The 288,358-nt window shown below is 46.0% G+C and overlaps 1 protein-coding gene across 1 annotated transcript; it reads right to left on the bottom strand.

Moving 5' to 3' along the window:
* Window positions 1-96,370: 96,370 nt before the first annotated feature.
* On the bottom strand, window positions 96,371-225,046 carry LOC136573423 (vomeronasal type-2 receptor 26-like). The gene is made up of 7 exons (XM_066574715.1): window positions 224,504-225,046; window positions 223,853-224,023; window positions 196,121-196,900; window positions 139,461-139,694; window positions 134,558-134,702; window positions 116,459-117,280; window positions 96,371-96,540 (listed from the first exon to the last, which is right to left on the bottom strand). The coding sequence occupies exons 1-7, from the start codon at window positions 225,044-225,046 to the stop codon at window positions 96,371-96,373; spliced, it is 2,865 nt and encodes a 954-aa protein (XP_066430812.1).
* Window positions 225,047-288,358: the final 63,312 nt, after the last annotated feature.

Below are 288,358 nucleotides of genomic sequence, written 5' to 3'. Positions count from 1 at the left end.
AGCAGAAATGCTTGGACAGGCATCCAGGATCCGCTGTTGCATGTGCGCTACACTCTGTATTTTCACTACATAAACCCTGAACTTGAAATTATCCCACAGGTAGAGGTCCAATGAGGTGAGCAAGCGCAGGGGCCATTCCACTGGCCCACGATGCCCAATCCAATTCGCAAAAATTGCTGATCTAAAAACTTGTGGACATCATGTTCACAATGTGGGGGGCACCATGCCAGAATGTACCATCTTCATTGCACAGTGATGGAACACCTAGCCATGTAACAATTGCAGATACTTACCAGCAGTAAGGTTACCATTGATAAAGAAGGGGTCCACTATCTTCGTACGCCACTCACCGTACCTCACCATGACTTTGTGTGCCAACCATCTTAGAGGCATCTATCTATTGCATCATTAGTGAATATTTTGTTTGTTCACCTCCTCGCTCACATAGAAGTAGTATATCTGTAAAATGTGGGTCCTTCTGCAATTGCTTCGACACGCATTCTGCAAATTCAACATGGTGATCGTAACCGTCCTCATTGAGATGATGCAGCAACTGGTTCTCGTATGGATGCCATTTGTGTGCAGCCAGTATCCGCCTGATGGTGGTTAGACTCACCTGCTTTCCTGTGTTTCAGATGCCGGGTACTACGATGTTGGCTCTTGCAGATGGACATCAGGATGGCCATTGTTGTTGCTTTGTCTGTAGCAATTTTGTTATGTTCACTTTTTGATAGGTCAAAAACAAAACCTGCTTGTCGAAATTTGACAAGCAATTTGTCAACTGTGTCATGGCGGATGGATTTAATGTTAGGTTGCCCACCATAGGAATCCACTGCACTGACTGGGGTACTGTGCTCCCCAGGGATCAAAACAATCTCTGTCCTCTGCTCGGATCTCACAGCCATATCTATCTGTAACAAAGAGAAAATTGGTAAAAGCGTAAGCAATAAAGGAATAAAGCTATGTCACTAGAGATGAGCGAGCGTACTCGTCCGAGCTTGATGCTCGTTCGAGTATTAGGGTACTCGAGATGCTTGTTACTCGAGACGAGCACCACGCGGTGTTCGAGTCACTTCCATTTTCTTCCCTGAGACATTTGCGCCCTTTTCTGGCCAATAGAAAGACAGGGAAGGCATTACAACTTTCTCCTGTGAAGTTCCAGCCCTATCCCACCCCCCTGCAGTGAGTGGCTGGCGAGATCAAGTGACCCCCGAGTATTTAAATCTGCCCCGCCCGCGGCTCGCCGCAGACACACGCTGAGAGACATTAGGGAAAGTGCCATCTTGCTGTAGCTGCTATAGGGAGAGTGTTAGGCTGTTATCTTCATCTTCAAGAACCCCAACGGTCCTTCTTAGGGCCACATCTGACCGTGTGCAGTACTGTTGAGGCTGCTTTTAGCAGTTTTGCAAATTTGTTTTTTGTATATCGGGCGTGCAGACCATAGCGTCCTCAGTCTGCAGTCATTTTACTGAGTATAGGGGCAGTACTGGTGAGGCAGGGACAGTGGTACAGGGAAAGAGATATACTGGCTATATAGGCAGTGGGCTTTTTCAAAAAAATTGGAAAAAAAAATCTTTGGGCTGCCTGTGACCGTGTTCAGTTTACTGTGTGTCTGCTGGGGGTAGTAGTCGCTCATTAATACCCAGCTAGGTGTTACTGCAGCCTTGCGCATAATTTTTTCTGGCTGCATTGTGCTTTCAATAACCACAGTCATCCTCCAACAGGGAAATCCATATATAGTCTATATAGGCAGTGGGCTTTTTCCCAAAAATTGGAAAAAAATATATTTGGGCTGCCTGTGACAGTCTTCAGTTTACTGCGTGTGTGCTGGGGGTAGTAGTCGCTCATTAATACCCAGCCTTGCGCATAATTTTTTCTGGCTGCACTGTGCTTTCAATAACCACAGTCATCCTCCAACAGGGAAATCCATATACAGGCTATATAGGCAGTGGGTTTTTTCCCAAAAATTGGAAAAAAATACTATATTTGGGCTGCCTGTGACTGTGTTCAGTTTACTGCGTGTGTGCTGGGGATAGTAGTCGCTCATTATTACCCAGCCAAGCCTGTGACCGTGTACAGTTTACTGCGTGTCTGCTGGGGGTAGTAGTCGCTCATTATTACCCAGCTAAGCGTTACAGCAGGCTTGCGCATAATTGTTTCCTGGCTCTGCTGTGTCCGTTACATGATCGCCGTCATCCCGCTGCATAGGGTGTCTGTCTGGTTTTTCACCTCACCATTTTAAAAAATTTAAGCAAAATACTTAAGGCCTACCACTGGCCTTTGGCCACTTGACTGGTTCTGCGCTGTTAATTCCAGTAGCTCAGTCATACGCACCTAGGTCTCACTACAGGCTTGTGCATAATTGTTTCCTGGCTCTGCTCTGCGTTCCGTAAGCGAAGTCAGCCTCCAACCACAGGCCAATAAGCGGCACATTTATTTACAGCGTTCACTTTCTGCTCTACTCATAATACACCATGCTGAGGGGTAGGGGTAGGCCTAGAGGACGTGGACGCGGGCGAGGACGCGGAGGCCCAAGTCAGGGTGTGGGCACAGGCCGAGCTCCTGGTCCAGGTCTATCGCAGCCGACTGCTGCGGGATTAGGAGAGAGGCAAGTTTCTGGGGTCCCCAGATTCATCTCACAATTAATGGGTCCACGCGGTAGACCTTTATTAGAAACTGAGCAGTGTGAGCAGGTCCTGTCATGGATGGCAGAAAGTGCATCCAGCAATCTATCGACCACCCAGTCTTCTACGCCGTCCACTGCTGCAACTCTGAATCCTCTGGCTGCTGCTCCTCCTTCCTCCCAGCCTCCTCACTCCATGAAAATGACACATTCTGAGGAGCAGGCAGACTCCCAGGAACTGTTCTCGGGCCCCTGCCCAGATTGGGCAGCAATGGTTCCTCTCCCACTGGAAGAGTTTGTCGTGACCGATGCCCAACCTTTGGAAAGTTCCCGGGGTCCGGGGGATGAGGCTGGGAACTTTCGGCAACTGTCTCAAGAGCTTTCAGTGGGTGGGGAGGACGATGACGATGAGACACAGTTGTCTATCAGTGAGGTATAATATTCCTCCTCCTCCTCCTGCTCCTCCTTCTGAAACCTCACATAATCACGCCGAACGGGCAATTTTTCTTAGGCCCACAAGGCTCAGTCATATTACTTTTGTAAACAATGTTTTTACGTTTCAATTCTCATTAAAGCGTTGAAACTTGCACCTGAACCAATTTTTACTTTAACTGGGCTGCCTCCAGGCCTAGTTACAAATTAAGCCACAGTAACCAAAGCGATTAATGGGTTTCACCTGCCCTCTTGGTTGGGCATGGGCAATTTTTCTGAGGTACATTAGTACTGTTGGTACACCAATTTTTTGGGCCCTCGCCTACAGTGTAATCCTAGTAATTTTTATGGGCTTCGCCTGCACTCATGGTACAGCAAGGTGTGTGGGGTTGGCCTACACTTTTGCTACATAAATGTAACTGGGGCCTTGTCTATACTGCAACTACTGAAATGTGAAAGAGACTGTAATCTCCCTAAACTGCTGCAACGGGAATGTTACTGTGGCCTGTCTTGACTGCTACTACTATTGAAATGGAACAAATACTGTGCTCCCCCTATACTGCTGCTTCGGAATTGTTACTGGGGCCTGTCTTGACTGCTACTATTACTGAAATGGAACTAAGACTGTGCTCCCCCTATACTGCTGCTAGTGATATGTTACTGGGGCCTGTCTAGACTGTAACTACTACTGAAATTGAACTAATACTGTGCTCCCCCTATACCGCTGCTTTGGAATTCTTACTGGGGCCTGTCTTGACAGCTACTATTACTGAAATGGGCGGTCGGGCAGCATGTTACCCAGGAGAAGTGGCAGCGGAGTGTCATGCAGGCAGTGATTGTGCTTTGTTGGAGGTAGTGTGGTGCTCAGCTAAGGTATGCCTTGCTAATGAGGGTTTTTCAGAAGTAAAAATTGTTGGGGGGGCACTCTTGCCGCTATTGTGGCTTAATAGTGGGACCTGGGAACTTGAGATGCAGCCCAACATGTAGCCCCTCGCCTGCCCTATCCGTTTCTGTGTCGTTCCCATCACTTTCTTGAATTGCCCAGATTTTCACAAATGAAAACCTTAGCGGAGCATAGGTACGATACAAAAATGCTCGGGTCGCCCCTTGACTTCAATGGGGTTCGTTACTCGAAACGAACCCTCGAGCATCGCGGGAAGTTCGACTCGAGTAATGAGCACTCGAGCATTTTGGTGCTCGCTCATCTCTATATGTCACATTAAATTTGGATCCCTCATGAAATTCTCTACCAGATACATACTGTATGTCACAAGCACGCATTCCCATTTGAAAACATAAATTTGATTACCAAACGTTGGCTTTCAAAATGGCTGCTGTGTTGGACACCTCCCCCCATGCCACACACAGGATGGCATTTCCAACCACCATTTTCCATTGATTCAGGTGTAAATGAGAAGTTAATATAAGAAAAAGAGTCTTATCCAGCACTGGCTTCAGGTTAGATAATTCTAATTGCTAAAGGCTAAAAATAATCATAAGTAATATCCCCAAAAATATGACCTAATTACTTTATTATTCAAATAGACAAAGACAACATCAAATAATATTAAAAATAAAGGGGCAAATGGTGGTGGCAAATGAGATGTGACTAGTAGTCATCAGTTAGTATCATGTGTGTAACTGTGCATGTACACACCAAAACATAGGCCTGCATGGCCAACTTCCAAAAGCCTACGTAAAGATTAGTTAATCAGCACCACCAAAACCTTATTAAAACCTAATCTATAACCTCCCCGACATGTTTCACCTTGCGGAGTCCTCAGGGGGAACAACAACCAGCGCTGTAGTGAGCCGAGCGCTGAACTGATAGGAAAGAGGTAGAACAGTCTTTTGAGTAACCAATCTAGACCAGAGACAAGACAGCAGCAAATAATGATGGGAGAAAATCTTGACAGACAGCGAATGGTGCTATAGTTTGACCAATCCCATATCGGTGGCTCCACCAATTATAATGTTTTACCAGAGCATGCCCAGTGCAGAACAGGCACAGCTATCTCAATAGAGCGTGTGCATACACTTAGAAAAATAAATGAATGTTGTCCCCTTCTTATAAAGGACTCACAAGTTATGTCCCTTTTTCATAGCCTGCTTATAATATTTTTCATATTGGAAATGTTATGTCTATTTTTGCTATGTTATAGTTGAAGTGTCGTGCCGGAGGAAGTAGTTTATAAATGTGCCTATAGTAAAGTGGTGTTAATTTACAAAAGAAAAAACCGCTCCTGTTTAGGTCTGTGTGACTGGTGTGCATGATTTATGTGTATGGCTGGAGGTTTCTGTTTCTCCAAGTCTATTTCCAGTATCAGTCCTCCAACCTAGTCTGTTTCAGTAGGCGGGGCATTCCTTTCATCTTTCTTTAGTCATGGACTGCAGTATTGACTTAAGCTACTGTCTGTTCCATATACAATTACTCAGCCAATCAGAGGCATCACTCTGCTGTCATTCAATGATGGCTGGGCACTGCCACTGATTGGCCACGGCACTCAGCCAATCTGAGGCAGCACTTTCTGGAGGCAGGGAATTTTTCAATCCCTGGCCTCCAGAACAGAGAAGAAGACTGCCGGGGCTGGAGAGAAGAACCGGACGGCTCTTCTAGGTGATTAAATCTTTTTTTTTTTTTTTTACTTTTTTTATAGCTTGCTTGGATTTTCAGGGAAGGGCTTATATTTCAAGCTCTTCCCTGAAAATCATCACTGCAAACCCACGGCTTTCAATGGGGCCGCAGTGTTGGCCCCATTGAAGGAAATTGGATGGCATCATGGACTTCTGTGACAGCTGTGGCAGAGGATTCCTTCATGCCCGCGGCCCCCGTGGGGGAGAAGGAGTCCCCTACCATATCTCTCACAGCTGTCACAGCAGTGTCAGGGGAGCGCAATGTTCCCCCTATGTTTTCAATGTGGCTAGCGCTGATGCCACTGGCCCCATTCAAAACAAAAGTCAATATCTCCCATTCTTCTATGCGATGTGAGATTACAGTGAAAACATCCCAAATGAGAATGAAACCATTGAAAATCATTGGTTTCATTATCATGTTTTCACTCACTCTTGTATTGCAAGCCAATCGTTTAGCATGTGGGTGTCCACCCTTACAGAGAAGCTTAGTATGTACTATGATAGCCGGTTCCTCTTACTCGACTTTTTTTCCATGTGATAGAATCTATTAATCTGATCTGCTTCTCCCCTTCTGATGTTTCCTCCATGGTGCCTATGTGTTTGCTTGTGAAAAGAAACTCATGGCTGATCTCCGTTTTGTGCAGAATCCAGTTTGCTAAGTTGCATTGAAAGCTCGCTTGCCCTGTAGTAAAGGTAATCTCATCTCCCCCGGGATCTGTGTAATTGACGTTTTTCATGTATTTGTTCAACTGCAAAAAAGGGATAAAATGTGAGAATGAAGCGGCGTCACATCATCACGGATTATTATCTGCATTCTCATATTGTAGAACACCATTTACTATATAGAAAAAAAAACTGGTGAAGGACAGCGCTCCAGCCCACTGTAGCTGATATTGAACAAACAAGTACCAGAATTGGTACAAAATGGGACTTACCCGGTGTAGGAGAGGAAACCCAGGTTATGGGCCACCCACCTTACACCTCCACATCCAGGTAGGCGTTGAATCCTATTTATGGAGGTCCATGTTCCGGTTTCCTGACCCCTGTCCTGTGAAAGGGGAGGGGGGGGGGAGCTGGCCACGGCTTGTCACATCCCTAGGTGGGGATGCGACCATAAAATGGTATGCAAAACAATGGAAAAAAAAGAAAAAAAAGCCCCACGCTCCCAAGAACCCATCCGTGTGGAGCAATGCGACAAGCTATTGAAGTTAGAAAATCTTTAATGCAGGATGTGTCGACGCATTTCGTCATGCTACCGCGACTTCATCAGGTAACATATAAAAATACAATAAGTCACAATTTATATACAGATATTTGATGGGACTCACCCCAAGTAAAACCAATGGTATGCGGCAAATCGTATCGGCGGTTGGACTCCATTGTCATTCCGGAGCAGTAGAAGGAAACCCCAGCACATCCGGGCGCAGAGGTGACTTCCGGGACTTACGATGTGTCGTACTTCCGGCGGGGAATCGGCCTGCTGTAAGGATCATGTGACGAGTAACGTCACATGATACCCCCACTGTTTCCGGGTTCCGGGTCTGACGTATGACGTCATGACGTCCTATTAGAATGCACGTAGCCAGGGCAATAGAGCGCATACGTTCTACCCATCAATCTAAGAGCAATTTACTATGTGAAACTGCAACTTTTCCTTCATTTTAAAGCGGCTTATGTGTCTAGCCAAGCTCTGTATCACTTTAATGCACAATACCCCCTTAGCTACAAAAAAAGTTGTGGTATATATACATAAATAAGCTGGTTTATCATAAAAAATTATATATATATACATATAAAAGATATATATAAAAAATGTAATAACAATATCTTATTTATAAAGTCCCGCTATAATTAATAAGGATGTGTATCAAAAATTTCATATATATATATATATAATCAATATTTTTTATAAAAAACTCCATTCATAAGAAATTCCTAAAGCCAATTAAAATCAGTCCTAACTCGAGATGGTATATCCAAAATCTTCCAAACTCAGACAGCACTTTCTAGAACTTCTCCAACACTTCGTTGAGACCATGTGGCATAAGCTTATTTAATTTAAAAATCCAATATATCTCCTTGATGCGTAAGTTTCTTATTGAACGAATGGAGATGCTTGCTAATGGGGTAACCCTGAGTCCTGCAGGGTCACAACCATGATGCATACTGAAATGTCTTGAGACACTATGCTTTGTGAACCCCCTTTTTTATGTTACTCTTAGGTCTAGAAACCCTGGCCCTCAGCGTGTTAATTGTTCTGCCAATGTATTTCCTTTTGCACGAGCATTACAATAAATAGATCACATTTTTGGTTTTGCACGTAAGATGTTGTTTGATCTGAATTACAGTATTTCTTTGTCCTGTGTTTTTATTTCCACTGTGCCATGGACAATATGCGCACAGCTTTTACAACGTTTTGTGCCACACCTAAAAACACCCTTTTCGTCTACACTTAAACCTTGGTCTGGTCCATTTTTTTCCTCTTTTTTAGGTCGGGACGGGGCTAGTATGTTATTTAGTGTTTTATTTTTTCTAAAAATACATCTGGGATTCTGATCTATTTTATCCCCCAAAAAAGGATCACTTCTCAAAAGACCCCATTTTTTTAAAATGATTTTCTTGATCTCATTGTGCTGTGAACTATATTTTGTTATGAACATAGTTTGAATGGATGTATTCCCCTGTATCCTCCCCCCCCCCTCTTTTCTTCTTTCTGATTGTCCTTGGACACTATATTAACTTTGATATAGGCTGCTTCTATTATCTCTCCGGGATACTCCTTTTCCTTAAACCTCTGTTTAATAACCTGTGCTTGTTCTTCAAAGTCAGATTTCCTTGAACAGTTTCTATTTATTCTCTTCAATTGGCAATATGGCACATTTGTCTTCCAGCTCTTGAGGTGACAGCTACTGAATTCCAAGTAGCTGTTGGTGTCTACTGGTTTAAAGAAAGTTTTTGTGATGATTTCATTGTTCACCGTGGATATCTCAAAATCCAAAAATACTATATTCTGTGGACTAATGAACTCAATTTGAACTCTTTTGTGTTCACAGTCCTAATAAATTCTCTCAAACTTTCCGTATTCCCTCTCCATATCATCAAGATATCATTAATATATCTTTTATACAGTGTTATACGTGGATCATTGAACCTCCTTCTCTCAAACATGCCCATTACAAGATTGGCAAAGCTTGGCGCACTTTTCGTGCCCATAGCGGTGCCACGTTTTTGTCTATAGAAACCATTATTGTATGTAAAGCAATTATTGCCTAAAATAAAGGCAATGGCTTCCAGCAAAAAATCCTTTTGTTGGATGGGCATGAGGGGATCCTCATTTAGAACCTCACTAATGGCATCCAAACCCTGTTGGTGTGAGATGTTAGAATAAAGGGCTTCCACATCTAAGGAACACCATAAAAAGAACTATGCAAAATGTCCAATAAATGGCCGGTATCTTTAATGTATGAAGGTAGAACCTTCACATACTTCTGTAATTGCGCATCCACATATTCAGATAAATTGGTGATGGAGCACATTCCGGCTATGATGGGGTGTCCAGGAGGGTTATGTATGTTTTTGTGTACCTTGGGTATATGGCAGAAACACAGGGTCTCCGGCATAACATTGGTTATTTATTTGTATTCGGTTTTGGAAATACTGTTGTTCTCTAATGCTTTTTTCATCATTTTGTGGAATGCTGTATTGACCTCCACCATAGGATCCTTTATTAATTTTTCATAGTAGAATTGGTCATCCAGTATTCTTAATGACTCCTTATGGTAATCCAAATAATTCATGAGTACAATGCCACCCCCCTTATCTTCTTGTCTCACCACTATATCATTCTTTTTAGTGAGAATATTCAATGTTTTTCTCTGACCCTCATTAACGTTAGACCTAATGGTTCTATTCTCTACGGATATTCTAGACTTGTGCCTATCCAATACTTCGGTAGGGCCAAGCAAAAGAAGAGAAAATTTGAATAGTCAGATTGGCAATATGGTCCCAGGTTCGTTTTTTTTAGTGTCAGGGGGCACAACCCATTGCCCCTTGGTCACTACAAACAACGCAGCACCAATATTTACTGCCGATACGATTTACCGCATACCATTGGTTTTACTTGGGGTGAGTCCCATCAAATATCTGTATATAAATTGTGATTGATTGCATGTTTATATGTTACCTGATGAAGTCGCGGTAGCACGACGAAACGCGTCGACACATCCTGCATTAAAGATTTTCTAACTTCAATAGCTTGTCGCATTGCTCCACACGGATCGGTTCTTGGGAGCGCGGGGCTTTTTTTCCTTTTTTTTTCCATTCTTTTGCATACCATTTACTATAGGACTGACTATAGTTATTATCACATACATACCTCTGGGCTAAGAATGAACCCACAACATCACTGTTGGATTTGGCTTAGACCGCGGTCAGATGAGCGGTTTTTATTTTTTATTTAACCCCTTTCCGCTCCAGGATGTACATTTACATCCTGGAGCATCGTGGTATGCATGAAGAGAGGTCGCCCCGTGACCTCTCTTCATACAGCGCGGGCGTCAGCTGTTTATTACAACTGAGACCTGCGGGCAATAGCTGCAATCAGCCGTGCGACCGATCGTGGATATTAACCCTTTAAATGTCACTGTCAATTCTGTTCGGTGAGATCAGGGGAGCTGCAGGCTTCTGAAAGGCCCTAGGGCTGCCTTAGAATACTACCAATCAAGCCATCCCTGTGGGGTGGCTTGATATACTGCCTGTCAAATTTCAGTATGAAGTAATGATATAGCATTATGTCATACTGCAAGAGCCATCAAAGCATCGCATGTTTCAGTCCCCCAGGGGGACCTAAAAGAAAAGTTAAAAAAAAGATCAATAAAGTTTTATTAATTGTAAAAAAAAGTAATAAAAGTTTTAATCAACCCCCTTTGGCCATATCTATAATTACAAAATCTAAATCATAAAATAAAAATACATATTTGGAATCACCACGTCCGTAAAAGTCTGATCTATCAAAGTTGCACTTTATTTACCCCGCACGATGAACGTCGTACAAAAAAAAAGAACGCCAGAAATGCACTTTTTCAGTCACCCTGTCTCCCAAAAAAAAAAACCGCAATAAAAAGCGATCAAAAAGTCATATATATTCCAAATTGGTACTTTCGGAAACTACAGGACATCCTGCAAAAAATGAGCCCTCGCTCAACTACGTCGATGGAAAAATAAAAAGTTATTGCACGCAGAAGATGGTGGCAGAATATAATTGAAAAAAATAAATGTCTTTGAAAAATAAAAATAGTACAGTAAAAAAAAACTATGCAAGCCATTTTTGTTGCAGTTTGTGCGCCGTAGAAACAAGACACACTGAAAAATGGCAGAATGTCGTTTTGTTTTTTTTCATTTTAGAATTGTTTAAAAGTTTTTCAATACATTATATGGTACTTTAAATAACACCATTGAAAAATACAACTTGTCCCGCAAAAAAACAAGCCTTTATACAACGACGTCGATAGATAAATAAAGGAGTTATGATTTTTTTAAAGGGAGGAGGAAAAAACGAAAAAGGAAAAAAAAAGGGGGCCGCGTCATTAAGCGGTTAAAAATCAGCTTTATTAGAACGAATGCTTTCCAATGAAAATGGTCATATGTCAATTTTTTCTTTTGCAACTGCAAAAGATAGGACAGCGTTTAAAATTGCACATTGCATGGGTAAAAAAACCATGTGGCCGAAGCAAAAAATCGCACATAAATAGTGCGATCGGTATCCCCTGCTGCGGCTGTGACAGCTACAGTAGGGGATTTCTTGGATGTGAAACACTAGGATGCTCAAAAGCAGCAGGAACCACGGCACTCAGAACAAACCACATCCAGTGGGAGGCGAATTGTATGCAGATCGGCTTAATGGTGACCTGAACCCAAGGCCTCCACCAGAGGCATAACTTGAAGCTTCCAGGCCCCAATGCAAAACCTGTAACAGGGCCCACAACTATAATGCTTTATTCATAGTACTAGGTTCCCTATATTGATAAGAGAGGCCTTATGGGCCCCCTGAGGCTCCTGGGCCTGGGTGCAACCGCATTCCCTGCATTCTCTATAGTTACGCCCCTGGCCTCCACAAATGTCCAAGAAGAATTGTAGAACGTGGCAGCATTAACGGTAGTCTCTTGTTTAAAAGTTTTAAAAAATTCTATCGAGCTTGATAAAGGCCACTTGTTTTGCCTGAAACGCTTCTTTTATGGATTAAATTAAAAAAAAGTTTTACTTTTAACCAAGAGACTATCGTTAATGCTGCCACGTTCTACAATTCTTCTTGAACCCCTGGATGCCGTCACATTCATTGAATGGCTGAGAACAGCCTCTGACTGATTACAGTGCTCAGCCAATCAGAGGCAGCAATTTCAGGAGGTAGTTATTTTTTAATCCCTGGCCAGAAGAGATGCTGAAGAATACTGCTGGGGACTTGGAAGAAGATGTGCCAGAGATGACAGCACTTCTAAGGTGATGTATTATCTTTTTTTCAGCAGCTAAGGATTTTTTTCAGGGTAGGGCTTATATTTTAAGCCCCTTCCCCCAAAAAATCCTTGTGAAGGGGGTTGCCTTCAACCCATTGCTTCCAATGGGAGGCAGCAGTGCTGGCCCCATTGAGAGCAATGCGTGGAATCCCCTTATCACTAAACACTGACAGTGATGTCACAGTATTCAGTGATAAGGGGACTCCCTGTGGGCATGTAGAAATCCCCTGCCACAGCTGTCACAGCTGTGGGAAGGGAGTTCAATGCACTCCATATGTTTTCATTGGGCTCTGGCGCTGCTGCTGCTGGCCCCATTGATGACAAGGGGAAACCCCTGGATGTGACTGCATACAGGGCATCACATCCAAGGAATCCCCTGCTGCAACTATCACAGCCACAGCAGGGGATACCGATTGCACTATTTATGTTCAATTTTTTTATTTTTGCTCTGGTCACACGTTTTTGTACACATGAGATGTGCAATTTTTTTACCCCGCCTATTCATGCGCTAAAAAAATTGCTGGTCTGACCAAGGCCTTAGGGATAAACTAAGGGGCACAATATCAGGAATTGCTCAATCTTCAACTGCCCCTTTTCTGGTACTTGATGAGGGTGTGACTACAAGGGGTAGTTCTGCATCCAGTCACTCAATCCTGCACTCATTGTAAGATCACACCCCAACACAGCCTCATGTGACCTCAAAATACTTGCTTCCACCACTGCATTCTCAGCTTGTTACGTGAGCAAAAGGGTTAATCTACTTTCACTTCCTTAGTCATATACTCATATCATGATGAAACACAGATCCCACCCAACACCTGCCCAAAAAATAACCATTGAACCATTGACCGTTTTACTGTAAGAAAAGCCAGATGGGTAAGTTTCAGTAACAAACCAAAAAATATGGGCCTCACTGCACTCCAGCAGTCAGAGTGATCTTTATCAGGGACTATTAGTTCTCATAGAGCAACAAGGATGGAACTTATTAACCCCTTAATGTCTCAGGCTTTATATGGAATAGGATCACTACTCGATCCTGTTCTATACAAGGTGGGTGCTGGCTGTTTAAGGGCTCATTCAGATGAGCGCTGTCTGTATGCATTAGAGACTCTATAAGAACCAATGGTTTCCTATTGAAGCGTCCAGATGAAGAAGTTTTAGACATGCAAAATACTCGCATCTAACAAAGATAGGACACGTGAGTGCTGTGCGCGCATCTAAGATCCGTGGTGCAAGTAAAGATAGGACCTGACCGGGGGCGTGGCCTAACTGAGCTACGGAATGGCCGCTTGATTCTGGAGCTCTGAGAACCTAACAATATAAAAGCAACTAAAAGCACCTTCAGAAACACCACATCTTCTTCGGTGGAAAACTGGAAGCCCTCTCCATCGGCTGATGCGACGCCGCAGTTCATCCGTCCGGACGCCTGAAGGACTTCTTCACTGCCCGCGGCAGAAAGCACAACACTACTCAAGAGGCCCTGGTCTCCCTGCCCGCTCTGACTGAGGATAGAGGGGAGGTTGCAAAAGCGCTTCACCCTACACCGCTAATACCTGCTACTCCCGGAGCCCTGTTCTGTTTTCCCGCTCCGTTAGAGGAAGAGAGTGAGAGCTCTGTGGCATTTACCAGCGCACGGACGACGGCTGGTAGTCCCGAATCCTGTGCCTGCCTGCACATCTTGGAGGGGGATAGGAGGGAGAGCTCCACAGTGCTGGACATCGCGCTGTGGACAGCCGCTGCTCCTGAAGCTGGGATCTGCCTGCCTGCTTCGGCTTAGATTAGAGGTAAAGGTCCTGTAGAGAACAGCGCAGAACTACCGTTAACTGCTGATTCTGAAGACGTGGTCTGCATGCTTGTCCCGACGGAGAACAGGGGTGAGTCCTATCCAAAGGCTAACCCTTCATTATTAACCAGTGCTACTACTGTAAACTTGGCCCCTCCTTTTGGTCTAAAAAGGATTAGGGGTGAGATCTCATCTAATAACCCCTCATTGCCCATTTCAAAGATCTCCCAAAAAGCACTATCTCAGGGAAGTAATAGCCAAAACTCCTCCTTTTGTACACCATTGTGTGCAGGGGAAAATAAGATGGCCTCCAGAGGGAAGAATCACCAGAAGGGGACACAGCATGCTTCAGAGACAATTACATGTTTCACCTTCTGCCAGTCCGCTTAAAACAGAAACAAAAGCTCATGCAAGAACACACAGAAGAGCCGTTGTCATCTAACAGGGAAGACATTATTTGTGATATGCCCACAACTAAAAAAACAGTCACAGAAAATTTTATGAAAGAAATGCTAGTTGCTTTAAAAAATTCTCTGCAGGCTTATTTTGATTCTCTAACATCTACACTGAAATCTAATCTAGAGGAGTTTGACGAGAGGATTACCCATACTGAAAACAAAATGGGCGAACTAACACACCCACATAATAATCTTATTGACTCTTACTATGCTTATCTGATGAGGTGGATAAGCTAAAACTCAAACTAGCTGACATGGAGGACAGGAACCGCCGTAACAATGTTAAATTTAGAGGGATACCAGAATTGGTCCCACCAACGGAAATCACCAAATATTTACAACAACTGATTAAAACTATCCTGCCAGATGTGCCCACTAACGAGTTGATTATTGATAGAGCCCATAGACTGCCTAAACCTAAGTTCATTTCGGAAAAAACGCCAAGAGATGTACTTGCACGAATACCTTATTTTCATATAAAGGAAGCGGTCATGCAGACGGTCCGCTAAACAATCCTATTACCTGAGCCTTTCAGTAATGTGCGTCTCTACATAGATCTATCCCAAGCTACCCTGCAGGCGAGAAGAAAATTCTCTAACATCACCATTGCTCTCAGACAAGCAAAAATTCCCTATAAGTGGGGTTTTCCCCCTAAGCTAATAACCCAAAAAGATGGATTAACCCACGTTCTCTCCAGATGCAATCAACCTATTGTCTTCCTGGGATATTCATCCCGCAGAAACAACTCCCGCAGGCCCGTCGAGGCGACCTAGAGCCTACTAGAAGAATCCTCTAGCTGACGATCTAGGTCGCTAAAAATTAGCAAAGGTGTCAAAGAAGGACTTTCTGAAAAGAATCTCAGTTTCTACTTACAGAAATGTTTATGTTTTTTGTTAAACCAGACCTCCGACTAATTCCACATTATACTACGGCAGTTTATATCTTAAATATGGCTGTTAGGCTTCTCTCCTCTCTATAAATGCAAATGGGCTGAATTTACCATTCAAGTGGTCTGCAATGTGGAGAGAAGCCCTCGCCAGCAATGCTGATATCATTTGTGCTCAAGAGACTCACTTTGATGCCTCCGCATGTCCAAAACTGGCTCATAACAAATTTCCCAACATATACCTAGCGTGTGCCTCTGAAAAGAAAGCAGGTGTTCTAATTGTGTTCAAAGACACTGTTGCTACGGAAATTTCTACCCTAGAACAAGATCCCAATGGAAGATATATACTTATCTCAGGCAAATTGAACTCCACTTCTTTTACGTTATTAAACGTATACGTGCCTAATTCAGTGCAATTAAGATTTCTAAATAAAACTATTAAGAGGCTGTGGAGGCATGGAAGGGGTAGACTAATAGTTTGCGGTGACTTTAACCTGATTCCGGATAGGACTATGGACTCTTCCTGCAATCTCCCTAAAAGAGCTCCTTCCTTGCAGCACTAACTTCAGAAAGAAGCATTTAATGATGTGTTCCGTTGCTTAAATGCCTCAGCTAGAAAATATACCTTTTATTCCTCTAGACATAGAACTTTCTCTCGCATAGATCTAATTTTAGTAGATAGATGCTCACTGCCTTCTGTTACAGATGCGCAAATAGGTACCGCCACGTGGTCTGAGCATGCATCAATCTCAGCTACCTTCTCGTGGGGACACAGAGCAGGAGGAGCCAAGATATGGAGAAACAATCTTTTTTTGATGGGTATCCCACAGCATCTTAAAGGTATTTCTGAGGCTCTGTCAGAATTCTTTGTTATTAACTCCACTCCAGAGGTATCATCTCTTACAATCTGTAATGCACACAAGGCCTTTGCTAGGGGAATCCTCATCAAGATGAGCACTAAACACAAAAAAGAAAAAGAAGCACACATATCTGAAGTGCTCCTACAAATTTCAAATACTGAAAAAAATCTCCAATCCTCTGCCTCGGAGACAGATCATGATCAGCTCTTTATGCTTAGACAGAAATTGCACAATCTCTTGTTAGAAGATTTTGACAAATCTGTGAAATTTTTGCGAACAAATTATTATTTATCATATAACAAACCCTCCCGCATGATAAAATCCAAGATTCCTTACATTACGTACCCGGATACTTCCGGGAAAAAATATTCCATCCAAAACAAATAGCTGAATGTTTTTGTGATTTTTATGAAAAACTATATAACTTGAAAGAGGATATTTCTACCCCCCAGCCAACACAGGAGGCGATCCTGGCCTTTCTGTCTGGGGTAAATCTTCCATCTATATCAGATGCCCAAAGCAATTTTTTGAATGAACCCATATCACAAAAAGAAATTTTAGAAAATATTAAAACACTAAAAACCCTAAAATCCCCAGGCCAAGATGGGTTTTCTAATGACTACTATAAATATTTTGCAGAGATCTTAACCCCCCCATATGTCTCTAGCATTTAATCAATGCATAACAAAAGGTAAATTTCCATCAGAGATGCTTGAGGCCAAAATAGTCACTATTCCCAAGCCAGGTAAAGACCCTTCCTCTCCGGCTAACTTCCGGCCAATCTCTCTCTTAAACTGCGACACGAAACTTTACTCAAAAATAATAGCTCAAAAATTGCTTAAAATTCTACAAGATGTCATTCATTCAGACCAAATAGGGTTTACTAAAGGGAGAATCCTAAACCTCCTAGCAAAATTACAGTCCTCACATACGCCCGCAATTTTTCTAGCCCTAGATGCCGAGAAGGCTTTTGACAGACTGCATTGGGGCTATGCCTTTGCTGTTCTAGAAAAGTTTGGGTTTGATGGGAATATTCTTAGAGCAATTAAAGCATTATATACCACCCCCTCAGCAAAAACTTTGGTAGATGGAACACTAACTCCTTTCAGATATCAAACGGCACTCGACAAGGTTGCCCACTCTCCCCGTTAATTTTTACTCTAATAATAGAACCACTAGCAGAATTTATTAGACAACATCCCAATACTTATGGAGTACACGCAGGCAATAGATCGCATACAATAAGTCTATTCGCAGACGATATATTGCTAATGCTAACAAAACCTCTAACCTCCCTTCGAAATGTCTATTCAATTTTGTCACAATTTTCCGCCATCTCCTACTATAAATTAAATGTATCAAAATCACAAATGCTGGGCATACATGTGAATGAAGAACAAAAAAAAGAGATTAAGCAAGAATTTCCTTTCCAATGGCAAATGAAAAATATTCCTTACTTAGGTATTAATATAGGCTTTCCTTTATCAGATCTAGTGCCTAACAATTTTCTTCTGCTACTTCAAGAATTACAAAACGAGTTGGATACGCTTAAAAAGCACCAGACTACTTGGCTAGACCGCATAGTACTCTATAAAATGTTAATTCTCTCTAAACTACGATACTATTTCCGTACCTTACCGATACCAATCCCTCAGGCAGTTCTCTTAAAATTCCAGAAACAACAAACAAACTATGTCTGATAGGGAAGCCCCCTAGGGTCTCTCTTTCTATAATGGCTCTTCATAGAACCCAGGGTGGAGTAGGTCTACCTAATCTTAAAACATACAGCAACGCTCTGCTTCTACAACAATCTTCTGCTTGGTTTTGACAGTCGCCAGGGATTAGTTGGCCAAATATAGAATCAGAGATGGGAGGTATATACCCCTTATCTACACTAATCTTTGCAAAACTATTAAGGATCAAATACCCATCTCTTGAGGGGAGACTTGATAGACCCCCTATGTCTTTCCCAATAAAGGCAATTTTGGAGGCATGGAGTAGACTCTTCAAACTCTTGGATACCATGATATCTTGCCAACTAAACCATATCCCCATGGAGACGTTGGAAATACTTGCCCAAGACATACAAACTAAATCCTGGGTCAAATCAGGAGTAAAATGTATAGGAGATCTGTTTGAGGGAGACACCATCAAACCCTTTGGGTCTTTGGTGGTTGAATTTGGATTACCAAAAACAGAATTATTTAAATATTTTCAAATAAGGTCGTTTCTTCAAAAAAAACCCTATTCACACAATTAGAATCCCAAAATCAATTTCCGAAATTTTAGCAACTTCTAAACAAAATAAAACATTTAAGACAAGGAAACTGTATGGTATAATGACAGGAAACCTGAAATCAGGGAAAAAATGACATATTTTGAATTGGGAGAAGGATTTAGGATTGAAATTCTCATTGGACGCCTGGATAAAATCTTTCGGACGGGGAAAACAAGCCACTAGATCCGCTAACCTGACAGGAGTACACATGAAGGTGTTGACAAAATGGTACTTTACTCCCTTACAACTTAAAATCAGACACCTCATCCCAGAAGCTTCTTGCTGGAGAGGTTCGGTCAAGAGGGCTCGCTTTTACACATTTTCTGGTCCTGCCCATGGATTTTGAGCTTCTGGACAGAAGTCTATGATATATTAAACAAACTAGTCGGTCAACCGATTTAAAAAAGCCCAGCTGTGGCTTTACTACTTCTTGACTTGGAGAAAATTAATCCCCAAAATAGAAGACTAGCTGGCCACATTTTGATAGGGGAAAAAGCACTGTTAGTTAAGAGATGGAGAACTGACGAACACCCCGCAATAAAGGATCTTATACAGATGGTGTCAGAGTACAGCATTTGTGAAAAAATTTTTGCTCTTAGAAATGATGCTATAGTTAAATATAATAACACGTGGAATCCTTGGAACAATTTGTTCCTGTCGTGATGTCAAATTTCTGGTTTGATCTATGTTATATATTTCTTTTTTTATTGTTTTACCGAATCTATCCACTACTTAAATCGTTATTTTTTTTTCTTTCTCCTCTCCTCCCTCCCCTTTTTCTTCCACCTTTTATAATCTATTAACCCCTTAGTGACGAAGCCTGTTTGCGCCTTAGTGACGGAGCCAAATTTTGGAAATCTGACATGCGTCGTTCAACGTAGCATAAGTCCGTAAAGGCTTTACATATCCCAGTGATTCTGACATAGTTTTTTTGCCACATGTTGTACTTCATTTAGGTTGTAAAAAGAGACCGATATAATTTGTGTATATTTATTAAAAGTACCAATATTGGAAAAATTTTGAAAAAAGTTGTCATTTTTTCCCATTTTCAACCGTAATATCTCAAATATGTCCAAACATACTGTACACATTTTTGATAAGATATGTATTTCCATCTGTTTCCTTTATTCTGAATGCACACTTGAAAAACTTTTGTGTTTTTTTTAACCATTTAGAGGACGTACAAATTTAATATTATTTTTCAGCATTTTGAGGAGCACTTTGTTTTCCTGCACCAAGCCAAGTTTGCAAAGGCTCATAAGTGTCAGAATAATAGATACCCCCACAAATGACCCCATTTTAAAAACTACACCCCTTAATGTATTCACTGAGGGGTGTCAAGAGTATTTTGACCCCACCAGTTTTTTTTTCAGGAATTAGTTCAATTTAGGGGAGAAAAAATAAAATTTCATATTTTTGCAAATATGTCATTTTAAAGACATATTTTTTTCCTATAGAGCCCATGAAAATGAGGATTTACACCCCAAAATGGATACCCCGTTTCTCCTGTGTTCAGAAACATACCCATTGTGGCCCTAATCTTATGTCTGGATGCACAACGGGAGCCAAAATGAAAGGAGCAGTCGGTGTCTTTCAGAACATAAATTTTGCTTGAAGGCGTTTTAGGCCCCATAGCGCTTTTGTAGAGCTCTTGAGTGGCCAAAACCAAAGAGAACCCCCACAAGTGACCCCATTTTGAAAACTAGACCCCTTAACGAATTTATCTAGGGGTATACTGCCCATTTTGACCCCACAGTTTTTGAATGAATTTAAGCCAAGCAAAAGTAAAAAATTGTGATTTTCGGTTTTTTGTCAATTCTGTCATTTTAAAAACAGCTTTTTTTGTACAGCACACGCATGAATGAAGCCTTTCACCCCAAAATGGATACCCCTGTTTCTCCCGTGTTCAGAGACATACCCATTGTGGCCCTAATCTCATGTCTGGATGCACAACGGGGCCCAAAACGAAAGCAGTAGTCGATGGCTTTCAGAACATAGATTTTCCTTGAAGGCGTTTTAGGCCCCGTAGCACATTTGTAGAGCTCTTGAGCAGCCAAAATCAAAGAGAACCCCCACAAGTGACCCCATTTTCAAAACTAGACCCCTTAACGAATTTATCTATGGGCATACTTCCCATTTTGACCCCACAGTTTTTGAATGAATTTAAGCCAAGCAAAAGGAAAAAATTGTGATTTTTGTTTTTTTGTCAATTCTGTCATTTTAAAAACTGTTTTTTTGGTACAGCACACACATGAATGAAGACTTGCACCCCAAAGTGGATACCCTTGTTTCTCCCATGTTCAGAGACATACCCATTGTGGCCATCATGTTTTGTTTGGATGCACAACGGGGCCCAAAATGAAAGGAGTAGTCGGTGGCTTTCAGAACAGAAATTTAGCATGAAGGTGATTTAGGCCCCATTGCCCACTTGTAGAGCCCTTGAGCGGCCAAAACGACAGAGAACCCCCACAAATGATCCCATTTTGAAAACTAGACCCCCTAACGAATTTATCTAGGGGTGTACTGTGTATTTTTACCCTACAATTTTTGAATGAATCTAAGCAAAGCAGTAGGGGAAAAAATTACAATTTTCATTTTTTTGGCAGTTGTATCAATTTAAAAACTGTTTTTTTTGTACAGCACGCATAGGAATGAAGACTTTCACCCCAAAATGGATACCCCTGTCTGTCCCGGGTTCAGAACCATACCCCTTGTGGCCCTAATCTACTTAAAGGACACATGGCTAGGCCTATAATGGAAGGAGCACCCGTTGGATTTTAGGGTACAACGGAATAAATTCCAGGCCCCATTGCCCACTTATAGAGCCATTGAGCGTCCAAAACGATAAAGAACCCCCACAAATGACCCCATTTTAAAAACTAGACCCCTTAACGAATTCATCTAGGGGTGTATTGCGTATTTTTACCCCACAGTATTTGAATAAATTTAAGCAAAGCAGGAGTAAAAAATTACGATTTTCATTTTTTTGTCAATTTTGTCAATTTAAAAACTTTTTTTTTTGAAGAGTGTACATAGGAATGAAGACCTTCACCCCAAAATGGATCCCCCCGTTTGTCCCATGTTCAAAAACATACCCATTGTGGCCCTAATCTACTTACAGGAAACATGGCAAGGCCTGTAATGGAGGGAACACCCGTTGGATTGCAGGGCACAACTGAATAAATCCCAGGCCCCATTGTTCATTTGCACGGAATAAAAATTGACTCCCTAAAAATTCCCCACCCGCCCCCCCACACACTCCACGCCCTTTTCGGCGTTCCCCAAATCTTAGATAAAAGTAATAATGTGAACTGTGTAGTATTTCCAAAGACGGGTAATTATGGAGGTTGGTTGGGATGGGCACATAGGGCAATAAAACCGTGTATCCCCCCTCCTCTCATGCTTTTTGGGGGTCATTTTTTGACCTCAGTGGCGGGTATGGGGTGTAAAAAGTGGCGTTCCGTGAGTCTTCATAAGCTTGATGAGGTGCGGCGGTCTCACACAGAAGGCGCTCAACAAGCTGCTCCTGGAACTGCAGGAAGGCGAACGTTCCCGGGGCTTCTTGTAAATTACGTATTACAGGTAGCGGTCTGAATAACGCCGGGCTCACGCAGCCGTAGGTGGAATCCGCTTGCGGAGGCCCGCAGCGGATCCCAGCTGTGAGCCCGGCTGTGACCTTGCGTACGGCCGCGTAATGTACTACGCATAACTGCCTACTCACACAGGCGGTCATTCGTAGTCCCCTTTTTTTTTTGTTGTTTGTATTTCCCGCACCGTCGCTTAGCGATGACGCGGGTACCCGCAGCCCGTATACAACGTAGTTGCATATGGGCTGCGGGTATATCTGCGACCATGGAACACAATGGGCTATATGTTGCCGATATCCGCGGTAAAATAGAACCTGCTGCGTTCTCTTTTCTGCGAGTGGATTACGCAATTCCAACCCGCTAATGTGAGCGGAATTGTGTAATCCAATGTGATTGATCTGCGTAATACCGCGGATCAGACGCATGCGGAATCCGTAATTCCTATCCGGTCATGTGAGAGCGGCCAAAGGTAGATCGCTACCTTTTTTTCACGTGACCGGGGACCGCTCAATGAGGCCACCTGTTACTGCTCCATGCTCGATCGCCGAGAGCAAGGAGATTTTAAGTTTTCTGGGCTCCCCAACTCCTGCGCATGTGTCCGGTGTTTTGCCGGCGGTCGCATGCGCAGAATACGGGAAAGTTCACGGAAGAAGATTGCGTCGGGGTGCAAATACGGAGGCCTCCGGTAAAAAGTTTCATCTCCTCTCACCGATCGCATCGGTGAGGGGAGATGAACCTTCCCCTTTTTTTAATTTTTACGTGAGCGCCATTATTCATTGGATAACGGCAAACACGTGATTAGAAAACGCTCACCGCGCCCCCCCCCCCCCCCCCCGTGAAATCTCCAGGCTCTCGGCTAAGTTTTGTAGCCAAGAGCAGGGAGATTTTAAATTACCACGGCTTTTGCGCATGCGCCTGCCATATTGGCGACGGGCGCGTGCGCAGAAGCTGGGGTGAGGTCCGCGGATAAATTCGCGGGCCTTAGGTACGTCATTTCATCCTCCCTCATGGATATGATCCGTGGGGGGAGATGAAACGCTAGCTTTTTTTAACTTTTTAAAACTTTTTTAAACTTTTTGCACTTTTTGCACTTTTTTCTTTTTTACTTTTTACCCCCTTTTTTTTTTTTTTTTTACTTTTTTTACTTTTTTTTAACTTTACATGATCACTGTCATCCATTGGATGACAGTGATCATGTCCGCAGTGACATCCCTCTGCTCTTGGCTACACATGGCAGCCAGGAGCAGAGCAATTTTGAATTTCCCGGGGCTCAAGCCCCTCTGTGCATGCGCCCGATGTCAATCATCAGGCGCGCATGCGGGGATTTCGGGTCCCGGCACATCGGGACATCGCAGAGGACCCGGGGTGAGTATTTTCACCTCCCCTCATGGATCCGATCCATGAGGGGAGGTGAAACTTTACTTTTCTTTTACTTTTTTGCGATCACCACTATCCAATGGATAGCGGTGATCGCAGGCCCGGGGACTGCTCACAGTGGTCCCCAGTAACCCCTCCTGGTTCCCGGCTACCTTCAGGAGCCGGGAGCCAGGAGATTTTAAATTTGCCGGGGACACCCGGGTTTCTGCGCGTGACGTCATCGTCTGGCGCGCATGCGCAGAAGGCCGCCGGCGGGTCCGGGAGGACCAGATCTCCGGGGGACACCACCGACAAGCCGTGTGAGTATTTTCAGCTGCCCTGATGGATCCGATCCATCAGAGCAGCTGAATTACTACTTTTTTACACAGTTTTGTTCACTTTTTTGCGATCGGCGCTATCCATTGCATAGCGCCGATCGCAATACCGGGGGGACTGCCCGCATCCTGGGATGACAGCTCCATGCTGTCGGCTACCTGCGGGCACCGACAGCATGGAGCTGTCACGTCCTCAGGCAAGTGGGCATCAATCCAAAGAGGATGCATAAAACTACGTCCTCTAGGATTAAAGCCCACTTTCTGAGGATGTAGTTTCCCGATGGGGCGGTCGTTAAGGGGTTAAATGTAACGAAATGTAATATCAATCTCCAGCAAATGTAAAACTGTAAACATATATTCAATGATATCTTTGCATTTGATGTAAATGTTGCATATATTCATTGTTTTACAATAAAAAATTTATTGAGAAAAAAAAAGATAGGACCTGACCTGTCTTAGGTGCGTACTTTCCATAGACTCCTATGGGAGCTGGAAAACACACACCACGCACCTCGGATCATGTGAATGGGCAAATTCAAATAGCTGGAATCCACCCGTTCATGCGATCTTTAGTGCAGTATAGACACAATCTATTCACACACCTAGACGCCGCGCAGACAGAGCTTGTGTGAACGAGCCCTAACCATGTAATAGGGGGGCTAATTACATGCAAGATCACATAGACCAAAATCTAATTCTTATTTTGGTCCTATTTTCTCATAAGAAGCTCCTAGTGAGAGATTATGATCATCATGTTTTGGCGCACAGATTTACCAATCTATTGATACTAAACAAGAGGGCCGTATCTTACTGAGTTAGTCTGATGTTGCGTTTAGGGGGTCCCAGGATAGATCATCAATATGAGAAGTGGAAAAAAAAAACATTTAAGGCTCTGAGGATTACTATAATTACTGTATGTGTGTGTATATGTGTATATATGTATGTGTGTATATGTGTAATATATATATATTAGAGATGAGCAAGCACCAAAATGCTCAGGTGCTCGTTGCTTGAGTCGAACTTTTCGCGATGCTCGAGAGTTAATTTCGAGTAACGAACCCCATTGAAGTCAATGGGCGACTCGAGCATTTTTGTATATGACCATAGGCGTAGCGTCAGGGGGTGCTGGGGTCACCATGGCGACCCGGCCCCTGTGCTCAGGGGGCCCTGAGGTCTCCCTCTGCAATACTTAGTGCATTAATCGCTGGCCGTTCTGACTGCAGCAGAATTCTCATCATGTGGCAGCCGGAACGGCTATCTATCTATATACTATCTATCTATCTCATATCTATATACTATCTATCCCATATCTATCTATATACTATCTATCTATCCCATATCTATCTAATATACTATCTATCTATTCATCCATCTATCTATATACTATCTATCTGCTATCTATATACTATCTATCTCATATGAGATAGATAGATTGTATATAGATAGATAGATGAATAGATAGTATATAGATAGATAGTGTATAGATAGTATATAGATAGTGTATAGATAGTAGATAGATAGATAGATAGATAGATAGATAGATAGATAGATAGATAGATAGATAGGGTATAGATAGTATATAGATAGATGGATAGATAGATATGAGAGAGATAGATAGTATATATATAGATGGATGATTAAATAGATAGTATATAGATAGCAGATAGTATATAGATAGATATGGGATACATAGATAGTATATAGATAGATATGGGATGCATAGATAGTATATAGATAGATATGGGATAGATAGCTTGTATATAGATAGCAGATAGATAGATAGTATATAGATAGCAGATAGCTAGTATATAGATAGATATGGGATAGATAGATAGTATATAGATAGATATGGGATAGATAGGTAGTATATATATAGATAGATAGATAGATAGATAGTGTATAGATATATAGTGTATAGATAGATAGTGTATAGATATATATGAGATAGATCGATAGATAGTGTATAGATAGCAAATAGCTAGTATATAGATAGATATGGGGTAGATAGATAGTATATAGATAGATATTAGATAGATAGTGTATAGATAGATAGTGTATAGATAGATATGAGATAGATAGTGTATAGATAGATGGATGAACAGATAGATAGATAGTATACAGATAGCAGATAGATAGTATAAAGATAGAAATGGGATAGATAGATAGTATATAAATAGATATGGGATAGATAGATAGTATATAGATGGATATGAGATAGATAGATAGTATATAGATAGCAGATAGATAGTATATAGATAGATATGGGATAGATAGATAGTGTATAGATAGATAGGAGATAGATAGTGTATAGATAGATGGATGAATAGATAGATAGTATACAGATAGCAGATAGATAGTATATAGATAGAAATGGGATGGATAGTTAGTATATAAATAGATATGGGATAGATATGGGATAGATAGATAGATAGATAGATAGATAGATAGATAGTATATAGATGGATATGAGATAGATAGATAGTATATAGATAGCAGATAGATAGTATATAGATAGATATGGGATAGATAGATAGTATATAGATAGATATGGGATAGATAAATAGTATATAGATAGATATGAGATAGATAGTATATAGATAGATAGATAGACACGTGTTCAGAAAACGCAGCTTGAAATCGTGGCATTTTTACCAGGATTTTGAGCAGCGTTTTTGAACACAGGTTACAGCGTCTGACGGCGCTTTTTAATGCACCCCATCGTTGTGATAGGTGATGAGATGTGTTAAAAACCACAACAACGCAAAAATAGAACAGACAGCTCTCGAAAATCATAGCCTTAGAAACACCGTGTTCGAGCGCAGGTTTAAGTAAGCTCATTAAAATCTATGGGAGTGTTGTACCGCGGTTAGTACGGCGCACGGGACACCACGCTAATAGCGGTAAAAAGCGGTGTGTGAGAGTGGCCTGCGGGGCTACAAACAAATGTTCATGTGCAGGAAATGCGTCATGCTTGGAAAGATTACGCCAAGGGGAGATCATGTATGCAGCACGATCTAGGTATGGGTACGGGGGAGTGTGGGGTGGAGGCCCAAGGGGGGCCCTGAGCTGAACTTTTGCACCCGGGCCCCTGAGCCCTTAGGTACACCCCTGTATATGACCCATGGTCCGCTAAGGTTTTCATTTGTGAAAATCTGGAAAACCCAAGAAAGTGATGGAAACGACACAGAAACGGATAGTGCGGGCGAGGGGCAACATGCTGGGCTGCATCTCAGGTTCCCTGGTCCCACTATTAAGCCACAATAGCGGCAAAAGTGGGCCCCCCCCACTCTAACAATTTTTACTTCGGACAAACCCTCATTAGCAAGGCACACCTTAGCTAAGCACCACACTACCTCCAACCAAGCACAAGCACTGCCTGCGGGACACACCGCTGCCTCTTCTCCTGGGTTACATGATATAGGCCTCAGGCCACAGCTTCAGCAATCGTAGACATGAAGCTGACTTCAATGCTAGTACACCTGTGAAGGTCTCATTAAATCACTTACGTTTTCTTTCACCGCTCCAAAGACTGGATTAGCCAGGAAAAAGTTCCACAGGCCCAACCTGGTGCAGTTGCAGTTCCCCCGGGACATAGGCCTGGGCAAACAGCTTCAGCAATCGTAGGCAGGATGCGGACTTCGATGCTAGTACACCTGTGAAGGTCTCAGTAAATCCGTTACATTTTCTTTCACTGCTCCAAAGACTGCATTAGCCAGAAAAAAGTTCCACAGGCCCAACCTGGTGGAGTTGCAATTCCCCCGGGACATAGGCCTCGGCCAGCAGCTTTAGCAATCGTAGGCAAGAAGCGGACTTCGATGCTAGTACACCTGTGAAGATCTCATTAAATCCGTTACGTTTTCTTTCACCGCTCCAAAGACTGGATTTGCTAGGAAAAAGTTCTACAGGCCCAACCTGGCGCCGTTGCAGTTCCCCCGGGACATTGGCATCGGCCAACAGCTTTAGCAATTGTAGGCAGGAAGTGGACTTCGATGCTAATACACCTGTGAAGGTCTCATTAATGCAGTTATGCTTCTCTCCTGTGGCCCAAATGAGTTTCTCAGATAACTGTTGTAACACGGGAGAAAATACATGATGCACAATGCTGACCCCCTGACCCCAAGCAGGAGAAGGAGGTGGCCTCACAAGGCCAAGAAACCATGACCAGGACCCGCTGTAGCCTGTGCTGTGTGGCCCAAGGTGCTGCGAGTGACATAGCAATGGGAAATCTATGTGTCCACACACTACTTGTTTGGGTGTCGGATACCTCATCGACAATGCAAGGGGTAAACCATCTGCACTGTGCACCCTACCCGAGTCTGTCAGTCTTTTGAGGACAGACAGGTAAAACACCTCTATGGGAAGTCTGTGTGCACCCACAGCATGGGTGGGCCCAAGAAACGTAAAGACAGTACACATAAAGAAGTCAGAGTGCCCAAACATGGCAGACTTTCACTGCACCCAGGACATGGGCCTCTGCGATCGCGGGCAAAGAGCAGACTCCGATGCTAGCGTAGCGGTGAAGTCTCATTAGCGCTGTATCGCTCCTCTTGTTTGTCCCAATGCAGTGCCCCGGATAGCTGTGGTAACGTGAGAGAAAATGCATGTTGGCTTCGGCCCACACTCCATGCCCTAGTCAGTCTGGCTTTTTTTTAAAGTGCCAGGCAGGTACAACTCCGCTATGGGAAGTTTGTGTGCACCCACAGCATGGGTGGGTCCCAGGAACCCAGAGAAGGTACATAAAGAAATCCCATTGCAGTGCCCCGGATAGCTGTGGTAACGTGAGAGAAAATACATGTTGGCTTTGGCCCACACCCCATGCCCTAGTCAGTCAGTGGTTTTTTTTGGGCCAGATAGGTAGAACACCGCGATGGGAAAACTTAGTGCACCCATAGTATGCACAGACCCCTGTAATGTTCCTGTAGCAAAGGTATAAGCTGACCCCAGTATTAGTTATGTTGCAGAAGTCTAGGGAGACCACAGTAACATTTCAGTAGTAACAGTATAAACAGACCCCAGTAACATTTCTGTAGTAACAGTATAGGCAGACCCCAGTAACATTTGTGTAGCAGCAGTATAGGCAGACCCCTGTAACATTTGTGTAGCAGCAGTATAGGCAGACCCCTGTAACATTTCTGCAGCTGAAGTATAGGCAGCCCCCGGTAACATTTCTGCAGCTGAAGTATAGGAATACCCCTGTAGCATTAATGCAGTTACTCTGCTCTCCTTTTGCCCAAACCTTACCCAAGCCAATCAGTCAGTCAGTCACTTTGTGCTGGACAGTTAAATCACCGCTATGGGAAGTCTGTGTGCACCCACAGCATAGGCGAGTCGAAGGAACCCAAAGACAGCATTAAATATGAAGGAATCAGACTGCCCAAACATGGCAACTCTTCACTGTTAGGACTTTAAAACATAACCTTTAATAAAGTGATTAAAATTTAAAATAGTACTCACAAAGACTGACACACATAATACATAAAGAAAAATATTAATAACTCTGGAAGTGTATCTCAGAGGATTCTTGAAAATGTAGATGCCATATATCGTGCTTTCTAGGTATAGTGCGATGCCTTAACTGGTATCTATTCGAGGCAACAAATACCTGTTTTAGGGTGATAATACACCCCCACAACAGTAGTATCTACAGTCTTTGGAAACTGATAGTGCCCAAGACCGAGATTATTTGTGCTTGGTATTGGCACCAAGAAGGCTTAATCAATATCTGGTCCTTGGTCCGACGCGTTTTGCTCAACTTGAGCTCCTCAGGGACCTCTTGTAAATATTTAATATGCCTCTCAGGATCTTAACAGCAATTGCATAATAACCAAATAGTGAGCATTCAGTTGGTCACAGGTAAATATATATCTTGCAGATCAGATGTTATCTGCAATGAAGTATATAATACCTCTTAATATGGTAAAAAAAAAAAAAAAAACACTCACCATCAGGGTGGTTGGCTTGCTGTTGCTCTATCCTTTTTTATTTTACTGATCTACCTGCTACTTAGTGCGATACTTTTGGCTATCTTGTAATTAGAGAAGCATTAGGAATAAGGCACTAATAGAATCTAATTAGCGGAGAGAGATAGTAGTTAGAAATTCTCCAGTGTGTGACCTAAAAACTATTAGGCAACATCGTTACCACTGGTAGATAGGAATTAGTAAATATATAGGGGCTAGCAAGCTATCAAGGTAGATGCAAGGCATGGGTGTGTAAAGTCCATGCAGCACTGTCTCTTGCACAACGTGAGACTCTGATACATGGCTTACTCTGAACTTTTCAGAAAAATTTTTTTTTTGAAAAAAACTTTTTTGAATTTTTTTTTACCATATTAAGAGGTATTATATACTTCATTGCAGATAACATCTGATCTGCAAGATATATATTTACCTGCGACCAACTGAATGCTCACTATTTGGTTATTATGCAATTGCTGTTAAGATCCTGAGAGGCATATTAAATATTTACAAGAGGTCCCTGAGGAGCTCAAGTTGAGCGAAACGCGTCGGACCAAGGACCAGATATTGATTAAGCCTTCTTGGTGCCAATACCAAGCACAAATAATCTCAGTCTTGGGCACTATCAGTTTCCCAAGACTGTAGATACTACCGTTGTGGGGGTGTATCATCACCCTAAAACTGTTATTCGTTGCCTCGAATAGATACCAGTTAAGGCATCACACTATACCTAGAAAGCACGATATATGGCATCTACATTTTCAAGAATCCTCTGAGATACACTTCCAGAGTTATTAATATTTTTCTTTATGTATTATGTGTGTCAGTCTTTGTGAGTACTATTTTAAATTTTAATCACTTTATTAAAGGTTATGTTTTAAAGTCCTAACAGTGAAGAGTTGCAAATAACATTTTGGACTTTACTTGCCCCCAGTGACAAAGCCCAAACATGGCAGACTTAAAGTGCGCCGAGGCCATAGGCCTCTGCCCACACCCTTAGCAGTCGCGGGCATAGAGCGGCCTCCGATGCTAGTACAGCAGTGAACGTCTCATTAATGCAGTTACGCTCCTCTCCTTTGGCCCAAACGAGTTTCTCAGATAACTGTGGTAACACAAGAGAAAATTCATGATGCACATTGCTGATCTCCTGACCCCAAGAAGCAGGAGGAGGTGGCCTTCAAGGCCAAGAAACCATGACCAGGGCCCGCTGTAGCCTGTGTGGGAAGGATGTGAGCGGGCCCTTGGCCAGGCTTGGTCACAGCAAACACCGTGTGAGACCCAAGGTGCCGCGACTGACATAGCAATGGGAACTCCATGTGCCCACACAGTATTCATTCTGTCTAGGTGTCGGATAGCTCTAGTGACACCGCAAGGGGAAAGCCATCTGCACTATGCACCCTACCCAAGTCAGTCAGTATCTTTGTGCCGGACAGGTAAATCTCCGCTATGGGAAGTCTTTGTGCACCCACAGCGTAGGCGAGCCGAAGGAATCCAAAGACAGTAATAAACATGAAGAAATGATAGTGCCCAAACATGCCAGACTTTCACTGTGCTGAGTACATAGGCCTCTGCACACACCCTCAGCAATCGTGGGCATAGAGTAGACTCCGATGCTAGTACAGCTGTGAAGGTCTCATCAATGCAGTAATGCTCCTCTTCTTTGGCCCAAACCACTGTCTCAGATAACTGTAGTAACACGGGAGAAAATACATGATGCCCAGTGCTGATCACCTGACCCCAAGCAGGAGGAGGAGGTGGCATTACAAGCCCAAGACACCATGACCAGGACCCGCTATAGTCTGTGTGGGAAGCACGTTAGCGGGCCCAGGGTCAGGCTTGGTTCCAAGCCTCCACCTTTGTGACCCAAGGTGCCCTGAGTTACATAGCAATGGGAAATCCATCTGTCGCAACATAGATAGCTCGACACTGGAAGGGGCAGCCTTTGATTTCCTTGACCTAGCCTATGCTGTAAATGCACAAAGATGGTATTACACAGGAAGAAATCGGAGTGCCCAACCATGGGAGAGTTTCGCCCCGCCAAGCAACTTGGCCTCGGCAAGCAATTCTGGCCTAGTCAGTCACTGTATTATTTGTGCCACATAGGTAAAACACCACGATGGGAAGACTTAGTGCACCCATAGTACAGACAGACCGCTGTAACAATCCTGTAGCAAAGGTATAAACAGACCCCAGGAGCATTTCTGCTCATCAGAATGTGTCATTTTCATGGAGTGAGGAGGCTGGGAGGAAGGAGGAGCAGCAGCGAGAGGATTCAGAGTTGCAGCTGTGGACGGAGTAGAAGACAGGGTGGTCGATACATTGCTGGATGCATTTTCTGCCATCCATGACAGGACCTGCTCACACTGCTCCTTTTGTAATAAAGGTAAAAAACAACCTGCCCTCCTTTATGCAAAAAAATCCTTCAGATGGTGCTCCCAGCTTGGGAAGTAAAATCTTCTTTTATTGTACAACGCGTTTCATCTCATAAAGAGACTTTTTCAAGTACATATCATGAGATGAAACGCGTTGTACAATAAAAGAAGATTTTACTTCCCAAGCTGGGAGCACCATCTGAAGGATTTTTTTGCATAAAGGAGCGCGGGTTGTTTTTTACCTTTACTATATTCAGGCATTCCCTCTATCAGTGGCTGTCACCGTATGCTTCGCGTGAAGTTGACGGCAGACACAGAACGGTGTAAAAAATTTTGGAATTATTGGTGTACAGTTACAGGCTGACAGCGGTTATGTAACGCTAACTGCAGCCAGAAAAAAATTATACGGAAGGCTGCAAACAGGCCAAGCTGTGCAATAGTGATAGACTACAACTGCCATCAGACAACCTGTAAAATGCACACAGTCACAGGTAGCACTAAGAAGGACCGTTGGGGTTCTTGTACACAGGATCCTACACTACCACCCTCCCTATCTCGGCAACGCTGTCCCTATACTATGTACTACAGACTGCAGCCTGAGAACGCTATAGCCTGCATGCCCGATATACAAAAAAAAAAAAAATTGCAAAACTGCTACCAGCAGCCACAACAGTAATGCACACGGTCAGATGTGGCCCTAAGAAGGACCGTTAGGGTTCTTGCACACAGGATCCTACACTAACAGTTTCCCTCTAGCAGCACCAGCACAGTCCCTGATCTTTCCCAGTGTGTGACTGTGGCGAGCCGTGAGCAGCCCCACTTTAAATACACGAGGGTCACTTGATCTCGCTAGCCACTTACTGCAGGGGGGTGAGATAGGGCTGGAATGTCACAGGAGAAAGTTGTAATGCCTTCCCTGTGTTTCTATTGGCCAGAAAATGGCACAAAACTTTCAGGGAAGGAAATGGAATTGACTCAAACATCGCGTAGTGCTCGCCTCGAGTAACGAGCATCTCGAGTACCCTAATACTCGAACGAGCATCAAGCTCGGACGAGTATGCTCACTCATCTCTATACAGGGACATTAACAAAGAAAACCAGAGAGGAACGCTGGAGCACTGGATAGACTTGATATACATTATATTTAAAATTGACATGCTCCAGAATTAAGTCCCACACCACGTGTCAATATCCATACAGGTTTTGTGCAGATTTTTTCCACAGCGTGTGGAGGATTTTTAAAATCTCATCTACGTGGTAATTCTGTAGAAACTATTTGGGCAAGAATACAAAGAGAGAACAACAGAAAGGACAACATTGTTGGCATTTACTTTAGGCCACCTGGACAAGCAGAAGATATTGATGAACTCTTTCTACATCAGATGGCCAAGCTCTCAAAGAAGCATGACACAGTGATCATGGTAGATTTTAACTATCCAGACATTTGTTGGGAATCTCTCTCAGGTAAAAGTAATGGATCCAACAAATTTGTATCCACTCTTGCTGACAACATTATCTACCAAAAGGTAAAAAAGAAAAAAAGGGGATATGCTTTATTGGACCTAATTCTTACCAACAGGGAGGGAATGGTTGAGGAAGTAAGAGTAGCTGGGACCATAAGAGGCAGTGATCATGCTATATTTGAATTTTGAATAAAAAGGGGAGGAAAACCTGCGAATACTCTGACCTCAAGGTTGGATTTCAGAAAGGCAGATTTTAATGAACTCAGAAACAGGATAGGAAGAATCCAATGGCTGGATGTTCTTAAAGACAAAAATGTCCTAGAAGGTTGGAAAATATTGTAAAATGACATTCTCAAGGCACAATTGTTAACAATCCCTAAAAGAAGGATGCATTTAAAGAGAGCAGGGTGGAACACAGAACACAGAACTTGCACACATGTTAAAAACAATGAAAATATGTTTATCAAATGGAAAGAGGGGGAATATCTAAAAAAAACTGTAGGGCAAGTGTCAGAAAAGCTAAAGCTAACAATGAATTGAGGAATGCAACAGAGGCCAAAAGCAATAAAAAAGGAGTTTAGGGGTATGTCAAAAGCAAAAGAAAAGTCAAAGATGCTATTGGATGCTTACAAGATGAAAATGGTGAATTGGTTAAGAATGCTGTTGAGAAGGCTGAACGTTTAAATTCCTATATGTATTTGTTTTCTCTCAGAAAGTAGATGGACTATCAACTGATCTTCCCTGTGCTATTGGTGGGATAAAGGAATGCAGACTATTTATAAGCACGGAGATGGTGAGGGAACACATAGCTAACTTAAATTAATATAAGTCTCAAGGTGCAGATGAATTACATGCTAGGATACTAAAGGAAGCAGCAGAGGTAATTACTGAAACACTTGAAATAATTTTTGAAAATTCCTGGCGAACAGGAGGAGTCCCAGAAGATTGAAAAAGGGCAAATGCTGTACCGATCTTCAAAAAAGGGAAGAAGGTAGATCCAGGAAACTACAGGCCTGTGAGCCTGACTTCTATACCGGGAAAGATCTTTGAACAAATTATTAAACAGTATGTATGCAAGCACTTGGATAAGAATGGAGTAATTAACTAGAGCCAGCATGGGTTTGTAACAAAGAACTGATGCCAGTTGAATCTAATTTCCTTCTATGACAGAATCACCAACTGGATTGATCAGGTAAATGCGGTGGATATAGAAAATCTTGACTTTAGCAAAGCATTTGACAAAGTATCTCATACCATACTTATTGAAAAAATGACCAAATATGGAATTGATGAGGCAACTGTTAGGTGGATTCACAACTGGCTGAGTGATCGTATTCAAAGAGTGTTCATAAATGGCTGCACAAGTGGAAGAATGTATCAAGTGGGGTACCACAAGGCTCTGTCCTAGGCCCAGTGTTGCTCAACATTTTTCTAAATGATCTGGAATGGAATTGATGGGAAACTGATCAAATTTTCAAATGACACAAAGCTAGGAGAGATAGCTAACACTGAAGAAGAGAGCGAGAGTATTAAAAAGATCTAGAAAAGCTTGAACAGTGGGTGGCGACTAACAGAATGGTATTTAACAAGGAGAAATGCAAAGTCCTACATCAGAGCAAGAAAAATGAAAAAATCACATACAGAATGGGAGTAATTGGGCTAAGCAGCAGCACATGTGAAAAAGACTTGGGTATACTAATAGATCATGGACTGAACATGAGTCAACAATGTGATGCAGCATCCAGAAAGGCAAACACAATTCTGGAATGTATTAGGACAAGCATAGAGTCTGGATCACGGGAGATAATTATCCCCCTCTACTTTTCCTTAGTCATACCTCATTTAGAATACTGTGTCCAGTCTTGGGCACCCCACTTTAAAAAAGACATAGACAAACTGGAGCAAGTTCAGAGAAGAGTTACCAAGATGGAGCTTGGTCTGCAAATCATGTCATATGAGGAACAGTTAACCCTTTCCAATCCACTGTCTGGCATCTTAAAACATTATGATTTAAGGCCGTACAGCTCCGATGTTGGAAGACGTCCGTCGGGGGTCTCTTACTGTATATTGCCAGCCTCTCTGCTGTCGGAGCCTATCCAACGTGTCACCTCATGCAGTACTGGCTTTAACCAGCATATAGCGCCGTTGTATAACGGCAGAAAAAGAGTAAGCCTCTTAGGAAAACTAGGATGCAAATTGGATTTGAATGGGTTAAAGGATCTGGGAATGTTTAGCTTGCAAAAAAGGAGGCCGAGAGGAGACCTAATAGCGGTCTACAAATATCTGAAGGACTGTCACAGTGCAGAGGGATCAGCCCTATTCTCATCTGCATGAGGAAAGACTAGAAGCAATGGGATGAAACTGAAAGGGAGGAGACACAAATTAGATGTTAGAAAAAACTTTCTGACAGTAAGGATGATCAATGAGTGGAACAAGACACCACGGGAGGTGGTGAGTTCTCCTTCAATGGAAGTGTTCAAACAAAGGCTGGACAAATATCTGTCTGGGATGATTTAGTGAGTCTTGCACTGAGTAGAGGGTTGGACCAGAGGACTCTGGATGTCCCTTCCAACTTTACCATTCTATGAGGGCCCCAACCATGGCTCCCCCTTGAAAGGGGCAAGGCTGCTTCTGCGATTGAATGCAGAACATCCATAGCCATAATTGCCCAACCCATTTCTGGTTACAAGGCTAACCTGTGATGAAATTTATCGTCATAATGCCATTAAGCTGTACAACCGCACAGTCTCCATCCCTCTGCTGCAAGTCTCATGCATAGCTCCAATGGCACCTTCCGGCATGGTTGTGCGCAAGTGAAAACCCAGTGGCACTCTCTGGGAGAAACCAGGTGAACACCCTAGTTTGCGTAAATTCTGCAACAGACTTCTTAATAAACTCCTGCAGACCAAACTTAATCTGTCCCTCCCCCACCCCCACCTCCACCTCCTGTAGCACCAGGAGGGTTAACCATACATGGTGTTCCTGCCTCCACCATATTTAGGGCAGAGGTCTGTCTGCAGGACTCCTTCAGTAGAAGGGTGGGAGATGGCAGGTTACCAGAAGGGTTAAGATGTTTGAACAGGACCAAGCACAGATGCCTTTCTGAGGCATGCTGTGACCCTTCATCGCTGGATCCTCTCTCCTTTTTTCTTGCTGTAGAAATTCCTTTAGCCAGCATGTGCCAGAAAAGGCAAGCTCTTGAGCTCCACAAACAGTGAAGGTGGTGATAGTACTGTTCCTCACGCTGTCCAAGGGGTAAGGGAGAGACCACTCCCCCATCATCTCTTTTTTATTAACCCAACTCCCCCTCCTCACCCATGAACTACAATCACACCAGGTGCCTCTTTAATTTGTTACTTGGGATAAGTTAACCCTTCAACCATCCTGCAGTTTAAGTCTACTTCCACATACGGCTTAGAAGTCACAGCATTCTTTATCTGGTACAGAACAGATTTTGTCAGGGTGAAAAAAGTAGACTGATAAATTTACAAACCAAGTACACGGTCCTTTTTAATAACCCCAACGATGAATTACAAATTGCTATGCTTGCTAGACAAATGTAGAAGCTTTTGAGGATGCCACACAAGACTCTTATGGGGTTAGTGGATTTTAGAGGGAATACATTTGAGGAATGCTGCTAAGGAACGGGATTGTTTCCAGCACCTTTACCGGCGATGTATATTCATAAGAAAATTGCCTCTAAAAAGTGGATTTATCATCACGCTAACTATATTAAACTCAGTGGATAGTTCTGACAAGATCTCTGAGAGACTACAGTATAATTACAGTACAGGCTTCCTAATAAATCTAGTGAAAGCAACTCCTATAGTCATGAAATCTATTTTGCACAGTGCAAGCAATGATTTAATGTCAAGCAGCGTCTCAAAAAAATGCAGAGTTTTTACTAAAAAGACTGTTGGAGAAAAGAAATATTACAACGTGGAATGATAAAGGCAAGTTTATTTACAAGAGTGCTGTAATTCCTGGATCTATCATACTGGACTTGGTGCATAATACAACACAAAGTCACAGTATAGCTAAAAGGATTTTGAATTTTGGCTAGGACATATTAGTGTAGGCAATGGCTGAGGTTAATATGTGCTCTACGGTTGTGAGGAACTCTGGTACTAAAAATATCCTGGACAGATTAAACCCTCAGCGCAAAATTCATAGTTTTCCATTCCTTTCCTACAAGAATGACACAGGGAAGTTTGCTGCCTAAGGGCTCAGTCATACGGGCGTGTTTTTTGTGCACCTATGTGCACTTGTTGTCCTATTCAGTATGTGATCAGAGAAATGAGGTCTTCTGTTATGCTGATAGGCAAAACATAATGTTTATGGATAATTAAAAATTTTAGAAACTGGTAAATTTATTTCAAAAAGCACTCTGGCTTTCAATAATGTCCAAGAGAAGACAATACGGAAGCGTAGGACTACCCAACATCTTAGAATACTATAAGGCAATTAACATGAATAGATGGCTTGAATTAATGTATCCAACAAAAAACCACAAACTAAGAAGAATTGCACAACTGACCTATGGAAAAAACTTCTTTAAAGATATGTGGCTCCCCAACCCGAAAACCTACCGCTCTAGAGATTTCAGTACCTTGCTGAGGGGCATCTGCGAGACCTGGGACTCCCTTTCCCATATTCTAGCACCCACACCCTCACCCAATACACCTCTAAGCCTCCTTCCATTTATCGTCAAACAACCAAATCGCTGGACCCCAGATTACCTATGGAATATTTTTGAAGGGCTGACAATCCACGACTTACAGACTAACACACATAAAGACCCTATTATCATTATATGCACGCTTGCCCCGCAAAAGAAGATCCAAGATTTACACACCTTATACCTCTCTGCCATAATCTCAAGTTTTAAAATAGAGCACCCATCTTCAAGACCTAGGACTGAGTTTGAAAGGTTAATGAACAACCAAAATAAAGAGGCTAGAAAAATCTCACCCCTAGCTAAAATTCTTACAACACAATGTATCTTAGTCAGACCAAACTATATATCATCCTGGGAAAGGGAGCTTAACATAAGAATAACAGATGCAGAACTCAAGAAGATTTTTAAATTTTCTTATGGGGTCTCCCCATGTGTGCGACTCCAAGAAAATCATTATAAACTGCTTTCCAGATGGTATAAAACCCCCGAGTGGTTGTTTACCTATAAACTAATGGAGTCAGACAGCTGTTGGAGATGTCAAGAGCAAACGGGATCGTATTTACACATCTGGTGGAACTGCAATAAAATTAAACCATTCTGGCTAGAAAGAGAGAAATAGAGAGAGAAATAGAAACAATTCTCAAAAAAACAATTCAGCTATCTCCTGATTTAGTAATACTAAGCAGACCAAATAGGGCATTCAACCCCTCCAAAGACAAATTACTGTCTTTCATGATCGCAGCAGCAAAAGCCTTAATCCCTCTCCACTGGGGAAGCACAGTCACACCATCTATTAAGATGTGGAAAGATAAATTATGTCAAATCCAGCAATTTGAAGAAATGCTTAGCTGGACTAATCTCTCATATACCTCAGTCCTGGAAGCTTGGAAAATTACAGCCTAAGTACCACGATAGACACTTAAATCTACAAGGAAAGGTCCGTACAATCCACAGGACCCTCTCCTACACTCCCCCAGCCCCCTGAGAAAAAAAAAACCGAGAAAACAAGATAAAAGAAAACAGCCTTACTTCCAGAATGCGAGTTAGCACTAACAATTAAAAGAATTTCCCCCAAACCAACACATTTATAGCAAAAAACAAACCAATACTTCAAGATCTGATGGCAATATAGTTTCCCTCTCACCCTACCCCCACTCCTCCTCCCTCCCTCCACTACCTACTCTTTACCCTACCCTTTGTCTACGGAATTTTCTTAAGCAATACTTCACCTCCCCTCCTATCAACACCACTCTTCTTAGGTGACTCCATCTGCCGATCCACACTAGAAGACAACTAATTTTCGGCCGTTCTTCTCCGTATCCATCGATGGAGACACAGCCTTTTACAACTAGATGCCCCCCATAGGGGGGACAACAAACGCGCCTTGCGCTAGTAAGATGCGATGAGCTAGGAGTGGTAGCACCCGCGGAGGAGTCTGAGCGGAGGGGAGGCGATAGCACAGCGAGAGACGACACCATATCTCTCGTCAGATGCCAAAAGACGAACTTCCCTTTTACCCCACTACCATGATATCGTTCTTGATTGTTTATAATGATTTGTTTCAAAATGTCAATAGAGATCTCAGTCCCATATTCAGACCAGCTAATAAAGCCTTAAAGCGAACCTGGTCAGGTTTGATTAGGGGACTCAGACCTACCAACAGTTTTATAAAGAAAAAAATTTGCAACGTATAACTATCTAGAAAGTTACTTAGTATTCAGTCAACAGTCTTTAAACTTCGCAGAGACAATCTTGTAAACTGTAAAAGAATATGCCTGTTGATTTATAAGTATTTTTGTAAAAGAAAAATCCCTCAATAAAAAGTGATTTAGCAAAAAAAAAAAGCACTCTGGTTTTCATTAAAAAATGTCTCCTCTTCATTTCTTAGAAGTCATAAAACAGAAAATAACTGTGATATGGTGAGTTATTTTGTGAAATCATACCAATCTATATGATATAATATGTCCTTAAAACTTCACCTCTTGGATTCCTACCTGGATTTCTTCTCACAAAATCTTGCGGCTGTTAGGAACCGACATGGTGAGAATTTCCATAAGCAGATTCCTATGATGGAACAATGGTACCAAGGCAAGTGGAGTCCTAGTATTCTAGCTAACTATTGCTGGACCATGAAGAGAGACATTCCAGAAGCAAAATATTTCCATTCCATGCATAACACTATGCACTGTAGAACAGTGTGAATCCCAACAGGGGTATGTAAACCAGTATGTAAAAGCCTGTGCAACAAGGGAGTACTACACTTAGCACAGTGTCAGATAACGTACACACTGCTGGAAATAGAAGCACACCAAGCTTTGCTGATCAGAAGCACCACTCCAGAGAGAAAGACTACTGGCCCTAACCTACCAGGGGGGGTGAAGGGTCCCTGCCTAGAAGCAAAGTCATTGCCTCGATAAAGGTGGCCCCACAGTCTTCTTCCTGGGCCCCAATTCTCCCAATAGGAGCCCCTGGAGAGATTAACTGACACAGCAAAGCAATACAGAAATGAAAGCAGAAATGCAACTGAAAAGGAAACCAAAGCACTTTTCTGGAAGTAGCAAAACACCTAGCACAGAGGAACACCACTCTCCAACTACTCCTTTATGGAACTGAATAAGCTGTGCTGAGCAAAGGGAGGGATAAGAATATAAAGCTCTCAACACCTGAGGATTAGCAGAGCAACTAGAGGACCGCACCCCCAACCTTCTACCAGGAATAACTAATCATCAGCATGCATCTATGCAGTATAGAGAGACAGCAACCCGCAGTCTCTGTAAATGGTGTATTAACCCTTGTCATGCATAACATAGCAACAGGTCTTGGCCTTGGTCAAGGCCACCATGCCACAACACTGTCGTGACAGACAAGCCACGACAATAAACTTATGGAGGGGGCCAGAAATAGATGTTCTAGGGCACTGCACCCTGTCCATGGCTAATTTTATTGCCATCGTGATAAAAGTATTCCTGAGGCTATATGCATTTCAGAGACCTCTCAGATGTGAGAAAGGAAGGGGAGAATAAAAATATTGAGAAGTTCTGCTTTCCCAGAATCCTAGGGAGCAGCTGATGGACAGTTGGGTGGTACTTTATCAGTATCATTATAGCACTATTGCTACTGAAATAGGAATTGGGAGATATGGAGAGAATGGTTATGGCTCCGCATGGGAAATGAATAACTCCTGTTTTAGTAGAATCGTGACATGTCATGGGGTGTGGCTTTCACTACTTCAAGAATAGGGTTGGGTTTATGATCTTTATTAAAGAGCAGTTCCGCCTGTCACTACTACAAGGAGGTAGGGGTTGATAAGATATGCTAAGTGGACATGCCATCTGTCACTTTACCGGAAGCGGGTGATTTTACGAGATATATAGATACTTTGCTACTAAAGATGAGCGAACCTACTCGGCCACGCCCCTTTTTCGCCCGAGCGCCGCGATTTTCGAGTACTTCCGTAATCGGGCGAAAAGATTCGGGGGGCGCCGTGGGTGAGTGGGGGGTTGCAGCGGGGAGTGGGGGGGAGAGGGAGAGAGAGAGGGCTCCCCCCTGTTCCCTGCTGCTACCCCCCGTTCCACCACGCCTCCCTCCGCCCCCCGGCGCCCCCCGAATCTTTTCACTCGAGTAAGGAAGTACTGGAAAATCGCGGTGCTCGATCGAGTAATTACTCGAAACGAGTATATTCGCTCATGTCTATTTACTACTAACTTTTCATTTTAATAATAAAATAGGGTGAATTCATGTAGAGCTGTACCCGATCATGACTGAAGAAGGAATCATATAAAGTCTACAATGTCTTCTGCTATAGAAGAGAGCCAATCAATGCTAAGTCCTCACAATTATTTCGCCTGTGCCCCAGACCTACCTGCCTCTGTTTCTTTCTTGCAGACAAAGGTGTCATCCGGCTTTTACATTAACCTGAACTGCTGTATATTTCCTTCCAGCAGTGCAGGGGTTAATCCCTGCAATGTTCCAGTTCAGCTGCTAAGCATCCGCCATCAGATTCATATTTAACTGAGCTGGGATCTTAGCTTCATTGACTAGTGTACCTTGCTACAGCTATCCAGTCAGGTTCCCATTTCCAAGTGTTTTCCTGCTCTATGTTTTGTACTTCTCCCGTGTTCCTGTTCTCTAGTGCCATCCTGTCTTGTAGTGTATTTATCTGTGTGGTCTCTTCTGTTTACCTTTTTTGTTCCCTGTGTGTGTGTGTGTGTGTTTAGTTTTCAGATCCCCTTTCCTGTGCCCTGTTAGGGTTAGACAGGTCCCAGGTGAAGACCGTGGGGCCATTCTCAGAAAGATTGCCCTAGGCAGGGCTTTTCCCCTCAACCTGATTCAGTTAAGGACGAGACACCATCTCCCATAGCCCATCTGAGGACATCAGTCTCTACCTGTACTTGCTACTCCTTGTGCCTCTCCTGCTCACAGATCAGACAGCCTGGCGGCATCGCGCTTTAACACCTCCATCCACCAGGATCAGCTGCTAACCTTACTGGTCCAGGATTACGGCCTAGCTGGTAAGTTGGCACAGTGGGTCCACACCCATCAGTGGTAACAGTGTACTAAGGCCATGGACTCCGCTGAATCCTCCTACAGAGAACTAGCAGAACTATTCCAGGAAATGATGCAACAGCGCGAGCACCTGGAGCATCTTCTAGCCTACTTGCATAATATAAGTGCTCGCCTAAATATGATTTATTCTGCTTTAGTGGTACCACAGGCCACCGCTGCGGTTTTGTATACGCCGGCAGCCACCATGCTGGGGTGTGGTCCTTGTCTTTCCGCTCCCTCACGTTATCAGGGGAATCTGAGTCAGTGCCGGGGATTTATTACGGTAATCAATGTTCCCTCTAATTTGAGCTACAGTCACAGCTGTTTTCCTCAGAGTGTATCAAGATTGCCTTTAAGATGTTTCATCTCTCTGGTCAAGCCTTAGCCTGGATTAACCCTCTCTGGGAGAGAGATGATCCTGTGTGAATAACCTAAGTTTATTTCTTGAGAGCTTTCGGAGGGTTTTTGATGAGCCAGGATGCACAACATGAGCCACCTCCTCCCTATTCCGCTTACAGCAGGACAATCTAACCATAGGGCAATATGCTATTAGGTTTAGAACTCTGGCCTCAGAACTAAGCTTTAACAATGAGGCCCAGGTGGTGGCTTTTTGGGATGGATTTGCCAGACACATAAAAGATGAGTGGCCGGTTGCAAAGTCCCAACTTCCCTGGATGCTTTGATTTCCATGGCTACTAGAATAGACCTATGGTTCCAGAAAAGGATGAGGGAGGCTGCGCTGGAGCGGAAACTGAATCACCTAGCATGCAAGTTCCAGACGCCTCTAGCTGAGCCACTTATGTCTCCCCAGGTTTGTGACCCAGAGCCCATGCAGGTGTACCATCTCAGACTGACATTGGAGGAGGACAGACGCATATCATTGAAAGGCTTATGCATATACTGTAAAGCATGGGTTCATCTGGTTCAATTCTTTCCTTTTGAGCCATGAAACTCATCTGCCTATGGTCAGTAGGAGAGGGTTCCCTAGGTGAGGATCAGTCCTCTCTGAGATTTAATCTTCCAGGGATATTGCCCCCTTCTGGTTTCCAGGTCACTGCAGTGGCCTTTTTGGACTCCGGGTCGGCTGGAAACTTCTTGCAGCAGGCCGTAATAGACTGCTACCACATCCCTGTCTGAAGCCTTGAGAGACCCCTTGTGGTCACTAGCATCAATGAAAGCACCATGATAAAAACCATTTGTTTTGTTATGGAACCGCCTGAACTGATTGATGCTCTTCATTCAGAGAGAATCGCTCCGTTGGTCCTTCCTGGGGTGACCAGTCTTTTGCTATTAGGGCTGCCTGGTCTATGGCAGTGCAATCCTACTATGGATTGAAGGATTGGAGAAGTGTACATTGGGGAACATCATGCTATACCTAGTGCTTGATTTCGTCCCACTGTACCCCAGAATCTCCAGGGCCTGCCAGATTCTTATTGCAGCTTTGCAGACATGTTCAACAAGAAGGAGGCAGAGTGTCGACTACGTCACTGTTCATCTGACTTCTCTATTGAGCTTGTGTCAGGTTCCATATCCCCTAGAGGCAAGGCATGTCCCTTTTTGTTTCCTTAAACACATACCACGATCGAATACATCTGGAACAACCTGGCCTGAGGTTTTATTCGGGTCTAGGCTCTTCTTTGTCAAAAAGAAAGATGGGTTGCCCTGTCCTTGTATTGACTATCGGGGTCTGCACAGGATTAGCATTAAGAGCAAATACCCTGCTGTCTTTAATCCCTGAGTTATTTGGCCGTGTGCATTGTGCGCAGTCTTCACTAAGCTAGATCTTCGAAGTGCGTATAACCTTGTCCGCATCCACGAGGGGGAGGAGTGGAAGACCGCATTCAACACATGAGATGGGCACTACGCCTTTTCAGCTTAGTCAATATGCCAGCCATATTCCAAAAACATATTTAGGGATCTTCTCTATGAGTGCGCGGCTGTTTACCTTGACAACAACCTGTTTTTTTTTTCACTGGACATCCACTCACACCGCTGACAAGTCCATGCTGTACTCCAGTGGTTAAGAGGGAACCGTTTGTATGCCAATTTTAAAATATGCATTTTTGAGAGCGAATCTCTTCCTTTTTTGGTTATATCGTGTCCAAGAACAGCTTACAAATGGACCTAGACAAGGTAACTGCTGTATTCAACTGGCCTCGTCCCCCGGGGCTTTGTACTATCTAATGGTTTCTGGGCTTTACAAATTACCAAAGACAATTCATTCCACATTTCTCTACCTTGACAACCGTTATCCCTGCTCTCACCTGTAAAGGAGCAAATGCCAAGCAATAGTAACTGTGGCTGTAACTACTTTCCTGGCCCTGAAAGCCTTTTCTTCTACCCCTGTGTTGCACCGACCAGAAGTTTCTAGACAGTTTCTTTTAGAGGTGGATGCTTGTTCCTGTAGAGCAGGCATCGTCCTGTTGCAGAAAGTTGCCAGAAGGAGGATGGTGATGTTACAACCTACAACCATAACAACTGCACAAATGATGGTAAACTACTGGTTTACTAAGGGACTAGCATCCTTGATACCATTTGGGATATACTCAATTTCTGGCATCAAAAATGTACTTCTTTTTTTTCCCAAATGTAACGATCTTCACGTAAAATACTGTTGTTAATTGAAAATGAGATACACTCTAAAATAGAACTTTTGTTATTAATTTGACTAAAGTACTTATCAGGTGTCTCAAGTACACAATTATCTCATTTTAGTATCTTAATTCAATGATATTCAAATTAACAAAACTCAATATTTTTTTGAATACTCCACATACTCCAAGAACATATATATATATATGGGCCCTTCCATTTGTACACACAAATTCACACACTCTGGGGTTTTCATTCACTCATATAGAGACTGATAAGTTTATCATGTGAAGTAGAAACTGGCATTGTATTTACTGTACATAGGACTTCCCACAGCGGACAAAGTATATATTTATAAGAAAAACTCTTATGTACCACGGTTTTTACATATTTTGTTCAGCATAGGCTATCCAATGACAAACACAATACAACTTTTGCCAATTTCCACCCACATACTTATATTCACCACTCCAGATAGCAACCATTATCACCGTTCATTGTTAACCCCTTAAGGACATGGCCTATTTTGGCATTGAGGACCAAGCGATTTTTGGTATATTTCAATCTCCATTTTTCAAAAGCCATAACTTTTTTATTTTTCCGTCGACGCGGCCATATAAGGGCTTGTTTTTTGTGTGGCGAGCTGTAGTTTTTATCGGTGCCATTTTTGGGTACATAGACTATATCGTAAAACTTTTATTATTTTTTTATGATAACAGGGAGAGAAAATGCATCAATTCTGCCATAGATTTTTTATTTTATTTTTTACAGCGTTAATCATGCAGCATAAATGACACACTAAATTTTTTCTGCGTGTCGGTACGGTTACAATGATACCAAAATTCTTATATTTTTTTAGGTTTTTACACTTTTTTGCAATAAAAACCCTTTTTTTTGGAAATCTTTTTTTTTTCTCTATAGCTGCATTCAAAGTCCTGTAACTTTTTCATTTTTTTTTATGTACAGAGCTCTATAAGAGCTTATTTTTTGTGAGACAAGCTGTAGTTTTTATTAGTACCATTTTGGCGAATGTACGGCTTTTTTGATTACTTTTATTGCATTTTTTAGGAGGCAAAATGCTAAAAATTAGCATTTTGTCTCTGTTTTTTAGCTTTTGTTTTACGCTTTTTGCCGTACAAAATAAGAAGTGTGTTCAACTTTTTGTACACGTCGTTACGGACGCGTCAATACCCAATATGTGGGGTTTTAATTTTTTTTTTTTACCTTTTTTATGCTAATATTAGAAAAAGCATAAAGAAGGGGTTTTTTTACATTTTTTTTTACAATTTTCTTTTTTTTACATTTTTATTTTCTTTTTTTCACTATTTGACAGCCAGCTCCCGCTGCGGGATTGCGCAAAGTCAGTCATGATCTCGCACGATCCCGATGACGTACCGGTACGTCATTTTGCTCTAAGTACTCGCCTCCCATGACGTACCGGTACGTTGTTTTTACAATCATCATCTCATCGAATTTGCTTGCAAGTCATACTGGATTTTTCCCACACCTCACGATGCAGGTTTGGCTTATGTAACTAATAACCACTTACAGTTTCGACCCTGCTCTTTTATGTCGTAATTGGAAAAATCCTATTATTATTGAGATCCTCTCATCCCACAATTTGTAGCACAAACTTTTACGTTTGGCACTAGTCCTCAAAAAAAATCTGTTGGGCCCACTACAGTTGGATATATATCTCGGCCGTCTCACTCTTCCATCAGAACGGCCTCTCTGCTATCTGGAACCCATTACTCCAAGCCAAAATCATTGAGTTGATGTCTACTAGCATGGCAAATGAAAGCATTCCATGTGTACCCCTCCCCCCACATAACAAAGGGAGACCTCATCAGCCATATGTTGCTCACCGCATGAACATACTACACTGTTTTTAACCAGCAACTTTAATCACTACAATAACCTTCAGCTAAAATTACTTACATCAACTTTCCTTTTTACTTTCTTTTAACAAGTTATACTACACATTCTTTGTTCCTTATTCCTAAAACCTAACCTGCACAGTGTGTTCACACCATTCACTACTACAGAGACAATATAAACCTCACACCTTTTTACACTCAGGACATTACTTCACAGACAACATAAAAACCACACAGTATATCTACTTCATTGTTCTTTTGATACAGACTTATCATATTTCAACTCACCCGGCCTGGTCGGATCATAGCAGAGAGGGAGAGATGATACAGGAATAAGAATAAAGCTTATTACCTTGTTTGAGCTCATTACCTGTCCATCTCTGCTTCGAAGTCCCCTTGTGTCCGGATAACGATGAAATATCTTCATATCTCTGTATCTTCATAATCTCAGCAGTGCCTCCAAATTTGTTAGCGCAAATTTTCGCTATTTAGATATACTGTGGGTGCCATATTTAATAAGAATAATGTGCAGGCCTGGAGAGCCTTTCAAAGACCCACACGTCTGACCATCATGTGTCCCAAAAGAGTCCGTCTTTATTCACGCGCGTAAAGTTTAAATACGTTTCAACACAGGAAGTTAGGTAATTTAGGATACAGATACATTATTTAGTGAGCTGATAGGTCATTCTCAGAGGGAGGTATTTGTGAGGTAGCTTGTGATGTCATCCGCTCAGTTCATTCTTGAATTTGGTCTCATGAGAATAACATCCTGTTTCTCCTCTCTGCTTGTCCAAGACAAAGACATTCCTAAATAGGTTTCTGCCAGTTAGAACCAGTTTGAGCAGTTTATGGACACAAAGCACTGCTCCTTCAGTTCTTGTGGAGGTGGGGGGTGATGCTCCCCTCCCCCAGAGGTTCAGACCAGAAACACAACATAGCATCTTCGCAGTTGACAAAAATACAGAAAACACAGACAAAATGGTGAACCTATCGGCCATTTCCCACAGTGACAAGCAGCTTTTTTCTTACAAATTTTTCTCTGTGGCAGAATGCAACTATTCTGTAGGGGATTGTGAGTTATTAGCCATCAAGATGGCTCTGGACTTTTGGCGATTTTCGCTGAAGGGAGCCTCACTACCTATTGTGATTTATACAGACCTTAAAAATTTGATCTACCTTCAGACCGCACAGCGGGTAAATCCCCATTGGGCTCGGTGGTCTTTATTTTTCGCTCGGTTTGATTTATTAGGGGGGGGGGTTCCCGAGTAACATTTCAGATTTTCCTTTTTAAGGAGCCTCTTCGTATGATGTATTAATACTGTATTCTCTCTCTTATGACCTACATGGAATAAATGTAATAAATGTTTCCTCTTTATCTTGGTTCTGTTATATGATGCGCTGGTTGTTTTTATATGTTATATATAAATCCTGTTATTAGAATCTACACTTCTCCTGTTCCATGCGGTGTATGATTTTTCCAAGGTATCCATGTTTTGAGGAAGGAAGTGTGAGAGAAATTCGACTAGCTCAGTAACTTCTCAAAATGATAAATTTGATTTCATTTGTCTCTCCACCTTTCTATGGATGGGGGTTTGTACTTCCCCAGCAAAGGGGAATTAGTGCTTTTGCTGCTGCAATCATGAAAGACAAAAGCTTTTCTTTTTTCGGGTTGTATGACTCTTGAGGTCTATTTAGAATAATTTTGTCAGGGGTTAGCTGTATTTTTCTTTAAAGTATCTTTTCAATTTCTCTCTCCACTTCCATCCAGAAGGATCTGATCTCATTACAGAGCCACTAAAGGTGTTGGTAGGATCCTGTTTGGTCTTGGCATCTCCAGCATTTATCTGACTCTGCTAATTTATAAGCAAATAACCACTGAGGGGTTTTGTACCATCTAGATAAGAGTTTATAATGACTCTCCTGTAGACACACACAGGGAGAGATCCCATAAGAGGTTTTAAAAATCGTCTTGATTTCTGTGTCTGTTATCTTTATATTTAACTCCTTTTCCCAAGAGGCTATAAAGGTAGGTCTAGTTAAGGCACAGTGCGCTGTGAGGATTTTAGTCAGGTGAGATATTTTCCTGGTGGTTTTATTTTTGTTGATCATTAATTTTTCAAAATCTGTCATCATCCTGGTCGACAGATGTTTCATTTTAAAGTTAGATATTACTGCAGAGAGATGTGCGATATGTAGATCCTGGATCTTTTTTTGCGGAGCTAAAGTACGTATGGTGATGGGATCTTTATGCATGATCTTCTGTATTTCCTGAACTGGGAACTCTTCAAATATGTTCCATAAATTATCCGGTGTACGGATCTCTTGTTGTTTGACAATGAATGGAAGTAAGTTAAGGGGTGTATTTGGTGAAGGTGTAGGCGCAAATAGATGTTGAGCAGAGTCCCAGGTCTCCCAGATGCCCCCCAGCAGGATATTAAAGTCTCTGGATCTGTAAGATTTCGGGCTCGGGTACCACATGTCCTTCAAAAAGTTTTTCCCATGTGACACTTGTACTATTTTTCTCAATTTATGATTGTTTATCGGAAATGTCAAATCAAGCCATCTATTTAAGTTTATTGCTTTATAGTATTCAGTAATATCTGGTAACCCCCACTCCACCCACTGCTTTCTTCCAGTCATTAGTGAGTATGCCAGCCTAGGTTGCTTGTATTTCCAGAAAAAACCTGAAAGTAGTGAGCTTAATTTTTTGAAGAGGATTTTGTTATATGAATTGGAAGCATTTGCAATTTATAAAGAATCTTGGCTAATATATAGGTTTTAATGAGATTCTTCCTGCCGAACCAAGATATGATTGGGAGTTTATAAGAAGATAGTAGGGTTGTTATTTCTGTTAGTAAAGGTAATAAGTTGATTTCAAATAATTTTGAGAGGTTGTTCGTTATTTTTATACCTAAATAATCAATAGAATGCTCTGCCGACGCATACGGGGTGTTTCCCTTAATTTCTGGTACTCTGTGTGGAGGTAAGGAAATGTTCAATATCACCGATTTGTTTTTATTAACTTTGAGATTGGAGAAACTACGATACAGGTCCAGTAAACGATTTAGACTATCAAGACCCCGCTGAGAGTTTGATACCAGAAAAAGTACATCATCATGCATATCTCCCTTTCTTTTATCGCTTTGTATTACAGTGGTACATCCTCATACTTCATCAATTATCCTAAGTTAACCTTCATATTAATGGAGGCCACTGTTCTCATGTGTATTACTAATTGAAATGCTATGTTCTGCTTAGCCACACTTATTAATAATCATCCATATGCTTACTAACATCATCTACTGCTGCTGTGCATCTTCTATCGTATAGTCATAAGCACCGAATAACGAACGAGCATGTCTCTCCGGTCTCCATGACTACGGACTGCTGTTTGTTTACCTACTAGCCACAAGCACATGTGCCATCCTGCGGCTTAACCCCCTCCCTCTCACATCAGCAGGCCCCCGCCCTGTCCACAACATTGCAAGGGGGTGTTTTTCCTTTTTTTTTTTTAAATTATGGATGGTCACTCATTGGCTAACAGGGACGTGCCCCCAAGTGGGGCGTTAGCCTCCTTTCCTCATTTAAGACACACAACTCCTGTGCAGTCATCATTTCCCTCCTGTCTACCATCAAGACAGGAGCTGCTGTTCTCACTCTTTTCTTCCAACTTTTTGCTCTGTCTCCTACCGGATTAGGGTTTACCTTTGTGTTAGAAGCTTTCTCCACATATCGTGGGGTTGCTGGTTTTCTGTGGATATTGTTCCCAGTTTGTCATTTCTATCCCAAAACTCCCCTTTTTTAGGGGTTTAATCAATTTTTGGGTTATGTGGGACGCGTTATCTTCTATTTTAGTGTCCCGTTTTAATCTGGTTAGGTTTATCTAGAGGAGCGAATTCCTCCTTTTCTCATCTAGGAGGACTTAATTACTTAGGGAAGTTCAGGGTAGCATATTCATTGCCTGATAACAGCATTATTTTCAGTGTATGGCACCTTTGTATCATAGATTAGAGATACGTTATAACTACCAAGGACAATTTCGTGTTTGATGACACCATCATAGATTACGGTTCCTGATGAGTCTGTGTATGACAGAAACGCGTTGAACCAGTACGAACCATTTCTGCATTAATAATTCTCTCAGAAGGTTTTTCTGAATCTCGTCCTGAATGGTTATTGAAGCTATATTCTGCATGAGAACGCATCAGTACCTTAATGGTGGTTCTCTGGATATTTCTAGCAGAATTTGATTCTTCATTGATTGATAACCTGTGGTTGATAATCTATCAGCCACTTGTGTATTTTTTTCTCGGGGGGCATCAGCAGAAGCTTTGCTTGTGGTTTGTCCATTCTAATCTAAACGAAACTATATACAGTTCTTTTTTTTCATCACGGACAAGGACCTATCATAGGCTGCTGCTGGTGTCCTACTGTTTCAGCATCTTTAGCCCGGTGCTATTATCCAGATAGGGCAGTTACCTGGTCAAGAACCAGATTTTATCTCTTATTTAAGAGGGTTTGTGTACTAAGAAGACATAGGCCTGGTGGCCTCTTGTCATTTCACCTCTAATAATTCTGATCCTTGTTGATGAGACACAATAGGAGCCCGAATGTACGTCACCATTGGAGGTGTTCCGTAAACCACTAACCTTGATGGAACGATCATCCTCCTTTCATCTTTTTGTGAAGGACGCATCCTAATATGGTCCTCTAATCTTTATTGGGTGACATCCATCCCCAATGGTGACTGAAAAAGAGTGCATTAGAGTGTCTCATGTTGCAGGATACTTCTGCATTGTAATAGAGGTGTCAATTGCATGTATTTTCTCTGGTCCTTTTCCAGGGTTTAAAATTCTTGCTCTGTGTTTGTTAGTTCCAGTTTGTCTGTTTTTTGTGAGGCCCAATCATTTTATATTTATTGATTAATAAAAGTTATATTTTAAGGGATATACCCAGTGAATACTTCCAGTCATTAGTGAGTATGCCAGCCTAGGTTGCTTGTATTTCCAGAAAAAAACTGAAAGTAGTGAGCTTAATTTTTTGAAGAGGATTTTGTTATATGAATTGGAAGCATTTGCAATTTATAAAGAATCTTGGCTAATATATAGGTTTTAATGAGATTCTTCCTGCCGAACCAAGATATGATTGGGAGTTTATAAGAAGATAGTAGGGTTGTTATTTCTGTTAGTAAAGGTAATAAGTTGATTTCAAATAATTTTGAGAGGTTGTTCGTTATTTTTATACCTAAATAATCAATAGAATGCTCTGCCGACGCATACGGGGTGTTTCCCTTAATTTCTGGTACTCTGTGTGGAGGTAAGGAAATGTTCAATATCACCGATTTGTTTTTATTAACTTTGAGATTGGAGAAACTACGATACAGGTCCAGTAAACGATTTAGACTATCAAGACCCCGCTGAGAGTTTGATACCAGAAAAAGTACATCATCAGCGAAGGCAGCCGTTTTTATATAATCACCTCCTATCTCAAGTCCTTGTATCTCTGAATTTTGTCTGACAGCTTGTAATAAAGTTTCCAGCGTGAGAATGAACAATGTGGGGGATAGAGGGCAACCTTGATGTGTACCATTCGTAATGTTAAATGGTTGAGATAGAATATCGTTTACTTTTAATCTGGCATGTGGCTTCTTATATAAAGAAAAGATTGCCTCAATTAGTTGTGGAGGAAAATTAAATTTGATTAAAACTGCCCTCATAAAAGTCCAATCTACTCTATCAAATACTTTTTCAGCATCAATTCCCAGAAAGACCAACAGGATATTCTTCTTCTTTGCATAGTGTATGAAATGTAAGAGAATTGCAGAATTGTCTTTACCCTCTCTACCTTTGACAAAGCCTGTTTGTTCCTCCATTATTAATTTAGGTATAATTTTGCTAATTCTACGTGCTAGTAGTTTAGCCCAGATCTTCACATCCAAATTTAAAGGGGTTGTCCCGCGCCGAAACGGGTTTTTTTTTTTTCAATAGCCCCCCCGTTCGGCGCGAGACAAACCCAATGCATGTGTTGAAAAAAATAAACGGATAGTACTTACCTGAATCCCCGCGCTCCGGTGACTTCTTACTTACCTTGCGAAGATGGCCGCCGGGATCTTCACCCCCGGTGGACCGCAGGTCTTCTGTGCGGTCCATTGCCGATTCCAGCCTCCTGATTGGCTGGAATCGGCACACGTGACGGGGCGGAGCTACGAGGAGCAGCTCTCCAGCACGAGCAGCCCCATTCAACACGGAGAAGACCGGACTGCGCAAGCGCGTCTAATCGGGCGATTAGACGCTGAAAATTAGACGGCACCATGGAGACGGGGACGCTAGCAACGGAACAGGTAAGTGAATAACTTCTGTATGGCTCATAATTAATGCACAATGTACATTACAAAGTGCATTAATATGGCCATACAGAAGTGTATACCCCAACTTTGTTTCGCGGGACAACCCCTTTAATATAGAAATTGGTCTATAGTTCATGCATTGAGTAGGGTCTTTACCCTCTTTATGTATTAGGGTAATATGCGCTTCTTGAGCTTGATTAGGAAATTGAACGCCCTCCAATATCGCATTTAAGGTAAGCTCAAGATGAGGTAATTATGTCTGCTGTAGTGTCTTATAATAGCTTATTCAGTAATAGAGTAAATGGCAGCATATGTGGATATAAATAGTGCAAAAAAGTCCTTTATTGCCCCATCACATGAAAAGCGACGTTTCGGCTGTGATGGCCTTCCTCAAGCTCATACAAAAATGTATACAGACACTCTTTTTATGTATAACATTATCTACAAACTACCAATAGTAGTAGTTTTTGCACTATTTACATCCGCATATGCTGCCATTTACTCTATTACTGGATTACGATTTTGGAGCTCTTCTGGTTTGGTCTCCTATTTTGGCGCTGCCTCTCTCTAGCCTGACCCATAACTGAGGCGACCTCTGTGCTGCGGGTTAGAACCTTACTTTTCAACATTATAATAGCTTATTGTCAGACCATCAGTTCCTGGACTCTTGCCGCTATGGAAGCTATTTATGACCTCAATAAGTTCATCTTGGCTAATAGGTGTTATTAAATTTGCAGATTCCTCCGAACTCAATGAGGGAAGTGCTAACTTTTTCAAAAACTCGTCCATCTTTTTGTGTTTATTTTCTAAGGCTGAATGCGACACTCCCTCATCTAGGTTGTAAAGCTTATTATAGTAAGTTTGGAAGACTGACGCTATATTTTGTGTGGACTTGATTTTTTTCCCTGGTTTCTTTCCTAATTTCTTTGATAGAGGTTTTTTCCTTCACCTTCTTTATGAGTGAGGACATTAGTTTGCCTCCTTTATCTCCGTGTGCATAAATCTTATGTTTATATATCAAATGTGATCTAGCAAATTTCTTGTCTAGCAGACATTTGAGTTGGTCTCTGAGGGAATCGAGTTCAGGTTGTACTTTTTCTAGAGGTGACAGTTTTCTCTTCTGTTCTAAGGACGTGATCTTTTTTAGAATATCATCAATTTCTTTTTGTTTTTGTTTCTTGAGTTTGGAACCTATGGAGATAAAAAGGCCTCCCATATATACTTTATGTGTTTCCTAAACAACGGGGAAGTTTGTATTTCCTCTTGAATTTATTAAAAAAAATTCTGATAGGCCTTTATTTACCTCCTTCCTAGTCTGTTCCTCTCTCAATATGGTCTTGTTTAGACGCCATCTCCACTCGCCCAGATTCTTTGGTAGGATATTTAATCCGGTATGTACTGGGGCATGATCTGATATAGTGATATTATCGATTTGTGTTTTTAGAATTGCATTCAATAATTTTGTGGATATGAAAATGTAGTCAAGTCGCTGATGTGAGTTATGGACCTGTGAGTAAAAGGTACTTTTTTGTTGGGTTTTTATATCTCCACGAGTCGATCAGATTTAATTCCTGTAAGGCCATGTGAATACTCTTTAGGGCTCTCTGCGAGACCTGGGACCTACCCCGTGAGGAGTCCAGGAGTGGGTTTAGGGTAACCTTAAAATCGCCGCCCAGTATTATGCACCCTACGGCAAATTATTTTAGCTTGTTAATTGTGTCAATCAACCATTTAGTTTGTTGTGCATTGGGGGCGTATATATATTCGCCAGCATATAGTGAATCCCGTTTATTATGCCTCTAATAAAGATGAACCGGCCCTCTGGGTCTATATATTGTTGTTCAAGGTGGAAAAGGAGGCCCCTATGGATGGCTATGGATACCCCTTTTGTCGCCGAAGTGGGGTTGCAACTGTGGTACCATTGTGAAAAATAATTTTTGGGGAGATTGGGAGTTTTATTGCTTTTAAAATTTGTTTCTTGCAGGAAAGCTCTCTTAGTATTGGACTTTCTCAGAAGCCATATCACATGGTGACGTTTGTTTGATGAATTTAAACCTTTTACATTGAAAGAGGAGATAATTGTTCTTTCTATTTGAGAGGTTATTTTTGTTTGCTGGTGGGTCATGTTATTCGGGGGAATAAAGGTAGGATGAGGGGGAATTGCGTGCCCGCTGGCACCAACTGCGTCAATCTAGTAACCTATAGGAATTAAGGTGAAAATAAGCGGTCAACTTAGACCACTTGAAAGAACAAACTATTTAGTCAACTGTAATGACCAAAAAACTAGTTGAGAAGGAACTAGTAGAGAGAAATAAACTAGTTGAGGAAAAAAATGTGGAGGACATAAGCGCCCCAGCACCGTCGCAAGACAAGAAAATTTGGTGCTGGCGCCTTTCCTCACTATGAACCAATCCATAAACTCGGAAAGATTACAATTTTGTTATAAATGTCAGAGTCTTACCTACTCCAACCATGGAGAGTCAAGCGCTTCTTTCCGCAGGATTCAGCCCCAAAGAACTTCTTTTCCCCCTGAGGGGGAGGCAACATCTCACCCATGGAGTCTGCGCGTTTGAAGAAGAGGGGGGGGGGGGGGAGCGGGCAGAAAAAAAAGGGAGCCAAGGGGGGGGAGACAAAGCATGATACCAACCCCAAAACACTTCATCTCTCACCCCCACAGCTTCAAGTCTAATATTATACACCTAATATGTTAATATCAGGGCTACATTGACTTAGAATCCTATATCCTATGAGGCGACGTGTCAGGCAGAGGGCCCCAGAAGGTCAACCCCCGGGAGCCCTACAATGCCCCACACACCGCCCCTATTTTGTTTAGGCAGTCCTCAGCAAAAGTGGGGCCTAGGACCCTTCCAGGTCCAACACCACCGGCCACCTCTTTTCGTCCTGACTGCAGTGTTTCACCATCCCGTCTCTCTTGATCTGTTTCTCTTCATTATCCATTGAGAACTATCTCTGTAGTGTCTTTTTTATTATCTTATCCAATGACACCGTTAAATTCGGGGTAGAGACAGGGTTCTTCCGTATTCAGTCAACACAATTTGTGAGCATACAATGTCCTGGATGGTTTCTCCCCCAATCGTCCATCTCCGACATCCCTCCCCCCTGCTCACCCCCCAAAAAACCAACCGCTCTGGACTCTCAACTTCTATTTTAGTTCCTCATAAGCAATTATGATGCTCATGATGAAGGTTTTGTAGGGTATCTCTTGCTTTAAGGGGATTTGAACTTGGGGACTGTTTTCCAAGAGTCCCCTTCGGGTAGTGACTCGGGTAGTGACTCTTCAAATCATACTGTGTATTCATCCAGGAAGGAATTTCAATTGGTTCAATGTGAAGTTGTTGCCATACCATATCTAAATCTTCTGGGTTCTGACCAAGAACCTGCAGCCAATTTTGTTTATCACAAGACCAAAGGGGAATAGCCACGATTATTGGATGTTTTTCGCTCTTAGAACCTCCAGTAAAGGTCTTAAGATCCGTCGTTTCGCCAGTGTGGAGGGCGCTATATCTTGGAAAAGCTGGATCTGAGATTCATTATATTTTAGGGATTGCTGCGATCTGGAAGCATTTAGTATTGCATTTGTATCAATGATCGAAAGCAGACTACAGATTACATCTCTTGGTGGATTCGCTGCTTTGGATTTGGGTCTGATTGCTCTATGGATTCGCTCTATCTGGATGTTTGCAGCCCTCTCCTCTCCCAGCAGTTCAGTGACTCTGTGGCCCAAGACTCGGGTAGGCCTTTAATGCGTATGTTTTGTCTGCGGCTTCTGTTTTCTTGGTCTTCTATAAGGGTAAGAGCCCGGTCAATGTAGGAGCGGTGCACTTCTACTACCTGGGAAGTGGCTTTTGCATGTTTAATTATCACAGAGCTTGACCCTTCCAGATCTTCTACACTGTGTCCTATATGTTGGAGATCAGATTTTATCTCCGCCAATTCGGTCATTATTGGCTGGGTGACCTTGAGGAGGGCTTTCTGAAGAAAGGATTTAGAAATTTGTGCTCCCAACTTGTTATCCTCTTCCTCCGTCTCACTCTACACCTCTGAATCTTGGTGAACCTGTTCTGTTGTGTGTTGCATTGCTTGTGATCTAGGCAAGGAGCCCGGTGACTGTGCGGTCTTTTTCTTTAGGAAATTTTGCATATCTGCTTGGTTCTTTTGTCTCCATGGGGTGCCAGGTGGATCACTGCTGCGTTCTCTATTTCCTTTCACCATCTCTGACTTGCATTGAGTGCGAGCAGATGGAGTAAGTTCTATTCGTTTGAATTATATTTTGGTATGCGAGAAAAAGAATTCTTGCCTTAGGCGACACGGCGCTATCCTCCACACATCTTCCCTCAATCTGCCATGCTAATGGTTAATTCCCTGCCCTGAGGCCATGAGAATATAAAAATAGCAATGAGTCAGACCCTTTGCAAGAGGGTCTGGGTGATGAAAAATTATTGTGTAGAACTTTACTTAAAAAATTCCCCAAAAATTAGAGCTGAGCTCTTACAGTCTCTTTTGAATAATTATGTGGTATGAGCTAAATGAGCTTAAGGGTTAATACGTTCCCCTGAGGTGTTCTCTCCTTTGTTTTTGTCAGGGAAGGGAAAATGGTGGTATAGCTTGAAGGGGAAAACTCACCCCTGGATAGAGGGAGGTCGAGGTGGGGGGTGTGAAGTGGAGAGAAGAACAGCTAAGAGTGAGGCAGATGGGATGGGTGATGGCTGCTCAAGTCTATTGCCTTGATTTCATACGAGGCTGACAATCAGCAGGGCCCAGGTGTCACCTGGTAACTACACCGCTCCGGTCCAACCACTTCCTCAGACGTCCGCACACCTGTCCAGGAGTCTCCTCCGGCGAGCTCCGGCGCCGCTGATGACCACGGGATGGTATGTACCTCTCTGCTGTTTCTTTTCCAGCTCACATGTAGGGGTAGAGGTCTGCTGCCTCTCTCTTCTGTTTTCTGCTTGTTTTCTCCGCGCTCAAGGCTCTTCCGTGTGGCTCGTCTCCTCTCTGCCCAGAAATCTAGGCCGTGGCTTTTATTATACTGCTAGGCCCCGTTTTTCGGATGTTGTCTAGGCTGTCACCGAGTCTCTCCTTTTGTTCCCAGCCTGCAAAAATGATGGCTTGGTCGTTGGATGAATCTCCTGAGGGTCTTAAAGTGCCCAAAAGGGTATAATTTTCTTTTTTGGCTGAGGAACTCTGGATCAGTGCGACCGTCCGCTCTGCAGGTTGGGCCACGCCCCCGCTCGGTTTGATTTTCTTTAGCATTTTTGCCCTGCTAAAAAGAATATCAAAGCTGATACCTTATCAAGAGTGTTTGATTCCAATGACCATGAGGAGGCTCCTTAGTTTATCATGGATCCTGCCAAATTGATAACCGTGGCTCCTCTCCATGTTAAAGGGATTCCAGTTGGGAAGACTTTCGTGGACAAATCCAGGAGGAGGTCAGTTTTGTCCTAGGGACATTCCCCCAAAATAGTTGGGAACTCTGGCCAATGTAAGATCACTGAACTAATTGGGTGTAATTATTGGTGGCCATCCATTGTGAAGGACATTCGTGACTTTGCTGCCGCTTGTCCCACTTGTGAGCAGAACAAGGTCCTGAAACAGAAATTCACTGGCATGCTGTGTCTTCTACCCATTCCAAAGCTTCTGTTGCAACACACTGATATGGACTTCATCACTGACTTGACTCCCACCGGAGGTTACGCAGTTATCTTGGTGGTCAATGACCAAATTTCTAAAATGGCCCACCTTGTTCTTTTGTCTGGATTACTATTACCGAGCCAGCTAACAGAGAGCTTCATCAAGCATATCTTCTGGCTACATGGATTTCCACTGTACATTGTTTCCAATGAAGGGAATTGCAATTCACTTCCAAGTTTTGGAGTCCCCTTTTGTACGCTCATTGGAGCTTGGTTGTAATTCTCCACTTACCGCCTTAAAAGCAATGGTCAAGTAGAGCATACTAATCAGATTCTAACTAATTATCGATGCCATTTTACCAACGCTCAGCAGGATGATTGGGTCAGACTACTGCCCTGGGCGGAGTTTTCTTACAACCAGCATTTTAAAGAATCCACAAAAAGTTTCCTTTTTTGCATCATGTATGGCCAGCAGCCCAGGATTCCCCTGCCCATTTTCACCACATCTGAGGTTCCAGCAGCAGCCTCATCGGCAGACGTTTTTGCAGAACATAGCAGGAGACCAAGAGGGCTCTTGAGAGGGCCACTGCCTAGAAGAGGTTTGTGGATCGCAAGCACAGGCCTCCACCTCTGTTTGCCATAGGGGACAAGGTATGGCTTTTGTCCAAGCATGTTAGATTAAAGGTTCACTCCTACAAGCTTGCTCTGCATCTTTTGGGACCATTCACATTCTTGAGTCGATCTAACCTTGTGTGCTACAAATTACGCCTTCACGCTTCCCTGTGTATCTCTAGTTAATTTCATGTCTCACTACTCAAACCACTAGTTTTCAATAGATTTTCCAGAATTGCCAGACCGGCAGCAACCCAGATCAACATGGAGAATATGAGATCAAAGATAATATGCACATTAAACGATAAGAAGCAAGACCTTTGCTGGTAGATACGAAGGGTTATGGTCCAGAGGAGAGATCATGGGAGCCTTCAGAGAATGTTAATGCTCCCTGCCTTGTTCAGAGATTTTTACAAAAATTAAAAAAAACAAAATAAAAATTTGGTATTGCTACATGAATAAAAGTCTGATCTATAAAGTACTGCATTACTTATCCTGTGCTGGAACGTTGTTCTGAAAAAATATACAGCACCAGAATTGCACTTTTTTGGTTGCCCTGTCTTGAAGATAAAGTTTAATTAAAAGCAATCAAAAGTTGCATGTACTCCAACATGATACAGGATGTCCATGAAACTGCAGGATGTCCAACAATAATCAAGCTCTAACACAACTAAGTCGACAGAAAAATGATGGCGGTCAGAAGATGGCGGCACAGACTAATTTTATGTTATTCCAAAAGTATTTTATTTTTAAGTAGAACAAAGAGCCTATGCATGTTTTGTATCATTCTTATCGTACTGACCCAAAGAATAAAGTTATCTTACCATTTTTGCCGTTGTGTGTACTCTGTAGAAACAAGAGCCAGCAAAGATGGACGAACTTTGTTTGTCCATTTCATTCGACTTAGAAATTCGTAAAGCTTTTTCAGTACATTATGTGGTACATTAAAAAGTATCAAAGAAAAATACAGCTTATCCCAGAAGAAACAAGACAGTTATAGTGATGGATAAATAAAAGAGTTATGATTTTTTGAAAGTGGGAAGGAGAAACTGAAGACAAAATCAAAAAAGGGTTACTACTTACCCGTTGCTGTATTTGCTGTGTACTTGACTCATTACCAGTTTCCATCATCGTGTGTATGGCCTGCGCCACAACATAAATGGATACATATGTATAGTATAAGCTTGTATCTATTCTCTTGTACACGGTTTCTGGAATAAAACACATCTTGGTGCAGTTCACTCCATGACGATTATAGTGCCACTCGTAAATGCGATTTCTGTCTTTATCTTTAGCTAGACATTGAAATAACCGGAACCAGATTTCTTCCAGCAGCGGGTCATTTTGATGGGTTGATGGGTTCACATTATTAATAGAATCCTCAACCTTCACTATTGTTATTATTGGCAGCATAAAAACTAAACTGCAGTTGATAAATGTCAGCATGTCGGATTGTGCTGTGTTTGTTACATCAACCCAGGACTCATGGAGGATCAGAGTTCTGTTGTCAATAAGTGCTTTAGATTCTCTGATAATATCAGCATAACCTGCTGAGTAAGATCCACAGATCACCACAACTTCAGCAGTCGATTTATCGATCTTAGATATTTCCCTCTTTGCTGTCTCTACATCGCCCAGATTGATGATATACTCAATGCAGATCATATAGTAGTCCAAAAGCTCTTTTACTCTCACTTCATCACATCCCTTACTTGCTATAATGAGTCCAACCCAGTTCCATCCCATGCTGTGCAGAAATAAAGCAATAACTATATATTGAGCGAAATCATCAAGACCCAACTGATATGTGGTTGGGTATAGGGCTCTATTATACAGGATGGGGTCGGTGACTCCATAAATGAGCTGCAGTGAAAAAATATATCAGTATTAGAGATACAAAGAGGCAGATATAGTAACGCTGTGTAATAATTACACAGTGCAAGCCTAGACTAGATAGTCGTAAAATGCACCAGTTTATCACAGTTGCTCATTCTGGATAATAAACCTGTTGAATCGTTAGACAATGGGTGTCAAACTCAATTTCAATAAGGACCACATCAGCATTATGGAAGCCTTCAAATAACTATTTATACAGACTCATCAACACGGATATATTTGTGTTCCATATTATGCACAATTTGGACAACTTAAACCCCATTCATTTACGTTAGAGTATTCGAACAGGTATTTCTCACACATTAATTTTGTAAATCTTAAAAACACCTGGCATGTCCTATTTTGGTCAAGTAGTTCATGTAACTATGCAGTGAATACTCATGATACATGCGTATCTATTCCTTAGCATGGCTATGGAGCTGTATGCGCTGTGATTAGAAATAAGCGAGCACCAAAATGCTCGAGTGCTCGTTACTCGAGTCGAACTTCCCGCGATGCTCGAGGGTTCGTTTCGAGTAACGAACCCCATTGAAGTCAATGGGTGACTTGAGCATTTTTGTATATCGCCGATGCTCGCTAAGGTTTTCATTTGTGAAAATCTGGGCAATTCAAGAAAGTGATGGGAACGACACAGCAATGGATAGGGCAGGCGAGGGGCTACATGTTAGGCTGCATCTCAAGTTCCCAGGTCCCACTATTAAGCCACAATAGTGGCAAGAGTGAGACCTCCCCCCCCCCGCACTGTCAGCATAAAGATCGTTCTCCTCTGCCACAGCTGTAACAGCTGTGGCAGAGAAGAGCGATGCTAGCCCATTGAATTCAATGGAGCCGGCAATACAACCGGCTCCATTGAAAGCAATGGGCTACCGGCGAGCGCGGGATGAATTTTCGGGAAGGGCTTAAAAATATAAGCCCTTCCCTGAAATTCATCCAGAAATGTGTAAAAACAAAAAAAATATATATACTCACCCGGTCCCGGCAGACGGAGTTCAGCCGCAGCCGGCGGCAGTTCTCCTCAACTGCTCTCTGTAGTATTCAGCAGCCGGGGATTTAAAATCCCCGCCTGCTGAATGAGCTGCCTCTGATTGGTCACAGCCTGACCAATCAGAGGCAGCTCTCACTCACACCCATTCATGAATTCATGAATGGGTGAGTGAGTGCTGCCTCTGATTGGCTCAGCGCAGGGACCAATCAGGGGCAGCTCTCAGCTGTCATTCATGAACTCATGAATGGGTGTGAGTGAGAGCTGCCTCTGATTGGTCAGGCTGTGACCAATCAGAGGCAGCTCATTCAGCAGGCGGGGATTTTAAATCCCTGGCTGTTGAATACTACAGAGAGCAGTTCAGGAGAACTGCCGCCGGCCGTGGCTAGACTCTGTCTGCTGGGACCGGGTGAGTATATATAGAGGAATAACAACCAATCACAGCGCAACTTTTATTCTGCCTCAGCAATATAAAAAAATAGCAACCAATCACAGCGCAGCTTTCATGTTACCTCTGCGGTATTATATATAGCAACCAATCACAGCGCAGCTTTCATGTTACCTCAGTGGTATAATATATAACAACGAATAGCAGCGCAGCTTTCATGCAACCTCAGTAGTATAAGAAGTAGCTACCAATCACAGCACAGCTTTCATGTTACCTCAGCAGTATAAGAAATAGCAACCAATCACAGCACAGCTTTCATTTTACCTCAGCATTCTCAATATCCAGCAATTGTCTTGCGAAACGTTCCGCGGATGCATCATTTTCTGGTTGAACACTCATCCCGTTGCTCGTAATGCCTTTTGCTTTCGTGCTTGAGATGGAAATCAAGCGATCTTTGTCTGGGGGGCATATCTGTCGACGATGCTCGCACGCGTGCCACCTATCGTAGGATAGTTGTAATATGCCTATAATCTTCCCAGGAGTGTACTCAACAACTTCCCAAAGTCTCATGGCAATTGGATGAATGGTGTAGTAATGCATAAAGGACAGACAGACATTCATTCATTTATATATATCAGGAAGTGAGATAATTAGATTCTGTACGTAAAATTTGGACGCTAATTGTTTTGTGCTTAGAATTGAATAATCGACTTGGGACCCATTAGCTTTTCCTATTTATGGCATAATCAATGCCCGTGCCAAATTTCAAGTTTCTATGTGAGAAAATTACATTCCGTACGTAAAATTTGGACGCTAATTCTTTTGCGCATAGAATTGAATAATGGAGTTGGGACCCATTAGCTTTTCCTATTTATGACATATTCAATGCCCGTGCCAAATTTCAAGTTTCTATGTGAGAAAATTACATTCCGTACGTAAAATTTGGACGCTAATTCTTTTGCGCATAGAATTGAATAATGGAGTTGGGACCCATTAGCTTTTCCTATTTATGACATATTCAATGCCCGTGCCAAATTTCAAGTTTCTATGTGAGAAAATTACATTCCGCACGTAAAATTTGGACGCTAATTCTTTTGCGCATAGAATTGAATAATCGAGTTGGGACCCATTAGCTTTTCCTATTTATGACATATTCAATGCCCGTGCCAAATTTCAAGTTTCTATGTGAGAAAATTACATTCCGGACGTAAAATTTGGACGCTAATTCTTTGGCGCATAGAATTGAATAATCGAGTTGGGACCCATTAGCGTTTCCTATTTATGACATATATAATGCCCGTGCCAAATTTCAAGTTTCTATGTGGGAAAATTAGATTCCGTACGTAAAATTTGGACGCTAATTCTTTTGCGCATAGAATTGAATAATCGAGTTGGGACCCATTAGCTTTTCCTATTTATGACATAATCAATGCTCGTGCCAAATTTCAAGTTTCTATGACATTGGGAAGTGAGAAAATTAGATTCCGTACGTAAAATTTGGATGCTAATTCTTTGGCGCTTACAATTGAATAATCGAGTTGGGACCCATTAACTTTTCCTATTTATGACATAATCAATGCTCGTGCCAAATTTCAAGTTTCTATGACATTGGGAAGCGAGAAAATTAGATTCCGTACGTAAAATTTGGACGCTAATTCTTTGGCGCATAGAATTGAATAATCGAGCTGGGACCCATTAGCTTTTCCTATTTATGACATAATCAATGCTCCTGCCAAATTTCATGTTTCTACAACATCGGGAAGTGAGAGAATTAGTGGCAATGATGGAAATCGAACGATCTACGTGGGGGGGTCGTAACTGTCGACGACGCACGCATGCGCGCCATTTATCATAGCATAAATGTACTATGCCTATAATCTTCCCAGGAGTGTACTCAACAATTTCCCAAAGTTTCATGGCGATCGGATGAATGGCGTAGTAGCGCATAAAGGACAAACAGACAGACACGCACACAAGACAGACATACATTAAATTATATCTATATAGATTTGCTTTATTAAGGTAAAGTTGAAGTAGCGGTCTCTATAGCTTTCATAACCCCTTAACACCACAGGATGTACAGTTATGTGCTTGGTGTGCGGGGTGTATATAGAGCCGGGCTGTAGGGGCAAATTGTTTGTGACAGCAGACACCCAACGGTAACAGCCATGATCAGAGCAGACGCTGATCTCAGTTGTTGACCCTCAATCATTATTCAAAGGTCCAGCACAACTCCTCCATGTTGAAATCACAGGTGTTGTTTAGTTGATATGGCATCTGTGGGCATTCTGGAGAAATCAAGACTATCCAAGGACACATCTTCATATACTGCATCACCTCAGTGATTTTTTTTTTTTAGTCAATGTGGAGATAGCATAGGTTCAGATGGACGCCGGTTGGCCTTGCCGTGGCCCGTCAGCTTATGTGTCCTGACCAAAATGCAAAACTAACACCTGCATTTATCAGTGTTTTTTGCATGCAGTTGCTATAGATGCTGGGGGGTAGCAGCGAAATGTCAGCCAGTGTGACCCACTGTGGTGATACAGGGTGATCCACTGCGTTTGCAGTAGGGGTTGCAATTCCTTTATGGTGTGGCACTGGTTCACATGCGTAGACTATGTTTGTTTGCAGTCACCCGTCCCCCAATCTGGACTGGGTAAATTGGGTGACTGCAGATTAGTCTGCACAGAACAAGTAGCTCCTCCATACTGCAATCTGGCACTGTGCATTCTACAAGGGTTTATGGTGATTGAGCCCGGACTGCAGTCTACAAGGTGGGGCATTATTGGCTCCTCTTTTTTCAGTGAAAAATGTTGGTGTTTTTACTCTCACCTCAGTGATTTTAGTTTATAAACTGCATATCAAAATGTGGTGTAATGTAATACAGTTGTATTTTATTATAATGTATGAGCGATCAATCGCAAGGTCACAACCCCTATGGGAGCTTAAAAATGTAAAAAAAAAGTTTTATTAAAAAAGGGGAAAAAAGGAAAACAAACCTTTTCAAAAATTAATCATAGAAATAAACCAAACAATAAACGCATATTTTAGCATACATAGTACTGGCATGTCTCTAAGGGCTCCTTCCCACGGACGGATTTCTGTCTTGTAATACACGTCAGAAATCCTCTGCATTGCCCGTAGCTATTAGGTTCTATTGAACCTAATAGCACAATGCTTACGGTGCAGAATTCCATCGTGGAATTCCGCACCGTAAAATCACCCGTCCTCACCCGCGGCATGCTCTATTTGCCGCGGGTGTACGCGCGGACGGCTTCCATTGCAGTCAATGGAAGCCGTCTGTCACACTATCTTCCGCTGTGCTACAGCGGAAGATAGCGTGAAACCGCTTCCCCGCCTACCACTAGCCGCATCATGTGACGCTGTGGGTGTGTCATATGACACGGCCGGAGCTTCACGCGCTCTATTGCACATGGGCGCCGAAGCGTCTTGCGGGACGCAGGACGGCGGATCCGCAAGTAAGTATTGGGGTCTCTGGGGGGGGGGGGGGTGTGCCGTGATGAGCTCCGCCGCGGAATTCCGCGGCGAAGCCCGTCACGGCCGTATGAAGCCGGCCTAAGTCGGCAAGTTGAACATCATCAAAAAAACAAAACGCAATGCCAGAAATGTGCTTTTTTGGCCACCCCAGCTCCAAAAAATATGTAGTAAAAAGTGATTAGTAGAGATGAGCGAGCACCAAAATGCTCGGGTACTCGTTACTCGGGACGAAATTATCGCGATGCTCGAGGGTTCGTTTCGAGTAACGAACCCCATTGAAGTCAATGGGCGACCCGAGCATTTTTGTATTTCGCCGATGCTCGCTAAGGTTTTCATGTGTGAAAATCTGGGCAATTCAAGAAAGTGATGGGAACGACACAGCAACGGATAGGGCAGGCGAGGGGCTACATGTTGGGCTGCATCTCAAGTTCACAGGTCCCACTATTAAGCCACAATACCGGCAAGAGTGCCCCCCCCCCTCCCAACAACTTTTACTTCTGAAAAGCCCTCATTAGCAATGCATACCTTAGCTAAGCACCACACTACCTCCAACAAAGCACAATCATTGCCTGCATCACACTCCGCTGCCACTTCTCCTGGGTTACATGCTGACCAACCCCCCCAACCCCCTGCACGACCCAGTGTCCACAGCGCACACAAAAGTGTCCCTGCGCAGCCTTCAGCTGCCCTCATGCCACGCCACCCTCATGTCTATTTATAAGTGCGTCTGCCATGACGAGGAACCGCAGGCACACACTGCAGAGGGTTGGCACGGCTAGGCAGCGACCCTCTTTAAAAGGGGCGGGGCGATAGCCCACAATGCTGTACAGAAGCAATGAGAAATATAATCCTGTGCCACCGCCATCAGGAGCTGCACACGTGGGCATAGCAATGGGGAACCTATGTGCCACACACTATTCATTCTGTCAAGGTGTCTGCATGCCCCAGTCAGACCGCGGTTTTTAATTCATAGACACAGGCAGGTACAACTCCCTATTGTGAAGTCCCTGTGGACCGACAGCATGGGTGGCTCCCTGAAACCCACCGGCGGTACATAAAAATATCCCATTGCATTGCCCAACACAGCTGAGGTAGTAATGTCGTACTTAATGCAGGTGGGCTTCGGCCCACACTGCATGCCCCAGTCAGACTGGGGTTCTTTAGAAGTGGAAACAGATGCATTTATAATTCTCTGTGGACCCACAGCATGGGTGGCTCCCTGGAACCCACCGGCGGTACATAAAAATATCCCATTGCATAGCCCAACACAGCTGAGGTAGTAATGTCGTGCTTAATGCAGGTGGGCTTCGGCCCACACTGCATGCCCCAGTCTGACTGGGGTTCTTTAGATGTGGTTTCAGATGCATTTATAATTCTCTGTGGACCCACAGCATGGGTGGGTGCCAGGAAGCCACCGGCGGTACATAAATATATCCCATTGCATTGCCCAACACAGCTGAGGTAGTAATGTCGTGCTTAATGCAGGTGGGCTTCGGCCCACACTGCATGCCCCAGTCTGACTGGGGTTCTTTAGATGTGGTTTCAGATGCATTTATAATTCTCTGTGGACCCACAGCATGGGTGGGTGCCAGGAAGCTACCGGCGGTACATAAATATATCCCATTGCATTGCCCAACACAGCTGAGGTAGTAATGTTGTGCTTAATGCAGGTGGGCTTCGGCCCACACTGCATGCCCCAGTCAGACTGTGGTTCTTTAGAAGTGGAAACAGATGCATTTATAATTCTCTGTGGACCGACAGCATGGGTGGCTCCCTGGAACCCACCGGCGGTACATAAATATATCCCATTGCATTGCCCAACACAGCGGATGTAACGCCAGCTGTAATGCAGGTGGGCTAAAAATTAATTTGATTACACTGTAGGCAAGGGCCCACAAAAATTGCTGTATCAACAGTACTAATGTACATCCAAAAAATTGGCCATGGCCAACCAAGAGGGCAGGTGAAACCCATTAATCGCTTTGGTTAATGTGGCTTAAGTGGTAACTAGGCCTGGAGGCAGCCCAGTTTAGCGAAAAATTGGTTCAAGTTAAAGTTTCAACGCTTTTAAGAGCATTGAAACGTATAAAAATTGTTTAGAAAAATTATATGAGTGAGCCTTGTGGCCCTAAGAAAAATTGCCCGTTCGGCGTGATTACGTGAGGTTTCAGGAGGAGGAGCAGGAGGAGGAGGAGGAGGAATATTATACACAGATTGATGAAGCAGAAATGTCCCCGTTTTGGATGGTGAGAGAGAACGATGCTTCCATCCGCGGGTGCAGCCTACGTATTGCTTAGGTATCGCTGCTGTCCGCTGGTGGAGAAGAGAAGTCTGGGGAAATCCAGGCTTTGTTCATCTTGATGAGTGTAAGCCTGTCGGCACTGTCGGTTGACAGGTGGGTACGCTTATCCGTGATGATTCCCCCAGCCACACTAAACACACTCTCTGACAAGACGCTAGCCGCAGGACAAGCAAGCACCTCCAGGGCATACAGCGCGAGTTCAGGCCACGTGTCCAGCTTCGACACCCAGTAGTTGTAGGTGGCAGAGGCGTCACGGAGGACAGTCGTGCGATCGGCTACGTACTCCCTCACCATCCTTTTACAGTGCTCCCGCCGACTCAGCCTTGACTGGGGAGCGGTAACACAGTCTTGCTGGGGAGCCATAAAGCTGGCAAAGGCCTTGGAGAATGTTCCCCTGCCTGTGCTGTACATGCTGCCTGATCTCTGCGCCTCCCCTGCTACCTGGCCCTCGGAACTGCGCCTTCTGCCACTAGCGCTGTCGGATGGGAAGTTTACCATCAGTTTGTCCACCAGCGCCCTGTGGTATAGCATCATTCTCGAACCCCTTTCCTCTTCGGGAATGAGAGTGCAAAGGCTCTCCTTATACCGTGGATCGAGCAGTGTGTACACCCAGTAATCCGTAGTGGCCAGAATGCGTGTAACGCGAGGGTCACGAGAAAGGCATCCTAACATGAAGTCAGCCATGTGTGCCAGGGTACCTGTACGCAACACATGGCTGTCTTCACTAGGAAGATCACTTTCAGGATCCTCCTCCTCCTCCTCTTCCTCCTCCTCAGGCCATACACGCTGAAAGGATGACAGGCAAGCAGCATGGGTACCGTCAGCAGTGGGCCAAGCTGTCTCTTCCCCCTCCTCCTCATCCTCCTCATGCTCCTCCTCCTCCTCCTGAACGCGCTGAGATATAGACAGGAGGGTGCTCTGACTATCCAGCGACATACTGTCTTCCCCCGCCTCCGTTTCTGATTCCAAAGTGTCTGCCTTTATGCTTTGCAGGGAACTTCTCAAGATGCATAGCAGAGGAATGGTGACGCTAATGATTGCAGCATCGCCGCTCACCACCTGGGTAGACTCCTCAAATTTTCCAAGGACCTGGTAGATGGCTGCCAACCAGGCCCACTCTTCTGTAAATAATTGAGGAGGCTGACTCCCACTGCGCCGTGCAAGTTGGAGTTGGTATTCCACTATAGCTCTACGCTGCTCATAGAGTCTGGCCAACATGTGGAGCGTAGAGTTCCACTGTGTGGGCACGTCGCACAGCAGTCGGTGCACTGGCAGATTAAACCGATGTTGCAGGGTCCGCAGGGTGGCAGCGTGCGTGTGTGATTTGCGGAAATGTGCGCAGATCCGGCACACCTTTCCGAGCAGGTATGACAAGTGGGGGTAGCTTTTCAGAAAGCGCTGAACCACCAAATTAAACACATGGGCCAGGCATGGCACGTGCGTGAGGCTGCCGAGCTGCAGAGCCGCCACCAGGTTACGGCCGTTGTCACACACGACCATGCCCGGTTGGAGGCTCAGCGGCGCAAGCCAGCGGTCGGTCTGCTCTGTCAGACCCTGCAGCAGTTCGTGGGCCGTGTGCCTCTTCTCGCCTAAGCTGAGTAGTTTCAGCACGGCCTGCTGACGCTTGCCCACTGCTGTGCTGCCACGCCGCGTGACACCGACTGCTGGCGACGTGTTGCTGCTGACACATCTTGATTGCGAGACAGAGGTTGCGTAGGAGGAGGAGGAGGGTGGTTTAGTGGAGGAAGTATACACCCCCGCAGATACCACCACCGAGCTGGGGCACGCAATTCGGGGGGGTGGGTAGGACGTGAGCGGTCCCAGGCTCTGACTCTGTCCCAGCCTCCACTAAATTCACCCAATGTGCCGTCAGGGAGATATAGTGGCCCTGCCCGCCTGTGCTTGTCCACGTGTCTGTTGTTAAGTGGGCCTTGGCAGTAACCGCGTTGGTGAGGGCGCGTACAATGTTGTGGGAGACGTGGTCGTGCAGGCCTGGGACGGCACATCGGGAAAAGTAGTGGCGACTGGGAACCGAGTAGCGCGGGGCCGCCACCGCCATCATGCTTTTGAAAGCCTCCGTTTCCACAAGCCTATACGGCAGCATCTCTAGGCTGATCAATTTTGCAATGTGCACGTTTAACGCTTGAGCGTGCGTGTGCGCGGCGTCGTACTTGCGCTTGCGCTCAAACTGTGGCGCTAGCGACGTCTGGACGCTACGCTGAGAGACATTGCTGGATGGGGCCGAGGACAGCGGAGGTGAGGGTGTGGGTGCAGGCCAGGAGACGGTACTGCCTGTGTCCTCAGAGGGGGGTTGGATCTCAGTGGCAGGTTGGGGCACAGGGGGAGAGGCAGTGGTGCAAACCGGAGGCGGTGAACGGGCATCGTCCCACCTTGTGGGGTGCTTGGCCATCATATGCCTGCGCATGCTGTTGGTGGTGCCTCCCCAGCTGATCTTGGCGCGACAAAGGTTGCACACCACTGTTCGTCGGTCGTCAGGCGTCTCTCTGAAAAACAGCCACACCGTAGAGCACATTGACCTGTGCAGGGTGGCATGGCGCGAGGGGGCGCTTTGGGAAACAGTTGGTGGATTATTCGGTCTGGCCCTGCCTCTACCCCTGGCCACCGCACTGGCTCGGCCTGTGCCCACACCCTGACTTGGGCCTCCGCGTCCTCGCCCGCGTCCACGTCCTATAGGCCTACCCCTACCCCTCAGCATGGTGTATTACCAGTGATTTGATTTCCCAGGCAGGAAATAAATTGGCGCAAGCCTGCTGTTAAACGTAGCTGGCTGCGTATGATTTGTTTACTATCTCCACCCACGACACACGTACACAGAACGCTGAGGACTGACAGAGGCAGGGCACATAGAATTTTTCCCTTTTTTTAAAAAGAAAAGGCCCACTGACTATATTCAATCAGATAAGAAATCTGTTCCACAGAAATGCAGTTATATGAAGTGCAGCAGAGCGGTGATTTTTCCCAGGAAGGCAGGAAATAAATTGGCGCAAGCCTGCTGTTAAACGTAGCTGGCTGCGTATGATTTGTTTACTATCTCCACCCACCACACACGTACACAGAACGCTGAGGACTGACAGAGGCAGGGCACATAGAATTTTTCCCTTTTTTTAAAAAGAAAAGGCCCACTGACTATATTCAATCAATAATATATGTCTTCTGGCCCTGCCTACACAATTCTGTCCCTGTAGTATTACTGCAGGGCGCAATGCTCTGCACAGCCGATTTTGAAAAAAAAAATTCAACACTGCTAACAGCAGCCTGCACAGTACTGCACACGGTTAAATGTGGCCCTAAGAAGGACCGTTGGGGTTCTTGAAGCCTACACTCACTCCTAACACTCTCCCTGCCTAACCACCCCTTCTGTCCCTGGACTATTACTGCAGGGCGCAATGCTCTGCAGACAGCCGATTTTGAAAAAAAAAAATTGTGCAACACTGCTAACAGCAGCCTGCACAGTACTGCACACAGATAGATGTGGCCCTGAGAAGGACCGTTGGGGTTCTTGAAGCCTACACTCACTCCTAACACTCTCCCTACAGCAACTCCGGCACCAGCATCACTGTCCCTCAGCTAACTCACAAGGCATCTGAGGCGAGCCGCGGGAGGGGCCGACTTTTATACTCGGGTGACATCTGATCTCCCCAGCCACTCACAGCAGGGGGGTGGTATAGGGCTTGAACGTCACAGGGGGAAGTTGTAATGCCTTCCCTGTCTTTCAATTGGCCAGAAAAGCGTGCTAACGTCTCAGAGAGGAAACTGAAAGTAACCGGAACATCGCGTGGTACTCGTTACGAGTAACGAGCATCCCGAACACGCTAATATTCACCCGAGCATCAAGCTCGGATGAGTACGTTCGCTCATCTCTAGTGATTAGGAGATAAAAATGTAATTTTTTTCCAAAGAAATTTTATTTTTTTAAATGTAGTGTAGGAACAAAAAAAGCCTATGTCATCGTAATCATATTGACTAGAGATGAGCGAGCACCAAAATGCTCAGGTGCTCGTTACTCGAGTCGAAAATTTTCATAATACGCGAGAGCTCATTTCGAGTAACAAACCCCATTGAAGTCAATGGGAGACTCGAGCATTTTTCAAGCTGACAGATGCTCCGCATGGGGGAAGGTTGTGTGAATCACCTGAAAAAATCAGAAAGTCATGGAAACACCACAAAAACAGATAGGGAATGGCAGGGGCAACATGCATGGCTGCATCAGAGGCTCCCAAGTCCCACTAATAAGCCAAATTGGGGGCAAGAGCCTGGCAGTCACCCCCCTAACAATTTACTTGGGACAGACCATAAGCAGCATGGCACACACGCTGGCACATCTTAGCTAAGCACCACACTAGGTGCAAGCAAGGACAATCACCGCCTGCGGGTGACACCGCTGCCTCTTCTCCCGTGTTACAAGCTGGCATTGCTGTCCAACCCCCCGCATGGCCCTGCGTCCACAACGCACACAAGCTTTTCCCTGTGCAGCGTTCAACTGCCCTCATGCCACACTGTCGCTTGATAGCCACACCACCCTCATGTCTATTTATAAGTGCGTACTGAATGAGAATTGATGATAAATTGACGTACGATCATAATTCCAATCCCGTGCCACCTCCGTCACAAAATTGTCAGGAGCCGCAAACTTGGACATAAAGCGGACTCAGATGCCAGTACTTCTACACATCTCCACAATGCAGCAGCGCATACTAACACCAAAGATTGGTTTGAAGCTGGGGGTGTCACAAAGGAAGGAAGAGGTGGCATAATAAGCCAGAGAAACCGTGACCGAGGTAGGACCCGCAATACTCTGTGTAGGAAGCACGTGAGCGGGCCCATGGTCAGGCTCGGTCCCAGCCTCCACCTTGTGTGACCCAAGGTGCCGTGAGTTATATAGCTATGGGAAAACTATGTGTACCCCCACAATTCAATCTGTGTAAGTGTCAGATAGCTGAACACCACAATGGGAAAGCCGTCTGCACCCTACCCCAGTCATTTAGTGTACTTGTGCTAGACAGCTGAACACCGCAACGGGAAAGCCGTCTGCACCCTAGCCAAGTCATTAAGTGTATTTGTGCCAGACAGCTGAACACCATGCTGGGAAACCTTTGTGCACCCACAGTATAGGCGAACCCTTGAAACATTTCTGTAACAAGTTAATAGGCGAACCCCTCAAACCTTACTGTAGCAAGTGTATAGGCGGACCCCTGAAACATTTCTGTAGCAGGAGTATAGGCGAATCCCTGAAACACTGGTTTATCAAGAGTATAGGCGAACACCTGAAAATATGTATTTAACAAGAGTATAGGCGAAGCCTGGAAAAATTAGTTTGCTAACAGTATGGGCGAGGGCCTGAAAAATTGGTGTACCAAAAGTACAAGTATACCCCTTAAAAATTGCTTAACCCCGAAGATACACCTTGTCATTGCCTAATTTGTAACAGAGACTTGAGGCAGCCCTCTGAAAAAATTGGTTTTAACAGAGCCTTTTGGCCTGCAGAAAAATTGGCAGTTCAGCGTGATGACATGCTGTTTTAGGAGGAGGAGTAATATCCGAGAGGGATAGACCAAGCTACATTCCCCCTTTTTTGGGGTGATAGAGGATGCTTTTTTCTCCTGTTGCAGCGAAAAGAAACTTTATGACCCGCTGCTTTCCACCTCTGGAGAGGAGAAGTCTGGGGAAATCCAGAATTTGTTCATCTTAATGAGTGTAAGCATGTCGGTGCTGTCAGTTGACAGGCGGGTACGATTATCTGTGATGATCCTCCCCCAGCTGCACTAAACACCCTCTCTGACAAGATCCTAGGGGCAGGGCAGGGCAGGCTAGCACCTCCAGGGCGTACAGTGCAAGTTTGTTCCACGTGTCCAGCTTTGACACCCAATGGTTGTATGGAGTAGAGGGAACACGGAGAACGGTGGTATGATCAGCTATGTACTTCCTCACCATCTTTTCACAGTGCTCCCTCCGACTCAGTCTTGACTGGGGAGTGGTGACACAGTATTGCTGTGGAGCCATAAAACTGGCAAAGGCCTTGAAGAGTGTTCCCCTTCCTGCGCTGGACATGCTGCCTGATCTCTGTGCCTCCCCTGCTAGTTGGCCATCTAAACTGTCTTCTACCGCTTGCGCTGTCAGATGGGAACTTTAGCATTACTTTTTGCACCAGGGCCCTGTGGTATTTCATCACCCTCGTACCCCTTTCCTATTTGGGAATGAGAGTGGAAAGGTTCTCCTTATACTGTGGATCGAGAAGGGTGTAAACCCAGTAATCCGTGTTGGCCAGAATGCGTCTAACGCGAAAGTCACGGGAAAGGCAGCCTAACATGAAGTCAGCCATGTGTGCTAGAGTCCCAGTATGCAACACATCGCTGTCCTCACTAGGAGGATGCTCGCTGATACAGATGAGAATGAGACAGCATGGGTACCCTCTGCAGTGTGGCCAGCTGTCTCTGCCCCCTCCCCCTCCTCCATCCCCTCTTCCTCCTCTAAAACGCGCTGAGATAAAGAGATGAGGGTGGTCTGGGTATCAAGCAACATACTGTCATCCCCCGTCTCCTGTTCCAACCGTGTCGACATTTATGCTTCGTAGCAAACTTCTCAGCAGGCAAAGCAGCGGGATGGTAAAGCTAATTATGGCCGCATCTACGCTCACCATTTGGGTAGACTCCTCAAAGTTTCTGAGGACCTGACAGATGTCTGCCATCCATGCCCACTCCTCTGTGAAGAACTGCGAAGGCTGACTACCACTCCGCCGGCCATGATGCTGCTGGTATTCCTCAATTGCTCTATGCTGCTCGTAAAGCCTGGCCAACATGTGCAGCGTAGAATTCCAGCGTGTGGGCACGTCGCACAGCAGTCAGTGCTCTGGCAGCTGGAATTGATGTTGCAGTGTCCTGAGGGTGGCAGCATCCGTGGTGGACTTGCGGAAATGTGTGCACATGCGGCGCACCTTGCCGAGCAGATCAGACAAGTGAGGTAGTTTATCAGAAACCGCTGAACCACCAGATTGAAGATGTGTGCCAGGCATGGCACGTGTGGGAGGCTGCCAAGCTGGGGAGCCACTACCAGGTTACGTCCGTTGTCACACATGACCATGTGGAGGCTCAACGACAAAAGCCAGAGCTCGGTGTGCTCTGTCAGACCCTGTAACAGCTCGGAGGTCATGTGCCTCTTGTCACCTAAGCTGATTCATTTCAGTACAGCTTGGAGGAGGTGGCATAATACGCCAGAGAAACCATCACCAAGGTAGGACCAGCTATCCTCGGTGTGGGTAGCACGTGAGCGGTCCCAGGCTCTGACTCAGTCCCAGCCTTCACCAAGTTCACCCAATGTGCTGTCAGGACGATATAGTGTCCCTGCCCACCAGTACTTGTCCACGTGTCCATCGTTAAATGGACCTTCTCAGTAGCCGCATTGGTGAGGGCAAGATTTATGTTGCGGGAGACGTGCTGGTGTAGGGCGGGAACGGCACACCGGGAAAAATAGTGGCGACTGGGGACCGAGTAGCGTGGGACCGCCGCCACCATCATGTTTCCACAAGCCTATATGGCAGCATTTCCAGGCTGATTAATTTGGCAATGTGCACATTTAAAGCTTGTGCATGCGGGTGGGTTGTGGTGTATTTCCGCTTTCACTCCAACGCTTGTGTTAGCGACAAGTGAACGCTGCGCTGGAAGAGATTGCTAGAGGCCATGGAGGACACACCACTGTTCGTCGATTCTCCGCGCTCTCACTAAAAAACATCCACACCTTGGAACACCTAGCCCTCTGCATGGAGGCTGGCCGTGAGGGGGTGCTGTGGGAAACAGTTGGTGGATTATTGGCTCTGGCCCTGCCTCTCCCCCTGGCCACCCCACTACCTCTTCCAACCTGTCCTGCTGCTGCCCTTTCCTTCCCCTCTGAAGCACTGTCTTCTGTAGGCTTAGCAAGCCAGGTGGGGTCAGTCACCTCATCGTCCAGCAGCTCTTCCTTTGAATCCTCTGTGCACTCCTCCCTCGGACTTACTGCACTTACTACTACCTCACTGACAGACAACTGTGTCTCATCATCCTCATCCACCAAAAGCTCTTCAGACAGTTGCCAGATGTCCCCAGCCTCATCACCCGGACTCCGGGAATTTTCCAAATGTTGGTTATCGATCATGACAAACTCCTTGGGTAGGTGAGGAACCGTTTTTTCCCACTCAGGGCAGGGATCCGAGAACAGTTTCTGGGAGTCTGCCTGCTCAGAATCTGTCTATTTCCTGGAGTGACGAGGCTGGGAGGAAGGAGGAGCAGCCAGAGGATTCAGAGGTGCAGTCCCTAGCCTGGTAGTAGTGGACTGCATGAAAGACTGGGGTTTTGATACACTGCCGGACGCGTTATCTATGATGCATAACAGGACCTGCTCACACTGCTCTGCTTGTAATAAAGGTCCACCACGCGGACCTGAAAATTGTGATATGAAGCAGGGGAGCAGAGAGACGGGGTGCTTTCCTAATCCCTCTGCAGCCGGCTGTGATTCATCCTTCCCAGGACCGCAGCCTGTGCCCACACCCTCACTTTGACTCCCGCGCCGCGTCCGCATCCACGTCCACATCCTCGGCCCTTACCCCTACTCCTCATCATGTCGTATAAACGATAGAGCAGGGTCCAAATAAATTACCCCACTGTATAGTGCAGAGAACTGGGGCTAATTGACAGCACACAGAGACTTTCCGATCCCGGAGGCTCTATGCTATGATATAAAAATGAACCCGCTGTCTTGCGCTGATACCTAGGGGTAATTTACAGCTCACAGAGACTTGTATATAAGAAAGGCAGAGAACTATTAACCCAGTAGATAGGGCTGATAACTGCGGCTACTTCACCGCACACAAGGAAAGTGTATTGTGAGAAGCTCTGCACAGGGGCAGAGAATTAACTATTAACCCAGTGGATAGTGCTGATAACTGCGGCTACTTCACCACACACAGTGAATGGTAGATGTCAGATACTCTGCACAGGGGGAGAGAAATATTAACCTAGTGGATAGTGCTGATAACTTCCACTACTTCACCCAACACAGAGAATGGTATAGGTGAAATGCTCTGCAGTGCCCAGGAAAACTTGGCGTCCTGTTTAGCGATGAGAACTCCGCCTAATGCACTGCCCACAGAGAATGGTATAGGTGAAATGCTCTGCAGTGCCCCAGGAAAACTTAGTGTACTGTTTAGTGATGAGAACTCTGCCTAATGCACTGCACACTGAGAATGGTATAGATTAAATGCTCTATACAGGCCTAGATGCTTGAAAATAAAAATTGGTGCACTGCTGCTCCCAGCCAGCCACAATAGTAATGCCAACAGAGAGGAGTAGCCCTAAGAAGGACTGTTGGGTTCTTGATGTCAGGATCCCTGCCAAACAGCACCCTATACAACCACTTTCCCTATCTCAGCGTCAGCAGCTCCTTCCCTAATCTTTGCCAGCATGTGACTGAGGCGAGCCGCGGGTGGCCCCAGTTTAAGTACTCGTCAGTCACCTGATCCGGCCAGCCACTCACTGCTGTAGACGTGCAGAGGGCTGACACGTCATAGCAGGAAGTGGTAATGCCTTCCCTGCATGTTTATTGCCTAGAAAATGGCACTAAACATTCAGGGAAGATAAATGAAAGTGACTCGAGCACCACGTCTCTCGACTCGAGTAGCTAGCATCTCGAGTAGCTTAATACTTGAACAAGCATCAAGCTCGGACGAGTGTGCTCGCTCATCTCTAATGCTGACCCAAAGAATAAAGTTATGATGTCATTTTTGCCATAGTATATATGCAGTGAAAACAAGACACACCTACAGATGACTAGAAATGTTTAAAAGTTTTTTAGTACATTATATGATGCATTAAATAGTAGCATTGCAAAATACAACTTATCTTACAAAAACAAGTCCTCAGACAGCTACGTCAATAGAGAAATTAGAAAGTTATGAAAAAATCAGGGGAAAAAATCTAAATAGTAAAAAAAAAAAGTGTTGCATCCTGAAGGGATTAAAATATTCCTGCTATTTTACTGCTGTCTGAACAATCACAGTGAGTGGGCAGCTCCAACAGTCTTAGGTTGGATTCACACGGGCGTATATGGGCCAGGTTTTTACACCCGATCGATATACGCTTTTCCTCTGATGCATTGGTTTACAATGCATCAGTGCACATGGGCATATTTCTGCGGCATAAAAGCACCTGGTCGGCCAAGATGGTGCATTTCGGCCAAGCTCTTTTACACCAGCGACGGCTGCGTAGACTTCTATTGGAGCCCATGAAGGTGGCTGGAGAAGGGAGGTGGGAGGAAATTTAGCAGCATGACAGCTAAACTTCCACCACCTTCCCTCCTCCTCTCAGGCTGTTTGTAATGGGAATGGGTGGGGCGGATGCAGAACAAAGCTCTGTCCAGGCCTGCCCACTCCTATTGCTGGCTGCCCCCACTCCCACTAGCTCTGCCCCATACCACCCCTCCCCTTGCAGAGAGCCGATGAAGGGGAGGGAAGAGGCAGAACAGCCCAACCTTAACGGGCGTACAAACATTAGATTTATGCGCCCGTTTACACATTTTTATAGCATCATCGGGCACACATAAAAAAGCCTATGGCCGTGTAAATAAGCCCTTCAAGTGATGAAATGTAAAGGCGGCATAATGTTTGATAATTTTTGGGTTAATTTTTAATTGAGAGTGGATGGATTGCTGCACAGGATTGAGGACACAATGCAGCAGAAGGAGTAATAAGAATATGCAATATTTATTTAAGAACAAATGAAGAAAAGTGAACAATGGAATATTGCCATTTAAGGATTTACCTAACTAACTGGAATTTAGGAATAATGATATATTCTGCACAATGTGAAGTAACAGCAATATACATTAAGAACAATTTCAATAATATTCTGCAAATATCAGTCCCGTTTCATAGAAGTACAGATTATGGAAAATAGATCTTCTTTGGGGGTTAACACACTCCATTGTTATTACTAAGGTCTATTAAAAATACAACATGTGAAATTCCCAGACATGTCTTTTACCTTCTGTCCGCGCCTGATCCTCTTGTAATGTTACCTCAGTTGAACAGTGGTAGTAAGAATTGTTAGCCAGTCTAATTTCCTTGGAGCAGTTCTTCTCCTTTACAACAGGCTTGTTAACTAACTGTTTATGTTCCTACCAGCGTGCACACCAAGTGTTTGTGTTGAGACCAGCCTCACTAAGAGTTTGTCATGCGAGGGCTCTAGCTTTTACCATTCCCAGTGATCCCTTAATGTTTCCGGGGCTTGAGGAGCACTGCACTCTGGCCTCGTGCTCCCTAGAATGATGCAGTCCTGCACCTGTGTTTTGTCAGCCAGCAGCCCCTTGTCATACAATTTTCTGTCCTCTCCCTTCTCAGACAGTCAGGCATCAGCTCCTCTAAGCTTGCTTTCAGCCACTGTGCTCTTGCTGGACAGCAAGAATTATCCCTTTTTGGCCAAATATTTAGCAAAACTTTTGGCACATGCAGTGATTTTGGTGCACTTTACAGTTCATCTCTATAGTAACCTTTTAACCCTTTAGGGGAGTACTTTACATTTTTAATCTATAAATTATCTCTTTCCACAAAGAGAAATTAAGCCGTCACTTACATCTTTTATCACCAGGGCCCTGAATGTGCCAGAACACACATATAAAGCAGAATGTGCAGTGCTAGGTGTCATTGTGATGCTTCATCTCTACTAGGTAGTTCTGTATGATACTATATAGATGTCACTTACCTGTATGTACCCATATAGGCTGAGTAGAGGAAGCATCGTGTGGCTGGTGTGATAGTTAGAATCCACCACTAGAGCAGCCACTTCACCACGATCCATACAGGAGTAATTAGGAGCCTCCTTGTGTCTTCCGGACAGGATTCTGAAGACAGCATGTGCGGTTTGCAGTGGATCTCCACAAGTATCCACTATATGATACCCCAAAGTAATATTGGGTAGAAGGTCGGGATCCTTATTAATCTCATCAACAGCGAAGATGAAAGACAAGATGCTTCTATATTTTTCAACTTGAACGCTAGAAAATGTGCAGAATAAGAGTCAGGATGAGATAAATCTAATAGTGTAACCACAGTATTGGATGAGGTGAAGGCCGGGATCATGTCACACGGGCATAAGGACATTCAATGATTTCACTTGCATATTTTTACTTTTACAGGTAAATAGATATGAAAGGGAGGTACAGATGAGCACAGTCACCGTGTCCACTATACACTATATGCACCGTGTCCACTATACACTATATACACCATATCGACTATATACAGCAGATGTGAAAACACCATTATGTCTTGGACATAATCCACCACCATTTTGATTTTGCTTCAGGTTCTTTTGTTTTTTGGGGGGGATTTAGTTTCTAATAAGTGTTTCTTTTTTTTTTTCAAAGTTTAACCGGATAATGGGCAAGTATTGTAAATACATTGGGCTTTAATCCTAGCTGAAAGTAAAGATTTCAAGCAGGACCCATTAGGTGGCAGCTTCCTATTTGTTGGACAATCACTATTCGTGTATGTGCACGTTTCATCATATTTTCCTGGACCTGAAACTGAGAAAGGCATGCAGGGACATGTTAATCTGAGGTTTACTGCAGTTTAACATAACAACATGCAGAATCTAGCAGGACCAGGTTAGGTGTAACTGACAGCTGAGGACCCAGAGGAGAAGGCAGTCAGTTTTAAACTGCTTCTGCCTTGTCTTTTGCACCCTACATAGCACTCAATGAGCATTATGTAGTGAATTGAGACAGTATAAGTGTAGCTTCTACTTTTTGACCCAGTGAATACATGTATGCCGGGAGCCCCCTGGCACAACATAGCTGCACAGTCTCAGCCAACCTTTATTAGCTCTGCCAGTGACTATTGACACTATAGGGGGATGTTTTCCCCTGTAACTGGGGCTCCTATGGATGCGGCTCCGATGGATGCTCCAGTTACAGTGGAAAAGTGTGAAATTAAAAATTAATGACAGTTTGAATTTCCTCCTGAGATCTTATAAGACGTCATTGAAGTCACAGAGGTTAAAAAATAGTTACACAAATAAGTAAATAAAAATGTAAGAATAAAATTAAAATATGTATGATAAAAAGAAAGTGACCCACCGCCGACATCAACATGAACCATCCCCATAGCCACCCTGTAATCCAAGACTGTGCAAATTATATATCAAACTGTCCAAAATGAAGTGGGAATGCACTTTATTTTAAGATAAATATACTGATTTAAAAAATAAATGCGGCAGATGTGTTCCTAATCCCCGCGGGGAAAAATAATACCCTGCTGTACCTGCCACATCTGTGACAGATGCTGCAAAGGAATTCTTCATCCATGTGGGGATAAAAGAATTCCCTACCACAGCTGTCACAGATGACAGCTGCGGTAAAGGACTAAGCTGTGAGCACCTCAACCAATCACAGGCAGCTCTCCCTACATGAATGACAAGCAAGAGCTGCCTGTGATTGGCTAAGTGCCTCAGCCAATCAGAAGCAGCTCTTTCAGCAGGTGGAGATTTTAAATCCCCCCCTGCTCAAAGAACTCCATTGCAGAGCCGGAGACAGTGCAGAGAGAATGTGGCTGAGCCCCGGCAGCTGAAGGAACATGAGTATGTTTTTATTTTTAACACTACTTTGCCTTGTTTTTCAGGAAAGCGCTGTGACCAATGACAGGCAGCGTTCAGCTGTTATTCAATGAATGGCTGAACGCTGCCTGTGATTGGCTGAGCACTCAGCCAATCAGGCACAGCCCTTTCAGCAGGGCAATGCAATGCTGCCCGTACCTGCATTCATGCGTGTTTGTGCACGTACATAGGTGCGCCGGTTTTGTGCGCACCTAATTATGCATACGCTCGTGTGAATGCACCCTAAATGTAATATTGGCCTAATCATATTGGCCTGCAAAATTATTTTAACATAATATTTGTACTGCACAGTGAATACTGTTAAAATGTTTAAAATTAAAAAATGCCAGAACTGCAGATTTTGTTAATCTTGTCTCCAGAATAAAAATGGAATAAAAAGAAATCAAAATGTTAAATGTTCCCAAAAATCAAATAAATGAAGACTAGAGTTCCTCCCACAAAAAGCAAGCCTCTATAGAGCTCAATTGGTGGAAAAAAAATGCTACGGCTCTTGGAAAATTGCAACACAAAACCAAATCCTGACAATCCCCAATCCCCCTAAAAAAAATTAATAAATGTAGACAGTATAGTATATTTACCCAAAAATATTGTGATGAAAAAAAACAGCTTATCCCACAAAAACCAAGCCCTTATATGGGGATGTTGACGAAAAAAATTAGGAAGTTATTGTTACCGGAATGCGACGATGGAAAAAACTGAAAAATTGGTTTGCAATTAAGGTACTAACGTGCTTCATCACTAATTGGTTAAAAGCCATTACAAAAAAAAATACCAGAAGTGTCTTAATGGTAAACACAAATATTAAAGGGGTTGTCCCGCGGCAGCAAGTGGGTCTATACACTTCTGTATGGCCATATTAATGCACTTTGTAATGTACATTGTGCATTAATTATGAGCCATACAGAAGTTATAAAAAGTTTTTCACTTACCTGCTCCGTTGCTAGTGTCCTCGTCTCCATGGTTGCTGTCTAATTTTCGCCGTCTAATGGCCAAATTAGACGCGCTTGCGCAGTCCGGGTCTTCTTATCTTCTCAATGGGGCTCCGTGTAGCTCAGTGTAGCTCCGCCCCGTCACGTGCCGATTCCAGCCAATCAGGAGGCTGGAATCGGCAATGGACCGCACAGAAGCCCTGCGGTCCACCGAGGGAGAAGATCCTGGCGGCCATCTTCAACCGGTAAGTAAGAAGTCACCGGAGCGCGGGGATTCAGGTAAGCGCTGTGCTGTTTTTTTTTTTAAGTCCCTGCATCGGGGTTGTCTCGCGCCGAACGGGGGGACAGCTGTGACTGCTGGGAGAGAACGTCTCCATTATGCTGATAAGAAGTGTATTATAGAAGTTCGGTTATTTCCGTATCAGTGAATTATGTGACCGACACTTTAGGATGGTAGAAATGGATGTCCTGCAGCCTGAAAAGCTGGGGTGTCACTTAGCAAGAAAGGCTATCAGAGGCGGACAGCCCATCAGACAGTCTGGGGCTCATTAGCATATGGCACGGGTGAAACATATTGGCCAATATCTTCACATAAGAAACACTGTGAGAAAAGATAAGCTTAACGCCGGGTTCCTTATGACGGCGCGTACATAACAGTATACTGGGTTACTAGGCCAAATTTAGGTGACAAACTTCCTTTTAGGCCGGCTGTCCATGGGCGTTGCGAAGTCCCGTGGCAGATCTCCGACATGGGAGCTGCCGCCCAGGAACAGGAGCCACCGCTGAATCTCCACCATCAGTTCTAACTGATAGATAGGCTGTCCGCGGAGAATTGTGGCAATTCGCAGCATGCTGCGAATTGCCCACCGCGAGCTGAGAATCACAATCATTCTCCCCTCGTGGACAGAGGTCGGCCCTTTCCGTAGCAATGCTATGGTTTACAGCCGGCAAATACATGTTCGTAGACAGGGGGCCTAATGAGTACCTGAGATTTTAAATACCTACCTGCTGAAAGAACTTCAGAGCAGTGCCGGGAACCAAAGCGACTTGACACGCAGAGCCCCGACAGCGCCTGAGAGGTGAGTATATATATCTTTTTATAGAAGTGCCAGCCCCAGTGAAAGCAATGGGAGAACATTGCACTCCTGTGCTACAGCTGTGACAACTGTGCCACAGGATCGCGATCTTCGCTGTATGTTTTCAATGGGGTTAACGCTGCTGCTGCACAAGGTTTCACATTCAAAAAAGACAGATGCCGCAGTAACAGACATTTTAATATCGACTGCCCTATGTTTACTGCTGAGTGTTTTTGTGCACAGGTGAATATCGGGCGTATAACCACTGCTATTGAAAAGCATTGGTTCTTAGTAGATGTGGATCGCAAACGCAAGTAACATGCGCATATAAATACGCCCATCTGACTAAGGCCTTAATCATGCACAGTGAAAGCCATAAGATAGAAATCAACCCGCTACTCCAAGCAACTGAATAAAAAGTGTGAAATCTGATGTCTAGTAAAAAGCTACAGATTATAAAGGAAAGATAAAAAGGGTCAGAATGTGGGGCCAAAAAGCATAATTTAATGTTTTGTATTTTTTAAAGTAATAAAACCTAAACTACTTTCTACATTTAGTATCGCCGTTATCATACTAACCCGCAGAATAGAGACAACATGTCATTTATCCCACTGTGAATGCCATAACAGCAAGAAAACCCCCAGCCTCAAATAAAAGTAAAACCAATAGGTTGCCATGGAAGCGGTCACACGGAGCTTTTTTACAAGCGCAGAATCTGTGCTTGTAAAAAAGAACAGACAGTGAGTGCCGGCTCGCCTGTCAGCTCTGTGGTGTGCCGCTGTCCATGGTGCTGACCATAGGCTCCTATGGGAGCCATGGCAGCACTCAGCCCGCATCATGGATTGCTCCACGGAGCTAGGGGCAGCCCTGGTAATGCACAGAATTCCCTGCATGTCAGTAGCGTGTTTTACACGTTGCTTAGCAGCATGTAAAACACGCTCGTCTGACTGAGCCCTAAATGACACCATTTAAAAATACAGATCATCCCGCTAAAAAAGGAAAGCAAACGAGCCCTCATATGCAAAAATAAAAACCTTTTAGCTCTTGGAACCTGGAGATGAAAAAATGAGCGTGGACAAACAAGAAGCGTCCGGTCATTAATGCGGTAAAATCTATAATCCTGCAGCTGATATTTGTACTTCTCCAGCTTGATGTATTTACTGCACCTTCATGTCTGCAGGCTTCTGCCATAAATCCCTCATTGAAGCCCCCATGGCACTGTGATTACTGTCTCAGGTTTCCTCTGTACTTCATGCACATTGTTGTTTCTCCTTCTCCATGGAGGCTCTCATCTGTTAGTTATTATGTCACTGTGTTGTATATCGGTTTACCTTTTGTAGATCGGTAGCGGTCAGATTATACTGTGTGGTATCTGGCAGGAGCCGACACCGCTTCTGATCCGGGGGTCATTTACACCTTTTATTCACTAACAAACATGAAGCATATAGGGGCTTATTTACTATCCAAAATACGACCGTGTTCTGGTACCCATTACCCTAGAAAACTGTCTTACAAGCTTGCAGAAAATTTTCTAGTTTGTTTATACACTTTTGGACAGTTTTTTCGACTTCTCTGGAAAAGGGTCATGGTCTAAATTGTGGAAATATGCACCAAATTGCTGCAAATTGAGACAAAACTGTTCTGTAATTTTTTCAGAAACAAAGTTAATTAATAAATGTTCTAAACTTAGACTAGAGTCCTAATATTAGACAGATGTATAATTTTAAGACTTTCATGGCTAATTGCGCTGTGTAATTTTTTGGCAGTATTAGTAAATAAACACAAATATGTCAGTGCAGCAACTACAGTCCATAAAGAAGAAAGAGGTACTCACTCTATACAGTACAAGTTTAAAGAACCATACATATTATAAATATCAGTTCTACAAGCAGTGTAATGAGCAGCATTCAGCCCGGCTATAATGATGTCTCCTTCCTGGTAATATTCATATTCAATAAGGGGCTTGTATCCTGACAGCTTGCATTGAGGATTATGGCTTCTATGAGATGTTACAAGTAGTAAGAATACAAACAGACAAAAGGCACTGAGAACAGGAGAGCAGCTCATGGCACAGACCAGGTCTTCTCAGTCAGTACATGGCCCAACAGCTCAGCAGAAATCAGCAGAGGAGAGGCATTGCTGTCAGTCTGCAGCTGCTTATATGCAGATCCTGGAACTGATTTAGACTCAGCGGCAGCTGCACTATGGTGATGGTCTCAATAAATATAAAATCAATGTCTATATTTCTGAGTACATTTACCTCTGTTCTTTTTACAGAATTGTGCTCAGGATTTAACTCTTTTCAGACAGCAAAAATAAAAGACATTTCATGGTCTACCATAGCAAGGAAAAGGAAGTAAACTTATGTGTTGAATGGGTTGTTGCTAGAGATGAGCGAGCATGCTTGAAGTACTCGTTACTCGAGCCGGGCTCAGCAGCGTCTTATCCGTGTTGTCCCCGGTTCTGTAGCGTCGCTGATGTTTTAGCATTTGGGGATTTAAAATCTCCGCCTTCTTAAGAGAGGATTGTGCTTGGCTGATTGTGATTGGCTCAGCGCCTCAGCCAATCACAATCAGCTCTTTCAGCAGGCGGGAATTTTAAATCCCCGCCTGTTGAAAGTTCAGCAGCGCTACATAGTCGGGGACAGCGGGGCTAAGACGCTGCTGAGCCCGGGCAGCTAATGATTTTTCAGAGAAGGGCTTTAAATATAAGCCCTTCCCTGAAAAACCATGAAAAATAATGTAGAAAATTAAAACAACAACAACAACAACAAAAAGATACTCACCTCCCTTCAGCTGCCGGAGCTCAGCCAGCCTTATCCGCGCTGTCCCCAGTTCTGTAGCACCGCTGATGTTTCAGCACGCGGGGATTTAAAATCCCTGCCTGCTGAAAGAGCTGATTGTGATTGGCTGAGGCGCTCAGCCAATCATAATCAGTCAAGCACAATCAGCTCTTTCAGCAGTCGGGGATTTTAAATCCCCGTGTGCTGATAGATCAAGACTACAAAGCCGGAGACAGTGCAGAGAAGTTGCGCCTGAGCCCGGCAGCTAAATGGAGGTGAGTATCCTTTTTTCTTATCTTTTACACTATTTTTTCTGTTTTTTCAGGGAAGGGCTTATATTAAAGCCCTTCCTTGAAATCCATTGACGGGTGCCAGCTGTCATGTGTGGCAGCTGCAGTAGGGAATTGAATAATTCCTCTGCTGCATCTGTCACAGATGTGGCAGGTGTAGCAGCAGGGAATTCTTCTTACTAGCGGTAATGAAGGAAACATCTGCGGCAGATGTGTTCTTCATCCCTGCGGAGGACACAACAAGTTTTTTTTTTATTTATCTATTTTTTTTACACTAAAATTATTGTTTTTCAGAGAAGGGCTTATTTGTAAAGCCCTTCCATGAAAAACAATTCAGGGGTGTCGGGAGACCATTGTTTCCAATGGAGCCGCTGGCAGCAGCCTTGGCTCCATTGAAAACAATGCAGAGCATCAGGCACCTTGAAAACTGCTCGAGTCTCCTATTGACTTCAATTGGGTATGTTACTCGAAACGAGTTATCGAGCATTAGAAAAAGCTTGTCTCGAGTAACGGGCACCCGAGCATTTTGTTGCTCACTCATCTCTAGTTGTAGCAAGATCACAAGTAATTTCCAGATCAGTGGGAGGCGCCACCTGGAAAAGTTCATCACTTTCAGTTGTTTGTCGGTCAATTAGTTTGCTAAACTTCTGGAGGAGGTGCATTCCAGGATTACCCACAGAGATACCACTATGCGTGAGTGTGTCTGTGCTGAGCATAGACTACTGGTTATTCTGTGGTAGGTTCATATGTGCTTCTATGTTCCAAAAAGTGCATTTGCCAAATTGTGTGTGTTTTTTCCCTTATTTTATTTTAAACATAGTAAAAACACGCATGGTTTCACCAATGCACTTTTTGGTCCATTTTCTATTGCCATGAACTACCTTGTGTGAATTAAGCCTAAAGGTAGCATTCATGAGGTGTTTTGTTGGTGCTTAAAACCACATCCAAACTGCATTGGTGAAACCATGTGCGTTTTTACTATGTTTGTAAGAAAACATTGCAAAAATGCATGCAGTTGGTGCAGTTTCAATTGCCACCAAACTGGCCCAGGTGAATAAAGGCTATAAAGACTGTATGACAAAAATTTTACAAACACACATGGTGTAACCATGCAGTTATTGCTTTGGCTTTTGGCCCCCCAGCCAACCACACTGTCAGTCCCGAAGGTAAGCCACTATGAGCCAACCCTAAACTGATTGAATTATGTTTTTTGTTTTTTTTGGTGGGTGTATTGGTTACCGTAACTTGAAATCTATTCTCACCTGTTGTGTATGATAAGCCACAAGGATTGAAAATGTGTTTTTAATTTCTATACTCGTTCTCTTCTTCCCACAGGTTCCTTGCCACTGGGAATTCATTTGCTTCACTGCATTTGGGTTTCTGGCTTGGCACCGCTACCATCTCTGGGATTGTCAGGAAGACCTGCAATGTCATTGAACAGCGTCTGATACCTTCAGTAATAGCTCTGCCCTCTCGTCAAGATTGGATGGGCATCGCTGAGTGATTTCTGGATGCTGCGCAGTTTCCGAACTGTATCAGGTGATTTGACCTGGTGCTGTATGGTAGACCAGCAGATTCTGCTCTCAAAGTCAGGGACATCTTCGCGCACTACTTTCTGATGACTCTGGGAGTGTTTCCATGGCAGAATGACCATGTGCAAGGAGGTAGATGAGCTAGTCTTTCCAGATGGCATGTTTTGTTTTTTTTCGTTTTTTTAAGCTAGCTATGCCCTTTTTGTTTCTTAGTTAGCTACTTATTGGCACATGTTTATAGTTAAGGATTCAAAAAACAATGAGGACCCTTGACATGAGTTGTGAGCTTGTACTAAATTGGCCAACTGCCACTCCCTGAAATGTATGTGGGTCAAGATTTGAACTTTCAAACACTTTGGCAACAGGAAAAGAAGGTAGCCAATGTAGCAAAACAATGCTTCACTTGCTTTGCCTACACAGTGTGCATATATAAAATGTGAGTCTACACACCAAATGTTAAGTTGCTTTTATCTAATTCGAGGGTCCAGCAGGGTTCAAGGGTATTGTTATAATGTTAAGGCCAATGCCAGCCTCCTCAGTTTTTCACCATTGTGGTAGCTAAAGCCCTTAAAATGCAGAGAGAATACACTATTATCTTCCTAACAGTTGTAGGGTGGTGTTTTTTGGGGGTAACCCCCACAAACAAAATTAACCATGTAACACAACTAGCCTCTGCCAAGCTAAAGGATCATTTTGTGCTTATGTCTGCAAGGATTTTTTCTGTAAACAAGTGTGTTATGTCTCTATAGATCATAGCCCGTGAGCAGGAGGGCCAGTCTGTGAATTCCACCTTTATCACCCTGGTGACAGCATCTTGGAATGCGTCACCTAGATGTCTAAGCTATTAGAATCTGTATGCGTGAAACCTTCTGCTTCCCCATTTCTACTTTCATGGCAACATTTCCATAATCTACATGTCCTTCCAGAATTGTCTTCATCATATCGCATTTAGGTGACTTGCATGGCCACCAGAAAGGGAATGGATGGTGGGATGTAAGAAACATAATATAGTAATATAGTATGTTAGGCTGAATGAAGTTCAGCCTATTTCAACCCCCTAGTTAATCCAGAGGAAGCCAAAACCCCCAAGAGGCAGAAGCCAATTAGCCCATTTGAGGAAAAATTCCTTCCCGACTCCTTAATGGCAATCTGAATAATCCCTGGTTCAACCTTTGATAGTTCCCACCGGACTGTAAGACCCGGAACTGCAATCCTGCTGGCACCTAATGTCTATATTCTGTAATACCCTTCCACTCGAGAAAGACGTCTACTCCCCTCTTAAACTCCTCAATAGATTTTGCCATCACCATATCCTCAGGTAGAGAGTTCCATAGTCTCACTGCTCTTACAGTAAAGAACTTCCTACTGTGTTGGTGATGAAACCTGCTTTCTTCTACACGTGGTGGATGCCCTCTTGCTACCTACACAGTCCTGGGTATAAAGAGATCATGGGAGAGATACTTATATTGTCCCCTAATGTGTTTATACATAGTTATTTGATCGCCCCTTAACCATCTTTTTTTAGGGTCAATAATCCTAATTCTGATAGCCCCTATGGGTATTCCCATCTTCTCATTCCATTTATCAATTTAGTTGCCCTTCTTTGAACCCCCTCAAGCACTGTAACATCCTTCCTAAGCAAGGGTGTACAGAACTGTACACAGTATTCAATGTGGGGCCTGACAAGTGACTTATATAGTGGGAGAATAATGTTCTCATCCTTTGCCCCTATACCTCTTTAATGCAAAATACTTTATTAGCTTTTGCAGCAGCTGACTGGCATTGGTTGCTCCAGTTAAATCTACAATCCACTAGTAGCCCCAGGTCCCTTTCCTTCTCACTTTTCCATCTCTGTACCCCATTTAGTGTATATTGGTGACAACCATTTCTCCTGACCATGTGCATAACTTTACATTTATCCACATTGAACTTCATTTGCCATTTTTCTGCCCAAGCCCCCAGCTTATCTAGGTCCTTTTGTAGCCGTACATTGTCCTCTGTTGTATTAATTGTCTTATATAATTTTGTATCAACTGCAAATATTGATATTTCACTGTGCAGTCCCTTTATCAGGTCGTTGATAAATATATTGAACAGAATGGGGCCTAGTACTGAGCCCTGTGGCACCACACTAGCGACGGTGGCCCAATCACAGTACGAACCATTTATTACCACCCTCTGCTTTCTATCTTGAGCCAGTTCTTTACCCAGATAGACACGTTTTCACCCAGTCCAAGATGCCTCATTTTATATATCAATTTATTATGCGGCACAGTGTCAAATGCAGTATCAATAGACTCTCCCAGGTCCAGCTTAGAACTTACTTCATTGTAGAAGCTGATCAGATTGATCTGGCATGATCGACCCCCTTATGAGCCCATGCTGGTGAGGAGTTATTCCGTTGTTCTCCCTGAGGTATTCTAGGATGGCATCTCTCAGAAACCCCTTGAATATTTGTCCAGTTATTGAAATGAGACTTACCGATCTGCAGTTACCAGGCTCTCTTTTGGACCCCTTTTTGTAAATTGGGAGCATGTTGGGAATGCGCCAATCTAATGGTACAAATCTGGTCTTGATAGTATCCACAAATATAAGAAATAGTGGTCTAGCTATAACATCACTTAGTTCCCTTAGAACCCTTGGGTGTATTCCATCTGGACCCGGGGATTTATTGATTTTAATCCTCTTTAACTGTCTCTGCACTTCCTACTGTATGCAATATGTAGCGAGGGGTTCGTTTTATTCCCCTGCATCTCGTGTGAAATTTCCTTTTCATTCATGAATACACTTGAAAAGAAACCATTTAATAGATTTGCCTGCCCAATCGTCTTCTATGATTTCTCCTGCATTATTCATTGAAGGGCCAGTGTTCTCAGTGCAAATCCGTTTGCTGTTAATATAGTTGAAAAATAGTTGAGGGTTATTTTTGCTCTCTTTGCCTCCTCGTTAGCAATTTTGATCTTTTCTTTACATACTTTGTTTTTTTCCCTGTATGATTTTACCATTTCTTCGCTAACTTCTTGTTTTAGTAGTTTAAACGCTTTCTTTTTTTCATTTATTGCCACCCTTACAGTCTTGTCAACCACATTGGTTTCCTTCTTTTTGTGGTTAAAGGGTATGAACTGCTCACATGAGGTGATTTGGATGTTTTTAAACTTTTCACATTTGTTTTCTGTACTAATATTTTTGAAGTTGTTGTCCCAATTAATGTTGCCGATAGTAGTTCTGAGTTGATCAAATTTTGCTTCACTAAAGTAGTTTTTTTGTGGCTCCCTAATAAGGTTTCTTATTGAATGACAGTTGGAAATTTATTATATTGTGGCCACTATTTCCCAAATGCCCCTTAACCTGTCCCCCATTATTTGGTCAGTTTTGTTAGTTAGTACTAAGTCCAGAGTGGCCTTCCCTCCAGTTGGCTCCTGCACCAGTTGCTTAAGGTAGTTACCTTTAATTGTTCTCAAGAACTTATTACCCTTGTGAGATTTGCAGGTTTTGTTTTCCCATGTCATATCCGGATAATTAAAGTCCCCCATAATAATTACTTAATTGCGGTTTGACACCTCTTCTATCTGCCTTAATAATAATATTTCAGTTTCTTCTGTTACTTTTGGTGGTCTGTAGAAAACCCCTATCAATATTTTGTTTTTTTTCTTCCTCCCTATATTTCTACGCACAGAGATTCCACGTGTTCATCTCCTGCCCCTTGTGAGGAATTAGTGTCGGGATAAGGTAGCAGCCTGGGCATCCACAGCCAGAGACAGTGAAACAAGGTGTAAAGTTCATAATCTAGGCTTTGCCTGGGTTTATTTCAGCAAAATAAAAACAAAACAGGCCTTAACTCCAGGCCAACAGAAAATCAACACCTGCTCGTCTGAGCCCTTACTATACACAGGATCTTCCTGACTACTCACTGCAAAACACCACTTGCTGCTCACAGCCAGTCTTTTCCTCAGACAGGCCGAGGTTTTACCACATCCCCCTCACAGACCTGCAGTCCCGGCTTTTATAAGGCCTGATACCAGCCTCACCTGGTACGTGGGAGTGGCCATCCCACCCTTCACTTTGAGCACTCCAGGAAAAGTCGGCCTGGACCAAGCGGCTTGGAGCCACTATATTACACTACAACGTGTCAGTAACATAGTGTTACTGACACACAAACGCTGGCTTCCTCCACCGAGCCCAGGCTGCTCGGTGACACGTATCTGCCTGAATATTCCCTAAAACCACTTAAGAGAGCATCCTAGGAGAAACATATCTGCCCTCAACAACTTTGCCAGTCACTGTCTCACACCCTATATCCTCGGCATTAAGTATGATTTAATGTACAGACACACCCCTCTCCCTTTCTGTTTATCACTGTCTTTTCTGAGGAGATTGTAACCCCGTAATTTCACCGCCCACTCACACTTATCATCAAGCCATGTTTCAGTTATTCCAACTACATTGTAGTGTTCATCAGTTATTCTCGCTTCAAGCTCGCCCACTTTGCCGATCAGACTTCTTGCATTCGTAGCTATACAATTTATATGGTTGTTTTTGTTCTGTAAATTCATTTTGCTACTAATGGTACTATTGGCTGTTCTGTCAGTTCTAACTGTACTAACTCTATCCTATGCTCGACCCCCATTCCCATTACTTGGAGCCAGGTCGCTACTGACCTGTTTATCTTTTTTCCCTCCCCCTAGTCCCTAATTTAAACACTTCTCCAGCATTCTAGCCATCTTCTCCCCCAGCACAGCTGCACCCTCTCCATTGAGATACACCAAATCTGGAGACACTTGTTTACCTCCGTAAGATCCTGCTGCCTTTCTAGCGTGGCTTTTGGTGCAGGCAGAATTTTTAAGAAAACTACCCTGGAGGTCCTCGCCCTAAGCTTGGATTCTGGGTCCCTGAAATCGTTTTGAGGGCCCTCCATTGACCTCTAATCTGTTCATTGGTGCCAATGTGCACTATGACCACTGGATCTTCACCAGCCCCTCCCTGTAATCTGTCAATCCGATCCGCAATGTGTCGAACTCGAGTGCCAGGAAGACAACACACCGTTCAATGATCCTGGTCTTTATGGCAGATTGCCCTATCTGTCCCCCTTATAATTGAGTCACTCACCACTAGTATCTGTCTAGTCTGCCCTGCGCTCCCCATGCCCTTCTCACTGGAGCATTTATCAATTTGCTGTTCAGAGTGCATGTCGTGCTGCAGCGGTGCTGGCTCTGTAATGGCATTCCCCTCATCTGCCAACTTTGCAAACTTATTGGGTTCTGCCAGTTCAGGACTAGGCTCCGTGGTTCTCTTCCCTCTAACCCTCCTTCTATCTGTCACCCAGCCAGCTACCTGCTCCCCCTGCTCTTCCATACTACTGTCCGCCCCCGCCTCTACCCCAGCGAGTTCCTGCTCAGTGAGCAGCAAACTCCTTTCCATGTTGTCAATAGATCTCAATGTTTCCAGTTGCTCATTTGGATCCAGGATTTGGGCTTCCAAACATGCGATGAGCACGCATCTTGCGCAACAGTATGCACCCTTGTTCAGCTGACCAAGGAACACATACATTGAACAAGTAGCACACTGGATGACATTGTCAGGCATGGAGCTCATCCTAATAGGGATCTACAATTTACTTGTGGAAGTAGTGAAGTAGTGAAGATTGAGTAGATCACACTCCAAACACACCTCCGCCCGTGCATAGCCGCTCACACACCTCCGCTCGTGCTCAACCACTCACTTTTTTTATAAACACTCACATACTTACTAGTTGCTCTCGTTCAATAACCCAATTATGCTTCACTTACACCCCACACACAGACACTTACACTGTTTTTCTACACTTACACACTCACACTCTTACAGCCCTTCACTTAGTCACAGTCACACACTTAGACCCACAGACACTTAGACACACACCATAAGACACACATACACACTTAGACACAGACAGACAGAATATACTTATCAGCTCCTTTCAGCAGCTCCTCTGCAGCTCCGATGATGTCACCTGCAGGACCTGTCTCCTGGCGGCCTGCCTCCTGCCGCTCCCCTGACTGCTTCTCCTCTTCCCCTTCACTCCTCTTCAGCCACTGGAGTTATCCTTGCAGCGGCTCTCCCGGTCTTCTTGTGGCTCTGGTGCAGCTCTGACAGTCTCTTGCTTCTGCTCTATACTCCCCGACTCCCGCTGACGTCATTTCCAGGTGGCATGGCTAAATGTTTTTTTTGTTGCTCGTTTTACAGTAGTTTGGCACATTCATCAGTCATAAATTTGATCCAGAAAAGGTTTAATCTGCTTGGTCCATGGGTGCCAAAATGTGAACTCCCAGATTTCTGAAACACAAGGCTGCAAAGTTGCACAACAGGCAAAAGCATCCAGATCCCCTCATATGGCTTGTCTACATGTTGTTAGCTTGTGGAAGTGACTGTGCTTGTTATCATCCCATCATTGCAGGTTTGTAGGGCCTATTTGCAAGACACTGTGCTTGCATCATTGGCCAGGTAAAAACTAGGAGTGCTGCTCTATGGGTTCACTCACAATATATCTTGCTTAAATTTGATATGGTCAAATCCTAGTTTGCCAACATCATACAATGTGGACAAATTGTGACCTCAAAATAATGACAAAATTGTATGAAAAGGAACCCATTACCTGCTTCTGCTAAAATCCCAGGACCCAACATGTCTACCCTAACGGTCTTTCACCTCTGGTCCTGTCACTCGAGGCGCTGATGTTAAATTTGTCTATAAGTCCAAGATGGCTGAATTTCTGTTGACTTAGCTAGTCTTGATCTCCATTCTTGGACATACTACTCAAAGGCAACTGTCCACGAATGTTGGGGCCAAAAAATGTTTGTCTTTAAATAGTTGTACTCTTGTGTTAATCTACTCCCCTCCCACATCTTGATTGTAACCTGTCTGTATTGACATAAAGATTTGCCTACAGCAAACTGCCTTCCTTTGCTGAAAGATATGCCATGTGTAATGTACAAAATTTTAGAATAAAAAAAATGGGAAGCAACATTGTAGTTTGTTTTATATTTGTATGTATCATAATTTTTGGAAATATTTAAAATAGGTTAAAAAAAGGCTAATATGGCCAATGTGCACAACATAAATAAAAGGGAAACTCCTGAAATGGCAGGAAATACAGCTGCTGAGTGTGGATAATGGAACAGCCTAAGACAATGCAAGGCAGGGCTTCATCTGCACCCCAACTCCTACAAATCAAGGGTTTTTGGAAAGATTCACAGGTGTTGGAACAGTCTGTGAGAGACTGTGGGATTGGTGGAGTGAGAGGTTCAGCACACTCTGCACGGCAGTCACCAGCAGTGTGCGCAGACGCATCTCCTGGTAGTACCAGGCCATCGTCTTATCAGGTAGAATGTCTCGACATGCTGTTGGGGAAAAAATAGAGAGTGATAAGACCAATTTGAATGTTCACCAACAAAATACACACGAAAAGTTGAGGTAAATAATCAATAGGCCTCTGCTAGTATTTTACTAGCACACACAATTCCCAATTCAGCCAACTTAATGTACTTTTGCAATCTTACCCAGCTTGGTGCTGTAAGGACACATAAGTTGCTTTGCATTTGCCACTGGCCAGGGATAAGGAGTGGCTTTTGAATTTTGGTTTGGCTATTGAGGCTAAGGTATCTTTTTTTAGAACAGCAAAAATAACACTGCAAGAATCGTAAACACTCCCCTAACATTTACATTACATAGACAAAGAGACTGGCGTAATGAAACAGCCGTTTTTTCCAAAAAACAATTTCTATGCACTATCCGCAACTAATAAAATGTGGTGGCCCTTAGCTCGAGCTCTGCAAGGTGATTGAGTTTCTGATTATTTGTAATTTCTCTCTAGAACACTTGGGAAATCTTAAAGGGTCACACAGACTGCAAATTAATTGGTGACTAGAGGCTGGTTTAGATACAAGATTATCGCTCAAAAAATGTCTTTTGAGCGACTTTTGAGTGCTAATCGTTGTGTGCCTTTACAGCGCAAGGTGGTTACTTGATTATGTTGAGCGATCACTTTGCGCTCTGAGCTTAGAATGCAGAAGACAAGCAGGACCGTTTGTCTGCTGTATCCAACTGTTCTCTGCTCGGAGCACCCAGCTGGTATACAGCTGAGCGCTCCGAGCAGAGGATGCAGAAGACAAGTGGGGCCACTTGTCCTCTGCATCCAGCTGTTCTCTGCTCAGAGCACCCAGCTGGTATACAGCTTTACGCCCTGAGCGAGGGATGCAGAATACAGCTGGACAGCTGTATTCCTCATACCCCGCCTGTCTTCATTGACTGGAATACAGCTTAAACAATAGTATCAGCTATATACTGCTGTGAATTCCTGATAAGGCTGATTGTTCTCTTTTAGCATGCTGAAAGAGAACGATCAGTGATTCCTTAACGAAAACTGTACGATGTCAATGCAGTTAGACACAATGATTATCGCTCAAAAGAGCAATTTTTGAGCAAAAATCATTGTGTCTAAATCACCCTAATGTCAGCTGTTCATTCTCATTTGGCCAGATTACAGTAGTGAGGCAATCTTATAATACTCTTACAACCTGGGCCATCTTGAAGTCCAAAGTGTCCTACATGTGCTTGGCACTTACCTGTCACAGGGCGGGACTGCAGGATGCTGTGTATCTACCTCCACCAGAGGTTGTGGTGAGTTTATAGGAGGCAACCCCTTGGGGCGAACCCTACAGCTGCGGGGAAAACTGGGTCGGGGGCTCTCCTGCTGCAAGGAGACAAATACAGAGTTGATGAAACAGTTTCCAAACCATCAGTCCAGAAGAGCCAACATTTTTTTGATTTGACAAAAGTCTATCAGCGTGCTCTTCCATAGAAACTTCTGGTGAAGGTATTGGTTGCCGTTCCTAAATGGGAACAGATGGGCTGGCCTGGCCATGTTCTGTCCTGTGATGGCATGATTTGTCTGTTGAGACATTATAAAAAACAGCAGTCTAGTTTAAACAATAGGCAATTAACCCTTATTTTTGCACTCGGGTACCCACTAGCCGCTTATTCAGGATTTTTCTTTTGTTTGTGCAAAGATTTCTCCAAGCAGCATTAGATCCTAACAATTTGAACTTTTTTTGATGGAAATTTTGTTTTACCAGAATTTTTAAAGCATGTAATTATTTTAACCCAGATACTCATGCATATTTTTATAGTATGAATTAATTTTTCGCTTTCTAAAATGGTAAGAATATTAAAATAAACATTTATAAACATTTCGGAATGATATTATATAACTTTTATTTCAATTATTAAGTTAGAATTACTAATTACATGCTTATTGAGTAACAATATTTTCGCAGAGGATACATTTTGTCGTAATTACGGCATGTTCATCGCACACGAGTTTACTACAATTTACACAAGATTTTCTTGTTTCTCTGTGTTTTCTGATAGTTTGTTGATAGCAAACATGGCAAGAACCAACCACAACATTTTGACCAGTTCGATCTAACTGTGACTGAGATGTCGAAGGTAGTGAAACGGTGGAAATCAATCAACCAAGAATGCTCTCAACTGCCAGTATGGTTTCATAATTTCTGATAATTTGCTGATTTTCAGAACTATCTTCAATTATTGGTATTGCAAGCTCTTCACTTAACTGTCTCAAGAAAAGCCATCTTTGGTTAGATTTCTTTGGAAACATTTTATTGTTTTCTTAGTAAATAATGTATGCGGCTAAACTCGCAATGTCGACAATGTAAAAAGAAAAGTTAATGGCCATCTACTTGTACGGCGATGTATTGCCAACTTGAAAGGCAACAAGTTCGGATGCAGCTTTAAAGAAGGACAAGTGCATTGATACAGCACAATTTATTTAATAAGATAAATGAACAAAATTCTATTAAATGAATGATAGTTAAACTAATTTACATAAAATAAGTGATATTGCATACTTTTACACTATTTTCTTAGGCAAAGGTTAAATACTGATATCACCAAGGAAAATACATGAACACATTAATATAAGACATGAATATACATACAACACATAAACGACATCTGCTCAGCTGGATAAATACCCATCACTGGACAGAGTCCAACATCTAGGAGTCTTTTTCCATCATCTGTCCAATTTACCATCAGCTGGGAGAGCACCAGCGAAATGGATCAGAGTTTCTCCTGGGGAAATACCACACTGCATGTTGACGTCCATGTAGTGCAGGTCCAATTTGCTCTGACCATCTTGGTTCTACCCCAGCTTATATACACAGAAAAAATGTGTTTGCACAGGTGTTGCTAACTTTGAATCCCACACATCCAGGGTGGCCAATACCTCAGGCATATGAGTCAAAGATCCCAAGACCATTCTATAATTGATGGCTCAGTGCCAGATAATTACAATAGCAAAGGTCACAAGACCATTCAGTAATTAATGGCTCATTGTCAGTTAATTACAAAGCTCCATTGGTTTACAGGATCTATATTTGCTACATTTGGACATAGGATCTGCACAATAGGCATACCTAAATAAATTTACAGGCTTAGGTCAGTTACAGTTCACATTAGTTTTATCCTGACCAAATTAAGGATGTAAGAAATCACTTTATACAACTATCTATACAGCCGATGCGTGGTATATCTGCCTAACAGTTAGTCCATAGTGTTGACATCAGCTTTGTATTTATTATAATATAAAATGATCTCCGCTTTTTTTCTTTGCATAATCGGAAACTACCACATCAGAGTGCACAGTAGAAAGTAAAATTATAGCCTTATTCTTTTTTGGCACATAAGAACACAAAGCTGCTTTCTCATGGAATCCAAACAATGTTCAGAATTCTGCTCTTGTTTTTGAGGGTGCCATCTCTTTGGGAATATATGGTTTATTCTTCTTCAATGTTCCAACAATAGTTAAATTCCACAAGAACAAGTGCTTAGCGCCTGGCAATGTAGTATAAAAATTATCCAAGCTAATGTTTCTATTGGACCCTTTCGACAATGAATATATAAATATATATGTATATATATTTATACATCTGCGTGGTGGACTTGGTGGCATACATGTGTCTCTCTGTCTTTAGACAAACACCTAAAGAACATCATTACTAACCCACTGTATGTGCCCAGTTCCTTTACACTCCCTGGGTGTTCTGACATCTCCAAAGGCTGCGAGCGATGATTATCCATGAGCAAAGCTAGTGCTTTAGGTGTTAAAAAAAAATCACACACATGACAAAAACACATGCAAAACATTTGCATGATCAGACGCTTAAAATGCCCGCTGAAAGAACCACCCAACATCCACATGTGCCACTACTTGCAACTTCACCAAGCACACAATCGTTCTACCTCTTCTCGCATCACAGATGCCCTGGCAGATCTTCCTCAAATGGGGAAGGTCCTTGAGCTTGAGGTCGCTCCACCTCTTCTATAGTTGTTCTCGGCTCTGCGCAGTCCTGTACTTCTGTGCCATCGCCCGTGTGATCTTTTGCAAGATCTTTTTTTTTAGGGTGTTTGGGTGCAAGTAGGGGCCATGATTGCCATTGTAGTCCAGCTGGTCCATCATCTGGAGCAGCAGCCATGTTTCCCACCATCCAAGTGGAGATGTGTGCCCATACATCTTGGTTGTGTGGCTTTTAAAACCAAAATGGAGGAGTACTTTCACTTTCAACCATAAGCTTGAAAGCAGAGGACTCACGTAATTACGTGGGGTTGGGTATCCAGATATGACGTCAGACAAACTGTAGACTCTTGCTCCTTTTGCAGTTGTTCCCCACTCAAATTTCCATTTTCGTCTAAAACCAGAAGACTGCTGGCAGCGCATTTTTGCATGGCTAAGTGCTCATTTTTGACCCCACCGTAAATAGAATGAAAAAACTTTCCTGTTTGGAAATAGTGCCAGCCATTCTTAACCAGGTACCACAAAAAGCACCCAATTCTGGCGATCAGGGGCAGAGAAGTGTATACAGGTTGGTCAATACACGCAGTAGTGGGCCTTCAAACATGTAAACACGCTATTGCAGCCAATCTAAGTGTTGTTTTTGCAATTTGTAAACAATTTAAAATGCATTAAAATTTGTTCTCAAACTCTTTTTTGCCATGTTGAAAAGTTTCTTTGCATAAAAAGATTTGTAGCCCAACATGCTCACTGTAACGAAGTTTGGGGTGAGTCCTTTTAAATGAACCACTTAAATGCTCGCAGCTACAAAAACAACATGACTGCACCTGGGTGACCAATCAAGGCACACGTCTCAATTCAGCTATTCCGAGAAACCGTGAACTAATATAAGGGTCTGCTGTGTATGTGGTGCTCCGCGTAGGTCGGCACATGTTTCTGTGGGGGGAATTAGAGGCTTCTGGGAACAAACTATTGGCCAAAGGCGTGGCCCCAGAAAACAGGGGAACATAGCATCCTAATGCTATTGGCAATAATCCTATATTATTACACCATGTGACTCTTAAAACAGAAACATAGGCCATGTTGCCTCACCCAACTATATCCTGCTTGGAAGAAACGAATCACGGGGGCAGAAAAGTCTATATATAGTGTAAAATAGCCCTTCACAGGTATAGACTAAAATTAATAACTTTATTATATTCCTTTAAAACGACACATATGGGCCAACAAACAAAAAAGACACTAACGACAGGGGTTAGACAGATGAGTAATCATTCGTGATTCATCTAAAGGTACAGAACAAAAGTCAACTAATCTCTCTGACTATCCAAGTATAATGGAAAACTGGGACGCCGGGATAAAGAGACTGTGGATGTCAGATACCTCGTGCAAGGATTCTGACAGTTAGTATATCTTGTGAGACATTGCTCATGATGAATCAATAAATGATGTTAGTAGATATAGAATTAATCAACCAGTTTTCAAAGAAACAATAAACAAGACAAAAGCTCAACGCTTTTCCCTGCTTAGTTATGAGCAGTTCATCAGGAGCTGATAAGGTTAACTGGATGATGCCCGTTATCCTTAACGGAATCTATTACGCCTATGAGTGCGATTGTGCAATAATAACTAGAGATGAGCGAACGTGTTCGTCCGAGCTTGATATTCGTGCGAATATTAGGGTGTTCGGGATGTTCGTTATTCGTAACGAACACCATGCGGTGTTCTGGTTACTTTCACTTCCTTCCCTGAGACGTTAGCGCGCTTTTCTGGCCAATTGAAAGACAGGGAAGGCATTACAACTTCCCCCTGTGACGTTCAAGCCCTATACCACCCCCCTGCAGTGAGTGGCTGGGAAGATCAGGTGTCCGCCGAATATAAAAGTCGGCCCCTCCCGCGGCTCGCCTCAGATGCCGTGTGAGTTAGATGAGGGACAGTGCTGTTTGTACCGGAGCTGCTGTAGGGAAAGAATTGGTAGTTAGTGTAGGCTTCAAGACCCCCCAAAGGTCCTTATTAGGGCCACTGATAGCTGTGTGTTGGCTGCTGTTAGCAGTGGCAATTTTTTTTTCTCTCAAAATCGCCTCTGCAGAGCGTTGCACCCGGCATTAGGGACAGAAGTGCTGCATAGGCAGGGAGAGTGTTAGGAGTGAGTGTAGCCTTCAAGAACCTCAACGGTCCTTTCTAGGGCCATATTTAACCGTGTGCAGTACTGTGCTGGCTGCTGTTAGCTGTGCTGCATTTTTTTTTACTTCTCAAAATCGCCTCTGCAGAGCATTGCACCCTCCATTGATACTGCAGGGAAAGAATTGTGTAGGCAGGGCCACAACACAGTTATTATTCATTGAATATACGCAGTGCTGCCTTTTTGTGCAAAAAAAACGGAAAATAATTCTATTTGTCCAGCCTCTGTCCGTCCTAAGGGCGGTGGACACGTGTCGGCTGCGTCTGCAACCTTTAAAAATCAGACGCACCCAGCTACGGTTTACTGCTGGCTTCGCCCTTTGCTTTCCTTAATTGGGAAAAAAAATACCTGCTCTGCCACAGTTAATAACTCTGCTACCCTCACGTTCTGTGACACATTAGCAGGAAAACAGCACAGTTATTAAACTTCTCATGTTCATTGAATATACGCAGTGCTGCCTTTTGGTGCAAAAAAACGGAAAATAATTCTATTTGTCCTGCCTCTGTCCGTCCTAAGGTCGGTGGACACGTGTCGGCTGCGTGTGCAACCTTTAAAAATCAGACGCATCCAGCTACGGTTTACTGCTGGCTTCGCCATTTGCTTTCCTTAATTGGGAAAAAAAATACCTGCTCTGCCACAGTTAATAACTCTGCTACCCTCACGTTCTGTGACACATTAGCAGGAAAACAGCACAGTTATTAAACTTAGATTATACATTCACTAGAGGCAGTGGGGCCTTTCGTTTTCAAAAAAGGGAAAAAATTATATTTGGCCTGCAGTCTTGCGCCAATTTATTAGCTGCCTGTGAAATCAAATCACTGGTAATACAGCATGCTGAGGGGTAGGGGTAGGCCTAGAGGACGTGGACGCGGCCGAGGACGCGGAGGGCCAAGTCAGGGTGTGGGCACAGGCCGAGCTCCTGATCCAGGTGTGTCGCAGCCGACTGCTGCGCGATTAGGAGAGAGGCACGTTTCTGGCGTCCCCACATTCATCGCCCAATTAATGGGTCCACGCGGGAGACGGTTATTAGAAAATGAGCAGTGTGAGCAGGTCCTGTCCTGGATGGCAGAAAGTGCTTCGAGCAACCTATCGTCAACCCGCAGTTCTGCGCCGTCCACTGCTGCAAATCCGAATCCTCTGTCTGCTGCTCCTCCTTCCTCCCAGCCTCCTCACTCCACTACAATGACACCTGCTCAGGAGCGGGAACACTCCCAGGAACTGTTCTCGGGCCCCTGCTTAGATTGGGCAGCAGCGGTTCCTCTCCCACCAGAGGAGTTTATCGTCACTGATGCCCAACCATTCGAAAGTTCCCGGGGTCCGGGGGAAGAGGCTGGGGACTTCCGCCAACTGTCTCAACAACTTTCTGTGGGTGAGGAGGACGATGACGATCAGACACAGTTGTCTTGCAGTGAGGTAGTAGTAAGGGCAGTAAGTCCGAGGGAGCAGCGCACAGAGGATTCGGAGGAAGAGCAGCAGGACGATGAGGTGACTGACCCCACCTGGTGTGCAACGCTTACTCAGGAGGACAGGTCTTCAGAGGGGGAGTCAAGGGCATCAGCAGGGCAGGTGGCCAGGGGTAGAGGCAGGGCCAGACCGAATAATCCACCAACTGTTTCCCAAAGCGCCCCCTCGCGCCATGCCACCCTGCAGAGGCCGAGGTGCTCTAAGGTCTGGCAGTTTTTCACAGAGACGCCTGACGACCGACGAACAGTGGTGTGCAACCTTTGTCGCGCAAAGCTCAGCCGGGGAGCCAACACCAACAGCCTCACCACCACCACCATGCGCAGACATATGATGGCCAAGCACCCCACAAGGTGGGACGAAGGCCGTTCAGCGCCTCCGGTTTGCACCCCTGCCTCTCCCCCTGTGCCCCAACCTGCCACTGAGATGCAACCCCCCTCTCAGGACACAGGCACTACCGTCTCATGGCCTGCACCCACACCCTCACCTCCGCTGTCCTCGGCCCCATCCAGCAGTGTAGTTCAGCGCACCGTCCAGCCGTCGCTTGCGCAAATGTTGGAGCGCAAGCGCAAGTACGCCACCACGCACCCGCACGCTCAAACGTTAACCGTCCGCATAGCAAAATTCATCAGCCTTGAGATGCTGCCGTATAGGGTTGTGGAAACGGAGTCCTTCAAAAGTATCATGGAGGCGGCGGCCCCGCGCTACTCAGTTCCCAGTCGCCACTACTTTTCCCGATGTGCCGTCCCAGCCCTGCACGACCACGTCTCCCGCAACATTGTACGCGCCCTCACCAACGCGGTTACTGCCACGGTCCACTTAACTACGGACACGTGGACAAGCACAGGCGGGCAGGGCCACTACATCTCCCTGACGGCACATTGGGTGAATTTAGTGGAGGCTGGGACAGAGTCAGAGCCTGGGACCGCTCACGTCCTACCCACCCCCAGAATTGCGGGCCCCAGCTCGGTGGTGGTATCTGCGGAGGTGTATGCTTTCTCCACTAAAGCACCCTCCTCCTCCTCCTCTGTCTCGCAATCAAGATGTGTTAGCAGCAGCATGTCGCCAGCAGTCGGTGTCGCGCGGTGTGGCAGCACAGCGGTGGGCAAGCGTCAGCAGGCCGTGCTGAAACTACTCAGCTTAGGCGATAAGAGGCACACGGCCCACGAACTGCTGCAGGGTCTGACACAGCAGACCGACCGCTGGCTTGCGCCGCTGAGCCTTCAACCGGGCATGGTCGTGTGTGACAACGGCCGTAACCTGGTGGCGGCTCTGCAGCTCGGCAGCCTCACGCACGTGCCATGCCTGGCCCACGTCTTTAATTTGGTGGTTCAGCGCTTTCTGAAAAGCTACCCACGCTTGTCAGACCTGCTCGTAAAGGCGCGCCGGCTCTGCGCACATTTCCGCAAGTCCCACACGGACGCTGCCACCCTGTGCACCCTGCAACATCACTTTAAGCTGCCAGTGCACCGACTGCTGTGCGACGTGCCCACACGGTGGAACTCTACGCTCCACATGTTGGCCAGGCTCTATGAACAGCGTAGAGCTATAGTCGAATACCAACTCCAACATGGGCGGCGCAGTGGGAGTCAGCCTCCTCAATTCCTTTCAGAAGAGTGGGCCTGGTTGGCAGACATCTGCCATGTCCTTGGTAATTTTGAGGAGTCTACCCAGGTGGTGAGCGGCGATGCTACAATCATTAGCGTCACCATTCCTCTGCTATGCATCTTGAGAAATTCCCTGCAAACCATAAAGGCAGCTGCTTTGCGCTCGGAAACGGGGGCGGGGGAAGACAGTATGCCGCTGGATAGTCAGGGCACCCTCCTGTCTATTTCTCAGCGCGTACAGGAGGAGGAGGAGCATGAGGAGGATGAGGGGGAAGAGACAGCTTGGCCCGCTGCTGACGGTACACCGGCTGATTGCCTGTCATCCTTTCAGCGTGTATGGCCTGAGGAGGAGGAGGAGGATCCTGAAAGTGATCTTCCTAGTGAAGACAGCCATGTGTTGCGTACAGGTACCCTGGCACATGGCTGACTTCATGTTAGGATGCCTTTCTCGTGACCCTCGCGTTGCACGCATTCTGGCCACGACGGATTACTGGGTGTACACACTGCTCGATCCACGGTATAAGGAGAACCTTCCCAGTCTCATTCCCGAAGAGGAAAGGGGTTCGAGAGTGTTGCTATACCACAGGACCCTTGCAGACAAGCTGATGGTAAAATTCCCAGCCGACAGCGCTAGTGGCAGAAGGCGCAGTACCGAGGGCAAGGTAGCAGGGGATGTGCGTAGATCGAGCAGCATGTACATCCCAGGCAGTGCAACAGTCTTTAAGGGCCTGGCCAGCTTTATGGCTCCCCACCAAGACTGTGTCACCGCTCCCCAGTCACGGCTGAGTCGGCGGGAGCACTGTATAAGGATGGTGAGGGAGTACGTAGCGGATCGCACGACCATCCTCGGTGACGCCTCTACAACTACTGGGTGTCGAAGCTGGACACGTGGCCTGAACTAGCGCTGTATGCCCTGGAGGTGCTTGCTTGTCCTGCGGCTAGCGTCTTGTCGGAGAGGATGTTTAGTGCGGCTGGGGGAATCATCACAGATAAGCGTAGCCGCTTGTCAACCGACAGTGCCGACAGGCTAACACTCATCAAGATGAACAAAGGCTGGATTTCCCCAGACTTCTGTTCTCCACCAGCGGACAGCAGCGATACGTAAGCAATACGTAGGCTGCACCCGCGGATGGAAGCTACGTTCTCTCTCACCATCCAAAACGGGGACATTTCTGCTTCATCAATCTGTGTCTAATATTCCTCCTCCTCCTCCTGCTCCTCCTCCTGAAACCTCACGTAATCACGCTGAACGGGCAATTTTTCTTAGGGCCACAAGGCTCACTCAAATAATTTTTCTGGACAATTTTTATAAGTTTCAATGCGCTTAAAAGTGTTGGAACTTTAACTTGAACCAATTTTTCGTTACACTGGGCTGCCTCCAGGCCTAGTTACCACTTAAGCCACATTAACCAAAGCGATTCACCTGCCATCTTGGTTGGGCATGGCCAATTTTTACTGAGGTACATTAGTACTGTTGGTACACCAAATTTTTGGGGCCCTCACCTACAGTGTAATCATAGCAATTTGTATGTTCTTCGCCTGCACTCATGGTACAGAAAGGTGTGTGGGGTTGGCCTACACTTTAGCTACATAAATGTAACTTGGGCCTTGGCTATAATAAGGCTACTGAAATGGAACTAGGACTGCGCTCCCGCTATACTGCTGCTTCGGAATTGTTACTGGGGCCTGTCTTGAGTGCTACTATTGCTGACATGGAACGAAGACTGCGCTCCCGCTATACTGCTGCTTCGGAATTGTTACTGGGGCCTGTCTTGAGTGCTACTATTGCTGACATGGAACGAAGACTGCGCTCCTCCTATAATGCTGCTAGTGATATGTTAGTGGGGCCTGTCCTAATGCTACGGCTGAAATGTTACGAATTCTGGGCTCTGCCTATACCGCTGCTAATGGTATGTCTCTAGGGTGTGGAAACAGAGGCTTCCCAAAGACATGATGGCGGCGAGGCCATTTCCCACCAACGCGGTTACTGTTAAGGTGCATATAACCACGGACACGTGGAGAGGACACGTAGTGCCTCAAAAACATCCCCCTCCTCCTCCAACAGGGAAAACATTCTTGGCAAATGTCTTTGCATTGGTTCGTCTGGTGGCAGTCCAAGAATTTCACCTTTACCGACACAACAAGAGAGCCCCCACACCATCCCCCCGCCACGGCCCACTTAATCCTGGCCGCATTCCGAAAACCAACAAAATACAACCGTGCTACTAGGTCCGCAGTCACCACCACATTACCACCAACGCGGTTACTGTTAAGGTACATATTACCAGTCTGACTGGGGCATGCAGACACCTTGACAGAATGAATAGTGTGTGGCACATAGGTTCCCCATTGCTATGCCCACGTGTGCAGCTCCTGATGGCGGTGGCACAGGATTCTATTTCTCATTGCTTCTGTACAGCATTGTGGGCTATCGCCCCGCCCCTTTTAAAGATGGCCGCTGCCTAGCCATGCCAACCCTCTGCAGTGTGTGCCTGCGGTTCCTCCTCATGGCAGACACACTTCTAAATAGACATGAGTGTGGCGTGGCATGAGGGCAGCTGAAGGCTGCGCAGGGACACTTTGGTGTGCGCTGTGGGGGGGAGGGGGGCGGTTGGTCAGCATGTAACCCAGGAGAAGTGGCAGCGGAGTGTAATCCAGGCAGTGATTGTGCTTTGTTGTAGCTAGTGTGGTGCTTAGCAAAGGTATGCCATGCTAATGAGGGCTTTTCAGAAGTAAAAGTTGTTGGGAGGGGGGGGGGGGCACTCTTGCCGGTATTGTGGCTTAATAGTGGGACCTGTGAACTTGAGATGCAGCCCAACATGTAGCCCCTCGCCTGCCCTATCCGTTTCTGTGTCATTCCCATCACTTTCTTGAATTGCCCAGATTTTCACACATGAAAACCTTAGCGAGCATCGGCGAAATACAAAAATGCTCTGGTCGCCCATTGACTTCAATGGGGTTCGTTGTTCGAAACGAACCCTCGAACATCGCGGGAAGTTCGTTCCGAATAACGAACACCCGAACATTTTGGTGCTCGCTCATCTCTAATAATAACCCTTGTCATAATAAGACAATGGGACTTGGTGTACAATGACAGCGCAGGCGAAATGGTATAACTGCGTGCGTGCTTATCATCACCCCACAGTAGAGTCTGGGTGATTAAGTGATAGAGAGAGAGTTGTATCAGATTTTTTGAAGAGATAAGATGCCACTATTTTGGGGCATCAGAAAGATAGTTTCTCAGGTCCTCTGTTAATTTTGCGCACTTATGTGTTGCAGCTTCAAGTAATTTAAGTAGTTTTTTGCCTAATAGTGACAGGCAAAGAAATAAAGTAGCGATTTATTTCAAAATATGCGAAGCGTTTCGGCCTTACAAACAGCCTTTATCAAGCATATAACGGTTTATACATAAAACACACATGTTACAGTGGTCTGCCAATACTGCTGCTACATAAATATTACTATGGGGTCTGCGTATACTTCTGCTACTAAAATGTTACTGGGGTCTGCCTATACTTCTGCTACAGAAATGTTACAGGGGTCTGCCTACACTGCTGCTACTGAAATGTTACTGGGGTCTGTCTATACTGTTACTACAGAAATGTTACTGGGGTCTCCCTAGACTTCTGCAACATAACTGTTACTGGGGTCAGCGTAAACCTTTGCTACAGGAATATTACAAGGGTCTGTGTATACTATGGGTGCACTGTCTTTCCATCGCGGTGTTCTACCTATCTGCCCCCCCCCCCCCAAAAAAAAAAAACCCCAGACTGACTAGGGCATGGATTGTGGGTTTAAGGCCAACATGTATTTTCTCTCATGTTACCACTGCTATCCGGGGTACTGTAATGGGATTTCTTTATGTACCATTTCTGGGTTCCTGATAGCCACCCATGCTGTGGGTGCACACAGACTTCCCATAGCGGAGTTGTACCTGCCTTGCACTTAAAAAAAAAAACAGACTGACTAGGGCATGGAGTGTGGGCCGAAGCCAACATGTATTTTCTCTCACGTTACCTCAGCTATCCGGGGCACTGCAATAGGATTTCTTTATATACTATCTGTGGGTTCCTGGAAGCCACCCATGCTGTGGGTGCACACAGACTTCCCATTGAGGTGTTTTACCTGTCTGTCCCCAAAACACTGACAGACTTGAGTAGGGTGCAGAGTGCAGATGGTTTATCCCTTGCGTTGTTGATGAGGTATCCGACACCCAAACAGAATGAGTAGTGTGTGGACACATGGATTCCCCATTGCTATGTCACTCGCAGCACCTTGGGCCACACAAGGTATTTGCTGGGACAGAGGCTGACCCTGGGCCCGCTCACATACTTCCCACACAGAGTATTGCTGCATTGTGGAGATGTGTAGAAGTGCTGGGCTGGCAGCTGAGTTCCCTTTATGCCCACATTTGCAGCTCCTGACGGAGGTGGCACAGGATTGGAATGAAGATCGAACGTCAATTTCTCATCGACTCTCTACAGCATTGTGAGCTATCGCCCCCCACTCCCACTTTTAAAGAGGGTCGCTACCTGGCCCTGCCAACCCTCTGCAGTGTGCACCTCCGGTTCCTCCTCATGGCAGACGCACTTATAAAAGACATGAGGGTGGTGTGGCTATGAAGCGAGCGTGTGGCATGAGGGCAGCTGAAGGCTGCGCAGGGACACTTTTGTGTGCGCTGCGGACGCAGGGTCGTGCGGGGGGGGTTGGGCAGCATGTAACCCAGGAGAAGAGGCAGCGGTGTGTCCCGCAGGCAGTGATTGTGCTTGGTTGGAGGTAGTGTGGTGCTTAGCTAAGGTGTGCCTTGCTAATGAAGGTTTGTCTGAAGTAAAAATTGTTCGGGGGGGGGCACTCTTGCCACTGTGGCTTAATAGTGAGACATGGGAACCTGAGATGCAGCCCTGCATGTTGCCCCTCACCTGCCCTATCCGTTTCTGTGTCATTTCCATCACTTTCATAGGTTTTCCACATTGTCACAAATGAAAACCTTAGCCGAGCATGGGCCATATACAAAAATGCTCGAGTCCACCATTGACTTCAATGGGGTTCGTTACTCGAAACAAACTTTCGAGCATCGCGGAAAGTTCGATTCGATCAACGAGCAGCCGAGCATTTTGGTGCTCGCTCATCTCTATTTATGTCCTTTGCTCCACTGTTTTAACATAGCCTAGGAACTCTTTGGCAAATGGTTTCAGTTCATCCAGGTCAAACATGACATAATAAGCAGCCAATACGTTTTCTCTGTAAGATACTATTTAGTTTTTTTCTATGGAACCCATAGAGACATTATGTAACCAGCTTGGAGCACTGGCTAGTGAGGTCGCTGAGGTCAAGCGGCAGCATTTGAACCTAACAGGATCAGTAAAAGAACCTAAACTCGAGTTGCAGAATCATTTTCTGGAAACAGGCAGGAGTTTGTGTCACTTAGAAAGTCCTGTAAATTATATTTTAAATTGCGCCCCCATATTCTCGACAGATGAGGCTCAGAGGGTTGGGATGGCTATTACGAGATTGCAGGGACACCCTCAGGCCTGGGTCTTTTCCTTACAACCCACTTCTGAGGCTTTATCTTCTAAAGGATGTTTTTTTTTCTTCCTTATCTATGACAATCTATGACAATCCAGATACGGTGTCCCTGATCGAAGGTAAACTCGGAAGTCTGCAGAAGGGGAGGTCTTCCATTGTGGAGTTTTGTGCAGAGTTTCGCTATCGGATGACTGAGACTCGGTGGAATCATCCTGTATAATGAAGTCAGTTTTTTGTCAGATTAAGTGAGAAAAGTAAAGATCTGCTGGTTTTGTATCCTGTTCCTTGCTGTTTAAACAACACCATGTCTTTGGCCATCTGAATTGGGCATCACTTAGGGAAACAGCATAGTAAGCTTTTCTCAAACTTATCTATGGAATTTACATATGCGGAAGAACCCAGAAAACTGGGTTCTGTTTCTGATGGTACCAATTTGGAATTAAATTTGGAGGCTGTTGCTCTGTGTGGGTAATGGAGCCATACGCAGGTCGGGGATGCTAGTAGGGGGAGGCGAGTGACTGTGGCTCGGTCCTACGCCCACCTCCTTGACATTGAAATACAGCTATCTATCACGCCTATTGCACAGAGAGAGAAGAGGCAGAGATAGCAGATAATGGCGTGCTACTCCTCCTTCCCCTGCATGTGCCTTCCCCGCGCAGAGCTACTCCACATGTTGATTTGCTGTTATTACGAGTGCCGAGTTAATTATTCCTATCTCCCATGAGATAGCAGACAACTGTGTTTGTATGCATCCGTGTTTATTGAAAAACTAATAAAATCTGATTTGAAAAAAAAAATTTGGAGGCTGTTGCTTCCTTTGTGGCCAAACTGGTCATTTTGTTCAGGTTTGTCCTCACCAAGGATCTCAGTCAGAAAACTCGGTGGCCTTGAGGTTAGAGGGAAGTTTCCTTTAGGACCACAGATCGCTTGGATGTCATCCTCCAGGCTGCTCCTTCTTGCTGAGATCCTTTGCGCTGCTGAGAATTTTCTGATTTAGGTATTTCTGGATTATGGAGCTATGGAGTTAATTTAATTTACATCAAGGCAGTTAATCGCCTGGATTTAAAGTTTAAAGTTCTTAAGATTTACCTATTCCTGTATCCACTATTGATGCCACCCCACTGTTTCAGAAGTGTTAGAAATATTTTGTTCCAAATGGGCGTTTAAAGATTGGATTATTTCATACAAAAACTATTGCTTTCTATGTCATGCAGTCCCTTCCTACACAGGTGTCATGGAGTTTATTAGGAACTGTGTTGTCATGACAGTCTGGGGCCTAATGAAGGATTCTAAGAATGACATGAATTTCAGCCACTTAAGTCCTAACACAAGAATCAAACTTAAATACCAGACCCAGAAGAGCGCAACAGTGATGTGGATACAAAAAATAATTTATGTAGTATCTTCCAAGGGTGTTGCATATAATGATACCATACTGTAATCCAAGCAGACACTCAGAACATTCAAACTCTTCTAGGAACTCTTTTCTTAATATCCTACAGTAATGTGATATCAGAGCAGCTGCCTCCACACACACGGATCCAACCATCATAAAGTATATAAAACTTACATATGTGGAGAGAGATGAATTTAGAGATACCTTTCATCCTCTATAAGCCTAAGTACAGCTGGCTGGAGGACCACCAGAGACTCCAGTCAGGAGGTGAACACTTTATTCAGAAACATCCAGCACAACACATTTCTGGGACATAATCCCTGATGAAGCTGACAAGTATGTTATGGCCCTGAAATGCACTGAGCTGGATGTTTCTGAATAAGGTGTTCATCTCTTGACCAGAGATGCTGGTGGTCCTCCAGGCATGCTTAGGCTGACAGAGGTGAAAGATATCAACCAGTCCCTCTCCTCCACATATGTAAGTTTTTCAATATCTTATTCTATTGATATCTTATTTTACAGTACATTGTATGGTCTCTAGCGCCTTTCCCCATATATTTGTTTATCTCTATAAGCCCTGAAACAGGCAGAGCTTAACAGTCTGCCATTAACCCCATAATGACAGGGCCTATTTTGGGCTTAAAGGGGTTGTCCCGCAAAAGCAAGTGGGTCTATACACTTCTGTATGGCCATATTAATGCACTTTGTAATGTACATTGTGCATTAATTATGAGCCATACAGAAGTTATAAGAAGTTATTCACTTACCTGTTCCGTTGCTGGCGTCCCCGTCTCCATGGAGCCATCTAATTTTCAGCGTCTAATCGCCAAATTAGACGCGCTTATGCAGTCCGGGTCTTCTTCTTATCTCAATGGGGCCGCTCGTGCCGGATGCCGGCTCCGTGTAGCTCCGCCCTGTCACGTGCCGATTCCAGCCAATCAGGAGGCTGGAATCGACAATGGACCGCACAGAAGAGCTGCGGTCCACCGAGGGAGAAGATCCCGGCGGCCATCTTCAACCGGTAAGTAAGAAGTCACCGGAGCGCGGGGATTCAGGTAAGTGCTGTGCGGATTTTTTTTTAGGTCCCTGCATCGGGTTTGTCTCGCGCCGAACGGGGGGGGGGGCTGTTGAAAAAAAAAAAAAAACGTTTCGGCGCGGGACAACCCCTTTAAGGACGCAATGATTTTAGGCGGATTTTCTTCTCCATTTTCAAAAGTCATCATAACTTTTTTATTTTTCCGTCGACGCGGCCGTATAAGGGCTTGTTTTTCAGTGGCGAACTATAGTTTTTATCAGTGCTACTTTTGGGTACATTGACTATATTGTAAAATTTTAATTATTTTTTTTATGATAGTAGGGAGAGAAAATGCATCAATTCTGCCATAGATTTTTTTTTGCAGCGTTAATCATGCAGCATAAAGGACACAATCCATTTTTTCTGCAGCTTGGTACGGTTACAACGAAACGAAAATTCTTTTTAGGTTTTTAAACTTTTCTGCAATAAAAACCCTTCTTTTGGAAATCTTTTTGTTTCTAAATCGCTGCATTCAAAGTCCTTTAACATTTTTATTTTTTTATGTACAGAGCTCTGTGAGGGCTTATTTTTTGCAAGATGAGCTGTAGTTTTAATTGGTACCATTTTGGGGTACACATGGCTTTTTTGATCACTTTTATTGCATTTTTAGTGAGGTAAAATGCTAAAAATTAGCATTTTGCCTCAGTTTTTTAGCGTTTTTTTAACACTTTTTTTCATGCACAGTCAAAAGCATGTGCAGCTTACTGTACGCATCGTTGCGGACTAGAGATGAGAGAACCTACTCGTTTCGAGTAATTACTCGAGCACCGTGATTTTCGAGTACTTCCGTACTCGGGTGATAAGATTCGGGGGGCGCCGGGGGCGGGGGGAGGCGTGGTGGAGTGGGGGGGTAGCAGCGGGGAACAGGGGGGAGCCCTCTCTCTCTCCCTCTCCCCCCCACTCCCCGCTGCAACCCCCCACTCATCCACAGCGCCCCCCGAATCTTTTCGCCCGATTACAAAAGTACTCAAAAATCGCGGTGCTCGGGCGAAAAAGGGGCGTGGCCGAGTAGGCTCGCTCATCTCTATTACTGACGCAACAATACCAAATATGTCGGGTTTTAATTTTTTTTTTTAAATATGAGAAAAAGCATAAAAAAGGGTTTTTTTTAACTTTTTGTTGAATTTTCCTTTTTTATTCATTTTTCTTTTCTTTTTTTTACATAATTTGTGTCCCTCTAGGGCACTTACAGTATAGCACTGATGATTGCTATGATAAGGCATGGCAGGGCTACTACCCTGCCTTGCCTTATCGCTTATACAGCAATCACAGGCTATGGCAATACAGGACCCCAGTGTCTGACGTCCTGTTGCCATGGCAACCAGCAGGGCTCTCTGCGATTATATTGCGAGAGCCCGGTGAGTCACAGAGGGAGCCCGCAAGATCATAAGTGATCTCGCGCTATCCCCAGGTCGTCAGTTTACGCACTGTTGCGGGAAGTACCCCGCTGCCAGGACGTAAACTTACGCCCTGGAGCGGGAAGGGATTAAAAGAACACTATACTGAAATGCTGAAATAATATAATATATTGTACAAGAAATCATTCAATTGCAAATTCAAATCCCCCATAGAGACAAAAAAGGAATTTTTAAAAAAGATTTTTTTTAATTATAACAAAATTGAAAAAGATTAAAAGTTTTTTTAAAAAAACCTCTTTTCCTGTTTTTAACATAAAACATACTAGTGTAGTAACGTAAAACAACCAATAATGGGAAAAATATGGTTGTCCCTCTCATCTGGAAAAGTTGTCCTAAACATGAGCACAACTACACTAAACCACCTCACAACAACAGATCGGGGTGATGATGCATATTTTTCACTTTGAGAACTACAAGCTCTTGTCCTGATGCACCACGAGAGCCGTCCTCAGAGCTCTAAAAATGGGTCAAGAATGGAAACCAGAAAATGACAGAACTTGGCTCTGCGTCCAAAAGGGCCACATGTTTCTAGCCTGGATTGGGATCTTTCTCAAGCCTGAAGAAGTCCCCAATCAGGGGTTCAAATGTGTAGCTCTTTTTATTTCTTGATTGATATGAAATGCTGTTAAGTATTAAAGTGCTTTTCGGCAATGTGTGTGTTTTGGGATCAGCGCCGAGTTCTGTCACTTTCTGGTTACAAATCATATTTGTTCAGTACAAGCCCGATATATTAATATATTGCATTATTTATCCTAGATGGTGAACACGGTCAGAAAAAAACACATAGTGCCAGAATCATGCTGTTGTAGTCATCTCATCTCAATTAATAAACTGTGGAGTCAGAGAAGCTACGTGACCATTCTGGTTGGTGCAGAAGGGTTGCTTGTAAGCGATTCCAAGTTCACAGGGCCAGTAATGACATGGGTAATTAGCAGTATTTTATTAGCATAATTATATTAATATAGTAATCAAGAAAAAATACAAAGAATCACAATTAATTCTCATATATTGTTGCTCATGTGTTGGACACTGTTAAATCTGGAGTTACTACAACGTTACATCACTTTAAATACTTTAGAAGGAAAAAGTAATGAGCTATATCAGAGTATTGGAAATCCTGTGATTATCATGTAACTCGATAAAAGCACAACTAATGCTCATAAGCCATATTCTTGTAATGTGATATTTATAAGTTATAACTTTATTTTCTCCATTATTATATTTTTTGAGTTGAGATCTGTTTTTAGAAGCAGAATATACACTTTTGGAAAAAATATACAGCCAAGAACTCCAGCACAGGAGGTCAATATGGCAAATATCTCCACAACCACCATGTATTTCCCTCTGGTGCTCAGATAGGCCGGGATCATGGTGATCCAGACACTGCAGAACAGCAGCATGCTGAAGGTGATGTACTTGGCCTCATTAAAACTGTCCGGTAATGTCCTCACCATGAAAGCAAGAACAAAGCTCACGGATGCCAGGAGCCCCATATAACCCAACATGGAGTAGAACCAGATATCTGAGCCTTCATTACACTGAATGATGATCTTCCCAGGATACGTGTGATGATCAAACTCTACATAAGGAGGTGAAACGAACAACCAAATAGCACAAATGAGAACTTGTACAGAAGAACACACCAAGACAACATAACTAGAAACTTTGAATGAGACGAACTTCACCAAGGAGCTGCCGGGTTTGGTGGCTTTAAAGGCAATGCAGACTGTGACAGTCTTGGCCAAAACAGAAGAAATACCAACAGAGAATAAGATCCCAAATAATGTTTGCCTCAGTAAGCAGGTTATGTGAACTGGATGACCAATGAAGAAGAAGACACAGAGAAAGCTCAGGAAGATGGAGACCAGGAGGAGGAAGCTCACAGTCCGGTTATTGGCTTTCACAATTGGAGTGTCCCAGTAATAAATGAAGAGTCCTGATATAAATAATGTGACAGCACAAAGAGATAAAGCAAGTGCTGAAAAAACATCAACCAAAATGTCCTTCTCATAAGATAGAAACTCATATAATTTGGGGACACATTTCACTTTCTTCTCATCATGCCACTCTTCTTCAGGACATTTATAACAGATCTCAATATCTGTAGTAGCATATATAAAATAGTAGATTTAGCATGCGGTATTGATATCTATATATATAAAGACAAAAGCCCTCACTGACTGACTCACTGACTGACTCGCCACTAATTCTCCAACTTCCCGATGTCGTACAAACATGGCATTTGGCACGAGCATGGATTAAGTCCAAAATAGGAAAAGTTAATGCTTCCCATCTCGATCATTCAATTTTAAGCGCAAAAGAATTATCATCCAAATTTTATGTACATAATCTAATTCTCTACTTCCCGATGTCATAGAAACTTGAAATTTGGCACAAGCATTGATATGTCATAAATAGGAAAAGTTAATGGGTCCCAATTAGAGATGAGCTGGCGTACTCGCTAAGGCAAACTACTCGAGCGAGTAGTGCCTTATGCGAGTACCTGCCTGCTCGTCTTTAAAGAATCGGGTGCCGGCGGGGATGAGCACGGGGGAATGGGGGGGAGATCTCACTCTCACTCTCTCCCCCCTACGCCCCTGCTCACTTCCGCATCTCACCGCTCTCCCCCGCCGGCACCCGAATCTTTAGAGATGAGCGGGCAGGTACTCGCTCGAGTAGTTTGCCTTAGCGAGCACACTTGCTCATCTCTAGTCCCAACTCAATTATTCATTTCTAAGCGCAAAAGAATTAGCATCCAAGCTTTACGTACGTAATCTAATTCTCTCACTTCCCGATGTCATAGAAACTTGAAATTCGGCACGAGTATTGATTATGTCATAAATAGGAAAAGTTAATAGGTCCCAACTTGATTATTCAATTCTATGCGCAAAAGAATTAGCGTCCAAATTTTATGTACGGAATCTAATTCTCTCACTTCCCAATGCAACAAATAATTACACATTTTTACCGCACAAATGTGAAATTTGCCATGACCATTCTTTGCGTACTAAATATTGGAAATTTAAAGGGTTGCAACTTGATTATGTAATGTAACTAATAACACACATCTGTACTGCACAAACTTGAAATTTGGCATGACCATTCCTATGTTATGTAACATATCTGTACCCCGCAATATTAGAGACAGTTATCTTCTCAGCAATACAAAACGCATTTAGAAATATGAGTATATACTGACAGGAATAAGGCTGAAAGGCTGTAAAGTACAAAAGGAAGTGGACATGGACTGCTGGCATGGAGTGTGCCTTTAAGTATAACAAGGGGCTGCAACTTTCAGTCTGGGTAGGAAATTTGAATAAAAAGGGGTGTTACCTTTCAGTGTAAAAATGAGGAATGTGTGTGAGGTGACACATTCTGTGTAGTGGTATTTTCACATACAGCGTGAGATAAATCTCTCTCCTATCTGCTTATACACTGAGAGGAATCTATCTGATCTGTGTGTTATGAGCAGCATGTGAGAGGTGGACATTCTGTGTAGTGACATTTTCACATACAGTCTGAGATAAACCTCTCTCCTATCTGCCTATACACTGAAAGAATGTAATTGGCCTGTATGTAATGAAAAATATCTCTTCTATCTGCCTATGCACTGAAAATCAGCAAGAAATACGATTTATGAGAGAGGGTTTTTTTAAAAAAAAATATAGAAATCTGCTGAAGTGATAAACCAAGGTCTCTCAGTTCAAGTATTCTGTTCATCTCAGTTTTAACAAGTGGCAATAACTGGCATGTTGACAGACATGAGGCATGGCACAGTTATACTGCAATACTTTATCCAATATTTCAAGACTTACGTGGCAGAAAAAAACTTGCTTTCAATCTGGATTTGATACTATTGAAGCCCCTCCCACATGCCACAGATTGAGCATTTGCATATCTTGGCAACATCTCCAACTTGCTCAATTTGCATAACTTAACAACTTGTCCTTCTTCGTGTTGGAATTTCAATGTAGAGCAGTGTATCAGATATGAACCCAACCTTATTGCGCTTTGAATAAGCTGTAGCAACCCAAATGTAGTTGGTTCCCCATAATGGTGGCTGCATTAACCCCTTAATGACTGCTTTTTTCCAATGGCCATAAAGGGGCTTTATTCTGTTGCAATAGCTTTTTTATGGTGCTACATCAGAAGTCTGGCACGGGTCTCCAGTTCAATGGGGAGTGGTGCTTGGCTATTGGATAACAGCCTGGCACATGCTCAAATGGAGGAGATAGGTGAAACCACCGATCCCCGCTGTTTAACCTTTTACATGCAGCGGGTGCTATGGCCCTAGAAGGCTTGTCTATGGCCTGAGAGCCTGCCAATTACGGTGGCCTACCAGCTCTATTGTAACGCTTCCGGAAGTGACGTCAGACGCCAGGAGTAGCGGCACGAGACGGAGGCACGAGCGAGCGGGGAGCTGAAGGGGACAGCGGAGCAGCTCAGCAGCCGAAGCAGGTGCGGGGGCAGCGGCAGCCGAAGCAGGTGCGGGGGCAGCGGCAGCCGAAGCAGGTGCGGGGGCAGGAGTGACCAGTGTGACCGGAGCGCAGCAGCCGGCGCCAAGAGGCCACCAGGAGTTCAGCGGAGCAGCTGAGACAGGAGGGCAGAGTGAGCGGCCGCCGGGACAGCGGGTGACGTCACCAGGAGGAGCGGAGGAGCTGAGTATCTACCTCTGTGTGTGTTTGTGAGCTGTGTGTCTTCTGTGTATCTGGTTAGTTGTGTCTTCTGTGTGTGTGTGTGTCTGGGGGTCTAAGTGTTTGTGAGGGGGGAAAAAAAAAAAATTTTGACTGCTTGCGCATAAGTGTCAGTGGGTAAGAGGTTGCGCGAGAGAGGCAGCGGTGAGGGGTTGCAGCAGCGGGTGAGGGGTTGCGGCAGCGGGTGAGGGGTTGCGGCAGCGGGTCAGCGGTTGCGGCAGCGGGTCAGCGGTTGCGGCAGCGGGTCAGCGGTTGCGGCAGCGGGTCAGCGGTTGCGGCAGCGGGACAGCGGTTGCGGCAGCGGGTCAGCGGTTGCGGCAGCGTGTGAGCGGAGTGTGAGCAAGTCTATCTTCACTACTTCCACAAGTAAATTGTAGATCCCCATTAGGATGAACTCCATGCCTGGCAATGTCATCCAGTGTGCTACTTGTGCAATGAATGCGGTCCTTGATCAGCCGATCGAGGGTGCATACTGTTGCGCAAGATGCATGCACTTTGCAAATTTAGAAGCCCAAATTCTGGATCTAAATGGGCAACTGGCAACACTGAGAGCCATTGACATCATGGAAAGGAGTTTGGTGCTCACTGAGCAGGCACTCGCTGGGGTAGAGGCGGGGGCGGATGGTAGTACGGAAGAGCAGGGGGAGCAGGCAGTCAGCTGGGTGACAGAAAGAAGGAGGGATAGAGGGAAGAGAACCAGGGAGGCTAGTCCTGAACTGGCACAACCCAACAAGTTTGCACGATTGGCAGATGAGGGGGATGCCATTACAGAGCCAGCACCGCTGCAGCACGACACGCCCTCTGAACGCCAGGGGGATGACTGCTCCAGTGAGACGGGGACGGGGAGCGCAGGGCAGGCTAGACAGGTTCTAGTGGTGGGGGACTCAATTATTAGGGGGACAGAGAGGGCAATCTGCCATAAAGACCGGGATCGTCGAACGGTGTGTTGTCTTCCTGGCGCTCGAGTTCGACACATCGCGGATCGGATTGACAGATTACTGGGAGGGGCTGGTGAGGATCCAGCAGTCATGGTGCACGTTGGCACCAATGAACAAGTTAGAGGTCAATGGAGGGCCCTCAAAAATGATTTCAGGGACTTAGGGTCCAAGCTCAGGGCGCGGACCTCCAGGGTAGTTTTCTCGGAAATACTACCTGTACCTAAAGCCACACTGGAAAGGCAGCAGGACCTTAGGGAGGTAAACAAGTGGCTCCGGAGTTGGTGCAAGAAGGAGGGATTTGGGTTCCTGGAGAACTGGGCTGACTTTGCGGTCGGCTACAGGCTCTACCATAGGGACGGGCTGCATCTAAATGGGGAGGGTGCAGCTGTGCTGGGGGAAAAGATGGCTAGAAGGCTGGAGGAGTGTTTAAACTAGGGACTGGGGGGGAGGGTAAAATGAGAAATAGTGGGGTAGCCAGTGTAATTAGCGATCTGGGTCCAAGCAAAGGGAATGGGGGACGAGCAGGGGGTGGGGTTAGTACAGTTAGAACTGATAGATCAGCCATAAGTACGAATAGCAACAAAACAAATTTAAAAAACAAAAAAAATGAAATAAATTGTATGATCACGAATGCAAGAAGTCTGATCGGTAAAGTGGGCGAGCTTGAAGCAAGAATGACTGATGAAAGTTATGATATGGTCGGAATTACTGAAACATGGCTTGATGATAAGTGCGATTGGGCGGTGAATTTGCAGGGGTACAATCTCTTCAGAAGAGACCGAAGGAACCAGAAAGGGGGAGGGGTATGTCTGTACGTCAAATCGAACTTGAAGCCGAGGCTACGGGAGGATATAGGGGTAGGAGACGAACAGGTGGAATCTCTGTGGGTAGAAATACAGGGAGGAAAAAATAACAAAATCCTGATAGGGGTCTTCTATCGACCACCAAAAGCAACAGAAGAAACTGAAGACTTACTACTAAGGCAGATAGAAGAGGTGTCAAAACGAAACGAAGTAATTATCATGGGGGACTTTAATTACCCAGATATAACATGGGAGAACGAAACCTGCAAATCTCACAGGGGTGATAAGTTCTTGAGAGTAATTAAAGACAATTACCTGAACCAACTTGTGCAGGAACCAACAAGAGGGAGAGCCATTCTGGACCTAGTGCTAACTAACAAACCGGAACGTATAAAGGGGGTGCAGGTTGAGGGGCACTTGGGGAACAGCGACCACAATATAATCAACTTCCAGCTGTCAATCAATAGGAAGCCTTATCAGGGAGTGACAAAGAAACTAAACTTTAGTAAAGCAAAATTTGATGAGCTTAGAACTACTATCGGTAACATTAATTGGGACAACATCCTCAAAAATATCAGTACGGAGGAAAAATGGGAAAAGTTCAAAAGGATCCTAATCGCCTCATGTGAGCAGTTCATTCCCTTTAAAAATAAAAGAAACTCAGCTAAAAGGAAACCAATGTGGTTCGACAAGACGGTACGAGGGGCAATAAACGAAAAGAAGAAAGCGTTCAAACTACTAAAGCAACAAGGCAGCGAAGAAGCGCTAAAATCATACAGGGAAAAAAACAAAATAAGCAAAGATACGATTAAAACTGCCAAGGAGGAAGCAGAAAGACGGATCGCAAAAGAGAGCAGAAACAACCCGAAGCTATTTTTCAACTACATAAACAGCAAAAGGATTTGCAGGGAGAGCGCTGGCCCTTTAAAAAACAATGCAGGAGAAATCATTGAAGATGACGAAGGGAAAGCAAATCTAATAAACAGTTTCTTCTCAAGTGTGTTCACCAAAGAAAAGGAAATGCCACACGAGATGCAGGGGAATAAAACGAACCCCTCACAAAATATCTCATACCTAACGCAGGAGGAGGTGCGGAAGCGTCTAAAGAAAACTAAAATTGATAAATCACCGGGCCCAGATGGATTACACCCAAGGATACTAAAGGAACTAAGTGACGAGATAGCTAGGCCGCTATACCTAATATTTCTAGACACTATCAAGACCGGAGTAATACCATTGGACTGGCGCATTGCCAACGTGGTTCCAATTTACAAAAAAGGGAGCAAAAGTGAACCTGGTAACTACAGGCCAGTAAGTCTCACTTCAGTAACGGGAAAAATTTTCGAGGGGATTCTGAGAGACGCCATCGATGAGTACCTCAAGGAGATTAAGGGAATAACTCCTCACCAGCATGGATTCATGAAGGGTCGCTCATGTCAGACAAATCTGATCAGTTTCTACGATGAAGTAAGCTCTAAGCTGGACCAGGGAGAGTCTATTGATCTTGTATATCTGGACTTCTCTAAAGCCTTTGACACCGTGCCACATAATAGGCTAATATACAAAATGAGGCAGCTCGGACTGGGCGAAAACGTGTGTAAGTGGGTAAAAAATTGGCTCAACGATAGAAAGCAGAGGGTGGTAATAAATGGTTCGTACTCTGGTTGGACCACAGTCGCTAGCGGGGTGCCACAGGGTTCAGTATTAGGCCCCACTCTGTTCAACATATTTATCAATGACCTGATAGAGGGGCTGCACAGCAAATTATCAATATTTGCAGATGACACAAAATTATACAATATAATTAATGCAACGGAGGACAATGTGCGGCTACAAACGGACCTGGATAAGCTGGGGGCTTGGGCAGAAAAATGGCAAATGAAGTTCAATGTTGAAAAATGTAAGACTATGCACATGGGCAAGAGGAACGGATGTCACAAATATTCACTTAATGGGGTACCACTAGGGAAAAGTGATATGGAAAAGGATCTGGGGGTATTAGTGGATAATAGACTAAACTGGAGTAACCAATGCCAGTCAGCCGCTGCAAAGGCAAATAAAGTCTTGGGGTGCATCAAAAGAGGTATAGGGGCGAAGGACGAGAACATTATCCTTCCATTATATAAGGCACTTGTCAGACCTCACATGGAATACTGCGTACAATTCTGGACACCGGTGCTCAGGAAAGATGTCACAGTGCTTGAGGGGGTTCAAAGAAGAGCGACTAAACTAATACATGGAATGATGGGACTGGAATACCCAGAGAGGCTGTCCAAATTGGGACTATTTTCTCTAGAAAAAAGAAGGTTAAGAGGCGACCAAATAACCATGTATAAGTACATGAGGGGACAACACATGGATCTCTCCCGCGATCTGTTTACACCCAGGACCACGACGGTAACAAGAGGACATCCGCTACGATTAGAGGAAAGTAGGTTTCATCACCAACACAGAAAGGGGTTCTTTACTGTAAGAGCAGTTAGAGTGTGGAACTCTCTACCGGAGGAAGTGGTGATGGCAAAATCCATAGAGGAGTTTAAAAGGGGACTTGATGTCTTTCTGGAGAAGGATATTACAGGATATAAATTTTAGGTTAAGTGTCAATCCTGGTATATAGGCAGGTAGGAACTATTAGGGGTTGATCCAGGGAACAGTCTGATTGCCATTAGGGAGTCGGGAAGGAATTTTTTCCCCAAAAGGGCTAATTGACTTCTGGCCTTGGGGTTTTTTGCCTTCCTCTGGATCAACACAGTAGGATAGACAGGCTGGACTAGATGGACAATGTCTTCATTCGGCCTTACATACTATGTTACTATGTTACTATGTAACACACTGCTAAACTAAAGTACAGCAGTGTATTATAAGAATGATAAAATATCTTGATATTCATCTCTCCTAGTGAGACAAAAATAAAAAGTTATAAAAATAAGAAAAGAAAAAATGTCAAAGCCCTGCCCTTTCCCCTTTACCATGTGAATAAAAAAAATTAAAATTACAAATCCGGTATTGCCACATTCGAAACCAAGGGAAAAAAGTCTGTGCATTTTTTAACCAGCATGGTGCTCACCATAAAATAACATGGCAAAATGTTGTCTATCCCACTTTACAAAATTCAGAATGAAAAGCGATGAAAATGTTTTATGGCTCAAAAACAGTACAATTATAAATTACAACACATCCTGCAAAAATATCCCTTGTACAGCATTGCTGACAAAATAGGAAAAATGTTCGGAGTCTTTGAATGCAGAGAAAAAAAAACAGCATTTTTTAAAACCATGTGAAAAGCTTGCAAACAATTTATACAAATTTGATATTGACTCAATCATACCGAGCTGCAGCAGTAATTGAACAGGTTTCACAGTAGCAGGGAGAACACCTAGGTGTTTAATGTTATTTGTCACAGAAAGGGTTCAGCTTATACCTCTTAAAACGTAACTTATATTTCAAGTAAAAACTAAAAAGGATTTTTGGCAAATCCTAGAAAGACACAGACACAGAAATATACAGTCTTTAGAACAAGTCCCCAGTAATAAATCGGGGAGTGTAAGGCTGAAAAAAGACCACTCCTGGGACAAGGTTCATGGAACAACCGTATCAGGTAAGTAAACCCTATTTCCCAGCGCCCATCAGATGTTTGTTAATAGCTGGGAACAACTCAGGGGTCAGCTTGAAGAAAGTAATGCTCCTAGCTCGCATAAAATTCCTAATAGGAAGACAGCTTGTAAGTAAATCGGAGAAGAAAAGTAGGTGCTCCAAAGTTCAGTGCACAGTTCTCCCTGTAGAATCCGCTGTCTAGTATGTCACCAACCATGGACATACACACAAAGCTGAGGACAGGTCTCTCAGATAAAGATGTATATGTCGGGCAAATAAATGTCAGAGCTGCCGTCACAGGTGACACAAGATCACTTAACTTCTTGTGAACATACCAACAAGAAGAAAATTAGATTCAAAAAGATTCAAAACAGGTTCACAGGTTCAACGCGTTTCCGCTACACATCAAGTAGCTTCATCAGGAACCAAAAAAGACAAAGTAGTGCAAATAATCAAGTTGATCTAGTGGACTCCTAAGTGTGGAGGTAGCCACATGAGAGAGGAGATAGTCAATCCTAACACTAGGTTAGAGTAGAAAAATTAACCCAGTTCCCCCCAGAAATAGCAGGAACAAAATAATAAACAGCAGCAGCACTAGCCTCTGTGGTAGGCTGGCTGCTATGAATGAGCTCTGTGTCTAGTTGGAGTTGATATAGTGGTGTAGGCCCTCCCCTACTGGGGGTATGTGCCCTTTAGGCCAATGGAAGATAATTAGTTTGGTAGCTCCGCCCACCTGGGGCGGGATGTCATCAGAGCAAGTGTTGTGATCAGTGATCATGCTAAATGGGGTGTTTGTAGACATCCTTGATAATAGAGGAAGTAAATGTGCCTACCTTATCTTATTATTTCTATACCGATCTAGAGAGATGTTCTCAATTTGCCCAGGGCTTGGGGGCGCGGCTGTGTATGATGAGGGCGTTGTCACGTGGTCAGTAATCTGGGTGAAACCGCCGTATACAAGCCCTTCCGGTGAATGTAACAGTATGCAATAGGGTCATGTGATCGGGAGCGGTCACATGGCTCCGTGATGACGTTGTAGACACTGCAATATGTCATGTTCGGGAACTAAAATAAAGTAGGGTGGCTTTATGAGATCGTTATAATAGTGATCACAAGTCCTGAGTTGTGGACGCTGCACCGGAATGTGGTCAGTTTAGTTAAAGGCTGTATATCCCAGCCCTCGATGGACACGTCCACTATGAGGTAATGGGGCGTGGCCAAGCAATGGGTGGGAGCGCGGCATCCATCCTGATACAAGGCCCCGCCTGTAATGACATGTTATACTGGCGCGGAAGTCCCCCATCTCTCCAAATGCTAAGACTGGTGGATCTTGTAACAGAAGTAATGGTGCAATATACCCGGTAGTAGACCTGTGTCATCTTATTGAGCCAAATAAATAATATTTTGGGACATGGAATCCCTGATAATAAGAGCGACCCTAGATGGGGTATATGCACTGAATGTATGATAATAAAGTAAACTCATGTGTTTGTCTCAGTTCATTTACGCCGTACAGAATCACATGTAATTTTGGGGAGCCAAGGATTATCGCGCATGGTCCTGTATATCTAAGGTAAGTAAGGTGCAGTTCAATGCATCAATTTACAGTGCATGGGTGGAGATAGAAGTCCGATGGGCTCAGTACTATGTTGCTGAATGTCCAAATCATAATATGACCCATATCAGAATATTAGTCATCTTAATGTAGCAAGACAAAGGTCAATGATATGGTAGTACATCAAACCCACATACATCCTTGGTACATGACAAGCACAAAGCGAAAAAGATGATGGATGGGGGTTCCCCAGAGTGCAAAATAGTGATTCTTAGGATGAGGAGGATATCCAAAAAGAGAAAAGAGGCTGGAAATGGGCTAGTGGGATCAAAAAGGTCACCGGTAGGGCCGGTTTGAGGTAATATGGTAAAGGAAAACCATGTAGGAGTCTACAGTGGATGTTGAGGCAGTATAAGGTGTTACTTATACGTAACGGGAGATGAATTAGGTAGGGGAGGGGAAAGAGGGCAGGGTTGGAGGCTAGATGCTAACAGTGTATTAGTTACCCACCGCTTGGAGTCCGTTAGACCGGTGGGACAGTGGAATTTGCGGCTCCCTACGAGATGTATAAAAGAGAGTCCCTATGAAACCAGAGGTGAACGCATTTTTAAAGAAAACTGGAGAAAGATATTATTTCATTAAGACCCTTGGGCTGTACACAATCCATGCAGAAGGTCCATTGTGCTTCTTTTTGTAATAGGCGTTTGTATAGATCACCATGTCGTCCAAAACTCTTGATGGATTCTATACCGTGAAATTTTAATAAATCGGGGTTACCATGATGAAATTCTCTCATATGGTTAGCGATGGGGTTTTTTTCCCCCCGCCTGATGTTTCCCAGCTGGGCCAGGATGCGTCGCCTGAACTCTTGTTTAGTTTTACCGATGTAATTCTTTTTACAAGGGCAGATAGCCATGTACACCAGATAAGAACGGCAGTTGATAAATTCTCTCAAATCGTAAGATTTTTTAGTACTGGCGCTAATTATTCTGTCGCCTTTCTGGATGTTTTGTCAGGCCTGACAATTGGAGCAGGGGAACGTCCCTTTGGGTTTGAATCCACTCAGCCAGGTATCCGGTTGTTGGGTCTTAAGATGACTCTTTACTACCCTGCCTCTAATGTTTCTGACCCTTCTAAAGGTCAGTAACGGGGTGGATGGTAGGATAACCTTGAGGTCTGGGTCATCTTGGAGGATACCCCAGTGTTTCGTAAGAAGTTCATGCATAAAAGGAACTCCAGTATCGAAGGTAAAAATAATGCGTATCTGATCCTCTGGTTTTTTATGTTTTGGGACAAGAAGGGCTGATCTGTTCTGTTCCAATGAAAACTGATACGCCCTTTCGATGGAATTGTTTGGGTAGCCTCTGTCTGCAAATCTTTTTTTAAGATCATTACCGTGTTGTTCGAAATCTTTCTGCTCAAAACAGTTACGTCTTAGTCTCAAGAATTGGCCCTTGGGGATGCCATTCCTTAATGACTAAGGATGGGCACTCTCCCATGCAAGAAGACTATTTGAGGCAGTGGGTTTCCTGAACAAAGTTGATTGAAGGGACCCTTCAGAGGTCTTAAATATCCGAATGTCCAAAAAGGTGATAGAATGAGTTTGAATCTCCATAGTCAATTTTTAAGTTTATGGAGTTTTGATTTAGTATATTGACAAATTCGATGAAGGATTCCTAAACAGGGTAACTAATACACTGTTAGCATCTAGCCTCCAACCCTGTCCTCTTTCCCCTCCCCTACCTAATTCATCTCCCGTTACGTATAAGTAACACCTTATACTGCCTCAACATCCACTGTAGACTCCTACATGGTTTTCCTTTACCATATTACCTCAAACCGGCCCTACCGGTGACCTTTTTGATCCCACTAGCCCATTTTCAGCCTCTTTTCTCTTTTTGGATATCCTCCTCGTCCTAAGAATCCCTATTTTGCACTCTGGGGAACCCCCATCCATCATCTTTTTCGCTTTGTGCTTGTCATGTACCAAGGATGTATGTGGGTTTGATGTACTACCATATCATTGACCTTTGCCTTGCTACATTAAGATGACTAATATTCTGATATGGGTCATATTATGATTTGGACATTCAGCAACATAGTACTGAGCCCATCGGACCTCTATCTCCACCCATGCACTGTAAGTTGATGCATTGAACTGCACCTTACTTACCTTAGATATACAGGACCATGCGGGATAATCCTTGGCTCCCCTTAAAATTACATGTGATTCTGCACGGCGTAAATGAACTGAGACAAACACATGAGTTTACTTTATTATCATACATTCAGTGCATATACCCCATCTAGGGTCGCTCTTATTATCAGGGATTCCATGTCCCAAAATATTATTTATTTGGCTCAATAAGATGACACAGGTCTACTACCGGGTATATTGCACCATTACTTCTGTTACAAGATCCACCAGTATAACACGTCATTACAGGCGGGGCCTTGTATCAGGATGGATGCCACGCTCCCAGCCATCGCTTGGCCACGCCCCATTATGTCATAGTGGGCATGTCTATCGAGGGCTGGGATATACAGCCTTCAACTGAACTTACCACATTCCGGCGCAGCGTCCACAACTCAGGACTTGTGATCGCTATTATAACGATCTCATAAAGCCACCCTACTTTATTTTAGTTCCCGAATATGACATATTGCAGTGTCTACAACGTCATCACGGAGCCATGTGACCGCTCCTGATCACATGACCCTATTGCATACTGTTACATTCACCGGCAGGCATATTAGCACTTTCTGCTTAGGTTAAGCAGCGCTGCTGATTAGAGCCACCTGATTGGCTCTTTGGCACCACGTGACTACACAGCGTGCACGCGGATTACCTTCAGCAGCTGTGCACTACACACTACAGTTAAGCAGACGTGCACTACACACTACACTTAAGCAGCACGGGGTTAGGGTTTAGGGTTAGGTTTAGGGTTAGGTGTAGGGTTAGTTTTAGGGTTTAGGTTTAGGGTTAGGTTTAGGATTGGGGTAAGGGTTGGGGTTAGGGTTAAAGGGGTTGTCCCGCGCCGAAACGGGTTTTTTTTTTTTTTAACCCCCCCCCCCCCCGTTCGGCGCGAGACAACCCCGATGCAGGGGTTAAAAAAACAACCCGCACAGCGCTTACCTGAATCCCGGCGGTCCGGCGTCTTCATACTTACCTGCTGAAGATGGCCGCCGGGATCCTCTGTCTCCGTGGACCGCAGGGCTTCTGTGCGGTCCATTGCCGATTCCAGCCTCCTGATTGGCTGGAATCGGCACGTGACGGGGCGGAGCTACACGGAGCCGGCATTCTACACGAGCGGCCCCATAGAAGACTGCAGAAGACCCGGACTGCGCAAGCGCGGCTAATTTGGCCATCGGAGGGCGAAAATTAGTCGGCACCATGGAGACGAGGACGCCAGCAACGGAGCAGGTAAGTATAAAACTTTTTATAACTTCTGTATGGCTCATAATTAATGCACAATGTACATTACAAAGTGCATTATTATGGCCATACAGAAGTGTATAGACCCACTTGCTGCCGCGGGACAACCCCTTTAAGTTTAGCTAACCCTAAACCTAACCCTAAACCTAACCCCATGCTGCTTAACTGTAGTGTGTAGTGCACAGCTGCTGAAGGCAATCCGCGTGCACGCTGTGTAGTCACGTGGTGCCGAAGAGCCAATCAGGTGGCTCTAATCAGCAGCGCTGCTTAACCTAAGCAGAAAGTGCTAATATGCCACCGGCAGGGCTCGTATACGGCGGTTTCACGCCAGATTACTGACGTGATTACGTCATTACGAAGTCATGTTACCGCGCCCGGTCACATGACCTTATATGGATGCACACACAATTACCGGCAGGGCTTCTATACGGCGGCTTCATGCCAGAGCAGTGACGTCATCATGTCGGTCACGTGACCGAGTTTGATCACGTGACAACGCCCACATCATACACAGCCGCACCCCCAAGCCCTGCGCAACTTAAGAACATCTCTCTAGATCGGTATAGAAATAATAAGATGAGGTAGGCACATTTACATCCTCTATTATCAAGGATGTCTACAAACACCCCATTTAGCATGATCGCTGATCACAACACTTGCTCTGATGACATCCCGCCCCAAGTGGGCGGAGCTACCAAACTAATTATCTTCCATTGGCCTAAAGGGCACATACCCCCAGTAGGGGAGGGCCTACACCACTATATCAACTCCAACTAGACACAGAGCTCATTCATAGCCGCCAGCCTACCACAGAGGCTGGTGCTGCTGCTGTTTATTATTTTGTTCCTGCTATTTCTGGGGGGGAAACTGGGTTTATTTTTCTACTGTAACCTAGTGTTAGGATTGACTATCTCCTCTCTCATGTGGCTACCTCCACACTTAGGAGTCCACTAGATCAACTTGATTATTCGCACTACTTTGTCTTTTTTGGTTCCTGATGAAGCTACTTGATGTGTAGCGGAAACGCGTTGAACCTGTGAACCTGTTTTGAATCTTTTTGAATCTAATTTTCTTCTTGTTGGTATGTTCACAAGAAGTTAAGTGATCTTGTGTCACCTGTGACGGCAGCTCTGAGATTTATTTGCCCGACATATACATCTTTATCTGAGAGACCTGTCCTCAGCTTTGTGTGTATGTCCATGGTTGGTGACATATTAGACAGCGGATTCTACAGGGAGAACTGTGCACTGAACTTTGGAGCACCTACTTTTCTTCTCCGATTTACTTACAAGCTGTCTTCCTATTAGGAATTTTATGCGAGCTAGGAGCATTACTTTCTTCAAGCTGACCCCTGAGTTGTTCCCAGCTATTAACAAACATCTGATAGGCGCTGGGAAATAGGGTTTACTTACCTGATACGGTTGTTCCATGAACCTTGTCCCAGGAGTGGTCTTTTTTCAGCCTTACACTCCCCGATTTATTACTGGGGACTTTTCCTAAAGACTGTATATTTGTGTGTCTGTGTCTTTCTAGGATTTGCCAAAAAATCCTTTTTAGTTTTTACTTGAAATAAAAGTTACGTTTTAAGAGGTATAAGCTGAACCCTTTCTGTGACAAGCAGCAGTAATTGAACATTCCATTAATCCTGAATGGTGAATCCAGTTAAAAAAAAAGTAAATGCAATTTTTGTAAATCTTGCTTCTGGAAAAAAGTGGAATAAAAAGCAATCAGAATGTTAGATGTTCCCAAAAATGGGGTAAATGAAGACTAGAGCTCATCCTGCAGAAAAGAAGCCCTCGTTGAAATTTTCTGGCTCCTGAAATTCTGTGACAGAAAAGCAAATATTTAAAAAAAAAAAAACCTGCATAAACAACGTATCGCCAGAAATGTGTTGATCTAATGAATACTTTTATTATGTTACTTATTTTGCACACTGAACGTCGTGAAAATGAAATCCAAAAAACAAAATGGAGGAATTGTGATTTTTATTTCCCCAATCCCCCTAAAAAAATTATCAAAACTTATACATTATATGTACATCAAAATGATGTAATTAAAAACACAACTTTTCACTCAAAAACAAGCCCTCATATGGGTGTGCAGATGGAAAAATTAAAAACTTATGGCTCTAAGAATGCAATGATGAAAAAAAAAAAAAACAAGTTGGTAATAAAGGTGCAAACAGGCGTCGTCACTAAAGGGTTAATAGTCCTATAATTTATCGAGCTCTCTCAGACAAAGTATTATGTTATAAAGGTTAAATGCAATTAAAGCCATTGTGGGGAATGGTGCCCACTCTGAGTCCTTGGTCAGACGACCGTTTTTTTGCCGCGATTTGCGGATCGCATGACGGATGTGCATCCGCAAATCGCGTGACCGGGGGCAACGATTCACTGAAAAATCTGCAGCTAGCAGCATTTTCGGCGAAACAGGCCAGACACGAGGAATCGCAGATCGCGCCTGTCATTCAATAGCTGAGAGCTGCCCCTGATTGGTCCTTGCGCTGAGCCAATCAGAGGCAACACTCACTCACCCATTCAGAGGCAGCCCATTCAGCAGGTGGGGATTTTAAATCCCCGGCTGCTGAAAACTACACAGAGCAGTTCAGGAGAACTGCCGGCCGTGGCTGAACTCCGGCTGCAGGGACAAGGTGAGTATATATATTTTTTTTATTTTTACACATTTTAGGATGATTTTCAGGGAAGGGCTTATATTTTTAAGCCCTTCCCAAAAATTCATCCCACGCTCGCCGGCAGCCCATTGCTTTCAATGGGCGAACATCGTTCTTCTCTGCCACAGCTGTTACAGCTGTGGCAGAGGAGAATGATCTTTGTAGTATATGTTCTCAATGGGGTCGGCGCTGCTGCCGCCGGCCCCATTGAGCGCATATATAGAACACAAGGAATCGCAGATAGGCGCGATTCCTCGTGTCCTATAATTTATCGGACATCCGCATAAAAAGCGGCCATGTGACCGATCCCATTGCGAAGCAATGGTTCTATTTATGCACAGATCGCATGCGCAAATTGCACGGAAAAACGCCTGTCTGACCGAGGCCTAAAGGTGCATTTAGACTGAATGATTATCATTCACAAAATCATTCAAACAAGCAAAACTGAATGATAATCGAGCCAACGACTGAACGGCGAACCAGAATCATGAGGTTCTTTGTTCAGTTGCAGCCGACATAAAAATCAGCGCCAGCTTGTGCCCCTGTCGGGCAATTTATACGCTGATCGTTCACAGATGAAAGTGAAACACTGGCAAATTTGAATGAAGCAGCAGCATTCCACAAGTAAAGCACCAATGGTGCGAGGCATACAGGGCATGCAAAGATCAAAGAGGACCCGACCCCTAGGATCCAAGGAATACTTCATGGAATAGGTAGATCAGGCAGCATAGCCAAGTCTTTGAAAAATCAAAATTATTCTCCTCTATTGCTTTTAAAATACAGAAAAAATGCAACGTTTCAACTCCTCAAGGGTCTTTGTCAAGGACCTCTGAGGGGTTGAAGCGTATAATTTTTTCTGTATTTGGAAGCAATAAAGGAATAATTTTGGATGCAGTGATTTTCCAAAGACTTCTCTATGCTGCCTGATCTACCGATTCCATGAATGTGAAACACTGAACAATAAGTGAATCTTGCAATCTGAACAGGCGGCTCATGTGCGGACATCATCAGCTCATTCACTTGAGCAGATGAGACTCGTGAGGTTCTCCTTGTGTCTATAAGGGCCATTAGTTTGATGCCAAGTGTTTCCGGTGTACATTCCCCTCATGTTAACCTCTTGCTGTGCCGTCTGCTCTTCATTTACGGTGCTGTAAAATGTAATCAAAGGATACCGGGCAGAGAAATCTTCTCACCATTGGATAGACGATGAAGCCAAGAGACTTACTAAAATAATTTCTCTACTGAAGTTCAGCTCTACTGTGACATTTGTATCTCACTCACCCCAGAGAGAATTTCTGCAGCTTAGCCCGCCTCCTAAAAAGGTTGGCGCATCTTTTATTCCACCTTCCTGTTTACTAAGACTGATGTGAGAAACATTTGTTTTAGTGAATTTGGCCTAATGGATTAAAAAAGGAAGCAGATGGAATGATTTCCACCAAATTTACTAAAAGGCGCACAGTTCTGTCATGTTTTTACCTGACTGGCAGACAGTGAGAATCTTCATCTGATATGACCAGGCGTAGAGTAGCACTTTGCATGAGCATTAACACAACTGTCCATTTCCATCACACCGTGCTGTGAAATCCCACCTCTACTTGTGGGGGATTTTAGTTAACCTATATCAGATAATTTTCAGCCTCTGTTCCTGTCTGCAGGTTAGTATATCCATAGTATGCAATATTCTTACCTGTTATATTGGACACTTCACCCTCTGAACACGGGACACAGTCATAGCAGCAGACGTGATATCCTCCATTAGGACGTTTTCTGTATCCTGGAGAACATCGATCGTTACAGCGAGACTGCGGCTCCTTGAGGAGAAGAAATATGAACTGAAATACAGGGTGGACCAAAGGTATGGAGGCACCTGAATTAACGGAAAACAGTAGATGGGGGAAGCGGGAAGGGGGCAAATCTGAGAGGGGCGATGCCAAACATAGTTGCCATTTTGAAAGCAGCCATCTTGGAACCAAGCCAATGTTTTCAAATTGAAAGTAGTGCATGTGATATATGTGATATATGTATCTGATAGAGAATTTTATGGGAAACCCAAATCTATATTTAAGTGCCATGTATCTTTTTTCCTGTAACACCTCAGCAGAAATACTTGGACAGGCATCCAGGCAGGGGCGTAACTATAGGGGGTGCAGGGGATGCGGTTGCACCCGGGCCCAGGAGCCTTAGGGGGCCCATAAGGCCACTTTTCTCCATATTGGAAGCCCAGTACTATGAAAAAAGCATTATAGTTAGGGGCCCTGTTACAGATTTTGCATCGGGGCCCAGAAGCTTCAAGCTTTGCCTCTGCATCCAGGATTGGGGTTCTGTGCTCCCCAGGGATCAGCACAATCTCTGCCCTCTCCTCGTGTGTAAATCTCACAGCCATATCTATCTGTAGCAAAGAGAAAATTGGTAATAACTTTGGCAGGAATAAAGCTCCATCACATTAAATTTGGATCCCTCATTCTCTACCACTAGTCATCAGTTAGTATCATGTGTGTAACTGTGCATGTACACACCAAAACATAGGCCTGGATGGCCAACTTCCAAAAGCCTATGTAAAGATTAATCAGCACCACCAAAACCCTATTAAAACCTAATCTATAGCCTCCCCAACATGTTTCGCCTTGCAGAGTCCTCAGGGGGAACAACAACCATCGCTGTAGTGGGCCGAGCGCTGAAGTGATAACTCTTAAATAGTAAAGAGGCGGCACAATCTTTTGAGTAGCCAATCTAGACCAGAGACAAGGCAGCAGCAAATAATGATGTGAGAAAATCTTGACAGACGGTGAATGGTGCTATAGTTTAACCAATCCCATATCGGTGGCTCCACCAATCAGAGTGTTTTGCCAGAGCATGCCCAGTGGAGAACAGGGGCGGCTATCTCAATAGAGCTTGTGCAGACACTTAGAAAAATAAATGAATGTTGTCCCCTTCTTATAAAGGACTCACAAGTTATGTCCCTTTTTCATAGCCTGCTTATAATATTTTTTATATTGGAAATGTTGTTTTTTCTTGCAATGTTATAGTTGAAGTGTCGTGCCGGAGGAAGTAGTTTATAAATGTGCCTATAGTAAGGTGGTGGTAATTTACAAAAGAAAAAATGCTCCTGTCTGAGTGGGTCTGTGTGACTGGTGTGCATGGTGTATGTGTATGGCTGGAGGCTTCTGTTTCTCCAAGTCTATTTCCAGTATCAGTCCTCCAACTTAGTCTGTCTCAATAGGCAGGGCATTCCTTTCACCTTATTGACTTAAGCTACTGTCTGTACCATAGACTATTACTTTTTTGGAGAGAGTGATGATTTTTTCACTCATCTCTTTATTTTTCCTGCCAGTCACCCTTCTCTATTTTGAAGTGTAGTTACAGTGTTTTATTCGCTCTTTTACACGAGGAAGTAATGCTTATTCCACTTGCCTTATTCCTTTTGTCTGTGGAGAGAATAGTTATGCATGCGCTCCATAGCTATACTAGTGCATCCTGAATTCTGTTCAGCTTAGTAGAATTTCTCCTGGTTAGGCCAAACCAGTTTCATACACGCTGTCATAAACAAAGGCTATATTCAGAAAGTGACATTTGTTAGGTGGTCTCAGAACACCAGAAATGGGATTAATCTTTAAGTAAAGTAACTAGGGGGTAGGAACTGTGTTTATGGGTTTCTGCAACTATGCAGAGGCCTAAGGGCTTCTACCCAGAAGCTTTTTCTTAATGCTGCGATATCGCTGCATTTTTTTCAATGGGACATTCTTATGTTAAAATTGCATTTCACAAAAATCACAAAAGCACAAATTTGCAATTTTTGTGCAATGAATTTAACATTAGAAGTCCCATTGAAAAAAACTCAGCAATATCACAGCGTTAAAAAAAATGCTAGTGGGTAGAAGCTCTGAGGGTGAATTGGAGTAGAACACTGAGATATCCCTTCTCCAGATAATACACTCTGTATTAGAGGCGTCGGGGGCGGCCTATTATAAGTAGGGGGGAGCTGTAGTGGCCCAGAATATCTATTCCTGGTCTCTTCCATAAGTGCCATACATATCATGTCTTTAGAGTGTATGCACTTTGTAAACTGCCTTGTCTTTGTTATGTGTACTGCTCAGCTGCAGCAAGTAAGAGGTTAATGTCTGCTTGAGACTGGGAGATGTCTGTATCAATCATTGCCCTGTCCCGTGGTATGAGTGAGATTAAAAATGTGAGTGATTTAGGTGTGATTGAAGTCTATTCTTCTGGGTTCCTGAGAGTGCCAGCCTTATGAGGGTACCTTCAAAACTCATGTGGTAAAGATGGAAGAAGAAGAGCAGTTTCCTGAGGATGATATGCCTGGAACCGTCTAAGAGAGAAAGAAAGAGAGTTTGAGAGTGAGTGTGAATAAGAAAAGGCCAGGATCACCATGTAGAGGTACTGCCTTACTTGAGTGTCTGTGGAGCGACCCTACCCCTCGTCCTTCTCTGGAGAGTTCCTCTGCCAAGAGCGGTTCCTGACAGATAACTTGGACTGCAGGACCAATGTCATCCTGTGCTTCCTCCCTGACCTCCAATCTACAGTTTTGCCTGCATGGCCATCTTTTAAATTTGTGCCTTGTACCAAGTTTTCTGCAAGTAAAGTTTGCCAGGCCCTGACCATTCCCAGGGACCTAAGGTACTTAAAGTTACATAGTTGTGGAATCTTTTCTTTCTTATGCCAAAGTCCTATTACAGTGGTAAGGGAAAAGTGGCGTCACCCTTGACAACCTGTTATATATTTATTTGTTTATTGGTCATTTCTATTAAGGGGTGTCCTGGGAGAGGCCTAGTGGTGCCTGAAGTCACGTGTTATCCCTCCAGGAAGGAGTCTGGTAAATGCCACCATGACAAGTGCTGATCTTACCCTCCCAGCTCCTCCAAATGAGTCTCTTGTCTCGAGTGGACCCTCTGGGTCACCACAAAAAAGCAACATATAATAGGTATTACCATGTTCATAACGATCCAAGTAACAAAGATAGTTTGTTATGGTGAACACTGTAAAAATAATTTTAAAAAGTAATGTCAGAATTGTTGGGTTTTTTTGTTCACTTTCCAAAAAAATGTAATAAGAAGCATTTTAACAGTCACATGTCCCTCAAACTGGTACCAATAAAAACTACAACTCTTTCTCAAAATACAAGTCCTGTCACAGCTCCGCTGCCAGGAAAATAAAAATGTTCTGGGTCTCAAAATGCGGCGATGCAGATTCAATTCTTTTTCTTTAAAACACCCTGTCACCATCTGTTTACACCCCTATCTGAGGGCAGCATAAAGTAGTGACATGAACACTTATTACAGTAATGTGTCTGCTCTGTGAATCTCTGCAGGAGTTTGGGAGAAACCTACATTTTATAAAAGCGGCACATACACAGAGGACTGGTTGAATTAGTCCTGAATATTCATGAGCTGGAGGCTAATCCCACCCCCTCGCCAATGACTGACTGCTGTCAGAGTCCTTTCAAAAACATGCTTTTATTGTGATAACATAGTAAAACATAAAGGTATCTGTAAACACCTGGTATCTCAGTAATCGTGCTGATCCAGATAAGAAAGACATCACGTTCTTTTTTACAGAATGGTGAACAATGTAAGAACAAAACCACAAAACATTTTTGTAACTTCTGGCTGTTCTTTACATCTCTACCCCCCCCCCCCCCCCGAAAAAAATGTAATAAAAGTTCTACAACACAATTATATTTACCGCAGAGAGCAGTTATTAAAATATACAACTCTCCACACCCCCCCCCCCCCAAAAAAAATGGCTATGTCTTATGGCTTTGTCAACCAGTTATGGCTCTAGCAATGGAATATTGAAAAGTGCTTTTTCGTTAAGGCAGAAAAGAGGCTGGGCACTGAGGGGTTAAATTTATCAACACACTTACTGTCACTTTGAAAAATGTATGTGATACAGATTTAGGGCTTTTACCAACTAGTGTTTTTTTTTTTTTTTAACGCTGCAATATTGCTGCATTCTGGAACCGCATAACACAAAAATCGCAAGTTTATGCTTTTGCGATTTCTGTGCGATGCGATTTTAACATTCGAATGTCTCATTGAAAAAAAAACAGCGATATTGCAGCATTAACAAAAACGCTAGTGGGTGAAATCCCTTATTAGTATTCTGAGGCAAAAATGTAATAAAGACTAAGTGAAAAAAAATCGTCAAATTACAAAAAGAAAAGTACAAGCAGTTCCAGAAGAAGGATCAGCGACTGCTTAGGGCCCTCTTATACAGGATGACGTGTCGGTGTAGGGGCCCAACAGCACCCCCCAGCTTCTGCACAGGAACGCTCCTTGCTTAGTGAATGGAGGTGGAGAGCCCGCCCACCTCCATCCACAATAATCAGCCAGTCGTCCATAGATAACTAACCGCACATTTGTTGTTCTGTTTTCTGCTTGCAGAAATTGACAAATGACAATTCATCTGCTTCTTGTTCATCGTCAAATCAGGCGAGGCATGAATTTACTGAATTTACACTGAATGATAATCCTCTAGATTCCCAATGGATGCAGAAATCTGATGATATATCGGCCTATGTAAAAGGGCCCTTACAGAGGAGCTTAGTATGAGCTGTGATGGCCAGTTCCACTTACTTGGCCTTTTTTCCATGTGATAGAATATTTGAATCTTATCTGCTGATTCCCTTCTGATGTTTTCTCCATGATGGTTATGGGTTTGCTTGTGAAGAGAAACGTCTCGCTGATCTTGGTTTTGTGCAGAATCCAGTTTACTATGCACAACTGACAGCGCACTTGACCTTTGTCATTAAAGGTGATCTCCTCTCCATCGGGATCTATGTAATTGACGTATTTCATGTATTTGTTAAACTGCAAAAAAGGGATAAAGATGTTGTAACACCCGAATGCGCTTACAGTTGGTATGGCCGGAGGCCTTTACTTGTCACTGTGACGCCACACTGTATTTGGACACTCTGGATGATGATGACGCAGAAATATTGGAGACCAGTCCAGTATAGCTTAATAAACTGAGAGTGAGCAGTTTTACTAACTTTGGTATTGGCAAAAAACAGGTTAACTTTACAACTTCCTGTGGAGGTCTTTATCTCTGGTGAACAGGGACGCAATAAGACAGGCAAGATACAATAAGATACATTTGATGATTTGCTGGTTTTCACCGCTCTCTCTATTATTTAACCGAAGACTGATTTAGTAGACAAATTTCCCCACAAGTGAAATTAGATGAGCAAATTTAAGTTTGCTTTAACTGAAGGTCTATTTGTGAAGTGGAGAGAATAGTGACTATATGCTAATCCTGGCTTTGATTTCACTGGGTAGCTGTAACTTGCTGCTTCATAAAGATGTGCCTCGGAAAGGGTCTTCTGGAACTCTGCTGTAGAATAACAAGGGAGTGGGTTGTTCACCACACTCTACCTTGGCTAGGAATAACTTACTGAATACTCCTCCTCGCTGACTACAAAAACTGCAAACTCCTCCTTAATCTCTCCTGGCTGAGTCTGCTAACTGCTCTGCATCACTTCCTTTTATCCCTTTATCTCTACCTGCCCACTTGCACAGGGACTTGTATGTTTTCTGCCTTTGGGACTTTGCAGCAGTGAGATTAAACCTGAATTTCAGCCAATGACTAGCTAGCTGACGTCAGTGATGAGCTCTAGCAGAAGGGGAGACACAGGGTCTCTTCCACAGACGGCACCTTCTGTATCCAGGGAAGGCATACAGACAGGTGAGACAGGACAAGTGTGCTGCTATTGTCCTGTAGTGCCAGATGGGCCACTACAATGTGAAATTTTGTACAACACTATTTACTATATGATTGACTATAGCTAGTATCACAGACAGACCTCTGGACTAAGAATGAACCCACAACATCACTGTTGGATTTGGCTTAGGCCGCAGTCAGATGACTGATTTTTTTTAGCGCATGTATAGGTGCGATTAAAGATAAACTCTATTTGAACTAATGCTTTCCAATGAAAGTGGTCACATATACGATTTTTACATGTGCAAAAAAATCGCACCTGCAAAAGATAGGACAGTGTTTAAAATCGCACATCACGTGTAAAAAACACTTGACCATAGCAAAAAATCACACATAAATCACACATAAATAGTGCAATCGGTATCCCCTGCTGTGGCTGTGACAGCTGCAACAGGGGATTCCTTTATGTGAAATCCCTGGATGCTGTCACATTCATTGAATGGCCGAGCACTGCTTCTGATTGGGCACAGTGCTCAGCCAAACAGATGCAGCTCTTTCAGGAGGCAGTTATTTTTTAATCCCCAAGCAGAAGAGATGCTGAAGAAGACTGCCTGGGACCTGAAAGAAGACGAGCCAGAGATGGCAGCACTTCAAAGGTGATGTATTAGTATTCTTTTTTCTGCAGCAAGGTATTTTTTCAGAGTAGGGCTTATATTTCAAGCCCCTTCCCCCTGAAAATCCTCCTGAAGGGGGTTGCCTACATCCTATCGCTTTCAATGGGGTGGCAGCAGCACCAGCCCCATTGAAAGCAATGGAATAGCATCGCACTCCTCTGCCACAGCTGTAATAGCTGTGGCAGGGGATTCCTTCATGCCCGCGGGGAGTCCCCTTATCACTGAAGACTGTTTTACTGTGAGAAAGGTCAGATTGGTAAGTTTGCGCTTCTATAAGAACCAATGGTTTCCTACAAAAGCGTTTACATGAAGGAGTTTTTGGAAGCGCAAAATACTTGCAGCTAACTAAGATAGGACATGCAAGTGCTGTGCGCGTATATAAGGACTGTGGTGCGAAAAAAGAGAGGACCTGACCTACCTTAGGTGTGCTTCCATAGACTCCTACAGGAGCAGGATAACATGCACCACACACCTCAGATTGCGTGGACAGGCTAATTCAAATAGTTGGAATCCACCCGTTCACACGATCTTTAGTGCAGTATAGACGCAATCTTTTCATGCACCTATACTGCGCACAGACAGCACTCATGGGAACGAGCCCTAACCATGTGATAGGGTGGGCTAATTACATCCAAGATCACATAGATCAAGATCTAATTCTTATTTTGGTCCTATTTTCTCGTAAGAAGCTCCTAGGGAGAGAATATGATCATCATGTTTTGGCGCACAGTTTTACCAATCTATTCATACTAAACATGAGGGTCGTATCTTACTAAGTTAGGCTGATGTTGGGTTGAGGGGTTCCCTGGATAGGTAATCAATATGAGAAATGGAAAAACCCTTTATGGCTCTGAAGATTACTATCAATATAAGCATATAATAGTTGAAATGTACTTTATTTATACCTCTTCCAGTATCTATAGGGTATCCAGTATAGTGAATGTATCTATTGGAGGGTCACCTGTTGTATGTTTATTTTACTGCTTTACGCATTATTTTGATATATAGCTCATCTACAATGTGCTTCATTCGCTGTTGGTTCCCTTTAGGGTACCGTCACACTTGTGATCGCGATATCGCTGCATTTTTTAATGCAATTGTCAATAGGACATTCTAATGTTAAAAACGCTTTGCACAAAAATTGAGTGTTTGTGCTTTGCGATTTTTGTGCGATGCATTTTTAACATTTGAAAGTCCTATTGATAGTCTCATGCTGTAATATCACGATTAGAGATGAGCGAGCACCAAAATGCTCGGGTGCTCGTTACTGGGGACGAACTTTTCGCGATGCTCGAGGGTTCGTTTCGAGTAACGAACCCCATTGAAGTCAATGGGCGACCCGAGCATTTTTGTATTTCGCCGATGCTCGCTAAGGTTTCCTTGTGTGAAAATCTGGGCAATTCAAGAAAGTGATGGGAACGACACAGCAACGGATAGGGCAGGCGAGGGGCTACATGTTGGGCTGCATCTCAAGTTCACAGGTCCCACTATTAAGCCACAATAGCGGCAAGAGTGGGCCCCCCCCCTCCCAACAACTTTTACTTCTGAAAAGCCCTTATTAGCATGGCATACCTTTGATAAGCACCACACTACCTCCAACAAAGCACAATCACTGCCTGCATGACACTCCACTGCTACTTCTCCTGGGTTACATGCTGCCCAACCGCCCCCCCCTCCCCCCCACAGCGCACACCAAAGTGTCCCTGCGCAGCCTTCAGCTGCCCTCATGCCACACCGCCCTCATGTCTATTTAGAAGTGCGTCTGCCAGAGGAAAAGCAGGCACACACTGCAGAGGGTTGGCATGGCTAGGCAGCGACCCTCTTTAAAAGGGGCGGGGCGATAGCCCACAATGCTGTACAGAAGCAATGAGAAATAGAATCCTGTGCCACCGCCATCAGGAGCTGCACACGTGGGCATAGCAATGGGGAACCTATGTGCCACACACTATTCATTCTGTCAAGGTGTCTCTGCATGCCCCAGTCAGACCGGGCTTTTTAATTCATAGACACAGGCAGGTACAACTCCCTATTGTGAAGTCCCTGTCGACAGACAGCATGGGTGGCTCCCTGGAACCCACCGGCGATACACAAAAATATCCCATTGCATTGCCCAACACAGCTGAGGTAGTAATGTCGTGCTTAATGCAGGTGGGCTTCGGCCCACACTGCATGCCCCAGTCAGACTGGGGTTCTTTACAAGTGGACACATGTAGGTTAAACTCCGTGTGCACCTACAGCATGGGTGGCTCCCTGGAACCCACCGGCGATACACTAAAATATCCCATTGCATTGCCCAACACAGCTGATGTAACGTCAGCTGTAATGCAGGTGGGCAAAAAATTAATTGGATTACACTGTAGGCGAGGGCCCACAAAAATTGGTGTACCAACAGTACTAATGTACCTCAGAAAAATTGCCCATGCCCAACCAAGAGGGCAGGTGAAACCTATTAATCGTTTTGGTTAATGTGGCTTAAGTGGTAACTAGTCCTGGAGGCAGCCCAGTTTAACGAAAAATTGGTTCAAGTTAAACTTTCAACGCTTTTAAGAGCATTGAAACGTATAAAAATTGTTTAGAAAAATTATATGAGTGAGCCTTGTGGCCCTAAGAAAAATTGCCCGTTCGGCGTGATTACATGAGGTTTCAGGAGGAGGAGCAGGAGGAGGAGGAATATTATACACAGATTGATGAAGCAGAAATGTCCCCGTTTTGGATGGTGAGAGAGAACGATGCTTCCATCCGCGGGTGCATAATACGTATTGCTTAGGTATCGCTGCTGTCCACTGGTGCAGAAGAGAAGTCTGGGGAAATCCAGGCTTTGTTCATCTTGATGAGTGTAAGAATGTCGGCACTGTCAGTTGACAGGTGGGTACGCTTATACATGATGATTCCCCCAGCCACACTAAACACACTCTCTGACAAGACGCTAGCCGCAGGACAAGCAAGCACCTCCAGGGCATACAGCGCGAGTTCAGGCCACGTGTCCAGCTTCGACACCCAGTAGTTGTAGGGGGCAGAGGCGTCACGGAGGACGGTCGTGCGATCGGCTACGTACTCCCTCACCATCCTTTTACAGTGCTCCCACCGACTCAGCCGTGACTGGGGAGCGGTGACACAGTCTTGCTGGGGAGCCATAAAGCTGGCAAAGGCCTTGGAGAATGTTCCCCTGCCTACGCTGTACATGCTGCCTGATCTCTGCGCCTCCCCTGCTACCTGGCCCTCGGAACTGCGCCTTCTGCCACTAGCGCTGTCGGATGGGAAGTTTACCATCAGTTTGTTCACCAGCGCCCTGTGGTATAGCATCATTCTCGAACCCCTTTCCTCTTCGGGAATGAGAGTGCAAAGGCTCTCCTTATACCGTGGGTCGAGCAGTGTGTACACCCAGTAATCCGTAGTGGCCAGAATGCGTGTAACGCAAGGGTCACGAGAAAGGCATCCTAACATGAAGTCAGCCATGTGTGCCAGGGTACCTGTACGCAACACATGGCTGTCCTCACTAGGAAGATCACTTTCAGGATCCTCCTCCTCCTCCTCCTCCTCAGGCCATACACGCTGAAATGATGACAGGCAAGCAGCATGGGTACCGTCAGCAGTGGGCCAAGCTGTCTCTTCCCCCTCCTCCTCATCCTCCTCATGCTCCTCCTCCTCCTCCTGAACGCACTGAGATATAGACAGGAGGGTGCTCTGACTATCCAGCGACATACTGTCTTCCCCCGGCTCTGTTTCCGAGCGCAAAGCGTCTGCCTTTATGCTTTGCAGGGAACTTCTCAAGATGCATAGCAGAGGAATGGTGACGCTAATGATTGCAGCATCGCCGCTCACCACCTGGGTAGACTCCTCAAATTTTCCAAGGACCTGGCAGATGGCTCCCAACCAGGGCCACTCTTCTGTAAATAATTGAGGAGGCTGACTCACACTGCGCCGCGCAAGTTGGAGTTGGTATTCCACTATAGCTGTACGCTGCTCATAGAGTCCGGCCAACATGTGGAGCGTAGAGTTCCACTGTGTGGGCACGTCGCACAGCAGTCGGTGCACTGGCAGATTAAACCGATGTTGCAGTGTCCGCAGGGTGGCAGTGTGCGTGTGGGATTTGCGGAAATGTGCGCAGAGCTGGCGCACCTTTCCGAGCAGGTATGACAAGTGGGGGTAGCTTTTCAGAAAGCGCTGAACCACCAAATTAAACACATGGGCCAGGCATGGCACGTGCGTGAGGCTGCCGAGCTGCAGAGCCGCCACCAGCTTACGGCCGTTGTCACACACGACCATGCCCGGTTGGAGGCTCAGCGGCGCAAGCCAGCGGTCGGTCTGCTCTGTCAGACCCTGCAGCAGTGGGCCGTGTGCCTCTTCTCTCCTAAGCTGAGTAGTTTCAGCACGGCCTGCTGACGCTTGCCCACCGCTGTGCTGCCACACCGCGTTACACCGACTGCTGGCGACGTGCTGCTGACACATCTTGATTGCGAGACAGAGGTTGCGTTGGAGGAGGAGGAGGAGGAAGGTGCTTTAGTGGAGGAAGCATACACCGCCGCAGATACCACCACCGAGCTGGGGTCCGCAATTCTGGGGGTGGGTAGGACGTGAGCGGTCCCAGGCTCTGACTCTGTCCCAGCCTCCACTAAATTCACCCAATGTGCCGTCAGGGAGATATAGTGGCCCTGCCCGCCTGTGCTTGTCCACGTGTCTGTTGTTAAGTGGACCTTGGTATTAACCGCGTTGGTGAGGGCGTGTACAATGTTGCGGGAGACGTGGTCGTGCAGGCCTGGGACGGCACATCGGGAAAAGTAGTGGCGACTGGGAACCGAGTAGCGCGGGGCCGCCGCCGCCATCATGCTTTTGAAAGCCTCCGTTTCCACAAGCCTATACGGCAGCATCTCTAGGCTGATCAATTTTGCAATGTGCACGTTTAACGCTTGAGCGTGCGGGTGCGTGGCGTCGTACTTGTGGTTGCGCTCAAACTGTGGCGCTAGCGACGTCTGGACGCTACGCTGAGAGACATTGGTGGATGGGGCCGAGGACAGCGGAGGTGAGGGTGTGGGTGCAGGCCAGGAGACGGTAGTGCCTGTGTCCTCAGAGGGGGGTTGGATCTCAGTGGCAGGTTGGGGCACAGGGGGAGAGGCAGTGGTGCAAACCGGAGGCGGTGAACGGGCATCGTCCCACCTTGTGGGGTGCTTGGCCATCATATGCCTGCGCATGCTGTTGGTGGTGCCTCCCCAGCTGATCTTGGCGAGACAAAGGTTGCACACCACTGTTCGTCGGTCGTCAGGCGTCTCTGTGAAAAACTGCCACACCGTAGAGCACCTTGACCTGTGCAGGGTGGCATGGCGCGAGGGGGCGCTTTGGGAAACAGTTGGTGGATTATTCGGTCTGGCCCTGCCTCTACCCCTGGCCACCACACTGGCTCGGCCTGTGCCCACACCCTGACTTGGGCCTCCGCGTCCTCGCCCGCGTCCACGTCCTATAGGCCTACCCCTACCCCTCAGCATGGTGTATTACCAGTGATTTGATTTCCCAGGCAGGAAAGAAAGTGGCGCAAGCCTGCAGCCAAAATACAATTTTTTCCCTTGTTTTTCAAAGGACAAGCCACACTGCGTGTATTCAATGAATACTACTAAGTTTAATAACTGTGTTGCGGCCCTGCAAAAGTGTCACTGAACTTTGCTGTTGCAGAGTTATTAACTGTGGCAGAGCAGGTATTTCCCAGGCAGGAAAGAAATTGGCGCAAGGCTGCACTCAACCGTAGCTGGTTGTGTCTGATTTTTTTACGTTCTCCACACAGCACACACGTACCCAGAGCCCTGACGGCTGTCAGAGGCAGGGCAAATATACTTTTTTCCCTTTTGTTTAAAAGGAAAGGCCCACTGTGCCCATTCAATGACTAATATAACTGTGTTGCGGCCCTGCAAAAGTGTCACAGAACTTTACTGTTGCAGAGTTATTAACTGTGGCAGAGCAGGTATTTTCCAGGCAGAAAAGAAATTGGCGCAAGGCTGCACTCAACCGTAGCTGGTTGCGTCTGATTTTTTTACGTTCTCCGTGCAGCACACACGTACCCAGAGCCCTGACGGCTGTCAGAGGCAGGGCAAATATACTTTTTTCCCTTTTGTTTAAAAGGAAAGGCCCACTGCCTCTAGTGAATGAATAATAAGTTTAATAACTGTGTTGCAGCCCTGCAAAAGTGTCACAGAACTTTACTGTTGCAGAGTTATTAACTGTGGCAGAGCAGGTATTTCCCAGGCAGGAAAGAAATTGGCGCAAGGCTGCACTCAACCGTAGCTGGTTGCGTCTGATTTTTTTACGTTCTCCACGCAGCACACACGTACCCAGAGCCCTGACGGCTGTCAGAGGCAGGGCAAATATACTTTTTTCCCTTTTGTTTAAAAGGAAAGGCCCACTGTGCCTATTCAATGACTAATATAACTGTGTTGCGGCCCTGCAAAAGTGTCACAGAACTTTACTGTTGCAGAGTTATTAACTGTGGCAGAGCAGGTATTTCCCAGGCAGGAAAGAAATTGGCGCAAGGCTGCACTCAACCGTAGCTGGTTGCGTCTGATTTTTTTACGTTCTCCGTGCAGCACACACGTACCCAGAGCCCTGACGGCTGTCAGAGGCAGGGCAAATATACTTTTTTCCCTTTTGTTTAAAAGGAAAGGCCCACTGCCTCTAGTGAATGAATAATAAGTTTAATAACTGTGTTGCAGCCCTGCAAAAGTGTCACAGAACTTTACTGTTGCAGAGTTATTAACTGTGGCAGAGCAGGTATTTCCCAGGCAGGAAACAAATTGGCGCAAGGCTGCACTCAACCGTAGCTGGTTGCGTCTGATTTTTTTACGTTCTCCACGCAGCACACACGTACCCAGAGCCCTGTTGGCTGTCAGAGGCAGGGCAAATATACTTTTTTCCCTTTTGTTTAAAAGGAAAGGCCCACTGTGCCTATTCAATGACTAATATAACTGTGTTGCGGCCCTGCAAAAGTGTCACAGAACTTTACTGTTGCAGAGTTATTAACTGTGGCAGAGCAGGTATTTCCCAGGCAGGAAAGAAATTGGCGCAAGGCTGCACTCAACCGTAGCTGGTTGCGTCTGATTTTTTTACGTTCTCCGTGCAGCACACACGTACCCAGAGCCCTGACGGCTGTCAGAGGCAGGGCAAATATACTTTTTTCCCTTTTGTTTAAAAGGAAAGGCCCACTGCCTCTAGTGAATGAATAATAAGTTTAATAACTGTGTTGCAGCCCTGCAAAAGTGTCACAGAACTTTACTGTTGCAGAGTTATTAACTGTGGCAGAGCAGGTATTTCCCAGGCAGGAAAGAAATTGGCGCAAGGCTGCACTCAACCGTAGCTGGTTGCGTCTGATTTTTTTACGTTCTCCACGCAGCACACACGTACCCAGAGCCCTGTTGGCTGTCAGAGGCAGGGCAAATATACTTTTTTCCCTTATGTTTAAAAGGAAAGGCCCACTGTGCCTATTCAATGACTAATAACTGTGTTGTGGCCCTGCCTACACAATTCTGTGCCTGTAGTATCAATCCAGGGTGCAATGCTCTGCACCGCCGATTTTGAGAAAAAAAAAAAAAAGCAACACAGCTAACAGCAGCCTGCACAGTACTCCACACAGTTAAATGTGGCCCTAGAAAGGACCGTTGAGGTTTTTGAAGGCTACACTCACTCCTAACACTCTCCCTGCCTAAGCACCACTTCTGTCCCTAATGCCGGGTGCAATGCTCTGCACTGCCGATTTTGAGAAAAAAAAAAAATTTCTCCACTGCTAACAGCAGCCTGCACACACGTAGATGTGGCCCTAAGAAGGACCGTTGGGGTTCTTGAAGCCTACACTAACTCCTAACGCTCTCCCTACAGCAGCTCCAGCACGATACCACTGTCCCTCAGCTAACTCACAAGGCATGTGTGGCGAGCCGTGGGAGGGGCCGACTTTTATACTCGGGTGACATCTGATCGCCCCAGCCACTCACAGCAGGGGGGTGGTATAGGGCTTGAACGTCACAGGGGGAAGTTGTAATGCCTTCCCTGTCTTTCAATTGGCCAGAAAAGCGCGCTAACGTCTCAGAGAGGAAACTGAAAGTAACCGGAACACCGCGTGGTACTCGTTACTAGTAACGAGCATCCCGAACACCCTAATATTCGCACGAATATCAAGCTCGGACGAGTACGTTCGCTCATCTCTAATCACGATCACAACTGTGAAGGCACCCTTAAGCCCACTGCCCAGGGCCATATTTGCACTGCGGGATGAGGAGTGAGTGTTCGCCTCTGGATCCCACAGCCAATACTCCCCATAGGACATGCTATGGAAAATGCTTTACCCTGCCCACGAGCGGAAATCACAGCATGTCCTATTCTAGTGCGAGCCTTGCATGGACATCCTCCATTGCAGTCAATGTAAGCTGCCCATCCTGTAGCGATTTGCAGCGGATTCGTATGGTCACCAAAGTGACTCTCTGAACCACGTATGTGTGGCGGCACAACACCTGCACATCCGCAGATCAGAGAGAAGATTTCAAGACAGGTACGCGGGGGTCAATGCCAGGCACAAGGTCTGATTCCACTAAGAGATTTTGCAGTCAGAATCCAACCCAGCCGTGTGCATTTGGCATTATTGTAAATTTCAAAACTTAAGTAAAAACTAGAGATGAGCGAACGCGTTCGTCCGAGCTTGATATTCGTGCGAATATTAGGGTGTTCGGGATGTTCGTTATTCGTAACGAACACCATGCGGTGTTCTGGTTACTTTCACTTCCTTCCCTGAGACGTTAGCGCGCTTTTCTGGCCAATTGAAAGACAGGGAAGGCATTACAACTTCCCCCTGTGACGTTCAAGCCCTATACCACCCCCCTGCAGTGAGTGGCTGGCGAGATCAGGTGTCACCCGAACATAAAAGTCGGCCCCTCCCGCGGTTCGCCTCAGATGCGGTGTGAGTTAGATAAGGGACAGTGCTGTTTGTACCGGAGCTGCTGTAGGGAAAGAATTGGTAGTTAGTGTAGGCTTCAAGACCCCCCAAAGGTCCTTATTAGGGCCACTGATAGCTGTGTGTTGGCTGCTGTTAGCAGTGGCAAATTTTTTTTTCTCAAAATCGCCTCTGCAGACCGTTGCACCTGGCATTAGGGACAGAAGTGCTGCATAGGCAGGGAGAGTGTTAGGAGTGAGTGTAGCCTTCAAGAACCTCAACGGTCCTTTCTAGGGCCATATTTATCCGTGTGCAGTACTGTCCAGGCTGCTGTTAGCTGTGCTGCATTTTTTTTTGCTTCTCAAAATCGCCTCTGCAGACCATTGCACCCTCCATTGATACTGCAGGGAAAGAATTGTATAGGCAGGGCCACAACACAGTTATTATTCATAGAATATACGCAGTGCTGCCTTTTGGTGGAAAAAAACTGAAAACAAATCTATTTGTCCAGCCTCTGTCCGTCCTAACGCCTGTGGACACGTGTGAGCTGCTTGAACAACATTGCTAAATCAGACGCACCCAGCTACGCTTTACTGCTGGCTTCGCCATTTGCTTTCCTTAATTGGGAAAAAAATACCTGCTCTCCAAGAGTTATAATAACTCTGCTACCCTCACGTTCTGTGACACATAAGCAGGGACACAGCACAGTTATTAAACTTCTCATGTTCATTGAATATACGCAGTGCTGCCTTTTGGTGGAAAAAAACTGAAAACAAATCTATTTGTCCAGCCTCTGTCCGTCCTAACGCCTGTGGACACGTGTGAGCTGCTTGAACAACATTGCTAAATCAGACGCACCCAGCTACGCTTTACTGCTGGCTTCGCCATTTGCTTTCCTTAATTGGGAAAAAAATACCTGCTCTCCAAGAGTTATAATAACTCTGTTACCCTCACGTTCTGTGACACATAAGCAGGGACACAGCACAGTTATTAAACTTCTCATGTTCATTGAATATACGCAGTGCTGCCTTTTGGTGGGAAAAAACTGAAAACAAATCTATTTGTCCAGCCTCTGTCCGTCCTAAGGGCGGTGGACACGTGTGAGCTGCTTGAACAACATTGCTAAATCAGACGCACCCAGCTACGCTTTACTGCTGGCTTCGCCATTTGCTTTCCTTAATTGGGAAAAAAATACCTGCTCTCCAAGAGTTATAATAACTCTGCTACCCTCACGTTCTGTGACACATTAGCAGGGACACAGCACAGTTATTAAACTTAGATTATTCATTCACTAGAGGCAGTGGGGCCTTTCGTTTTCCAAAAAGGGAAAAAATTATATTTGGCCTGCAGTCTTGCGCCAATTTATTTCCTGCCTGTGAAATCAAATCACTGGTAATACAGCATGCTGAGGGGTAGGGGTAGGCCTAGAGGACGTGGACGCGGCCGAGGACGCGGAGGGCCAAGTCAGGGTGTGGGCACAGGCCGAGCTCCTGATCCCGGTGTTTCGCAGCCGACTGCTGCGCGATTAGGAGAGAGGCACGTTTCTGGCGTCCCCACATTCATCGCCCAATTAATGGGTCCACGCGGGAGACGGTTATTAGAAAATGAGCAGTGTGAGCAGGTCCTGTCCTGGATGGCAGAAAGTGCTTCGAGCAACCTATCGTCAACACGCAGTTCTGCGCCGTCCACTGCTGCAAATCCGAATCCTCTGTCTGCTGCTCCTCCTTCCTCCCAGCCTCCTCACTCCACTACAATGACACCTGCTCAGGAGCGGGAACACTCCCAGGAACTGTTCTCGGGCCCCTGCTTAGATTGGGCAGCAGCGGTTCCTCTCCCACCAGAGGAGTTTATCGTCACTGATGCCCAACCATTCGAAAGTTCCCGGGGTCCGAGGGAAGAGGCTGGGGACTTCCGCCAACTGTCTCAACAACTTTCTGTGGGTGAGGAGGATGATGACGATCAGACACAGTTGTCTTGCAGTGAGGTAGTAGTAAGGGCAGTAAGTCCAAGGGAGCAGCGCACAGAGGATTCGGAGGAAGAGCAGCAGGACGATGAGGTGACTGACCCCACCTGGTGTGCAACGCTTACTCAGGAGGACAGGTCTTCAGAGGGGGAGTCAAGGGCATCAGCAGGGCAGGTTGCAAGAGGCAGTGCGGTGGCCAGGGCCAGGGGTAGAGGCAGGGCCAGACCGAATAATCCACCAAGTGTTTCCCAAAGCGCCCCCTCGCGCCATGCCACCCTGCAGAGGCCGAGGTGCTCTAAGGTCTGGCAGTTTTTCACAGAGACGCCTGACGACCGACGAACAGTGCTGTGCAACCTTTGTTGCGCAAAGCTCAGCCGGGGAGCCAACACCAACAGCCTCACCACCACCACCATGTGCAGACATATGATGGCCAAGCACCCCACAAGGTGGGACGAAGGCCGTTCACCGCCTCCGGTTTGCACCCCTGCCTCTCCCCCTGTGCCCCAACCTGCCACTGAGATGCAACCCCCCTCTCAGGACACAGGCACTACCGCCTCATGGCCTGCACCCACACCCTCATCTCCGCTGTCCTCGGCCCCATCCAGCAGTGTAGTTCAGCGCACCGTTCAGCCGTCGCTTGCGCAAGTGTTCGAGCGCAAGCGCAAGTACGCCGCCACGCACCCGCACGCTCAAACGTTAACCGTCCGCATAGCAAAATTCATCAGCCTTGAGATGCTGCCGTATAGGGTTGTGGAAACTGAGTCCTTCAAAAGTATCATGGAGGCGGCGGCCCCGCGCTACTCAGTTCCCAGTCGCCACTACTTTTCCCGATGTGCCGTCCCAGCCCTGCACGACCACGTCTCCCGCAACATTGTGCGCGCCCTCACCAACGCGGTTACTGCCACGGTCCACTTAACTACGGACACGTGGACAAGCACAGGCGGGCAGGGCCACTACATCTCCCTGACGGCACATTGGGTGAATTTAGTGGAGGCTGGGACAGAGTCAGAGCCTGGGACCGCTCACGTCCTACCCACCCCCAGAATTGCGGGCCCCAGCTCGGTGGTGGTATCTGCGGAGGTGTATGCTTCCTCCACTAAAGCACCCTCCTCCTCCTCCTCCTCTGTCTCGCAATCAAGATGTGTTAGCAGCAGCATGTCGCCAGCAGTCGGTGTCGCGCGGTGTGGCAGCACAGCGGTGGGCAAGCGTCAGCAGGCCGTGCTGAAACTACTCAGCTTAGGCGATAAGAGGCACACGGCCCACGAACTGCTGCAGGGTCTGACACAGCAGACCGACCGCTGGCTTGCGCCGCTGAGCCTCCAACCGGGCATGGTCGTGTGTGACAACGGGCGTAACCTGGTGGCGGCTCTGCAGCTTGGCAGCCTCACGCACGTGCCATGCCTGGCCCACGTCTTTAATTTGGTGGTTCAGCGCTTTCTGAAAAGCTACCCACGCTTGTCAGACCTGCTCGTAAAGGCGCGCCGGCTCTGCGCACATTTCCGCAAGTCCCACACGGACGCTGCCACCCTGCGCACCCTGCAACATCACTTTAAGCTGCCAGTGCACCGACTGCTGTGCGACGTGCCCACACGGTGGAACTCTACGCTCCACATGTTGGCCAGGCTCTATGAACAACGTAGAGCTATAGTCGAATACCAACTCCAACATGGGCTGCGCAGTGGGAGTCAGCCTCCTCAATTCCTTTCAGAAGAGTGGGCCTGGTTGGCAGACATCTGCCATGTCCTTGGTAATTTTGAGGAGTCTACCCAGGTGGTGAGCGGCGATGCTACAATCATTAGCGTCACCATTCCTCTGCTATGCATCTTGAGAAATTCCCTGCAAACCATAAAGGCAGCTGCTTTGCGCTCGGAAACGGGGGCGGGGGAAGACAGTATGCCGCTGGATAGTCAGGGCACCCTCCTGTCTATTTCTCAGCGCATACAGGAGGAGGAGGAGGAGCATGAGGAGGATGAGGAGGAGGGGGAAGAGACAGCTTGGGCCGCTGCTGACGGTACACCGGCTGATTGCCTGTCATCCTTTCAGCGTGTATGGCCTGAGGAGGAGGAGGAGGAGGATCCTGAAAGTGATCTTCCTAGTGAGGACAGCCATGTGTTGCGTACTGGTACCCTGGCACACATGGCTGACTTCATGTTAGGATGCCTTTCTCGTGACCCTCGCGTTGCACGCATTCTGGCCACGACGGATTACTGGGTGTACACACTGCTCGATCCACGGTATAAGGAGAACCTGCCCACTCTGATTCCCGAAGAGGAAAGGGGTTCGAGAGTGTTGCTATACCACAGGACCCTTGCGGACAAGCTGATGGTCAAATTTCCAGCCGACAGCGCTAGTGGCAGAAGGCGCAGTACCGAGGGCAAGGTAGCAGGGGATGTGCGTAGATCGAGCAGCATGTACATCCCAGGCAGTGCAACAGTCTTTAAGGGCCTGGCCAGCTTTATGGCTCCCCACCAAGACTGTGTCACCGCTCCCCAGTCACGGCTGAGTCGGCGGGAGCACTGTAAAAGGATGGTGAGGGAGTACGTAGCGGATCGCACGACCATCCTTGGTGACGCCTCTGCCCCCTACAACTACTGGGTGTCGAAGCTGGACACGTGGCCTGAACTAGCCCTGTATGCCCTTGAGGTGCTTGCTTGTCCTGCGGCTAGCGTCTTGTCGGAAAGGGTGTTTAGTGCGGCTGGGGGAATCATCACAGATAAGCGTAGCCGCTTGTCAACCGACAGTGCCGACAGGCTAACACTCATCAAGATGAACAAAGGCTGGATTTCCCCAGACTTCTGTTCTCCACCAGCGGACAGCAGCGATACGTAAGCAATACGTAGGCTGCACCCACGGATGGAAGCTACGTTCTCTCTCACCATCCAAAACGGGGACATTTCTGCTTCATCAATCTGTGTCTAATATTCCTCCTCCTCCTCCTCCTGCTCCTCCTCCTGAAACCTCACGTAATCACGCTGAACGGGCAATTTTTCTTAGGGCCACAAGGCTCACTCAAATAATTTTTCAGAACAATTTTTATAAGTTTCAATTAGCTTAAAAGCGTTGGAACTTTAACTTGAACCAATTTTTCGTTACACTGGGCTGCCTCCAGGCCTAGTTACCACTTAAGCCACATTAACCAAAGCGATTCACCTGCCATCTTGGTTGGGCATGGCCAATTTTTACTGAGGTACATTAGTACTGTTGGTACACCAATTTTTTGGGGCCCTCACCTACAGTGTAATCATAGTAATTTCTATGTTCTTCGCCTGCACTCATGGTACAGAAAGGTGTGTGGGGTTGGCCTACACTTTAGCTACATAAATGTCACTTGTGCCTTGGCTATACTAAGGCTACTGAAATGGAACTAAGACTGCGCTCCCGCTATACTGCTGCTTCAGAATTGTTACTGGGGCCTGTCTTGAGTGCTACTATTGCTTACATGGAACGAAGACTGCGCTCCCGCTATACTGCTGCTTCGGAATTGTTACTGGGGCCTGTCTTGAGTGCTACTATTGCTTACATGGAACGAAGACTGCGCTCCTGCTATACTGCTGCTTCAGAATTGTTACTGGGGCCTGTCTTGAGTGCTACTATTGCTTACATGGAACGAAGACTGCGCTCCCGCTATACTGCTGCTTCAGAATTGTTACTGGGGCCTGTCTTGAGTGCTACTATTGCTTACATGGAACGAAGACTGCGCTCCCGCTATACTGCTGCTTCAGAATTGTTACTGGGGCCTGTCTTGAGTGCTACTATTGCTGACATGGAACGGACACGTGGAGAGGACACGTAGTGCCTCAAAAACATCCCCCTCCTCCTCCAACAGGGAAAACATTGTTGGCAAATGCCTTTGCATTGGTTCGTCTGGTGGCAGTCCAAGAATTTCACCTTTACCGACACTACAAGAGAGCCCCCCCACCATCCCCCCGCCACGGCCCACTTAATCCTGGCCACATTCCGAAAACCAACAAAATACAACCGTGCTACTAGGTCCGCAGTCACCACCACATTACCACCAACGCGGTTACTGTTAAAGGAGATGTCCCGAGGCAGCAAGTGGGGTTATACACTTCTGTATGGCCATAATAATGCACTTTGTAATATACATTGTGCATTAATTATGAGCCATACAGAAGTTATAAAAAGTTTTTTACTTACCTGCTCCGTTGCTAGCGTCCTGGTCTCCATGGTGCCGACTAATTTTTGGCCTCCGATGGCCAAATTAGCCGCGCTTGCGCAGTCCGGGTCTTCTGCTGTTCTCTATGGGGCTCCGTGTAGCTCCGTGTAGCTCCGCCCCGTCACGTGCCGATTCCAGCCAATCAGGAGGCTGGAATCGGCAGTGGACCGCACAGAAGAGCTGCGGTCCACGGAGGAAGAGGCCATCTTCAGCGGTGAGTAGAGAAGTCACCGGAGCGCCGGGATTCAGGTAAGCGCTGTGCGGGTGGTTTTTTTAACCCCTGCATCGGGGTTGTCTCGCGCCGAACGGGGGGGGGGTTTAAAAAAAAAAAAAACCGTTTCGGCGCGGGACATCTCCTTTAAGGTGCATATAACCACGGACACGTGGAGAGGACACGTAGTGCCTCAAAAACATCCCCCTCCTCCTCCAACAGGGAAAACATTGTTGGCAAATGCCTTTGCATTGGTTCGTCTGGTGGCAGTCCAAGAATTTCACCTTTACCGACACTACAAGAGAGCCCCCCCACCATCCCCCCGCCACGGCCCACTTAATCCTGGCCACATTCCGAAAACCAACAAAATACAACCGTGCTACTAGGTCCGCAGTCACCACCACATTACCACCAACGCGGTTACTGTTAAGGTGCATATAACCACGGACACGTGGAGAGGACACGTAGTGCCTCAAAAACATCCCCCTCCTCCTCCAACAGGGAAAACATTGTTGGCAAATGCCTTTGCATTGGTTCGTCTGGTGGCAGTCCAAGAATTTCACCTTTACCGACACTACAAGAGAGCCCCCCCACCATCCCCCCGCCACGGCCTACTTAATCCTGGCCACATTCCGAAAACCAACAAAATACAACCGTGCTACTAGGTCCGCAGTCACCACCACATTACCACCAACGCGGTTACTGTTAAGGTGCATATTACCAGTCTGACTGGGGCATGCAGACACCTTGACAGAATGAATAGTGTGTGGCACATAGGTTCCCCATTGCTATGCCCAGGTGTGCAGCTCCTGATGGCGGTGGCACAGGATTATATTTCTCATTGCTTCTGTACAGCATTGTGGGCTATCGCCCCGCCCCTATTAAAGAGGGTCGCTACCTAGCCGTGCCAACCCTGTGCAGTGTGTGCCTGCGGTCCCTCGTCGTGGCAGACGCACTTCTAAATAGACATGAGGGTGGTGTGGCATGAGGGCAGCTGAAGGCTGCGCAGGGACAGTTTGGTGTGCGCTGTGGGGGGGAGGGGGTGCGGTTGGGCAGCATGTAACCCAGGAGAAGTGTCAGTGGTGTGTCATGCAGGCAGTGATTGTGCTTTGTTGGAGGTAGTGTGGTGCTTAGCTAAGGTATGCATTGCTAATGAGGGCTTTTCAGAAGTAAAAGTTTTTGGGAGGGGGGGGGGCACTCTTGCCGCTATTGTGGCTTAATAGTGGGACCTGTGAACTTGAGATGCAGCCCAACATGTAGCCCCTCGCCTGCCCTATCCGTTTCTGTGTCATTCCCATCACTTTCTTGAATTGCCCAGATTTTCACACATGAAAACCTTAGCGAGCATCGGCGAAATACAAAAATGTTCTGGTCGCCCATTGACTTCAATGGGGTTCGTTGTTCGAAACGAACCCTCGAGCATCACGGGAAGTTCGTTCCGAATAACGAACACCCGAACATTTTGGTGTTCGCTCATCTCTAGTAAAAACAAATGATTTTCTGTGAAGCATAATTTAGCGTTTCCTTAAGCCTCTTTGCCTCTGTGAAACATAAAAATAAACTAGTTAAAATTGTTTAAAAAAACGATATATAAAGCAGTGTGCAGTCATCAGCGCAATTTTCACTATTCAATATATTGTGGGTGCCATAAAAAATCTTCTGTCCAAGATGGCTGCCGCTGGTCTTCTCCCGCGGTGCACCGCGGGTCTTCTCCCATGGTGCACCGTGGATGTTCTTCTGCAATCTGCGCTCCACTGCCGATTCCAGCCACCCCATTGGCTGATCAGCACCACGTGACGGAGGCGGAGCTACGCGATGACGCAGAGAAGAGGGAGGAGCCAGGATGCAGCTTGTGAGCCCGGACCATCCAGAAGAGGAATCGGCTCTGCGCAAGCGCGACTGTTCCGGCGACCAGAGGAGAAGTTTGGTCGTCGCCATGGAGACGGGGACGCCAGCACAGGGGGGGGACCCCCTGTTGGTAAGTAAATAACTTCTGTATGGCCAATATTTAATGCACGATGTATATTACAAAGTGCATTAATATGGCCATACAGAAGTGCATAACTGCACTTGCTTCTGCGGGACAACCCCTTTAAGTAAAAACAAATGATTTTCTGTGAGGCATAATTTAGCGTTTCCTTAAGCCTCTCTGCCTCTGTGAAACATAAAAATAAACTGGTTAAAATTGTTAAAAAAAACGATAAATAAAGCAGTGTGCAGTCATCAGCGCAATTTTCGCTATTCGATATATTGTGGGTGCCATATTAGATAAGAATAATGTACAGGCCTGGAGACGCTTTTTAAAGAGCACACGTCTAGATCAGGTGTGCCAAAAAAAGTTATTTCGTTATTTAGCTGGGTAAAAGTTTAAATAAACCAATAAAAGACAGGAAGTTAGGTAATTCAGGCTGTGTGCTGATAGGCCATTCTCATAGGGAGGCATTTGTGTGGTAGCTGTGAGATCATTCACCCGGGAGGAGCTTCCCTTGAGCATGCTCTATTCATTCTTGACTTGTTGTCCGAAGGAAATACTTCTTGTGTTTCTCTCCAGCCAGCCATTTCCTGTCCTTTTACACAAAGACATTTCTGTATAAGTTTTCAACTGGTTAAAAAATGGTTTGACCTGCTTTTGGACACAAAGCACTGCTCCTTCAACTCTTGTGGAAGAGGGGGGGGGGTGGTGTTCCCTTCCCCCAAAGGTTTAGATTAGAGACACAATATAGCATCTTCACAGCTGATAAAAGTACACAAAATACAGACAAGATGGTGAACCTCTCAGCCATCTCCCACAATGAGCAACTTAAATCTGCCCACATAGGGGACAGTTCATCTACGTATGTGCAGCTGACGAGCGCACAGCATTCGTGCAAGACTTGGCAGCGCTGCATGTGTCTGAGAAGGCAAGAGAGGCAGACTTGGGGGATGAATAGGCAGTTAGCAGGGTTGGCACACCACCAGACTATTCTGCCTCATTTACATACAGCACCAGACTACTCTGCCTCATTTACATACAGCATACCAGCAGACTACTTTGCCTCATTTACATACGCTACACCACCAGACTACTCTGCCTCATTTACATACGGCCCACCACTAGACTACTCCGCCTCATTTACATATGGCCCACCACAGACTACTCTGCCTCATTTACATACGTCACACCACCAGACTACTCTGCCTCATTTACATATGGCCAACCACAGACTACTCTGCCTCATTTACATACGGCACACCACCAGACTACTCTGCCTCATTTACATACGGCACACCACCAGACTACTCTGCCTCGTTTACATATGTCACACCACCAGACTACTCTGCCTCATTGACATACCTCACACCACCAGACTACTCTGCTTCATTTACATATGGCCCACCACAGACTACTCTGCCTCATTTACATATGGCCCACCACAGACTACTCTGCCTCATTTACATACAGCACACCACCAGACTACTCTGCCTCATTTACATACAGCACACCACCAGACTACTCTGCCTCATTTACATACGGCCAACCACAGACTACTCTGCCTCATTTACATACGGCCCACCACCAGACTACTCTGCCTCATTTACATACGGCACATGGCAACTTTAAGCTCAAATTACTGAGGTATGTATTTCTTATCAGATAAACTAGGTTCTATTTAAAATCTATCTATATAAAATAGAATGTATGTATGAATGTAATAATAATAATAATCTTTGTATAGCCCCAACTTATTCTGCAGCATTTTCAAGCAAGTAAAAACGCAGACAATGCAACAATAACGTGTGGTAAACAATCAGTTTGAAAGTAATGGTCAAGGGGTGATACAGGAGATATAAGGATGGGGGGGAAATCAGGCATGGGGGAACACAGGCTGTACAAGAATTACATTTGGAAATTAATTATTAAGAAGCAAACAGGGAAGAGGTGGTAAAGAAGTGCAGGGGTAGAGGTTGTATGCAATAACCAGGGTGCAAAGTATAGGGAGCCATAGGGAAAGGCAGGAGGACTAGGTCAGGAGATTTAGTATGCCTCCCTGAAGAGGTACGTTTTTAAGGCGCGTCTGAAATTTCGTGCTTCGGGGATTGTCCTGGATGCCTTAGGGTAGAGCATTCCAGAGGATGGGTGCTGCTCTGGTGACGTCCTGTAGGCAAGCATGTGAGGTTTGTATTAGAGGGGTGTTTAGTCTGAGTGTGTTAGCGGATCAGAGTGAGTGGGCTAGGTGGTATACAGACAGGAGGGAGGCGATGTATGGTGGTGCTGCACCATGGAGAGCTTTGTGAGTGAGGGTGTGGAGTGTAAATTTAGTTCTGCAGTGGATGGGCAGCCAATGCAGTGACTATCATTATCCAGAGGCATCTGAGAAATGGCTGGATAGAAAAATTAGCCTACCTGCTGCGTTTAGTATGGATTGGAGAGGAGCGAGACTGGTGTGGTGAAGGCCAATGAAGAGGAAGTTGCAGTAGTCAAGTCAAGAGTGGATTAGGGCAAGAAGTGTCTTTAACGTGTCCATGGTGAGGAATGGACGGATTTTAGCAATATTTCTAAGGTGTAGGTGGTATGTTCGAGCAAGAGATTGGATGTGGGGAGTAAAGGAGAGGTTACAGTTCAGTGTGACCCCAAGGCAGCGGATGTGCTATATGGGGGTTATGGTGATGCCAGACACTGCAATGGAGATGTTGAGGGGAGGTCGGTTGGAAGGCATAAAGACAAGAAGGTCAGTTTTAGAGGAGTTAAGTTTGAGAAAAAGGAAGGACATAGTATTTGAGACAGTGGACAGATAGTCTGTGATATTTTGGAGCAATGGTTCAGAGATGTCATGGGAAGAGGTGTATAATTGGGTGTCATCAGCGTAGACATGGTATTGGAGGCCAAATGTGCAGATAGTTTGTCCATTTAGGGGCTGTGTAGATATAGAAGAGAAGGAGACCAAGGACTGGGCCCTGAGGGACCCTGACAGCAAGAGAAAGTGGAGAAGAGATAGAGCCAGCGAATGAGAGGCTGAAAGAGCAGTCATAGAAGTAGGAGGAGAACCAGGAGAGAGCAGTGTCCTTTAGCCCAATAGAGTGGAGCATAGTCAAAAGGAGGTTATGGTGGACAGTGTCAACTGCAGCAGAGAGGTTAAAGAGGATTAGTAGGGAATAGTCTTGACTTTGTCATGATCAGGTCATTTGGTACTTTTGTGAGGGTGGTTTCGGTCGAGTGTAGAGAGCAGAAGCCAGCCTGGAGGGGGTCAAGGAGAGAGTTGTGGGAGAGAAACCATGTGTGGCAGGAGTAGACCAGACGTTCTAGTAATTTGTGGCTGAGGGGGAGGTTTGAGATTGGCCGGTAGTTGGTAGCTTTGGTCGGGTCAAGGGGTTTTTTTTGCACAGGGAATATGATGGAGTGTTTGAATGAGGAGAGGAAGGTGTCAGAGGTTACAGAGAGTTTACAGATGGTAGTGAGGTGGGTAAGGACAGCTGGGGAAAGGGACCAGAGGAGGTGAGAGGGAAGAGGGTCGCCAGTGCAGGTGGTGGAGCGAGCAGCCTGGAGACTTCCTCTGTCATTGGTTCTAATATAGATAGCGATTGCATGTTGGATGCAGTGCTGAAGAGACCGGGGTCAGGGCTAGCCATGCAGTTTTTAGAGATTTCTCTTTGGATGTTGTCAATTTTTTCTTTGAAATAGGTGGCTAGCTCTCCAGCAGTCATATCCATCACGGGGACCTGTTCTTTGGGGCTGAGGAGGGAATGGAAGGTGTTGAAGAGCCGTTTGGGATTGTGGGATAGTGAGGAGGCAAGGGAGGTGGAGTAGACTTTTTTGGCACGTTGAAGGGCTAGGTTATAGGTTTTAAGCATGAATTTGATGTGGAGGAAGTCTGCAGCAGCTTTGATTTTCTCCACAGCCATTTGGCACACATAGAGCACTGCCAGATGAAGCATGTTTGGACTGTGAGCAAAGGTTGCCATGGTCTGCGGTTTACAGCTTGGGTCACAGGTGTTACCGCTTCATCCAGGGCTCATCTGAGGGTGGTGTGGTAGTGTTTGGCTGCCAGATTAGGACAGAAGAGGAGAGAGATAGGCGACAGGGAGCACTGGATGAAATGATGGGTTTGGATGGTCTAGAGCTTCCTGGAGGTGTGATAGATGGGAGGGTCAGGGTAGATGCTAGGGTGCCTGATTGAGAAAGAGAGGAGGTTGTGATCCGAGAGCGAAAAGGGGGAGTTAGTAATGTGGGAGGCAGAGCAGAGGTGTAGGAAGATTAAATCAAGAGTGTTGCCATTTATGTGAGTGAGGGAGTCTGAGAGTTGTGATTGTCTGAGGGAGAAGGTGAGAGTTAAAAGCTGAGAGGCAGAGGCGGACCTGGGGTCATTAGTAGAGATATAAAAATCGTCAAGAATGAAGGTTGGGATTTCACAGGATAGGAAGTGGGGGAGTCAGGTGGCGAAGTGGTCTAGGAATAGGCGGGAGGGACCTGGGGGCTGGTAGATAACTGCAACACGCAGGGACAGTGGGTGGAAGAGTTGAAGGGTGTGGACTTAAATTGACTGGAAGGTGAGCGAGGGAGCCAAGTTAATGACTTGGAAGGTACAGTTCGAGTAGGATATCTACTCCTCCTCCACACCTGTCTTCCGATCTGGGGCTGTGGGAGAACTGCAGGCCATCATAGGACAATGAAGCAGGGGAGGTGGTATATCCAGGTTTTGGTGAGGGCGATTAAGTTGAAGTGCTTGGTGATGAAGATGTTGTGCATAGTTGGGAGTTATTTATACGCTGATTGGGGGTTCCATTGGGTGCATTTGAATGGGGCAGGGGCAGCACGTGGTATAGCAGTGTGGTTTGGTATGATTGTTGGTGGATTTTGGTAGAGAGCAGAACAGGGTGGGCCAGAGTTGGGGGATATGTCCCCTGCGGCTAGGAGTAGCAGGGCAGCGAGGGTAAGTAGGTTGTTGGGGGATTTGTGAGAGTGGCTTAGTTGTTTCTTGGCAGTATGGGGAGGATGGAGGCGTCTGAGGAAGGTGAACAGTGCAAGGGAGCTGTGCATAGGTGAGGGGAGCAAGGAGGGGCTGATGTGAATGGAGTGTGTTGGGGCTGAGCAGAGGAAGAAAGTGTTGAGGCTTGCAGTGAGGACAGTGGTGGAGGTTAGTGTGAAGAGGAGGATATTAGTGTGCAGGGTGTGCGTGGGCATGACGTTTACCTGTCTTCTGCTCTGTCGAACTGCAATGTTAAACTGCATTGCTCGACTGCCAAAGATACTTTTTTCCAGACACTAAGTCTTAGACACACATGCGTGCCAACCACAAGTGTGCCATAGAGACTACCACTGAATTTAAAGTTCCAACTAAAAGACTACAGCTAGGAGTGACAGGTGTAGAGCACTAATCAACTAGCTGACCCCATCCTCAGGAGGCTAATGAACAGGATAGGGGGGGGGGGGGGTTGATTGCCCTCTGAATAAACAAAATGTGCCTTTTTGCTTTTGTTTGCTTGGAAATAAACTCAGGCAAAGCCTGGACTAAAGACTTTATCGCAAGTGTCACTGTCTCTGACTGCTTATGCCCAGGTTGCTACCGATCCTAAACGCTAATCCCTCACATATGGTGTTTGGATGCGGGCAGCGGTCTTAAAGAGACATACACCAATTAATGGACATTTTGCTGCAGCAGCTGGAGAACCGTTGCTAAGGGCAACCGCCCAACAGAGATTGACGGGAGAGTGCTGTGACCCCCATGTCCTGGGTGAAAGCTGCAATGGCACAGCAATCAGACACTGCCAAGATGGTAGAACTGATAAAGCAGCTGGTGCAAATGAACGTGCAGCAGCAACAAACGTTGGCTCTGCAGCAACAAATGAACATGCAGCAACAACAAACGTTTGCTCAGCAGCAACAAATGGACGTGCAGCAACAACAAACGTTTGCTCAGCAGCAACAAATGACGGCGACCCAGCAAAAGGTCCATGAGGAGGCCATGAGAGCTCAGGCCGAAACTAATGCTCTCCTGGTGGAAGCCAACCGTTTAGCCTCACAGGAGCAACAACGAGCTAACCAGCAGCTGCAAGAGCAAATCCTGGCGGTGGCGCAAAGTGTGCAGAGGACATCTGGTTCGCTTCCCACTACCCGTACCGTGGTACAGGCGGCCTTACAAAAGATGACACCCACCGATGACATCGAGGCCTATCTCGCGGTCTTTGAGAGAGTGGCCGAGAGGGAGAAGTTACCGGCGCCTCAGTGGGCTGAGGTAGTAGCGCCTTTCCTGACGGGAGAACCCCAAAAGGCCTATTTTGACCTCGGCGAGCAGGATGCCAAGGACTATAATAAACTCAAGGGTGAGATCTTGGCACGCCTGGGCGTGAATACCCATGTGCGGGCCCGGCGGGTGCACAACTGGACTTTTGCTGACCACCTGCCAGCTCGCTCTCAGATGTATGACCTGTTCCACCTGGTGAGAAAGTGGCTGCAACCGGAGGAGTCGACCCCAGCAGAGATCGTACAAAAAGTGGTTCTGGACAAGTTCATCCGCTCGTTGCCCCCCGCAATTCAGTGCTGGGTGGGACAAGGGGGTCCCTAGGATGTGGACCAACTCGTGAGCCTCGTCGAGAGGTTTAAAGCCACGGAGGACTTACTGCAAGCCGTGCCTTCTCGATGTTCCAACCCCGGGAACAGCAAGTCGGCCGGAGCTCCTGGTAAGACTGTTCCGTATGTAAGGGGTGTCAAAAGTGTCCCAAAGGGAGGCGGCTCAGAGGGGGATCATTTGGGACAGAAGAGGAGTCCCAACTGGACAGTCCGGTCCCGGGTAGAACCCCAAGGGGATCGGGGACCCATACTATGTTGGCGCTGTTGTGAGCCCGGGCATATGGCCGCCAACTGTCCACTTACCGTAGAACCCATGGACTGTGACTCTGCCCGGCGGAGGTCGATGTTTGCACGGCCAGTATGTTCTGCAGAGACTGTGTCAGAGACTGATCGACCATTATGTCACCTAAAGGTGAATGACTTTGCGATGACAGCTCTACTGGATTCAGGGAGCTTGGTTACGCTGGTGCACTCCAGCCTGGTCGATCCCACAACCGTCACCGGCCGTCGCATGGGAGTGGTGTGTGTGCATGGGGACACCAAAGAGTATCCTATTGCCCTTGTAAGACTTGACACTCCGTGTGGACTTGCCACCCATGAGGTGGGCGTCGTAAAATCCTTGATGCACACCGTGATCCTCGGGAGAGACTTTCCCCTATTTTGGGACTTGTGGCGACACCGAGGGTTGTCTGCAAATAAGGTTCATGATGATGCAAATGGGTATGATGTGTGTCCCGAACCTTTTGACCCTGAGGGTACGGTTCCAGCAGTAGGGGTGACCCAAGAGAATGGGGATAACTTTCCCTTAACAGTATTGGCTGGTGAGACGGAGGTACAGGACGAAGTGGTTGCTATGCCTGACTTAGAGGTCTCACGTGCCAATTTTGGAACTGAGCAGCTCCGAGACCCCACCTTAGTAAAGGCCAGGGAAAATGTTAAAGTACTAAATGGTGAGCCTCAATTCCCAGGGGCTGATACTGTGTTTCCACACCTGGCAGTCAATCAAGAATTGCTGTATCAGGTTGACAAGGTCCGTGGGGAGGTTGTGGAACAGCTGGTGGTACCTCAGTCTTATCGTAGGATGGTCTTAGACCTGGCGCACAAGCATGTGCTGGGAGGTCATCTCGGGAGCGAAAAGACTAGGGAACGAATCCTTCAGCGTTTTTTCTAGCCGGGGGTACATGGTGATGTAAAACGTTACTGTGAGTCGTGCCCGGAGTGTCAAATAACAGCTTCTATGCCCCATTACCGGAGCCCCTTAGTGCCCTTGCCCATCATAGAGGTGCCTTTTGAGCGGATCGCTATGGACCTAGTTGGGCCCTTGGTAAAGTCTGCCCGGGGTCACCAACATATATTAGTGGTTGTAGACTATGCCACCCGTTACCCCGAAGCCGTTCCTTTACGCAATACGTCATCCAAGGGTATTGCAAAGGAACTACTTCACATGTTCTCCCGCACGGGCATACCAAAAGAGATCCTGATGGACCAAGGAACCCTCTTTATGTCAAAGGTCATGAAGGAATTGTGTAAGCTGCTGAATATTAAGCACTTACGGACGTCTGTGTACCACCCACAGACGGATGGTCTGGTTGAGAGATTTAATAAGACCCTAAAAAGCATGCTAAAAAAGGTAGTCAATAAGGATGTTCTCAATCCGTGAAGTCCCACAATCCTCCACTGGGTTCTCTCCCTTTGAATTAGTTTATGGTAGACATCCCCGAGGGCTCCTTGATGTAGCTAAGGAGACCTGGGAGCACGAGTCCACCCCCTACAGGAGTGTTATTGAGCACATCTCCCTCATGCAAGATCGAATTGCGGCGGTCATGCCCATTGTTAGAGAACATTTACAGCAGGCTCAAGAAGCCCAAAGCCGGGTATATAACCGGTCCGCCAAGGTGAGAACCTTCAACCCTGGGGATCGGGTACTAGTGTTGGTTCCCACCCTAGAAAGTAAATTCCTAGCAAAAGGGCAAGGGCCCTATGAAATAATCGAGAAAGTCGGAGAGGTAAATTATAAGGTGTACCAGCCGGGTAAGCGGAAAACCAGAATAGTTGTACCATGTAAACCTAATTAAGCCATGGAAGGACAGAGAAGCCCTGACTGCAGTGAGCACCCCCCATGGTGCGGTCCCAGAGGTGTGTGTATCAGGGTCCCTGTCCAAATCCCAACAACAAGAGTCGAGGGAATTTATACAACGTAATTCAGATGTGTTCTCTGATATACCAGGGCGTACTGGTGTCATAAAACACGACATTATAACTGAACCAGGGGTAAAGGTTCAGTTGAAACCGTACAGGGTTCCAGAAGCCCGCAGACGAGCCATCTCAGAGGAGGTCAAGAAAATGCTAGACCTTGGAGTAATTGAGGAGTCGAAAAGCGAATGGTCCAGCCCTATCGGGCTGATACCAAAACCTGATGGCTCTCTGCGCTTCTGTAACGACTTCCGGAAGCTAAATGACGTGTCAAAATTTGACGCATACCCAATGCCGAGAGTGGACGAGTTAATTGAGAGACTGGGTCACGCCAGGTACTTTTCCACTCTCGACCTTACTAAAGGCTACTGGCAGGTTCCCCTTACAGAGAGCGCGAAAGAAAAGACTGCGTTTGCCACACCAGAAGGGTTGTTTCAGTACATCTGCCTACCCTTCGGTTTGCATGGAGCCCCAGCAACCTTCCAAAGATTGATGGATATCATACTCAAACCCCATTGTCAATATGCGTCAGCATATTTAGATGATATCATCATCTTTAGCGAAGACTGGGACAGCCATCTACCCAAGGTACAGGCAGTACTGAACTCCCTTAGAAAAGCTGGGCTCACAGCAAACCCAAAGAAGTGCGCCCTGGGTCTTGAAGAAGCACGATACCTGGGGTATATAATAGGTAGGGGTATTATAAAACCCCAGGTCAATAAAGTTGAAGCCGTTCAGAACTGGCCACAACCCACAACTAAAAAGCAGGTGAGAGCCTTTTTAGGCATTGTAGGGTACTATAGGCGGTTCGTGCAAAACTTTGCTAGCATAGCAGCGCCCCTAACAGACTTGACCAAGAACAGTAAGTCAGTCATGGTCAAGTGGAACACTGACGCAGAAAAGGCGTTCCAAGAATTAAAACGGGCCCTCTGTAGACGTCCAGTGTTAGTCACACCCAATTTTAAAAGGGAATTTATTGTCCAAACAGACGCGTCCGATGTGGGACTGGGAGCAGTTCTGTCCCAAGAAGTAGAGGGAGAGGAACAATTTATCTGAGCAGGAAGCTCACGCCACCGGAAAAAAATTACAGTATCGTTGAGCGGGAGTGCCTAGCCATCAAGTGGGCCCTGGAATCCCTAAAATACTACCTTCTAGGTCGGCACTTCAGGCTGATCACAGACCACTCTCCCTTAACCTGGATGTCACAGGCAAAAGAAAGAAACGCCAGAGTCACTAGGTGGTTCCTGACACTACAAAACTTCAGTTTTTCGGTAGAACACAGGGCCGGAAAGCTACAGGGCAATGCCAATGCCTTATCAAGGACGCATTGCATGGCGGCTAAAGGTGTCCGACTACACAGGCTCGAACAGAGGGGGAGGGTATGTGAGATGGTGACCGGCAAGGTGCTGGAGGGCAGGTATGTGTCGCCTAGGATGCTCTCCTATGAGGCGTTGGGGAGCGCTTGGGCAGATACGTGCCACCGAGCAGCCTGGGCTCGGTGGAGGAAGCCGGCAGTATGGTGTCAGTAACATTAAGTTACTGACACGGTGTAGCAAGTAAGTGGCTCCAAGCCACATAATCCGGGCCGGCTTTTCCTGGAGTGACCAAAGTGAAGGGTGGGATGGTCACTCCCATGTACCAGGTGAGGCTGGTACCAGGCCATATAAAGCCTGGGCCTACAGGGCCTAAGGGAGAGCTGAGACCTCTGCAGGTCTGAGAGTCCTGGCTGGCTGTGTGCAGGAGCCATTTGTGTTACCAGTGTGTAGACAGGGACGCTCCATGTATAGTAAGTGCTCAGACGAGCAGGATTTACGTTATGTTCGCCTGATGCTAGGGCCTGTATTTTGCTTTTGTTTGCTTGGAAATAAACCCAGGCAAAGCCTGGACTAAAGACTTTATCGCAAGTGTCACTGTCTCTGACTGCTTATGCCCAGGTTGCTACCGATCCTAAATGCTAATCCCTCACAATATATATATTTAAATTCTTTTTGTGTCTAAAAGTAAAATACATGGGCAACGCTGGGTAATCAGCTAAGATTACTTTCCATTTTCATGTAATGAACAACATTTAATGTACTGAATACTGCACTTCAAACCCTTTTAAGAACTAATTGTCATGAAATGGAAAAAAATAATGCAATTATCCTATTGTTCTTTGTCTTTCATTTTTACAGTGCTGATGGTGGAGTAGAAAATGACCTGTTAATGCTGTTTGGGCCAATGTAATTATAGCAATACCAAAATTTAATGTTTTATGTTTTACTCTTTTATGTTTTATCTCTTTTAAAAAATAAAAAAATTTTATTAAACAAAATTGCTTTCAGTCATTATATTTTGCACCCCATACCTTTTTTTTATTCCTCTGTCGGTGCTTTATGAGGGCCCGTTTTTTGTGGGGCAAGCTGTAGTCTTCATTGGTATTACTATGGAATTTTAATGGAATGCATGCAGCTTTTTTTTTAAACTTTTTATTCATTTTTTAGGTGGTGTGACCAAAAAGAGCAATCACGTCATTGTATAATTTATTTTTTGTTATGATGTTCTCCTTATCTAAGAAAAATAATGTGATATTTTTATATTTCAAAGTTTTGCTGACGTGACAATGCCACAATTTTTTTTTTAATGTTTAGATATTTTTTTAAATGGTAAAATGCTTTTTTTTATTTTTGGAATTGTATTGATTTTTTTAAATAAAAAAAAAATGTTATTAACCCCTTCCCGCTCCTGGACGTACCTGGTACGTCATAGTAGCGGGATACTTCCCGCAACATGACGTACCTGGTACGTCATGTCATTAAAGTGTCGCTGCGGTGACAATCGCGGCGACACAGCAGCGATCTTGGCTGATATCGTCGGCAGACAAGCGAGGCATCCGGGCTGGGGACCAATCAGAGCGGTCCCTCCCCCACGATCGCTGTGATTGGTCAGGGAAAAACTCCCTGACCAATCACAGAGCGGCAGCGGTGTTCGCGCTGTTTAGAATAGGAGCTCTGTCTGCAAGCACCGCAGTGTGTTTCCGGTGCTTGTAGAAAGAGCAACCACCGTATTGTGTGCCATAAAAATGAGCGATTAGAGTGTAGATTAGGCAGGGAGTGAGTGTAGTGTAGTGGAGTGTAGTGGAGTGTAGTGTAGTGTAGTGGAGTGTAGTGTAGCAGAGTGGAGTTAGTGATCAGTGTAGTGGAGAGGAGTTAGTCATCAGTGTGGTGTAGTGGAGTGAGTGTTAGTGATCAGTGTGGTGTAGTGTAGTGTAGTGAGTGTAGTGAGTGATTGATCAGGCAGTGTAGTGTAGTGAGTGTAGTGAGTGATTGATCAGGCAGTGTAGTGTAGCAGAGTGGAGTGAGTGATCAGAAGTGCAGTGTAGTGTAGTGAGTGAGGGATCTGTAGTGTGTGATCAGAAGTGTAGTGAGTGAGCTGTAGCGTGCGATCAGCAGTGTAGTGTAGCGCAGCGTGTAGTCAGTGTATTCCTTGGTGTAAAAAAAAAAAAAAAGTTCCTGTTGTTCCCATTTTGTTACCTGTCCCGTCACCCGTTATTAGTTAGTGTAGCGTTTAGTTAGTCCGTCTAGTGTGTAGCGTGTCGTTAGTCCGTGTACTGTCAGTGTATTCGTCTGTGTAAAAAAAAAAAAAAAAAAAAAGTTCCTGTTGTTCCCATTTCGTTACCTGTCCCGTCACCCGTCATTAGTTAGTGTAGCGTGTCGTTAGTCCGTCTAGTGTGTAGCGTGTCGTTAGTCCGTGTTGTGTCAGTGTATTCGTCTGTGTAAAAAAAAAACCAAAAAAACAAAAAAAGTTCCTGTTGTTCCCATTTCGTTACCTGTCCCGTCACCCGTCATTAGTTAGTGTAGCGTGTCGTTAGTCCGTCTAGTGTGTAGTGTGTCGTTAGTCCGTGTTGTGTCAGTGTATTCGTCTGTGTAAAAAAAAAAAAAAAGAAAAAAAAAAAAACACTTACGTGAATACACCACATAAGTTTCCGCGTTCTTTCCGACCCCCGTCCCGTGGTCACCCCATCCCGCAGTGTCCCATCTAATAAAACTTTTTCCCCGTGTGCCCCATTTTATATAAATATGGCCCGCAGGAGGTACACTTCAGAGGAACTGTATGCAATCATTGCATCAGACTCAGGTAGTGGTGATGACGACCCCACTTTTTTGGCATTCTCCGACTCCTCATCCTCATCCTCATCCAGCGAGTCTGAGCTCCCTGCACCCCCGAGAAGGCGTCCAAGGACCGCCACTGACCCCAATGCATCAGATGCTCACTGGAGTACCCCGGAAGATTACAGACCCCAGATCCCTGATTTTATTGGGAACCCAGGGATTCAATTTGATCCGGAAGGGCTCAGAGGGAAGGACTTCTTCAAGTTTTTTTTTTCAGAAGAGTTCATTGCCCATATTGTTACCCAGACGAATTTGTACGCCCAGAATTTTATTCAACAAAATCCCACCTCCAGCTATGCCAGACCCGATAAGTGGACCCCTGTGGATGCACCAGAGATACAAAAATTTGGGGGGCTTATACTAACCATGGGGCTAATAAAGAAGCCAACAATCAGGGCGTACTGGTCTACCGATATTTTGTACCACACCCCAATGTTCCGCATGGCGATGTCGAGGACGCGCTTTGAGTGTATTTTAAAATTTCTGCACTACAATGACAACCAGCTGTGCCCCCCCAGCGATCACCCCAATTACGATCGGTTGTATAAGATCAGGCCCGTAATAGACCATTTTAACGCCAAGTTTGCCCAGGCGTATGCCCCACAGATAAACATTGCAGTAGACGAGTCCCTGGTACACTTCAAGGGGAGGCTAAAATTCTGCCAGTACCTGCCCAGTAAGCGGGCACGGTATGGTGTGAAGTTGTACAAGCTGTGCGAAAGTACATCAGGGTACACCCACAAGTTCCGTATTTACGAGGGGAAGGACACTAAAATTGAGCCCCCAGAATGCCCCCCCGTGCTGGGAGTAACAGGGAAAATAGTGTGGGAACTGGTGCACCCACTATTAGACCAGGGTTACCATCTGTACCTGGATAACTTTTATACCAGTGTCCCCCTGTTTCAGTGCCTCGCTTCCAGAGGAACAGTGGCATGTGGCACTGTTCGGAAAAATCAAAAAAGCCTCCCTAAGACGCTGCTTGGGCAACTGCTCAGAAGGGGTGAGAGCCGGGCCCAATGCAGCGACAATGTTTTGTGCGTTAAATATAAGGACAAGAGGGATGTCCTTATGTTGACGACAATACACGGCCACAGCAGTACCCCCTGCCCAGTACGAGGTACCAGTGCAGAGACCCCCAAACCAGACTGCGTCCTCGACTATAATAAGTACATGGGAGGGGTCGATCTATCAGACCAGGTACTGGAGCCCTATAGAGCCATGCGGAAAACACGGGTGTGGTACAAAAAACTGGCCGTGCACCTCGTACAGATGGCACTGTATAATGCCTACGTGCTGTTCCGAGGTGCAGGCCACAGGGGGACATTCCTTGAATTTCAAGAGGAAGTTATCAAGGACCTAATATTTGGGGACCAGGAGGTGGGGGAGAGGCCCAGTACTTCTGGAAGCGAGGCCACAAGAATTGTACCAGGGCAGCATTTTCTCAGTGAAATTCCCTCCACTGCGACGAAGGGAAGGACCCAAAAGAGGTGCAGAGTGTGCTACAAACAGGGGATAAGAAAAGACACCAGATACCAGTGTGAAACGTACCCCACACAACCCGGCCTCTGTATAAATGAGTGTTTTAAGATCTACCACACGGCCCTGAAATTTTAATTTTTTTATTGCCCTGACGTTTTACCCTGATGTACTTCGCACAGCTTGTACATAAAGCCACATGCTAAGTCCTTCCCTTCTGAGCCCTGCGTCCTAAAAACAGTTCAGATTCACATATGGGGCATTTCCCTGTTGGGTAACATCATGGATTACGTTTTCTCCTTCTGCCCCTGGTAAAAAATAAAAATCTGGGCCTAAACTGAGCATTATTGGAAAAATGTGAACTTTTCGTTCTCAACTCAAATTGTTAAAAAAAATTCCTCAAATACCTGTGGGTTCAAACCGCTCACTACACCCCTTAAAAAATTCCCTGAGGGGTGTAGTTTCCAAAATGGGGTCAGTTGTTGGGGGTCTCAAATGCACTGGTACCTCAGGGGCACTGCAAACACTACATGGGGTCTGAAAATTATTCCAGCAAAATCTGCATTCAAAAAAAGCGCTCCTTTCTTTCTGAGCCCTGCCATGTGCCCAAACAACAGTTTACATCCACATATGGGGCATTTCCGTGCTCGAGAGTAATTGGGTAATGCATTATGGACTATGTTTTCTCCTTCTGCCCCTGGTAAAAAATAAAAATCTGGGCCTAAACTGAGCATTATTGGAAAAATGTGAATTTTTCGTTCTCAACTCAAATTGTTAAAAAAAATTCCTCAAATACCTGTGGGTTCAAACCGCTCACTACACCCCTTAAAAAATTCCCTGAGGGGTGTAGTTTCCAAAATGGGGTCAGTTGTTGGGGGTTTCAAATGCACTGGTACCTCAGGGGCACTGTAAACACTACATGGGGTCTGAAAATTATTCCAGCAAAATCTGCATTCAAAAAGCCAAGAAGCGCTCCTATCCTTCTGAGTTCTGCCATGTGCCCATACAACAGGCTACGTCCACATATGGGGCATTTCCGTGTTCGAGAGCAACTGGGTAATGCATCATGGGGTACGTTTTTTCCTTCTGCCACTGGTAAAAAATATAAATCTGGGCCTAAAGCTGAACATTATGTGAAAAATGTGATTTTTTTTGTATTGAACTCAAACTGTTAAACAAATTCCTCAAATACCTGTGGGTTCAAACCGCTCACTACACCCCTTAAAAAATTCCCTGAGGGGTGTAGTTTCCAAAATGGGGTCAGTTGTTGGGGGTTTCAAATGTACTGCTACCTCAGGGGCACTGTAAACACTACATGGGGTCTGAAAATTATTCCTGCCAAATCTGCATTCAAAAAGACAAGAAGCGCTCCTTTCCTTCTGAGTCCTGCCATGTGCCCATACAACAGGCTACGTCCACATATGGGGCATTTCCGTATTCGAGAGCAACTGGGTAACGCATCATGGGGTACGTTTTTTCCTTCTGCCACTGGTAAAAAATATAAATCTGGGCCTAAAGCTGAACATTATGTGAAAAATGTGATTTTTTTTGTATTGAACTCAAACTGTTAAACAAATTCCTCAAATACCTGTGGGTTCAAACCGCTCACTACACCCCTTAAAAAATTCCCTGAGGGGTGTAGTTTCCAAAATGGGGTCAGTTGTTGGGGGTTTCAAATGTACTGCTACCTCAGGGGCACTGTAAACACTACATGGGGTCTGAAAATTATTCCTGCCAAATCTGCATTCAAAAAGACAAGAAGCGCTCCTTTCCTTCTGAGTCCTGCCATGTGCCCATACAACAGGCTACGTCCACATATGGGGCATTTCCGTATTCGAGAGCAACTGGGTAACGCATCATGGGGTACGTTTTTTCCTTCTGCCACTGGTAAAAAATATAAATCTGGGCCTAAAGCTGAACATTATGTGAAAAATGTGATTTTTTTTGTATTGAACTCAAACTGTTAAACAAATTCCTCAAATACCTGTGGGTTCAAACCGCTCACTACACCCCTTAAAAAATTCCCTGAGGGGTGTAGTTTCCAAAATGGGGTCAGTTGTTGGGGGTTTCAAATGTACTGCTACCTCAGGGGCACTGTAAACACTACATGGGGTCTGAAAATTATTCCTGCCAAATCTGCATTCAAAAAGACAAGAAGCGCTCCTTTCCTTCTGAGTCCTGCCATGTGCCCATACAACAGGCTACGTCCACATATGGGGCATTTCCGTATTCGAGAGCAACTGGGTAACGCATCATGGGGTACGTTTTTTCCTTCTGCCACTGGTAAAAAATATAAATCTGGGCCTAAAGCTGAACATTATGTGAAAAATGTGATTTTTTTTGTATTGAACTCAAACTGTTAAACAAATTCCTCAAATACCTGTGGGTTCAAACCGCTCACTACACCCCTTAAAAAATTCCCTGAGGGGTGTAGTTTCCAAAATGGGGTCAGTTGTTGGGGGTTTCAAATGTACTGCTACCTCAGGGGCACTGTAAACACTACATGGGGTCTGAAAATTATTCCTGCCAAATCTGCATTCAAAAAGACAAGAAGCGCTCCTTTCCTTCTGAGTCCTGCCATGTGCCCATACAACAGGCTACGTCCACATATGGGGCATTTCCGTATTCGAGAGCAACTGGGTAACGCATCATGGGGTACGTTTTTTCCTTCTGCCACTGGTAAAAAATATAAATCTGGGCCTAAAGCTGAACATTATGTGAAAAATGTGATTTTTTTTGTATTGAACTCAAACTGTTAAACAAATTCCTCAAATACCTGTGGGTTCAAACCGCTCACTACACCCCTTAAAAAATTCCCTGAGGGGTGTAGTTTCCAAAATGGGGTCAGTTGTTGGGGGTTTCAAATGTACTGCTACCTCAGGGGCACTGTAAACACTACATGGGGTCTGAAAATTATTCCTGCCAAATCTGCATTCAAAAAGACAAGAAGCGCTCCTTTCCTTCTGAGTCCTGCCATGTGCCCATACAACAGGCTACGTCCACATATGGGGCATTTCCGTATTCGAGAGCAACTGGGTAACGCATCATGGGGTACGTTTTTTCCTTCTGCCACTGGTAAAAAATATAAATCTGGGCCTAAAGCTGAACATTATGTGAAAAATGTGATTTTTTTGTATTGAACTCAAACTGTTAAAAAAATTCCTCAAATACCTGTGGGTTCAAACCGCTCACTACACCCCTTAAAAAATTCCCTGAGGGGTGTAGTTTCCAAAATGGGGTCAGTTGTTGGGGGTTTCAAATGCACTGGTACCTCAGGGGCACTGTAAACACTACATGGGGTCTGAAAATTATTCTAGCAAAACCTGCATTCAAAAAGCCAAGAAGCGCTCCTATCCTTCTGAGTCCTGCCATGTGCCCATACAACAGGCTACGTCCACATATGGGGCATTTCCGTGTTCGAGAGCAACTGGGTAACGCATCATGGGGTACGTTTTTTCCTTCTGCCACTGGTAAAAAATATAAATCTGGGCCTAAAGCTGAACATTATGTGAAAAATGTGATTTTTTTTGTATTGAACTCAAACTGTTAAAAAAATTCCTCAAATACCTGTGGGTTCAAACCGCTCACTACACCCCTTAAAAAATTCCGTGAGGGGTGTAGTTTCCAAAATGGGGTCAGTTGTTGGGGGTTTCAAATGCACTGGTACCTCAGGGGCACTGTAAACACTACATGGGGTCTGAAAATTATTCTAGCAAAACCTGCATTCAAAAAGCCAAGAAGCGCTCCTATCCTTCTGAGTCCTGCCATGTGCCCATACAACAGGCTACGTCCACATATGGGGCATTTCCGTGTTCGAGAGCAACTGGGTAACGCATCATGGGGTACGTTTTTCCTTCTGCCACTGGTGAAAAATGAAAATCTGGGCCTAAAGCTAAACATTATGTGAAAAATTGGATTTTTTTGTATTGAACTCAAACTGTTAAAAAAAATTCCTCAAACATCTGTGGGTTCAAACCACTCACTACACCCTTAATAAATTCCCTGAGGGGTGTAGTTTCCAAAATGGGGTCAGTTATTGGGGGTTTCAAATGTACTGCTACCTCAGGGGCACTGTAAACACTACATGGGGTCTGAAAATTATTCCTGCCAAATCTGCATTCAAAAAGACAAGAAGCGCTCCTTTCCTTCTGAGACCTACCATGTGCCCATACAACAGGCTACGTCCACATATGGGGCATTTCTAAAAACTGCGGAATCTGGGTAATACATTCCAAGTTTTGTTTCTTTGCTAACTCCTACTGTTTTATATTTAAAAAAAAAAGGTTTTATATTGAAAATCAGTAGAAAAAAGGAACTGTTCTAATTTTTGATGCACTTTCCTTTAATTCCTGTAAAACATCTAAAGGGTTAATAAACTTTCTAAATGCCATTTTGAATACTTTGAAGGGTGCTGATTTTAAAATGGGGCAATTCATGGGGGATTCTGATATACAGGCTCGGCAAAACTATGTCTGAACTGCATTGGTCCTTAAAAAATTTAGATTTTGAAATTTGCTAGTAAATGTGAAAAATTACTGCTAAATTTATATACTTTGTGGAGTCTGCAAAAAGTAAAATAACACTTAAAATATGATTGCTGTGTAAAGTAGGCCTATGGGAAATGTTAATTAATAACTATGTTGTGGTGTTTGACTTTCTATCTTACAAAGAAAACAATTCAAAGTTTGAAAATTGTGAATTTTTCCAAATTTTCAGTAAATTTGGATTTTTTTTCCTAATAAGGACAAAATTTATTGATGAAATTTTTACACTAACATAAAGTACAATATGTCACGAAAAAACAATCTCAGAATCACCTTGATAAGTAAAAGCATTCAAAAGTTATTAGCACAGAAAGTGACAGATGTCAGATTTGAAAAATAAGGCTTGGTCCTTAAGCTCAAAATAGGCCATGTCATTAAGGGGTTAAACTTATATTTAGTAGTCCACAATGGGGATTTGAACTTTGAATAGTTTACCCCTTATAGGCAAAATGAAACACGCATTTTTTTTGTGCTCGCCTATGAGCGGAAAAAAAGCATATCTGATATAACCATTGGTTTCCTATTGTATGTTCAAATGTCCATCTTTTACAAGCACAAAATACTCGCACCTGCAAAAGATAGAACATCCGTGCACTGGGAAGGTCTGTACTTGACGTAAAAAAACCCTTGTGGAGTCCCCTCATCACTGAACACTGTGACAGCACATCTTCTCTCTGTAACCCCATTGAATTCAGTGAATTCTCCCCTTTTAAAAAATCATAACTTCTTTATTTGTTCATCGACGACGCTGGGCTTGTTTTTCACGGAACAAGTTGTATTTTTCAATAGCACTCTTTAATGTACCATATAATGTACTGAAAAACTTAAAAAAAAATCTAGGTTGAGTATAAAAAAGTGACATTCCACCATCTTTCAGTGCCTCTTGTTTCCATATATATAAAAGGGAAGGTGAAATCAAAGGGTAATACCATTGTAAAACAATCAATCTTGAACATAACAAAAACAGTGACAGCTCTGTTGAAGGTGCAATGAAAAACATCAGATGCAAAAAGATACATATGCAAAAAAAATAGACGTTAGTGCAGTGCAGTAAAATGGGGAGATAAAAAAAGACTCAATAATTAAGATGCATCAATGAATTGTGGTGGTGGACCAGGATCTCCGTGTGTGTAGGAGAACCAGAGGTTCCAGATGCATACAAATTTTTCTAAATCTCCTTTTCGCCTAGCTCTGACCCTCTCAAAGGAGTAGATAGTGTTCACCTCGTTATACCATTCCAAAATAGAAGGAGCTTTGCTGTCTCTCCCGTGTCTGGGAATTAGGATTTTAGCCACGTTTATGAAGAACGGGAGAGTAGACTTGTGCTTAATTGTGAGGCCTGGAACATCCATTTTTAGGAGGACAGTCGCGGGGGTAAGGGTGATGTTAGTTTTAAAAATAAGACTGAGTAACCTCTGGATCTCTTTCCAGAAAGGTCGTAAGGATGGGCATGAGAACCAGATATGGGTGTACGAACTGGTACTATCTGAGCATCTCCAACATAGAGGAGAATAGTCTGGGTCTATTTTGTTGAGTAGGGCTGGGGTCTTATACAACCTGGAGACTATTTTGTAATTTAATTCTTGAAACCTGGTGGAAGAGGAGGACGAATGTAACCTACATATGATATCCCTTGTCTCATCTGTGGTGAAGGTGGTGTTTAATTCAAACTCCCATTGGCAGATAAAGGAGGGTTGTTGTTCGTTCTGTGTCAGAGCCCTGTAGATTTTAGAGACTGGGTTCTTAACCGGTTGGGGGCTCCAAAATAATTTATGGAATAGTAAATTCTGGTCTGTATCTATAGTATCTTGAGCATGCATCACAATTGAATCTCTTATGATATGTATGTCTTCGTTCGAGTAAAGTATCTCCCCGGTTGTTTAGAAACTGTAAATCCTGATGTACAGACTTGTAATTAATGAGGTAGTGGCATTGGAATGCCGAAAGATGGGTGTCTCTTGCAATTTTCTGTTGAAGCAGCCTAAATTTTTTATTGATTAATGTGAGGAATGAAGAAAAGCTGCTGATCCAAGGTACTAGTTTATGCTTTTTGTTAGATTTGTGCCATAACCTTAACCCCTTCCCGCCGCAGGGCGTAAGTTTACGACCTGGGAGCACGGTACTTGCCGCAACAGGACGTAAACTTACATCCTGGAGATAGCGCGGGATCACATAAGATCCCGCGCTATCCCGCAGCGGGAGCCGGCTGTGAGTCACAGCCGGCATCCTGCTGTTAACCCCTTCCCTGCCGCGATCTAACTTAGATCGCGGCAGGGAAAGAGTTCACAGAAGGAGCGGACTCCCTCTGTGTCTCCGGCCGGCTCTCACGATAACATCCCGAGAGCCCGGCCTGTCACCATGGCAACAGGATGCCAGACACTGGCGTCCTGTATTGCCTATGCCTAAGATCGCTGTATAAGCGATAAGGCATGGCAGAGCAGTAGCTCTGCCATGCCTTATGACAGCGATCATCAGGGCAGTGGTCAAAGTCCTCCAGGGGGACACAAACAGTATAAAGAAAACAAAGATTAAAAAAATGAATTAAAAAAAATGTAAAAAAAGAGTAAAAAAAACATTTTTTATGCTTTTTCTCAGATTAGCATAAAAAAAGGTAAAAAAAAAAAATAATCCCCGACATATTTGGTATCGTCGCGTCCATAACGACTCATACAATAAGTTGCACATGCTTTTGACTGTGCACGGAAAAAAACGCAAAAAAAAAAAGCTAAAAAACTGAGGCAAAATGCTAATTTTTAGCATTTTGCCTCACTAGAAACGCAATAATAGTGATCAAAAAAGCCGTATGTACCCCAAAATGGTACTAGTAAAACCTACAGCTCATCTCACAAAAAATAAGCCCTCACAGAGCGCCGTACATCAAAAAATAAAAAAGTTACAAGACTTTGAACGCAATTATTTAAAATAGAAAAAAGATTTCCAAAAAAAGGGTTTTTATTGCAGAAAAGTGGGAAAACCTAAAAAAAATATAAGAATTTTGGTATCGTTGTAACCGTACCGACCCGCAGAAAAAATGGAATGTCTCATTTATGCTGCATGATTAACGCTGTAAAAAAAAAATAAAAAAATCTATGGCAGAATTGATGCGTTTTCTCTCCCTGCTATCATTAAAAAAAAAAAAAAAGGTTTTACAATATAGTCTATGTACCCAAAAGTGGCACCGATAAAAACTAAAGTTCGCCACGCAAAAAACAAGCCCTAATACGGCCGCGTCGATGGAAAAATAAAAAAAAGTTATGGCTTTTGATAAACGGAGAAGAAAATCCGCCAAAAATTGTTGCGTCCTTAAGCCCAAAATAGGCCGTGTCATGAAGGGGTTAAAGGGGTTGTCTCACGCCGAAATGGGGTTTTTATTTTTTCAATAGGCCCCCCGTTCGGCGCGAGACAAACCCAATGTTAAAAAAAAAAAAACGTTTAGTACTTACCCGAATCCCCGCGCTGCGGCGACTTCTTCCTTACCTTATTAAGATGGCCGCCGGGATCTTCACCCACGAGGCACCGCGGATCTTCTCCCATGGTGCACCGTGGGCTCTGTGCGGTCCATTGCCGATTCCAGCCTCCTGATTGGCTGGAATCGGCACACGTGATGGGGCGGAGCTACGAGGACCAGCTCTCCGCCACGAGCGGCCCCATTCACCGCACAGAAGACCGGACTGCGCAAGCGCGTCTAAAATCGCCAGAAGACGGCGATTTTAGACAGATCCATGGCGACGGGGACGCTAGCAACGGAGCAGGTAAGTGAATAACTTCTGTATGGCTCATATTTAATGCACGATGTATATTACAAAGTGCATTAATATGGCCATACAGAAGTGCTGAACCCCACTTGATTTCATGAGACAACCCCTTTAAGGTTAGTTGAGTGAAAGGATTTTGGATCTCTTTCAGTTTAACTTTGTTATATGGGGTGGCCCAGAGCGATAGTTTATAATCATTGTTTAGTGAAAGGAGTTTCAGTCTCACCCATATCTTAGGACTTGTTTGGCGAGTAAGGTCTACCATACGGTTCAGGTGGGATGCAATCCAATACAGCTCAAAGTCTGGGAGCCCTATGTCACCATACCATTTTGTTTATGATATGCGTTGCATGATTAACCCTATATGCATTTCCCTGCCAGATAAACTTTGTTTTAGTTTGGCAAAGAAGGTCTGCGGGACCTCTATGGGAAGCGTTTGCAGTACATATAAAATTTTTGGCAGGCAGACCATTTTTATTAGGTTCTTCCTGCCAAACCACGAAATCAGCAGTGTACTCCAAGAAATAAGATCCTTCTCCAATCTCTCGCGCAAAAGTTAGAGATGAGCGAGCACCAAAATGCTCTGCTGCTCGTTGCCCGAGTCGAACTTTTCGCGATGCTCGAGGGTTCGTTTCGAGTAACGAACCCCATTGAAGTCAATGGGCGACTCGAGCATTTTTGTATATCACCCATGCTCCGCTAAGGTTTTCATTGGTGAAAATCTGGAAAACCCAAGAAAGTGATGGAAACGACACAGAAACGGATAGGGCAGGTAAGGGGCAACATTCTGGGATGCATCTCAGGTTCCCAGGTCCCACTATTAAGCCACAATAACGGCAAGAGTGGGTCCCCCCTAACAATTTTTACTTCGGACAAACCCTCCTTAGTAAGCCACACCTTAGCTAAGCACCACACTACCTCCAACTAAGCACAAGCACTGCCTGTGGAACACTCCGCTGCCTCTTCTCCCGGGTTACATGCTGCCCAACCCCCCGCACGACCCAGTGTCCACAGCGCACACCAAAGTGTCCCTGCGCAGCCCTCAGCTGCCCTCATGCCACACGCTGGCCTCATAGCCACACCACCCTCATGTCTATTTATAAGTGCGTCTGCCATGAGGAGGAACCGGAGGCACACACTGCAAAGGGTTGGCAGGGCCAGGCCGCGACCCTCTTTAAAAGGGGCGAGGCGATAGCCCACAATGCTGTACAGAAGCAACGAGAAATCCAATCCTGCAAGCGTGGGCATAGCAATGGGGAATCCATGTGCCACACAGTATTCATTCTGTCAAGGTGTCGCATAGCTCAATCCACACTGCAAGGGGAAAGCCGTCTGCGCTCTGCCCCCTACCCAAGTCAGTCAGTGTCTTTGTGCCAGACAGGTCAAACACCGCGATGGGAACAAAGTTTGCACCAACAGCATAGGTGGGTCCTAGGAAACCCAAGACATGAACAAAAAATTGATCTGAGCGGCCAAACATGGCAGACTTGCACTGCGCCCATGACATAGGCCTCGGCCCACAGCTTCAGCAATCCTAGGCAGGAAGCGGACTTTCACTGCACCCAGGACATAGGCCTCTGCACAAACCCTCAGCAATCACGGGCCTACAGCGGACTCCTATGCTAGCGTAGCTGTGCACGTCTCATTAGCGCTGTATTGCTCCTGTAGTTTGTCCCAATGCAGTGCCCCGGATAGTAGAGCTAACGTCAGATGAAATACAGGTGGGCTTCGGCCCACACTGCATGCCCCAGTCTGACCGGGCTTTTTTATAAATAGTCACATGCAGGTACAACTCCGCAATGGAAATTCCGTGTGCACCCACAGCATGGGTGCCTCCCTGGAACCAAAGGGCGGTACATAAATATATCCCATTGCAGTGCCCTGGACAGCAGAGCTAACGTCAGATTAAATGCAGGTGGGCTTCAGCCCACACTGCATGCCCCAGTCAGACTGGGGTTCTTTATAAGTAGACACAGGCAGGTACAACTCCGTGTGGGCCGACAGCATGGGTGGGTCCCAGGAAGCCACCGGCGGTACATAAATAAATCCCATTGCATTGCCCAGAACAGCTGAGGTAACGTCAGATTAAATGCAGGTGGGCTTCGGCCCACACTGCATGCCCCAACCTGCCTGGTTTTTAATACATAGCCACAGGCAGGTACAAATCCCCTATGTGAAGTCCCTGTGGACCCACAGCATGAGTGGCTCCCTGGAACCCATCAGCAGTACATAAATAGATCCCATTGCAGTGCCCTGGACAGCAGAGCTAACGATAGATTAAATGCAGGTGGGATTCGGCCCACACTGCATGCCCCAGTCAGACTAGTGTTTTTTATGAGTATACACAGGCAGGTACATCTCCCTAATGGGAAGTCCATGTGGACCGACAGCATGGGTGGGTCCCAGGAAGCCACCAGTGGTACATAAATATATCCCATTGCATTGCCCAGCACAGCTGAGGTAACGTCAGATTAAATGCAGATGGGCTTCGACCCACACTGCATGCCCCAACCTGACCGGGGTTTTTAATACATAGAAACAGGCAGGTACATCTCTCTAATGTGAAGTCCGTGTGGACCAATAGCATGGGTGGGTCCCTGGAACCCACCGGCGGTACATAAATAGATCCCATTTCAGTGCCCTGGACAGCAGAGCTAACGTCTGATTAAATACAAGTGGGCTTCGGCCAAGTATGTTTTCATTGTTGGAGGAGGAGGACGGGGAAGTTTTTGAGGAAGTACGTGTCCTGTCCCCGTGTCCATGGTTATATGCACCTTCCCAGTGACCGCGTCGCTGAAAAGTTGTCGAGCCTGTGGAACCTAGTAGTGCGGCCTCGCCACCATCATGTCTTTGGGAAGCCTCCGTTTCCACTACCCTGTAACATTGCAGTAGCAGCAGTATAGGCAGAGCCGAGAATTAGTAACATTTCAGCGGTAAGAGTATGCACAAACCTCTGTAACATTTCATTGGCAGCAGTGAAGACAGACCCCACAAACATTTGATTTGCTGCAGTATACACAGACCCCAGTAACATTTCAGTAGTATAAGTCTAGACAGACCCCAGTAACAGTTCAGTAGTATAAGTCTAGACAGACCCCAGTAACATTTCAGTTCCAGCAGTATTGACAGACCCCAGTAACATTTCAGTAGTATCAGTTGCGACATGCCCCAGTCACATTTCAGTTCCTGCAGTGCAGACAGACCCCAGTAACTGTAACGTTGAAGCAGTATGGGCAAAGCAGCAGATTCACATTTCCCTGGCAGCAGTGTAGGGAGAGCACAGCATTTGTAACTTTTCGGTAGTAGCAGTATAGTCAGACCCCAGTAGCACTTAACTAGAAGCAGTATGGGCAAAGCAGCAGATTCACATTTCCCTGGCAGCAGTGTAGGGAGAGCAAAGTATTTGTAACATTTCAGTTGTAGCAGTATAGTCAGACCCCAGTAACAGTAACGTAGAAGCAGTATGGGCAAAGCAGGAGATTCACATTTCCATGGCAGCAGTGTAGGAAGAGCATAGTATTGGTAAGATTTCAGTAGTAGGAGTATAGACAGGCCCCAGTAACAGTAACGTTGAAGCAGTATGGGCAAAGCAGCAGATTCACATTTCCATGGCAGCAGTGTAGGGAGAGCGTAGTATTTGTAAGATTTCAGTAGTAGGAGTATAGACAGGCCCCAGTAACAGTAATGTTGAAGCAGTATGGGCAAAGCAGCAGATAAACATTTCCCTGGCATCAGTGTAGGGAGAGCATAGTATTGGTAAGATTTCAGTAGTAGCAGTATAGACAGGCCCCAGTAACATTAACGTAGAAGCAGTATGGGCAGAGCCCACTATTAGTTACATTTCTGTTATAGCAGTATAGACATGCCCCAGTAACATTTCCATTGAAGCATTATGGGCAGAGCCCAGTATTAGTAAAATTACAGTAGTAACAGTATACACCAACCAAGGTAACATTTCAGGAGCAGAAGTATCGGCAGACCGAAGTAACATTTCTGTTGCTGAAGTATAGTCAGACCCCTGTAGCATTACTGTGGCAGAAGTATAGGTAGGCAGAACAGAGTTACATTTCTGTAGCAAAAGTGTAGGCCAACCCCAGACACAGTGGTGTACCATGAGTGCAGGCGAAGCCCATAAAAATTACTTGGATTACATTGTAGGCGAGGGCCCGAAAAATTGGTGTACTGACAATAGAAATGTACCCCAGAAAAATTGCCCATGCCCAACCCAGAGGGCAGGTGAAACCCATTGATCGCTTAGCGTACTGTGGCTTACTTCTTAACTGGGCCTGGAGGCAGCCCAGTATCAAAAACAAATGGTTCAGGTGGAAGTTTCAATGCTTTAATGATAATTGAAACAGATAAATATTATTTAGAAAAGTTATATGAGCCTTTTGGCCCACAGAAAAATTGCCCGTTCGCAGTGATTATGAGAGGTTTCAGGAGGAGGAGCCGGAGGAGGAGGACGAATATCATACACAGATTGACAAAGGTCTTTAGGTAGCGCTGCTGTCCGCTGGTGGAGAAGAGAAGTCTGAGGAAATCCAGGCTTTGTTCATCTTTATGAGTGTAAGCCTGTCGGCGCTGTCAGTTGACAGGCAGGTACGCTTGTCCGTGATGATTCCCCCAGCTGCACCAAACACCCTCTCTGACAAGACGCTAGCCGCAGGGCACGCCCACACCTCCAGGGCATACAGCGCGAGTTCGGGCCATGTGTCCAGCTTTGACACCCAGTAGTTGTACGGAGCAGAGGCGTCACAGAGGACGGTGGTATGATCGGCTGCGTACTCCCTCACCATCTTCTTACAGTGCTCCCTCCGACTCAGCCTGGACTGGGGAGGTGAGAGACAGTCTTGCTGGGGAGCCATAAAGCTGGCAAAGGCCTTGGAGAGTGTTTCCCTGCTGTGCTGAACATGCTGCCTGATCTCCGCGCCTCCCCTGCTACTTGGCCCTCTGAACTGCGCCTTCTGCCACTAGCGCTGTCAGATGGGAAGTTTACCATCAGTTTGTCCACCAGGGCCCTGTGGTATTGCATCACTCTCAAACCCCTTTCCTCTTCGGGAATGAGAGTGGAAAGGTTCTCCTTATAGCGTGGGTTAAGCAGTGTGTACACCCAGTAATCCGTAGTGGCCAAAATGCGTCTAACACGAGGGTCACGAGAAAGGCATGCTAACATAAAGTCAGCCATGTGTGCCAGGGTACCTGTACGCAACATATGGCTGTCCTCACTAGGAAGATCACTTTGAGTATCCTCCTCCTCCTCCTTCTCCTTCTCAGGCCATACACGTTGAATGGATGAGAGGCAAGCAGCATGGGTACCCTCTGCAGTGGGCCCAGCTGTCTCTTCCTTCTCAGGCTCCTCCCCCTCCTCAACGCGCTGAGATATAGACATGAGGGTGCTCTGACTATCCAGCGACATACTGTCTTCCCCCGCCTCCGTTTCCGCCCGCAAAGCATCAGCCTTTATGCTTTGCAGGGAACTTCTCAACAGGCATAGCAGGGGAATGGTGAGGCTAATGATTTTAGCATCGCCGCTCACCATCAGGGTGGACTCCTCAAAGTTCTCAAGGACCTGGCAGATATCTGCCATCCAGGCCCACTCCTCTATAAAGAATTGAGGAGACTGACTCCCACTTTGCCGCCCATGTTGGAGTTGGTATTCCACTATAGCTCTACGCTGCTCATACAGCCGGGACAACATGTGAAGCGTAGAGTTCCACCGTGTGGGCACGTCGCAAAGCAGTCGGTGCACTGGCAGATTAAACCGATGTTGCAGGGTGCGCAGGGTGGCAGCGTCCGTGTTGGACTTGCGGAAATGTGCGCTGACCCGCCGCACCTTGCCGAGGAGGTGTGACAAGTGTGGGTAGCCTTTCAGAAACCGCTGAACCACCAAATTAAAGACGTGGGCCAGGCATGGCACGTGCGTGAGGCTGCCGAGCTGCAGAGCCGCCACCAGGTTACGGCCGTTGTGACACATGACCATGCCTGGTTGGAGGCTCACTGGTGAAAGCCAGAGGTCGGTCTGCTCTGTGAGACCGTGCAACAGTTCGTGGGCCGTGTACCTCTTCTCTCCTAAGCTGAGTAGCTTCAGCATGGCCTGCTGCCGCTTGCCCACCGCTGTGCTGCCGCGCCGCGCGACACCGACTGCTGGCGACGTGCTGCTGCTGACAAGTCTTGATTGCAAGGTAGAGGTTGCGTTGGAGGAGAAGGAGGAGGAGGAAGGTTTAGTGGAGGTGGCATACACTGCCGCAGATACCAGCACCGATCTAGGGCCCGCAATTCTGGGGGTGGGTAGTACATGAGCAGTCCCAGGCTCTGACTCTGTCCCAGCCTCCACTAAATTCACCCAATGTGCCGTCAGGGAGATATAGTGGCCCTGCCCGCCTGTGTTTGTCCACGTGTCCGTTGTTAAGTGGACCTTGCCAGTAACCAAGTTGGTGAGGGCGCTTACGATGTTGCGTGAGACGTGGTCGTGCAGGGCTGGGACGGCACACCGTGAAAAATAGTGGCGATTGGGGACAGAGTAGCGCGGGGCTACCACCGCCATCATGTTTTTGAACGCCTCAGATTCCACCAGCCTTTAGGGGAGCATCTCCAGGCTGATCAATTTGGCTATGTGGACATTTAAAGCTTGAGCGTGTGGGTGCGTGGCGGCGTATTTGCGCTTTCGCTCCAACGATTCTCTTAGTGACAGCTGGACGCTGCGCTGAGAGACATTGCTGGGTGGGGCCGAGGACAGCGGAGGTGAGGGTGTGGGTCCAGGCCAGGAGACGGTCGTGCCTGTGTCGTGAGAGGTGGGTTGTATCTCAGTGGCAGGTTGGGGCCCAGGGGGAGAGGCAGTGGCGCAAGCTGGAGGCGGTGAACGGCCTTCGTCCCACCTTGTGGGGTGCTTGGCCATCATATGCCTGCGCATACTGGTGGTGGTGAGGCTGCTGCTGGTGGCTCCCCGGCTGATCTTGGCGCGACAAAGGTTGCACACCACTGTTCGTCGGTCGTCCGCCGTCTCAGTGAAAAACTGCCACACCTTAGAGCACCTTGGCCTCTGCATGGTGGCTTGGTGCGAGGGGGTGCTTTGGGAAACAGCTGGTGGATTATTCGCTCTTGCCCTGCCTCTACCCCTGGCCACCCCACTGCCACTTCCAACCTGTCCTGCTGCTGCACTTGCCTCCCCCTCTGAAGACCTCTCCTCAGTTGGCTTAGCAAACCAGGTGGGGTCATTCACCTCATCGTCCAGCGGCTCTTCCTCTGAATCCTCTGTGCACTCCTCCCTCGGACTTACTGCCCTCACTACTACCTCGCAGATAGACAACTGCGTCTCATCATCGACCTCCTCACCCACTGAAAGCTCTTGAGACAGTTGCTGGAAGTCACCAGCCTTATCACCCGTACCCCAGGAACTTTCCAAAGGTTGGGCATCGGTCGCGACAAACTCCTCAGGTGGGAGAGGAACAATTTTTTCCCAATCAAGGCAGGGGCCCGAGAACAGTTCCTGGGAGTCTGTCTGCTCATCACAATGTGTCATTTTCATGAAATGAGGAGGCTGGGAGGAAGGTGGAGCAGCAGCGAGAGGATTCAGAGTTGCAGCAGTTGACGGCGTAGAAGACTGGGTGGTCAATACATTGCTGGATGCATTTTCTGCCATCCACGACAGGACCTGCTCACACTGCTCATTTTGTAATAAAGGTCTACCACGTGGACCACCTGGACCAGGAACCCGGCCTGTGCCCACACCCTCACTTGGACCTCCGTGTCCTCGCCCGCGTCCACGGCCACATCCTCTACTCCTACCCCTACCCCTCAGCATGGTGTATTACGAATAGAGCGTGTATATGTCTTTCCCTCTATCAGCGGCTGTGGCTGTACGCTGTGCGCAAAGTTGACGGGACGCACAGAGCGGTGTAAAAAATTAGGCAGTTATTGGCCTGCACTTGGAGGGTCACAGCGGTTATGCAGCGCACACTGTAGGCCGAAAAAAATATACGCTGGGCTGCAGAAAGGCCTAGCTGGCTAATAGTGAGCCACTACAACAGTAATGCACACGGTCACAGGTAGCCCTAAGAAGGACCGTTGGGGTTCTTGTAGACAGGATCCTACACTACCACTGTCCCTGCCTCACCAGTACTGCCCCTATACTCTGTATAATTGGCTGCAAATTGACAACGCAATAGTCTGCAGAGCCCAAGATGAAAAAAAAAAAATGTGCAAAACTGCTCCCAGCAGCCACAACAGTAATGCACACGGTCAGATGTGGCCCTAAGAAGGACCGCTGGGGTTCTTGAAGATGCCAACACTCTCCCTATAGCACCAGCAGCACCCTCCCTAATCTCTGCCAGCGTGTGTCTGAGGCGAGCAGCGGATGGGACTGCCTTATATACTCGGCGGTCACTTGGTCTCGCCAGCCACTCACTGCAATGGGGTGGGATAGGGCTGGAATGTCACAGGAGGAAGTTGTAATGCCTTCCCTGCATGTCTATTGGCCAGAAAATGGCACTAAACATGCAGGGAAGGAAATGAAATTGACTTGAGTACCGCGTTGTGCTCATCTCGAGAAACGAGCATCTCGAGTAACCTAATACTCGAGCGAGCAACAAGCTCGGACTAGTATGTTCGCTCATCTCTACAGACTAGGAATTATTAACAAAATTTTCGGAATTAAGGTTTGTTTTACAATGGACAATGATTGACTAATAATTGCAGATTTATTCTAAAAAACATTAGCAGTGCTAAGTATTTATAGTGTAGTAGTGCAGTACACAGGAGGGCCTGTAGAGGGCCAGAGACAGGACTTCTATTCCGAGGGTTAACCAGGGGAACGAGCAGGAACGAGATAAGAGGCCAGTTCCTACCAAGGAGAGACAGAGTGAGAACCAGCGCAGCAGAGTGAGCTGCTGCAGGCTGGTGGCCTGAAAAGGCTAGAGGTTGACGGGGTGACGCCCCTAACCTCAAACACCCAGGTGGGGTGCTGATATGAACTAGTACTTATGGAGAGTGTCTGGCTGAGAAGGCCAGGTCAACAGCTCAGTGGAGCTGCTGGGCTGTTAGCCCAGAGTGGATGGCTGCTGTATCCTGGAAGCGGATGTGACCGGCTTGGAGGTAGAAGCCCTGGGGTGTGCTGCACCTAAGAAGTGCGACCGGATCAGGCCGGGACGGCCTGATACCTGGACTATTGTCTGTTTGCATGAAAGCTAAGGTTGGACTTTTTCTTGCTGTATTAAGAATAAACGCAGGTCAAGCCTGCTTTTTGACTGTATCCATTGGTTTCCACCTTTTGACTGCCGCCGACCCGCACTCTACCACGCTAATCGCCCAAAATAAGTATACAGAAATATACAGAAAAATATGTTACAATGGAGGTAAGGTCTACAGGTGTACAGAACAGACACTATTTTAAAATAAAACAAAGAGAAAATAAAGAAAGGTAGCAGATTAAGGATACTTGGCCCAAGGTTCTGATTTGTGCAGAGTCACTGAAGCAAACTGGAAGGCCTTACGCCATAGCATATCTCTGAAGTCTGACAATAGGGATTCACTCAGCTCCAAGTTATAAAGGATACCCCAGAACAAACTTTCCCTCTGCCCCTCTGAGGTTATTTCGATAGGGATGGGTTAGATGTGTACAACCTCTGAAAAACCATAATTCCCCATTTTGGCCATATTTCTGCAAGAGATCCTCTGATCGGGAATATATGCCGGAATATTTCTGGTTATAATTTTATCTATTAGCGATATCAAGCATGACACTTAAATTATAACGAGGTACGTGTATACGCCATTTGGGGGTCTTCAGGGGCCTGTGCCTCAATGTGTGTAGATGTGTTTTAATCGGTTGGTCCGACCAATTTCGAAAATATAATTCACTAGCCTGGGTGCCCGATACAGAATGCGTGCAATACAAAACGTGACATCTAAAACTCAAAAAGTTTTTGCTTTTGTCGTATACAAATCTCCAGTTCTGGTCCAATTTGAGTAAAATTTAGCATTTTTTATTGCCAATAGTAGCCCATCATACCTCAGCTTTCATTTGTTATTCTGTTGAGGTAAAATGAAAGCTGCACCATCATTGGTTGCTATATATTATACTGCTGAGGGGGCTTGGGCAGAAAAATGCAAATGAAGTTCAATGTTGATAAATGTAAGGTTATGCACATGGGCAGCAAAAATGGATGTTACCAATATACACTTAATGGGGCACTGCTAGGGAAAAGAGATATGGAAAAGGACCTGGGGGTACTAGTGGATTGTAGACTAAACTGGAGTAACCAATGCCAATCAGCTGCTGCAAAGGCAAATAAAGTTTTGGGATGCATTAAAAGAGGTATAGGGGCGAAGGACAAGAACATTATCCTTCCATTATATAAGGCACTTGTCAGGCCTCACATGAAATACTGCACACAGTTCTGGTCACCGGTGCTCAGGAAAGATGTTACAGTACTGGAGGGGGTTCAAAGAAGGGCAACTAAACTAATACATGGAATGACGGGACTGGCATACCCAGAGAGGCTATCCAAATTGCGACTATTTACTCTAGAAAAAAGAAGGTTAAGAGGCGACCAAATAACCATGTATAAGTACATGAGGGGACAATACAAGGATCTCTCCCAGGATCTGTTTATACCCAGGACTGCAACGGTAACAAGAGGGCATCCGCTACGTCTAGAGGAAAGCAGGTTTCATCACCAAAATAGAAAGGGGTTCTTTACTGTAAGAGCAGTGAGACTGTGGAACTCTCTGCCTGAGGACGTAGTGATGGCAAAATCCTTAAAGGAGTTTAAAAAGGGACTTGATGTCTTTCTGGAGAGGAAGGATATTATAGGCTATAAATCTAACGTTATTTCTTAATCCGGGTATACAGGTAGGTAGGAACTATTAGGGGTTGATCCAGGGAACAGTCTGATTGCCATTAGGGAGTCGGGAAGGAATTTTTTCCCCAAAAGGGCTAATTGGCTTGTGCTCTTGGGGTTTTTAGCCTTCCTCTGGATCAACAAAACAGGAAGCTAGACAGGCTGGACTAGATGGACATTGTCTTCATTCAGCCTTACGAACTATGTTACTATGTTACTGTGCTGTGATTGGATGCTATAGGCAACAGCTTTTAATCCTCTTAGTGCTGAGATAAAATGAAATTTGTGCTGTGATTGGTTGCTGTGGGCAACAGTTTTCAATCCTCAGTGCTGAGACAAAATGAAAGCTGTCTTTTATTGCTGTGTTGATTTACTGTTAGAAGATTTTAATAAATTAGGGACGGTGTTCATAAATTTGCTCCATGCATTCCTGTCTGGGTACATATAATTTTTGCAAATGGTTATCCACACGGATATCCAAGACAGAATTAGGAAGCATACAATTGGTAAATCATTGGTGGCCTCCTCCAGGATTAGACTGGCGCTAAAAGCAGTCTTGAAACACAAATTTTCAACCTTCAGTCTGACTCTTCTAGTGGCAATTACTTGTTGGAAATAGCCAGTAATACTAAATCAAGTACATAGAATCCATTGGTGAAAGCAAATTTGGTTGGTGGCTGCATCTAAATTCAAGCAAAGGCAAAAAATGTAAATAAGGTTTCCAAGACAACATTTCACATATTTTTTTAGCCTATAACCTTCTCTAGGTCAAAGTTATACTATGTGCAAAATTTCATATCAATTGGTTGTACAAATATATAGACGATATCGGGCTAGGGCCTTTGCACAAACAGTAAACCTTATTAAAAGATGTTCTTATGATTTGAATCTTGAAGCCAGGATGCCTATGGGAAATGCCCGAGGTGTCAAACCTCCCTGGCAGGGGTTAATTAATATACCACTGTCCATGGCCAATTTTATTGCCATTGTGATCAAAGACTTCCTGAGATCAAATTCATAGACATCAGACTTCTCAGAGGAAGCAAGGGGACATAAAAAATATTGAGCAGTTTAGCTTTCCCAGTATCCTGGGTGGCAACTGATGGACAGTTGGGTGACACTTTATCATTATACCACAATGGCTACTATAAGAGGAATTGGGAGACGTAGAGAGAATGGTTACGGCTCTGCATGGGAAATTAATAACATGTCATGTCATGGGGTGAGGCTATCACTACTCAAGGGATAGGGTTGGGTTTATGATCTTTATTAAAGGGACGAGTCCGCCTGTCACTACTACAATGAGGTGGGGGGGTTGATAATATATGCTAAGTGGACATGCCATCTGTTACTTTACCCGAAGAGGGTGATTTTACGAGATATATAGATACATTACTACTAACATTTAATTTTAATAATAAAATAGGGTGAATTCACGTAGAACTATACCCGATCTCAGCTGAAGAAGGAATCCTAGAAAGTCTAAAGCTTGTCTTCTTCTGCAGAAGAGAGCCAATCAATGCCAAGTCCTCACAGTTATTAGGCCTGTGCCCCAGACCTGCCTGCCTCCGGTTATTTCCAACAGACGGAGTTGTCGTCTGGTTTTTATGGTAACCTGAACTGCAGTACTTTTCCTTCCAGCAGTGCAGGGGTTAATGTTCCAGTTCACCTGCTAAACATCAGCCATCAGCTTCCTATTAAACTGAGCTGGGATCTTATCTTCATTGCCTTAGTGCTGGTGTTTCTTGCTACAGCTATCCAGTCAGGTTCCCATTTCCAAGTGCCTCCTCCTCTGTTTTGTACTTCTCCCGTGTTCCTGTTCCCTAGTGCCGTCCTGTCTTGTATTGTATTCATCTCTGTGGGCTCTTCTGTTTATCTTTATTGTTCTCTGTGTGTGCTTTTAGTTTTCAGATCCTCTTTCCTGCGCCCTTTCAGGGACAGCCAGGTCCCAGGTGAAGATTGTGGGGCCATTCTTCTCAGAACGATTGCCCTAAGCAGGGCTTTTCCCCGAAGCCTGTCTCAGTTTAGGACAATACCCCATCTCCCATAGCCCATCTGAGGACATCAGTCTCTACCTGTACTTGGTACTCCTTGTGCCTCTCCTGCCTGTGGATCAGACAGACTCGCAGTGTCACGTTCCAACACCTTCATCCACCGGGATCATCTGCTATCCTCACTGGTCAAAGATCACGGCCTAGCTGGTAAGTTGGCACAGTGGGTCCACACCTGTCAGCTATAATAACAGAACTCGATTGAATGCTTCTGCCCTCTTGCTTTAATGATTGGTTGGGGTCTCAGCACTGTGACCCCTATTAATCAAAAATTTCTAACATGCTTCTATGGCATGTAAATGTTTTGTAAAAATTCCGCTAATTTTTAACCCATTAACGCCATAGGACATTAAGTTACGTTATGACAGCATGGTACTTAATGCAACAAGATGTCCTGTGGATGATGCGTGACAGTAGCTGAGTATGCGCCATCTGGCAGTGGGAGCCGGCTGTTAGCGGTAGCCGGCCTCCTTCTGCAACAGCAGGGGATGTGAGGACAGCAACCGCAGCTATTAACCACCTACATGCCACAATCTATGTAATTGCATAGGGCTGACAGGTTGCCATGGCAACAAGACACCAGAAACTGCCGTCCTGGCTTGCCGTTGCCTATGATTGCTATTACAAGCAATAAGGCATTGCAGTGCAGAACCCCTCAATGCTTTATCATAGGGATCATGAATGAGTGGCTGTCTGGGGCTGTATGAGAGGCTCCACTACAAACAATGGGAGCCTCTGACAGTGTTTATTGTTGCGCTGAAAAAAACATCTGTGTGAGGGAGGCCTAAGGGGTTAACCCTTTCACAACACAGGATGTACAGTTGCAGTGTAACAAAATACTATACTTTTACCTTATACTGCGTAAGCAATCAAGTGACCACCAGTTCCAGTCCGCTATAGAGATGAAAAAATGTAAAAAGATGTGAATTTTTAAAAATTCATGAAAAAATGAAATAGGTAATAAAAGTTTAAAAGAAAATCTTTTCCCATATTTATAACAAAATTAAAACAAAACAAACAAAATAAAAATCTGGTATTGCCACATGCATAAAAGTCTGATCTATCAAATAATGCATTATGTATCCTGCGCGGTAAAAGTTGTCCAGAAAAAAAAATACAATGCCAGAATTACACTCTTTTGGTCATCCCGTCTCCAAGATAAAGTTAAATAAAAAGCAATCAAAAAGTTGTATGTACTCCAACATGGTACGGGATATCCATGAAACTACAGGATGTGCCACAATAACTGCGCTATTAAAAATGAATCATTAAAAAATGATGGCAGTCAGAAGTTGGCGGCACAGAATAATTTTGTTTTTCAAGAGATTTTATTTTTAAGTAGAACAACGAGCCTATGTAAGTTTTGTATCATCCTAATCGTACTGACATAAATAATAGTTATCTTGCCATTTTTGCCGTAGTTTGTGCACCATAGAAACAAGAGCCAGCAAAGATGGCCGAACTTTTTCTTTCCCATTTCACTTCAATTAGAAACTTGTTTATGTTGATTTGTAGGCTTGAAAAAGACCATAATTGGTCGAAACGTTGCCTCTTTTTAAGTGATGAAACAATAAAAGTTTTACTTTTATAATATTTTGAAGCACCAGTTATGCTGCCACCTCTTTTCTTTATATTAGAAACTCGTAAAGGTTTTTCAGTACATTATATGGTACATTAAATAGTATCAAAGAAAAATACAATTTATCCCACAAGAAAAGACAGTTATAGTGATGGGTAAAGAAAAGAATTATGATTTTTTTGAAAGTGGGAAGGAGAAACCGAAGACAAAAATAAAAAAAAGGTTAACGTCTCGAGTTGAGCTAACATACTCGAACGAGCATCAAGCTGTGTTCGACCCCCGCCCCACGCGTCACTGGCAATTTTTTTGTCAGAGAGGGAGAGAGGAAAAAAGAGAGAAAAAAAAGCGCTTCTCCTGGCGTCTCACATACCAAAATGCTTCAGTCTCCCATTGTGGTCAATGGGGTTCATTACTCGAGTAGAGCTCTCGAATTTTCGAAAAGCTTGACTCGAATTATGCGGACTCGAGCATTTGGGTGCTCGCTCATCACTATTTACGTCTATAAGGTGTTAATACTTACCCGTTGCTGTATTTGCTGTGTACTTGACTCATTACCAGTTTCTATTATCGTGTGTATGGCTTGCGCCACAACATACACAGATACATAAGTATAGTATAAACTTCTATCTCTTATCTTGAACTTGGTTTGTGGAATATAATGCATCTCGGTGCAGTTCACTCCATGGCAATTATAGAGCCGCTGGTAAATGTGATTTCTTCTTTTATCTTTAGTTAGACATTTTAATTTCTCGAATAAGATTTCTTCCAGCAGCGGGTCATTTGGACGGGTTGTTGGGTTCACATTATTAATAGATTTCTCAACGTTCACTATTGTTCTTATCGGCACCATAAAAACTAAACTGCAGTTAATAAAAGTCATCATGTCGTATTGCATTCTGTATATTATATCAATCCAGGATTCATCGAGGATCAGAGTCTTGTTGTCAATAAGTGCTTTAGATTCTCTGATAATATCAGCATAACCTGCTGAGTAAGAGCCACAGATCACCACAACTTCAGCAGTCGATTTATCGATCTTAGATATTTCCCTCTTTGCTTTCTCTTTATCACCCAGATTGATGATATACTCAATGCAGATCTTATGGTCGTCCAAGAGTTGTTTTACTCTCACTTCATCACATCCCTTACTTGCTATAATAAGTTCAACCCAGTTCCATCCCCTGTCGCGCAGAAATGTAGCAATAATTATAAATCGAACGCCGTCATCAAGACCAAACTGATATATGGTTGGGTATAGGGTTCTATCATAGAGGATGGGGTCGGTGACTCCATAAATGAGCTGCAGATAAAGAACACGTCAGTATTAGAGATACAAAGAGGCAGATTTAGTAATATTGTCTGATAATTAGACAGTAGAAGGCTAGACCAGATAGTCGTAAAATGTGCTAGCTCATCATAATGGTTCATTCTGGATTAAAAAAATCTATTGAATCTTTAGACCACAGGTGTCAAACTCAATTTCAATAAGGACCTCATAAGCATTATGGAAACCTTCAAATGACTATTTATACAGACTCATTAACACGGATATATTTGTGTTCCGCATTATGCACAATATGGTCAGCTTAAACCCCATTCATTTTTACTGGGGTATTCAAACAGGTGTTTTTCACAAATTAATTTTACGTCTTAAAAAACCCATCATGTCCTATTTTGGTCCATATTATAAACTAAAATTGCCTATTAACATCAGTGAGTTCCTGTAACTATGCAGTGAATACACATGATACCTGCGTAGCTATTCCTTAGCATAGCTATATGCACTGTGATGGTGTTTCTCCCCTTCCACCTCTTCAGCACCGTGCTTCCTACCTTGGAGAGTGGCTATGGTGCGTTAGTAGGGCTGTCAGAGCTGTGCTATCATCTGTGGCTTCTGAACACAGCCGTGTGGAGCTGTGCGCTATAGCTCAGAATCCAAGATGGCAACGCCCCCTCTAAGTGCTTGCTGCCTTCAGAATGTTTCAGGCTGCCATAACATCTGGGCAGCACCCCACACGTCAGGACTGGGTTAAAGGCTAGGACTATTTCTGCACTGAACTTTCTTTTATTATTAATTTACTTTCCTAAAGCAAAGTTAAGCAACTGTCTATGTAGTAGCCCAGCACATCATCATGGTCCCCTCCATAAATGTTGTACATTTTTGTCCTATATGGTTGCACTTTGCAAAGCTTTCCTATCATTTCCAGTGTGTGTGTGTTGCATAGCTGTGGCACTTGAGATGTTAACTTTAATCAAATCATTGCCTGCATGTAAATGTATCAGACTGTCATATGTGGTATGAGTGAAGTTATAAATGGGAGTGATTGAGAGCAGAAAAGGAGTTCAGTCTTCCATCTTGTTTGCTACCTTAGTACCACCAAACACAGAGCCACATGAAAGCACCTACAGCTTCCTTGTGGTAAAGATGGAAGAGAAGGAGAGATATCCCATAGTGACTGAGATCTGAATGAGAGTGGAGTGACCCCCAAGCCTAAGAAAGATCCTTTGTAAGTAATCACTTTTCCTGACAAGACCCAGTGTAGAGGTGCTAAATTCAAGCCCAAAAGTTTCCCTACATGGCCGTCCAAAGCCAGGATCACCATTTAGAAGTAGTCTCCTAAGTCAAACCCATGCGTCTTTAGTGTGGGGTGCAAATTTCAAAAGTTAATAACACTACCAGAGTGTCTGTGGAGTGACCCCACCCCCTTTCCTCCTCCAGAGTGCTCCCCATCCAGGAATGGTACCTGACAGATAATACAGACTGTAGAACTGGTTTCCTCCTGTGTATCCTCCCTGACCTCTGATCTTCTTTCTTACCTGCACTGTGAAAAATTGTACCTGAGTTGCTGTATAATAATTGTTTTGCCAAAGTTATTCCAAGAAAAGTTCATCCTGGGCCCTAACCATTCCTAGGGACCCGAGGTAGAAAATAAGTGTCTGTGGTTATTCTCTGCCGTGTAACATACCAGTGTGTAGGAACGGTCGCGACACCCATGGTAACTACTACCCCCATCATCCTCTTTATTAGCATTCCCTATCCTAGGAGTGTCAACGGTGGCCTGCAATCCTGCTCTGGCCTTGGCTACATGTTATCCTTCTGGGAAAAGAGTCTGCCATGACAAGCCAACACTTAACCTTCCCAGCTCTCCACATTTGTCAAGTATCTGGGGTTTCCCTATGGGATGCTGCAGCTACATAGCTTTCATGACCCCTTAACATCCCAAGATGTACAGTTATGTGCTTGGTGTGCAGGGTTTATATGGCGTCGGACTGCAGGGGCCAACTGTTTGTGACAGCAGACACCCAACGGTAACAGCCATGATCAGAGCTGATGCTAATCACAGTTATTGACCCTCAATCATTATTCAAGGGTTCCGCACAGCACCTCCGTGTTGAAATCACAGGTGTCGTTCAGCTGTCGTGGCATCTGTGGGCGTTCTGGAGATGCCCAGGGCTGCCATGAATAAATGCCTGTCAAGACGTGCCAATGACACATCTTCATATACTGCATCACCTCAGTGATTTTTATTTAGTTAATAGTGAGATAGCGTAGGTTCTGATGGACATGTGGTGGCCTTGCATGGCCTGCCAGCTCATGTATTTTGGCCAAAATGCAAATGTAACACCCGCATTTATCAGTATTTTTTGCATGCAGTTGCTATAGATGCTGGGGGTGGGGGGGCGGGATGTCAGCCAGTGTTACCCAATGTGGTGATACAGGGCGATCCACTGCTTTGCCAGTAGGGGTTGTAATTCCTCTATAGTGTGGCACACTTTTCTGCGGCAGGCATTTTTGGCATTGGTTCACATGTCCAGACTATGTTTGTTTGTAGTCACCCCTCAGTTCTCACCCAGCGGGCAGCCATCACTGAAGATGCAGGAACAAAGGAGAGACAGTATGGCCCATCACAGCACAGAGAAGGGGGGGCTGCAGCAGCTTGTCATCATCTTCTCCACCATAGCTAGTGATGTGTAAGGAGGAAGGAACAGCAATCTCAAGAGAAAGCTCAGAAAAGAGGAAGCCCAGGAGAGAGCTGCCCAAGCATAACAACACTAGTCATTCTGGTCTAGAAGATGGAGAAACTTTACACCCTATATTTAACATAGAGTGTTCCAGCCAGGCTGCCTCTGAGTTTGTTTTTTTTATAAGAGATATGGTGCTGGCCCTGAGAGGTTCATTGAAAAGGGACCAGACAGAGCTAAACACTGCCGGGAGAGAAGTCCTGACACTTAGCTGGCAGGTGACATCATCGGGGCTGCTGAGAGGAGCGGATAAGTATTCTCTGTGTATCTAAGTGTGTGTCTTAGTGTGTGTGTGTGTGTGTCTGTCTGTGGGTCTAAGTGTGTGTCTGTGACTAAGTGAGTGGTATTAGAGCGTAAGGGTGTAAGTGTAAGTATCTGTGTGTAAGGTGTAAGTGAAGCAGGATTGGGTGATTGAGTGAAAGTAGGTGTGTGAGCATTATTAAAAAAAAAGTGTAAGCGGTTGCACACAGGCGGAGGCGGTTTTGAAGTGTGATCTAATAAATCTTTTCTACTTCTGTAAATAAATTTGTTGATCCCCATTAGGATGAGCTCCATGCTACAGTGTGCTACTTGTGCAATGTATGCGGTCCTTGATCAGCTGATTGATGATATGTACTGTTGTGCAAGATGCATGCTTGTCGCACATTTGGAGTGGAAGCACAAATCCTGGATCTAAATGGGCAACTGGCAACACGGAGGACCATTGTCATCATGGAAAGGAGTTTGCTCACTGAGCAAGCACTCACTGGAGTAGAGGAAGGGCGGACCGTAGTATGGAAGAGCACGGGGAGCGGGCAGCTAGCTGGGTGACAGTTAGAAAGGGTAAAGGGCAAAAGAGAACCAGGGAGGCTAGTCCTGAACTGGCAAAACCCAACAAACTTGCAAAGTTGGCAGATGAGGGGTTTGCCATTACCGCAAATCTCATGGGGTAATAGGTTCTTGAGAACAATTTAAGATAACTAAAGGTAGGGCCACTCTGGACTTGGTATTAAGTAACAAACCGGACCGAATAATGGGGTGCAGGTTAAAGGGACACTTGGAGAACAGTGTAAATCATAACAGCTAAAATCATAACAGTAGAAGGATTTTCACTGAGAGCACTGTCCCTTTAACAAATAATACAGGAGAGCTCATAGAAGACCATGAGGCTAGGCAAACCTATTAAACAGTTTCTTTTCAAATGTATACACAAACAAAAAGCAAATGTCAAATGAGATGCAGAGTAATAAAATGAACCCCCTGCTAAATATTACGTAGCTAACACAGGAGGAAGAGCGGAACCGGTTAAAGAGGATTAAAATCAATAAATTGCCAGGCCCAGATGGAATACACCCAAGGGTTCTAAGGGAATTAAGTGATGTGACAGCTAGGCCGCTATTTCTAATATTTATGGATACTATCAAGACCGTGGTTGTACCACTGGATTAGTGCATTGCCAATGTAGTTCCAATATACAAAAAAGGGGCCCAAAAGAGAGCCTCGTAAACATAAGCCGGTTTCACTTCAATAACTGGAAAAAAAAATTGAGGGTTTTCTAAAAGATGCCATCCTACAATACCCCAAGGAGAACAACGGCATAACTCCTCACCAGCATGGGTTCATGAGAGATCGATCATGTCAAAACCAATCTAATCAGGTTCTACAATGAAGTAAGCTCTAGGCTGGACCAGGGAGAGTCTATTGATCTCGTATATCTGGATTTCTGTAAAGCATTTGACACCGTGCCGCATAATAGGTTGATAAATAAATGAGAAGCTCAGTCTGGGGGAAAACATGTGTATCTGGGTAAAGAACTGGCTCAGAGATAGAAAGCCGAGGGTACTAATAAATGGATCGTACTCTAATTAGGCCCCCGTCGCTAGCGGGGTGCCACAGGGTTCAGTATTAGGCCCCATTCTGTTCAATATATTTATCAACGACCTGATAGAGGGGCTGCACATTAAAATATCAATATTTGCAGATGATACAAAATTATACAAGACAATTATAACGGAGGACAATGTACGGCTACAGAAGGACCAAGATAAGTTGGGGGCTTGGACAGAAAAATGGCAAATGAAATTCAATGTTGACAAATGTAAGGTTTTGCATATGGGAAGGGGGAACGGATATGACCAATATACACTAAATGGGATACTGCTAGGGAAAAGTGATATGGGAAAAGACCTAGGGGAACTAGTGGACTGCAGATTTAACTGGAGCATTCAATGCCAGTCAGCTGCTACAAGAGCAAATAAAGCCTTGGGGTGCATTAAAAAAGGTATAGGGGCGAATGATAAGAACATTATTCTTCCACTATATAAGGCACTTGTCAGGCCCCACATGGAATATTGTGTACAGTTCTGGACACCGGAGCTCAGGAAAGATGTTGCAGTGCTTGAGGGGGTTCAAAGAAGGGCAACTAAACTAATACATGGAATGACGGGACTGGAATACCTGGAGAGACTATCAAAATTGGGATTATTGACTCTGGAAGAAAGACAGCTAAGGGGTAGAGATGAGCGAGCACCAAAATGCTCGGGTGCTCGTTACTCGGGACAAAATTTTCTCAATGCTCGAGGGTTCGTTTCGAGTAACGAACCCGATTGAAGTCAATGGGCGACTCGAGCATTTTTGTATACCACCCATGCTCCGCTAAGGTTTTCATTGGTGAAAATCTGGGCAATTCTACAAAGTGATGGGAACGACACAGCAACGGATAGGGCAGGCGAGGGGCTACATGGTGGGCTGCATCTCAAGTTCCCAGGTCCCACTATTAAGCCACAATAGCGGCAAGAGTGCCCCCCCCCCCCGCACTGTCAGCGTAAAGATCGTTCCCCTCTGCCATAGCTGTAACAGCTGTGGCAGAGAAGAACGATGTTTGCCCATTGAATTCAATGGAGCCAGCAATACAGCAGGTTCCACTGAAAGCAATGGGCTGCCGGCGATCGCAGGATGAATTGTCGGGAAGGGGTTAAATATATAACCCCTTCCCTGCAATTCATCCAGAAATGTGTTACAATGAAAATATATACCGGCGTATAAGGCGACGGGGCGTATAAGACGACCCCCCAACTGTCACCTTATACGCCGGCAATACAGTGGAGCAAAGAATAAAAATCATTACTTACTTCTTCTGACGTTCTGCGGCGCTCCTGCAGGCTGTTGCTCCCTCCTGGTCCACGGCAGAGTATTGCTTTCTGGACGCAAGGCTTGAAATCCCCGCCTCCAGAAACACAGCCAATCACAGCCATTCAATGACATCATTGTCATTGGCTGTGATTGGCTGAAGGCACGTGTGTTTCTGGAGGCGGGGATTTAAAGCCCTTCGTAGAGAAATCAATACTCTGCCGGGAACCAGGAGGGAGCAACAGCCTGCAGGAGCACCGCAGAACACCAGGAGGGAATGACAGCCTGCAGGAGCGCCGCAGAACGTCAGAAGAAGTAAGTAATGATTTTTATTCTTTGCTCCACTGTATTGCCGGCGTATAAGGTGACAGTTGGGGGGTCGTCTTATACGCCCGGTCGCCTTATACGCCGGTATATATTTTTATTGTAACACATTTCTGGATGAATTGCAGGGAAGGGGTTATATATTTAACCCCTTCCCGACAATTCATCCTGCGATCGCCGGCAGCCCATTGCTTTCAGTGGAACCTGCTGTATTGCTGGCTCCATTGAATTCAATGGGCAAACATCGTTCTTCTCTGCCACAGCTGTTACAGCTGTGGCAGAGAAGAAGGATTTGTCTTCTATATGTTCTCAATGGGGTCAGCGCTGCTGCCGCCGGCCCCATTGAGCGCATATAGAGAAGATTTATGGCCTTAAGAAGGACCGTTGGGGTTCTTGAAACCTAAAATACTCCTAACACTCTCCCTATAGCAGCTCCAACACGATAGCACTTTCCCTGAACTAATGTCAGAATGCATCCGTAGCGAGCCGCGGGAGGGGCAGATTTCAATACTCGGGTGACACCTAATCTCGCCAGCCACTCACTGCAGGGGGGTGGTATAGGGCTTGAACGTTGCAGGGGGAAGTTGTAATGCCTTCCCTGTCTTTCTATTGGCCAGAAAAGCGTGCAAATTTCTCAGGGAAGAAAGTGAAAGTAACTCGAACATCACGTGGTACTCGTTACGAGTAACGAGCATCTCGAACACCCTAATACTCGAACGAGTATCAAGCTCGGACGAGTATGCTCGCTCATCTCTACTAAGGGGCGATCAAATAACTATTTATAAATACAAGAGAGGGGACAATACAAGGATCTCTCCCATGATCTGTTTATACCCAGGACTGTGTTGGTAACAAGAGGGCATCCGCTACGCCTAGAAGAAAGCAGGTTTCATCACCAACACAGAATGGGGTTCTTTACTGTAAGAGTGGTGAGACTTTGGAACTCTCTGCCTGAGGACATGGTGATGGCAAAATCTATAGGGGAGTTTAAGAGGGGACTAGATGTCTTTCTAGAGTGCCATGATATTACAGGATATAGACATTAGGTGACCAGCGGGTTGTCGATCCGGGTCTTAGAGACAGGTAGGAATTATCAGAGGTTCATCCAGGGATTATTCTGACTGACATTATGGAGTCGGGAAGGAATTTTTCCCCCCAAAGGACTAATTGGCTTCTGCCTGCTGGGGTTTTTGCCTTTCTCTGGATCAACAAGGAGGCCATAACAGGCTGAACTAGATAATAATAATAATAAACTTTATTTGTATAGCGCCAACATATTCCGCAGCGCTTACATAGACGGGGAATACAGTAAGACAACAAGTGCAAAAATTACAGAACCACGGTTACATAGTAATCAGTTACATAGTAACATAGTAACATAGTTCGTAAGGCTGAATGAAGACAATGTCCATCTAGTCCAGCCTGTCTAGCCTCCTGTTTTGTTGATCCAGAGGAAGGCAAAAAAAACCCCAAGAGCAGAAGCCAATAGCCCTTTTGGGGAAGAAAATTCCTTCCCAACTCCCTAATGGCAATCAGACTGTTCCCTGGATCAACTTCTAATAGTTCCTACCTGTCTATATACCCGGATTAACAAATAACCTTAGATTTATAGCCTATAATATCCTTCCTCTCCAGAAAGACATCAAGTCCCCTTTTAAACTCCTCTAAGGATTTTGCCATCACTACGTCCTCAGGCAGAGAGTTCCACAGTCTAACTGCTCTAATAGTAAAGAACCCCTTTCTATGTTGGTGATGAAACCTGCTTTCCTCTAAACGTAGCGGTGCCCTCTTGTTACCGTTGCAGTCCTTGGTGTAAACAGATCCTGGGAGAGATCCTTGTATCTTCCCCTCATGTACTTATACATGGTTATTTGGTCGCCTCTTAACCTTCTTTTTTCTAGAGTAAATAATCCCAGTTTGGATAGCCTCTCATTCCAGTCCCGTCATTCCATGTATTAGTTTAGTTGCCCTTCTTTGAACCCCCTCCAGCACTGTAACATCTTTCCTGAGCACCGGTGACCAGAACTGTGCGCAGTATTCCATGTGAGGCCTGACAAGTGCCTTATATAATGGAAGGATAATGTTCTCGTCCTTCGCCCCTATACCTCTTTTAATGCATCCCAAAACTTTATTTGCCTTTGCAGCAGCTGACTGGCATTGGTTGCTCCAGTTTAGTCTACAATCCACTAGTACCCCCAAGTCTTTTTCCATTTCACTTTTCCCTAGCGGTACCCCATTAAGTGAATATTGGTAAAATCCATTCTTGCTGCCCATGTGCATAACCTTACATTTATCAACATTGAACTTCATTTGCCACTTTTCTGCCCAAGCCCCTAGCCTATTTAGGTCAGTTTGTAGCCGCACATTGTCCTCCATTTCATTAATTATATTGTATAATTTTGTGTCATCTGCAAATATTGATATTTTGCTGTGCAGCCCCTCTATCAGGTCGTTGATAAATATATTGAATAGAATGGGGCCCAATACTGAACCCTGTGGCACCCCACTAGTGACTGTGGCCCAATCAGAATATGAACCATTTATTACGACTCTGCTTTTTATCATTGAGCCAATTTTTAACCCAATTACACACGTTTTCACCCAATCCGAGCTGTCTCATTTTGCATATTAGCCTGTTATGTGGCACGGTGTGAAACGCTTTAGAGAAGTCCAGATATACGAGATCAATAGACTCTCCCAGGTCCAGCCTAGAGCTTACTTCATCGTAGAAACTGATCAGATTTGTCTGACATGAGCGACCCTTCATGAATCCATGCTGGTGAGGAGTTATTCCCTTGTTCCCCTTGAGGTGCTCATCGATGGCGTCTCTCAGAATTCCCTCAAAAATTTTTCCCGTTACTGAGGTGAGACTTACCGGCCTGTAGTTACCAGGCTCACTTTTGGTCCCCTTTTTATAAATTGGAACCACGTTGGCAATGCGCCAATCCAATGGTACAACACCGGTCTTGATAGTGTCTAGAAATATTAGGTATAGTGGCCTAGCTATTTCATCACTTAGTTCCCTTAGTATCCTTGGGTGTATTCTATCTGGGCCTGATTTATCGATTTTAATCTTCTTTAACCTGTTCCGCACTTCCTCCTGCGTTAGGTATGACATATTTTGTTGATGGAAACAATAGGGGTTAGGGTCCTGCTCCAACGAGCTTACATACTACAAGTAATGGGGTGATACAGAAGGTAAAGGGGCTGGAGATGTGCACGGTATGGCGAGGTGGACAGTGAGGGATTCTATACACATAGACAATGGTCAGATATTTGGCCGTGTGATGGCAGAATCAGTATGACTGCAGGAGCGGTTTATGATGGCTAGCAGGGATTGCAGACAGTAGGTCAGGGAGCATGTTATCAGGCGGCGTACAGAAGGGTTTGTTTAGGGAATGCGGTATTACTCCCTGAAGAGGTACGTTTTTAGAGCACACCTGAAGTTCTGCGAGTCCTGGATTGCTCGGGTATCCTTTGGTAAAGCATTCCAGAGGACTGCTGCTGATCTGGAGAAGTCTTGGAGGCGGGAATGAGAAGTTCAAATTAAAGGGGTGCTCAGTCTGGTTTCGTTAGCAGAGCGGAGAGCCCGGGCTGGGTGATGGATTGAGATGAGGAAGGCAATATAGGGGGGCACTGCACTGTGGAAGGCTTTGTGGATGAAGGTAGCGAGTTTAAATTGAATTTTGTATGTGACTGGCACAGGGCAGAGGCATCCGAGAAGCGTCTGGACAGGAAGATGAGGCTGGCTGCCGCATTCAGGATGGATTGGAGAGGGTAGAGTCTGGTGCAGGGTAGGCCGATCAGCAACGAGTTGCATTATTCAAGCCGAGAGTGGATGAGTGCAACAGTAAGCGTTTTTAGCGTGTCCACAGTGAGAAAAGAGCAGATTCTTGCGATGTTCTTGAGGTGCAGCTGACATGATCGGGCCAGAGATTGGATGTAATGGGTAAATGATAGATCAGAGTCGAATATGACCCCAAGGCAGCGGGCATGTTGTCTAGGAGTTATGCTGGCACCACACACTGAGATGGAGATGTCAGGATGAGGTCGGTTAGTGGAGGGTGGATATACCAGTAGGTCAGTTTTAGAGAGGTTTAGTTTTAGGTAGAGAGAGGACATAGTGTTACAGATGACAGACAGTCAGTGATGTTTTGGAGGAAAGGTGCAGAGATGTCACAGGTAGAGGTGTATAGCTGGGTGTCGTCAGCATACAGGTGGTATTGGAGGCCAAATCTCCTAATGGTTTGTCCAATTGGGGCTGTGTAGATAGAGAAAAGGAGGGGGCCGAGGACCGAGCCCTGGGGGCCCCCAACAGCAAGGGGAAGAGGAGGGGAGGTAGAGCCAGCAAAGGAGAAGCTGAAAGAGCAGTCAGATAGGTAGGAAGAGTACCAGGAGAGAGCAGTGTCCTTCAGGCCGATGGAGCGGAGCATACTGAGGAGGAGTTTATGGTCAACAGTGTCAAATGCTGCGGAAAGGTCGAGGAGTATCAGTAAGGAGTAATCGCCCCTGGATTTGGCTGTCAGTAGGTCATTGGATACCCTTGTAAGGGCAGTTTCTGTTGAGTGTTTGAGGTCAGAAGCCAGACTGTAGGGGGTCTAGGAGACAGTGCTCTGATAGGTAGCTTACAAGGCGGGAGTAAATCAGGCGTTCTAGTAGTTTGGAGATGAAGGGGAGGTTTGAGATGGGTCGGTAGTTGGCAGCATCAGTCGCGTCCAGAGTCGGCTTCTTTAGCAGTGGGGATATGATGGAGCGTTTGAAAGAAGAGGGAAATATGCCAGAGGTCAGAGAGAGGTTGAATATAGTGGTGAGATGGGAGATGACCACCGGGGAGAGGGATCAGAGGAGGTGTGAGGGGAGGGGGTCGCTAGCGCAGGTGGTGGGGTGAGCAGAAAGGAGCAATTTGGAGACTTCTTCCTCTGTCGTTGATCTGAGTACAGACAGTGAGCAGGAGCTAGATGCAGGGCTGACAAGACTAGGGTCAGGGCTAGTCTGGGATTGGGAAGTTATTTCCTGATGTATGTCATCAATTTTCTTTTTGAAGTAAGCAGCCAACTCTACAGCACTGAGATTTGTCACAGGGGGCTGCGGTTTAGGGCTGAGAAGGGAGTGAAAAGTATCAAAGAGCCGTTTAGAGTTGTGCAATAGTGAGGAGACTAGAGAGGTGAAGTAGACTTGTTTGGCATGGTGGAGGGCGAGGTTGTAGGTGCTGAGCATAAATTTGTAGTGGAGGAAGTCTGCGGACGTTTGAGACTTTTTCCACAGCCGTTCAGCACTTCTAGAGCACTGCCAGATGAAGCGTGTTTGAGGCGTGAGCCTGGTTTGCCGCTTTCTACATCGGATGGCTCGGGTCCTGGGGGGCGCTGCTTCATGCAGGGCATGTTTGAGAGCGGTCTTGTAGTGAGTGGCAGCCAGGTTTGGGCATGCATGCCACGCTTGTGGCTGCCATGCGAATATAATGCTGCATTAAGTATGGATGAAGTATGATGCAGTTTGACCATGGCAGTTCGACAGCGTAGGAGACAGGTAGGCCACAAACTCTGCCTAAATACTTTACACTTCAAAGCTATTGCTAAGGCTGTCACCTCTGTTCTCATCCTTGCTCTCAGTTTCTGAACTTCTTTTAAATGCCAACCTCTGGGGCACACTATTCACATTAGCCCCTCTCTCCTGTCCTCACCTATGCACAGCTCGCATGCACTCTTTACCTTCTTGCTTAGTCTCAAACCCTCTAATGTCACTAACAAACATAACAGTCCTCCTCATAAATATCCTAATCATCTGCTAACCAGATGATCCCAAACTCTAAACCAGAGAAAGATTTTCTGGACAGAATTCACAGGCTTCCAAAACCACAAAATATTTCAGAAAGCGCCCCTAGAGATGTTATTGCCAGATTACATTGCTACTAGAGATGAGCGAGCACCAAAATGCTCGGGTGCTCGTTGCTCGAGTCGAGCTTTCCGCGATGCTCGGGAGTTCGTTTCGAGTAACGGACTCCATTGAAGTCAATGGGCGACTCGAGCATTTTTGTATATCACCGATGCTCGCTAAGGTTTTCATTTGTGCAAATCTTTAAAACCTACGAAAGTGATGGAAACGACACAGATACGGATAGGGCAGGTGCGGGGCAACATGCAGGGCTGCATCTCAGGTTCCTAGGTCTCACTATTAAGCCACAATAGCAGCAAGAGTGGGCCCCCCCCCCAACAATTTTTACTTCGGACAAACCCTCAGTAGCAAGGCACACCTTAGATAAGCACCACACTACCTCTAACCAAGCACAATCACTGCCTGTGGGACACACTGCTGCCTCTTCTCCTGGGTTACGTGCTGCCCAACCCCCCCGCAAGACCCTGCGTCTGCAGCACATACAAAATTGCCCCTGCGCAGCCTTCAGCTGCCCTCATGCCACACGCTGGTCTCATAGCCACACCACCCTCATATCTATTTATAAGTGCATCTGCCATGTGGAGGAACCGGAGGCATACACTGCAGAGGGTTGGCAGGGCCAGGCAGCTACCCTCTTCGAAAGGGGGGGGGGGCGATAGCCCACAATTCTGTTGAGAATTGATAATAGATTAACGTTCCATCTTCATTCTAATCCTTTGCCACCTCCGTGAGGAGCTGCAAACGTGCGCATAAAGGGTAGACAGGTATAACTCCGCTATGGCAAGCCTGTGTGCACCCACAGCTTGGGTGGCTAGCAGGAACACACAGACGGTATATAAAGAAATCGCATTGCAGTGCCCCGGATAGCTGATGTTACGTGAGAGGAAATACATGTTGGCCGCGGCCCACACGCCATGCCCTAGACATTCTGTTTTTTTGGGGGGGGCCAGATAGGTAGAACACCGCGATGGGAAGACTCAGTGCACCCATAGTATACACAGACCCCTGTAATATTACTGTAGAAAAGGTATAAGCTGGCCCCAGTAACATTTATGTTGCAGAAGTATAGGCAGACCCTGTAACATTTATGTACCAGCAGTATATGCAGAAACCCTGTAACATTTACATGGCAGAAGTATAGGCAGACCCCAGTAACATTCTTGTAGCAGCAGTATAGGCAGACCCCAGTAACATTCTTGTAGCAGCAGTATAGGCAGACCCCAGTAACATTCTTGTAGCAGCAGAATATGCAGACCCCAGTAACATTTATGTGGCAGACATATAGGCAGACCCCAGTAACCGTTATGTAGCAGCAGTATAGGCAGACCCCAGTAACATTTCTGTAGCAGCAGTATAAGCAGATCCCTGTAACATTTATGTAGCAGAAGCATAAGCAGACCCCTGTAACATGTCTGTAGTAGAAGTATAAGCAGACCCCAGTAACATTTCTGTTGCAACAGTATAAGCAGACTCCTGAAACATTTTTGCAGCAGTATAAGCAGACCCCTGTAACATTTAAGTAGCAGAAGCATAGGCAGACTCCTATAACATTAACGTGGCAGCAGTATTAGCAGACCCCAGTAACATCCTTGTGGCAGCAGTATAGGCAAACCCCAGTAAAATTAACAGGGCAGCAGTATAGCAGACCCCAGTAACATCCTTGTGGCAGCAGTATAGGAAGACCCCTGTAATACTTACATTGCAGATGTATAGGCAGAGCCCTGTAACATTCAAGTGGCAGCAGTATAGGGAGAGACCCATAACTTTCTTGTAGCAGAAGTATAGGCAGGCAAATTCTGGGTGTGGGTAGGACGTGTGCGGTCCCAGGCTCTGACTCAGTCCCAGCCTCCACCAAATTTACCTAATGTGCCATCAGGGAGATATAGTGGCCCTGCCTGCCAGTACTTGTCCACGTGTCCGTGGTTAAGTGAACCTTCCCAGTAAACACGTTGGTGAGAGCACGATTGATGTTGCGGGAGACGTGCTGCTGTAGAGCTGGGACGGCACACCGGGAAAAATACGGGCAATTGGGGACCGAGTAGCGTGGGACCACCGCCGCCATCATGTTTTTGAAAGCCTCCGTTTCTACAAGCCTGTACGGCAGCATCTCCAGGCTGATCAATTTGGCAATGTGCACGTTTAATGCTTGAGCGTGCTGTTGTGTGGCGGCGTATTTGCGCTCCAACACTTGCGCTAGCGACAGCTGGACGCTGCGCTAAGAGACATTGCTGGATGGGGCAGAGGACAGCAGGGGTGAGGGTGTGGGTGCAGGCTGTGAGGCGCTCGTGCCTGTGTCCTAAGAGGGGGGTTGGATCTGAGTGGCAGGTTGGGGCACAGGGGAAGAGGCAGTAGTGTGACCCAGAGGCGGTGAATGGCCTTCGTCCCACCTTGTGGGGTGCTTGGCCGTCATGTCGTGGATATGCTTTTTGTCCACAACTTACTCAATTAGGAATGTTCACATCCTTCCAGATCAATTCTGAATTGATTATATGCGCATAAGAAGTTTCCACACTGACTCAGGTTCAGCATGTATAAGCTTCCTCAATTCTGCTTTAAAGGGGTTGTCCCGCGCCGAAACGTTTTTTTTTTTTTTTAACCCCCCCCCCCCCCCCCCCCCGTTCGGCGCGAGACAACCCCCGATGCAGGGGTTAAAAAAACAACCTGCACAGCGCTTACCTGAATCCCGGCGGTCCGGCGTCTTCATACTTACCTGCTGAAGATGGCCGCCGGGATCCTCTGTCTCCGTGGACCGCAGGGCTTCTGTGCGGTCCATTGCCGATTCCAGCCTCCTGATTGGCTGGAATCGGCACGTGACGGGGCGGAGCTACACGGAGCCGGCATTCTACACGAGCGGCCCCATAGAAGACTGCAGAAGACCCGGACTGCGCAAGCGCGGCTAATTTGGCCATCGGAGGGCGAAAATTAGTCGGCTCCATGGGAACGAGGACGCCAGCAACAGAGCAGGTAAGTATAAAACTTTTTATAACTTCTGTATGGCTCATAATTAATGCACAATGTACATTACAAAGTGCATTATTATGGCCATACAGAAGTGTATAGACCCACTTGCTGCCGCGGGACAACCCCTTTAATGTTGGGCACGCAGCCTCTTTTAAAAGAGTTTAACATATCCGCCCATCTGGGCAGGTCAAAGATTACATAGATACAACGTATTGTTTAATTATTGGATAAGCATCTTGCAATTCTTCCATCCTCCGGTCATCTGTGATTGGCCATCAGGTGGTGGAAGAAATGAGTGGGTTGTCTTGGACCCACATGTGGTTCCTTCGATATGATTGGATGTTACATCATGAACTATAAATTGCACAAACCTCCCATGTTATTTGCATACCTTTCCAGTAAACCTGCTTGGGTTATTATTGTGGTAGCTGTTGCAGACTGCAGTTAACTATGTCTGATCTTTACTTCTCCTAAACTTACAAAAACAGATGGAAAATGTAACGTGTTTATACTATATATATCTTGTCAGCGTTTTGAGAACAGAAGTTTCATAAGAGGAAGTAGATACATGAAAGAAGACATATCTATATTTGTAACAGTAATGGAAAAGTACTGGCATTTAGTATACAGAATAAAAACAGGTTCATTGTCCATTACCAAAGGCCCACAGTCCAGAATATAGATATATTGGGTTTCCACTACAGACCCCCCCTTGAAACTATCGGTTTCACTAAACTCACCCTACTCCGTCCCACGCCAATCCCCCACCGCTGTCCCTAGACTCGCATTGTGTTGTAGACGACTGGGGCTACCACTGCCATGGGGGTATAGGATGGTTCGACATCATATTCTGGATCCATGATGACGACGTTTGCGCTGACAGTGGGCTTTTTGTTAGACATCATAGTGAGACAGGTGGACCAGGTAGTCATCAGGGTCGGAATACACTGTATGCAACAACAAACTGAAATTAGGATGACTATAAAGGTGACAAATATAATTAATAACTTCCTTATCAGGATAAACTCCTGTGTAGAACGTTTCGAAAACTCAGTAGAGTGGCTGTCTTTCACAACTGTTGCCTAGGCTGCAAATGCCCCTCTGATACCTAGGTGTGGGTTCTAATTCAAAGGTTCAATAACTTGTGTAGACGCTACCTTGATTCATCGACAAGAGTGCAAAATCAGGACTATCTAATTACTAGTCAACATGACTGAACCTTTGTCTCATTAGTACGTGCATGATCATATATATCAATCTGGAAGAAAAGAGCTACAAGGTGATTATTCCCACTTCCCTTTTCCAGAGGCGGCAAGGTAACAGGACCACAGGCGTTGTAACACCGGTATGTTGCGTGGACATAAGCAGAGTGCACTGCAGATAAAATAAAGCAAAATCTTAGCGAAACCTATCACAGTGTTCTAAATACACAATGTTTTAAAACTTATTTTTTCTATATTTTTCCCTTCTCCTGATAGGTACCTTACTGAGGAAAACAGACTAAGGTTAGCTCTTTTTAGTTAGTGCGGTCAGCTTCTTAATGGCAACTGCGTCTTTACCTGCGGGTCACGTTTTGTCTGGAATGTAGGTACATGTCTCCCCTATCATCTTGCAGGCACTCCCTTTTTTGGCTAAAATCGTACCTAGTGCCATTCTATTTTGAAAAGTCATAGTCGAAGTAGGTCCTATTGGTCGACTAGTCCCTGTAAGGCATCTCTAGTATAACTTATAAATCGCTTCTAATTATAATAAACATAATTAATCCAGTCAACATTTTATTTACCATAATAATCAGGGAAATTTTTTTAAAAACTCGTCAGGTACCCCCCTTGGCTGTCTTATGACGTCAATGTACACGTGTAGGTCAAAACTATCACCAGGAGCCTCTCTTCTCACTCTAATGTGCTGTTACAATACTAGTAGTATGCACAGGTACGCACGGATTGGGACTCCCTGATCTTCACCCACACCAATGTCCCTCCTGGAGATAGTCCTGATGGTGAACACGTCCAGGCCGCCTACCCTGACCCTACACTACCTAGTGACAAGACTGGAAAGAGTCATCGTACCTATGCAGAAAACAAGGGTAGACCAACATGACAGGATAACTACAGAACACAGCAGAGTTGGATCGAGATAAAGTAACTATTGGGGGTAACCTCATTATCTTCAATGCTGTCTGACAGGATGTGGAGGAGCATAAGGGCTTTACTAAGGCACACTCCCCTGTCCAATTACTTTCCAGATATGATGTCACATTATTTCACCTATGAAGTGTGTACCTTCGTTTACCTCATTCACGTCCGGTACCCTGTATCTGCAGATTACCTCATTCATGAGCTTCTGTGTGGTTATCTGCTCATTTACCTTAGTATCAGGGTGGGCCTCCAACCTGAAAAAGACTCGAGCAACAACAAGCACATATTCATGCTCCCCTATCAGGTGTGAGCTGAATTTGGTCAAATTGGCAATCTCTGAAATGGGTAGAGTGGTCAAGGCAAGTGTTATGTGGCCACCTTACTTCTGTCCTGACTCGCATATGGCGAAGATCATGCTAACTGGACAAATGATGCAGCAGCTACAGAGAACCTACGTGTCACCCATTCTTGTTCAGTGTCGACGTCATTGCTGCTTTTGATTCTGTGTACCAGTTGGGCCATCATGGGGGACAGGGACCTCTGTAGGAAAGTTCTGTTGATTATTCGCCATACGCCGTCCTGTTCTGTTGCTCCCGTCTTTTAGCCCATTTTGCTTTCCTTCCTCGTTGACTTGTAACTGTAAAGTCCTTGACATATCAATGTCCAAAGTTTTTATCAAAGTCCAAAGGTTTTTTGTCAAAGTCCAAGTTTTTATCAAAGTCCAAAGTCTTTGCCACTGACTCATGCTGTCAGTATCTATTCTTCTTTCTTCCACGGCTTGAGGGCCGCTGCCTTTGCTGTGTTGTCGGCGAGGGTGTCATCTCTCGCTTCTCCACTGTAGAAATCGGTGTGAATTCTCCATTGCCAGGTAGTAGTAGTAGGGTTTCCATGAGACTCTGCACCGCTGCACCATTCTTAATTGGCTGTCCTACTGAGATAACAAGCTGTCTGGCCTTCCATATTGGGCCATATTCATGAGCTATGCCAAATGCATTCCAGGAGTCAGTGTAAAGAGTTGCCGTCTTACCTTCTACCACTCCACACGCCTCAGTGAGGGCCTCCGGTTCCGCTTCTTGCCCTGAGACATGCGGAGGCAGAGCTTCTGCATTTAGGACATTTTGTTGTGTGACCTCTGCATATCTGGTTCGGAGTCATCAATCCTCACCCTGATACCATCTACAAAAGAAAACTCAAAATATGCATCATTAACAGTGTGTACATCACTACAATAATGTCAGAATCTTGTTGCACAGAATTTTAAACAATTTAAAAAAAATAGCTGATCTGCCATACTCAGATCACCTATGCGTCCCCTCCCCCGTTTGAACGGGAATACCTGATTAAAAGAAGAGTAGCCAGGTTCAAGGTATTACAACATTGGGAGGAAATATTGGGGGAGGCATGGAAAGAGCACATTGTAGCCGGATCTAATAGGTTAGAGATAAGTGCTTGGGTTGCACTTGCATGAGTATGTTCTGGGTGTCATTTGGGGTGTGGACCACTAGGGGGTAGTCCAATACCAACTTAGAAGATTTGTCAGCCATTGCCTGTACTGCTGCCACCGCACAAACAGATGAGGGAGCTCCTCGAGTCACTGGACCCACCCTCATGGAGTAGTGTCTCAGTGGCGGTGGTTGTCCTCCGTGCCTTTGTGTCAATACTGTCATATGGGCGGCAGTATGAAACAAGGCCCAGAGTGGTGCGGAGTTTGGCAACGGATGTAGGTACAGGTATGGCCTGGCCAGGAGAACAACCTTTCTTGCAGAACTTGGTTAGTCTTTGGATGCCTCCAGGCCTTCTACAAGGGAAATTAACGGTGAAATTGTGGCCGGTCGGCAGTTTTTCCAAAGCATCAGCACACAGCACCTGGTATGTGTGGCTGACCCTTCACTCCCTTTTTTTTTTTTAACCTAGGGGGATACTGTTTGACCCAGGGGTGTGTATCTGGGTCTCGTGTATATTATCATGATGGGTACATTCAATTTCCCTATGCCTGTCTTGTGGGTGTCAGGAACCGTGGAAAGCTGAGTTTGAGACAGGAGAAAAAAACAAAACTTTTTCCCTTATAAAAGGGATGTCCCATTACATATACTTGCATCATCTAGCTCCACCCCTCTGAGTGTGGCTGTATACCTACTTCCTTATTTTCTCATTCAACGTTGGCAGTCCTTGGATACACATCACAACCCAATAAAAGATAAAGTCTTATGCATCACACAATTTACATTTTACAAATTACAGGTCAATCTGCCCTGTTCCTCCTGTGGATACCTGGCCTTATCGTTACCTGCTTGTTTCCCATTCTTCGGCTTCTCTGCAGCACCTTACTTCCTTTAAACCTTACTCCCTGTACTTGATTTTAACGTTTATTAAATTTAACTATTCAAACCAGTTTAAACTATCTAAATTTAACTTCCTTGGGACTGCAACATCAGTAACTTCCTCTTTTTAAAATCTCTCGCTCCTGTGACAGCCCCTCCCTTCTCCTGATACAGAATGGACGGGCACCGAGACAGGATTATAAAACTAGAATGTGCGGGCTCCTAGGAGGATTATAAGGTAGAATATGGCTAATTTTACTTTTACAACAGTTTTGTCCCAGGTTGCTGAGTGACTGAGATATTATTCTATCTCCCTATTTACTGAACTGTTATATTGAACGCTGGTGTCTTTGGCATGTGTTGATACAGATACCATTTCAGCCCACCTTCTCTTCCTCTTTCTGACATTTAGGGAAATTCTAACGTCTAATGTATAACTAATATGTTGTAACTCTTCACAGCGGTGACCACCTAACATTGTATGTGGTTACAATTGAATTGGGGACTTGGCAAACATAGATGTATTTTCTTGTGGGCATGGTGGGCTATGCAGTTTGTTACAGTTTGTATTCTTAAGAGCCCCCTCAGGATGTGAGTGGCATATAACCTTTTACATTTGTATGACGGGCGTATAACAAAGATTAGATTACATAACAAAACATACAAACAGTAGTTATTGTCACAGCACATGAATTGCTTCGCTTCTATTCAGAGTTACAGCACTTCCTCTTTTTAAATGAAGTTAGCAGCCTTTTTTTTTTTCCTTTCCCTAAACAATTATACTTTCACTTACAGGCACAAGCCTATACTTTTAACGTTTAACAATTCAAAAGCAACACAGTTTAGTAGTCTACCTTACTAGAAGGGATCCAATAATGAACATCTAACCTATAAAATCCCAACTCACAGCACGCCGCTGCGTACGGTGCATTAACCTTGGCTATAACCCAGCCAATGCGTTCTCACTGCCGACAATCCCTTCTTACAGTTGAGCAGGACTGATACTAATTCTATACAACAGACAAACAGACTATTTCTATATAACAACTCAGCAGGATTAGCTCTACATAACAGACAAGCACACTAACTTTATATAAAAGACAGGTAGAACGTTTTAAACACACAGAAAGATTGCTTGATTAATCAATGATAACTTGACTCTCCACCCCTTCCACACTTTTCTGGAGGGTGTAAGAAATGACCTTGGTACAATGTTTGTTGCCTTTCAATTTCAATCATGACAGCCAGATTCATGATTATAGAAGACTCCTCAGACGCCGGACACAGTATGTCCCGCCCTAGAGTCTCTAGCATTTCTGTCGCTACACAGTTTATTAATCTACCCTCAGACAGAGGGATCTACTCATGAACGTTCAAACGATAAACAAATTTTTATGGATTGTCACCCTCAAGCAGTGGACCATAACCACACCGGTGGGTGGGGGATAGGGATTATTTTGACTACAGATCTCCCATCCGAGGGTACTTATCGTCAATAACAATCCTTTTTGGCAATTTGGGCAAGACATGGGTGGTGTACCCACACAACTAGACAGACAAATAGACAGAACACCAGTACGGCTGGTTTGGTCTAAACTGCCCCTCGGGATGCTGTCTGGCAGTCCCCTCTCTCCTAGGTCTCTTACCAGACTCTACCGGAGCAGCGGTGCCTGTCCAGATGTTTGACATTTCCCTGACTCTAAGGTTTTCGTCACCAAACCTGACCCGAGCAGGGACACCTTAGTCAAACTACCCCGACAGGTCCCTTACTCTAAGGTTTTCGTCACCAAACCTGACCCGAGCAAGGGGCACCTGTACAGGGTCTTCCTCCCCCTTAGGGCAATTCACTGACCTCGCCAATCGACCAGTACTCTCAAGACAACAGGCATGTAAACATTCATTTTATACCTTATGACAGGTTCTTATCGAGTGATCGAGACTTATAAATACCTGTCGTGCGGTTCCAAATCGTTCGGCCTTGACATGGCACATAGGCGAGCCTTGAGTTAGCCACACAGGTATAGATAATTAATTTATCTTACCGTGTTCTGATGATTTTATTGGGCCCGCCAAGTCCAAGGTCGCATATGTCCGTGTCTTCTGTCCGAGCTCTACGGAACCTATCGATCACTCCCCGTACGGGCCACCAGCTGTCGTGGATATGCTTTTTGTCCACAACTTACTCAATTAGGAATGTTCACATCCTTCCAGATCAATTCTGAATTGATTATATGCGCATAAGAAGTTTCCACACTGACTCAGGTTCAGCATGTATAAGCTTCCTCAATTCTACTTTATTGTTGGGCGCGTAGCCTCTTTTAAAAGAGTTTAACATATCCGCCCATCTGGGCAGGTCAAAGATTACATAGATACAACGTATTGTTTAATTATTGGATAAGCATCTTGCAATTCTTCCATCCTCCAGTCATCTGTGATTGGCCATCAGGTGGTGGATGAAATGAGTGGGTTGTCTTGGACCCACGTGTGGTTCCTTCGATATGATTGGATGTTACATCATGAACTATAAATTGCACAAACCTCCCATGTTATTTGCATACCTTTCCAGTAAACCTGCTTGGGTTATTATTGTGGTAGCTGTTGCAGACTGCAGTTAACTATGTCTGATCTTTACTTCTCCTAAACTTACAAAAACAGATGGAAAATGTAACGTGTTTATACTATATATATCTTGTCAGCGTTTTGAGAACAGAAGTTTCATAAGAGGAAGTAGATACATGAAAGAAGACATATCTATATTTGTAACAGTAATGGAAAAGTACTGGCATTTAGTATACAGAATAAAAACAGGTTCATTGTCCATTACCAAAGGCCCACAGTCCAGAATATAGATATATTGGGTTTTCACTACAGTCATATGCCTGCGTATGCTGGTGGTGGTGAGGCTGGTACTGGTGGCTCCCCGGCTGATCTTGGGTTGACACAGGTTGCACACCACTGTTCATCGGTCGTCCGCACTCTCACTGAAAAATATCCACACCTTTGAAGACCTAGGCCTCTGCACGGTGGCTTGGCGCAAGGGGGTGCTTTCGGAAACAGTTGGGGGGAGTCTTTGCTCTGGCCCTGCCTCTACCTCTGGCCACCCCACTGTCTCTTCCAACCTGTCCAGCTGCTGCACTTGCCTCCCCCTCTGAAGACCGGTCCTCAGTTGGCTTAGCGAACCAGGTGGGGTCAGTCACCTCAATGTCCAGCGGCTCTTCCTCCGAATCCTCTTTGCGCTCCTCCCTTGAACTTACTGCCCTTACTACTACCTCACATATAGACAACTGTGTCTCATCATCATCAACCTCCTCACCCACTGAAAGCTCTTGAGACAGTTGCCGGAAGTCCCCAGCCTCATCACCCGGACCCTGGGAGCTTTCCAAATGTTGGGCATCAGTCACGACAAACTCCTCAGGTGGGAGAGGAACCATTTTTTCCCAATCAAGGCAGGGGCCCGAGAACAGTTCCTGGGAGTCTGTCTGCTCATCAGAATGTGTCATTTTCATGGAGTGAGGAGGCTAGGAGGAAGGAGGAGCAGCAGCCAAAGGATTCAGAGTTGCAGCAGTGGACGGCGTAGAAGACTGGGTGGTCGATACATTGCTGGATGCATTTTCTGCCATCCACAACAGGATCTGCTCACACTGCTTATTTTGTAATAAAGGTCTACGACGTGGACCCATAAATTGTGATATTGTGATATGAAGCTGGAGACCGCAGAAACTTGCCTCTCTCCTAATCCCGCAGCAGTGGGCTGCGATTCTCCTGGACCAGGAACTTGGCCTGTGCCCATACCCTTACTTGGACCTCCGCATCCTCGCCCGCGTCCACGGCCACGTCCTCTAGGCCTACCCCTACCCCTCAGCATGGTGTATTTCGAATACAGCAGACACAGAGCATTGTAAAAAATTAGGCAATTGGTTGTCTGCACTTGGAGGCTAACAGCGGTTATGTTACGCACACGGTAGGCCAAAAAAGTATACGCTAGGCTGCAGAAAGGCCTAGCTGGCTAATAGTGAGCCACTACAACTCGTAGCAGGTAGCCCTAAGCAGGAGCTTTTTTGGGGCACTTGTTGACAGGATTCTACCACTAGCACTGTACCTGCCTCACCAGTACTGCCCCTATCCTCTGTATAATGGAATGCAGACTGAGAACGCAATAGTCTGCAGAGCCCAAGATCAAAAAAAAATGGTGCAAAACTGCAGTCTCAACAGTAATGCACACGGTAAGATGTGGCCCTAAGAAGGACCGTTGGAGTTCTTGAAGACGCTGACAGTAGCCTAACACTCTCCCTATAGCAGGAACAGCAGAAACAGCACTCTCCCTAATCTCTGCCAGCATGTGTCTGAGGCGAGCCACGGGCGGGACTGCTTTAAATACTCAGCGAGGGGGGGGGGGGGGATAGGGCTGGAACGTCACAGGAGGAAGTTGTAATGCCTTCCCTGCATGTCTATTGGCCAGAAAATGGCGCAAAACATGCAGGGAAGGAAATGGAATTGACACGAGTACCGCGTGGTGCTCATCTCGAGTAACCAGCATCTTGAGTACCCTATTACTCGAGCGAGCATCAAGCTCGGACGAGTATGTTCGCTCATCTCTAATTGCTACCATATTAAGGAGGAATCAATGAAAATCTCTGGGAATCGTAAGGACCTCCCTCCTCCTTTTTTTAATTATTGAATTCTTTATTGAGGTTAGGAAAGTATTACACTACGTTGTTTGACAAGCATTCCATACATAGTCGCATTAAACTGTTGAATAGTATTAGCAACGTATACCTTTACAACCTTGGTATTTTCTGTATATTTTACAATTCAACAAAGAAACATAACTGTTTTATTTGTAGAAACATACTTTCTAACTGTCTAACCGACATTCGGAGAATAGTCTTCAACATATATTATATTATATATATATTCAATTTAACCAAAGTTAACATCAAATTTGGCATCGCACAATATTCTTTATTAGTTTTTGCAAGATTTCATAAATTCCCTTCCTGCTCCCCAAGACTCCTCATGTCCACTTAAAGCATTATCTCTGAGTACCAACCATCTCTCAAACACATTCTGTTCCGCCATATGGTCCTTGAACTCTCCGTAAAGTGGGGGGTCAGGTCCTCTCCAATACTTTGCAATTATAGTCTTTGCAGTCATCAGAGCGTGTCCGATTAGATATTTAGATGTTGGAGGGTATTTGTCTAAGTCTACCAAGAGCAAAATCAATTTTGCATCTTTTCGTATATAAATTTTCAAGATTTCCTCTAGTAGATACTTAATTTGGGGCATGACCAAAATATGTGTGAGAGAGAGCCTTTGTGGCCACAGTTCCTCCAGCACATGCCGTCTCCCTTGTGTAATCTGCTAGCTAACAGTGTGGGGGTAAAGTACCATCTCATATTAATTTTCACTTGTACCTCCAATGTGCCTAGGCCTTTGGTGGACTTTCCTGCTCTTGAAATCTTAAAAGTACACATTTAAGATTTCAAGAGGCAAAACAGGAGTCACAAAGGTGTCATATGTGGCTACTTTCTGTGTCAGTTCTTTCCAGACCTCGAGAGAAGCTAAAGTGGAGGGAGACAGGGTTCTAATTTTTATTTGCTGCCTTGCCTTGTGCCGTTTGTTATTTTAAAGGGCTTTGAGAGAACTCTGTCGATCAATATTTTAGCTGAGGGTGATGAATACAGGGCCAGGATGGCGCGCAGCATCCCCTCTCACAGACCATATCTGGTCAAGCTTCTGAATGCGTAGTCCCAATGGACACGGTCGAAAGCTTTTTCAGCATCCAATGCCAGCATGACCGCCGGTGATTGGGACAGCTTCAGGGAATGAAAGAGGCTCATGATTTTTCTTGTGCCATCCAAGGCCTGCCTCCCCTTAACGAAACCAACCTGCTCCGAATGGATTATTTCAGGAAGAATTTTAAGTAGTCTATGTGCCAACGTTTTTGAGTATATTTTTACATCTGTATTAAGTAAAGAGATCGGCCTAAAATTCGCTGGGTCATCTGGATCTTTTCCTTGTTTGGGAAGGAACACAATAGTAGCCTTGAGCGCCTCCTTGGGAAAGGAGCCTCTCTGCATAGCTGCATTGAAATTTTTTACTATGTATGGAGACAATGACGTCAGGAATAATTTGTAATATTCGGATGAAAACCTGTCAGGGCCTGGGGCTTTTTGACTTTTCATGTTTGAAATTGTGTCAGAAATTTCAGAGATAGTCATTTCTTTGTCTAGTGCTTCTATTTGTGTGGCTTTTATTTTTGGGAGGTTTATTTTATCTAAGAATTCCTCTATTTTGGCACTGTTTGGCTGTTCCAATTGGGTGTCGTATTTTTGGTTATACAATTTACTATAGTAAGAGCAGAATGTGTCTGCGATTTGTTTCGAGTGGGTAAATTTTATACTCTTTATTTTTTGAATTCCACACAAAGGGAATGCTGGCCTTGGTTATCTTCTTTTTTACCAAGTTGGCCATCCACTTCGATGGTTTATTTAGTAAAGAATATATATTAGCACGATGTGCATTAATTTCTCTATCAAAGTCGCTCTGAAGCACTTTTCGGAGCTCTAGTCTTGCCTTAAATAATTTTGTCGTGGATGGTCGGGGATGGAGTTTTTTGTAACTCTTTTTCTAGGAGCTGGATATTAGCCGTGAGGGTTTCAGCTTTGTTAAGTTTAATTTTCTTGTACCTAGTGCCTAGTTTCATAAGAACTCCTCTTATGTAAGCCTTGTGAGCATTCCAGAGTGTTGCGGGGTCTATATCTGGTGTATCGTTTAAGGCATAAAACTCATCTAAATTTTTTTGTATTTCTTTTTTATACTCGGGAATTTTCATTAAATACGTATTGTTTCTCCAAGGTCTAATTTTTTGACAGTGGCTGCCCAATGCAATTGTTGTCAGAGTCGGAGCGTGGTGCGACCATGTAGCCATACCGATCTCAGCTTTAGTTACTGAAGTTATCAGGTGTTTATCTACCAGGCATAAATCTATGTGGGAGAATGTTCTGTGGTGTGAAGAATAGAATGAATACTCCCTAGCAGAAGCCTTGAGACACCGGAAGGTGTCATATAATGCCACCCTTCGTATCCAACTGCCTACTGAAGAACCTTTTTTTTTCAAATTGCTGTGTGGTATCTATAGGTCTTTCTGGCACTAGATGAAAGTCCCCACAAAAAATTGTCGAGCCCTTTGCCACCCGGGTTATTTTTTTTTGTAAGTTTGTTCAAAAATTTGATTTGTTTTTGGTTTGGGACATGGGCATTAACTATTGTAATCGGCGTATCCCTCAGGGAGCCAACCAGGACAACATAACGGCCCTTGGGGTCGCATATTTGTGCCTCTACGGTAAATGGCATAGTGTCTTTAAATGCTACCATGACCCATGCTTGTTTTTTAGGTGTGCAAGCAAATACGACCTGTGGGTACTTTTTATGTGACATTCGGGTGCCGTCTGTGTCTAGCAAATGTGTCTCCTGGATACATACTATGTCTGCGTTACTGTGAACTGCTTCCTTCCAGACGGATCTTCTCTTGTATGGAGAGTTTAGACCATTGGCATTCAGAGACAGTAGTTTTGTAGCCATTTCTGTGGTGTCGACGATCGGATCCAGAGAGCAGGAAAGGAGAAATAGCAAACGATGCCCATGAAAACAAAACTACAACAGAAACAAACAAAAGACATACTAGATGTCTCAAACAAGTGGTGAAGTAAACCAGTTGAGGGAATCTCGCTACAAGAGAGATAGCAAGACTCTAAGGGTTAAGCAGGACAAGCTAGTGCTTGTGCTCTCATTTGGGGTATGAAAGTTCACTGGAGTGTGCGGACACTCTATCAAGCAGTATCTGGATACAGCAGGGCCAGAATGGTATGGTCATTAGCGTCTATTTGGGGTGAACTTGTTTCTTCTTCCTTCCTTGGATTTTTTTTTTTAAGTCTTTCTGTCATGGGAGCCTTTGGGGCCAGCTCCAGCATGGGCGGGGGGAGAGTCACATATCTTTACTCCCCAGGATTTTAAAGTGTCCGTTGCCGAAGCAGGAATGTTGAAGACGTGGACTGCATTTTCTTTCGTAGCAATGATCTTTGTAAAGAAGCCCCATCTATAGGGTATGTTCCCCTCTCTCAGCACTGAGGTTACGCCAGCAAACCTGCGTCTCGCCTCCATGATGGCTTCAGAAAGATCAATAAAGAGGCGAATGTCGGAGTAGGGACTCGGAAGCGTTTTAAGCTTCCTTGCTGTGTTCATCAGGACTTCCTTTGTACTGTAATAGTGGATACGCACTATAATGTCTCTAGGGCTGTTTTCTTTAAGGAATCGTGGAAGAGAAATTCTGTGAGCCCTATCAATTTTAAGTTCCTGTTCAGAAAGGTTCGGGAGAACTTTCCGTATGAGGCTGGTGACATAGTCGGAAATCTCTGCGTTGGAGACTTTCTCGGGAACACCGTGGATTTTAATATTATTGCGCCTGTTCCTGTCCTCGACATCCATTAACTTGTTTTGTAGTTTAGTGACCATCCCCTCCAACTCATAGTGCGCATCTATAAGTTCGTTGTGTGATTTGACTAGTTCCTCCATCTTGTTTTCTGTGTTATTCAATCTATTGTTAACCTCCAGAACAGAAGAATTTACATGATGTGTAAGACTCTTTAAGTCATTCTGAATGGTGTTTCTCAGAGCCATGATTGCTTCTTTAACATAAAACTCTGAGGCTGGCTTGTTAGATGCAGAGGTTAGCCAAGCCTCCCTTACTTTCGGAATTGGGGTCTAGCAGATCAAATTCTCCTACCTCTGCATATGCAGACAGCCTCTCCCTCTGCTTAGCAGGGCTGCTGACAGTGGAGGAGCTTCCCTGCCTCGTGGTCGGCGCCATCTTTTTTCCCAGGTGCTGTACTGTGGAGCCTCCCGACATCTGCAAGATCTCACCCTCTGCTCCCTCCCCCTCCTGTTCGTCCCTGGTGAGTGTGCCCCGATCGCTGTGTTTATCTTCCTCCTCTAAGGGCATGGGATCAGGGGAGTCCCGAGGTTCTCTTACCAGGAGTTGAGCTGCAAGTGCGTCCTCCGCCGCCATTACAGAGAGGGGGCCGCGCGGCACAAAGAACTCCTCCAGCCTCATCGGGTTCGCTCTGGAGGCTCTCCTTCTGGACATCTTTGTGGTCCTGGATGCTTCCCCAAGCTGTTTGGTAGGTAGGAAGGGTCCGCGGTCGCTGTGTGAGGTCGCTGAGTGTCTTACCGAGCGGAGCTTAGGCAAGCACGGCCGCCTCGGTGTCTCTCCAAGCCACGCCCCCATCTCCCTCCTCCTTTTGATAACCTCAAACTATTCTCCGATTTCTCACAATCCACCATGGCTGCATTCACAAACTTCCTGCAATCACAGCTATTCTGAGAGAGCATAAAATTCTATAGAGACATAGCTTTCCAAACAGGATCTTCATTAACAGGGAAGGTAATGTCCGTGTCATCACTTCCTTTGATGAAAGTAAATCCTTACTGGAGAAATGGAACCTCCCCCTACCTAAGGAAGATATAACCTGCATAACCAAAGATTGGGCCTCCTAGCAGTCTAACAAACCAAATGAGAAACCGACAGCCTTTCGGAAAAAAACTGTTTGTCCCCTGTATCGATCGTGCAAAACAATGCTAATTAATCCACAGCAGGCTGAAATTTGTACACCCCTGGGCATGACTTTCCATTAGAGATGAGCGAGCACCAAAATGCTCGGGTGCTCGTTGCTCGAGTCGAACTTTTCGTAATGCTCAGGAGCTCGCTTCGATTAATGAACCCCATTAAAGTCAATGGGCGACTCGAGCATTTTTGTATGGGATCGATGCTCCGCATAGGTCATGACTTGTCAAACACCAGAAAACATCAGAAAGTCATGGATGCCAGGAGCAGCGGCACGAGACAGAGGCACGAGCGAGGGGCTGAAGGGGACAGCGGAGCAGCTCAGCAGCCGATACCGGCGCCGAAGCAGGTGCGGGGGCAGAAAGGAAGGACCGGAGCGCAGTATCCGGCGCCAAGAGGCCACCAGGAGTCCAGCGCCAGCAGTAGCGGAGGGGACCAGAACGGAACAGCTGAGACAGGAGGGCAGAGTGAGCGGCCGCCGGGACAGCGGGTGACGTCACCAGGAGGAGTGGAGAAGCTGATAAGTATCTTCTGTGTGTGTTTGTGAGCTAAGTGTGTGTCTTCTGTGTATTTGGTTAGTTGTGTCTTCTGTGTGTGTGTGTGTCTGGGGGTGTAAGTGTTTGTGAGGGGGGGAAAAAAAAAATTTTGTGACCGGTTGCGCATAAGTGTCAGCGGGTAAGCGGTTGCGCGAGAGCGGCAGCGTGTGAGTGGTTGCACAGAGGCAGCAGCGTGTGAGCGGTTGCAGCAGCGTGTGAGCAGTTGAGCGGTTGCAGCAGCGTGTGAGGGGTTGCAGCAGCGTGTGAGGGGTTGCAGCAGCGTGTGAGGGGTTGCAGCAGCGTGTGAGGGGTTGCAGCAGCGTGTGAGGGGTTGCAGCAGCGTGTGAGATGTTGCAGCAGCGTGTGAGATGTTGCAGCAGCGTGTGAGGGGTTGCAGCAGCGTGTGAGGGGTTGCAGCAGCGTGTGAGGGGTTGCAGCAGCGTGTGAGGGGTTGCAGCAGCGTGTGAGGGGTTGCAGCAGCGTGTGAGCGGAGGCAGCAGCGTGTGAGCGGAGGCAGCAGCGTGTGAGCGGAGGCAGCAGCATGTGAGCGGAGGCAGCAGCATGTGAGCGGGTGAGCGGTTGCAGCAGTGGGTCAGCGGTTGCAGCAGCGGGTCAGCGGTTGAGCGGTTGAGCGGTTGCAGCAGCGTGTGAGCGGTTGTAGCAGCATGTGAGCGGAGTGTGAACCAATCTATCTTCACTACTTCCACAAGTAAATTCTAGATCCCCATTAGGATGAGCTCCATGTCTGGCAATGTCATCCAGTGTGCTACTTGTGCAATGTATGCGGTCCTTGATCAGCCAATCGAGGATGCATACTGTTGCGCAAGATGCGTGAACGTTGCACATTGAGAAGCCCAAATTCTGGATCTAAATGAGCAACTGGCAACACCGAGAGCCATTGACAACATGGAAAGGAGTTTGCTGCTCACTGAGCAGACACTCGCTGGGGTAGAGGCGGGGGCGGATGGTAGTACGGAAGTGCAGGGGGAGCAGGCAGTCAGCTGGGTGTCAGATAGAAGGAGGCATAGAGGGAATAGATCCAGGGAGGCTGGTCCTGAACTGGCACAACCCAACATGTCTGCAACGTTGGCAGATGAGGGCGATGCCATTACAGAGCCAGCACTGCTGCAGCACGACATGCCCTCTGAACGCCAGGGGGATGACTGCTCCAGTGAGACGGGGACGGGGAGTGCAGGGCAGGCTAGACAGGTTCTAGTGGTGGGGGACTCAATTATTAGGGGGACAGAGAGGGCAATCTGCCATAAAGACCGGGGTCGAACGGTGTGTTGTCTTCCTGGCGCTCGAGTTCGACACATCGCGGATCGGATTGACAGATTACTGGGAGGGGCTGGTGAGGATCCAGCGGTCATGGTGCACGTTGGCACCAATGAACGAGTTAGAGGTCATTGGAGGACCCTCAAAAATGATTTCAGGGACTTAGGGTCCAAGCTCAGGGCGAGGACCTCCAGGGTAGTTTTCTCGGAAATACTACCTGTACCTAAAGCCACACTAGAAAGGCAGCAGGATCTTAGGGAGGTAAACAAGTGGCTCCGGAGTTGGTGCGTCTAAAGAAAACTAAAATTGATAAATCGCTGGGCCCAGATGGATTACACCCAAGGATACTAAGGGAACTAAGTGACGAGATAGCTAGGCCGCTATACCTAATATTTCTAGACACTATCAACACCGGTGTAGTACCATTGGATTGGCGCATTGCCAACGTGGTTCCAATTTACAAAAAAGGGAGCAAAAGTGAGCCTGGTAACTACAGGCCAGTAACTCTCACTTCAGTAACGGGAAAAATTTTCGAGGGGATTCTGAGAGACGCCATCGATGAGTACCTCAAGGAGAATAAGGGAATAACTCCTCACCAGCATGGATTCATGAAGGGTCGCTCATGTCAGACAAATCTGATCAGTTTCTACGATGAAGTAAGCTCTAGGCTGGACCTGGGAGAGTCTATTGATCTCGTATATCTAGACTTCTCTGAAGCCTTTGACACCGTGCCACATAATAGGCTAATATACAAAATGAGACAGCTCGAACAGGGCGAAAACGTGTGTAAGTGGGTAAAAAATTGGCTCAATGATAGAAAGCAGAGGGTGGTAATAAATGGTTCGTACTCTGATTGGACCACAGTCGCTAGCGGGGTGCCACAGGGTTCAGTATTAGGCCCCACTCTGTTCAACATATTTATCAATGACCTGATAGAGGGGCTGCACAGCAAAATATCAATATTTGCAGATGACACAAAATTATACAATATAATTAATGCAACGGAAGACAATGTGCGGCTACAAACGGACCTGGATGAGCTGGGGGCTTTGGCAGAAAAATGGCAAATGAAGTTCAATGTTGAAAAATGTAAGACTATGCACATGGGCAGGAGAAACGGATGTCACCAATATTCACTTAATGGGGTACCACTAGGGAAAAGTGATATGGAAAAGGATCTGGGGGTATTAGTGGATAATAGACTAAACTGGAGTAACCAATGCCAGTCAGCTGCTGCAAAGGCAAATAAAGTCTTGGGGTGCATTAAAAGAGGTATAGGGGCGAAGGACGAGAACATTATCCTTCCATTATATAAGGCACTTGTCAGGCCTCACATGAAATACTGCGTACAATTCTGGTCACCGGTGCTCAGGAAAGATGTCACAGTGCTTGAGGGGGTTCAAAGAAGGGCAACTAAACTAATACATGGAATGACGGGACTGGAATACCAGGAGAGGCTATCCAAATTGGGACTATTTACTCTAGAAAAAAGAAGGTTAAGAGGCGATCAAATAACCATGTATAAGTACATGAGGGGACAATACAAGGATCTCTCCCGTGATCTGTTTATACCCAGGACCATGACGGTAACAAGAGGACATCCGCTACGATTAGAGGAAAGTAGGTTTCATCACCAACATAGAAGGGGATTCTTTACTGTAAGAGCAGTTAGACTGTGGAACTCTCTGCCTGAGGAAGTGGTGATGTCAAAATCCATAGAAGAGTTTAAAAGGGGACTTGATGTCTTTCTGGAGAAGGACATTACAGGATATAAATCTTAGGTTAATTGTCAATCCGGGTATACAGGCAGGTAGGAACTATTAGGGGTTGATCCAGGGAACAGTCTGATTGCCATTAGGGAGTCGGGAAGGAATTTTTTACCCAAAAGGGCTAATTGGCTTCTGGCCTTGGTTTTTTTTTTTTGCCTTCCTCTGGATCAACACAGTAGGATAGACAGGCTGGAGTAGATGGACATTGTCTTCATTCAGCCTTACATACTATGTTACTATGTCATGAAAACACCACAGAAATGGACAGGGAAGGGCAGGGGCAGCATGCATGGCTGTATCTGAGGCTCCCATGTCCCACTATTAAGCCAAAATGGGGGCAAGAGTCTGGCGTCACTCCCCTAACAATTTACTTCGGACAAACCCTCATTAGCAAGGCACACGCGCTGGCACATCTTAGCTAAGCGCCACACTACCTGCAACCATTGACCCATTGACAATCACTGCCTGCGGGTGACACCGCTGCCTCTTCTCCTAGGATACATGCTGGCACTGCTGTCTAACCCCCCCCCCCTCCGCACGACCCTGCGTCTACAGCGCACACAAAATTTTCCCTACGCAGCGTTCAGCTCCCCTCATGCCACACGCTCGCTTCATAGCCACACCACCCTCATGTCTATTTATAAGTGCGTACTGGATGAGGAGGAACCGGAGGTACACACTGCAGAGGGTTGGCAGGGCCAGGCAGCAACCCTCTTTGAAAGTGTGGGCGATAGCCCACAATGGTTTTGAGAATAGATGATAACTTGACGTACGATCATCATTCAAATCCAGTGCCACCTCCATCACAAAATTGTCAGGAGCCGCAAACGTGGGCATAAAGGAGGCTCAGGTGACAGCACTTCTACACATCTCCACAATGCAGCAATACTCTGTGTGGGAAGCACATGAGTGGGCCCAGGGTCAGGCTCGGTCCCGGCCTCCACCTTGTGTGACCCAAGGTGCCGCAAGTTACATAGCAATGGGAAATCCATGTGTTCTCACACAATTCATTCTGTGTAGGTGTCAGATAGCTCAACACCGCAATAGGAAGGAAGTCTTTGAGTTCCTTGGGCTCGCCTATGCTGTCGGTGCACAAAGATGGTATTACACAGGAAGAAATCAGAGCACCCAAACATGGCAGAGTTTCACCGCGCCATGGACCTCGGCCCACATTTCTACCCTAGTCAGTCAGTGTATTTGTGCCAGAGAGGTAAAACACCACAATGGGAAGTCTTTGTGTACCCACAGCATAGGCAAGCCGAAGCAACTCAAACATGGTATTACACATGAGGAAATCACAGTGCCCAAACATGGAAGAGTTTCACCCCGCCAAGGACCTCGGCCCACATTTCTACCCAGTCAGTCAGTGTATTTGTGCCAGACAGGTAAAACACCGCTATGGGAAGTCTTTGTGCACCCACAGCATAGGCGAGGCCAAGGAACTTAAAGATGGTATAACGCATTAAAAAATCAGAGCGCCCAAACATGACAGTTTCACTCTGCCAAGGTCCTCAGCCTCGGCTGACACCCTCATTAATCATAGGCATAAAGCAAACTCGGATGCTAGTGCAGCTGTGAAAGTTCCATTAATGCAGTAACGCTCCTTTTGTTTGGCCCAAACCAGTGTCTCAGATAACTATGCTAACACGAGAGAAAATACATGTTGCCCAGCGCTGATCCCCAGACCCCAAGCAGGAGGAGGAGGTGGCATAATAAGGCAGAGAAACCATGACCGAGGTAGGACCCACAATACTCTGTGTGGGAAGTACGTGAGCGGGCCCTGGGTCAGGCTCGGTCCCAGCCTCCACCTTGTGTGACCCAATGTGCCATGAGTTAAGTAGCTATGGGACATCCATGGGTCCCCACACAATTCATTCTGTGTAGGTGTCAGATAGCTCAACACCGCAATGGGAAGTCTTTGAGTTCCTTGGGCTCGCCTATGCTGTTGGTGCACAAAGACGGTATTACACAGGAGGAAATCAAAGTGCCCAAACATGGCAGAGTTACACCCTACCAAGGACCTCGGTCTTGGCCCACATTTCTGCCCAAGTCAGTCAGTGTATTTGTGCCACATAAATAAAACACCGCAATGGGAAGTCTTTGTACACCCACACCATAGGCAGACCGCAGTAACATTTCTGTCGCAAGAGAATAGGCGGACCCCAGTAACATTTCTGTAGTAAGAGTATAGGCGGACCCCTCAAACCATTCAGTAGAAAAGGTATAGGCAGACCCCAGTAACATCTTTATAGCAAGAGTATAGGCGGACCCCAGTAACATTTCTGTAGCAAAAGTATAGGAAAACCCTTCAAACCATTCAGTAGAAACTACATGGGCGGACCCCAGTAACATTCCTGTAGCAAAAGTATAGGCGGACCCCAGTAACATTTCTATAGCAAGAGTATAGGCGGACCCCAGTAACATTTCTATAGCAGGAGTACAGGCGGACCCTAGTAACATTTCTGTAGCAAAAGCATAGGCAGACCCGTGTAACATTGGTGTACCAAGAGTATAGACGATAACCTGGAAAAATTTGGTTACCAAGAGTGTAGGCGAAAGCCGGAAAATTAGTTAGATAACAGTATTGGCAAGGGCCAGAAAAATGGTGTACAAGTACCAAGAGTACAAGTGCACCCCTGAAAAATTGCTCAACCGCGAGGGCAGGTGAAACCCATAAACATTTTTTAAAGATACAGCTGGCTGTTGCTTAATTTGTAACAGAGTCTCGAGGCAGCCCTGTGAAAAAAATTTGTTTCTGTTAAAGTGTCAATACTTTTGAAACTTTAAAAACTTGTAAAAAAACTTTTAAACAGAACATTTTGGGCCCCAGAAAAATTGACAGTTCAGCGTGATGACATGCTATTTTAGGAGGAGGAGGAGTCATAATATCCAAGAGGGATTAACAAAGCTAATTCCCCCTTTTTTTGTGGTGATAGAGGATGCCTTTCTCTCCTGTTGCTGCAAAAGAATCATTAGGTTCTACTGTTTTCCGCCGGTAGAGAAGAGAAGTCTGGGGAAATCCAGGCTTTGTTCATCTTTATGAGTGTAAGCATGTCGGCACTGGCAGTTGACAGGCGGGTACGCTTATCCGTGATGATTAGGGGACACACTAAACACCCTCTCTGACAAGACGCTAGCGGCAGGGCAGGCCAGCACCTCCAGGGCGTACAGCGCAAGTTCATGCCACGTGTCCAGCTTTGACACCCAATAGTTGTATGGAGCAGAGGTATCACGAAGCACGGTGGTACGATCGGCTACATACTCCCACACCATCTTTTTACAGTGCTCTCTCCGACTCAGCCTTGACTGGCGAGTGGTGACACAGTCTTGCTGGGGAGCCATAAAGCTGGCAAAGGCCTTGAAGAGTGTTCCCCTGCCTGCGCTGGACATGCTGCTTGATCCCCGCTCCTTCCCTGCTACTTGGCTCTTTGAACTGCTTCTTCTGCCATTAGCGCTGTCAGATGGGAACTTTAGCATCACTTTTTCCACCAGGGCCCTGTGGTATTGCATCACTCTTGTACCCCTTTCCTCTTCGGACGTGAGTGGTCCCAGACTCTGACTCAGTCCCAGCCTCCACCAAGTTCACCCAATGTACCGTCAGGGAGATATAGTGGCCCTGCCACCAGTACTTGTCCACGTGTCAGTGGTTAAGTGGACCTTCCCAGTGACCGCGTTGGTGAGGGCATGATTTATGTTACGGGAGATGTGCTGGTGTAGCGCTGGGACGGCACACCAGAAAAAATAGTGGTGACTGGGGACCTAGTAGCGCAAGACCGCCGCCGCCCTCATATTTTTGAAAGCCTCCGTTTCCACAAGCCTGTACGGCAGCATCTCCAGGTTGATTAATTTGGCAATGTGCACATTTAAAGCTTGTGCATGCGGGTGGGTGGCAGTGTAGTTGCGCTTTCGCTCCAATGCTTGTGTTAGCGACAGCTGGACGCTGCGCTGAGAGACATTGCTGGATGGAGTGGAGGACTGTGGAGGTGAGGGTGTGGGTGCAGGCCGGTAGGCACTCATGCCTGTGTCCTCGGAGGGGGATTGGATCTGTGTGGCAGGTTGGGGAAGAAGCAGTGGTGTGACCCGGAGGCGGTGAATGGCCTTCGTCCCACCTTGTGTGGTGCTTGGCCATCATATGCCTGCGCATGGTAGTGGTGGTGAGGCTGGTAGTGCGGCTGATCTTGGTGCGACACAGGTTGCACCCCACTGTTCGTCGGTCGTCCGCGCTCTCACTAAAAAACATCCACACCTTTGAACACCTAACCCTCTGCATGGAGGCTTGGCGCGAGGGGGTGCTTTGGGAAACAGTTGGGGGATTCTTCGCTCTGGCCCTGCCTCTACCTCTGGCCACTCCACTTCCTCTTCCAACCTGTCCTGCTGTTGCACTTGCCTCCCCCTATGAAGCCCTGTCCTCAGTAGGCTTAGCAAACCAGGTGGGGTCAGTCACCTCATCGTCCAGCTGCTCTTCCTCTGAATCCTCTGTGTGCTCCTCCCTTGGACTTACTGCCCTTACTACTACCTCACTGACAGACAACTGTGTCTCATCATCCTCATCCACAAAAAGCTCCTGAGACAGTTGCTGGACCGTTGGGTTTCTTGTACAAAGGATCAGGAGGACTGTTTAACTTTCCCTATATAAGTAGCTGTGTCCCTACACTCTGCCTTATGCACTGCACACACAGAACAGTATAGCTGAAATGTCCTGCACAGCCCGAGACGCTTAAAAAAAATGGCGCACTACTGCTCCCAACCATCCACAACAGTAATGCACACTATAAAGCGTAGCCCTAAGAAGGACTGTTGAGGTTCTTGAAGACAGAATCCTACGCTAACACTATCACTGTATAAGTAGCAGCACTTTCCCTAACCTCTGCCAGCATGCGTCTGAGGCGAGCCGTGGGCGGGACCATTTTAAGTATTCCGCGGTCACCTGATCGGCCCAGCCACTCACTATTGTGTGTGTGTGTGGGGGGGGGGGGGGGCGGCTGGCACATCACAGCAGCAAGTGGTAATGCTTTCCCCGCATGTCTATTTGCTAGAAAATGGCGCTAAACATGCGGGGAAGGAAATGAAATGGACTCAAGTGTCGCGTGGTTTTGTCTCGAGTAACGAGCATCTCGAGTACCCTTCTACTCGAATGAGCATCAAGCTCGGACGAGTGTGCTCGCTCATCTCTAATTTTCCTTATTGAGTCTTTGTTAGGCCCAAGTCTGGAAGAGTCAATTTTTGTTGTAATTACCCTATTTTAAAGAGGTTGATTACTCTGTTCTGGAAAGTTTTTTTCCTACTTTTTCTGATAAACGATTTTTGGATGTGTCTGCAAAATATTCTTAATACTGATATGCTGGTCTTCCAAAATAAATCTGATCACTTAAGAAGCACAAATAAGATGCTTTTACTGCTCCCACAAGCGATAAATCTTCAACATAAAATGGAGTTGATCCTGCTGTCTCTAAATGTTAAGAGACTTCAGTCACCTTTTAAGAGATCTGCTCTGTGGAGAGAAGCTATTTGTCCAAAACGGACATTCTTTGCACTCAGGAAACTCACTTCACCCAAGACAGAGCACTCACTATTTCACACCCCAAGTTCTCTAGGATATTCCCAGCTAATGCTCCTAAGAAGAAAGTGGGTGTTTTAATCATTATAAAGGCCTTAGTAGACTTTCCGCTATTAAAGGAGATGACAGAAGGAGAGGGCAGATTCTTGAGCTTAGCTTGCAAGATAGAAGGCTTCCTCATAACTCTGGTCAATTTATATAGTCTAACTTGAGACAATTATGTTTCCTGGTCAGAGTGATGAGGAAAATAACGAAAGTACAACAAGGAAATGTGATACTGTGGGGGGACTTAAATCTCATAGCAGATGCTAATCTAGATTCTAGCCATGCTATCAGAAGTAGAGTCCCAACGTTATCCTTCTGGATCCACAAAGCAGAATTGTTTGATACTTTTCAGATGTCAAAATGTGAACTCAAGAGAGTACTCATTTTGTCATAAAACTTTCTCCAGAATCGACCTGTTTCTGGTGGACTGCCCTGCCCTTGGGAAAATGTTAGATGCAAAAATTGGAGTGACCTCTTGGTGGATGATATCGTTTTAATGTTAACTTCCCCTTTAAAGTCCCTTAGAGCAGTATCTGAACTCCACTACTCTTTTGGGAAAATATCTTATAATAAAATCAACCCATCAAAGTCAAGAATATTAGGCATTAATGTCCCCTAAAAGCTCATGCATCAAATCAAAAAAGAATTCCCCCTATGGATGGGACCTGAAGGGTACCCAGTAGAGATGAGCGAACGCGTTCGTCCGAGCTTGATATTCGTGCGAATATTAGGGTGTTCGGGATGTTCGTTATTCGTAACGAACACCATGCGGTGTTCTGGTTACTTTCACTTCCTTCCCTGAGACGTTAGCGCGCTTTTCTGGCCAATTGAAAGACAGGGAAGGCATTACAACTTCCCCCTGTGACGTTCAAGCCCTATACCACCCCCCTGCTGTGAGTGGCTGGGGAGATCAGGTGTCACCCGAACATAAAAGTCGGCCCCTCCCGCGGTTCGCCTCAGATGCGGTGTGAGTTAGATGAGGGACAGTGCTGTTTGTACCGGAGCTGCTGTAGGGAAAGAATTGGTAGTTAGTGTAGGCTTCAAGACCCCCCAAAGGTCCTTATTAGGGCCACTGATAGCTGTGTGTTGGCTGCTGTTAGCAGTGGCAAATTTTTTTTTCTCAAAATCGCCTCTGCAGACCGTTGCACCTGGCATTAGGGACAGAAGTGCTGCATAGGCAGGGAGAGTGTTAGGAGTGAGTGTAGCCTTCAAGAACCTCAACGGTCCTTTCTAGGGCCATATTTATCCGTGTGCAGTACTGTCCAGGCTGCTGTTAGCTGTGCTGCATTTTTTTTTGCTTCTCAAAATCGCCTCTGCAGACCATTGCACCCTCCATTGATACTGCAGGGAAAGAATTGTATAGGCAGGGCCACAACACAGTTATGATTCATAGAATATACGCAGTGCTGCCTTTTGGTGGAAAAAAACTGAAAACAAATCTATTTGTCCAGCCTCTGTCCGTCCTAAGGGCGGTGGACACGTGTGAGCTGCTTGAACAACATTGCTAAATCAGACGCACCCAGCTACGCTTTACTGCTGGCTTCGCCATTTGCTTTCCTTAATTGGGAAAAAAATACCTGCTCTCCAAGAGTTATAATAACTCTGCTACCCTCACGTTCTGTGACACATAAGCAGGGACACAGCACAGTTATTAAACTTCTCATGTTCATTGAATATACGCAGTGCTGCCTTTTGGTGGAAAAAAACTGAAAACAAATCTATTTGTCCAGCCTCTGTCCGTCCTAAGGGCGGTGGACACGTGTGAGCTGCTTGAACAACATTGCTAAATCAGACGCACCCAGCTACGCTTTACTGCTGGCTTCGCCATTTGCTTTCCTTAATTGGGAAAAAAATACCTGCTCTCCAAGAGTTATAATAACTCTGCTACCCTCACGTTCTGTGACACATAAGCAGGGACACAGCACAGTTATTAAACTTAGATAATTCATTCACTAGAGGCAGTGGGGCCTTTCGTTTTCCAAAAAGGGCAAAAATTATATTTGGCCTGCAGTCTTGCGCCAATTTATTTCCTGCCTGTGAAATCAAATCACTGGTAATACAGCATGCTGAGGGGTAGGGGTAGGCCTAGAGGACGTGGACGCGGCCGAGGACGCGGAGGGCCAAGTCAGGGTGTGGGCACAGCCCGAGCTCCTGATCCCGGTGTGTCGCAGCCAACTGCTGCGCGATTAGGAGAGAGGCACGTTTCTGGCGTCCCCACATTCATCGCCCAATTAATGGGTCCACGCGGGAGACGGTTATTAGAAAATGAGCAGTGTGAGCAGGTCCTGTCCTGGATGGCAGAAAGTGCTTCGAGCAACCTATCGTCTACCCGCAGTTCTGCGCCGTCCACTGCTGCCAATCCGAATCCTCTGTCTGCTGCTCCTCCTTCCTCCCAGCCTCCTCACTCCACTACAATAACACCTGCTCAGGAGCGGGAACACTCCCAGGAACTGTTCTCGGGCCCCTGCTTAGATTGGGCAGCAGCGGTTCCTCTCCCACCAGAGGAGTTTATCGTCACTGATGCCCAACCATTCGAAAGTTCCCGGGGTCCGGGGGAAGAGGCTGGGGACTTCCGCCAACTGTCTCAACAACTTTCTGTGGGTGAGGAGGACGATGACGATCAGACACAGTTGTCTTGCAGTGAGGTAGTAGTAAGGGCAGTAAGTCCCAGGGAGCAGCGCACAGAGGATTCGGAGGAAGAGCAGCAGGACGATGAGGTGACTGACCCCACCTGGTGTGCAACGCTTACTCAGGAGGACAGGTCTTCAGAGGGGGAGTCAAGGGCATCAGCAGGGCAGGTTGCAAGAGGCAGTGCAGTGGCCAGGGGTAGAGGCAGGGCCAGACCGAATAATCCACCAAGTGTTTCCCAAAGCGCCCCCTCGCGCCATGCCACCCTGCGGAGGCCGAGGTGCTCTAAGGTCTGGCAGTTTTTCACAGAGACGCCTGACGACCGACGAACAGTGGTGTGCAACCTTTGTCGCGCAAAGCTCAGCCGGGGAGCCAACACCAACAGCCTCACCACCACCACCATGCGCAGACATATGATGGCCAAGCACCCCGCAAGGTGGGACGAAGGCCGTTCACCGCCTCCGGTTTGCACCCCTGCCTCTCCCCCTGTGCCCCAACCTGCCACTGAGATGCAACCCCCCTCTCAGGACACAGGCACTACCGCCTCATGGCCTGCACCCACACCCTCATCTCCGCTGTCCTCGGCCCCATCCAGCAGTGTAGTTCAGCGCACCGTTCAGCCGTCGCTTGCGCAAGTGTTCGAGCGCAAGCGCAAGTACGCCGCCACGCACCCGCACGCTCAAACGTTAACCGTCCGCATAGCAAAATTCATCAGCCTTGAGATGCTGCCGTATAGGGTTGTGGAAACTGAGTCCTTCAAAAGTATCATGGAGGCGGCGGCCCCGCGCTACTCAGTTCCCAGTCGCCACTACTTTTCCCGATGTGCCGTCCCAGCCCTGCACGACCACGTCTCCCGCAACATTGTGCGCGCCCTCACCAACGCGGTTACTGCCACAGTCCACTTAACTACGGACACGTGGACAAGCACAGGCGGGCAGGGCCACTACATCTCCCTGACGGCACATTGGGTGAATTTAGTGGAGGCTGGGACAGAGTCAGAGCCTGGGACCGCTCACGTCCTACCCACCCCCAGAATTGCGGGCCCCAGCTCGGTGCTGGTATCTGCGGAGGTGTATGCTTCCTCCACTAAAGCACCCTCCTCCTCCTCCTCCTCTGTCTCGCAATCAAGATGTGTTAGCAGCAGCATGTCGCCAGCAGTCGGTGTCGCGCGGTGTGGCAGCACAGCGGTGGGCAAGCGTCAGCAGGCCGTGCTGAAACTACTCAGCTTAGGAGATAAGAGGCACACGGCCCACGAACTGCTGCAGGGTCTGACACAGCAGACCGACCGCTGGCTTGCGCCGCTCAGCCTCCAACCGGGCATGGTCGTGTGTGACAACGGCCGTAACCTGGTGGCGGCTCTGCAGCTCGGCAGCCTCACGCACGTGCCATGCCTGGCCCATGTCTTTAATTTGGTGGTTCAGCGCTTTCTGAAAAGCTACCCACGCTTGTCAGACCTGCTCGTAAAGGCGCGCCGGCTCTGCGCACATTTCCGCAAGTCCCACACGGACGCTGCCACCCTGCGCACCCTGCAACATCACTTTAAGCTGCCAGTGCACCGACTGCTGTGCGACGTGCCCACACGGTGGAACTCTACGCTCCACATGTTGGCCAGGCTCTATGAACAACGTAGAGCTATAGTCGAATACCAACTCCAACATGGGCGGCGCAGTGGGAGTCAGCCTCCTCAATTCCTTTCAGAAGAGTGGGCCTGGTTGGCAGACATCTGCCATGTCCTTGGTAATTTTGAGGAGTCTACCCAGGTGGTGAGCGGCGATGCTACAATCATTAGCGTCACCATTCCTCTGCTATGCATCTTGAGAAATTCCCTGCAAACCATAAAGGCAGCTGCTTTGCGCTCGGAAACGGGGGCGGGGGAAGACAGTATGCCGCTGGATAGTCAGGGCACCCTCCTGTCTATTTCTCAGCGCATACAGGAGGAGGAGGAGGAGCATGAGGAGGATGAGGAGGAGGGGGAAGAGACAGCTTGGGCCGCTGCTGACGGTACACCGGCTGATTGCCTGTCATCCTTTCAGCGTGTATGGCCTGAGGAGGAGGAGGAGGAGGAGGATCCTGATAGTGATCTTCCTAGTGAAGACAGCCATGTGTTGCGTACAGGTACCCTGGCACACATGGCTGACTTCATGTTAGGATGCCTTTCTCGTGACCCTCGCGTTGCACGCATTCTGGCCACGACGGATTACTGGGTGTACACACTGCTCGATCCACGGTATAAGGAGAACCTGCCCACTCTGATTCCCGAAGAGGAAAGGGGTTCGAGAGTGTTGCTATACCACAGGACCCTTGCGGACAAGCTGATGGTAAAATTCCCAGCCGACAGCGCTAGTGGCAGAAGGCGCAGTACCGAGGGCAAGGTAGCAGGGGATGTGCGTAGATCGAGCAGCATGTACATCCCAGGTAGTGCAACAGTCTTTAAGGGCCTGGCCAGCTTTATGTCTCCCCACCAAGACTGTGTCACCGCTCCCCAGTCACGGCTGAGTCGGCGGGAGCACTGTAAAAGGATGGTGAGGGAGTACGTAGCGGATCGCACGACCATCCTTGGTGACGCCTCTGCCCCCTACAACTACTGGGTGTCGAAGCTGGACATGTGGCCTGAACTAGCGCTGTATGCCCTGGAGGTGCTTGCTTGTCCTGCGGCTAGCGTCTTGTCGGAGAGGGTGTTTAGTGCGGCTGGGGGAATCATCACAGATAAGCGTAGCCGCTTGTCAACCGACAGTGCCGACAGGCTAACACTCATCAAGATGAACAAAGGCTGGATTTCCCCAGACTTCTGTTCTCCACCAGCGGACAGCAGCGATACGTAAGCAATACGTAGGCTGCACCCGCGGATGGAAGCTACGTTCTCTCTCACCATCCAAAACGGGGACATTTCTGCTTCATCAATCTGTGTCTAATATTCCTCCTCCTCCTCCTCCTGCTCCTCCTCCTGAAACCTCACGTAATCACGCTGAACACGCCTACAGTGTAATCAAATTAATTTTTAGCCCACCTGCATTACAGCTGACGTTACCTCAGCTGTGTTGGGCAATGCAATGGGATATTTTTATGTACCGCCGGTGGGTTCCAGGGAGCCACCCATGCTGTAGGTGCACACTGAGTTTTTAATACATCTGTACACTTCTAAAGAACCCGTCTGACTGGGCCATGCAGTGTGGGCCGAAGCCCACCTGTATTACGCACGACATTACTACCTCAGCTGTGTTGGGCAATGCAATGGGATATTTCTATGTACCGCCGGTGGCTTCCTGGCACCCACCCAGGCAGTGGGTCCACAGGGAGTTTAACCTACATGTGTCCACTTGTAAAGAACCCCAGTCAGACTGGGGCATGCAGTGTGGGCCGAAGCCCACCTGCATTAAGCACGACATTACTACCTCAGCTGTGTTGGGCAATGCAATGGGATATTTTTATGTACCGCCGGTGGGTTCCAGGGAGCCACCCATGCTGTAGGTGCACACTGAGTTTTTAATACATCTGTACACTTCTAAAGAACCCGTCTGACTGGGCCATGCAGTGTGGGCCGAAGCCCACCTGTATTACGCACGACATTACTACCTCAGCTGTGTTGGGCAATGCAATGGGATATTTCTATGTACCGCCGGTGGCTTCCTGGCACCCACCCAGGCAGTGGGTCCACAGGGAGTTTAACCTACATGTGTCCACTTGTAAAGAACCCCAGTCTGACTGGGGCATGCAGTGTGGGCCGAAACCCACCTGCATTAACCCTTTCCAGTCCACTGTGTGACCTGTGAAGACATTAGGGTTTAAGGCTGTACAGCTCCGTTGTTGGTAGACGTCCGTCGGGGTTCTTTTACTGTATATTGCCAGCCTCTCTGCTGTCGGAGCCTATCCTACGTGTCAGCTCATGCAGTACTGGCTTTAGCCAGCATATAGCGCCGTTGTATAACAGCAGAAAAAGAGTAAGCCCCCTAGGAAAACCATATACAAATTGGATTGGAAAGGGTTAAGCACAACATTACTACCTCAGCTGTGTTGGGCAATGCAATGGGATATTTCTATGTACCGCCGGTGGCTTCCTGGCACCCACCCATGCTGTAGGTGCACACGGACTTTTTACTACATCTGTACACTTATAAAGAACCCCAGTCAGACTGGGGCATGCAGTGTGGGCCGAAGCCCACCTGCATTAAGCACGACATTACTACCTCAGCTGTGTTGGGCAATGCAATGGGATATTTCTGTGTACCGCCGGTGGGTTCCAGGGAGCCACCCATGCTGTGGGTCGACAGGGACTTCACAATAGGGAGTTGTACCTGCCTGTGTCTATGAATTAAAAAGCCCGGTCTGACTGGGGCATGCAGACACCTTGACAGAATGAATAGTGTGTGGCACATAGGTTCCCCATTGCTATGCCCACGTGTGCAGCTCCTGATGGCGGTGGCACAGGATTCTATTTCTCATTGCTTCTGTACAGCATTGTGGGCTATCGCTCCGCCACTTTTAAAGAGGGTCGCTGCCTAGCCGTGCCAACCTCTGCAGTGTGTGCCTGCGGTCCCTCGTCATGGCAGACGCAATTCTAAATAGACATGAGCGTGGTGTGGCATGAGGGCAGCTGAAGGCTGCCCAGGGACACTTTGGTGTGCGCTGTGGGGGGGGAGGGGGGGCGGTTGGGCAGCATGTAACCCAGGAGAAGTGTCAGTGGAGTGTCATGCAGGCAGTGATTGTGCTTTGTTGGAGGTAGTGTGGTGCTTAGCAAAGGTATGCCATGCTAATGAGGGCTTTTCAGAAGTAAAAGTTGTTGGGAGGGGGGGGGGGCACTCTTGCTGGTATTGTGGCTTAATAGTGGGACCTGTGAACTTGAGATGCAGCCCAACATGTAGCCCCTCGCCTGCCCTATCCGTTTCTGTGTCATTCCCATCACTTTCTTGAATTGCCCAGATTTTCACACATGAAAACCTTAGCGAGCATCGGCGAAATACAAAAATGTTCTGGTCGCCCATTGACTTCAATGGGGTTCGTTGTTCGAAACGAACCCTCGAGCATCACGGGAAGTTCGTTCCGAATAACGAACACCCGAACATTTTGGTGTTCGCTCATCTCTAGTACCCAGTACTTGGGCACAGCAATTACCTCCCCAATAAAAAAATAAAATGGATTTAAATGTAGTTTCTTTGATGAATTCCTTGAAGGGATACAGAGGAATCATAAAGACTACAACTAGAGATGAGCGAAAGTACTCGTCCGAGCTTGATGCTCGCTCGAGTAATAGGGTACTCGAGATGCACCACGCAGTACTCGAGACAATTCCATTTCCTTCCCTGCATGTTTTGCGCCATTTTCTGGCCAATAGACATGCAGGGAAGGCATTACAACTTCCTCCTGTGACGTTCCAGGCCTACCCCCCCCCCCCCCACCCCCGCAGTGAGTGGCTGGCGAGATTAAGTGACCACCAAGTATATAAAGCAGTCCCGCCCGCTGCTTGCCTCAGACACATGCTGGCAGAGATTAGGGAGGGTGCTGCTGTTCGCGTCTTCAAGAACCCCAACGGTCCTTCTTAGGGCCACATCTTACCGTGTGCATTACTGTTGTGGCTGCTAGGAGCAGTTTTACACCATTTATTTTTTCATCTTAGCTCTGCAGACTATTGCATTCTCAGTCTGCAACCAATTATACAGAGTATAGGGGCAGTAGTGGTGAGGCAGTGACAGTGCTAGTGTAGAATCCTGTCAACGAGTACCCCAAAAAAGCGCAACTTAGGGCTACCTGTGCGCATGTGCATTTTACTGCGTGGCTGCAAGGAGTTGTAGTGACTCACTATTACCCAGCTAGGCCTTTCTGCAGCCTAGCATATAATTTTTTTGGCCTACAGTGTGCGTAACATAACCTCTGTCAGCCTCCAAGTGCAGGCAAATAATTGCCTAATTTTTTACACCACTCTGTGCGTCCCATCAACTCCACACACAGCATACGGCCAAAGCTGCTGATAGAGGGAAAGACATATACACGCTATCTAGGCTGCTGTTTTTAGAAAAACATCTGAAAAAAAAACCTCCTTAGGGCTACCTGTGAGCCTGTGCATTTATTGCGTGGCTGCTAGGAGTTGTAGTAGCTCACTATTAGCCAGCTAGGCCTTTCTGCAGCCTAGCGTATAATTTTTTTGGCCTACAGTGTGCGTAACATAACCCCTGTCAGCCTCCAAGTGCAGGCAAATTCTTGCTAATTTTTTGCAACGCTCTGTGTCTGCTGTATTCGAAATACACCATGCTGAGGGGTAAGGGTAAGCCTAGAGGATGTGGCCATGGACACGGGCGAGGATGCGGAGGTCCAAGTGAGGGTGTGGGCACAGGCCAAGTTCCTGGTCCGGGTGAATCGCAGCCGGCTGCTGCGGGATTAGGAGAGAGGCAAGTTTCTGCGGTCCCCAGCTTCATATCACAATTTATGGGTCCACGTTGTAGACCTTTATTACAAAATAAGCAGTGTGAGCAGGTCCTGTTGTGGATGGCAGAAAATGCATCCAGCAATGTATCGACCACCCAGTCTTCTATGCCGTCCACTGCTGCAACTCTGAATCCTCTCGCTGCTGCTCCTCCTTCCTCCCAGCCTCCTCACTCCATGAAAATGACACATTCTGATGAGCAGGCAGACACCCAGTAACTGTTCTCGGGCCCCTGCCTTGATCGGTAAAAAATGGTTCCTCTCCCACCTGAGGTCATTGTCGTGACCAATGCTCAACCTTTGGAAAGCTCCCGGGGTCCGGGTGATGAGGCTGGGGACTTCCGGCAACTGTCTCAAGAGCTTTCAGTGGGTGAGGAGGTCGATGATGATGAGACACAGCTGTCTATCTGTGAGGTAGTAGTAAGGGCAGTAAGTCCGAGGGAGGAGCGCACAGAGGATTCGGAGGAAGAGCCACTGGATGATGAGGTGAATGACCCCACCTGGTTTGCTAAGCCAACTGAGGACAGGTCTTCAGAGGGGGAGGCAAGTGCAGCAGCAGGACAGGTTGGAAGAGGAAGTGGAGTGGCCAGAGGTAGAGGCAGGGCCAGAGCGAAGAATCCCCCAACTGTTTCCCAAAGCACCCCCTCGCGCCAAGCCACCCTGCAGAGGCCTAGGTCTTCAAAGGTGTGGATGTTTTTCAGTGAGGGGCGCGGATGACGGACAAGGTGGGACGAAGGCCGTTCACTGCCTCCGGGTCGCACCACTGCCTCTCCCCCTGTGCCCCAACCTGCCACTCAGATCCAACCTCCCTCTCAGGACACAGGCATGAGCGACTTGCAGCCTGCACCCACACCCTCACCTCTGCTGTCCTCGGCCCCATCCAGCAATGTCTCTCAGCGCAGCGTCCAGCTCTGAGGGCCAAGTAGCAGGGGAGGTGCGGAGATCAGGCAGCATGTTCAGCGCAGCCAGGGCAACACTCTCCAAAGCCTTTGCCAGCTTTATGGCTTCATAGCAAGACTGCGTCACCACTCCCTAGTCAAGGCTGAGTCGGAGGGAGCACTGTAAAAAGATGGTGAGGGAGTACATAGCCGATCGTACCACTGTCCTCCGTGATGCCTCAGCTCCATACAACTATTGGGTGTCAAAGCTGGACGCGTGGCACGAACTTGCGCTGTATGCCCTGGAGTTGCTGGCTTGCCCTGCCGCTAGCGTCTTATCAGAGAGGGTATTTAGTGCAGCTGGGGGAACCATCACAGACAAGCGTACCCGCCTGTCAACTGCCAGTGCCAACATGCTTACACTTATAAAGATGAGCAAAGCCTGGATTTCCCCAGACTTCTCTTCTCCACCGGTGTGGGGGAAATTACCCAGGACCCCAGCTTTTGTGATATTATTTCAGATTCTACTGTTTCAGAGAAATCATTTCTTGTATAAACTTTAGGCCTTGGTAGAATGTTAGCTTGACTTCACCAGCAATAAACCATAACTGGTGACTAGTCAGGCAATGGTTGAAAGTCCAGACATAAAATTGATAAAAAGCAAACTCGTACCAGGTTACAGCTGATATAACCAATAAATTTACCTTAAAATAAAGTCATAAACACGAACCTACATAGATAAATAACTATGCTGAATCATTATGATGTTTTGACACGAATGTTAGGTATCATGATGGACTTTGAACATGTGGCATTATTGAATGATGTAAACTAAATATGTAATGTTTGGTTCAGAATCAACAGAAAGCAAGAGACGACAGCACACGCCAAACCTCAATATAGAGAGGGAGGAAATCACTGGGCAAAGGACTGTGCGCTTCTTTACCAGTCCTGGATCCACTCGAACCGGAAATAGTAGAAACCAATATAATAGAAGAGAAGCAGCATCCACGGATATTTATCTCAACGCTTTAATTCATCCAGCATGCTGGATGAATTAAAGCGTTGAGATAAATATCCGTGGATGCTACTTCTCTTCTATTATATTGGCTCAGAATCAACGTCATTTTAATTATATGATAGGTCTATAAAAGACCTCTTGTAATGATAATAAATCGAAGTAGATGAATTGTACACTCAATGCAGCTGTGCATATTGTCTCTCTTTCTACCGATCGGTATAATTTAAACAATGATGAGTACTCATTACAATTTGGACGCCGGATGACATACTAATGGGAGTTTTTCCCTGACAACCGTCAGAGAGCAACGGAACCTAAAGAATCTTTTCGCTGTCACCGCAGATAAAAGCACTCTTCTCTATCACCAGTAAAACGGGGCATTTATCTTTGTCAATCTGTCTCTGACATTAGTCCTCCTCCTGCTACTCTTCCTCCAGAAACAACATGTCATTGCGCCGAAAAGTCAATTTTTCTGCGGCCCAAAAGGCTCATCTACATCTACCAATTTTTTTAACAATTTTTCTGAGGTTCAAAAGTATTGAGATTGTAACATGAACCAATTTTTTCAACAGGGCTGCCTCAAGGCTCTGTTACAAATTAGGCAACAGTGAGCTGTATCTTTAAAAAAATGTTTATGGGTTTCACCTGCCCTCTCGGTTGATAAATTTTTCAGAGGTACACTTGTAATCTTGGTACACTAATTTTTGGGGCCCACGCCTACACTCTTATCCAACTAATTTTTCCAGCCTTCGCCTACGCTCATGGTATCCCAATGTTTCAGAGGTTGGCCTATACTATTACTACAGAAATTTTACTAAGGTCTGCCTGCCTGCCTGCCTATACTTCTGCTACAAGCAAGTTACAGGGGTCTGCCTATACTGCTGCCACTTACATGTTACTGGGGTCTGCCTATACTGCTGCCACTTGAATGTTACAGGTCTCTGCCTATACTTCTGCAACGTAAATCTTACAGGGGTCTTCCTATACTGCTGCCACAAGGATGTTACTGGGGTCTGCCTAGACTGCTGCCCTGTTAATTTTATCAGGGTTTGCCTATACTGCTGCCACAAAGATGTTACTGGGGTCTGCTAATACTGCTGCCACGTTAATGTTACAGGGGTCTGCCTATGCTTCTGCTACTTAAATGTTACAGGGGTCTGCTTATACTGCTGCTACAAAAATGTTTCAGGGGTCTGCTTATACTGCTGCAACAGAAATGTTACTGAGGTCTGCCTATACTTCTACTACAGACATGTTACAGGGGTCTGCTTATGCTTCTGTTACAGAAATGTTAAAGGGGTCTGCTTATACTGCTGCTACAGAAATGTTACTTGGGTCTGCCTATACTTCTGCAACATAAATGTTACAGGGGTCTGCCTATACTGTTGCCACTTAAATGTTACAGGAGTCTGCCTATACTTCTGCTACAAGAATGTTACTGGGGTCTGCCTATACTTCTGCCACGTAAATGTTACAGGGGGTCTGCATATACTGCTGCTACACAAATGTTACAGGGGTCTGGCAATACTGCAGCTACATAAATGTGACAGGGGTCTGCCTATACTTCTGCTAATGAAATGTTACTGGGGTCTGTCTATACTGTTACTACAGAAATGTTAATGGGGTCTCCCTAGACTTCTGCAACATAAATGTTACTGGGGTCAGCTTATACCTTTTGCTGCAGGAATATTACAGGGGTCTGTGTATACTATGGGTGCACTTAGTCTTCCCATCGTGGTGTTCTACCTATGTGGCCCCCCAAAAAACCCAGACTGACTAGGGCATGGTGTGTGGACCGCGGCCAACATGTATTTCCTCTCACGTAACCTCAGCTATCCGGGGCACTGCAATGGGATTTCTTTTATGTACTGTTTGTGTGTTCCTGCTAGCCACCCATGCTGTGGCTGCACACAGACTTGCCATAGCGGAGTTGTACCTGTCTGTCCCCAATACACTGACAGACTTGGGTAGGGTGCATAGCGCAGATTGTTTACCCCTCGCATTGTCGATGAGGTATCCGACAACCAAACAGAATGAGTAGTGTGTGGACACATGGAGCTCCCAATGGTATGTCACTCACAGCACCTTGGGCCACACAAGGTGATGGTGGGAAAGAGGCTGACCCAGGGCCTGCTCACATACTTCCCACACCGAGTATTGCTGAATTGTGGAGATGTGTAGAAGTGCTGGGCTGGCAGCGGAGTCCCCTTTATGCCCACGTTTGCAGCTCCTGACGGAGGTTGCAAAGGATTAGAATGAAGATGGACCATCAAGCTATTATCAATTCTCAACAGCATTGTGGGCTATCGCCCCCCCCTCCCTTTCGAAGAGGGTCGCAGCCTGGCCCTGCCAACCCTCTGCAGTGTATGCCTCCGGTTCCTTCACATGGCAGACACACTTATAAATAGACATAAGGGTGGTGTGGCTATGAGGCCAGCGTGTGGCATGAGGGCAGCTGAAGGCTGTGCAGGGGCAATTTTGTGTGCACTGCGGATGCAGGGTCATACAGGGCGGTTGGGCAGCATGTAACCCAGGAGAAGAGGCAGCGGTGTGTCCCACAGGCAGTGATTGTGCTTGGTTAGAGGTAGTGTGGTGCTTAGCTAAGGTGTGCCTTGCTAATAAGGGTTTGTCCGAAGTAAAAATTGTTGGGGGGGGGGCCCACTCTTGCCGCTATTGTGGCTTAATAGTGAGACCTGGGAACCTGAGATGCAGCCCTGCATGTTGCCCCTCGCCTGCCCTATCCGTTTCTGTGTCGTTTCCATCACTTTCGTAGGTTTTGAAGATTTGCACAAATGAAAACCTTAGCGAGCATTGGTGATATACAAAAATGCTCGAGTCGCCCATTGACTTCAATGGGGTTCGTTACTCGAAACGAACTCTCATGCATCGCGGAAAGCTCGACTCGAGCAACGAGCACCCGAGCATTTTGTTGCTCGCTCATCTCTAACTACAACAAAACCATAAGTTTCCTGTTTAGGGAAAATAGATATTTTTAAGATGATGGTTCTCCCAAAAATTCTTTACATTTTTTTTTGAACAACTGCACTTAAATGCCCCACTAAACTACTCAAAAGTCTGCAAAAACAAATAAAAAACCTAGAGTAGCTGCAGCCATTATGTATAGTCCGAGGAAAGACAGAGGAATGGGGGTCCCTAATTTAGAAGCTTACTACAAGGCAATTGTAATCTCTCAGTTGAGGGGTTGGTGTATACCCCAGGAACGGATTAGTTGGCCAAATATTGAACAGTGTGCAATATGAAATAAATTCCTTAGGAACCTGCTACTAGTGTCATGCGTAGATACTAATCTTGAGAGTCCGGAAAGCCCCATGATCAATAATGTCATAACAATTTGGACACCATTAATACAAATTTCAAAACATCACTCCCCCAGGAAGACCATTTCTCTTCCGATAGAGATCTTAGAATTTTAGTCAGACAATTTAAATACATGCAACTGGAGATCAAAGGGAATTAAGTTTACTTCAGATCTTGCTGAGGGCCCAGAATTAAATACGTTTAAATGTTTGCAGGAAAAATATGGTCTCTTGGATACAAATTTTCTCCTTTATTCCTAAGTCTGTAGGATATGGATGACCGTTCCTCTCCACAAACCTTTGTTGCCTTTGTATCTATAGAGATTTATGTTTGACTCACCCCCCCCTGTATTAAAATTAAAAGATTTATACTAAATACTTTGTGGGGGCGAGGATTGTACCCATATTCCTCAAAAGAAAGCCCATTTATTGAATTGGGAGAGAGAATGGGGAAAGTCTTTCTCAATGACACAATGGAATAGTGCTCACCTGTGGGCCAACAGGTCCTCATCCTGCGCCTCAATACTGGAAGTGCACAGTAAAGTCCTTACAAGATGGTGCAGATCTCTGGTCAGATTAGCAGATTTCAGATAAGTGCTGGCGAGACTGTGGGAAAACGGGGCTGCTTTTTAAATATTTACTGGAGCTACCCTCACGTTCAACATGTATGGCAGGAATTCTTCTCTCTTAGCAAAATAGCTGGAATAGTTATCCCCTCAAAGACAGAATTAGCCATTCTTCTGATACGGATAGATAACATTCCCAACAAATATAGAGAGTTGGTATCTCATAGCCTCCTTCCGATTCAATTACTCCTAGTGAGAAAATGGAGATCACCACAGATCCCTTCCTTCAATGAAATAACACAACTTTTCTTGGAACATTATGTGTATGAGAAAGTGTTTGCATTTACGAATGAAAGAATAAGTCAGTTTATGCAGACATGGAGTCCCTGGCAGAAATTCTTCAAGATAGGGAATCCGGCCCCTGGATAAACCCAAGAAAATAACCTTGACAGATTCAACTGATACAATTAGGATCTTGACCTCAGGTTCACGAAGACGTTTTTATATGTACTTTGGATTGGCCTAATGCAATTTAATTAAAGGTATAAAGTCAATAATAATTTGCAAATATGAGTTCCATTTCATAGAAGTACAGGATATGGCAAATAGATCCTCTTTGAGTGTTAAAGCCCCATTTAAACAGGAAGAATGTTGGGCAAACGATGCCCGATACACATCCCTTTGTTTCCTTGATCCAATGCTGTTGCATGGGAGCAAGCAGAGCTGGCTTACTCACAGAGCGGCCAGCAGGGCGGCGGGGCAGTGCAGGAGATTTCTCTCCTCTCGCTCCCCCACCGCTCTCCATTAACTTAATATAGTGGCCGTTCTGTACTGAATGGCCGCTATTTACACTGCGTGATGAGCAATACGCTCATTGCTCATTGTTCAGTGTAAATAGCGGCTGTTCAGTACTGAACGTCTGCTGTATTAAGTCAATGGAGAGGGGCGAAGAGCGAGAGGAGAAATCTCCCACACTTTCCCGCCCCGCTGCTGGCCGTTCTGTGAGTGAGCCAGCAATACTAGCTCTCATGTGACAGCACGGGAGCAAGGACAATCGGGGATGAGTGTCGGACATAGTTTGCCCGACAATCGTCCTGTGTAAATAGACCCTATCACTCCATTGTTATATATAAGGTCTATTAAAAATACAACATGTGAAATTCCCCAGAAGTGTATTTTACCTACTGCTCACACCCTGCCCTTTTGTAATATTACCTCAGTCTTACAGTGGTAGCATGAATTATTAGCCAGTTTAATGTCCTTGGAGCAGCTCTTCTCTTTTAAAACAGGCCTGTCAACTAACTGTTTGTGCGCCTACCAGTGTGCACACCTAGTGTTTGTGTTGAGACCAGTCTCACTTACAGTTTGTTATGTGGGGGCTGCAGCTTCTACCAATATAGTAAAATAGTAACATTGTCTTTATTTGGCCTAACATACTATGTCCATCTAGTTCAGCCTGTTTCAACCTTTCTGTTGTTCCAGAGGAAGGCAAAAACCCCAGCAGGCAGAAGCCAATTAGCCCTTTCGAGAAAAAAATCCTTTCTGACTCCATAATGGCAGTCAAAATAATCCCTGGATGAACCTCTGATAATTCCTACCTGTCTGTAAGACCCAGATCAACAACCCGCTGGTCACCTAATGTCTATATCCTGTAATATCATAGCACTCTAGAAAGACATTTAGTCCCCTCTTAAACTCCTCTCTGGATTTTGCCATCACCACGTCCTCAGACAGAGTTCCACAGTCTCACCACTCTTACAGTAAAGAACCCCCTTCTGTGTTGGTACTGAAACCTGCTTTCTTCTAGGCATAGCGGATGCCCTCTTGTTACCGAAACAGTCCTGGGTATGAACAGATCATTGGAGAGATCCTTATATTGTCCCCTTTCTTGTATTTACACATAGTTATTTGGCTGACCCTTAACTGTCTTTTTTCCAGGGTAAATAATCCCAATTTTGATAGCCTCTCCAGGTATTCCAGTTCTCTCATTCCATTTATTAATTTAGTTGCCCTTCTTTGAACCCCCTCAAGAACTGCAACATCTTTCCTGAGCACTGGTGACTAGAACTGTACACAGTATTCCATGTGGGGCCTGACAAGTGCCTTATATAGTGGGAGGATAATGTTCTCGTCCCTCGCCCCTATACCTCTTTTAATGTACCCCAGGTAAATCTACAATCCTTTAGTACTCCCAGGTCTTTTTCCATCTCAGTTTTCCCTAGTAGTACCCCTTTTAGTGTATATGGGTGACACCGTTTCTCCTGCCCATGTGTATAACCTTACATTTGTCAACATTGAACTTCATTTGCCATTTTCCGCCCAAGCCCTCAGCTTATCTAGGTCATTTTGTAGTCGTTCATTGTCCTCTGTTGTATTAATTGTCTTATAATTTTGTGTCATCTGCAAATATTGATATTTTACTGTGCAGTCCCTCTATCAGGTCGTTGATAAATATATTGAACAGAATGGGGCATAACACTGAACCTTGTGGTGCCCAAATAGCGATGGTGGCCCAATCAGAGTACGAACCATTTATTTCTACCCTCTGCTTTCTATCTCTGAGTTAGTTCTTTACCCAGATACACACGTTTTCACCCAGTCCAAGCTGCCTCATTTTGTATATCAATCCACTATGCGAAACTGTCACCAAGGCAGTAATTCTTCGAATAAGTCCGAAAATAATCACTGAAGAAGAACCTATTAAAACGTACTAACTTTATTAAAGAAATCTAAAATCTTGATTAGACAGAACAAAGCAAATATAGAGAAAGTGAGAGCCTTCGGGAATGAATTTATGATGAGAAAATCCCTTGACTCCACAATCAAATGACCTGTTTGTCAGTGACCTCGCTATTCAACGGATACTGGGTATCAAACCACTAAGTGAGTGTTTATACAGTACGCGGAGTGATCACCTCCAACCGCTAATCAGACACGGTCATAAGGTCGGGTGAGGCAAAGCCTTTTATTCACAAATTCACAGAGTTCCCTTTGGATAAGAACTCCAGGGTAAATCCAAGTTTTCAGAGAGTCAGAAGGTAGTGTACTGTATGTGCTGCAATTGCACGAACCTGCACTTCCTTAGAGTAAAGCCCCCATCCATGATCTTTATAATGGGAAGCAGGTGCATAGTGTTTGCTCTTTGGGTTTTATTATTTTATTATATGGTGACTATAAAGAGAAATGAACACCCTTAGCTGATGTCTGGCGCTAAAAATAACCCCCAATCCTGAGAGAGCGCAATAGAGAAGAAAGGGTTAATGGAGGTCAGGACCACTAATGTGGGAGCAGGGATTAGCACTTCTGAGGTATGGAATATATTGCTCCAAAAGCCATAATATTGTGTATCCAAAAAAAGTGCAATTAACAATTTGCGAGTCCCAATACGCGAAGGGTTAAAAAATCCCCATGCATTTAGGTATTAATAGAAGTTAGCGATATTGATGTAAAAAGCCTGCTCCTAGAAAACCCAATTAAATTTTTCCTCTTATCACACAGGTTCTATAAAGACCAAAGAGTGAGAGGAAAGGGTTAATTATCGGATGCTGGACCCCTACATTAGGCACATCTTTGGCCCAATCAAAGTTCCATGTTTAATATTTTAAAAGCCGAAGAGCATATGATAATTGCACATTGTCAGCTTGTGGGACCCAGCACGTTAAGGGTTAATATCTCCCGTGGGCTTAAAAGACCGGCGCGCTGCTGACAGCTTTGCCTGAGGTCTGAAACACAGTGCTAACCTCCTCTATAAAGATATATCAGTCTGATTTCATGAAAGTCCCTGCTGCCTCTCACAGCACTAACCGCCATGATGCATAGCTGGCTAGATTGGCATCGTTGTAGCTGCCCGACAGATGATATCGAGCAGCCGGCTGACACTACACCAAACTGACTACCTGAAGGGAGAGTAACTAATTCACTATACTACGTCATCAACGCGTTTCTGCAGTATTATAACAGATAAACTGCTTCATCAGGATGATTAGAAAATGAGGAGGGGAGCGGCCGTGATAACTGGTGGCATCCCGATAGTGAATCAAGTCCAGCCTAGAGCTTACTTCATCATAGAAGCTGATCAGATTGGTCTGACTTGATTGACCACCCCACCACCACCACCCCCGCCCTCATAAACCGATGTTGGTGATGAGATACTCCATTGTTCTCCTTGAGGTATTCTAGGATGGCGTTTCTCAAAACCCCCTCGACTATTTTTCCAGTTACTGAAGTGAGACTTACCGGCATGTAGTTACCAGGCTCTCTTTTGGACCCCTTTTTGTATATTGGAACTACATTGGCAATGCTCCAATCTACTGGTACAACCCCAGTCTTAATAGTATCCATAAATATTAGAAATAGCGGCCTAGCTCTCACATCACTTAGTTCCCTTAGAACCCTTGGGTGTATTCCATATGGAACTGGCGATTTATTGATTTTAATCCTCTTCAACTGGATCTGCACTTCTTCCTGTGTTAGGTATGTAATATTTCGGAAGGGATTCATTTTATTCCCCTGCAGCTCATATGATATTTCCTTTTCGTTTGTGAATACATTTGAAAAGAAACTGTTTAATAGATTTGCCTTACCCCCATGGTCTTCTATGAGCTCTCTTGTATTATTTGTTAAAAGGACAGTGCCCTCAGTGAAAATTCTTTTACTGTTATGATTTTAGCTGTTGTGATTTACACTGTTCTCCAAGTGCCCCTCAACCAGTACCAGTCCCTCAACCAGTTTGTTAGTTAATACTAAGTCCAGAATGGTCTTCCCTCTAGTTGGCTAAGATGGTTATCTTCAATTGCTCTCAAGAACTTATCACCCCATGAGATTTGCAAGTCTCGTTCTCCCATGTTATGTCCGGATAATTAAAGTCCCCCATAATAATTACTTGGGTTGCGGTTTGACACCTCTTCTTTCCGCCTTAATAATAAGATTTCAGTTTATTCTGTTGCATTTGGTAGCCTATAGAAAACCCCTATCAGTATTTTATAGCTTTTTTTTCTCCCTGTATTTCTACTCACAGAGATTCCATATGTTCATCTTCTCCCCCTATATCCTCCCGTAGCCTCGGCATAAAGTAGGACTTAATGTACAGACACACCCCTCCTCCTTTCTAGTTTCCATGATCAATCCCAGTGATCCCTCTACATTGCCTGTGTGTCAGGATTGCTGCGCTCTGCTCTACTCTCAGTCCTGTGATTGGTTCCAGTCTGGTCTCCTGCTCCCAAGAATGATGCAATCCTGCACCTGTGTCTTGTCAGCCAGCAGCTCCTTGTCACCCTATCCGGTGTCCTCTCTCTCCTCAGACAGTTAGGCATCAGCTCCTCTAAGCTTGCCTCCAACCCCTATGCTCTTGCTGAACAGCAAGAATTATCCCTTTTATGGCCAAATATTTAGCGCAAATTTTGGCACATGCAGTGATTTTGGGGCACTTTACAGTTCATCTCTATAGTAACCTTTTAACCCTTTAGGGGAGTCCCTTACATTTTCAATCTATAAATTATCTCTTTTCACAAAGAGAAATTAAGCCGCCACTTACATCCTCTATCGCCATGGCCCTGCATGTGCCAGAACACAAATATAAAGCAGAATGTGCAATGCTAGGTGTCATAGTGAAGCTTCATCTCTAAAAGGTAGTTCTGTATGATACTACATAGATGTCACTTACCTGTATGTACCCATATAGGCTGAGTACGGGAAGCATCGTGTGGCTGGTGTGATAGTTAGAATCCACCACTAGGGCGGCCACTTCACCACGATCCATACAGGAGTAATTAGGAGCCTCCTTGTGTCTTCCAGACAGGATTCTGAAGACAGCATGTGCGGTTTTCAGTGGATCTCCACAAGTATCCACTATATGATACCCCAAAGTAATATTGGGTAGAAGGTCGGGATCCTTATTAATCTCATCAACAGCGAAGATGAAGGACAAGATGCTTCTATATTTTTTATTTTGAATACTAGAAACATTTTCAGGATAAGAGTCAGAATAAGATAAATCTAACAGAGTAACTACAGTATTGGATGAGGTGACATTCAATGACTTTCACTTACAGGTAAATAGAGATGAGTGGGAGGCACAGATGAGCACATTCACCGTGTCCACTATACATTATATACACCTTGTCCACTATATACAGCAGATATACAAACACCCTTATGTCTTGGATATAATCAACCACCATTTAGATTTTTCTAAAGGTTATTTGGGGGGGGGGGGGGATTTAGTTTCTAATAGGCGTTTCCTTTTTGTTCTTCAAAATTTAACCCGATGAGGACCAAGCACCATAAATATAGCAGACTTTAATCCTGACTAGAGATGAGCGAACGTACTCGTCCGAGCTTGATACTCGTTCGAGTATTAGCGTGTTCGAGATGCTCGTTACTCATAACGAGTACCACGCGATGTTCGGGTTACTTTCACTTTCATCTCTGAGACGTTAGCGCGCTTTTCTGGCCAATTGAAAGACAGGGAAGGCATTACAACTTCCCCCTGCGACGTTCAAGCCCTATACCACCCCCCTGCAGTGAGTGGCTGGGGAGATCAGGTGTCACCCGAGTATAAAAATCGGCCCCTCCCGCGGCTCGCCTCAGATGCGTTGTGACATAGCTGAGGGACAGTGGTATCATGTTGAAGCTGCTGTAGGGAGAGTGTTAGGAGTTAGTATAGGCTTCAAGAACCCCAACGGTCCTTCTTAGGGCCACATCTAACCGTGTGCAGTACTGTGGAGGCTGCTTTTTGCAGTGTTGCACATTTTTTTTTTTTTTGGTATATCGGCCGTGCAGAGCATTGCGCCCTGCAGTAATACTCCAGGGATAGAATTGTGTAGGCAGGGCCAGAAGACATATATTATAGATTGAATATACGCAGTGGTCCTTTTGAAAAAAAATATTGAAAAAAAATCTATTTGGCCTGCCTGTCACTGTGCTCAGTGTTCTGGGTCCGTGTCTGCTGGGGGTAGTAGTTCTCCAAATAAATACACAGCCAGCTAAGTGTTACAGCAGGCTTGCGCCAAATTATTTCCTGGCTCTGAAATCACCGGTCTGTTGCAGTTAATAACAGTGCAACACTGCAGTTCCGTGACACACACATCAGGGACAGAATTGTGTAGGCAGGGCCAGAAGACATATATTATAGATTGAATATACGCAGTGGTCCTTTTGAAAAAAATATTGGAAAAAAATCTATTTGGCCTGCCTGTCACTGTGCTCAGTGTTCTGGGTCCGTGTCTGCTGGGGGTAGTATTTCCCCCAAAAAATACGCAGCCAGCTAAGTGTTACAGCAGGCTTGCGCCAAATTATTTCCTGGGGTTCCGTAAAGGAAGTCCGCCTCCAACCACAGGCCAATAAGCGGCACATTTAATTACAGCGTTGTGTTTCTGCATTCCTGGTAATACAGCATGCTGAGGGGTAGGGGTAGGCCTAGAGGACGTGGGCGCGGCCGAGGACGCGGAGGCCCTAGTCCGGGTATGGGCACAGGCCGAGCTCCTGATCCAGGTGTATCGCAGCCGACTGCTGCGGGATTAGGAGAGAGGCACGTTTCTGGCGTTCCCACATTCATAGCACATTTAATGGGTCCACGCGGTAGACCTTTATTAGAAAATCAGCAGTGTGAGCAGGTCCTGTCGTGGATGGCAGAAAGTGCTTCCAGCAACCTATCGTCCACCCAGAGTTCTGCGCCGTCCACTGCTGCAACTCAGAATCCTCTGGCTGCTGCTCCTCCTTCCTCCCAGCCTCCTCACTCCATGAAAATGACACATTCTGGGGAGTGGGCAGACTCCCAGGAACTGTTCTCGCGCCCCTGCTCAGATTGGGCAGCAGTGGTTCCTCTCCCACCAGAGGAGTTTATCGTGACTGATGCCCAACCATTGCAAAGTTCCCGGGGTCCGGGGGATGAGGCTGGGGACTTCCGGCAACTGTCTCAAGACCTTTAAGTGGGTGAGGAGGTCGATGACGATGAGACACAGTTGTCTATCAGTGAGGTAGTAGTAAGGGCAGTAAGTCCAAGGGAGGAGCACACAGAGGATTCAGAGGAAGAGCAGCTGGACGGTGAGGTGACTGACCCCACCTGGTTTGCTAAGAAAACTGAGGACAGGGCTTCATAGGGGGAGGCAAGTGCAACAGCAGGACAGGTTGGAAGAGGAAGTGGAGTGGCCAGAGGTAGAGGCAGGGCCAGAGCGAAGAATCCCCCAACTGTTTCCCAAAGCACCCCCTCGCGCCAAGCCTCCATGCAGAGGGTTAGGTGTTCAAAGGTGTGGCAGTTTTTCACTGAGAGTGCAGACGACCGACGAACAGTGGTGTGCAACCTTTGTCGCGCCAAGATCAGCCGGGGAGCCACCACCACCAGCCTCACCACCACCAGCATGCGCAGACATATGATGGCCAAGCACCCCACAAGGTGGGAGGAAGGCCATTCACCGCCTCCGGTTTGCACCGCTGCCTCTCCCCCTGTGCCCCAACCTGCCACTGAGATCCAAGCCCGCTCTGAGGACACAGGCACTACCGTCTCCTGGCCTGCACCCACACCCTCACCTCCGCTGTCCTCGGCCCCATCCAGCAATGTCTGTCAGTGCAGCATCCAGCCGTCGCTAGCGCAAGTGTTTGAGCGCAAGCGCAAGTACGCCGCCACGCACCCGCACGCTCAAGTGTTAAACGTGCACGTAGCCAAATTTATCAGCCTGGAGATGCTGCCGTATAGGGTTGTGGAAACGGAGTCCTTCAAAAGTATGATGGCGGCAGTGGCCCCGCGCTACTCAGTTCCCAGTCGCCACTACTTTCCCCTATGTGCCGTCCCAGCCCTGCACGACCACGTCTCCCGCAACACTGTACGCGCCCTCACCAACGCGGTAACTGCCAAGGTCCACTTAACAACGGACACGTGGACAAGCACAGGCGGGCAGGGCCACTATATCTCCCTGACGACACATTGGGTGAATTTAGTGGAGGCTGGGACAGAGTCAGAGCCTGGGACCGCTCACGTCCTACCTACCCCCAGAATTGCAGGCCACAGCTCGGTGGTGGTATCTGTGGCGGTGTATGCTTCCTCCACTAAACCACCCTCCTCCTCCTCCTCCAACGCAACCTCTGTCTCGCAATCAAGATGTGTCAGCAGCAGCAGCACGTCGCCAGCAGTCGGTGTCGCGCGGCGTGGCAGCACAGCGGTGGGCAAGCGTCAGCAGGCCGTGCTGAAACTACTCAGCTTAGGAAGCAGACACCCGAACCTTCCGTCTCGAGCGGGGGAGATACTCGCTAAAGGCAATGCTCGCTCGAGCAATTGCCTTTAGCGAGTATACTCACTCATCTATAATAGTAATGTATTAAAAGAATTATAAAACATGCTGATATTCAAGTCCCCTAGAGAGACAAAATAAAAAGTTTAAAGAGTATTAAAAAATAGTAAAAAAAATATAAAAATATCAAAACCTCACCTTTACCACATTACAATACAAAAAAAATGCAAACAAATCATATATAAGATATTGCTGCATTTGTAATTACCCAGAGGAAAAAATAGTACATTATTTAATTCTCACAGTGCACATAATGAAAATAAAATGCAAGAAAACAGGCCCAAACGACTTAATTTTGCCTATTTTGCCTCACAAGAAATGGAATAGAAAGTGATCTAAATGTCATATAGATCAATCAATAGTACCATGAAAAAGTAGAACCTATCCTCGAAAAAAAACAAAAAAACTTTTCACTGCATACTTGACAAAAATGAGTAAAGATTAGAGATGAGCGAACGTACTCGTCCGAGCTTGATGCTCGGGCGAATATTAGGGTGTTCGGGATGCTCGTTACTCTTAACGAGCACCACTCGGTGTTCGGGTTACTTTCACTTTCATCTCTGAGACGTTAGCGCGCTTTTCTGGCCAATTGAAAGACAGGGAAGGCATTACAACTTCCCCCTGTGACGTTCAAGCCCTATACCACCCCCCTGCTGTGAGTGGCTGGCGAGATCAGATGTCACCCGAGTATAAAAATCGGCCCCTCCCGCGGCTCGCCTCAGATGCGTTGAGTTAGCTGAGGGAAAGTGCTGTTGTGTTGGAGCTGCTGTAGGGAGAGTGTTAGGAGTGAGTGTAGGCTTCAAGAACCCCAACGGTCCTTCTTAGGGCCACATCTATCCGTGTGCAGTACTGTGGAGGCTGCTGTTAGCAGTGTTGCACAATTTTTTTTTTTTCAAAATCGGCTGTGCAGAACATTGCGCCCTGCAGTAATACTACAGGGACAGTAGTGGTGGTTAGGCAGGGAGAGTGTTAGGAGTGAGTGTAGGCTTCAAGAACCCCAACGGTCCTTCTTAGGGCCACATTTAACCGTGTGCAGTACTGTGCAGGCTGCTGTTAGCAGTGTTGCATATTTTTTTTTTTTCAAAATCGGCTATGCAGAGCATTGCGCCCTGCAGTAATACTACAGGGACAGAATTGTGTAGGCAGGGCCAGAAGACATATATTATTGATTGAATATAGTCAGTGGGCCTTTTCTTTAAAAAAAAAAAGGGAAATATTCTATTTGGCCTGCCTCTGACAGTCCTCAGCGTTCTGGGTACGTGTGTGGTGGGTGGAGAACGTAAAAAAATCATACGCAGCCAGCTACATTTAACAGCAGGCTTGCGCCAATTTATTTCCTGGCTGGGAAATCACCGCTCTGCTGCACTTCATATAACACTGCAGTTCTGTGACACACAGCAGGGCCACAGAACTCATTTGTTATCTGATTGAATATAGTCAGTGGGCCTTCTCTTTAAAAAAAAAAAAGGGAAAAATTCTATTTGGCCTGCAGGCTTGCGCCAATTTATTTCCTGGCTGGGAAATCACTGGTAATACAGCATGCTGAGGGGTAGGGGTAGGCCTAGAGGACGTGGACGTGGCCGAGGACGCGTAGGCCCAAGTGAGGGTGTGGGCACAGGCCGAGCTCCTAATCAAGGTGTATCGCAGCCGACTGCTGCGCAATTAGGAGAGAGGCACGTTTCTGGCGTCCCCACATTCATAGCCCAATTAATGGGTCCACGCGGGAGACCTTTATTAGAAAATGAGCAGTGTGAGCAGGTCCTGTCGTGGATGGCAGAAAGTGCTTCGAGCAAGCTATCATCCACCCACAGTTCTGCGCCGTTCAGTGCTGCAAATCCGAATCCTCTGGCTGCTGCTCCTCCTTCCTCCCAGCCTCCTCACTCCACTAAAATGACACATGCTCAGGAGCGGGAAGACTCCCAGGAACTGTTCTCGGGCCCCTGCTCAGATTGGGCAGCAGTGGTTCCTCTCCCACCAGAGGAGTTTATCGTCACGGATGCCCAACCATTGGAAAGTTCCCGGGGTCCGGGGGATGAGGCTGGGGACTTCTGGCAACTGTCTCAAGACCTTTCAGTGGGTGAGGAGGACGATGACGATGAGACACAGTTGTCTTGCAGTGAGGTAGTACTAAGGGCAGTAAGTGCGAGGGAGAAGTGCACAGAGGATTCGGAGGAAGAGCAGCAGGATGATGAGGTGACTGACCCCACCTGGTGTGCAACGCCTACTCAGGACAGGTCTTCAGAGGGGGAGGCAAGGGCAGCAGCAGGGCAGGTTGCAAGAGGCAGTGCGGTGTCCAGGGGTAGAGGCAGGGCCAGACCGAATAATCCACCAACTGTTTCCCAAAGCGCACCCTCGCGCCATGCCACCCTGCAGAGGCCGAGGTGCTCTAAGGTCTGGCAGTTTTTCACAGAGACGACTGACGACCGACTAACAGTGGTGTGCAACCTTTGTCACGCCAAGATCAGCCGGGGAGCCACCACCAACAGCCTCACCACCACCAGCATGCGCAGACATATGATGGCCAAGCACCCCACAAGGTGGGAGGAAGGCCGTTCACCGCCTCCGGTTTGCACCGCTGCCTCTCCCCCTGTGCCCCAACCTGCCACTGAGATCCAACCCCCCTCTCAAGACAAAGGCACTACCGTCTCCTGGCCTGCACCCACACCCTCACCTCCGCTGTCCTCGGCCCCATCCACCAATGTCTCGCACCGCACCGTCCAGCCGTCGCTAGCGCAAGTGTTTGAGCGCAAGCGCAAGTACGCCGCCATGCACCCGCACGCTCAAGCGTTAACCGTCCACATAGCCAAATTTATCAGCCTGGAGATGCTGCCGTATAGGGTTGTGGAAACGGAGTCCTTCAAAAGTATGATGGAGGCGGCGGCCCCGCCCTACTCAGTTCCCAGTCGCCACTACTTTTCCCGATGTGCCATCCCAGCCCTGCACGACCACGTCTCCAGCAACATTGTACGAGCCCTCACCAATGCGGTTAGTGCCAAGGTCCACTTAACAACAGACACGTGGACAAGCACAGGCGGGCAGGGCCACTACATCTCCCTGACGGCACATTGGGTGAATTTAATGGAGGCTGGGACAGAGTCAGAGCCTGGGACCATTCACGTCCTACCCACCCTCAGAATTGCGGGCCCCAGCTCGGTGGTGGTATGTTCGGCGGTGTATGCTTCGTCCACTAAAGCACCCTCCTCCTCCTCCTCCTCAACCTCTGCCTCGCAATCTAGATGTGTCAGCAGCAGCAGGACGTCGCCAGCAGTTGGTGTCGCGCGGCGTGGCAGCACAGCGGTGGGCAAGCGTCAGCAGGCCGTGCTGAAACTACTCAGCTTAGGAGATAAGAGGCAGGCGGCCCACGAACTGCTGCGGGGTCTAACAGAGCAGACCGACCGTTGGCTTGCGCCGCTGAGCCTCCAACCAGGCATGGTCGTGTGTGACAACGGCCGTAACCTGGTGGCGGCTCTGCAGCTCGGCAGCCTCACGCACGTGCCATGCCTGGCCCACGTCTTTAATTTGGTGGTTCAGCGCTTTCTGAAAAACTACCCACGCTTGTCAGACCTGCTCGTAAAGGTGCGCCGGCTCTGCGCACATTTCCGCATGTCCCACACGGACGCTGCCACCCTGCGCACCCTGCAACATCGGTTTAATCTGCCAGTGCACCGACTGCTGTGCGACGTGCCCACACGGTGGAACTCTACGCTCCACATGTTGGCCAGGCTCTATGAGCAGCGTAGAGCTATAGTGGAATACCAACTCCAACATGGGCGGCGCAGTGGGAGTCAGCCTCCTCAATTATTTTCAGAAGAGTGGGCCTGGTTGGCAGACATCTGCCAGGTCCTTGGAAAGTTTGAGGAGTCTACCCAGGTGGTGAGTGGCGATGCTGCAATCATTAGCGTCACCATTTCTCTGCTATGCCTCTTGAGAAGTTCCTTGCAAAGCATAAAGGCAAATGCTTTGCACTCGGAAACGGAGGCGGGGGAAGACAGTATGTCGCTGGATAGTCAGAGCACCCTCCTGTCTATATCTCAGCGCGTTGAGGAGGAGGAGCATGAGGAGGAGGAGGGGGAAGAGACAGCTTGGCCCACTGCTGACGGTACCCATGCTGCTTGCCTGTCATCCTTTCAGCGTGTATGGCCTGAGGAGGAGGAGGCGGAGGAGGAGGAGGATCCTGAAAGTGATCTTCCTAGTGAAGACAGCCATGTGTTGTGTACAGGTACCCTGGCACACATGGCTGACCTCATGTTAGGATGCCTTTCTCGTGACCCTCGCGTTGCACGCATTCTGGCCACTACGGATTACTGGGTGTACACACTGCTCGACCCACGGTATAAGGAGAACCTTTCCACTCTCATACCCGAAGAGGAAAGGGGTTCGAGAGTGTTGCTTTACCACAGGACCCTGGCGGACAAGCTGATGGTAAAATTCCCATCCGACAGCGCTAGTGGCAGAAGGCGCAGTTCCGAGGGCCAGGTAGCAGGGGAGATGCGGAGATTGAGCAGCATGTTCAGCACAGGCAGTGCAACACTCTTTAAGGCCCTGGACAGCTTTATGGCTCCCCACCAAGACTGTGTCACCGCTCCCCAGTCAAGGCTGAGTCGGCGGGAGCACTGTAAAAGGATGGTGAGGGAGTACGTAGCTGATCGCACGACCGTCCTCCGTGACGCCTCTGCCACCTACAACTACTGGGTGTCGAAGCTGGACACGTGGCCTGAACTCGCGCTGTATGCCCTGGAGGTGCTTGCTTGTCCTGCGGCTAGCGTCTTGTCAGAGAGGGTGTTTAGTGCGGCTGGGGGAATCATCACAGATAAGCGTACACGCCTGTCAACTGCCAGTGCCGACAGGCTTACACTCATCAAGATGAACAAAGCCTGGATTTCCCCAGACTTCTCTTCTCCACCAGCGGACAGCAGCAATACCTAAGCAATACGTAGGCTGCACCTGCGGATGGAAGCATTGTTCTATATCACCATCCAAAACAGTGACATTTCTGCTTCAACAATCTGTGTATAATATTCCTCCTCCTCCTCCTGCTCCTCCTCCTGAAACCTCACGTAATCACGCCGAACGGGCAATTTTTCTTTGGGCCACAAGGCTCACTCATATAATTTTTCCAAACAATTTTTATACGTTTCAATGCTCTTACAAGCGATGAAACTTTAACTTGAACCAATTTTTCGTTAAACTGGGCTGCCTCCAGGCCTAGTTACCACTTAAGCCACATTAACCCAAGCGATTAATGGGTTTGACCTGCCATCTTGGTTGGGCATGGCCAATTTGTTCTGAGGTACATTAGTACTGTTGCTACACCAATTTTTTGGGGCCCTCACCTACAGTGTAATCATTGTAATTTCTATGTTCTTCGCCTGCACTCATGGTACAGAAAGGTGTGTGGGGTTGGCCTACACTTTTGCTACATAAATGTAACTGGGGCCTTGTCTATACTGCAGCTACTGAAATGTAAAAGAGACTGTTTTCTCCCTAAACTGCTGCAATGGGAATTGTTACTGGGGCTTTTCTTGAGTGCTACTATTACTGAAATGGAACTAAGACTGTGCTCACCTTATACTGCTGCTAGTGATATGTTAGTGGGGCCTGTCCTAATGCTACCGCTGAAATGTTAATAATTCTGGGCTCTGCCTATACCGCAGCTAATGGTATGTCACTGGGGTGTGGAAACAGAGGCTTCACAAAGACATGATGGCGGCGAGACCATTTCCCACCAACGCTGTTACTGTTAAGGTGCATATAACCACGGACATGTGGAGAGGACACATAGTGCCTCCAAAACATCCCCCTCCTCCTCCAACAATGAAAACATTCTTGGCAAATACCTTTGCATTGGTCCGTCTGGTGGCAGTCCAAGAATTTCACCTTTAACGACACAACAAGAGAGCACCACCACCATCCCCCCGCCACGGACCACTTAATCATGGCCACATTCCGAAAACCAACTACATTAAACCGCGCTACTAGGTCCGCAGTCACGACCACATTACCACCAACGAGGTTACTGTTAAGGTACATATTACCAGTCTGACTGGGGCATGCAGTGTGGGCCGAAGCCCACCTGTATTGTATCTGACGTTAGCTCTGCTGAGTAGGGCACTGCAATGGGATATATTTATGTACCACCGGTGGCTTCCTGGCACCCACCCATGCTGTAGGTGCACATGGAGTTTAACCTACATCTGTCCACTTGTAAAGAACCCCAGTCTGACTGGGGCATGCAGTGTGGGCCGAAGCCCACCTGCATTAAGCACGACATTACCTCAGCTGTGATGGGCAATGCAATGGGATATATTTATGTACCGCCGGTGGGTTCCAGGGAGCCACCCATGCTGTAGGTGCACACGGAGTTTAACCTACATCTGTCCACTTCTAAAGAACCCCAGTCTGACTGGGGCATGCAGTGTGGGCCGAAGCCCACCTGCATTAAGCACGACATTACCTCAGCTGTGATGGGCAATGCAATGGGATATATTTATGTACCGCCGGTGGCTTCCTGTCACCCACCCATGCTGTAGCTGCACACGGAGTTTAACCTACATCTGTCCACTTGTAAAGAACCCCAGTCAGACTGGGGCATGCAGTGTGGGCCGAAGCCCACCTGCATTAAGCACGACATTACTACCTCAGCTGTGTTGGGCAATGCAATGGGATATATTTATGTACCGCCGGTGGGTTCCAGGGAGCCACCCATGCTGTAGGTGCACACGGAGTTTAACCTACATCTGTCCACTTCTAAAGAACCCCAGTCTGACTGGGGCATGCAGTGTGGGCCGAAGCCCACCTGCATTAAGCACGACATTACTACCTCAGCTGTGTTGGGCAATGCAATGGGATATATTTATGTACCGCCGGTGGCTTCCTGGCACCCACCCATGCTGTAGGTGCACACGGAGTTTAACCTACATCTGTCCACTTCTAAAAAACCCCAGTCTGACTGGGGCATGCAGTGTGGGCCGAAGCCCACCTGCATTAAGCACGACATTACTACCTCAGCTGTGATGGGCAATGCAATGGGATACATTTATGTACAGCGGGTGGGTTCCAGGGAGCCATCCATGCTGTGGGTGCACACGGAATTCCCATTGTGGAGTTGTACCTGCCTGTGACTATTTATAAAAAAACGCGGTCTGACTGGGGCGTACAGACACCTTGACAGAATGAATAGTGTGTGGCACATAGGTTGCCCATTGCTATGCCCACGTGTGCAGCTCCAGATGGAGGTGGCACAGGATTCGATTTCTCATTGCTTCTGTACAGCATTGTGGGCTATCGCCCCGCCCCTTTTAAAGAGGGTCGCTGCCTAGCCGTGCCAACCCTCTGCAGTGTGTGCCTGCTTTTCCTGTGGCAGATGCACTTATAAATAGACATGAGTGTGGTGTGGCATGAGGGCAGCTGAATGCTTGGCAGGGACAGTTTGGTGTGCGCTGTGGACACTGGGTCTTTTTTTTTGGGGGGGGGGCAGCATGTAACCCAGGAGAAGTGGCAGCGTAGTGTCATGCAGGCAGTTATTGTGCTTTGTTGGAGGTAGTGTGGTGCTTAGCTAAGGTATGCCATGCTAATGAGGGCTTTTCAGAAGTAAAAGTTGTTGGGAGGGGGGGGGGGGGCCCACTCTTGCCGGTATTGTGGCTTAATAGTGGGACCTGTGAACTTGAGATGCAGCCCAACATGTAGCCCCTCGCCTGCCCTATCCGTTGCTGTGTCGTTCCCATCACTTTCTGGAATTGCCCAGATTTTCACACATGAAAACCTTAGCGAGCATCGGCGAAATACAAAAATGCTCCGGTCGCCCATTGACTTCAATAGGGTTCGTTACTCGAAACGAACCCTCGAGCATCACGATAAATTTGTCCCGAGTAACGAGCACTCGAGCATTTTGGTGCTCGCTCATCTCTAGTAAAGATACAATAAAGGCAATAAACAAAAATACATTTTTTTAAATAAGTGTGAAAAAGGTACAAAAAACCCCTATATAAATGTAATATTAACATAATCTTAGTGGCCTGCAGAATTGTTTTAACATATTATTTATACTACACAGTAAATGCTGGTAAAATGTAAAATTAAAAATAGGCAGGAATTGCAGATTTTGTTAAAATTGTCTCTAAAATAAAAATGGAATAAAAAGCAATCAAAATGTTAAATGTTCTCGAAAATCAATTAAATGAAGACTAGAGTTGATCCCACGAAAAGCAAGCCCACATAAAGCTCAATCGAAAGAAAAACATTGCTATGGCTCTTTGTATGTTGCAGCACACAACCAAATCTTAAAAATACAGCTTACCCCGCAAAAAAAAGAAGCCCTTATAAGGCTATGTTGGGGAAAAGATGAAGAAGGTATTATTCCTGGAATGAGACGATGGAAAAAACTAAAAAATTGGTTTGTAATTAAGGCACTAAAGGCTTCGTCAATAAGAGGTTAAAAGGCATTACAAAAGAACAAATACCAGAAGTGTGTAAATGGTAAACACAAATATTAACTTTTTCCAAGTACTTTCACTGAATGATTGGGAACGACAGCTGTGACTGCTGGGAGAGAACGTCTCCATTATGCTGATAAGAAGTGTATTATAGAAGTTCGGTTATTTCCGTGTCAGTAAATTATATGACCTACACTTCAGGATGGGAGAAATGGACGTCCTGCAGCCGGAAGAGCTGGGGGTGTCACTTAGCAAGAAAGGCTATCAGAGGCGGACTGCCCATCAGACAGCCTGGGGCTCATTAGCATATGGCACGGGTGAAACATATTGGCCAATATCTTCACATAAGAGACACTGTGACAAAAGATAAAGGTAATGCTGGGTTCCTTATGACGGCGCGTACATAACAGTATACTGGGTTACTAGGCCAAATTTAGGTGACAAACTTCCTTTAAAGAGTATCTGCACTTTTTTTCATATGTCCAGGATAGACGATTCTAAGCATTTTTGCATTAGGTTTTATCAGCCTATTCTGTACACCTTTCTCACAGAATCCATCCTCTCCTAGCTGTATAACAGTAGAGGGCGCTCTATCCAGATGTATCTATAGAATGGCTGCAGGCACAACTGTTCCCATATTACAGGTTATTAATAAGGCTGCTCTCACACAGCCGTTAGTTTAATTGCTGCGTTTTCTAATGACCTCTTTAACCCCTTAAGGACCAGGTTGTTTTGTACCTTAAGGACCAGACAGTTTTTAGGGATTTTACCCATGTGGCGGTTTTACTGCTCCATTTTTTTTCCTTTAGCTACCAAAATTATTTTTGCTGCGTTTTTTTTCCCGTGACATATAGGACTATTTTTTTAATATCTTTTTCACTGACTTTTTTTTTCTGTTTTTTAGTTTTATTGGGGGTAAAATGCTAAAAAAAATGATTTTTTTAACATTTATAGTTTTTTTTTAAATAATTTTAATATTTACAATAAAATAAAGTATGGGAATGGGTTCCTCTATTTATTTCGGACATTTTGATATATAGTATGTATGGTTTTGGTTTACAGGGTGCATACGGCGACGGTTTTTGTTGGCGTCTGCTTTGTGTTATTCTCTTTCTTTTGTATGTATATATTGTTTTATTCTGTTGTTTTGTCTTACTGATGTATGCAATTGTGTATTTTACTATCTGTGTCCCCCATGACGTCATATAAGACCTCTGGGGGACATTCACTTTTTTTTTTTTTTAACTTTATTTGACACTTTCCACTATAGCTGGGGCATCCATAGAAGCCCTAATTATAGGGGAAAGCAACCCCTGTGGTAACATTAGTCACCTGCAGAGCTGCCAGGGTCTAAGTCTGACCCTCCAGCTCTGCATAGCAGGGAATCCCGGGAGGTCACATGACCCCCTGAGGCTCCCGTACTGAAAGTAAATGTTACTTTCACTTTCTCCATACAGTGCTCATTGAACACTGTATATCGGGGAAGCAGAAGGCAGGAAGGGTTAAAAACCCCTCCTGCCTTCTGCACCGGGTTATCAGCTGTCACTAACAGCTGATAACCAGTACCTCCCTCTGACTGATTGCAGAGGCAGGAGGCTTAGAGCACCGCCCTATTTTTACTATCGGTGGTCCTCTAAGCCCAGGACCAGCCGCCGTATATATACAGTGGCTGGTCCTTAATGGGTTAAACTCGTTCAACTGTGATTTTAAGGCACCCCATCATTGCAGTGGGTGATGAGGTATGTTAGAAATTGCTGAAAAGCACTAAAATAGAGCAGACGGCATTCAAAACACTTGTCTAAGAACCTGCATTGAAATCAATGGAAGGCGTTTTACATAGTTTTTAGCGAGCGTTTCAAATGCTGCACTAAATATTTTACAAAACGCTCGTGTGAGAGCGGCCCAAATGTCTGTATTAGAGCTCTTTCGCACGGGGAGCTAGGCACACAAAAACCACACGCTTAAAAAGCATGCGGCTATTAGAACCAATAATTCCCTATGGGAATGTTCAGATGAAGGAATCCATAGGAAACTATCAGTTCTTATATATATACTAGCTGATATACCCGGCTTCGGCCGAGTTAATTTGGTATTTGTGTTTATCTGCTGTTCACACGGAACATCTTATGAAGTCAGTTTTATTCCTGTCAGTATATACTCATATTTCTAAATGTGTTGTGTTTTGCTAAGAAGATAACTGTCTCATATATTGCGGGGTACAGATATGTTATTAGTTGCATAATGTTACCATGCGGAGGCTGCCGGGGCCGCGGGTGGTTGGTCGGCGCGGTGCGCATGCTCATGGGTCTGGGCGGCGATGTGCGCACATGCCTGTGAGTGCAGCTCTATGCACGAGTCCCTGTTATGGGATTCTGCTGGGAGGAGTCGCCTCCCCCTCTCCGCCCCTGGGTGGAGGCTTCTGTTTCTAAGGCTGGCAGTGAGGTCCATTCACTGCCAGTTATTGGTTTCTGTCAGTGTGTTTGCTTCCTGCTCTGTCAGTCTCCTGTTTTCAGCTGGTTTGCTATATTTGCCAGGTTATCCCATCTGCCTCGGTCTGCTTATATTTTCTGTTGGTTTATTCATCTGCCCTTCCTGTCGGTATTCTACCCTGTTACATCTTGGTACGCCAGTGTCCCTCCTCAGTCCCTAGCGAGTGTAGGGACTGCCGCTCAGTTGCCTGCCTGGGGTAAGCCAGGAGTGGAGACAAGTAGGCAGGGACAGGGGTTGCGTGTAAGTTCTTGGGCAACCCGGACTGGCGTATCATCGGGTAGGATACCGTAACATAATAACTGGCCCTTAAAATTATCCTGCGGGTTTTTGTTTGCTCTCCAATGGAGACTATGAGCGCCCTTGCTAATCGGTTGCAGGAGCTAGTGGGCATGATCCAAGGCCTGTCCGGTCATATGGTGGCCCAGGAGCAGCGGGTGTTGGTGCAGGTTCCGGCCGCCCCATCTATTCCTGAGCCCAAGTGTCCTCTCCCTGAGGTGTTTTCTGGGGAGAGAAGCAAGCTTTTTGTTTTTCAGCAGACATGTAAACTATATTTCCAGATGTGGCCCGAATCCTCCAGCTCTGAGTCCCAGAAGGTGGGACTGATTCTGTCCTTACTACAGGGTCCCCCCCAAACATGGGCCTACTCCTTACCCGAGAGCTCTGCTTGCCTGCAGTGTGTAGATTTGTTTTTTCAGGAACTAGGAGGTATTTTTGATGAGCCGGAGCGGGCGGGGTTAGCCGTATCTCACCTCATGGCTTTGGGTCAGGGGCAGCAGTGTGCTGAAAACTATTGCTCTAAGTTTAGACAGTATGCCGGTGAAACCTCCTGGAATGATGGTGCCCACAAAGATGTGTTTTTGTTGGGTCTTTCTGATGCTGTCAAGGATCTTATTATTTCCCATCCCGCTCCTGTGACACTTAAAGAGGCGATGGTATTGGCAGTAAAGTCTGACAGGAGACTGAGATCTAGAGAAAAGGAACGTCAGGCCTGTAAAACTAGGGAGTCCTGTAGATCCGTTCCCATTTCTCCCATGCCAGCTCCTGGGGCTGAGCCTATGGAAGTGGACCAGCTATGTCCCAGGGAACAGCGACTGATCCAAGTGACTCACCGTCTTTGCCTCTACTGTGGGGAAGCCGGACATCGGGTAGCAACCTATCCACAGAAGCAACAGCAACATCAGTCTGAACCGGCGGAAAAACTTCAGATCCTAGGCGATTCTCGGAAGGGTTGCCTTGGATCACAGGTACTCCCTAGGCTGTTGGTGCCTTGTAAGGTTGGCTTTCAAAATTTTATTCGGTCCAGTCGAGCGTATATTAATTGGGGTGCTGCCGCCAATCTGATTTATTTAAATTTTGGCAGACCTCCGATGACCAAATTTTCGATGCTGAAGCCCGCCATACACTTCATCACTATTGATTCGACCCCTCTCTCTGCAGGTGTTGTTAAATGAAGGACTCCCATTCTGCAGTTCACTGTGGGTGTTTTTCATTCTGAGAATCTCTTTCCTGGTTATGGAAAAGATGTCTGTTGATGTGGTGCTAGGTATGCCCTGGTTGGCACTGCACAACCCCCAATTTGATTGGTCCATCCAGGAATTGACGCATTGGGGGTCATCCTGTCATAATCACTTAACTACTATACCTATGTGCTCAGCAGATACTGTGCTTGTCCCAGAGTATTTGTCGGATTTTTAGGACGTCTTCTCCAAAAAGACTGTCTGAGACTTTGCCTCCACATAGGGAGTGGGACTGTGGTATTGATCTGATTCCTGAAAGTCACATCCCTAAGGGAGACATTTTCAATTTGTCAGGGCGTGAGCACTAAGCCTTTAAGTCCGATATCTCGGAGTTTCTGGCCAAACGACATATACGACTGTCCAGGTCCCCTGCCGGGGCAGGTCTCTTCTTTGTTGAGACGAAGGATGGGACATTGAGGCCTTGTGTGGATTATCGGGCCTTGAATAAAATCACAGTGAAGAACCAGTGCTCCCTGCCCCTGATTCTGGACTTGTTGAATCAGGTGGTAGGTGGCCTCTGGTTTTCCAAACTGGACTTAAGGGGGGCTTACAATTTAATTTGCATTCGAGAGGGAGATGAATGGAAGACGGCGTTCAACACTTCGTTAGGACATTTTGAATGTCTGGTCATGCCTTTCGGACTCTGTAACTCGCCTGCTGTGTTTCAGGGTTTTATAAACGCGGTCTTTCATGACTTCCTGGGGGTAATTTTGGTCATATATCTTGATGACATTCTGGTGTATTCTCCTGACTGGGATTCACATGTGCGGCACCTGAAGTGGGCTTTGACCGGTTTGCGCGTTTGTCATGTTGGAGAAATGCATATTTGGTTCTAAACAAGTATCTTTCCTTGGTTATGTGATTTCACCCACGGAGATTCAGATGGAGTCTGATAAAGTAGCAGCAATCTACCAATGGGTCAGACCAGACAACCTTAAAGGGGTTGTCTCGCGAAAGCAAGTGGGGTTAAGCACTTCTGTATGGCCATATTAATGCACTTTGTAATATACATCGTGCATTAAATATGAGCCATACAGAAGTTATTCACTTACCTGCTCCGTTGCTGGCGTCCCCGCTGCCATGGCTCCGTCTAACTTCGGTGTCTTCTTGCTTTTTTAGACGCGCTTGCGCAGATCTATCTTCTCCATTCGGCTCGGCATCACCGGCATTTTGGCTCCGCCCCCTTGTACGCGTCATCGCGAAGCTCCGCCCCCGTCACATGTGCCAATTCCAGCCGAGCCGAGCCGAATGGAGAAGATAGATCTGCGCAAGCGTGTCTAAAAAAGCAAGAAGACACCGAAGTTAGACGGAGCCATGGCAACGGGGACGCCAGAAACGGAGCAGGTAAGTGAATAACTTCTGTATGGCTCATATTTAATGCACGATGTATATTACAAAATGCATTAATATGGCCATACAGAAGTACTTAACCCCACTTGCTTTCGCGAGACAACCCCTTTAAGGCTCTCCAGCGGTTTTTGGGTTTTGCAAATTTTTACGGCAAATGCATTAAGAATTACTCGGTTATCGCTCAACCCTTGACCGATCTGACTAAGAAGGGGGACGACTCGGTAAAATGGTCGCCTGCAGCCCTAGAGGCCTTTAATCATCTAAAAAGAGCGTTTATGACTGCCCCGGTGCTAATACTGCCAGACGCGCTACTACCCTTTTTCATTGAGGTAGATGCATCTGAGGTGGGGGCAGGAGCAATATTGTCGCAGAAAGTCAGTGGGAGATCCGGGTATAGTCAATGTGCGTTCTTTTCGCGGAAGTTTAGTTCAGCAGAACGCAACTACGATGTGGGTAACCGTGAGTTACTGGCGATCATATGGGCTTTAGAAGAGTGGCGACACCATCTTGAGGGTGCTAGACACCCCATTACCGTGTATACCGATCGCAAGAATTTGGTATATCTCGCCAATCCTAAAAGACTCACAGCTCGTCAAGCCAGGTGGGGGTTGTTTTTCGCCAGGGTAAATTTTATCGTGACATATATCCCAGGAGAGAAGAACGTGAAGGCAGATACCCTGTCACAGAGTTCCGGGGTGCCGTAAAGGGAGACTATGACTCCTGAGAATATCTTGGCACCTGCCGTGGTGGTGGCAGCTGTAGAATCTAACTTCGTCCCTCAACTACAGAATGCTCAGCAGGACGCTCCTTCGGGGGTGCCGGAGGGCAGATGGTTTGTGCCAGAGACCTTAGGTCTCAGAGTCATGGATGAATCTCCCTCGTCGGTTTTCGCAGGTCATCTGGGGTTTCAGGGGACCCTGGATCTTTGTTCTAGACACTTCTGGTGGTCAGGCATGTCTCAGAGATCTGGAACTTTGTTAGGGGATGCTCTGTCTGTACATGCAAAAAAAGTCGGCGGCGTCCTCCGGAAGGTCCTCTGAGACCGCTACCGGTACCTACTCGTCCGTGGTTGCAATTATTGGTAGATTTTATCACCGATCTACCGGAAACCCAGAAGTTCACCACTATCTTAGTGGTTGTCGACCGCTTCTCAAAGATCGCGCATTTTGTGGTGTTAAAGAAGCTACCCTCGGCAAAAGAATTTGCCAAGATTTTTGTAAAAGAAATCATTCGCCTACATGGGGTTCCTCAAAACATTGTATCTGATCGCGGGGTTCAGTTTGTCGCAGTTTTGGCGTGCCTTCTGCAGAATCCTGGGAACGTCGCTTTCCTTCTTGTCAGCATTCCACCCGTAAACCAATGGTCAGACTGAGCGGAAGAACCAAGATTTAGTGCAATATTTACATTTGTTTGCTGGCGAAAAGGCTCATCAGTGGGCAGAGTTCCTGCCGTTGGCAAAGTTTGCACTAAACTATACCGCACTTGTTCTTCCAGTGGGGTATCTCCATTCTTTTGTGTATATGGTCAGCATCCTCGCTTCCTTACAGCGATCACTACTCCATCTGTCTGTCCTGCAGCTGACGTCGCCACAGATACGCTGCAGGGAGTATGGAAAGAGGTACAGAAAAACTTGGAAGCAACGGGGGCAAAGTCTGTCTGTATCTGAACCTTACAGGGAGGGACAAAAGGTATACCTGTCTTCTAAAAATCTCAAATTAAGGGTCCCATCCTTGAAGCTGGTGCCGCGTTACGTGGGGCCCTTTGTCATCACACGTGTGATGAACTCGCTTGCCTACGAACTGGGTTTGCCAGCTACATGGAGGGTTCACAGGGTGTTCCATAAGTCTTTATTGAAACCTTTTTCCCTTCGCTGATCACCCGCTACTCCAAACAAAGTGAAGAAAAAGGATGAAATCTGATATCCAGTAAAAAGCTACAGAGTGAGGATGGCTTCAGACGAGCGTGTATTACCCTGACCTGTGAAAACAAGTCCTCATAGAGCTTTTATAAAGGGGAAGAGGTCAGAATGTGGGGCCAGGAAGCATTTATTAATGTTTTGTAGTTTTTTTTAAGTAATAAAACCTAAAATACTTTCTACATTAAGTATCGCCGTTATCATACTAACCCGCAGAATAGAGACAACTTGTCATTCATCACACTGTGAGTGCCATAACAGCAAGACAAGCCCCGCCCCCAAATAATATATAGATCTCACAATTGTGTTTTTGTCATTTCACAACACTTGGAAAATGTTGAATTTTTTTCAGGACATCATATGGTACATTAAATGACGCCATTTAAGTCATCACACAAAAAAAACAAACAGCAAATGACTCTTTATATGCAAAAATAAAAAAAAACTTTTCGCTCTTGGAACCTGGAGATGAAAAAGAGTGTAAAAACAAGAAGTGTCCGGTCATTAATGCTGTAAAATCTATAATCCTGCAGCTGATATTTGTGCTTCTCCAGCTTGATGTATTTACTGCACCTTCTTGTCTGCAGGTTTCTGCCATAAATCCCTCATTGAAGCCCCCATGGCACTGTGATTACTGTCTCAGGTTTCCTCTGTACTTCATGCACATTGTTGTTTCTCCTTCCCCATGGAGGCTCTCATCTGTTAGTTATTATGTCACTGTATTGTATATCGGCTTACCTTTTGTAGATCGGTAGCGGTCAGATTATACTGTGTGGTATCTGGCAGGAGCCGACACCGCTTCTGATCCTGGGGTCATTTACACCTTTTATTCACTAACAAACATGAAACTTATAGGGGCTTATTTACTATCCAAAATACGACCGTGTTCTGGTGCACATTACCCTAGAAAACTGTCTTACTAGCTTGCAGCCCATTTATCATGGGTTTTCAGATGCTTTTGGACAGTTTTTCCGATTTGTCTGCAATATAAATAAATAGCGTAGCAACTAGAGTCTGTGAAGAAGAGAGAGATACTCACCCTATACAGTACAATTGTAAAGAATGAAAGAAATCACAAACATCAGGTCTATTAACAGTGTAATGAGCAGCAGTCAGCCCGGCTATGATGATGTCTCCCTCCTGGTAATATTCATATTCAATAAGGGGCTTGTATCCTGATAGCTTGCATTGAGGATTATGGCTTCTATGAGATGTTACAAGTAGTAGGAATATAGACAGACAAAAGGCTCTGAGAACAGGAGAGCAGCTCATGGCACAGACCAGGTCTTCTCATTCAGTACATGGCTCAACAGCTCAGCAGAAATCAGCAGAGGAGAGGCATTGCCGTCCGTCTGCAGCTGCTTATATGCAGATCCTGGGGCTGATTTAGACTCAGAGGCAGCTGCACTATGGTGATGGTCCTAATATAATATCAATGTCTATATTTTGCATATATTTACCTCTGTTCTTTTTACGGAAATGTGTTCAGAATTTAACTCTATACAGACTGCAAAAATAAAGAAAAAACATTTCATATTCTACATTAGTAAGGAAAAGTAAGTTGTATCACAATTACAAGTAATTTGCTGAACAATGGGGGACTTACCATTGAGGCAGCACCCAGTCGTGAGAATGGGGTCCCATGTCCCCCTCTGCCAGTCACTGCCGGGTCACTACCCCTCTGCAGCAGTGATGTCAGAATGATTGGAATGCTGGCCAAGCATACAGGATCAGCACTCCATTCAGTCCAAAGGGGCTGATGAAAACACTGAAGTGCTTGCTACATAATAGAGATGAGCGAGCGTACTCGGATAAGCACTACTCGCTCGAGTAATTGGCTTTATCCGAGTATCGCTGTGCTCGGGTCTAAAGATTCGGGTGCCGCAGCAGCTGACAGATGAGTCGCAGCGGGGAGCAGGGGAGAGCGGGCGGGAGAGAAGGAGAGAAAGATCTTACCTCCGTTCCTCCCCGCTCTCCCCTGCAGCTCCCCGCTCCGTGCCGGCACCCGAATCTTTAGCCCCGAACACAGCGATACTCGGATAAAGCCAATTACTCGAGCGAGTAGTGCTTATCCGAGTACGCTCGCTCATCTCTACTACATAACAATTTCTGCCATTTCATTGAAAGTAAATGGGGTGTCTGAGTTGCTGCACTACCAGCTCTCCATTCTGTCACCTCCCTGCAGTAGCAAGGAGGAGGAAGGACACAGGACTCCCTTTATGAAGACTTGAGGCACCACCGGGAAAGTTAATTGCTTTCCTGGTGGATGTCTGTTTCATTGACACCATAATCCTGCTGTCCTGTGCATTTATGTTTTCGACTGGATCTATTTGCACTGGAATCCTGCCCATAGCAGGGCTTGCAACATCTCACTTCTTGGAGACCTGATGGTAATTAAAGAGGAGTGCTGCTGACATATAACCGATTCAAGATTGTATTTTAAATAGAGATGAGCGAACGTACTCGTCCGAGCTTGATACTCGTTCGAGTATTAGCGTGTTCGAGATGCTCGTTACTCGTGACGAGTACCACGCGATGTTCGAGTTACTTTCACTTTCATCTCTGAGACGTTAGCGCGCTTTTCTGGCCAATAGAAAGACAGGGAAGGCATTACAACTTCCCCCTGCGACGTTCAAGCCCTATACCACCCCCCTGCAGTGAGTGGCTGGCGAGATCAGGTGTCACCCGAGTATAAAAATCGGCCCCTCCCGCGGCTCGCCACAGATGCGTTCTGACATAGAGGAGGGAAAGTGCTGTCTTGGTGGAGCTGCTATAGGGAGAGCGTTAGGAGTATTTTAGGCTTCAAGAACCCCAACGGTCCTTCTTAGGGCCACATCTAACCGTGTGCAGTACTGTGGAGGCTGCTTTTTGCAGTGTTGCACTTTTTTTTTTGGTATATCGGCCGTGCAGAGCATTGCGCCCTGCAGTAATACTCCAGGGCCAGAAGTGATGGTTAGGCAGGGACAGAAGACATATTAATTGAATATAGGCAGTGGGCCTTTGCAAAAACATTTGGGGAAAAAAAATCTATTTGGGCTGCCTGTGACTGTCCTCAGTGTTCTGGGTCTGTGCTGGGTGTAGTTGTCCTCCTAATTCATACGCAGCCAGCTAAGTGTTACAGCAGGCTTGCGCAAAATTATTTCCTGGCTCTGTCTGGGCTGTTAAATCACCGCTGTATTGCAGTCCACAGTGCAACACTCTGCAGTTCTGTGACATACCCCAGGGCCAGTAGCGGTGAGGCAGGGACAGAAGACATATTGATTGAATATAGGCAGTGGGCCTTTGCAAAAACATTTGGGGAAAAAAATCTATTTGGGCTGCCTGTCACTGTCCTCAGTGTTCTGGGACTCTGCTGGGTGTAGTAGTCCTCCAAATTCATACGCAGCCAGCTAAGTGTTACAGCAGGCTTGCGCAAAATTATTTCCTGGCGTTCCGTAAGCGAAGTCAGCCTCCAACCACAGGCCAATAAGCGGCACATTTAATTACAGCGTTCTGTTTCTGCACTACTGGTAATACACCATGCTGAGGGGTGGGGGTAGGCCTAGAGGACGTGGACGCGGGCGAGGACGCGGACGCCCAAGTCAGGGTGTGGGCACAGGCCGAGCCAGTGCGGTGGCCAGGGGTAGAGGCAGGGCCAGACCGAATAATCCACCAACTGTTTCCCAAAGCGCCCCCTCGCACCATGCCACCCTGCAGAGGTCAAGGTGCTCAACGGTGTGGCACTTTTTCACAGAGACGCCTGACGCCCGACGAATAGTGGTGTGCAACCTTTGTCGCGCCAAGATCAGCTGGGGAGCCACCACCACCAGCATGCGCAGGCATATGATGGCCAAGCACCCCACAAGGTGGGATGAAGGCCGTTCACCGCCTCCGGTTTGCACCACTGCCTCTCCCCCTGTGCCCCAACCTGCCACTGAGATCCAACCCCCCTCTCAGGACACAGGCACTACCGTCTCCTGGCCTGCACCCACACCCTCACCTCCGCTGTCCTCGGCCCCATCCAGCAATGTCTCTCAGCGCAGCGTCCACACATCGCTAGCGCCACTGTTTGAGTGCGAGCGCAAGTACGCCGCCACGCACCCGCACGCTCAAGCATTAAACGTGCACATTGCCAAATTGATCAGCCTGCACATGCTGCCGTATAGGCTTGTGGAAACAGAGGCTTTCAAAAGCATGATGGCGGCGGCGGCCCCGCGCTACTCAGTTCCCAGTCGCCACTACTTTCCCCTATGTGCCGTCCCAGCCCTGCACGACCACGTCTCCCGCAACATTGTACGCGCCCTCACCAACGCGGTTACTGCCAAGGTCCACTTAAGAACAGACACGTGGACAAGCACAGGCGGGCAGGGCCACTATATCTCCCTGACGGCACATTGGGTGAATTTAGTGGAGGCTGGGACAGAGTCAGAGCCTGGGACCGCTCACGTCCTACCCACCCCCCGAATTGCGTGCCCCAGCTCGGTGGTGGTATCTGCGGCGGTGTATGCTTCCTCCACTAAAGCACCCTCCTCCTCCTCCTACGCAACCTCTGTCTCGCAATCAAGATGTGTCAGCAGCAGCACGTCGCCAGCAGTCGGTGTCGCGCGGTATGGCAGCACAGCGGTGGGCAAGCGTCAGCAGGCCGTGCTGAAACTACTCAGCTTAGGAGAGAAGAGGCAGACGGCCCACGAACTGCTGCAGGGTCTGACAGAGCAGACCGACCGCTGGCTTGCACCACTGAGCCTCCAACCGGGCATGGTCGTGTGTGACAACGGCCGTAACCTGGTGGCGGCTCTGCAGCTCGGCAGCCTCATGCACGTGCCATGCCTGGCCCATGTCTTTTTAATTTGATGGTTCAGCGCTTTCTGAAAAGCTACCCACACTTGTCAGACCTGCTCGGAAAGGTGCGCCGGGTCAGCGCACATTTCCGCAACTCCAAGACGGACGCTGCCAACCTGCGGACCCTGCAACATCGGTTTCATCTGCCAGTGCACCGATTGCTGTGCGACGTGCCCACACAGTGGAACTCTAAGCTCCACATGTTGGCCAGACTCTATGAGCAGCGTAGAGCTATTGCGGAATACCAAGTCCAACATGGGCGGCGTAGTGGGAGTCAGCCTCCTCAATTCTTTACAGAAGAGTGGGCCTGGTTGGCAGACATCTGCCAGGTCCTTGGAAACTTTGAGGAGTCTACCCAGATGCTGAGCGGGGATGCTGCAATCATTAGCGTCACCATTCCTCTGCTATGCCTCTTGAGAAGTTCCCTGCAAAGCATAAAGGCAGACGCTTTGCACTCGGAAACGGAGGCGGGGGAAGACAGTATGTCGCTGGATAGTCAGAGCACCCTCATGTCTATATCTCAGTGCGTTGAGGAGGAGGAGGGGGAAGAGACAGCTTGGCCCACTGCTGAGGGTACACATGCTGCTTGCCTGTCATCCTTTCAGCGTGTATGGCCAGAGGAGGAGGAGGGGGAGTAGCATGAGGAGGAGGGGGAAGAGACAGCTTGGCCCACTGCTGAGGGTACACATGCTGCTTGCCTGTCATCCTTTCAGCGTGTATGGCCGGAGGAGGAGGAGGATCCTGCAGGCGATCTTCCTACTGAGGACAGCCATGTGTTGCGTACAGGTACCCTGGCACACATGGCTGACTTCATGTTAGGATGCCTTTCTCGTTACCCTCGCGTTTCACGCATTCTGGCCACTACGGATTACTGGGTGTACACACTGCTCAACCCACGGTATAAGGAGAACCTTTCCACTCTCATTCCCGAAGAAGAAAGGGGTTAGAGAATGATGCTATACCACAGGGTGCTGGTGGACAAACTGATGGTAAACTTCCCATCCGACAGCGCTATTGGCCAAAGGCGCAGTTCCGAGGGCCAGGTAGCAGGGGAGGCGCAGAGATCAGGCAGCATGTACAGCGCAGGCAGGGGACCATTCTCCAAGGCCTTTGCCAGCTTTCTGGCTCCCCAGCAAGACTGTGTCACCGGTCCCCAGTCAAGGCTGAGTTGGCGGGAGCACTGTAAAAGGATGGTGAGGGAGTACGTAGCCGATCGCACGACCGTCCTCCGTGACGCCTCTGCGCCCTACAACTACTGGGTGTCGAAGCTGGACACGTGGCCTGAACTCGCGCTGTATGCCCTGGAGGTGCTTGCTTGTCCTGCGGCTAGCGTCTTGTCAGAGTGTGTTTAGTGCGGCTGGGGGAATCATCACGGATAAGCGTACCCACCTGTCAACCGACAGTGCCAACATGCTTACACTCATCAAGATGAACAAAGCCTGGATTTCCCCAGACTTCTCCTTCACCAGCGGACAGCAGCGATATCTAAGCAATATGTAGGCTGCACCCGCGGATGGAAGCATCGTTCTCTATCACCATCAAAAACGGGGACCTTTTTGCTTCATCAATCTATGTATAATATTTCTCCTCCTCCTGCTCCTCCTGAAACCTCACATAATCACGCCGAACAGGCAATTTTCCTTAGGCCTACAAGGCTCAGTCATATAATTTTTGTAAACAATTTTTATACGTTTCAATGCTCATTAAAGCGTTGAAACTTTCACCTCAACAAATTTTTATTTTAACTGGGCTGCCTCCAGGCCTAGTTACCAATTAAGCCACATTAGCCAAAGCTATTAATGGATTTCACCTGCCCTCTTGGTTGGGCATGGGCAATTTTTCTCAGGTACATTAGTACTGTTGGTACACCAATTTTTGGGCGCCCTCGCCTACAGTGTAATCAAATGATTTTTTTGCCCACCTGCATTACAGCTGACGTTACATCAGCTGTGTTGGGCACTGCAATGGGATATATTTATGTACCGCCGGTGGGTTCCAGGGAGCCACCCATGCTGTCGGTCCACACGGAGTTGTAACTGCATGTGTCCACTTCTAAAGAACCCCAGTCTGACTGGGGCATGCAGTGTGGGCCGAAGCCCACCTGCATTAAGCATGATATTACCTCAGCTGTGTTGGGCACTGCAATGGGATATATTTATGTACCGCCGGTGGCTTCCTAGCACCCACCCATGCTGTTGGTCCACAGGGAGTTGTAACTGCATGTGTCCACTTCTAAAGAACCCCAGTCTGACTGGGGCATGCAGTGTGGGCCGAAGCCCACCTGCATTAAGCATGACATTACCTCAGCTGTGATGGGCAATGCAATGGGATACATTTATGTACCGCCGGTGGGTTCCAGGGAGCCACCCATGCTGTGGGTGCACACGGAATTCCCATTGCGGAGTTGTACCTGCCTGTGATTATTTATAAAAAAACGCGCTCTGACTGGGGCATGCAGACACCTTGCCAGAATGAATAGTGTGTGACACATAGGTTCCCCATTGCTATGCCCACGTGTGCAGCTCCTGATGGCGATGGCACAGGATTATATTTCTCATTGCTTCTGTACAGCATTGTGGGCTATCGCCCTGCCCCTTTTAAAGAGGGTCGCTGCCTAGCCGTGCCAACCCTCTGCAGTGTGTGCCTGCGGTTCCTCCTCATGGCAGACACACTTATAAATAGACATGAGTGTGGTGTGGCATGAGGGCAGCTGAAGGCTGCGCAGGGACAATTTGATGTGTGCTGTGGACACTGGGTCGTGCGGGGGGGTTGGGCAGCATGTAACCCAGGAGAAGTGGCAGCGGAGTGTCATGCAGGCAGTGATTGTGCTTTGTTGGAGGTAGTGTGGTGCTTAGCTAAGGTATGCATTGCTAATGAGGGCTTTTCAGAAGTAAAAGTTGTTGGGGGGGGGGCACTCTTGCTGCTATTGTGGCTTAACAGTGGGACCTGGGAACTTGAGATGCAGCCCAACATGTAGCCCCTCGCCTGCCCTATCCGTTGCTGTGTCATTCCCATCACTTTCTTGAATTGCCCAGATTTTCACAAATGAAAACCTTAGCGAGCATCGGCGATATACAAAAATGCTCGGGTCGCCCATTGACTTCAATGGGGTTCGTTACTCAAAACAAACCTTGAGCATTGCGATAATTTCGTCCCGAGTAACGAGCACCCGAGCATTTTGGTGCTCGCTCATCTCTAATTTTAACCATAGGCAGTGATTTTCGGTTGTTCTGTTTGCAGTAGCTGATGGTAATTATTGATTCTTACTGGTTGATATTGGGGTCTTTAGAAGCATTGGGATGCTCTCATTTTCAGGGCTTCCAGAATGAGTTGGTGGCTTATGGTCGAGCAGCTCTCTGTGCTGGAGCCCCAGAACCTTCCTGCTTTAACAAGTCCAGATGCCCCATTTGTCCTTGTGGAGTATCCACAAGGCCTGGCCTGGCAACTCATGTTATACATACCTTTGCTCACAGAGACAAGGACACCAGGCGGCAGGTGTTTAATTACCACCTCACATGTGCCTGACGTTATCTTGAGTGTGTGTTTAAGATTCTTGCCAACAGATAGAGTTTTCCTAAGTGACATTCAGACAAAATGTGTGCGGTTATTTGCTCCTGTGTGTTTCTACAAATTTGGAATGCAGAGGAGACTCAATCGACTACTTTCTAAGGGGAAGTTGTGGAGAAGCCTGCATGGTATGGTAGACCAGCAGATTCTGCTTTCCAAGTCAGGGACATCTTTGCAGACTACGTCCTGACTCCTCTGGGAGTGGTTCCTTGACAGACAAATGATGTGCAAGAAGGCAGATGAGCTGGTCTCTCCAGATAGGTCTTTTTTTGTTTGTTTGTTTTTTAAGCTGGCTATGTCCTTTTTTTTTCTTAGCAGCTACTTATTGTCACATGTTTGTAGTTAAGGACTTGCAAAACAACGAGGGCCCTTGAAGTGGGTTGAGAGCTTATACTAAATTAGCCAACTGCCACTCCCTGAAATGAGACACTAGTAAGTGTGCCATGAGCAACCCAGGACAGAAGGTAAAAGTGCCACAAAAACACTTGCCTAGATCACTCTACCCATTTCAGAGATTTCAAATTGACTACATTCAGCTCCCACCTGTTGGAGGTATGAATATGTGCTTGTTGTTGTCTTTTCAGGTTGCAGGCTTACCCTGTTACCAAGGTAACCAAGCATTTAACCACAAAGAAGCTCATGAATTAGGTTATTTGCAGGTACGGGGTACCAGAAGTTGAGTCAGACAGAGGTACACACTTCACAGGTGAAATAATGCAACACATCATGTTAGCTCTGGGTGTATCCCAGGCTTTTCACACAATCTACAATCCGCAGAGTAGGGAGAAAGTAGAAAGGATGAACGGTACCCTAAAAATAAAAATACAAAAGGCAATGGAAGAGATGGCAAACCTTGGTCTGAGTGCCTTCCATTAGCCCTTTTCTCAATTAGGTGCATACCTAATAGAAAGACAGGATTGTCTTCCTATGAAATGTAGTTTGGCAGTGTGCTAAGACTGGGCCTGTGCTTCCCTCAACAACTGCAGGCAGAGTTTGGGACACTGACTGACTGTTTACAAACTCTAAGCAAACGTCTAAAAGAAACGCATGACCAAGTGTTCTCTTCTATTCCACATCCTAATTCTTTTGAAGGTACACATGACCTGCAGCCTGGAGATTGGGTTGTCATTCGGAGACATGTGAGAAGAGTACTGGAACCCAGATTTGATAGTCTCTACCAGGTTCTGTTGACCACCAGCGTTTCAGTCTAATTGGAGGGAAAACCAAATTGGATCCAGGCCTCACACTGCAAAAAGAAAACCAAATCCCAGGGGCAATGAGGCCTGTATCCCTCATGGCCTGTGGGAAACAGAGCAGCTAAGACATGGAAAGAGGTGGATGCAATGGGCAGAAGGGCATGCTAATATGTTGGAATACCTGGCCCGGGATGTATTAAATATTACATATGTGTATGGCAAATCTCAGGAACAGTAAGGGCATACTGCGTACCTGGCTGTTAACAGTACCTACCTCAATTTCAGTACTAAAATGTGTATTTTCAGTAATCCATAATGACCCCAAGGAAGAGGAAAATGATATTCAGAATTTTGTAAATATCTATGACTACTGCCCACGGTGCCCACAAGTAGAACACACCCAGTGAGCCAATATGACCAGGTTTCAAGTCAGACAGGTGGCGGAAGCAGACGTCTGTTATGGTTCAATCATTTATTAAACATTCATACGTTTATATAAACATAACATATGGCTCTCTAATTAAATGTAAGAAAAATAAGGGCTTGATTCTCAGCTGGAACATAGAAATTTAATAGAGATGAGCGAACGTACTCGTCCGTGCTTGATACTCGTTCGAGTATTAGCGTGTTCGAGATGCTCGTTACTCGAGACGAGTACCACGCGATGTTCGAGTTACTTTCACTTTCATCTCTGAGACGTTACTGCGCTTTTCTGGCCAATAGAAAGACAGGGAAGGCATTACAACTTCCCCCTGCGACGTTCGAGCCCTATACCTCCCCCCTGCAGTGAGTGGCTGGCGAGATCAGGTGTCACCCGAGTATATCAAACGGCCCCTCCCGCGGCTCGCCACAGATGCATTCTGACAGAGATCAGGGACAGTGCTGCTGGTGCCGGAGCTGCTATGGGGAGAGCGTTAGGAGTTATTTTAGGCTTCAAGAACCCCAACGGTCCTTCTTAAGGCCACATCTAACCGTGTGCAGTAGTGTGGAGGCTGCTTTTTGCAGTGTTGCACTTTTTTTTTTTTGTATATCGGCCGTGCAGAGCATTGCGTCCTGCAGTAATTTTACATTGTCCAGGGCTAGTAGTGGTGAGGCAGGGACAGAAGACATATTTAGTGTATATGGGCAGTGGGCCTTTCCAAAAACATTTGGGAAAAAAAAATCTATTTGGGCTGCCTGTGACCGTCCTCAGTGTACTGGGTCTCTGCTGGGGGTAGTTGTCCTAATTCATACGCAGCCAGCTAAGTGTTACAGCTGGCTTGCGCAAAATTCTTTTCGGCCTCTGTGTTGCCTCTTAGATCACCGCTGTATTCCTGTCCACAAGTGTACTGGGTCTCTGCTGGGGGTAGTTGTTCTAATTCATACGCAGCCAGCTAAGTGTTACAGCAGGCTTGCGCAAAATTCTTTTCTGCCTCTGTGTTGCCTCTTACATCACCGCTGTATTCCTGTCCACAAGTGTACTGGGTCTCTGCTGGGGGTAGTTGTCGTAATTCATACGCAGCCAGCTAAGTGTTACAGCAGGCTTGCGCAAAATTCTTTCCTGCCTCTGCTGTGCGTTCCGTAAGCGAAGTCAGCCTCCAACCACAGGCCAATAAGCGGCACATTTAATTACAGCGTTCTGTTTCTGCACTACTGGTAATACAGCATGCTGAGGGGTAGGGGTAGGCCTAGAGGACATGGACGCGGGCGAGGACACAGAGGCCCAAGTCAGGGTGTGGGCACAGGCCGAGCCAGTGCGGTGGCCAGGGGTAGAGGCAGGGCCAGACCGAATAATCCACCAACTGTTTCCCAAAGCGCCCCCTCACGCCATGCCACCCTGCAGAGGCCAAGGTGCTCTAAGGTGTGACAGTTTTTCACAGAGACGCCTGACGACCGACGAACAGTGGTGTGCAACCTTTGTCGCGCCAAGATCAGCTGGGGAGCCACCACCACCAGCATGCGCAGGCATATGATGGCCAAGCACCCCACAAGGTGGGACGAAGGCCGTTCACCGCCTCCGGTTTGCACCACTGCCTCTCCCCCTGTGCCCCAACCTGCCACTGAGATCCAACCCCCCCTCTGAGGACACAGGCACAAGTGCCTACCGGCCTGCACCCACACCCTCACCTCCGCTGTCCTCGGCCCCATCCAGCAATGTCTCTCAGCGCAGTGTCCAGACGTCGCTAGCGCAACTGTTTGAGCGCAAGCGTAAGTATGCCGCCACGCACCCGCACGCTCAAGCGTTAAAAGTGCACATAGCCAAATTGATCAGCCTGGAGATGCTGCCGTACAGGCTTGTGGAAACGGAGGCTTTCAAAAGCATGATGGCGGCGGCGGCCCCGCGCTACTCGGTTCCCAGTCGCCACTACTTTTCCCGATGTGCCGTCCCAGCCCTGCATGACTACGTCTCCCGCAACATTGTACGCGCCCTCACCAACGCGGTTACTGCCAAGGTCCACTTAACAACGGACACGTGGACAAGCACAGGCGGGCAGGGCCACTATATCTCCCTGAAGGCACATTGGGTGAATTTAGTGGAGGCTGGGACAGAGTCAGAGCCTGGGACCGCTCACGTCCTACCCACCCCCAGAATTGCGGGCCCCAGCTCGGTGCTGGTATCTGCGGCAGTGTATGCTTCCTCCACTAAACCACCCTCCTCCTCCAACGCAACCTCTGTCTCGCAATCAAGATGTGTCAGCAGCAGCACGTCGCCAGCAGTCGGTGTCGCGTGGCGTGGCAGCACAGCGGTGGCCAAGCGTCAGTAGGCCGTGCTGAAACTACTCAGCTTAGGAGATAAGAGGCACACGGCCCACGAACTGCTGCAGGGTCTGCCAGGTCCTTGGAATCTTTGGGGAGTCTACCCAGATGGTGAGCGCGGATGCTGCAATCATTAGCGTCACCATTCCTCTGCTATGCCTCTTGAGAAGTTCCCTGCAAAGCATAAAGGCAGACGCTTTGCGCTTGGAAACGGAGGCGGGGGAAGACAGTATGTCGCTGGATAGTCAGAGCACCCTCATGTCTATATCTCAGCGCGTTGAGGAGGAGGGGGAGGAGCTTGAGGAAGAGGGGGAAGAGACAGCTTGGCCCACTGCTGAGGGTACACATGCTGCTTGCCTGTCATCCTTTCAGTGTGTATGGCCGGAGGAGGAGGAGGAGGAGGAGGATCCTGAAAGGGATCTTCCTAGTGAGGACAGCCATGTGTTGCGTACAGGTACCCTGGCACACATGGGTGACTTCATGTTAGGATGCCTTTCTCGTGACCCTCGCGTTACACGCATTCTGGCCACTACGGATTACTGGGTGTACACACTGCTCGACCCACGGTATAAGGAGAGCCTTACCACTCTCATACCCGAAGAGGAAAGGGGTTCGAGAGTGATGCTATACCACAGGACCCAGGCGGACAAACTGATGGTAACATTCCTATCCGACAGCGCTAGTGGCAGAAGGCGCAGTTCTGAGGGCAAGGTAGCAGGGGAGGCGCAGAGATCAGGCAGCATGTACAGCGCAGGCAGGGGAACATTCTCCAAGGCCTTTGCCAGCTTTATGGCTCCCCAGCAAGACTGTGTCACCGCTCCCCAGTCAAGGCTGAGTTGGCGGGAGCACTGTAAAAGGATGGTGAGGGAGTACGTAGCCGATCGCACGACCGTCCTCCGTGACGCCTCTGCCCCCTAGAACTACTGGGTGTCGAAGCTGGACACGTGGCCTGAACTCGCGCTGTATGCCCTGGAGGTGCTTGCTTGTCCTGCGGCTAGCGTCTTGTCAGAGAGGGTGTTTAGTGCGGCTTAGGGAATCATCACGGATAAGCGTACCCA

Source organism: Eleutherodactylus coqui, chromosome 7 (genome assembly GCF_035609145.1).
Source record: "Eleutherodactylus coqui strain aEleCoq1 chromosome 7, aEleCoq1.hap1, whole genome shotgun sequence".
In the NCBI taxonomy this organism is placed as follows: domain Eukaryota; kingdom Metazoa; phylum Chordata; class Amphibia; order Anura; family Eleutherodactylidae; genus Eleutherodactylus; species Eleutherodactylus coqui.
This window is presented reverse-complemented; position numbering and strand designations above follow the sequence as displayed.

Coding starts and splice junctions, on each gene's coding strand:
- LOC136573423 (XM_066574715.1), bottom strand. CDS start 225,046: ATGGCTCTGAGAAACACCATTCAGAATGACTTAAAGAGTCTTACACAT. Junction 224,024..224,503: donor CGAGACGCAGGTTTGCTGGC/GTAACCTCAGTG, acceptor TTTCTGTTGTAG/TTTTGTTTTCATGGGCATCG. Junction 96,541..116,458: donor CTGTGCTGGAGTTCTTGGCT/GTATATTTTTTC, acceptor TTTCCCCAACAG/CATGTCGAGACATTCTACCT.